General features: G+C 39.2%; 4 protein-coding genes across 16 annotated transcripts; 1 reads left to right on the top strand and 3 right to left on the bottom strand.

The window, feature by feature from the left end:
* Positions 1 to 20,186: 20,186 nt before the first annotated feature.
* On the bottom strand, positions 20,187 to 24,540 carry S100P (S100 calcium binding protein P). Its single transcript, XM_052811155.1, has 2 exons — positions 23,912 to 24,540; positions 20,187 to 20,470 (listed from the first exon to the last, which is right to left on the bottom strand). Exons 1-2 carry the CDS (start codon positions 24,047 to 24,049, stop codon positions 20,321 to 20,323), a joined length of 288 nt encoding a protein of 95 aa, XP_052667115.1. The 5' UTR covers positions 24,050 to 24,540; the 3' UTR covers positions 20,187 to 20,320.
* An 8,501-nt stretch (positions 24,541 to 33,041) lies between these two features.
* LOC128138874 (uncharacterized) lies at positions 33,042 to 42,624 on the bottom strand. The gene is made up of 5 exons (XM_052780540.1): positions 42,532 to 42,624; positions 40,281 to 40,610; positions 38,723 to 38,836; positions 37,493 to 37,626; positions 33,042 to 34,582 (listed from the first exon to the last, which is right to left on the bottom strand). Exons 1-5 carry the CDS (start codon positions 42,581 to 42,583, stop codon positions 34,538 to 34,540), a joined length of 675 nt encoding a protein of 224 aa, XP_052636500.1. The 5' UTR covers positions 42,584 to 42,624; the 3' UTR covers positions 33,042 to 34,537.
* A 5,306-nt stretch (positions 42,625 to 47,930) lies between these two features.
* On the bottom strand, positions 47,931 to 81,513 carry MAN2B2 (mannosidase alpha class 2B member 2). Of its 5 annotated transcripts, XM_052780538.1 has the most exons (20): positions 81,023 to 81,513; positions 80,827 to 80,865; positions 74,655 to 74,801; positions 70,881 to 70,986; positions 68,287 to 68,459; positions 66,910 to 67,025; positions 65,747 to 65,924; positions 63,630 to 63,828; positions 60,109 to 60,299; positions 59,058 to 59,244; positions 57,994 to 58,127; positions 55,636 to 55,892; positions 53,516 to 53,707; positions 52,359 to 52,611; positions 52,142 to 52,252; positions 51,830 to 52,022; positions 51,021 to 51,173; positions 50,533 to 50,645; positions 49,513 to 49,630; positions 47,931 to 48,614 (listed from the first exon to the last, which is right to left on the bottom strand). In XM_052780538.1, the coding sequence occupies exons 3-20, from the start codon at positions 74,793 to 74,795 to the stop codon at positions 48,520 to 48,522; spliced, it is 2,910 nt and encodes a 969-aa protein (XP_052636498.1). In that variant the 5' UTR covers positions 74,796 to 74,801; positions 80,827 to 80,865; positions 81,023 to 81,513; the 3' UTR covers positions 47,931 to 48,519. The 5 variants fall into 5 exon arrangements, with proteins under 5 accessions (XP_052636498.1, XP_052636495.1, XP_052636496.1 ...); XM_052780535.1 differs by lacking the exons at positions 80,827 to 80,865; positions 81,023 to 81,513 and adding an exon at positions 78,233 to 78,392; XM_052780536.1 differs by lacking the exons at positions 80,827 to 80,865; positions 81,023 to 81,513 and adding an exon at positions 78,233 to 78,392 and having other exon boundaries at positions 51,021 to 51,170.
* A 285-nt stretch (positions 81,514 to 81,798) lies between these two features.
* On the top strand, positions 81,799 to 285,093 carry PPP2R2C (protein phosphatase 2 regulatory subunit Bgamma). Of its 9 annotated transcripts, none has more exons than XM_052780525.1 (10): positions 81,799 to 81,990; positions 82,177 to 82,257; positions 225,461 to 225,558; positions 226,171 to 226,336; positions 230,520 to 230,632; positions 232,326 to 232,503; positions 253,447 to 253,611; positions 267,466 to 267,635; positions 272,350 to 272,441; positions 282,248 to 285,093. In XM_052780525.1, the coding sequence occupies exons 1-10, from the start codon at positions 81,975 to 81,977 to the stop codon at positions 282,537 to 282,539; spliced, it is 1,371 nt and encodes a 456-aa protein (XP_052636485.1). In that variant the 5' UTR covers positions 81,799 to 81,974; the 3' UTR covers positions 282,540 to 285,093. The 9 variants fall into 9 exon arrangements, with proteins under 9 accessions (XP_052636485.1, XP_052636488.1, XP_052636489.1 ...); XM_052780528.1 differs by lacking the exon at positions 81,799 to 81,990 and adding an exon at positions 162,401 to 162,492 and having other exon boundaries at positions 82,214 to 82,257; XM_052780533.1 differs by lacking the exons at positions 81,799 to 81,990; positions 82,177 to 82,257 and adding exons at positions 141,183 to 141,770; positions 162,406 to 162,492.
* Positions 285,094 to 287,191: the final 2,098 nt, after the last annotated feature.

The raw sequence follows: 287,191 nt of genomic DNA, 5'->3' as shown, positions 1-287,191 counted from the left end.
AAAATGTGTGGAAAAAAAGATGAAAATTTTCAAGATTCCTTTGCTGCTGCTCAAAATGAATCATCTATACATAAAAATTATGAAAACTTAAAAAATGGCACATTAACATATATACAAAGAAGAAGTGCATAACAATGATATAAATACTAAGTCTCTACCAAGATCTAGAATATAATTACAGGCTCAATTTTCTGAGAGGTGAAAGAGACAATTTTTCAGAAATTTGGTTCTGTCTATCCCTCAGAGATACTGAATAAACCCTTTTTTTTTTTTTGGTCCCGCTACATTGTTCCTACTAATCAGGAAAATTCCTTTTTGTTTTTTATAATGTCTTTAGTAATATAATTGCTTCTTGGAGAATTATGGCAATAACAAGATATTTCAACCCCGATGACTAGGTAATACTAAAATACGGATATGGTACAGTAATTCAGATTATTGCAGGTATAATGAGCAATTTTCTCTCAACTTTTTAAAATTTGAACTTTTTTTTGGCTAAGATTGTGTCTTTATGGTAAAGGCTTACTAAATTATTTTGCTACCACTGCCTTGAGCCTTGTGACTATGACCCCAGCGTAAGGGAATTTCTTTTGAAAGGAAATCTGAAGACAGTCACCTCATTTGAACTGTTTTCTTGAAGACTTTAGGTACATCTTTTAAGTGGTAGTTTCCTCCCTCAAGAGCAAACGAGGGAGACAGACAGGATTTTATTCTTCAAATAAATGTAAGCAGTTCTCAGGACTTGTCACTGAACTTCTATTTTCTGGTGGAGTGTCAGTCTTCTACGTGCCCATTCTAGCTGTCCCCTCTTCATGTGAACTAGTAGTATGGTGATCACTAGTATTTTAATTTGATTCTTGTGTTTTATGCTTCAATTTGATTTACTTTTGTGATAGATATATCAAACAACACATCAGTCCAGGTTTTGCATGAAGCAGCAATCAGCCACTCTCAGGTTGGCATTAAAGGGCTGTGTGGGCTGGATTCCTGAAACCACCTGAGAAGTGTGCTGGTGCCTAGATATTTAAAACATATTTATGTATAGCTCTGCCGAGTGTGACAAGGCTTATATGAACTAAATGACTAAGCGGCATTTCAGAAGTGGCATAGATGCTGCCAGGTCCCAAGATGTAGTGTGACAGCATGCAAAGATACCCAAATGAGAGGCAAACAAGGTCACAACTAGAAAACAAGCCAGCACTGGAACTGAATTAACCCACCAGCCCGCTCTGGCTAATTGGCCCTGCTGAGAGTGAACGTGCTCATTAATCTGGGTGCAGCATCATCCTCATACCGACTTCTAGACCGAAGCTACTATTTCTGACAGGCAGATCACTGTGATATGTAGATGTAGTAATTTGCACAGAGGCTCCTGATGCGGCATGGCATGGCTGGAAGGAATGGCACCGCAGGTCCCTGTTGGCTTTGGGTGACATTGAGGCTGCTCGATGGCCACCTTCCCTCAAACAGCAGAGGCACCACGCCTTGGTGGCAAGGTACGCCGGCCCCGGTGGGGGACAAGACCTATTGCTGGCAGATCCTCAGCTGATAGACTGCACCAAGGCTGCTTGGCTGGGCTCCAGCCCTGGCTGCAGGAGATCCAGGCAGGAGCGGGAGAGATGTGGGGCAAGGCGGTGGTGGCAGGCATCAGGGAGAGGCTCAGGGCAGGGAGGCGGCGGGGAAGGGAGTGAAGACAGAGAGGTGATAGCGACGGAGCCTGGGTTTAAAAAGCAGAGTTCTGGAGGGCTTTTCGAGCAATGAACACCCGTCGGTGCACCTCCAGGCGTGCCTGATGGATTCATTGCAGAGACTAACAGGCTTCATCTTCTCTGTTCATCAAAAGCCTAATCAAAAACAAGATTAGGTTCTTTTGAAAATCCATCTATGCTGCACCGGGATGGGGTATTCAGCTCAGCACAAAAATATGCTTTGATAATTCATCTAATTAGATGGAGAAAGGCAGAAGGCAGTGAAAGCTAGGAGATAAAAGGGAAAGGCAAATCTGCTCAGGGGTAGGACTAATCTGACAGTCCATCAGTCCATCTTTAAGCTGGGAGGAAAGGCTGTATGTAATCTTTAGGCTACCCTGTGTCACACAGTTGGGGGCTGATTGTCACCTTGCCTTGCAGCTCTGCCTCTCCATTACATACTTTTTTAAAAAAAATGTTCCTTCTAAACCACATCCTAATACATCAGTAAACAGTGTTGGAAACTTTTCAACATCATTTTATCCTGTTGTGGAAGCACATAGTAACCATCCAACTACTATTAACACATATTTAGTTTGGGGCTCCTTAGAACAAGGCAACTTTGTACTTCTTAATGGAGAACTTTTGAACTTCTTAATATCCTTTCATTCACGGTATCAGGATAGAATTTGTGTTATTTTTGGTTATTAACTAAGTTCTTCACTCCTCTGAAGCCCATATCTGCCTTGAATTTCACTATGATGGTTGTTGGGTCTTTTGTAGGCTGACCTTTAAATCTGGGTTGCACCTGCAACCAGGATGATCCTCTGATGTACAATTCAGGTGACAATAGACTTGTTAGAAAGAATAAAAATTGTTAGTGTGGCTCCAGCGTGGCCTCTTGCTCTCATGGAAAATTGGGTTGTTAACTGTAAATTAGATTATTCCAGTCTCACCGTATTCCTACAGTACCTGGTTTTACGCCATTTGGTTTTGCTTACTACTTCATCAGTTTCTTGCTTTGCAGTGTTTCTTTTTTTGGGTTGCATGCATATGCACATCACACGCAGAAGGAGAAATGGTAGTGACTGTCCTGCAGAAAAGATGCTGGTATGTGTTGGTGAGACAAATAGTGAGATGCTTGTTAGAAGAAATGGAGTCGGTATGTGTCCACGGCTAAATTCGCTTGAGCTGAAGTGCACATATACATATGGTATAAAGGCAACACTTTCACTCTGGCCTTTGTATTCAAAGAATTATCTGGACAGCAGACATGCAGCAAGAGTCAAACCACAGTGGAAACCTTGATGCTGGTCAGCTATCTATTCTTCTTAGCTTCTTAGAGTACAGGTGTTTTTTTGAGCTTAAAATGATGAGATTAATATAGATTCCTTGGCTTCATATTTCAACCAGCAAGAGAGCAATTTATTTAGCTTCAAAGAAGAAAAGATATTGGTTGTGAAAAATACTCACTGGAGAATCCTGGAAAAAGAAAACTCTTTTATTTCTTGTTCTATTATTAAAAATAATAAAGCACAGGCTCCCTTCCTGGCTCTGTCACAAACAACAGGGTTCAGTTCTGGTTTGAAGAGACTAGATTTAGGCAGAAATTTCTCAGCTAATAGGTCCAGGTACCAGCAAAGGAATTTCATGAGGCTTGAATGATTTTAGAATTGAATGGGTAATTTATATTGCATGTGCATGACTTATTTGCACTTCTGTTTAGCTCTTACATATTAAATAAACTTTTTTGGAACGTATGATTAATTGAAGAGACATCTTCAAGAGACACCGGGCGTTTAAAAAGTCCTCCTACAATGGAGATGATACACCACAACTGTTTTCCCAAAATGGAAACTCAAAGTTTTCAACCAAAAGGAATCCAGTATTAGGTGTCTTAAAGATAGTCTGCTTTCACAGCTTTGGAAAATTTAGGCGGGAGGACAGAGGAAAATGAGCACCCCTTGCAGAAAGCCAGATTACACTGTGAAAACAAACGTGTGAGTGAGTACCAGGGAACTCACACGAGGGAGGAAAGAGCTGCAGGAAATGCTTCGGTCACTGCCTGCACCTTATTACACACATAATAATCCAACCCAGCACACAAAGCCTTCTGAAATCAGCCTTCACATGTTCTGTCATTCAAAAATTATTTATTTGTAAGACATGCCTTGATTCTTGCTCACAGGCTGATGAAGCTGAAGCGTCCTCTGGAGCACAGATGTGTTACTCAGCCCCATTCTGCACGCACACATCCAGTACCTGCTCTGGGAGGCAGGCGGGAGTGATTACAGGCTGCTTGGGGACTGGCAGCCTGCTGTGCAAACACAGCACGTCTCCTGCATTTTCAGCCCTGTCTCCCCCTCCCTCATCATATTTTTCCCTGGGGTTGCAGCAGTGTCAGTTAAGCCCAAATATTTCCTAGCGAAAGAAAAATTATTTTAGAGCTCCAGGTGACACTGTAAGCAGACTGATGAGTTTCCTTCCACAGTGGATGGCCAGCAGTTTTCTGTTGAGAGAGAAAATGACAGGCAATGACTCCTCTTTTTAAACTGCTGTGCAGCTCCAAGAATTGAAGACTCTTTGCTTTCTGTCCTCCACTGAAGACATTCCCCGCAGCTCCTGACCTCCCTCTTCCCTCCAGCAGCAGAAGCCGTCACTGTGCTCACTGGGAGCTGTGCCCCTTCCCTGCTGCCCTCAGCCCCGTGGACCAGCTTGGGTTTTGTCTCTGGCCCCCAGATATGAGCGTGCAGGGGATGTGACACGCTTCCAGCGCTTTTCAGACAATATTAAAAGATGATGGCTGGGATTCTAGTGGATTAACCTCAACCTGTGAGCAGTCTACAGTTTGGGTGCAGTTACCTGGGCAAGGGCCAGAGACACCTTGAGTTCTAGATTATAATATTGTGCAAGCTTGTCCCAGGTATTACTTTGCCAATATGAAGGATAATCTATGTTTCTTCATCAGGGTACCCTTTGACACACACATAGTGCTGCTAATTCAGAATATCTCGATGACTGTGATTGGCCCTGGAATTGCTTTAAGAAGCTTCTCAGCCCTTGTGCAAGTTGTAGTCTGGTCCCTTTGATTTCTTTATTTCTACAGTCTGCTTCCAGGGAAATAAATATCAGTGAGGGCCACAGCAGGAGATATACAGAGCCCTCTTCCCTCCCTTGAAGAGGGAATTTCTTGGTTAAGCAGAAGAGACAGCAGAAATCCCATAGGACTGGGGACATGGGAAGTCATCTCCTCCGTGGCCCCATTACCCATCAAGCACAATGGTCTCACTAATCCATGCACCTCCACCTCTTTACCCCTGCAAAGCCAGTCCTGAAAAAGCAAGCATATGTGTGTGTTTCAGGGCAAAGGGATGGCAATGTCAAAAAACCCCCGAAGCTTTAGAGGGGAAAGGGGTGGTCAAGTGAATTATCGGGCTGGAGGGGAAAGGGAAACCCAGAAGAGCAGCAGTTGATTCACACATAAATCAGCAGAGTCCACTATCACTCAGCCAGATTACTGAATTATCCCTCGTGAACCTGGACAGTTTCCAAATTCTACATTGCAGATTCAGCTTATTTAATTAAATGTGTTTCAGAGGCTTTGCTCCTCTGCATGCCTCCCCAGAGTTATTTTACAAAAAATGTAGGAAAAGGAGGCAGCTACCATTCACACCATGAATCCTGATTCTGCTGTACTTGAGCGTGCTGTGTAACCACCAGCCGATCATTAGTTAATAGATGCCTTTATTAAATAGCATAGCTAAGATTATATTCAAGGCAAGATATTTGTCATCTGTGTTTGAGACTTAGCTGCAGATGTCATGTAAGGCTGCAGTTATTTCTGGTTACTCCTTTCAGGGAACAGCTCCATGTCTTCTAAAGCCAGGCAGCAGCCCGCAAAGGCAGGGTGTACCTGGGAATTGTCTTAGCTTCTTTCTCATACACCCACCCCTCAACAGAAGATATTATCTGCATAGCTTGAGTCAAAATGGCTTTAAGAACAGGTCACGACAGCCTGCACAGATTCTGTAGGGCTCTTACAGCGTGAGTAAATGCTCTCACCTGCCTTGGGCCGTGCTCAGAAGCGTGTTGGAGTGAGAGCCCATGCACTATAGGGAATGCAGGAAATTTTTGACGTGACCGAGTGACAGTCCTTTTCCCAGGGTAGGGAGGGCTTTGGCAGACCTCTGTCCTGCATTAGCCAGCTGAGTCTGCCAGCTGTGTAATGGCTTGCTCCTTGCAGTATCTTCAGCAAAGCCCATGGATGTCCCTAGAACATCTCCTGTGCCTCCACCAGCAGCAACCTGCGCAAAGCTCCTCTTCTGCACTTCTGCATCGCCCCTTCACAGGCCCTCCAGAAATGGGGCTGGTACAGTGTCTTCTGAGGAAAGAAATATTCCACAGTTATGTCCTGCCAGGGGAAGAAGTATGGTCTTTAAATATAAAAGCAGATTTATTACATGAGAAAAATGCAGAGTGCATTTTGTTGGTATGTTTTTAATACTTTCTGATTTGGAGGGAAAATATTTTATTACAGCAGCAGTTGCCAAGTCAACTACTGTGTCCCAGCCATCCCCATGGAGAGGGCAGCATGTCACCTGGATGTGGGCACAGAGGCTGAGGGGAATGATAGCTTTTTTTAATCACATATCACCAGTTTTAATATAGCCCAGGTTTTCAGCAGTTATTTACAAGCTGGTTTATGACCGCCGTGACATTACTCTGGATTTACTCCAGCTTTTAGTAGACAAGAGCTCACATGTTTCACTATTTTGCTACTCTCAACCAAAAGGCACTGAAGGTGGACTCCCAAATTACCGCGGCATAACCTGTGCATACCAGTGATGGGAAAAGTCTAGTTGCCCCTTCCTCATTGCCTTGGAAAGAAATCCTGGTCATTTGGTCACTGTAGGTTTCAGGTTTCACTCTCAGGTTTCAGGATGTATTCACCAGGACTTCTGGTACAACCTCAACCAGGTGAAGTGCTTAAGGACTTTTTAAAGCCTATGCCATAGTAGAAAAGCTTGGCTGGTATACCTATACCAGTTAATCTTTGAGTTGCAATTTATAGCAGTAGGCACAGGCATTTGCTGTTGTCTTACTGTCTGCCTTCTTATTTATGACCTTGTCCTCATACTCAGCACTAGAAGTTCTCTCTCTAACTCTTCTATATATCAGCCTGAAAAAGTCTTTTAAAAATTTCTGTTCTGCTTTCTGTTACCACAACCTGGCTCTGCAAGAAGAAACCTCCTCCCTTCCTGGGTGACTACAGGGTGTAAGTCCTGGGCCCTCCTGGGAGCTTCCCCAAGTATCCAGCTTTAGGAGTTTTTTCCTTAGTATCCTTGCTTTGTTATTTCTTAGGACATGCATAGTAGGTACATCATTGCTTCACCACTGCTTCTGCCCTCATGTCTGCTGGCAGCAGCTCACCTGGAGCAGGTGAACTTGGCCCAGAGGAATGAGACACTTCAGCCCCTTTCCTCTGAGCTGGCAGCACGGACTGACAAGGACAGGTATGTCCTGCTAAGCATTCAGCAACCACCATAGTCGTGCTACTCCTCTTCTTGTGTTTGAAGGGATATCATCCTCATCAACAATGATAATGTGTTTTTAAGGGGTCTGTCACTTGTCTGGATGAACTGAGGACAGAAATGCAGTGTGATCAGTGTCACTTATGGCTCTGATTCGGATACAACTGTGATGTTAACAGTAAGCCATTCCCCCACTGTCCTGAAGCTTCAGTTTACTAAGCCCAGCATCTATAAGCATGAATATATAATTCTTCCCCCTCTTACATAGAGGGGAAGAATTAAATTACTTCTCCTTTTGCTTTGGGAAAAGAAAAAAAGTCAGACTGTTTTCTTAAACTCAATAATAAAAAAAGCACTAAGAATGAGGAACATCAAGTCTGGTCTCCTCAATTTCTCTGAAAATCTCCTATGCATGAACCAGGAGAATAAACTGAGAAATTTTTTTTAGGCAAATTCTTTTAGCACTTAAGTTTGCACAGTATATATTGCTCTGTAGTGAATGGGCTTGCTTATTACTGGCTATCTCCTTTCCTTTCCACATATTATAAAAAGCAATACTAGAAGTAGTAAAAGCATAGCACGACCTAGTCCTATATGCTACTGGAAAAAAAAAAGTTGTCCTTGCCCCTAGAGTACAAGCTTTATCCTGGGGCTGGGATAAGTGGGCTTGAGAGAGCCCTGTGAGAAGAGAAGAAAGGTACAGAAAACAGCTCTTGAGCCATATCAGTATCAGAACTGCAAGTACCCAAGTTTGTTTAATATTCTATTCTTTTATTTTCTTTAGCGAGCACAGATTTTTTTCTTAAATCACACAAACAGGGGGATTGTAGATAATGGGCTCCAGAGAAGAGAAGAGAAGGAGATCATGGATGGTTGGCTTTTCTGGCTACAACAGTCACTTCAAGTTCTAGTTTCTCATTAATTGACAAAAGGGAAGAGAGCTTGAAGAAAAAGTTGAAGTACCCCGTCAAGGTGTTGAGGGGCACATCATCCAAAGAAGTCCTCTGTTCTATAGTGGTGGGGGCAGCTTCTGCTTTGGGCTGGGCAAGAAACAGTGGGCTGACCCATGGGATGGCTGAGCAGAGAGTACGGCTGCTGAACAGGGAAGAGACTCTTCCCCTTTCTGATTAATTTTAACATTCTGCTCCGAATGTTAGAAAGTACATTTGCAACAGATGTTTCATGGGGAGAAACCTCCTTAATCCCTTCCTTCAGGCTAAATAGCTTTACAAAATCCTCCCCAGGGCTTTGATAGCCCAGTAAAAATAACAGCTGAGCTACAGATGATCACGAATCTTGCTGTATGTGTTCGAACACAAAATGGATGGCCAGTAATTTCTCACATGTAAGGGGGTTTTTTGCTCAGATATTACATAAATTGCACTTTTAAAATCTCCTGATACAGATTAAGAAATTATAAGATTGACTATGTGTTTGGGTCATCAAACATCAACCACTTTGAATAACAGCAAGATGAATACAGGATCTACCAGGATAAATTATTTCAGGGCTTGCAGAAGACAGAGTTGATGTGATTAACAAACAAAATACTACTCCATAAGAACAGAAAAAAATTTACTTCTCTGTCCCAAATTATATATTCATATTGGGATCTGTTTTGAATGAATGCCTCAAGAGTTAGACCAACACTGAGCAGTTAGGAAAATCCCAGCCCTGAAAACTGTTAAAAGACATGTAAGCAACTAGACACATATAATGAGAGATATTATTAACATTTTTACTTATCTTGCCATACTGCCTGGAGGCCTAGGTCAGGAATTTGAACCTCCTTTGGGCTAAGCAGTATGCATAAATTAGAGCAGACCTCTTTAAATTAATACAAAATACTGTCTTTAGAGACTGTTACATATTAAAAAATATGGTTTCTTTGTGCTTCCATCTAATTCTCTGCTTTCAGAACTAGTAACACCTTAAAGAGAGATTTTTTTAGATGCAAAAGCAGCAGCAGCGCATGGACTGCCAAGAGCCAGGTACAGATTAAACAACTGACTTTAGGCTCTGCAGCTTCTGGAGTCACACGGCTACACCAGCATCTAAATTGTTTCTAAACTTAGATTATTTTTAAAAATGAACTTCAGCTTTGCCTTTTATTGCATTGAGCTTTGCTGCTCTATGTAGGTCAGTGGCCAGCCTGTTGGAGCAAATAGTCCTTGGTCTCACAGAAGCCAGTCTGGAAAGAAAATGAAGGCTCAAGACTTTGTTGGAGGGGTCCTGTTAAGTGGAGCCAAAACCTGTTGGCACAGCTATTAATTATGATTTTAATTCCTGGCCTTTTAGAAGACCAAAGCCAGAGATGTGTCTGCTAATGTTGCCTGTCTTTTGCAGAATCTCTCACTTATCTCGAGGCCCCGTCTTACTCCGTATGTCCTGAAGCATTTGCTTTCAGGATTTTCCCGGGTGGACTGGGAAGACAGAGTCCACTCCTGTCTGGCACGTCAGGCTAGCATTGATTGCAGGACAACAAGGCCACTGCCTTCAGTCCTTCAGCTGCTGGTTGTGCAGAGCACTTCTTCGCCTATGGCCTATGGAAATTAATACATTTGGGTTTATTTGGATAACAATGAAGGGGTTTGATCCTTCCTGCACAGAAAGTGTAACTAACTGCTGTCTTGGTTTAATGTCTTGAAAGGTGATCCTCCCCATTCCCATCTCATCCCCACGATCTCTAGAAGAGTCCTTTTTTTTTCCACATCATCTTCTGCTGTCTTCCTGGGTGCTGCAGTGATTCCTAGCCCAGCTGCAGACTGTTCCTGGGACAGAGGTAGATAAGCCCTAGATGGCATATAGGAGATCATGAATGGGAGAAAAGGAGAACCAGTTCTTCTGGTGGAGGGTAGATGATGACAAGGGTGAGGCAGAATCTCTTTGGGGAAGGAGGGGTGCAAAGGGCATGGGCAATTCAGATACTTGAGGGAGAAAAACAAAGCTAAAATGATTTTGCTAAGTACTGCAATGCTTCTCAGAAGGTCAGGCACATCAGTGTGAGGTAGACATGCTCTGCAGATGACTTAAAACTTGCAGGATCCATTGCAATGGGGTATTGCAGACTGAGGTGACGTCTCGGAGGCACCATCACCAGCAAAGGAGGGCATGAGAAAGGGTCTAAAAGAAAAGCAGACCTGGTCTCTGTATCTTACCTTGAGGTGATGCAGCAAAAAAGTACTTCCTTATCATTCACAGTTTCAGCTCTAAATATAGCCATAGGAATCTATTTTCTTTCTTTTATGCCACTTCTCTCACTGTCTCGATCTTTTCTTTTCCTTTGTAAGCCCAATCTATTGTTCTCACTTGAGATCCAGAGACGATGGCTTGTTTGCTTTCATTGTCAAGTATTGCTTTCCGTTTCACTGCTGTTATCCTTCACTTGTACTTTGAAACAAAGGCACTATGTAAATAGAAAACAAATTATATCCTGTAACAAAGCATCTAAGGCTCTTTTGTGTGTTATCATGAATTGTCTTCTATCACCCCATATTGTTGACCAATTGTGAAACTTAGTACTCTTTGCTATCAACTGGAGTTGGGGACACAGCACTTTTTTCGAATCGCTTTGAGGGCTTTTCCAAGGAAGCATCTTAATCCCCACATCTTTCTGCCAAGGTCCACATCTTGTTTGATGACCATATATCGGCATTCCTGTAGTCGGGCAGGAGGAGGGTCACCGCTTCTGGTCCCCAGGTGTAGCTGACATTTGATGCCATTTGAAAAGATTGTGTGGTTATAAAGTGTGACACTTACCAGGTCTGTACGTTCTCCTTTTCTTCTTATGTTCTTTTCTAGCTGTGCTTCAGTACTATGTACATTTTCAAAGATAAAAAGAAAAATATTTCAAGGGGAGGTGGGTATTCATTGCAAAACAGCTAGACCTATTAGCTCTCCCCAGGCAGTACAAAAAACAATTTTCTGGTTTATTTTTACAATGCTATATGAAGCCCTAGTCTTTTAAAAAAATTGTCAAAGAAATACAGTAATAGGCTCCACAGGACAGTAAGTGTACTAATAATTGATTTATATTTATTTGAAGATGATTCTTTCAAAGAACAGGTAGGTTTAAAAAAAGGCAGAGGTCACACAACCAGTTACAGAGCCCAGCAGCTAGTAGCCACCGCTAAAACCTTTGGTTTAAAGATGACCTCCTCGAGTTACAGAGAAGCCTGTGGACAGGACAACATGCAGCACTGCTGAGTCTCCGTCCAGGCATTGGGCCAGTTCATAGCAGGCTCCGGACATCATCTCGCAAGACAGCAGCTTTCCAGTGTGTCTCGTACTGCTTTGTATGAGGTGGCTCTGCTTGCACTGATTCCTTCTACAGAAAGCATTTCCGAGCACATGTATTGGATGTTTTAATCTCTGAGAGACAAAGTATTAAAGTGGCCAAAATTATGCTTTACAATAGTAGAAACCTATGTAAAGCTACCTCCTCTTCCTATCGTCTTGTCCAGACTCTCAAGGCCTCGTCTGTGAGGGGGGTGGTAGGAGTGATACGTGTCTCCCCTTCCCGTTCAGAGGTTAGCAGCCTCGCTCACTATTTTCTGAAGCGCACAGTTATCGCTACCTGCACGCTACTGTCAGCAGCCGTGTTCCTGATACCCAAGACAACTGGTCCAGAGGTCCCCTGGATCTCTCTAAAAAGCGTTCCCCCAGCTTTCCTGAGTACACGAAACACTCCTGGGGAGGAGGACTTAATCCAAAAGTGGGATTGCAGGAGGAGCCCCAACTGGACCCTGGACTTGCTTGGTGGAGGGAAGCACCACACTCATTATCCCAAAAGAATTATTAAACAGACATTTAAAGCTGTTGAAGAACCATCCTTTCCTAATCAAAGGTATCAGGAAAATAAAATTATTTATCCTTCTGCTTTCATTAGCACTGAGCTGTGCAGAGGACAGTCTGCCCATAGAGAGATCTTTAGCTCATGCTTCTGTAGACCGTATCACGCAGAAAGAAAGTTAACATTGCTTTGTTTTTATTGCTCTGAAACTGGGAGGACTGCAAAACCAAATCTAAAGCACAGCTTTGTTTTATCTGAACCCTGCTGCAAACCAGTCCATTAATAAAGTAATTGGGCATAGCCTCAGCAAATTGGAAGCAAACATTGCTTATATTCAGCTCCTAATGCGCTCATTCTCTGAGGGCTGAAAGACTGAGCTGCCATGCAGCAGTGCGAGACTCGCTAGAAAGGACTACGTTGTGCCGGCTGAACTGTGAGCCAAAATAGCAGCCTCCTCTGTCAGGAAGAGGACAGTTCTTTTGCTTGATTTTGGGGGACTTAGCAGGAGAGAAATGCTTTGGGTTTTTATTTACAAAATAAACAACAGGGTGGCTTTCTGCTGAAAGGCTCCTTCATAACCAGGCAGGAAGGAAACAGGAAGGCAAAGAAGGAAAACGTGGAAAGGAGGGAAAAACAAGGATACAGCTCAAATTCTGCGGGGGGAAAGTGTCCTTTCCTGCAGGTCTGCCTCACCCCGCTGTGCTGCTTTGGCCTTCTCCTGCCCTTTGTTATCTTCCCTGCCTCTCCAGCTTGCGGAGATGTGCCTGCAGAGTCTGTTAGCAAGGGCAGGCTGTCAGCAAGGATCTGCTGCTGCCTCGTGACGCGAGAAAGCCGACAGTCTTCCTATCAAAAGACCGGCAGGGCAGTAGCTGGATTTGCAGGAATTGCCCTTATCCCTGCCCAAACCAGACTAAAATCCTCCTGCCTCTGAGATGATTGCTGGGAACAATACCAGCCTAAGGAGCGCGTGGCTTTCAGCGTCCTTGTGAATTTGGAGTGTAAGGTTGCACGTGGCCAGGCATCCAGCTCTATGTTCAGACCACGTATTCTGCCGTAGTGAAATCAAGGAACAGCCCCGAGTTAGCTCTGGAAGACGCTTTCCAGCACCCTAAAACTGCAGTGCTGGGCTTTCCCTTTCTCCCAGGCTGAGCCCCAGGCTGAGCCCCAGACAAGGCACACATCTTTGCCTCTGACTACAGAGCCCTCAGAGACAAACCCAGCATCATCCCTGATTTACTCGGGATTTATTATTTACTTTAGATCCTTTCCAGCTCCCCTACAGGTGCAGCTCTGGGCTTTCTCTTTCACCTGTTTCATTTGGGAAGTCAGTGGTGGGGAGGAAGAAGTTGTTTTTGTCATGGGAGATTAAATATTCACTTCAGACACCCCTTTTAGTACCTGCAGAAAGAGCAACAGAGGGCACAGGGTCTTTGACCTTTTACCTGTTCTGCAGGTTTTATTGCTCAGCCTTTTAAACCTATTAACTTGACACTGACAGATAGGAAATCTCACAGAGAGTGTGGGGAGACTGAACTAGCTGAGGTCAGCACAGGTGAGGAAGTTAATTCAGAAACACCAAATTGACTTTTGTGATGTGTTGGTAGCTTCCAGAACATCTTCATCTGAAACTACTTGGTCAAAGCATCACAGACTTAAGTTACAGAGCAAGGTTTGGAAATGAGGAGGAAGAAGGGAGCTACAATCACTATAACAAGGATTTCACGTCGCTAAGGGAAAATAAATATTTGAACATTAAAATGCTTCCAAAGCAAACCACAATCCTGGGATTTCAAGCTTTCATCAGATTTAAACCCCTTTAAGTAACAAGGCTAAAACTGTGGCAGTGACCTGCAAGTTGCTTCAGTCTCTCTGTGCTTGTACTTGCATCCTGGAGAGGAAGTTCCTGGCTCTCGCCGCACATCTCTGCTCGGCTTTCTTATCCATTCCTTTTCAGGAACGTTCTGTTCTTTCTGAATGCAACAGTCAATAGCTACCTAATACTTTAGAGACCTACTTCTGCCTGTCGTTAAACAAAAGAAAATGTTATTGGCAATTGCATCTAAATAGAAAGCTATAAAATCACAAGGAAAAAAAAATCAGTACTTTTTTTGTATATACTGGAAAGGTTTACTAGGCAAAATCAAACCTATTTATAGACTATTCTGGTGCCTAGTCCTGCAGCATAATATGGTGTATGTACTTATTGATCACCTGCTGGAGAGTAGCAGAGCTGTGCCCTTAAAAGATGAAGTTTCCTCTCCCCTCAGACAATGAGCAGCTTCCAGAATGGAGCTGTGACCCAGAGGTTTTCAGCTTGGCACAGGAGTAAAAAAAAATTATTGACTAGGAAGGAAAAAGAAAGGAATGAGTCTGGGGAAGAAAATGGCCTGAAAAAGCTGTACAAAAGCATAGTCAATTAGCTGCTGGAATGACTAATTTCCAGGTGGGTGGATCTGCGCAGACTGCAGAAACCTGTGTTACGCCCCAAGGCTCTGCTCCCAACATGTGGGAAAGGTATCTCAGAAAGGGACCCAAAAGCATGAGTCCATCTGTTGGGGAGCTGCTTGCACACAAGTGATGTCCCAGAGGACACCGGGCAAGCTCCGAACCTCACCTGGGCTGCCGCCGTGATCCCTCTTCAGCAAAAGAGAGATCTCGATCCTTCCTGCCAGGTATCTGAGCAGGAGTCAGCTTTTTTTTTCATTTAAGAGCTTTGCTGAGCACTGCTGAGTGGTTAGGGTGGGGGAGATGTGCCAGCAGGACTTTTCATTCTGCTGGCGGTGGGCTGAGCATCACCTGCCGTGTTACACCATTTTACAGGGCAGGAGGAGGAGGAGGAGGAGATGCTCCCTCAGGGAAGAGGAAGAGGGTAAGGAGGAGGAGGAGGAGGAGGAGACGCTCCCTCTCCTCCTCTGCTGAGACCTTTTCAGCCTGTTGCAGAGAACATGGTCCAAGAGAGAGGACTGGAGCAGTGACCATAGCTCTACCCTTGGATGGCTTGGGAACTCATCTGGCAAAGAGCATCTTCTCAGTTATGCCGGCTGTGTATGTTGTACTAAATGGTTATTGACTAAAATACAAAATCTGCACTTATAGTGTATCTGGGACACAGCCACCTGCACTGCCAGCTATATTCTCCATCTACCAGGCTACAGAGACATGCTATTTCTCCTGCACCTTTTTCAGGCCTCCTCAGCCGCACCAGTGGCTGATACGATGGAGGGAGGAGGTGGCAGGTACCCTGGGCCTCCTGCTACCCTGGCTCCTGCTATTTAGTGCACTCAGCTGGCATGTGTGGGTTTCAGCCGAGGAAAGATTTGAACACAGTTTCCCAGCTCCTGCAGGAGCGTTTCACAGTGAGACTTGCATAAAAGATAGGTAACATCTACTCCTGCTCCTCTACCCACCTTTTATAAGGAAACTAGCAGCTAAAATGCATTTTGTAAAGAGCTTGACCTTGGCACTGTAGGTCAAGTGTTGAAGGTGCGCATTGCTAGCATGGGATGCTCGGAGGGCTTGGGGAGAGAAATTCCAGCTTCCAGCCCCAAACTGGCTTTACTGGGGAAATAAACACTATGCTTGACTGGGTGGATTTTTTTTTTTTTTTTTCCATGAGCTCCAGTGAACTTGAAGGTAAAATTGTGAGCAACCTTCCCAGGTAAATCCACAATGTAAGTGACCACAAGTGACTTCAGGGTTAGGTAACATTATGCCTATTTTCTCCTGTATATACACTCTGAAATAAGATTTCAGTATGTTATTTTAAAAACTGAAGAGCCTTGACAGTATCCCACCAAATTTCAAAATGGCAACTATAGATACTGGAGTATCTTAATCTGTAGAAGGTATCTACTGCTAATAAAAATTTATACTTTTTCTGTATAAGATAACAAAAATACCTATTGGCTGATTTGCTGCTTAGCTGTCTTTCTGACCTCTGCCTTTAAGCCTTGCCTAATTTGAAACTCATCACAGATGATGATTTCCCATATCGTCATTTTCTGGTAATATCTTTTCTCATATCTTTTATTTTCTGTTAACATAACTAAGTCAAACATGTGCTGTCCACAACTGTTAGCTCATATCTGCTAAGCTGCTCTTTATATTGTCTTTTCCTTTCTCTTACAGCTGCCTGTACTGTTTCTTAAACTACCTATCTCATCCTACGTAATACATTTAGGCCTAAGAGCTGACATTAAATGATAGGTATAAAACCAGGTCTAGCATCTCCGCAGCTTGAACCTTGAATGACAAAAGTTTACCCAGGGAAGGAAATATACAGTATATTCTGGGTAAACTGTGGGTTTATAGTGAAAATTAATAATACTGGGGAATAAAATTAATGGATTGAAAGATATTAAAGTGACTCCGCTCAAATGCTTTTAGGTTAAATAATATATTCTGAAAAGTCACTTTTGTTCTATGGTAAGGTGGGAGCTATATGTTAATTTCTTTTATTCCTGGATCATTTTCTCTCTGAGGTGTCATCAGTTGAACTTTCAGTACTACATTGAAATGAATATTCATCACCAAGTTACAGCTTTTGAAAGATCTGCAGGGAAAAAGAAAAAAAAAACCAAACCCGTTTTCTTCCCCCTCTTTCTGCAGCTCTGAACATGCACAGATCCCTCTGGTTAGCAAAGCAGCGCTCAGCATCCGTGTGCTCCTGGGCACAGTCTTTGAGCTTTCCAGGTATCCCCCCAGGTACCGGTGGGACCAGGGGGCCTAACGAGAGTTCAACACAAGTGTAAGAGTTTTCAGGGTTGGGACCGGCAGAAACAGTGAGAAAAAGAACATTCCACTCGTTTCATAGCACACTTGAGCAGGTGGCGAGAGGGGTAGCTCAGGTGTTCTTTCATGGAAGCGAGGGTGCTTGAGCTCATCAGGGTTGGTTGGTACCCATTTTGCAAGGTGGAGCGGTTACAGAGCGGCTTTGGGCTGCTGTGAGCAGAATTGCAGGTAAGCAGAGTAAACCAAGTATTCAGTTGCCCTACAAGCACAGAAAAAACCTACACAATATCAGGAAAATGGGTAAAATGGCATTAGAGAGCGAGTGAAATTGTGTGGGTATCAGACACCAGGGACAGGAAGTTTAGGGAATAAGAGTGAAATGTGGGATACATGACAGCTCTCACTGCTGAACAGTGCAGTTTTAAAAATCTAGTAGATAAAATGGAGTAATAAGGTGAATCTCTTGGCTGACAAGACAAGAAATTTTCACCAACATTCTCTTTAAGAGATGTGTTTTAAAAGAGATCTCAGTGGGGTACAGAATGACACTACAATAAATTGCACAAGGGATTTGCAATTTACAAACGAGGGCAACCTCTTTCACAAGGGTGAGACTGGGACGGTGCAGCTAAACCCTACCGAAAGCCCAAGAGATGGAGCCTCTGCGTGGCTCTCAGCTCCTGCTGCTTCCACTGCCATCAGTGAAATGCTCTCGATGGGACATAGACTATTTGTTTAGAAATAAAATTGCCGTGATGTTAAGAACACTTCTGATTTTTTTTTTAATCTTAACATAAATTCTTTACATTCCATCTCAATAATGATACACGGAATTTTGGGCTCAGTGGGTAATAAAAAGGATGTATTTAGTGCCACACAGTGGTAAAAAAAATAATTTCCGTGAGAATGGATATTGCAAAACAACGCAGAGGAAACCTTTTAGATGGCAATGCTAAACTTAGAAAAGGAAAAATACATTTAAAAAAATTAGTGTACACCAATCAATTGGTGACAGGTTTCACCTGAATTTCCTCACCTGAGGATGGTTTATACCACTAGCTAGCTAGATATGCAATATATGAAATTTACCTCTGTAATTTATAATCAACTTCCTTTGCAATAAGGAGAGCGCTTTGCTCATTTATAGCCTTGACGAAATAGTGAGGGATGTGATACTGGAATCTGCCAGCCCTTGCAAGTGATGAGCTGTACAGCAGCCATCGGGCAGGGACATACTGGATTAGGGCTGTAGATATCTCAAACAACTGAAATAATATGGAGTCGTGTCTGAAAGGCAGGCTGATTTGGTATCCCTGGATTGGGAAGAATTTTGCACATTTTCATGATTAACAGTTTTCCCACTGAGGTTTTGCAGAGAAATATTACCGTTGCCAATAAAACAAACGATCTTACGTCTGCAAGTGTAATACATGTGATGCAATTAATTTCCAGCCATCCCGGAACTCAGCAACCCTCTGAGTGTTGTTCAGTGTGACTGTGTGCCTCAAGGATTTGGGGACTAGAAGGCAGACCCCTGCTCAAAATGGTCTATTCCAAGAGCTCAGTCTGTAGCAGCTCTGGAATGGGGACAAACCTCTGCTGTCCCTTTCGGCAGGGGACAGACATGCTCACACATGCAGGCAGACACGCATATGCATGCTTCCTTTTTCTCAAGCAATCTCTTGTACGAACAGATACTAGTTTATGAAGACTATTCGAGAGCGAGGAATAACTGATCATTAGTATTTTGTTGTATGTGCATGCTGAGCTGAGGATCTGTTCTTGGCAAGGTGCCAAGGAGAAGGCATGAACATGGGCAACACTTGCTAGTTTTTGGTTGCATACTAAGTACAGTCTCTGTCTTATTTAACCGTGAACACAGGCTAACAGCATGCATTGCAGCTGCACCAGTGGCTGTTTCCACTTGCAGGAGTCGTGGCTTTAATGCTTTTTGGGTGGGGGGACGCCTCTGTGGGTGCCTGTGCCAGGTACCGTGCTGGTGTGTACAGCTCTGGTGGGGACAGAGCCATGTTCACCAAGGACAGCCGGGCCCCTGGATCACGATTTGCTCAATCTGACCCGCAGCACAGGGGCAGAGAAGGGCAGAGCCTTTCCCAAAGCAGCCGGCAGTCACAGCCATACCCATAATGGTTAAAACAGGCCGAAATCATCTAATAAGCCCAAACTTTTCCCAGTGGGTTCCCCAAAAGATGAATACACTTAAGGACATGGATGCTTATACATGGTTATGAATGGGTCGAACCTGTGGCTTAACTTCAGACTCAGGAAACCCAGTGAAACTAAGTTTTTGTTCCAGCTCCAGTTATATGACTGTGGTCAGTTAGGTCATTGTACCAGGCTTCAGCAGGAAGAGGAAAATGTTTTTACGGTTAAAGCAGTGCTGTGCACCTCTGGAGCTCTTGTTCCTACGTTTGCTGTGCTGCGTGATCTCCTGGGGCCTCCAGCCAGAGCTTGAGCCCTGCACAAAACCGGTGTGCAGCTGCACAGGGAGTTGTGGCACCTCTACCTGCACAGCACATTTGCGCATGCAGTAGGACAGGGAATGACTTGGCTCTTGGCATAAGACAGGAATAGCACCAAGCAGGACCGTTCTGAAGATAAAGGCACTAAAATTGATACTTTTGCAGTTTGCACTAGGATGCTCACCTGAAAAGTGCTTCAGAATACAGACTGGTTCACTCTTGCTCCAGCTGCAGAGTCACAGCTGATGTCTTTTGCCTGTTCCACTGAAAGCAAATTCTTCCACTTCTCCACACAGACATTTTTCAGGTAAAGAAGCAATAATTGCTGCCACTAGTCTTGCTTCAGGCAAAAATATTATGACATGCTACTTGGGGGGGTATTCAAATTTATTTAAAATAAAATGGTTATAGTGTACAACCCTACCTACATTGCCAATGGTAGAGTAATATCATTATATTGATACAAAAGCCTTATGCTATAGGAAGTAAACCCATATGAGCTGGTTGAGTTGGTTCACCAGCACAAAAAACTGCACAGAATCCTCCATGCTGCAAAAAAAAAGTGTTTGGGCTTGTTTTCATTTTTTAACCAAGAAGGAGTCTACATGGCAGCCCTGCCGCAACCACACAGCTGAGAATACCAAACAGGCTCAAAGGCAGCTGCGGTGAACCTGGTCCCAAACAGCCGTGGTGGCACACGTGTGGGCAGATTTAGGCTGCAGCCTTTGTCAGCTGAAGCCCAGAGATGCTGCTGTATAAAAGCAGCCTGCAGCTGATTCATGGCTCCAGCAGCATTTACCCTTGTGCAGCTTCTACACTGGGATGAATACTGAGCCTTTTGGCTAAGAATAGAATTTTAAAAAGCAGAAAAAGAGAGAAACTACTCAATATGAGTTAGTGGGAGCCATTAAACCCAGGCTTTTCCACAGACAAGCAGAAATTAACATTCAAGACAGGGAAGTAAGCACAGTAGGATTTATTTTTACAGCCCAGCATGCTTGTAAACTGCATGGCGATACATGGAAGAAGTAAAGGGAGCCATACCACTAGCATATGGAGCACAGGCAAAGATGGCTTCTGTGAGCAGTTCAGCCATTATTTGGCTGCTTTCTGCTCAAAATATTTGTGACAGCAGCAAGTCAGAGCTGCCACAAAGATGACAAATTCTTTGAAGTCCACTTGGGAATCGCTATTTTCATCCAGGTTCTTGAAGACTTTATCGATAGCATCCTTGTCCTTCCCTGACTGCAAAAGAAAAAGAGCAGGTTGAAGTGAGAGGCGGCACGAACCTGACCGCAGCGGCATCACTACCCGCATCCCAAACAAGGGTCCTGGTGGGGCTCTGGGCCCTCGCTGAGGTGGGGGGGGCACCTGGGGAGCGTGAGGCTGATGCCAGTTCAGACACATTGGTACCTTTCCATGGGGGATTGCGATTGAATTGCCTGGGAGGTGGGTGGGGGGATGCAATGGGGGTGTAACGGCTCCTGCATGCAGCCCTGCCATAGGCCTGCCCAGAATATCAGGTTATCATGTTTTCTGCTAGTGAGACTTTTTTTTTTCTGTCTGCTTGTTTTGTGCATAGTATCTCTGGCTATAAAGCCATGAAGTCCTTTGCACCGTGTTTGGCTGAGACAACTGCTCAGCGCCCAGCACGGGACGTGGGACTGCGGTACCTCCGCCTGCCCATCTTGGTGGGAGCCACACATCTCCTCCGGTTGCCTGAAAAGCACATCCCTCCCGCGGGAACTCGTGCCTCCGCCGGCCTCGGGCCCAGGCTGGGGGCTCTGGGTGACAGCAGGACCATGCGCGAGTCCCAGCATCCTTGTAGCATGGGCACAGACCCACATCTTCCCACCCTCTGCACAACAGCAGCCAGCCCATCGCCCCCCGCTGTCCCCCCCGAAAGCATGTGCTCCTGGGTTTATTACACCTAAGAGCTGCAGTCATGCACCGCCATGGAGAGGCACGTTTTCTACTTTTAAAACGTTTATCATGATTAAAGCTGTGTAATGCAAAGCCCTGAGGACATCACCCAGCTGAATTAACTGCCATGCATTCCCCATCTGCTGCCTTGGAAGGGCTCGGCTGGAGCTCGGGCAATTTGCAGTTTTGCAAAGTGATGATTTCCTGGGGCAAATGTCAAATTTAAGCTTCATTAAACACTGCTGCCCCAGCAAAGATGCAAACGGCCTCAAACGTTCTTCGAGTGCTCTCTCTGGCCTTGGTGCCCAGCACAAGCTGCTCACAGGAGCTGGCGCCCGGGAAGGCACCTCCTGAAGCAAGCGTGATGCTGAGCTTGAGTTATGGCAGCGAAAAATATCAGAAAAATCCTTTTCGTTCAATGTTGTCATAATTCTGATGGATTGACTGAACCAGTACATCTCGAGGTTGCTGTTAAGCAAGGCACCATGCAATTAAAGAGAGACTGATTTTTTTTTTTTTTTTTAGTTTTGCCAAAATATAAAAAAAAAAAGGGCAGGTTTTTTTTCTAAAGTAGCTTACAGGAGGGCTTTTTGCTTGAGTCCTGGCACCCATTATCTCCACTGATTTTAGAAAACGCAGTTTTAAAAATAAACAGGGGATGGCAGTAGATACCTATCGTATATATGAACAACCATGTGAATTTTGTTGAAGCGAAACAAAAAAAAAATCTGATACTGTACTAGAAAGAAATTATATAAACTTTTGGAAAATTTCCATGAATTTAAAATAAGAAGTACTACCTTAACTGAAATCTGAAGGCACTTCTTGATCATTGTCTAAATAACTAAATTTCTCATTCTGTAATTTCATGTTTCACTTTAAATATATGCACCTTTAAAATCACTAAAAATTGAACCAGTTCCCTAGATTTGACTGATGACTCTGTCTGGAAGGTTTATTCCTTTTCACTTTGCAAATTACTATCAGTTTTGATTTTATAAGCAAATATTTTAAATTATTTAGTTAAATACATGAACTAGTTTTAGCCTCTGAATTACTTCTGAAATGCACGTGGGAATTATTTTTTGGAAACTCTTTATAACTGAGTCCAGTCCTTCAGTCCTGTGGTATGGATTCATTTCTGCCTCTGATTGATTCAAGACCTCTCCAGGTAGTTGTGAGCTGTGTCAGCTATAACCAATTCTAAGACCAGAAATACACATGAGTATTTAAAAGACTCTGTTTCCCAGAACATCCTTGCAAATAAAAAAAAAATTGATATAATTGGTTTTTTCTAAAATAGGTAAAATGGGAAAGGGAGATGGAGACTAGAACGTAAGAGGACATTCAGCTAATCCTCTTCCTGGAAAATTCCAGTTTTTCCAGCAGTTTCAGGAAATAAGTAGGGCCAGTAAGAGCAGCTGTGAGGAACCGGAAAAGGTGGTGCCTGGCCAGTAAAAGTCGTCAAGAATGACCTTTGAGCATCATCCCTTTTGGTAGTTGTCTAGCGCAGCGGCTCCCCACCTTTATTTAGACCAAATGTCAAGTTTCTGGGGGATTTCCTTGCTCTCTTACAATTGTGGTTTTGTTGTTGGTTTTGTTTTTCTTTACATGGAAGTGCTACAGGTAACATACAGCTCCATGATCAGGAACAGGACGCTTCCGATGACGCTGTTGGGTCACAACCACTGATCTGGGTTATAGAGTTTTTTCAGAGACATTTTCATCTATCCCCCCCAGAGCCATCCAGGTTCTCATTCTGAATATTGCAGCTGTGTTTCATTTGTGAGTCATAAATCCAGCAGGCAAGGATTTCATAGGGTGATTTCAGGTAGCTTGCATGGAAAGATACCAAATTGTATCAAGTACCCTGGCTGCAGTGCACTGGAAAAGTTGTTGAAAAATCGAATTATTCTCGATACCAAAAGTGGCAGCCACATTTGGAAAATTTGGTTCTAGGCTTTTGCAATTAAGAATAACTGTACAGAGAGATAAACATTACTCCTGTATGGAAAGAACAAGACATTTAAAAGTGTTTTCTGGATTTTTAGTGAGGGGAAGCAAATAAAAAAATAATTGAAAATGAAATGCATTTTGTCTCCCAGCTAGCTAGAACTTTTACTGTAATATATTAAGCATTTTGAATACCTACTAAGAGAAATTTTATATATATATATATATATATATATATTTATAAAACCTCCTTCAATGCACCTGATGATTACATACAACTCTATGTTGTAAAACACTTGTTCAGGTCTTTCTTTTACTATTTAAGACAAATGCAAACCAGTTTGCTCTGTGTACATCTGTTGTTCTTGTTTATGCATAATTTTCATGAGCATACTGCGTATGTAGTATAAATACCTAGAGAAAGCAAGTGTATAAATATCTAGAGACTCCCCATCTGCAATCAAGATCTTCAATTGCTGACAACATAACTACCTTCACAGCAGTTGTAACACGACATGAGCTGATAAATCCAGTGACAAACAGAAAAAGTAGGTGAATTCTGAAGATGAAACCCAATCTATTTTAAAGCCATTGTGCTGACAATGTGAGTGTTGAATTTAGTAAACAGGGAATGGCCCTGAATATTAGAATTGGTTTTATACAGTATGTGCAAAGACATTTTTATTTAAAATTTTTCTACAAACCATTGCATATTTCCAGATATCATTTCCCTCATAATGTACTAAAACCTGTGTCTGCAGGCAGCCCTTGCACCCACTACACAGAAATGATGCTGCGCTCTTTTCTTACCGAGAGGAAGTTTGGCAGCTCTTTTTCCAGGAGGGTCTTTAGTTCTGCTTTGCTGAGGGTTTGCCTGTTGCCGTCAGTATTTGCGTACTTGTCAAAGACAGCAATGGTCATTCCCATTGCAGTTTCCAGCTGAGACATGTTGCTGCTGGAGTCTGGCTTTCTTCTGAACAGGAACAGCCTCAGGGCTCTCTCAGAGGATGGAGACTGGTCTTAGTCTGGGCTCTTTATGCAACTGCCCCATCCAATCAATGGTCACACACCAAAGGGACAGTTATCCCTTAGCAAACATCCGTATCTGAGCTCTGCTTGGAGTACACACCTCTGTGCTGACAGCTATTCAAAACTCAAGCTTTAACACCCTGGCGTGGCCGGTACAACCAGTTGCTCACCAGTAGAAACCAGCCTCTCCTTCAAGATACACAGTGTGACTAACAAACGAAAATCAGATTTTGATACTGGCTGTTTGCTCAAGAATCAGATTTGTTCCTTCAGATATCCCCATCTGAGCAGAGGGTTGGTAGCCCAGCTTCAGCAGAGCATGTGCTAGCCTGCTCAGGAGGAAGAGGAGCATCTCGCTTCTCCTTCACAACCATAGTTAGGGGCTCTGCAAGGTGCTGCCTGTGCCGAGCCAAGAGCAGACATAGACTGCCTTTGCTGCCATGCAGAGGACCTTGTTGCAGAGCAGATGGCTCACTAGCACACGCTGGGGGTGGGATTCACCAGATCAAAAGCAGAGGTCTGCGACGCAGACAGCTAACTTTGTCCCCCTGGGCTTGCACTCAGGCCAGAGTGGATGTCTGAAACAGGTCTGATAAACCAACATCTCTCCAGGGCCAGTAAAGGGAGCCTTGCAGAGCCACTCCACAAAGGACTTGCTCACGTGGGGATACCTGAAGGAATACATCTGAAACTTGAGCAAACAGCCAGTATCAAAATCCATCTTGATCTGCAGTGAAACAACTTGTTATTGACCCTACGCAGCGTCAAACCTTGCAATAGAATGGACTGTACTGAAAACAAAAGGTCACTGAAGTCCCGTGGTCCTCTGTGGCTTCTGATGAACTTTGTGATTCACCTGAAAACCGTGGTCCCCCGTCATTAAAATGCCAAGCACACTGGACCTGCATCTACACGCAAGAGAGCTGTTTGAGGGTCAGAGCTGGCAGCTGAGCGGTACAGGGACAGCGTTAACGCAGGTGATGGAAGCTGATTCAGCTACAGCTACACTGAGTTTTGAACAAGTTTTAGTTAAAATTTCTGGCCAAGCAGCAGGGTAACTTGGCCTCTCTCAAACTCGAGGTGGCTATGCTAGACCTGGAGGAGCTCATTTAAGGTGAGTTACATCTATACTAGGGTCTGCAGAGTGGACACACTCTGAGCAAATTATTGGGGGAACCTATCAAAAGGAGGGCATCATGCATGAATAATGCTGATGGACCGCAGGGTGCAGTGATCTCTATAGAAGACTCTGACTGTGGATTCCCAAAATTAAACTTGAGTTTGGATGTCTTTGGACATACCTCTGAATGCTTGAAGATAAGTTTCCACTTGTTATGCCATAGACAAGTTAGCAAAAAATGGTTTTAATTGAGAAAAAATTTAAAAATTAAACTCTTTTCTCCCAGACGTCTATAGCCACCTGTTCCCCAGGCAAAATCTGTCCTGTAACACCTACAATATCTCAGAGCAAGACTACACATCACAAGTACATGGAAATCTACTACCTTTCTGAAACAAAAACGCCATGATTTTCAGTCTTACATTCTCCAACAAGTGATTTTGCATTTCCCAGAAAATCATGGCAACATCTCAGGCTGTATGCTTTTTTCAAACAGTTCATGAGAACTATTTGTTCCTGTGACTTCAACCTCATGACATAGTTGCAACTGATTTACATTAAGTGGGTAAGGGTTTTAAGTGAATTTTGAAGGTTTTACATTAAAGTGCATGTTGAAACCTGTGGGGTTCCTTCAGGAGAAGGAACAAGAAAGCAAACAACTGGCCCTTGTTAGCTATGAACATCATCTGATGTTTGCATACACACACAATGGCAGTTGCTGGTGTGTCAAGTGCCAGGAACTTTTCTTTGTCCTTTTCTGACCTATATCTGTAACATGAACATTAAACATGGCCATTAAAGACAAATCAATTCCTCCCTCTAAAGGAAAACCTAACAAAATAAAACGTCTGCTTCATGCATTCTCATGACTGAATCATGAACATCGATGTCAGTTATACAGAAGAAGGAAAAAAGTGCCTTGAAAAGGCAGAGGGGGAGATCATCACCTTCAGTCAACAGGATATGTCAGTATGTCCACACCTTTGCCACATAACTCGGCAGAAAAGTTGTCCTCATTCTTGACCCATTTTCCTCTGCAAACACAGGTGACACACAATTTTTGAAAAGACGGCTCCAAAAGTGCTAAAACACAAAATAAACTACAGGGCTCGAATTTCTACAAGCTGAAAGGTCACCATGGTAGCACTGCCTGGTTGGCTTTTTTTTTGTTTGTTTTTAATGTGTCATATTTGTATTCATGCATGTGCACACACACATCAGTACTGCTCAGACTTTTCAATTCACACTTTTTGTATTGTTTAAATATTTTCTTACAACTTGTTTTTCATTAAAATAGCAATTCTGTGCACAAGGCACAGATTATTAAAACTGTTTGCAAAAACAAAGGAGAGTACAAATAGGAGGCACACACAGGAGTCCAAACAGTGTTTTGATGTCAGGCCATCTGTCCAGTTCCCCAGCAAGATAAGCCATTTTCTGTGGGTTTCTTTAAATTTTATATCATTATTTTAATGTAAACAATATCCATTATTTGCTGCTTTCAGGTTTCTTTCTTTGAAGAATGGTATAGGCAATAGCTTGGGTGAGTATTTACTGAGGGTTTATACAGAATTAGGTCTTGCTGTTCCTCACTTGGGCCAAAAGTTTAAATTATTTATGTGAAACAAATGTGGACTGTCACACACATAATTTTCAAAACCCATTCAGATATACTCAAATTTTATGGCATTTGGCCAGATGTTCAGGCTTACAGGAGATTTGTGTGACCTTGTGCTGATTTGCTCTTAGAGAATAAATTTTATCCTATGCTCTTTGCAGCAGCGTCTGTTTTGGAAAAGTCTGAATAAATGCATTTATGAGCTCTACTCTAAAGAGCCATTTGTGTCACAGCCAGCTGAATAGCTGAAGTGGGATAGCTGAAATGTTAAACTTCTAACAGAGCTTATCATCCCTTAAAGCTTATTCCAAAAGATGCAGGAAATTACATGAGAAGGACTTTTTGACAATTTCCACAAATCTGTTATGTATCTGAATGGAAGAAGCACAGGAGGAAGAAAACACAACCTGAAATGATGAATTCGCTGTTTTTCTTAAGTTGTATCTATCTTGGCAGCAGTACAAAAAGCACTTTATTTTTTCTCTTAGCAAGAGGATAACATCTGAACCATAAACAAGCATTGCATGTTCCACACTGAGACAAAATTATCAAAACCCTCAAATTTTCCAGTGTCCTGGACTGTTTGTTGAACTTAGAGTATCAACACACTTTATTTACTAAAGAGTAAGGTTTTCCTTTGCGCTGCTTCTGAAAACCTCCTCTAAGTCTGGTTAACAGTTTTTAAAGGTCATTTCATTTCCACAACGCATGGTAAATTTATTTACGTCTAGTGATTAAATGATGCAGTTACTACACCATTTTGCAAAACACAGTTAGAAAGATTAGACTAAACAGGCACTGACGAGGCACAGACAGAAGAGGAGTTCGTACTCAGCACAGCGTGATGTTCAGTGATGCTGTATAGGTTCTGTAAATTACATACGCGTAAGTTTTCATTATTTTATTATCATTTACTTCTCAAAATATCCTTAAAACATATTTCACAAATGCAATTAATAAGTTCACATACTGTTTAAGTGAAGTTTAAAGGCAGGTAAAATGGGGAAGACTGGCCGTCTGACTTTCTGAGTTGAGGCTTGGGGTAATAACACTGTCATTTGGCAAAGCTGTACCATGGGAAACATACTTTCATCACTGTATATTGACTCTACTCAAATACATTTATTAGTGCACTAGACATAGCCATATTAGACTGTAAAATCAATGAATATATTACAGCCAATAAATTACTATTTACAGTGTAAATACTTCTGTCTAGTTTTCAGTCCTTGACTGAATAATTTCCTGGATGCTAATCTTTACAGGGTTTTTTATACTTCCATCTGAAGGTTTATGATATTAAGGCTTCCAAGACTAATTTTGGTTTTTATTGTAATGACAGAAAGAGAGGTTACACCCTAAGGTAATTGAATATTGTCCACTCAAGTGCTTTAGTCATGATTTCTAAAAGTGCCGCGATTCCTCAGCTGGTCTCATACAGGCAGTCCAATTATCATTTGCTCTACCTTAATGCTTATAAAATCCTCCTCAGATACAGGGCCGTCATGCTGAGCTGTGGTCACCATCACAAAAAGTTGTTCTGTGGCATGGTCAGAAAGAATGGGAGAAAAGGACAAAGAAAAAGAAGATAAAGAAGAAAAAGAAAGGAAGAAAAAAGAAAAAAAAGAAAAAACATTATCTGTGAGAGGATATGGTTGTTTTGTAAACTTTAAAACAGACTGAGTGAACCTTTTAAGGGAAGTTCCTATTTGTTAGAGAGAGGTAAAGACACACAAGAATGACTGAGTCAATTCCAAGAAAGCTTTCAAAGGACTTTTGTATGCAAAGAGTATTTTGGCTGTGTTAAGCTCTCATGAACCAAGCAATACTATTTTTGCTTTATTGTACAAAAACATTTTCTCAGAGGGAAGGAATCCCAAAGAGAAAGTGGCCTCCTGTTGAGTGTCTGTGCAGGCAAGACATCAGGGAAAAACTTTTGCATCCACCTTAAAAATTTTTTTTTTTTCATTTTAAAATATTAATTTATGCTTGCATTGAAGAAATGAGAAGGGCTGACCTGCTATCACAGAACTGAGTGTGAAGTGAGGTGATGTCCATATACACTGTCAGGAAGATTTCCAAGGCAACTTGATCGAGTGGAAGTTTCTGAGGCACACACATTTCACAGAGCTGGCTGCTTTTGGTTTCCAGAAAGTAACCACGGGGCGTAGCGCAACTGATAAGAAGACGTAGGGCTTTTTCAGAAGGCAAACACTGACATTGTTCTGTCATTGTTAACGGGGCAGCAAATGAGCATGCCAGGCTCAGAAATACTAAAACATGGGGTGGGAAGTGGGAACCAGAGCATGCTTTTGTAACAGACAATTTAACTTCAGATTTTGCTTATCAGAAAAAGAGAAGACCTTCAACAAACAGGGAAATAAAAAACAGACCTCCACAGAACTGGGAGAGTCCTTGACTTGAGGGGGGGATCCCAACCATGAACAGACTCTTACCTAAAGCCAGAGGATGCTTGATTGTGTTGAGGAAACATGGTCATGGATATAAATATAGGAGTTGCGTTATTTTGGCCAACATTTATCTTTTAAATGTGTTTAAATCTATCTAGATGGACTACCTACTGGTGTATTTAATAGAGTAGCCATTTGTGTGACAATTACTGGTGATGGTGTCTGGGAAATGGCCTGTGCCTCTCTGAGGTCCTCACGCTCAGTGCCCATGCCCACTGCTCACATAGCTTTGCTACCACATTGCAGAGCTGAAGGCGAGCTGAGAAACCAGTTGTTACTCTTCTAGCCAGAGGCAATCGGCTCATTTTTTCCCTGCAGAGCTTGAATGAAATGGTAGCTATTCTTTCGATTTCTTTTCTTCCTCAATAGCAGTCCCTGTTTAGATTAGACCTAGAATCTTTAGCTTAAGCTTAGTCTGTATTTAAGACGACACTTAAAAGGACAAATTGTGTTTAATATTGTACAGCTGCTAAACAGAGGAAGGAGACTTATTCTATCCGAGCAAACCCAGTCAGCCTGCTGGTATTTTTGGAGCGTCTGTCACCTTAATACCTGACCTTTTTCTGCTGTCTTCGTTAGAGATGCTTATCTTGTTTTTCCTTTCCAGAATTAAAAGCTATAAAGTAAAAAAGGGAGCAATACCTATTACTTGCTTTCATGATTTATTTCCACAGCAGTTTCAGAAGCCCCAACCGTGGACTGCAATCCTGTTATGCCAGGCAATGTACAGATACAGCATTCCTGGCTCACGGAGCCGATCGTTCAGCTTTAGGACAAGACAAGCACATCAGCAGGTAATAGAACATAGAGCACGTCAGAGCAGATGTACGTGAAAGACCCCGTTCCTTGTTATTATTTTAAATCCTTATGTTGTTTAATTATTTCTTTAAACTCTGTCTATCTTTAGTCTGCTAATAATGCTAAACACTTACTCCCTCTCTGCCTCATCCTTTTAATATTCCTCTACCTCTGTGGAGTTGAATACTTCCTGAGACAAAGTTATGAAGTAACTTGGGTAAGAGCAGCTCTGGCTGTATAAGATGTTGCTGAGCCTGCCAACTAGCTATTCTCTGGAAAAAGGACAAGGAATTAATCATTGCCACATCCTATCGGCCAAGAAAATCCACCAGTGCCCAGCACCAGACCACAGCAACCTAGCCAAAGCCTTGTTACTAGAATGTAGTAGTTCATCAAAATCCTTCCTCCCATCTCAGTATTTTGTATTATGCAGAAATGAGAAGCATTTATACATTATCACCTGTCCTTTCTCTTGGTCAGAGAAATTGGTTAATGCTCTTTTGATCTGCGTATTTGTTTGTCAGTTTTATTTGTGGTTTTCTGTTTACAAAATACTGAGACAAGACCGCTTATTAAAAGAAATAATAATTAAAAAATTCCTTTACAGCTGCCCTTGTTATAAATAGCCAAGACAAGCATGATGGCAAAAATAAATTCTGATTATCTTATAGATTTACTTTCTATTATTTCTGCTGTTATTTATAGAGGATGCGGCAATATATCTTGATTTGGAGTCTGATGGTGAAACAGATGCAGCAGCACACAAAATTGCATTTGGGTTTGAATGCACAGTACATCAAGGCAGAATAAAACCAACATAACATCCGCTTTAGGTTAGTGGAAAACATGGGCCCTGTGGACCCCATGACACACGTTAATTTCCCCTCGGATGGTATTTTTCCTTAAATTTGGGATCTATTTGAAGATCGCAGTCTTTAATAGAGAAGCAGGTAAAAACATTTTAGTCCAGACAAGGTATTGATTTCAACTTCTGTTTCCCAAGCAATGCTAGGAACTAGGCAAGAATTACAATTCAAACAAAACCCTTCCTGTTTGCATAGATCAGACTTTATGTATAGATTTAGCCTATCTCCAGAGTTGCACCTACCTTATGGAGGAGTGTTTTTAAACTGAGAGTGTTCTTAACTCGTTGAATGAAGACATCCTTAAGTTGATTTAAGCCTGGGCTGTAGCTGTTGAATTTTTGAGAATAGTGGCAGTTTTGCAGTGGTTTTGATGTCAGCAGTACAGAGAAACCACCTTAGATAAGACGAGGTTTCAAACAAGTTTTAGTCAACCAAGTAAACGTCATTGCTGTTCTGACAGCACCGTTATCAGGCATGAGAACATTAGTCATAGCATTGCACACAAACACAACTGGTTTGCCAATACGTTGGTTGGGGCGCCTCATCTTCCTGCCTGCTACTGAGGATCCTTGATGTAACGGAGCCGGGAATACCTGCTCCATATTCTTCTTCCACAGATGCTATGAGAGGAAAGAACCGCAACCCAGGGCTTGGAAAAAAAGCGTGGTTCAAGTTAGACTGAAATAATCTGTACCCAATTGCTAAGACTAGCTGCCTAAGTGCTAGGTAGATTAATTGAGCTGCAACTCCTTGGACCATTGTGCAATGGAGCAGGAAGAGAGGAAGTTCAGGGCCATAGTCTCGAGTTGACTATACTAGCTCTCCAATCCAGGGTCATGAGTGTGACAGAAACAGAGAAGGAGCCCCATCTGTAGGACTATGACTAAGCCAAGTACATTGATGAGACATTAAAAGCATGGCAGAACACATACAAGGCTTTAAGAATACATTGTGCCAGCCTTGCTCTTAAATTAGCACATTTTAGCCCATGCTTAACACAGGGCTTTGAACCTCAAATCAAATTGGAATGGAACCACCACTTTGCAGCAGCCTGTTCAAGAGAGAATAACCACCAAAACTGGCTAGAAGCAAAGGCTCAGGATTCTCTTCAAGGTCTGTTATTAGGCAGATGGGCTTCATGATATACTAAACAGTTGAACAGATAGTTAAAATTGAGATCATACTGAACACTAGAATGTGTGCTGAGGTTAATTACAGAGCTCTTTTTTGGTTTAAAGCTACCAAAATAACCATGAAGAAGAAAAAGCAGAAGTCTGTCTGCCCTGGAAAATCCTCATCAGGGTTTGTTGTTTCACAACTGGTACAGAAGCAGAGATGATACACATGATGCATAGATGTCAAACTCTTGTTGACTGAGTAGGACAGCCAGCGGGAGCTCTGAAAATACTCTGCTGGCTCATAGCCACTGTTGGCCATAGATAAAAATAGGTCATGATAAACTGAGTGTAGTCTTCAACTGCCAGATGTTGGAAATTACCATGTTAGCATACAAAATATTAGCAGCTGTTAATACGGCAGCATTCTTTGCTGGTAGGAACCACATTTAATCAACAATTTTATTAGTAGTGTTGTAACGAAAATATGATTTGGAGACTATTAAACTGTGGCTTGGTGGCAATTTCCAAATTTAGTGGTTTTCCTTTAACAATTCCCTGAATGCTCTACGTGTCCTCGTTGTGCTTAAATAGAGAAGTAACCAGTAAGATATGGGAAGACCAAAATTTACCGCACTCACTCACAGCGCTGGTGCATAACTAAGAGCTTCCCTGATCAGGGACCTGTGCTGAAGGTCATCATCCCTTTTACTGATTATGACTTTCTTGTGCAGGGGACAAAGTTACAGGGTTTGTGGAAATCCAGAGTCTCATTTGTGATCCTCAAAGGAATATGGCATGTGGCAGTGTGTCACCATGCAGTAAAGGAAACAAATCTGTAATAATGAGTTTCAGGACAAAAAACATTGAGATTTTAAAGTGACTGAACTTCAAAAGGAAGAAAAGAAAACCCTCTTGCTTTATTCAATTTGTACATAAATACAATGGGATGTACTATAACAAAGTTTCTCTCATACAGGGTACGTTCACAGTACAGTGATTACAGCACATTTCGGACAGCAGTATAGTCACTGCAGAAGGGCATTCAGGGCGGGTTACAGAATAGCCCAGGAAAGGGATCCCCACCAAACAGTGAGCCACAGCCAAGCTACAGTAATTTGAGAGGTAGCTTTGTGAACTGTAGTCACTATAGCACAGACAGAGCCAGAGCACGAGCCATGCTGTACGGCCTCAAAGATTTCATTACAGAATATTGGGTAGCAAGGCAGTCACACATTTAGACTAGGCAAACTGTTTGTAAGGGATCTGGGAAAGCTAGTCTGCATCTACTGCACTGCCTGGGTACAAGCTGTAACAAACCTCTTGAGCAGTGAAGTCGTTTCTCCCTGCTTTGCTGGCAAGGTGATCTAACCTCCAGCTAAGCTCTGAAAAAACTTTAACAGAAGATGAAGTAACCTTGGTACATAAATACATTCACATTTCAGATATCTGCTCTTAGTATTCAGCAGTCCTTGGACAAGTGCCATTAGCTTTGCTGTCAATACTCTTCACCTCTCTTCAGACCTTGGAAGGCAGGTTTTACTTACATTTTCAGTTTTGATTTTTCTTCAGTGATTTTTTTTTAAAGTTTTAGAGCTGGCAAAAGTGGAACAAGTGTTAACACTCCCATCTCCTCCAAGCACCCCTCCTCCAACAGTTAGAGAATAATTATACATCATAATAATATATATAGCTTCATTTAAACCTAGTATTTCATTGTGCATAAGAGACTACCTTCTCTGGAAGGTTTTTCCTAGTGTGTGAATGAATTAACACTAACAGTCCCTTTCCACAGGAATGTAATCCTTTCTGGCATACCACTCTGGCTATGATGTGGTCAGCAGTGATGATAGTTTCAGAGGTCAGACTCCATCCTATGCGTAGTACTGTCTAGTCAGTCAAATGGTTACCACCACGCGCATTTTTTTCTCTACATTCTGCTATTTATACATGGGCTGTGAAGAAAAGCTTTTGTCGGAGAATGTTGTTCAGTCGAGGAGACTTTTTCAAAGTATAATACATCCTTTATTATTTCTGGACATGGAGGGAAGAGTTGAAGACAGTCTTCTAAAATGAAATACCCTCCAAATTCAAGCTCCTTACAGTGTTTTGTTAGTGACAAAACATTCAGAGACTGCTTGGAACCAACCTTTTTTCTTGTATATTGTCCCACTGACATGCTTCTGAGAGGAAATTCACTTAATCCATCCTTCAGCAGCAAATTATCATATTGTTTTCAGTTTCATAGTTGTTTAGCCATATTTTGTTTATGATGTCGTCGTTTTAGTTCTGAATGTCAAAGTAGATGGCAGATCCTTGTCTCATTCTAGACTTTTCAGTTGCCCTAGTTTGTGAAATTTGCTCATCTGCTGCATTGGATACAATAGTCACAGTGGATTTGTCATCTTTTCTTCTTGATTCATTGCAAAAAAGAATCAAGTGATTCATAAAGCGTAGACACAGCCTTAAAAAGCAAAGAAAACTCCAGTCAAAATAACTTTTACCCATAAAGTCTATTTAAAATTAACTTTTACCCAAGACACAGCATCTAGCACAGCCCGAGGGAACAGAGAGAAACACAGGCCATGGAGTTATAATTTCAGAGGGAAAGAGTGTCTTGATACTAACATTGAAAGGCAAAGTCTTCCTATGTTTGGATTCAATTCTCCTAGTTAATTAGGTACCAGGCACAACGTACTTAATCAGAATACCAAAGATGTCAAGTTCCAGTGTAAACCAGGTTCTATGAAATCTGAAATGACAAAGCTTTTTTATCCCCTTAATCATTTAACTCCAGTATTTCCAAAAAGCTTTATCACACAATTCCTTCTGGATGGATGCTCTTTTGATGCAGTAAACCAGCAAACTGCTCCGGTATTCAGATGTTATTCTAGCCTGTGCAAAAATCATCCTGTTTTCATTTCCTAAGCACATGTAGGATTTGGGATCTTCAGGTAAGTCCTTTAGCAAAACCTGAGAATTAAAGTTCTCCCTGAAATGTGCACAAAGACCTGTGCTCACAGACATATCAAATCAAATTCTCAGGCTGACATGGAATAAAACAATTAAAAGGTGGAAGTCATGCAGTGGTAGCTTTTTGTCTTCACACTTATACTTTACTATGGGGGTTAACTATTTTTGTTTTAATGAAAGATGTTCAGAACAGAGAGAGGTACCGGCTGGCTGAATGTCAAACAGGAGGCACGGTAAGTACAGCCAACTAATCTGGGTGATGCTTCTGTGCACTTTTGCACAACCAGAGCCCCTCAGGAGTGCACTTTTTGTGTGGTTCCATGAGCTGGAAGTTTGCATTAATGCTACAGCAGCACTTAGATATGGGCTGGAACCTGCAGAACTTTTAGCAATGAAAAAATCATCAACTGCTTCAAGAATTCCCTCAAGGGCCAAATTCCCCTGCAGCTGGCAGAACTGTCTGGGAAACACTCTCTGAGCATCTGAAGTCAGGAAATATGGGATGAATCTCCGGAGAGATAGAGACAAATGCTATATAGCAAAAGCACAACTACAGTGGCCAGCTTTGCCATGGGGATGTTCACTTTCAGGTTAAGCTAACTTAGATACTTGGAGCTATGTGTTGTCACCTGACCTAATTGCTCAGCATTGTTATGACATATGATACAGGTGAGAATAAAATCCATGGCTTGATTCAAGTTCTGTGTACAAGATTGCCTTTGCAACCCCAAGAATCGGAAAAAAACATGACATAAATTGGAGACTGTAAATAGTCTTGCAGAGGCGTACAGAACCTTCACTTTCGCTGTTCTAGAAATGGTGCCCAAACCTACCCAGAATGTACAGCAAATTTCCAAGCTTAAAAAAAAAAAAGCGTAAGCAACGTAAAAAACTAGTGTGAACTTTTTAGAGACTTACGTTTGCACAAACAGAAAAAAAAAATTAAACCGATGATGTTCTGCAACACAATTGAAAGGCAATGAGTGCAACTCCAGACATACCATAATATTTGCTCATCACTACTGGCTTAATTTGTTTGAAATATAGGGTCCCTGCACATCGTATGTACTGGCTTTACTAATCTACTGGATCTCTTGAATGATTTATAAGATCCAATTATGCTTTCACATTTAAAATGATACCATTATGAAATCACTCTTTCTGCTTTCTTTAAAATAGCAAAAAGGTCTGTTACATTAAAGAAAACACTGAACCTATATCATGACACATTACTGTGGCTAACAGCTGCTAAATTATAAAGCAACAACAAAAGACCCTTTATAATTGTATTCACACATCCTCTGGATGAGTATTGTTGTCCATACAAACTCTGAGCAGTTAATGGCTATTAACGAACTCTGCACCACCTCTGATGCTTGCTTTTTCATTCTCAACCTTGTTTTCTTACATCTTCATTAAATATTAACAAGTAGAAGAGTTACCCATTTATAGCTAGTAATTAGAATATTTTATTACAATGACCAGACCATCTCATGCCTTGTATTTTTATCATTTTCTACTATGATATTTCCTCTAAAAGCAAGTCTCTTAGCTTCAGTGGGAATCTACATATGGGGAATGAATTTTCCCAGGTATACATTTTCTTTTTTTAGAATGATGACTATTGCACAATAAAAGATTGATATTACTGTTTTATTACCTGCATCCTGATATTCTCTCTCACCATGATTTCAGTACCAATATGACCAAATCAAGACTGAAGCTAGGTTCTCTAACAGGAGAATTCAGGAATCTATAAGCTCAGTAACTGCAGTCGTGACCATGGGCTTTAGCATTTTACATCACCTCTGTGTGGCTTATCCAAGTCTGTCCAGTTGATTGCAATGGAAGTTGCGCCTGCATATGCAAGCGTTAAATTAGGGCTTCTTTGCTTTGCCCACCTTATGTTTTAACGTAATTAAAAGATGAATAACTGCCTGGAAAAAGGAGCGTGCCTGAAATCTGCTACTTGCTTTCAGCAAGTGTTGCTTGATCTAATGGCCCTATGAGCCAAAGCTGGTCCAAGCCCCTTGAGCTTGGTATACAATTATATGTAAAGGGACTTTATTGCCATTTTTTACTTCTTCTGCACTTATTTCACTCAGTCTCTATATTGATATTCTCCACATTTTGCTGCCCTCTTCTCCAGGCAATTTTAGAGTGTCATTAAATATAACAACAGAATCCAGTACTTTCCTACTACATAAATATCTTTTTTCTTATTTCTAAGTGTTGTCTCTTGCAAGAAAACTTTTCTTTTTTTTTAATTTTTGCTTTAAACCTTTTTCATGTATAGCAAGATGCCGTCCTAGGAACGGCAGCTTTCTGTTCGGCACACTCCCCAGTGCCTCATTTTGAAAGTCCTTCTCTCATAGCAAGAGTCTTTTTATAAACCACTTACCCATTCAGCAGAATTGCATGATGAGTTTTCCTCAGCTGCTTCATTGGTGGATTTATTCCCCCCATGAAGTTCTGCAGCTTCGAGCATCTGCTCCTCCTGATGCCTTCCTGCTGTCACAGGAAGTTGTGCAGAACCTTAGCAAAAACCAAGTTACAGTCACTGCTTGCTTACTGTCCATTTCCAGAGTCACACTGGTACTCTATCGGAGTACTATAAAGCTCTGCAATGAAGAGTGCAGAGCTCTTGTACAGCTAGCCTTGATGACGGGTGCTCGAGCGCTATTCAGCTTGCAGATGGAAACAGCTATCTTCAGGTTTCTGAACACCCCTTAATCAATGGAGTTCTGTTCAACAGAGTTTGTGCCATGGAAACCAACCAAGAGAACTGATCAGCTCACCCTTAAGTAGACATCTGCCATGGGTCAGTTCATACAGAGGCCTCAAGATCCACGCCTGTGTCAACTCCAGCGACTGAAATAGGAGCTTTCACTTGCCTAAATCCTCTCCCTCTGCTTTTTTAATCTTCAAGTGGAATTGCATCTCAAGTCATAGATATTCCACCTATAGCCCTGACAGCTCACAAGCTGAGTAAGCCTCACATTGCAACCATAATACTCATGCTACAGTTACTTAAGAGGCTGCCTTAGGTTATATGTCACTGATCTGTACCCACCGCCCACAGATGCCCTACATTTATACTTGTCCTGTACCCTTCACTGTTTCTTCTTGTGACTTCTTCTGTCCTTCATTTCAGGATTTTGCAACAAACAAAAATTAATCATTAGTTAAAAAAATTTGCAGTTTAAAAAACATAGCTTAGAACAAAGTCCCCAAAGTTGGGTCTTTCAGATGTCACTTCCAGGTGTCAGTCACTACCTAGAGTAAGACCATTATGCAGAGCAAAGTTCTGGCTCCTCACTTTTTCAGTCTGCTAAGAAATTACCAGAATTGATATTCCTTCCATATCCTAGACAGGTCAGTCTAAGTGCTCACTCTTTCTGGAAAGAAAATAATGGAGGCAAGTGGCTGCAAGAACGCTCACTTGAACTACAAACTGAGCCTTCCGATCCCTCCTCTCAGCTTGAGGTGCCCTCAGCAGATCAGGACCAGGTGAGCAAAAGTTATGCACTAAAATTCCTCTTAGTGATGCCTCTTAAGTGCACCTGTCCAGCCATTTCAAAACAAACATCTAACTTAGAAAGTATGTGTTAATGGAAATATTGTCACTCACCAGAAAGTTTTGAGTGCTGTTTGGTTTTGTAGCAAAGAAACAAGCTTCCCACTGCCACTAAGAAGGGAATGATGACCCATATTGTCAAATGTATCTTTTTCAATGAGTCAGCTTCTGCAATTATATGTTTCAAATAAAGTTATGTACTATTCAAAGATCCAATAGAAGAACACCACCATAGCAAAAAAAAAAAAATTTAAAATTAAAAATGACTTCAGGAGTGAATCAGTCTATCCCCCCACCCAAGTGCAAGGTCATCTATACCATTCCTGAGGGATGCACGCCTGATGAACAGTAACATCAATCCCTCCTATAGCTCCTGCAGTTTGACAGTTTTTCCCCCCCGGTGTCTAATCTGAGTCTTTTCTGCTTGTACTTTAAGGCTATTACTACTTGACCAAGTAAGAGATCAGATCACTTAACTCATTTTAGGAGCTCAGATTATTTTAACTCTTTAACAGCCTTTTACATTCATTTCCCCCCATTTTGAACATTACTTCATTCATTCTCTGCCACTGATGTTTTCTAAATCTTTGATCATTTTTGTGCCTCTCTTTGGACTACCAGTTGGCCAATAGTGTAAAATAGTGTCCAAAACTGGACTGTGCTGGATGAACAGAAAGGTTACTTCCCATGACTTGACTAGTTGGTATACGAGTGATGTTTGATAATGTTAAAGGTCTAGTCAGAGCTAGTCCCCCAGTCTTTCACTACAGTTGAGAGGTAGAAAGAGAGAGGCAGAGATCAGCATCTTCAAGAAGTGATGCATAGTATTGAGACAGTTGTGTAACAGAAGTGATGTAAATTGTTTTCTAGGTATGTCACATTCTTTTCATAATTTAAGGTGAAACATACCTCAATCCTATCACTGAAAAACTTAATTGTGTTTGAATACTCATTATATTAATGCTTTTCAATGCTTAATTCAGAATTGAGACCTTAAATTGCTCCCCTGTAAAGGTTACCATATGACTATAATAAAATAAGGAGACACAGCCTATACAAAACATTTTGTCGTAACAACTTTATGGACACAAATCCTTATAAATATAGAGCCCATACTGCTCTATCTTCCATGTTGATTTATCTCCCACTTTTTATTAGGAACTTGTAATAAAAAAATGGAATGGTTAGTAAAGGGTACGTGTTAATCACATGGTTACTCCATTCAGTGTTTCAGCCACTCCTTACCACAAGGCAAATTCATTCACTGTCTCACATCTAGCCTACCAAATCCCTTCTGAGGAGGAATTGTGTTTGGGTCTTTTGTGAAATACACAGCTGATGCACAGCTTTTTTGTAAACCTTAACTAATAATTCCTATTAGCAAACCCTTGTAGAAGAGAACAAACACTACATTGGGGGTATTAAGGCAGAGAGCTTAAGTCAATTGTTATTAAGAGCTGTCCAGGTCCTCTCTGTGTTTGTCTCATTCATCCTGAGATCCACAGTGTTGAAAGAAGGATGTGGGAGAGGGAAGAAAAGTATAAAATTGTTCAAACTGAAGAATCTTTATGATGACAAGTTAAATGGCACGCATATGTTCTTGCTAGCTTACCTTTCTCTTCTACTATCACTGTTGTCCCATTTCCACATACTTTCTTACAGAAAGGTATTTCAATAATTATCTCACAGTAGTAAAATCCAGTGTCATTTACATTGGCAGACTGTATCACTAGCACATCCTTGCTTTCACGGGTGACGTTGGATACATAGAAAAGTTTTGATGATATAGTTTTGGTGACGTTCTCTTTATTAACAAGATACCAGCTTACTCTGTACCTCACAACAGATTTTTCCCAGGTACAGGTCATTTCAGTGTAGTCTCCAACTGACACATGTATTTTTGTTGGTGTTTGGATGACTGTTAAATTATTGGGACCTGTAGCTAGTGGAGAAATACACATAGATTTAAAAGTTAAAGCAGCAAAGAGATGACATCACAGCCGTAATGTCTACAATCACAGTATTTAAAACAATGTTAATACTGTAAAATCATTACGAGATTAATTTTTAAGATTAGTTACTACCCATTTCTCCTTTGAACAATGGCAATTACTTTCTGGCTAAAGGAAACTTTTAATCTGGTGTGCTAAAGCCCTTCATCATTGTTTGTGCGCAATAAATGAAGATTTTCTGTGTACTCGCTGATATACTTATTTTTTATTTTCAACAAAAAGCTTTTATAATAGAGGTTGAGTCTGAAGCATATTAAACACTTTGTCTGCCAGATAAAGAACGACCAAAAGGAGTAATTCAGAATGATTCATCAGTGAATAGTGAAAGACTCATCAAAATGAAGGAAAAATCCACAATTTCTTTCACCGTGTAGGAGTTCTTGTCCTGCACTGCTTCTAATTAGTGACAAGTGTACAGCATTTTTGAGGTGGGTTCTTTAATTTTGTTTAAACTTCTTTCATTAAGTTTTTGCTGACAAGTGGTTTATAGAATCAAATTCACCTCCTTAGTTTAAGAAGTACACAATATGCCATGCAGACCACAGTTGTCTCATCAGGTCTGTTGCCTGGCTTCTAGCTAAGGCTGACTCGGACTGTATCAGAGGAAATCAACCGTTTTACTCTTTCCTGCTTTGAATCTCTTTACCACTCACTGTCCATATGCAAAGTGATCTACATGAGATAGTGTGCAATACCGTACAAAATATTTTCTTCAGAAGTGAAACCACTGTGTAGATATCAGCTAACTTTTTTTTATTCTAATGGCATTGATGCTTATCACAAAAGTGCTAATCATATAAAATCTATCCCCGTGACTGCTGAAACCATTAATTGCATATGCTGCGTGAAGAATTATAACTTCCTTTTTTCTAGTATTCATACTATTAAAGTGAGGAGCTACTCATAATGAGAGTAAACTGCATTATTTTCTTCCAAATCTTATCCTGTTTGTAACTCAGGCATATTTCACAGCAACATATAAGTAATGGGATGATTTTGCCCCTATCTAGTCCTAAAATGGCATCTGATAAGTTTTATCAGAATTATGCAAATAAACTTTTTTCCTTTGCCCTTAGAAAAAGCCACATATTCATCACACCTAAAGGAGTTAGGCACCTCTGTTTTTTCCACAATGCAGCACTCAACATCTTTCAGAAAACAATATGGACAGTATAGGGGTAAGCAGATAAATAAGGGAAAGAATTGATGTAGTGTGTAAATGACAACTTAGAAGCTGTCCAAGTGTCAAAGAACTGACCACTAATTTCAGGTTTTCTCTTCATTTGGTTTGTCATTTAAAATGCAGTTGTGCTATAGGCTGTGCTACATTTCCGTCTTGTGACTTTAGTGTCTTTCTGAAAAATATCACTGAAAAAATCCTTTTGCCCTTGCTTAATCTCTTAATCTCTCCCTCTCTTTCATTCTGTTTTTTAATTTATACTGAACACCTTCAGTATTATCCAGTGCAATTTGTATTGAATAAGAAACATGAAACTTCATCTGCTTTGTATTTCAGTACCTACGTGATCCAGAACGAAACCTCCTCAACATTTTAAAATTCTACGTTCAGTGTTTGTCACAATAAATATTAAAGTCTGAAGGCCTAAGAAAAATGCTGCTTGCATTAAGCTAACATAATTTTGGGTGTACAACAATTTCTTTGTGAAAATGCTTTTTGATTCCCCATATATTTTAATTTTTATTTCAGCATTATGAAAATATAGTTAACATTCTCCTTGTCTCACACACAAGTATTTGAGGTGGATATACTGTGAAAAGATTTTTTAAATCCAGTTCAAGAATTACAGGTGACTAACTATGAACAAAACAAAGAAAATAAACAGCACTTACCTGAGCAGCTAAAACACATTGTTAAAAGAAGTTTCAGTGAAATTATGATCATCGTGAAGGATTATGATTAGCGCTTGCATGAGGGTGTCTTTGTCAAAGATCAGCAAAATGACAAATGAACGCATGTCAGATTCTTAGCCTAACTTCCTCTTGCTCATGTGGTGAGGGCGATAATAACCTAAATGCAACCCACATTTTGCCTACACTCTTTGAAATTGCCGTCATAGATGTGTCTGTTTTAAAGGCCAGCCATACTGTCTGAAATCAGAACATTTCTTCTTTAAATTTTAAATTGTGTCCTAACTGGTTACCTTTCAACACTAGATTAGCCTCTCTTCTGATATGACATAAAGAACTGCTTTTCCATACTTACAGTGGTCTCGTGAATGTTTGCCACTGCACTTCTGCAATACTTCATTTAAAGGCATTTTATGACGATTAGACTTCTTTAGTTAGTGTGTACATCTTGTCAGTAGCCTCTTCCAGCCCACCTGATGAATCTTATCCACATCCAAAGAGGCAACGATTGTACTTAGGTTACATTGATGCCAAGTATTACTTCTATCTTTCTTTATCATACATTTCATTGTCATCTTGATGAAATCTTGCCTAAATTCTTCCCTCCTGTGAAAAGGACTTTCCTACTTTTGCTTTAACAGTAGCATAGCTCCATTGGCAGGAGCAATGGAAGAAGGCTGAGTTCGAAGACTGAGTTTGAAGACTGCACTCGCAGTGGCCCCAACATCCTGCAACATCAGTGGGAAACAATCCAGGACACTATGCTGTGTACGCAATGCGTCTCACTATTACCTCTACAGGTGCAGTTGCATTAATGCAATACCAGTGCCATGTATGTTAACTAAGGCTTGTTTCAGGATGGTTATAAGCATGCGTTAAATAAAATGATCTATAGTTACATCATCAAGTTAAGGCCCATGTTGAAACTCATTTGCCTTCAATTATTAAAAAAAATTCTACAAATATAGATAACTATATGTTGTTTAATGTTCTCCAATACTGATTTTTGGCTCCAACCCAGAATCACTTACATTGCCTGGCCAGAGAAGTGGAAGACAAAACATTGCTTCCATTTTTCTCAACTTACCCAGTCTTATTCCCTGGACAGGTGTTTCAAATGCAAAGGTACCAGGCCAGACAAAATTGTCCCACAAAAACATTCAGTTGGGTAACATCAAAATTGCAATGACAGAACTTAAAAAAAAAAAAAAAAATCAAATCATATAGAAACATGAGAAACATGAATAGAAAGCTGAGAACATGAATAAGTTAAATTAAGAACTTGTAAGAACCTGTCAAGCACAAAATTTCCTAGAACTAACATCAAGTTTTAGCAGCACTGGGCAGGTGTCCAGAACAGCTGAACTGCAATTTGTAATGAAGACAGAGCCCCACTGAAAGCCTAAAGCACTGTTCCTTTGCATTTGTCAGCAACAAAAGCATGATGCATCAGCTCACCTGCTTCTTAGTAGCTACCTTACAGAAGTAGTTTCCAGTGTCATTTACGCTACCAAGTAAAATTAAAAATGAGACAATAGCAAAGATAAACGTCAAAAAGTGCTGTAGGCTATCCCCATTTCTGATGGTACTCAGCTGACTTAGTTATCACCTTTTAGAGTTAGTGAGGACATAACAAATACCTTTAAATTCAAGGGAATGAAAGGATATATTAAAGCAAATAATTTATACTTAATGATGTTATTTAATTATACTAAATAATTCTGTTAGCACTAACATTCATGTTATGTTTGGTACTAGTGATCAAAGATGTAGAATAAATGAAGTTTGCATGTGTATATTCAAGGGAAAAACTAGTTTCTCTTGTATTTAAGTATCTACATTTGTGCATTTAGTGTTGAGTTATGCAGCTGGCAGCTCCAGCATGCAGAATATTTTGTCTAGAAACTAGGTGAAGCTTCTTCAATAGTGCTGATAGCAGCTTATATTTACTCTGGAAGATGCTTTTGTTCTAATCCAAAGCATCTAGTGTCAGAGATGAAATGAACTAGCACACAGAAAAAGGGGTTGGGAACAAGGTTTATTTTTAGCCCTGGTTACTTCACAACCCCACAAAGTCTCATTACAGTACTACTGAGTGGGTGGAAAAATATGGCGACAGAAGTTCTTAAGCTAGCTTTGCTGCTAGGATAAGTACATCACACAAAATTACTATGTGGGTCAGGAAAGCATCTACAACAGAAAGATCTTTTTAAGTTTTCTGTTCTTTCTGCAAGTTAATCTTAGTTAACCTTGGGAACGGCATCGATGCATTTGGACTCTGTAAATGTGTAATTTTACACACCTGTGTGCTGGAGATGATTGCAGAGCAGCTGCTCAGCACAGAGGTACTCTGTTCTTGGAGTGGCAGTGATAGTTACAGCCAGTCTCTTCTGGATGCTTTGCACAAATCTGTCTTCCCAAAACTTTTCTCCATGGCGTTCAAAGTACACCAGTGGAGGCATACTGAAAAATACATTTGAAACTTTTAAACAAAGAAAACCTAAACCCCCTCCCTCCTCCTTATGCATATGTCAGACTTACTTGAGAGCTTGTAACACAAGTGTTAATGAGACAGCAGCATTTTTGAGGTGTTACTGTCATCTGGGAAAGTTTATTAATCTACAGCAGCATTGAGGAGAGTATGCATGAAACTCAGGGTAGTCAAATGAGTTTGTAGCTCTGCTGCATAGAATAAGAAGATGGAGCAAAACCATTTACGTTTATTTGTTATGAAAATTTGAAAGTGGACTATAACAAACCTGACCATGTGTTTGCCAAGTAGGGGCAAAACCTGGCATCTTCAGTGGTTGGAAGCAGTTCCCTTTCTACTCTGTAACTGAGGCTCGCGTCTTTGCTACCCAAGCCGTATCAGATGCTGAGCAATGCTAGAGCCAGCAGAGCCTAGAGCCCACAGAGAAAACATGAAAAAGTGGCCTTGGGCACTGGAAAAGGAGAGGGTAAAACAGGATTTACCGAGAGCCACTCTGTTCCTGGACACAAATAGGACTCCACCTGTTCTTGAGGACATTCATGCTTCTACTCCTCAAAACTACATAGAACGATGGAACAAATATAATTCAGGTTTCCAGGCAAAATGAACTGATCTCCCACAAGACCCAGAAAAGCAGCATCCTGGAGGTTCTGCAGCCAGAAGCTGTGGACAAAATAAGCTATTATCAAAAGACCTGCATTTCAGACTTCTTTTATCAGTTTCACCCCAACTGCTCTTCACATCCTCTCCTTCCCCAACACCCAAGTGCTCTGCTACCTCCTCCTAGCTCTTCCACTTCTGTAACTCTAACCAAAATTAAAAACAAAGCTTATTTACCATAGCACAAGTATGCTGCATGCATACGTGCCTTTTTCCTCTGTTTATAACATTACATTCACCCTGTTTTCTTTTGTGTCCCATCTGATGTATGGTTTAAAGTAGTATTTAAGTACAGAGTGGCCTGATTTCTATCAAGTCTTGATGTAGCACTGCAATATTTCTCCTCACTATCTTGACACATGTGAGAGAAGAAAAAGGATGATTACTAAATGGGTCCCTCTACAGAGATTTAAATGCCTGCAGGCTTCCATTTCCTCGGGCTGAGATTTCTCAGGAAAAAGAACATATAAAATATGCAACGACATCTTCTTCCAGCAGGAATGCCATGCTTTTTACAGACCAGTCTTGGATGCCTCCAGTGGCAAATTATTCCCTGATGGCCAATTGCACTGAAATAACTCCAGATAAAATTCTGTGGTTTGTTGTTTTTTTTTTTCTTTTAAATCAGAAAGTCTCCACAAATTTAAGTAGAAAAGGCCCAACAGATAAACCAGCTGGTAATGAGGTACTCCTGTTTATAGTATCCTGCATACAGAAAGTTTTTGTAGGATTTGTTCTAACACAGCCTACTAGAAACATATCAACCTGACATCTGGGAAAGTGGTGCCCATAGTTAGCAACTGTAGGATCCTTTACTGCTTGGCTGGGACTGACCATGCAATTACCCCCTGAAGATACAGTTCAATTTTTATAATCTACCAACATGACTTGCTGTTACCAGCACGTGTATTAGTAAATACCACTTCAGTCGCAAAAATATGAATTGTAATCACACCACTGTATAACCTACACAGTATACCCATTATACTACATGGCATAACCAAGCAGGGAATGAGAAAAGTTGTACAAGCAAGGAAAATGACTTAACTGAACACATTTCATTTCCCAAATACATACACAAAACAAAAAATAGCTGCCATCATGCTTTACTGCATCCTAGTTACAGTGCTATATACTTCCCCTTTGGGCTTAATGTTGCAGGAAAATGGCTTTCACTGCAGCAGGGCAGGTTAGATTGGCATATCACTAAATATAGTCAAGTATGAAAAATAACCAATAGAAAATATGAAACAACCTTTCTTCATCCAATAACTGAATGTGGCAGTTTCTGCAGTGATTTTAATGAGATGCAACCAGTTAGTATACACAGGCTGTCTACATGGAAAAATTGACCACCAGCACAGCTCTTTCAGCATAACTATTTCACAACAGCTATTCTGGGAGAGCCTTTTTCACTCCATTTCCTTTGTTCTTGAACAGTGTCTCTACATAGAAGAAATTATTGCTGAACAGCCAAAGTAAATTAGAACAATTACCACAGTAAAATGTCATTTTTACATGATTCTAGATCTGGAATTATTAATTGACTGAAAAGGCACCTATTTTCCTCTTTTATACTTATTTATTTCCTCTTTCAGTTTTACGTTTCACTGATCAGAAATACAGTTTTGTCCAGTGTTGCACCAAGCATAATTCATCATTACCACTGCAGTGAAGTGACTGACTTGATTCTCATCTCAGCTATGTGCATTTTCACGGTGAATAAGTAAAATAAGTAGAGACGCCCAATGGCACGTGAACAGAATCACATTCTACAGCTCCACATTGTTTAGAGCTAAGAAGAAAAATAGAAAAATGCAACTTTTCTTTTGGACCTAAATACATAGCAGCTATTAGGAAAGCTAGCCACTGTCCAAGTTTCCTTCTGTTGCTGCTCAATCAGATCTGCTTAGAATTTGCACTTACTGCCAGTTTAACCCCTCAACACAATCCTCCATAATTAACTTCAACTTGATGCTAATGAAACATTTCCTGCTACCACTGTGCACTTTCTTTAAGCCTGACAAGTATGCAAGTTCACAGCATCATAATAACAGTGTTCCTGCTTCAGGTTATGTGATGAGTTAGTTACTGGCCATGTGGCAATACACCTGTTGACAGACTAGCTCCAGTTTACCCAGAACACAAGACTGAACATCCAGGACTGGGATACTGTGAAGCAAAGCCAATCAGATCTGAACCTTAAGAGACACAATTTAAATGAACTTAGTGAAAAGGAATACAAACAGTACATTCGATTTCAGTTTACATCAAAGCAGAAACTTTGCAATTGTTGCCCAAAAGACACAATAGCTGAAAAATATGACAGGCACACCTTCTTGCATGTAGAAACAGAACATAATTTGGCAAATCACTGTTCTGTGGTTTGGAAGTCATCTCCTCTAACAATAAAATCCCTAGGAAAAGACTCTGGAGATCACCACTAATTAGAAAGACAATTCAAGACTGTAGGACTAATATGACTGTCAGTGCTCTGCAGTGAAGTATCATAGAAGCAGTCACTTTAAAACCATCCACAGCAAGCACAAAAATGTTCAGTATGCTTGCACTGCAACACCAAGGTCATTTCTGTATTTTTGAATTGAACAGGTTTCAGAAAAAATACGAGTTGTAAATAATTAAACAACAAAAATACCCATAAACGCACGCCAACAGTTTAATTAAATTTAGTTTATTCCAAAATGACTATTTCTTTCATTAACAGCAGTAAAATGTTTTTCAAGATCATTCATTACTCATGTCTTGAAACAAAAATTGGAAGCTATTACATATTCACTCCTGAAATAAAATGTCAAACTTTATTGACCTTGAAAGTATACAAAGAAAGTCCTTATTTCCTTTGGGTGAACAGTTACTATAGAGTTTTCTGAGGTCTCTGTACTCTTGGAGAATCCTGTAAAACACAAAAATGTTGGTAATTTATTCAAGAAGCAGCTTTACTCAAATGTACATATTATTCTATCTCAACAGTTTTAACTCATCCCTTCCTTGAAAGCTGGTGTTTGAGCAGATTCTCCTCCTTAAAGCTGTAAGTAGTATTGGAGCCTAAGATGCACGCATTCATAATACTAAAATATACAACAGTCCATCTACTTTTCACACACTGACTCACACAGAAAAAGTGAACGACTCCCCAGTCATGCACTTTTTCTTCATCATGAGTAAACGGCAAGCAAGTTCCTAGCTGCAGGTCAAGCAGAGCTCTAAACTTCCACCTAGCCCAGCCCGAAACCTCTGCAAGCTTTTTACAAGGCACATATATGGATGCAAGTGACAGTAAGGACAATGTCCAAGCAAATAACTGGAATGAGAAATGAAATGAGGTCACCCACAGCATTTGACTTGAGAGTCAGCCCCAACTTGAATCATATCCACACAGTCCTTCAAGCTGATTACAGTGGGGATTTTTAACTGCAGCTGTCTGTTTTTCTGCAGCACAGGCTTAAGCTTAGATTAACACAACTCACCAGCATCTAACAAAATCAACCTGTGTCACAAGTGTGAATTCATAAAGTAGCCATTTCTATCTGGAGAAAGATAACTCCAGAAAGATTTCAAGCTTTTTAATGCTTCTAGGCAAAACAAGGCATCAGAGAAATACAGCAGTCTAGTATTTGCAGGGAATCTTTGCTAAATGTTATCGCTTGCAGGCTCTGCCAGATACTAGGTCTGTCATATAGAAGAACAATATATTTTTAATTTTGCAACTATTTTTATATTTTTAATTAGACCGTTCATCAAGCTTCAATAGTCAGCAACAATATAGACACCAACCACCTTATTCCACTTACCTTTGCTTGGATATTGTGCAGTCTTCCATTTCCACCGCTTCAAAGTGTTTACGTCCCAGGTACCTGTGAGTGATCGCTCTTCCACTAGGATAACTGATCCTAATCCATTTAGCAAAGACTGTGAGTAAAGAAAACACAAGGAATCAAACCATAGTTTATTGAAAATAGCATCACACTCACGGTCTAGTATACTGTTAGACCAGATTAGAACTTTCATCTCTAGCATTGATCTGTTAAGCAGAGCAGTAGAGACTTTAAAAATCTGCTATGTCTTGCAACATAAGGGCAACTACAGATTCAGCAGGCTTCAAACTAAGAAGCTGAGGTGCTGAGAGCTTCCTCTGTGTTGTAGCAAAGTTCAGAGCCTAGTAATCTCTCCATTCAAGAGCTGAAACTGACACTGCACTTTTAAAAACAAAACAGAGAACCCTCACCTTGTTCCCCATGTTTGTCATCCCAATCAAAATTTCATTATTTTAAAATAATAAACCCCTGCCACATATTATAATATAATCTACTTCTATATAAAAGATCAAATAAACAAGAAACTGAAAATACACAGTACCTGAAGGAAGTGACCTTTCTGTGAGTTTCAACAACTCACAGAAATAAACTATAGAGGAAAAAAATGTTTGTTTCCTTTAATCCTGTCCACATTTCATTAACTATAGGTACAACTTGCAATAACTAAAGAAACAGCAAAACAAATTACCACTCTCTGCACTGCTTAAGGTACTGCAGGATGTGTTATACAACCAAGAGTTCAACAGAACCAGTCCTACTGATATTTATGCAGATCTTCATGCTGTGCCTATGGCAACTTCATGTGAAGTAATGGCTTCTGTGTTGTAAACCTGAGTAAAAATAAGACCTGCTTCCCTCTGAGGTTAAAGTTATACTAGTATTTCCGTACCCATCTTTTGTGAAGTCTCTAGCATATGGAATGTTTCATTCCAGAACCAGTTCTCTTTGAAACAAAAACACTTCAAGGGGTACTCTGTCTGAAAGGATTAAATTTACCTTCAGATTTACCATCACAGGTTGAGACAGCACAGGATCCTCTCCAACTTCATACAAGTGCCTAATTCTTAGCAGGACACGACTGAAGTCTGCATCACCTTGCTTCTGTTTACCTTGAAGAGACAAAAAAATGTGAACATTTTCTTACTTTAAAAATAAAACCAACTTTTCAACTTTTTTTTTTTTTTAAGCTTTACACTCTCATAATTTGAACTTAATTCCCATTTTTTAAAATCAGCAAGAGGACTAACAGCAAGAAATACCCAGCTCCCACTCTTGACAGGAATGACGCTAACAGGCATGATGAACTCATCATGCAGGAGAAATATTTTACTGTTTGAGTAGAGCAATTGTACAGTACAAATAACTATCTTGATAGAGGAATTTAACACTTTGAATAAATAGAAGTGCTAGCCATAGAAGATAGACAGAAAAGAAAGCCAGCTAGTTTAAGTGTAACATCCAGCTACCCTTTTGAAAGCACCTACCCATGTGGACATTGTGGACCTGCTCTGCATGATTAGAGCTGTATCTCCACCCTGGAATGCTCAGAGTCTGGAGATGAAGATTAGGTGGGACAGTTACAGGTGAACCATGGACTGAATTCTGCTGAAGTTGTCTGGGTAGCTTTGCTTTATCTTCTCCATGCAAAGTGAAACAAAGCAAACATCAAACATCCATCACACACACAAGCCTGGCTAGGGTACTGTGGAAGGGTAAAGAGATTGTTTTTTCTTCCAAGACAGATGCAAAGCAGATGCTATGCTTTCTGCTCCAAGGCCTTCTGAGATACGAAGCAGAAAGCAGCATGATTTTAACCACTGGAGAAGTATATTAGAGCTTTCCATAAAGAAAATTTCACTGCAGCTTGAAGTTGCTATTCCACTACCAGGCTTCAGCTTTAGTTAATAAGTCAAACAAATATTTTAAAAGAATGACTCAAAAATGGTCATTAAGGACTCAGCATCCAGGAAGCTGATATATGGTGCACTAGCTACTTGGCACTAATTCCCTGTGTGGACATTTTGTTCTCATTAGATGCTTTAAAATTTATTCTCCTATGAAAGTAGAGATAATTACATAACAAGGGAAACATTTCATACACTTGGACAACAGCCATGTTTGAAATTAATGCAAAGTAATTAGCAGGCTCTAAATTTGCCTCCTAACTCACTGTATACCAACTTTGCCACACAGGAGGCTTGAAGTCTGCATTTACAAACTTAACAGCTAAATCAGAGCAAAACAAATAAGCCATTCAGATGCTAAAGATAGCACAGGAGACAGAATGAGTTACCTGATAATGCTCCAAACATTACCACTGGCCTGTGTTCTAATGCCAATCCACTTGTCCGATACAACACATTGGTGACATCCTTGGTTCCTAAAATAAGCCAAATCACAGGGCGAACCACTGAAGAGTCATTCAAAGTGAGATTGTAATTCAGGTCCCACTGAAGGTTGTTCCATAGTCTTCTGTGAAGCATCACCTGTATTGGGAAGGTAAATGTCACAACAGTAATCGGTCATCGTGCTTTACCTGTATTATCAGCAGCCATGAAATTATGCTCTGCTATTAAAAAAAAAAAAAAAATGTTTTGTATGTTACCTCCACTTGTCCATTTCCTTGACTTGAGACACCATGAGCTCTTTCTGCAAGGAGCATCAGCCTTGTGGTATCATCTTCAATGTAGGCAGTCTGGACCATAGGATAATAGTTCTGAAAACACACAGTAAATCATGCAGTGATAATATTAACTTAGGTAACAGTAATGGAGAACGAAGATAAGACACAACTGACTTTGGATTACAGCTTTGTGCTTTACCCGAGCCACTGTGTTATTCATATATGCCTTGAATGGTCTTTTCTGAATCTGATACCCATTGCTGTCAGTGTAGAGTAGCTGCCTGGTGTTCAAATTTGTGCTCGTTCTTAGAACTGCTTCACGATTTAATTCCAAAGGCCCAACGCTGTATTCTTGCTCTATCCTATGGCAAAGCAACTTCCCATCGTAGCCTTCTGGTACTGTATACATCCTGGTATATACTGCATATATGTAATCCTGAGCGGTAACATTACTATAAAAATGAGAGGAAAGATATGCAGAGTTTATAAAGTGGAGCACTTGATCGGTTATGTCAGGACTTGCAAATCATTCGTGATGTCATCCTACACACAGACAACTTTCTTGCCTGTTTTCTATATGTTTCATGTACATGTACAATTATTATTAATTTCAATTTAATTTTCAAATGTACAGATATTCAGCTGGAGTAAATGATATCCCACAATTTTCTTTGGCATTGCAAGTGTAAAGAGGACTCTTAATTTGATTAGAGAGGCTCCGTTTCTCTCAAAATTACAAAAAATTTTAAAATAATTATGACTTCCTAAGCAACACATTTACATTTTACAGAATACAGGTATTTTTTCAATCTGGGCAACATTAATTTTGATGCAAGAATTCCACTGTTTTCCAAAGGTCCTTCTCAACTACAATCCTTGTACAATGCCACGAAAAGCAAAAGGCTTCAATCAAATAACCAGATTTAAAAGAGGGTGAAGGGGTTATAGACTAATATAATTTTAACACAGAATAGTAGCTAGTTCATCAGGGGCCAGAGTGTCTTTGTGGAGGATTCATTTCTCCTTTCTCTAATGACTTGTAAGGAAGATATGCAGTTATAAAAATGAACCATTATGTCCAAATTCCACCCATGTAAGAAGATGTTAGCTGCACTATAAAGCGAACCACAGACGATAACTCTGAAAAATCTTCACCTCCCTCCCTACAGTAATATGTGCTATTTAAAGGAGGTGCTTCCTCAGCACTACATTTAGCAGATGCGTGCCAGTTCTTTTTTCTAAATCCTAAACAGTACACAGAACTCACTGTTTAGGAGTAACTATACAGAATTAATTTCATAGATATCTACAGAGAATTAAACATTCCAGTGAAGTGAAGCTGTAATGGTGTTGCACCTGTAGAAATACTGCCGTATCTCTGTCATCAAGTTTCCAAAAACCACTTCCAATCCCACTGCTTTTGATACTGGAACAGCTGAAGCATTTGGGGCAAATAAGTAGTTATCTGAAATGGGTCCTTTCATCACGTCTCCATTCACATGGTACTCAAGGAACTCCTGGGTCAACTGGACAGTCTGGTTAGTCTCCCTGTGAATCCACAGAAGAGGAAAAATTATATTACTTAGAAACACATTTTGTACATAATAGATGCAAAGCTGAACTGCAACAGGAATGAGGCTGGGAATGTAAGTAAAAAAAAAAAATCTGTTTCCTCAAAGTGAATAATTGATTTTGTAAGATTTAGGAAATGAGGACAGCAGAGAATTAAAGTGCTTCCCATCAAGACATCTGTCAGTGTGTACATAGATGGAGTTTCTATGTAATTTATACTTTTGTAAAACAGAAACATCTTAAGACAGAAACAACATCTACGTTAGCTCATTGTTTTGATGTGAGAGTTACTACAGGATCAAAAACTACCCATTGCACAAAAATGAAGTACATCGCACCATATTAATGAATAAACAGGTTCACTTAACTGACTTTGTAGCTAGGAAAATCAGCATGATGCAAGTTTCTGTATTTAACAGTGGTAACAAATATAATGGCCACGGGATAGCAAAATTTACACTCACTCAGTACCTACTTTGTCTCCTCCTTTCTCCCCTGAAGCTTACAGTTTAGCTACTCATAACTCCATATCACAGTCTTTGGAAAGTCATATGAAGGCAATTTAAGATGTTACTGCCCTCAGCTACCTGCTCTGCTCTTTTGGAGCCTTGCTGGCAAAACAGGAAAAATAACTTATCTACTTTTATCTACTAGTCCTGTTATAGGGCATTTCCAGTGCAGGGGCAGGACCTAGAAGTTCTAACTGTTGCAGCTAAACTTTATAAGGCTTCACAGTTGAAGATCCCAATATTTTTAACCTTTCCACCCACTCTGACCTGATGCCTCGCTCTTTCCTATTACCCCAAAGCAAAGTTCCTGAAACTCAAACATTCTGTGCTTGCCTGAAGGCTTGTGAAGAAAGTGAATATCCCATTTCTCCTACATGCTGAATTCCAGCTCTTGCTGCCTGCCAGAACAGGATGGAGAGAAATGGGATTTGAATTCAGATTTTTGTTCTTCCTCATTATATTTCTTATTATATTCCTCATGGAATCTGGAAACAGTTAGGATCCAGAGGCACTTTGAGAAAGTACTTACTCCAGGGCTCTTAATTAAGGCACTTCTATACTTTTAAAGCTGATTTTAACTATACTGGACAACAAGTTCTTGCTCTAGGAGGCAGAACTATGAACAAAACCACAAAGGTGAAAGTCACTAGGCCAATGCCAAAGGGGTCAAATCTTCCATCAGAACATAGCTGACAATCTGAATCATGAGCAGGCAAAAACCAGCATAGCTCCACTGAAGCTGAAGGAATTGGGCCCATGAGCAGGCAAAAACCAGCATAGCTCCACTGAAGCTGAAGGAATTGGGCCAATTTGCATCAGACAAGAAAGACAAACTGCAGACCCCAAATCTCACCTCAATCTTGATTGTTCTTCCATTTTATTTGCCCAATTAAATAGAATTTCCTTAGTTAAATGTTTCCTTTCAAAAAGATTTGTAGTTTCCTACCATAGAAACAGTGATGCAGGACTTGCAAAACACTACTGATTAGTAAGCAAAAGCTCTTGCTTTATCACTTAAGGCTCATTGTATAGCCATAGTGTATGTGCTTACTTATTTATTTTTAATACAAACACACATTCATAACCCTCTTCAGTTCTCAAGGACAATGAGATTCTGCTGATCTACTAGTTAATACTGGGATATGTCATCTTAGACTGATTGCATGGTTAAACAGGGCAACAACATTACAGAAATAGTACGGAATCACACCTAGGCTAGTGTTGATGTTTCTTGTAGGAAGGAGAACGTGAACTGGAGACAAAAAAGAATAATTATAAAGAACATTTTGTTAGTTAAGTCTCAGAATTAAGGCACATGATACAGTCCTTGGACTTATTTTTACAAAGGGTTTTACAGACACTGAAACATTATTAAAACCAAGCAGGCAATCTCACCTCTCTGTAATGCTGTGCATTAGATTTGTGTTTTGGTCAAACAAGACTCGGTAGCAGTTGTTAACCACAGGAAGCAACTGTTGACTTTCTTGATCTGCACGAGTTATGTCTTTTTGCTTGTACTTGACTGATCTTCCAATAAATGCAGACTGCTTACCATTCAAGGCTTTAATACTGTATTTTCTGTAGCTCAAACCACTTATTGCAACTAGAATATAGAGATCATAGGTAGAATGGGACTCCACCGAGCTTTGAACCTGTATGTTAACATACATGACAATGCTCCATTACAGAAAATTAATTAGCAAGGCAACTATCTTCATGTGTTGTAAGCTCTAAATTACAAAAATTAACTACTACTTTAAAATAAGTTTCTAAACATGCCATTCTTATAATTCTCAACTATAATGTAGATCCATGCCACTTTTAATCGGGAGTTTGGTGAACTTGGATTAAGCTTGGCCTTTCTGTGAAGGAAAGAGGGTCACTAAGAAAATTACAAAGTCAGATCTTATTTTAACGTGAACATGGAATTGTGGATCTTGATTTAAGATTGCATTGCAAAATGTCTATATGAGCAGAAATAATCACAAATTAAACCAATCAGTCATATGACAGAAGAGAGACTGAAACGTAAGGGAGGTGACTAGTGCAAGTATAAGAAAACTTGTGGCAAGAGAAGGAAACACCCAGACACGCCCTCACCTTAAGCAAGGCACATGGAGAGGGAGTTAGAAGCATGTGGTGCACTTTTGAACAGTAAACAGAACACCAGTGTTACTCAATATCAAAATACCTTAAACAACAGTTTTTAATCATCTTTCAATTACATATATCCTGCCCATTAATGTTATATAATTTAGTACCACTTTTGGTTTGGGGCAAGAAAATGAGACTAGAAAAATACTGTACAGATTACATTGACAAAGAGGTTAGTTATGACTAACCAGAAATTAAAGCGAGTTGTCTGTACCTTCACACTGTGGATTGGCATATGTCCAGTTACTCACACTGCAGACCTCCTAACCTTAATGCTTTCAACAGGGCCTACGCCCATTCTCTTCCTTCACTATACCGCCCATACATGTGGTAGAGAAGGCGGCAGAGCGCACAGAAGGTGGCAGAGCGCTTGCGAAGCCTCAATTCCTCTCAGACACATACTCACATCAGGGTTGTGAGCTAAAGATACTTTCTCTCAAAAGGAAGGAGTGTGTGATATAAATGTACTTTTGAACAGTACATACTGCAAGACCCCAAACCACATTCTTGTTACTGGTAAAGAGATTTCATTCAGCCTCAAGTGACTATCCACATGCATATATGGGTAACTTCTAGCAAAAGAGAGTACAGACCAACTCTGGAACAGAGAACTTTGTATTTTTAAAATAAAGAATTACAGCTTGACTTCAGGCCATCCTAAATCCTGAAATAAATGCTTTAAATACATGTCAATCTTCTTGTATCTTACAAGGCTAAAGTAATTCAGATGGCGGGACTTCTGGGAGGTAAGTGGCTGACAGGTAAAGGCAGTATGGTCTTATGCCATCATCACGTATACATGCAGGAAGAGGAGACAGCTGTTGTGTATCACTACCTGACTACAATGTCCCTTGATGTCCAGTGATAGTCATAAGCCACAGATAACAGAAACTCTGTCCAGCTGGCAGAACTTGCTGAGCTATCTGGCATCTCGGGGACAGAGGGGAGCATTTGGAATTGTGTCATGCCTCTTCAGGCCTTACGTGCAGGAGGCATTCCTACAGGTTTATCAAGCCATTGATGATGACACACTCTCTACAACAGCAGCTCCTGAGAAAGGCTAGTGCTAGTTTTCACTTGAGGCCACTTTCTTCTCTCCCAGGGAACAGCTGGCCTTGTCTTGGAGCTTGGCTATGATAGAATGATATATCATATGGCAGCTGACTGTCCCCAGTTTCTTTTGGGCTTGTAAATAAGACCTAGATTTCTTAAATCTCTTCTCCCCAAGGCAATCTGTCAATTGTACAAACAGGACTGTCAATTGTAGGGCAGAGCTTCAACCAAAAAAGCTTTATTGGAAACAGTGGTTTTTATGGAAAGAAAAGCAAGATAAGAAGTGCCAGGTCACACACAGCAAGCATGCAAAGGACAAACCAAACACACTAAAAGAGTAGGAAGCCCTTTTGGACGTTAAGACAAAAAAATTCTAGTTGAGAGAACAGGTAAGTAAAAAAAACCAAACTAAACCAAAAAACCCACCACACTTGGAGGACTAGGAAAATCCCTGTTTGAACTAATATTTGCTTTCACGGTAAGGTTCAAGCCAGTGAAAACTCACAAGCGAAAGAAAAGCAACAGAAAGAAACGAAGTTGAAGTACCTGTGCCGGTACAGGAAGTCCCAGTTCATCATACACACTCATTGCTAAGTGGCTGACAGAAACTGTGACAAAGGTAGTGATGTTCCATGCCAGTGGATTATAGACAACAACATATTGGTCAACATCTGTAGCACCTTTGTGCACACAAACAAAGTTATCAGTCACTAAAACTATGTATTTTTAAAATGGGATATTAAAAAGTATTTGAGAGATCTGTCTAGGTACAACCATCTTACAAAATTTTAACATAAAACCCCACAGTAAAACTTCATGATTGAAAAAAGGAAAACATTTTCTAGTACTTCATAAAAGCCTCTTCTGCTTTATTCTTCTATTCTTTCCCCAATAAAGAGAGACTGTGTATTCAGAAAATGACACCTGAGTTGAATGTAAATGCATTTAGTGAAAATAAGCAGCAGGAGTGAGAGAGCAGCTGCATGGTGCTTAGTTGCTGGTTGGGGTTAAACCGTGACAGTGTTATACAGAAGATCAAATGAGAAGCCTAATCTAAAAACCACGCTGTAAAAAACCGAATCAGTCTGTTGCACAGCCCACAGCACTTCTTACATTTGACAGTTTAAAAAGTTTCCAAAGTAAAGATAAAAGGGAATGCACAGTCTTTAGATCCTTAAAAATTCCATTACATTTTTTACACAAGCTGGTAGTACACTACAGCAAGAACATTTCTTAACTGTGACTGTGCTTCTTACCATGTAATCTTACGTTGCATAGTAAGGTTAGTTAATTACCCCGATCAGCACCTCCCCCTTCCCTCCGTTATATAGCTGAGGTCTGAATCTGGGAGCCAGATCTAATATATGCACTGGGGCAGGAGTCTGCCTAACATCAGTTTAAAGGTCCTGGTTTCAGATGCTTGAGATCTGAGAGCTCATAAATTCATCTGAGTTTGCCTCAGGTCTAGCAGGTCTCATAAGGCAAAACAGGGTTTTCCAGCCATGGTTCACAGAACTTAGGTGGTACATAGTATGTTGATTGTTTTGGAGGAAAACATGATAGCTTTCATAAGTTAGTCTGAAAATTGGAAAAGCTGTGTTAAAAAGTACCTGGTATTCCTGAGTCTTTATTGTAAACAGAAGAATAGACCTCTCCGTTCTTCTTCGCATTGTTCATGTCAAAGATTATGGAAGCCATTAGCTTCTTTACGTTGAATATTCCATACATCAAGTTATTCATGTACATGTCCTTCACCTTGGGAGACTCTGTGCCTGTTATACCATCATGGTGCTGGACCTTACATTTAAGAGTAGTTTGAAAGGTCACAATGCACAGGATGACAACTTCAGGTTTGCATTTGAATTAACATGGTCCACTAACCTCCAGACATATAACTTAAAATAATAAGGTATTACAGCTATATTCACAGATTCACATTTTGCCTACTCCAAATTGCTATATATAGAATGAAATGGTCAAAGACAAGATGCACACAGATTTCCCTCTATACATATTTCTCTCAATATTTAGAAATTACTAAAGTTACATACTTAGAGGAAAAAAAAATACAGGTCACCAAAACCAAGAATGCACCAAAAATACCATAACAAGACAGGTTTTTCATTTACTGCTAAGATCTGGTCAATAACTTAGCTGACAAAATATTTATTACCAGCAAAAGCAATGAGGCCTGTAAATGGTTACTGGTATGAGGCTGATCGCTTAGCTGCTGAACTTTGAAGAAACAAATTTGTCCTTCCTCTTCTAATTTGCAGAAGTAGAGATTATCAGTAGTTTTCAGTTAGTTCAGTTTTTGGTTTTTTGTTTATTTTATTTTTAAAAACCATTTTGTAAATAACAAAACTAACATTAAGAAAAGGAATTTCATGTGCAAAGTTTGAAATCACATAATCTTTTACCAGCTGAAGAAAACATTTGCCAGTAACCATGTCTTGAATGCATGGCTAAGGGGCTGAAGTGATGTTTCAAGATGGTTTTTTGAAAAATTGCTTTATTTTTGCTTGTGACTTGCTAAAGGGGAAACTTATTTCTAAAAACATAAAAGCAACCTCAAGATACTCCAGTTGAAATGCTTAAGCAAAGCTTTGCCTTTGGGCAATAAATATTTTCATGCAAATTAAAAAATAAATCAATCTTTACCTCTGAAACTGCCCATCTAAGGCTCTGAAGTTGCTTTAAGGCTCCACATTTGCAAATAGAACTTGCTGGGTGTTTCCGGACATACTGTGTGAAAAAGGACTCTCCAGCATAAAGCAGTGAACTTGCCCGCCTTGCGATTCCTTTTAATGTGCTCCGAGAAGTATAAAACCCAGTCCATGCTTGAAATGGCTCTGTTAAGAGTTGAACAGATCCAATACATGTCAAAATACCGTTTCAGTTATCACTTGTTTGTTACTTATTAGACTACTACTGTACAGCTTCTCACATGAAACCTGCTGTCGGTTTACACACCAGCCATCAAATGTAATAGTTATAAGCCCTACAAAGAAACACAGCCACAAACATGCATTTTGAAAAACTACAATCTTTCATACAGGCCTAGTAACATGAGTGTTGAACAAAGCTATTTATCGACTAAGTTAACCTATGTTTGCAGAAATTTCTTCTTTGTGGATCTGCACACAACTTTCAAAGTTTCACTGAAGCATATTGTATTACTCACTAATAAAGAAAGTGGATTATAATCATTGTTTACTTCTTGATACAAGCTCTCTATATTCCCCCCTTTTAGTCAAAGGGATTTATCTTAAATTTCATTTCCTCAAAATGGAGTAGAAACAGTGATGTGATGACTCCAAACTACATCAAAAGATGCCCTCAAGTGGTCAATGAGAAGTATTTCAACAGTTACTTTGTGCTAATATGTTCCAGTACTCCATAAACTAGGAAAACAATTATTTGTTTTTAAAACCTCCAAATATCTACTCAGTGGTTGGGTTTTTTTGTTTTTGTTTTGGGGGGAATTTTTTTTTAAATATACCACTGATAGTTTTTTCAGAAAGAAGTTGCAGATAGCGCTTTATAAAATGCATATATGCAACCATAACAATCTCCTATCAGCTTAGGATCAAAGGCAACAATTAGAAAATGGGATCTTTTGCTCAAAAACTCCAGGACAAATTCTTTTTGGCCTGAAAAATGCTAGAAGTTCAAACAGAGTGAAATTAATTTCAGTTTTCAAGGCTACAAGCAGAAGAGTCACATATGCATACTAGCACAGTACAATGAACGTAGAGTAGAAAAAGGAAATACTTATCTGGGACTTAAAACTTGAGTTTCCAAGGCATATGTCAGAAGTGACACTGAGCCCAATAAGTGACTCATAATAAAACAGCATAGAAAGAATGAGAGAGGATTAATCATCAAGAAGCAAGATAGTATGTGGGAGAAAGTGCACTCAAATCGACACTGCAATTGCAAGGCACAGTCAGCCATTTGGGGAAGAAATTGCATCTATGTGTGGGCACCCACCTGGAACATTGAAGGTGCTGCTATTATGCAAGTGAATGGCAATCGACTACTGCCTGTAAATTATGCCAAAAGATACAGGTAAGAGCTCAGATGTAAAAGGATATTAGCATTTAAAACTGGCAGTGCACTTCTCAGCAAGTTGTTAGATATGACATGATCCCCAGAGGGAGGTGAGTAAGTAAGGAATTAGTCCATGCAGTGATTCAGAGGAAGCAATAGTTATTTTTATTAATTTAAAAGTTAACAGACATATTACAGAATATTGGATGTATAAGCTAAATTTGGGTTGTAATAGTCTGATATATATCCACAGTGCCAAAAAATGTGATGAAGTAGTGGTAGCTACAGTTATATGGAAAGGTATTTTAAGGATATCAATGATATTTTAATGATAATCCAGGAAATGAAAAAAATTAATGAGTCTAGAAACTGAGAAGTTAGCCATACCTTCTCTCTGCATACTTCCATATGAGGCCTAAAAGGGTAAATTTACTGGGGAAAGGATTAAAGGGATGTTGGGTATGGCATGCCTTCTTTCATATCTTCCCAGTACTTTTCAGCTCTGCTTGAAGAGCTAAGGTAGTGCAGCAAGTAAGAAGCAAGCAAACAACAAGCAGCTGCAATGAATTTGTGTCACATCATACTATGAAATTTCAGAAATACAGGCACTATTTTTACTTTTTGAGACTTCAGTTATAACACAATTCCCCCCCCCCCCGCCCGCTCGAATTTAAAACTGTTTTCTTTAATGACAAAGACAAGACTTTCTCCTAGAGCTACAAGACACTTTAGGGGCTCATTGACATTAATGTTTTGTTTGGACCAGGAACATGCTTTTGAAATGAATCTACCAGTCATCCTTACCTAGTATGCTTTCTTTTATCTATCTATCTCAAAGATTCGTTTTGGAGCTCACACACTGGATTCCTGATGGTATGTAACGAGCATTAATGGGCATTCAGTCCATATGACCAGATTATACCCAACGTACCTGGAATTACGTAGAGTATGGACATCAAATCCTCAGTACCAACTGTTTCACTTTGAGCACTCCTATTCCACTGTACTAATAAAGAAGTACCGTAAGAGCCTGCCTTGGTCCCTTGGTTACCTGCCTCGCTTCTCCTTCAGACATTCATAGATTACCCCATGTTGCATTTTCCATCTCTGCTCTAATCTATGCATAATCCAGTTCTTTTAAGCAGTAACAATGGGACATGGCTCTATTTGGCCATGCATCCATCTGTTTCTAGTTATCTTTCAGTTTATCAGGTTTTTTTCAGTTCCCTGGATCCTGGAGCACTGTGTCTGTACTACAGCTCATTTTTGGGGAAGAGGAGGAGAGGTGTAACATGCATATCTAATACTGCAGAATACCTAGGAGACTACAGATTATTTGTGCATGCTAACCTGTGGGAGGCAGAGAAAAGAATGAATTCCAAGTTAAATGTCCAAACATGAAAGAAATTGTCAAAATCTATATTAGAAGCAGAATGAGTCCTAGGATCTCAGCTTTAGAGAGTTCAGACAGGACCCCTCCAATGTCACATGAGACACTCGTGTTAGCTGAGCTGGTACACCTCTGCAAGGCACCTTTGCTATCACTGCTGTCTGCTAACCAGTTCGCAGTGTGTTACACACTTTGCAGTCTTTTTTTCCTTCATCCATCCACTGAAACATCTTACTGAATTTCAGCCAGGTGGCCTAGGCCTACAGGTTTACCTCATTGCTCACTGTTTTCACTGTAACAGAACCTGATTAGTGCAGTATCTATAGATTTATTCAGGCCATTAAAAAAATGTGGATGACATTACATACATGAATATACCTTGTGCTTAGCTTTCCTTTGCACTCTAGTGTTATTCAAAGACAGCAAAACAAAAACCTCAAGTTAGATTTCTTGCCAAGTTTGCCTATTTCTATACTCTTTGTTTCAGGGTCTCTTCCTCCACCCGTTGCTTCCAATGGTTCCAAAGAACCATTGCCAACCACTGCCCTAACATCTTTCCTATACCACTAAGTTGTGATCAACTTGTCTATTTGATGACACCTGGTAGTGTAAATAAATGTTATAAGGAGATGGTGTTTTTCCTCTTACTTTATTTCTCATTTTCTCAATTTCCCTTTATTAAAATTTTAATAAATATGTACATTTGAGGCAGACATTATGCAGTTGTGAACTTAATTACCTGTTGAATATGGAAGAAAGTCTTGAGAGTCCCGAATTTCCCATGTAAGATTTCTGCTATAAATTTCTTGGAAGTAATCACCAACAGTAGCATACTGGACAGTCACTCCAAACTCATCAGAATGCTTGTTAATATAATCCAACAACAGGTCCATGTTGGAGTACTGAACAGATGCATTAAAGAACTGTTTGTCACAGCCCTGAAATTCCAGAAACAAAACAGTGAAATGACTTTGGGTCACATAATTTAGAAGGATCTTTTTTAACACTAGTCTATGTCAAAGTGGTATTTCTTTTGATCTTGACTCCCCATATAAAAGTTATTTGTTATAAAATGTCAAGAATGGGTAAGGTTACTCACACAGATCAGCTGATAACCAACCAGCATTACAGACAGGGAGAAGGGTGTTGACACACCATACTGTGCAAGAGCATGAAATTTCATGGTAGCAATTGGAAAATGCATGCACGCATGCCTGGAAAGATGACCTTTGTTTCTTTTCACACTGCATTTCTCCCACTCCGCAGAAAATAAGGAAGCTCTTCCTAGCGCTGTAGAACAAGGATATCCAGGAGAACCTGCTGTAGTCATCACATCCACTCACTATCCGAACAAAACTTTGCACAGGAACGCTTTACATTACTGTACAGTTAGTTCAACAACACAGGCCAAAAAACATCTCAAGGATCAGTTCCGGCCCTTAAGACAATTCCACACCCCCTCCTACATCTGCTGCTATGGCCTCTAGGGAAACAGGTTTGAACTTTTACACTGCCCACGGTCCAGTGCCTCCTCCTGCACAACTATGTCCTTCAGATCATGAATGAACACTGGTTTGTCCACATAAGTCATCACAAAAGTGCCAATAGTCTAGATGTGAGGTCTGACCTTAAATGGGAAACTGTATTTCCTGATTTTTTAACTGAAGGGAAAAAACCCCCCTGTATCCCATTACTCCAAACTATTTGTACTCATGAAAAAATAGCAAGCTTAGCTATAGAGGTATCTGTGTATCTGTTTCTCTCTACCTCTTTACATAGAACTATGAATGCTTTTCTATGAACAAACTTTTATTACTTTGTTTAAAGCTTATAATCACAAGCACACAAATCAGGAAGTCAGAGAATGAAATTTTCTTACATTACTGCAAAACTGCAGGTTTGGATCTAGACATTTGGAATTTATTTGTACTATTCAAAACTCCCTCCTCCCCATTCCAGCATAACTTTCACTGTAGGACTACTACAGAGTATTATATCCCACTTCTCCCCTCAACCTCTAAAAGAAAAAAAAAAAAAAAATCAATACAAGCAACAGTGTCACAAGCACAGGAGAAAAACAAATCAGTGACTCAAAGCTGCATCAATCAGAAAATGTTTGCTCTCTTTGCGAGAACAGATATTGTGGTGAAATAGCCACCTCAAGAACACACATCATCCTTTAATATTGTAATTATGAGACCTAAAGCATCCATCAAAATTAAAATACAGACTGTACATTCAGTTTAGGCAAAGTTATTCTTTTCTAAGGACTTAAAAATAGCGAGAGCATTATCAGTGCTACGTGTACATGTAGAACGTAATCAACACAGCATATTGCTGAAAAAAGTAGATGACCAAGCTGGCATATGCTTAAGTTTCTAACTAAAATACAAAGACTGTATAAAAAAATGATTACACATCAGTTAGAAAAAGACCTTGTCTACCTAATGTGTAACACGTTTTCTTGTAATGCTATCATTTTTGTTAATATTGAGTTATGGTGTGCTAAGCAGTTATGTAAAAAGATCATTTAAATAGACAAAACAAGGAGAGAAAAAAGGAAGCAAAATTGCAATATATAGTTTCACAAGAGGTTATCTTTACAATTTTGTCACATTTCTTTCTATATTAAGTAGGGTAGAAGACTTGGTAGACAGCTGGCAGACTGTACAAGGAAGTTCTAGTTTTTAAAAATCATTACTAATCAGACATTTGGACCCCACTTATGAGAAAAACACTTTACTGACATGTGGTTAGTATCTGCATTTTTGCAGTACATACTGTAGCAAAGTACCATCTACCTACTGTCCATACTGTACTTGCCACTTCTAAAGCAAATGCTGATCATGCACTTACCCATGGCCATAAAACATCACTTGTTCGGAACCAGGCTGCTCTCTCCTTAATGTTTGCCACCATGGTTTTTGCATACAGATGGATGTTACTATCTGTAACAGGGAGACTCATGTTTGGATAAACACCATCTTTTGGTGGATCTGGGAAAGCTGCAATTCCATTCCAATAAAATCCTGATCTAAGTAGAAGGAGAACGCAATAGGCTAAACAGGATTTATTCAACTGGGAAACACACATCAAAATGTGCTGGGATAAAATGCAGACACACAGGGAATAAGAAGCAAAAAAAATTCAGTTTATATTCATTGCTAGTATTTAGGTTTCAGTGTTTATTTGGGGGTGGAGGTAGGGGGAAGGTTGTCCAGTTTTCTTTTTGCACTGTGCAACTTTCCAAGTCCCTGCTGCTTGCTTGCACAGAATAAAGAAATCATAGGACAAAACAACAAGCTCTGTAACAATAAGGATGTTCCCCCAAGCAGACTTTGTTTACAAAGGGTATTTTACTGGATAAGCCAGCAAGCAAAATAAAGTTTTCAAAAGCTCTCATATTTTTTTCACAAAGTAAATGGAAAATTTTAGTTGCTTTAGTTTATACACAATCTCAGCCAAACATAATGTTGAAAATGTCACATAGAAAATCAATTAGCAATAGCCAGGTCCATACTGAGTTTCCCGGAGTTTTTAAATCTTAACTTTCCAGACAGAGAAACAAAACCCCAGTCCTGCTTTGGACATTTTCTGTTTATTGCAATTGATTTTTTTCACATTTTTATTCTGTATTTTTTTGATAAGGACTGACATGATATATATATGTAGATGAAAGCAGTACCTGTGTTCCAAGCCTCCTGGTGCTAGAAAACATTATTTTTAAAGTCTTATCAATATTTTGAAGTATTTTTAATGCCTGTCAGTAGTAAGTGTCACTTTTGAGCATTCAATTGTTAGGTACTGAGCAAACGTCATGTATTATGGTGGGTAGCTGGGGTTGCTTAATAATCCTGACTCAGATTTACAGAGTCTAGATATCTCCTAGACCTACTGCAGGTCAGAAGAAAGCAGTAGAATACTGTTGAAAGGAAACAGTCAAAGAAAATGCTTAAACTACAACAACATGAACTCTCAGAAGTGATAAATATTTATGCCTATTTGGGAAATCTTCAGACCTGTTTGAAAAAGGTATTTGCGATGGGGTACAGTAGCTGTACTGATCCATAACATGGGTGAAGATCTCCTGTCTTTCAGATAAGGAAGGAGAGCCCTGCCATACAAACTGAAGCTTCTGGAAAACAAAAAAAGTAAGAAACTGTTACCCTTGATGACAAGTGCAGAAATACCATCATTAACAACTTAAGACTTCAGAGTACCCATCTTCCTTTCCACCACTTGTAATATTTTAAGTGCTTTTACTTAAGACCAGCCAATGGCAACCCAAGCAAGGCCACATACTATATATAGGAGGTTATAGTATTGCCTCTTTCTGTTTGAATTGATGGAGAAGTAGAGGAGGCAGCACACTGCCAGCATACTGCTAAAATCCAGATGTAAGCCTAGCTTTTCACAGGAATTACACCTCACTTGTTTCAGTGGATGTTGAACACCTCTAAGCTAGGAAAGACCCAGATGTAGTCTGGATTGCACTATAGTCAATGGGAATCAATGTTTAATCAACTGGAACAGAATTTTTACAGTTTTGGAAGCCTCCAGACTGTCAAGTGCCAGAAAAAAAATTAGATGGAAAAAGATTGTCAAAAGCTCATAAAAGATTTTAGAAAGGAAGTATTGCAACTCACTGCAAACATAAGGTGGTAGGTCCTGGCTTCACCAAATTCAAGAGAAATTCTGTTCTTTTTCAGAGATGCTTGAATTTCACCCAGGATTCATAAAAACTGCCTAATGCCCACCTCATACTAGAGAAAGCCCCTTATTTTCACATAATTTAGTGTGTAAAACTGATAACATCAGGATTCAACATTGTGATGTGAAAAGAAAAACATTTACTCTGTATGGGACGCTGTGTGAGAGAAGGCAGAACATGAAACAAAAACTGAACTCAGCAAAAAAATGATTAGTTGCCACCCTAACTGACCTAGTATTATCACTTTTACAGGCACAAATAAGTGTTCCGAGCATGACAACCATCGTGCCCTAACATACACACTACACTTTAAAACAGTCTCTATAAAACCCAACATATCTAAGATTTTCTCAGGGGAAGCTGAAACCCATTCTATATGCTTCCAGTTCCAACACTCCTAATTCAATGTCAGCTTACGCCTTGCCTAACTGCCCGTGTTTTGTGTCTTCTTCAGGCTAGACTATACATTATCCTTGGCCATAAGTCATGAAGACATTACTTGACCATATTGCATGATTACGATTCAATGTATTTCACTATGACCACATACAACAGCATGTCACTTTTAGAGAAGAAATACGTACATTTTCTTACACAGATCAGAGAGATGCTTATCTTAATGTCATGGTTTAGATTACTCTAAGTAGAGGCTGGCAATGGGTTCCATTCCTAAGTGTATTTTTACCTTGTTTTTCTGCATGTCAGCCTTCAGATCATAATCAATCCGAGAAATAAGATGAGCATTAAAACCAGCCAGAGAAAAAAGAGTTGGTGTTGTAGCCGAAGCTCCAAAAGGATCAATGTGCCAAGAAAACTGAGGCCTGATCCCAAAAGTTTCATACAAAAATCCATGGCCTTCTGCAAAGCAAAATTTGTTTATGTTAGGAACACTTTTACAAGTTCATTTTATAAATTCAATAGGCATATAGTATTGCAGATAAGCACTTAAAGGATAGCTCTTTGTGCTGTTTTCCAAAGCATTTAAAGTTTCAGGAGTTTAATGATTCACAGCAGTAAGTTTCACACTGACAATATTTATTTTGCTATGCCAAGTATAACTTATTAACATTATAAAAGAAGAATAACAAAAAGGAATTATGATTAGAGGCAGACCTGGGAAAAAGTACTTAGATACGGATTAGGTTAAGGCTAACAGCCAGGTTGGAGTCTGTAGGAAAACAACAAGCTGGGGTTTAGTTTGTGTTTGCTCAAATCATACCACCCATTCTCAGAAAATTTCAGTCTCATATGAATGACAAAGGGACAGGGAAGCCATCCAGTAATCAAAACTAATATGAATACAATCCTCAATCATAAAAAAAGAAAAAAGCTAAAGGTTAATAGCAATCTTAATACAAGATGTTATTTACAACCAATGTTATTAATTTTGTATTGAAATGAGTTTCAAAAAAAAGAAACCCCCAAACCAGAAAGACCAGACAATAGAATAAATTCAGACAAACCATTTAAATGAAAGTAAGCCAATCAGCTAAGCAGTAGATTTTATTCAGAGCTCCAGTATATCGCACTAGGATTCTCATAATCAAAAAAAACCCCCAAAGTTTGCAGATCTTAATTTCATAGTTCTGGAATTGTGCTCAGAACTATTTGAAATACAATCATATCTTCTCCATTTTGGACTAACTCCATTCCAAATTTTAATATCACGTTTGAATGACTGAGGTTGCAAGGCATTCCCTTTTCACTTCATCTTTCCCATGGTTAATGTCTTCTCTAGCGAAAATATTCACAATGTGTTTATTTTAACTCTTTTGACTGAAGTACATTTTAGACAGAGTTTGCTAGGCTCTTCCAAAACACAGCTGGCTAGACAGATAGGAGAAGACATGAAATGTAGACCCCAAATGTCAGCACTGGCTTTGAATTCTCAAGATGAACTCCACACACAGTGCGAGGATACATTTTTTTGTTTGTATGTACTCATACTTAAACTGAGCAGAGTGCTTTCAGGAAAAATAAATGGGGATTTTAAAATATATTAATATTTTTGTTCCTGCTGAATAAATTACCAAACTTGAATTTTCTTTGTAAAAAAAATTATGTTTATACACAGAACGAAATATTAAATTAGAAATAATGTTTTTGGCAGCTAACTCCAATGAAAGAAAAAGCTGTATTTGCATTTACCAAAAGAACTCTTCAGTCAGTATTAGTATTTTCTTTGGAAAAGTCATGGGTTCGGTGTACTAAGCTCATATAACAACTTTAAACACAGGAATTGGGTGAGAGAAAAAAAAAAAAAAAAATGTTCAGCCCCTCTCCTCCTCTTGGCCAGAGTGCGATGTGGTGACTCACTGAGATGCAAAAGCAGCTGCTATCCCTGCGCTCCTGATAAACACTGACAAGCAAAGAACAAGGCCAGTGGTCCTGCGCAGTCAGATTCAGCAAATGATAAAAATGTTTTCTGACCCTTTACTCTCCCATGTAGAAAGCTGCCCAGAGCGTAGTTCTGAAATGGGCAGGGTTTATATCAGCCATGACAAACAGCTGGTGCTAATACATCCCCTCCGACACCCAAAAAGCATGCTACTCCCTCATGGCATATTATAGGCATCTATAGCACAGTGGTGGCACAATTTATCCTATTTCTTTTTTCAATAACTGGATGGAGATAAACATAAATACTAAAAGACTCTTTAAACCATCAGATGGAGAAGTGTAACATACAAATGGCTGGAAGCAGAAGCTAGAAGATTAAAATGGGAAATAGTGCAACTCTTGGAAATATGCACCTATTTCTAACAGAGGCTGCTGATCTTGATTACAAATGGGGGCTGCTTCATCAAGCAAGTCTTTCAACTAAGTTCAGTGACCTTGGTGACATTCTATGGCCCACATTCTGCAGAAGACTTTGCCTAAACGATACAACCTTGCCACACTCTGAATTGCTACCACATATTTTCTTCCAGAGTGTTTCATACCCTCAATTTCACCACAACTATCTTCCCGGGAGATTAAGCTCTCAAACACACACGCACACAAAAGGCCTCTGCTCCAAAGGAGTTTATAACTGACATTGATTAAACTGCAAGCCAGCTTTCAGTAACCCTTCTGCTTACTGCAGAACTGTTCTGTTTGTTTTTTTTTTAAAGCAAAGATTTTTATACAGATAACCCACCAGCAAGTAAAAAATAAGTGATACTTTGATCAGTTCTTAAAAAGAAAGAAAATAATAGCAATCTTGGGGTGGAGAAATGAAAAACAAAACTCCCAAGGTCACAACAACAAAAAATAGAAGTTAAATGCAAATACGCATACCCGTCAACTGTAAAATTTGATCATCAATTAGTGTCACAGCTTCATCATGCATCACTTGTCCTCCAATGACAAATTCCAATCGTCCCTCCTGAAGCAACTGATGGACCTATGATATTGAAATTAAGACACAGAACATAAACATTATTTCAGTCTTATCCAGAAAGGCTGCGAATTCATTTCAGATCACAGCACATTACCTAAACACACTTGTCAAGAAGGCATCCAGGACAAAAACGGGATAAAAGGCTGTCTGTACTGAGTGCTATCAAAAGGACAAGAGGGGGGAAAAATGCGCTGCACAGTGCATTGATTTACCCAGCTTACACTAAAACCAGGTAGCAGGCACAAAGGATGCACTGCCAGGTAGACCCTGACCTTCTGGTGTTTCTCAGTAGGGCTGTTACTGTGCCTTTATACTATCTAAACACCAGACTTGTCCCCATACACTATGCTGGCAGCAGCCTAGGATCCTGCCTCAAGACAGCTAGAGCTGGAGGATTAAAACAGAAGATACTAGTGCTTCTCCCAAAGGCTGCATTTGTCTTGGGAGCAAGATGCAAACCCATGCAAGCAGCAATGGCCAGGCTCCCAGGGTTTCCTTCAGTCTACTACCTCTGTAACAGTTTGGAGACTGAGACCTGTGGGATGTAGGAGGGAGACAAGAGTGTGCCATCACACCATGGCCACAAACACATCCCTTCTACTCTGTATGCATCTTCCTTGCCTTCAGAGCTTGGACAGGTTGCTCAACTTGTGAGAGACAGAATGCTTTATTAAGAAATAGTTATTCCACATGTAGCAGGTTTGCCTGCCTGATAAACCCATTGCTAACCCTCATTTCTGGTCTCTCTTTCCTGGTTTAAAAACTGTTGATATATTACGATCTGTTCAACTGTTCAAGGTTTTTCTGGGAGTTTTTTGGTGTTTTGTTTTAATTTCAGCCACTAGAAACAACAAATATGCTGACAAGTACAATTTTCAGCAAATGTGCTGGATGGCAGGGGGGCAGTGTTTGGAGGGAGGGAGTAATAGTCTGTGTCCCTTTTCTAGAAGTGTTAGGGAGTCTTCTGTTTTTATTATAGTTACTTCACTACCTAGAACTTCAAATATACCTCAAACTTCCGACAAAGAAAGTTTAAATATGTATTTTAATCTCCACCCCCTTTTTTTTTTTTTTTTTGTAATCTGTCATGTAGGATGCCAATTCCAGAGCTATTATGTTTATTTCCCCAGGAACCTTCAGTGAATGCCCCTGTGTCTGCTCAGATACGATGCCAGATTGTCAATTTTGATTATAATCATTTCTCTCGTTCACAATGTTGTGAAAATGCTTCAGGGCTCAGCATTCATAAATTAGTTCCAGATGACTGTGGTGACTGATTAGCATGCTGGGAGACCAGATAACTGATATCTGGTGTCAGCACAGAACTGGTCCTGACCTACATGAAAAGCATCTGTGGCTATTATTCCCCATTTGGATGGATGTCCAAAAAAAGATACCTCTTTGGGCTATGGAAACCTTTTTTTAATATAAGTTTTGTAGAACCACTGAGAGGCTGAAAACACAAGAAAAATAATTCAAGTAATTTAAATAATATCTGATCCTAGGGGAAAAAAAAAAAAAGAAAACAATATCTCTAATGACAAGCACTTTTGCGGACCAGAACTGGGCAAAAGGAAGGAGGAACTGAGGAAACAGACACAGCAGTACTACAAGCAGCAGGCTGCTACGGTAGTAGAACATAACTGTGGTCCTTGGAACAACTACTACTATCCTTACGTCAACTCACCCCTACAAACAAGATAGAAGTGGCTACACATCTTTTTTCCTCTAGTTAAAACACCCAGACATCAGGCTAGGGTAAGGCAATAGGAACGGTTCACGCAAGAAAATACCACGGAAATAACATGCACTGAGAACTAAGAGGTTCACATCTGGCTGAATGCTGCTGCAATACATTTCACTCCTATATAATCTCTCATCTGAATTGTAAAAATCAGTTTCAGCACCCAGGCTATACCTTTTACTAGTTTTTAATACTACCACTCTAATCCAAAGCAGACATTCCAAAAGAAACTAGAATTAAATCCTGTATTCCAAGTAAAATACTAAATTAAGAGAAAAAAATGGCAAAATTAAAACCAGGGAGCCTGTACTACAGAAAATAATTTTTGCTAGAGTTCAAGTGGAAAAAGCAGGACAGTAACCAGAGTGACCTAATTTCAAGGCCCAATATTTGCAATTTGCTAATGTTAAAAACATGCCACTTATCAGCAAGCATCATAGCTCTTAAATATTATTAAAGATTAAATGTTTGACACACAGATTTAAGAGGAATTTGGTTTTAATCATTTTAGTGTTCAGAGAAGCAGCTATAAAGTAACTAGAGAACTGACTAAAAATCCGTAAAAGCAACAATTATCAGTAACTAGGCTAGGAAATTAAATAGGCTGAATCATATGTACTAGTTTTGCACTACTGAGGACAAATGTGACACACATTTACTCTTCTGGATTCCACATAATAGCTAGAATAGATATTAGAAACACGGGCCTTTATATTTGGGTTACAGCAGCATAACGTACTTGAAATAAGATCAACTTACCTTAGAAAGCTAGAGTATTCTTCTATACCTGCACAAAGTAGTTCCTATGCTTTTTTTTTTTTTAATTCCCCCACCCCAGAGTTACAGTACAGTTTTCTAATTAAAAACAGACAAGAAAATTGTCCTGCAACAGGCAAGTATGGGCAGTGCCCCCACAAAAACTGAACCACCTATACACAGCAAAACCTCTCATACAAAGGTCAGCTGCACACAGGTTGTAAGCTATTATTTAAATACTACATATTGCAGAAAATTCAGAACCTAGTGAAGGACTAGGTTAAAAAAAACAGACAAGAGGTGTCTTTTTTCCACGATGCTTTAAACATCTAGCACTTTAAACAAACTGAAATGTAAAGTACTGCAAGTAATATGCCGCTGTTGGCTGGACCCTGGTAACAAAACAGACCATGGAGTTCCGAGTGAGTACCTATGAGAAGCTGCACCTGTATATCCTCTGGTTTTAGCGTCCAAAACTTAAACATCTTGCACTGCAATGCAACACATGACCAGCTGCTAGGCTATCAGCCCAGTCTTTGATTTCAGCATGTTTGTTTCATGCCAGAGGAAAGAAGAAATGACAAATAAAACTTCACAATGCCTTTACTAGGAAAAAAAAGAAAAAAATCCTCGAATTAAAGCTCTAAAGACTGAAAGGGATCACAGCTTATAAATAAACAGTCCCAAGAAACAGTTATTGCTGTTGAATCTAGTCACCTCTTTGCTGCATTATCCTTGTTTACACATGGCAGGTTTTTGAGCAGTACTTAACCACAAAGAAAAAATGTTCCTTCTTGTCAGCAGTGTTAGGCAGCAGTTTATGAGCTTCAGATGTTTAACAGATATTGGTGCAGCTTCTTTCAGAATCACCCACCTCTTAGACTAGCATGCCCCCAAATAAGAAAGTCACCGATGAAACAAGAACTGTGAAGTGTAAAGAGTCTTCAGTGCAAAGGTTACTACCTCCTACCGCTCTAATCTATAGCTGGGGTTTTAACCTCTGCCAACTGCCTTTAGAGTTAAGGTCCTTTCATAAGAAGTACCAGATTCAGAGACAGCTTACACAAGACCTGGGTAAAAAGCAAATGGTGAAGTACTTCGCCCCTCCTTGCCCCCGGAAAAGTGCATGGATTCTTTGTTTAGCAGGAAGTATGGCTCTAGTACAACTTACCTGCTGCTTCTGTGTATCTGTGGCTACTGCATCCCACCAGAGTCGAAAGAATTCCTGCTCCACGGCAATAAATTTGCGCTGCTTTCCTTTCATTAGCTCTTCTACAACAGTTGCATAGACATTTGCTGCATAAGCGTGCATACTTTCCTGCAAAAAAAAAAAAAGTGTAGAAAAGAAACTGTTTTGCCTATATGAAAGGGGCTGTTTTGAATACTCATCGGGCTTGAGAAGAGAGGGATCAAAACCCTCACATTTGTTGCACACTTCCTTTGTACATTCACAAAGACCGAGTTCTCTTTGATTACATACAGCCTGTGGGCCCTTCTGCTCCGAAATACATCCTCTGACTGGGGACCTGACTAGATCATGGTGTAGTTTCCCCCAAGATCTGCAGACACCAATATAAGCTTTCTTTTTGATGTACTGGGAACAGCTCACCCTGTCCCTCACTGCTTACCTTAAATCAACAGTGCCATAGAGGATAAGACTTTGCACCAACATAGTTGATAAACCCACATGCACACTTTATTCTTCCATTTCTGCTCTTCTTCTGATGGCCTGAATTATCAGAATTGTTTCTTTAGAGCGAGTATGACTCCATGCTGCAGGTGCGCGTTGCTGGTATAGTACAGTGATACATATAACGTAAATTAAACTACTATGGCCCTAGAAGTTTTAGTCATGAAAAATAACTCAGTTCTGCTTGATGTTTTAGGACAAAGTAAAACCAAACTGGCAAAGGACTATTAGAACGAGTTTGACTGTTGACATAGAATCATACGGAATCTGTGTATCTATCTTATGTCATTCCTAAAGCAACTTGTATTCCAGAATGAGGCCTATGGATTTTTTCAAAATGCAAACGTGACAGCTGTATCCATCAAATATCCTATCACATGGTTATATCCTATTCTATGGTATCAAATGAACAACATCACGTTAATTTTGAAGATGCGCACATTAAGGTATTCCATGTACACTTACCCTTGCCAGAACAACTGCTGACCAGATCCAGTCTTCCACCCTTTACTTAATTTCAAAGTGATGTACAGTGTCTAAAGGCAACTGCAGAGATCCTAGAATTTCCTGCAATGTCTGTGTTTTCTCGTAACAAAGTTATCTGCATGTTATAGCACAGTTACTTTAACACTAACCATAACACTTTTTCTACTTAAACTACTGGTACTTGCTTAAGAATGCACACCACGATACATACGTACATCTTAAAGTGACTGACATATAGATCTCTCACCCACCTAAAAACTAATGGGCATGATATGTAAAATATGAATGCATAATTTTAATTTAGGCCTTTCCTATACGAAAATCACATTTTGAAATAAGAAGGGGATGATGAGATACAAATCAGAAATGAACCTTTCCTAACCTCTTGCTTTCCACAACTGAAATCCAGCTAACTTTGTAAAAATGCTAAAGTGTCCTTAGAAAAGGGAAAACATTTGAGTGTAGGAAGAATGGCTTAAAATACTGTAGTGCTTATCTAAATAATTACTCTTTCAATGATTTCTCGATTAGTTCTTAAGGGTTTTTTAAAAGCAAGATTATGACTAGATGCTTAATACAATGTAAAATTTTAACTAAGGGAATAGCTTTTAAGTTTTACTAATACTCAGCGACACACTCAAATGATTGCTGAGGAATTTTCATTTTTCACTGGCAATTGGCTACAAGCAATACATTCTAAAATCCAACTGTATGCACAATGATTACAACAACATTAGGCTCAATTTTAGTTCTTAACTATTAAATGGAGTACACTAGATTTTAAGAGCTGCACAAGGACTTTTCAAATTTAATACAATACTAAAATATTCTGTGTGGTAACTCACTGAAAATATTTTCTTGAGGTATTTTGGAGATAAAGGCAAGACAGTCTTTATTCTGACTCAAACTACACTGGAACTAAGCAGTAAGATAAACCCCAGTCGTCTGGGTGGGAACTGAAAATAATTGTTCTCGCAAACCAGGATACTTGCAAGCAACAATAAGAATTTTCTTTCCAATTCATATCCTCTACTAGCTAATGAGATACTCTGAAACAATAAGCAGTGACTCAGTATAAATAAGCAGGTAAGATTTTACTTATTTAAGTATAGATTTTAAACTTCTATCATGATGTAAAAATTGTTTTGCATTCTAAACAATGGTGAGGTGTCTTTCACGCCTATGGTAAGATACGTCAGTGAGATGCCACATCTCATGTAAAATATGGTACCACCATAACTAAAACGCTTATTTTTCACATTATAAATGGAGAAATGAAACACTGAAAAAATAGTATGTTGTCAGTCATGAGTGAAACCTAGTAACTAAGCAAACCAAAAATGTAAAATAGGTTGGAATCATATTAGTATTCCACAGAGAGTTACCTTCAGGTTTCACTTTACTACAGAAGCATTTGAAATGATCCACAGGTAACCTCTGTGGTTTTTGACTACAGGATTTGCTGATGCCTGTGATTTAACAGCAGAGGAACCAAGGCTTCAATCAATTGCACCTTCTCAGAAAAGAAAAAAAAAAAGAAAAAAAAAAGAAATTACGTGTTTCATTTCTCTCGGAGAAGATCTTTGACCACTAACTGACCCAAAATAAAAATTAGTTTTGTGTTCTCTTATGCAATTTCTGAGTAAGAGTTTGAAGTATTAAAGAAGAAATTCACTAATCTTTCCTAAAAAAGGAAGACAAAATACATGTACAGCAGAGATTCTGTGGTGAGCCATTAGCTCTTTTTTATTACAGTTACTTTTAAACATCTGATGCCATTTCACTGTAGCGAGTGAAGCATCTTTCACATAAACGAAAGAAATTCATACTAATGAAGAAGGATTGAAGGATTCAGGATTTTGACTAACAAATATAAAAGGTATTAATGCCGCACCTGATTTATTTTGCTCTGCATCTCATGTATTTAGCAAAAATTACTTTGCTACTACGTTTCCGTGGCACTAGGCTCCAAGCCCACCCCAGCCATCGAGGACCTGGGATCCTGCTCTCCTCTCAAAGACATCACAAGAAGTTTTCCTGGGGTTTGGCTTCGTAACAAGATGAACAAAAAGACCAAGAAAAGGTGCCACATAATCAAAGCACATCATCAAAGAGACTGAAGATTTTCCTTTAAAAAAACCCCAAACCCAACCAAACAAAAACCCGCCAGGAGCATCCTGCAGAACACAGGCACGCGCAAACCCCAAATTCATGGGCACAGCTCCTAAGCTAACCACGCCCTCTCCAAAGAAGCGTCGGGATCCCGAAACACCAGGCGATGGAGCACACTCCAGGACAGACTTAGGGCCGGAGATGCCACCTTACAAGGATTTACGCGTTTCTCTGCGGGCGGGCAGGTGTTAGGACAGGAGCAGGCAGACCCCCCGCAGCCAGCGTTACACGACTCCGGGTAGTTTTGCCAGCTCGCAGGCGCACAGGGAGCTGCGCTGAGCTCGGGCAGCGGAGGGGCTCAGCCCCACCAGCCGACAAGCCCACCCCTACCCCGGCAGCGGGGGGACAGGCGGCCGCACCGCTGTCCAGCCCGGCCGGCCTCGCTGCGCAGGGGGCCCCACCTGCACCGTGTAAACCCAGCCGACGTCCATGTGGCTGTGGGCGACCACGAAGGCCCGCAGCTCCCCGCGGCCGTCGGCCGGCGGGAGGAGGCTGAAGAAGAGGAGGAAGAGGAAGAGGAGCGGGGGAGCCATGGCGGCTCCGCGGCCTCTCCCCGCCGCACTTCCGCGTCCCGCCGCCCCGGCACCGCCTCCCGGGGCGGGGAAGCAGGGGCCGCCGCCGTGCCGCCTTCGGCGGGCCGAGGCGTCAGGCTCGCTTGATCGAGCAGAGCTGCTTGGTTAAAAAAAACCCGAACCAACAAAAAAGCTACAGCGGTTTTCCTTTAAACGCGAGGATTCTGAGGCACGAGGGGGTGAGGCTGCGTTAGCCCCGAGGTGCTCTGCAGGTACTCGAGATGCCGCCAGCAGGGTGCAACAGCCGGCTAACAGCACGGCCCCCGGGTGGTCCCGCTGGCTCTTGTTGTTAACTCTGGGGCTGGTCGTCTTATAAAACTAGACTGCTCGGAGAGATGTTGAGTTCTGCACCTTGGACAACTGCAAATCCTTATGGTCTTTTTTTTTTTTTTTTTGAGGAAATTCTTTTGAATTGAACGCAAGTCCTTTATTTCAGGGTATAATAGTTCATTGCGGATTATTGTCTGCACCCTCGAAGTTTTGAAGTTGTAGCAAGATTAAATTTTATCGTATGTGGTTGACCTTCTGATCCCATTTAAATTGGTTTTACCCCTTGTTTTATCGCAGCTAGCAAGAGGTGGACCCTGTGCTGAGAACCGAAAAGGTGTATACTCTTGTATCTGCATAAAGTCCTAGTGAAAATGAAAAAAAATCCAGCACATAATTAAAAAATGTTATAGGGTAATGTAGCCCACTCTCCTCAGAAGTTTCGTCTGCAGTTGCACCAGTTTCTGCGCAACATACCAGTGTGATATTACAAGCCGAAACAGATTAAACTGGTTTTTTTAAACCTTGACTCTTTAAAATACACAGTAGTGTAACATGACTACCTTGCTTAAGTTCTAGTTTGAGTAAATTACATGCTTTTAACAACCTCACAATCCTGAAATGACAAAAAATACCATACCAAACTCTTAGCTCAAAAGTAAAGCACATCAGATGGTACCTGCTCCCACCTTCAAGTTTGTCTGTGGATTTAGCATTACTAGTTTCCAAACCTAGTTAAACCAGTCATCTCTCTGAAGGAAACAATCACAAATAGCTTAAGAGTGTCCACCTACAGACTTACACTCATAAAATTGCGGCTGGCACTAGCTGGCACTTGGGTGCAAATTAACCCATCTCAATATTCAAGATACCTGTAGAAACAGATCACACACTGTAAATGCGATTTGCATCTATCCCCTCATTTTAGAAAGAAAGAAAAAAAAAAAAGGTGTGCTGCATTACATGCCAAACTTGGTGAATTTTTTAACATACAAAGTTTGTAAATGTTTGAAGTCCAGAATGAAAAATGCTATGTAAGTCAGTAATATTGAGTTGAACAGCATAAAATTGTTACATTTTATAAAAATTAAACCTAATATGAACAGATTCTCCCAGAACAGGGCCCTTGTTTGCTAATTAATATGGTAGACTAGAGTTTGCTCCAAAAAGAAGAGGCTAACACTGGAATGCTAAGGTTAATTTTATTTATGATAGTACCTTGTCACGAAGAGCAATCCAGGTCTGTAGGTAATTTGTAGGGGGAGTTAGTATCACTGTAAGCAGCTGGATGAAGCTTTACTTTAATACAGCTCTATGATACTCTTTTTTTCCCTCAAATCATCACCTTAAACGTTTTCAGTTCCAAGAAAGCTAGTGCACATCCAGCAAACATATGGCTTGGGGATATATATACACATACTGTCTAAACGAACTGGTGTTCTTTTACCTCGGAAGGCATTACGATCTTTGTAATTTAGGTGAAGTTCCCAGGAAAGCTTAAGTGTTGGCATTTTGCTTTGTTTCTAAAAGTAGCTGAGAATGTTTGCAGAATGTTACTCCCATTTTAGACCTATTTCCTTCAGAAAGTGTAACTGTCCTCCTTATTCTTTCACAAAGGCCACAGTGTGACACTGTCTTGGATGCAGAGGAGAAGAATATATTTGAACAGAATACTTTTATTAGGAAAAATTGAATCAAACTGCCCCCAGTTTACACACCTAAAGGCATCAGGATGGTCTTCACTTGCTGCAAAAAGGGGTGAATGTAGGTCTATCAAGTAGAATTTATGCCAAATATAATGCTTCCCCACCATTTACATACCGTTTCACGAACAGCAAAAAGCTAGATGGAGGAGCCAGTGTAATTGTGCCATGACAGCTGCCTACATTGATATTTTATCCTCTTGTTGGCTCCTAATCTCTTAGTATGGCTTGATTATAGTCTTCCTGTATCATTCCTTAAGCTTTTCTCATTTGCCCATACAAAGCGTGTTTGCTCTCTTTGACACAAGCTGTGCTATATGTGGGCCTCTGACACTGTCACCTCAAAAAGACAGAAGGTGTCGGCAGGATGCTGCCAGCTATAAGCTAAGCAGTCACAACCGTGTTAAATTAAATATCAAGAAAGTCACCTGGTGAAGAGAACAGTTAACGTACCTTTGCATTTCCCTCCTGTCATGTTTTTGGGGTGGACATCTGAAAGAATAAGGGCATTTATTAACACAAATTCACTCTAGCTGACTGTTTCAGTGTGTTAAAATTTGCCATTCCCCCAAACATTTTCCAGTGGAGACAAAGGTCGCTACACAGGACACTTAAGCTTACTTGATAACAGGTTTGCTTTCTTACTTACCTCTCACAGATGCTGTAAAGACAGTTGGCGGACCCACAGGGGTCCATGGACCAGATGAAAACCATTCTCCAGCGTTGCAGTGATTTCAGCCTATACAAAACCTGACAATTTACGTGGCATTGGCAGCCTTTATCTCTAAGATTGCCTGCTCGGCCTAGGGATGGTAAGAGAACTGAGCTGCATCTCGTGAGGAAGACGCAGCTGCCCGGCGCTTGGTGCAGCGAGCCGGGAGAGGCCGTAGGGACGCTGGCGCGGGTGACACCGGCCAGGCCCTGCTGCGTGGTGTTCTCCGGGGGAGCGCGTCCGGGCTCCTGGTGCAGCCGGGGAGACGCACCCGTGGACGCCAGGCTGGCCGCACCGCAGGCACGCGTGGCCGAGGCACTGTGGAGGGACGTGGCCCAGCCGGGGGCACCTGCTGGGGAGTTCGTGACTGAAGTTGAACCAACAGCTGGAAGGATCGCCTCCTCCGGACCGGGGCGGGAGGCCGGGAGGAAGGCCAGGCTGTGGCGTGGCGTGGCGTCGCATCCCCCCGCCGCCGCCGCCGCGGCCGGGGCTCGCCTCAGGCAGAGCGGCCGCCCAGCCCCGGCCCGGCCCTCCCCGCGGGCGGCCCGCGGCGCCCCGCTGGGGACGGCCCTGCCGGCCGCCCCCGTACCCCGGCCGCCGCGCCGGGGCCGCCCCGCGCCCGCTCACACCTGTCGGGGCTGCGGCAGGGCCGGCGGTGCCGGGCGCGGCGGGTCCTGGCGAGGCTGCGCCGCCTCCGCCGGGAGCTCCGGGCGGAGCCTCCCCTCCTTCCCGTCCTCCCTCCCCCGGCTCCCTCAGCGCCCCGAGGCAGCGCCGGTTGCCTGCGCCGCCCGCTCCGCTGGGAGAAGGAGGAGGCGCCCCGCGTTCCCGGCGCTGGGAGCAGAGCAAATAACAGTTCGGAGCGCTGGGCGCCTTTCGGAGGGCAACACCCATGTCCCACAAGCAGGGTATCTGGAAACGCTCTCCGTCCCTGGTCCCCTCGTCCCTCCGTTCCCTCCTCTGCCCCCTCCATCTCCCTTCCCCGCTCCTCCGGCTCTGCCTCTCCGCTCCGCCGCCCTCTTTCCCTTCTCCCTTCCTCAGCCCTCTCCGGCCCTGGGTGCCCCCGACTGACTGTGCCTTTCCTCCCTGCCCAGTTGGCGGCCCCCCAGGCGAGAGCGCGGTTGACTGGTGCCTCTACCAGCTCAATGGAGCAACCGAGTTTGAGGTCTCTGAAGGTGAGTACAGGGGTGCTGAGGTGGGGCACATCCCCTCGACCGCCGCCCTGGCCAGCAGCGTGTGGAGAAACGTGGCTTGCTGGTGGGAGAGCGGCCGAGGCAGAACATGGCAGCCGCCCGGGGCGTGGGGCCTGTGGGGCATCGAAGATGGCGTGTGGGCCCAGGGCAGGAGGGGAGATGGGCTGGCAGGGGTGGCTGCCGATGGTTTGCATGTGCTGGGCCTCGTGTAAGTGTCTTGGCTGGTTTGGTTTTGGTTTCTTGGGAAAAGTTGGGTTTGGCAGCTAGCAGCCTAGGTGGTACCAGTCCTCTCGGCCTTGGTGTGGGTGGCAGCTCGTGTGAGGGAGGCTGTGTAGTACCTGATGGAAAGTTTTCTGGCCTTCCCCCCCCCCTTTGAAGAGAGAGGTAACCTGGGAAGTTTTATTGTTGAATATTCCGTGATCAGAAAAGGAACAGCCTTTGAGTGCCAGGATGAGAAAGTCTCCTCTCTGTCTCCAAACCACGTATGATTTTGAACATGCAGAGTATTAAAACTTAGGTGCTAACCTATATTTTTCAGTATGCCAGGTGTGTAGTGTGCAGCATCCGTGAGCATATTTCAGTGTCAGTTTTCAGTGAGTTAAGTGGGGCTAGGACCTCCATCTCGATGTTTTGGTCTGTTACGCATTTCTGAGAGGAGTGCATTTACTGTTTGTAAGGTCTTAAAATGCATCACAAGTTCAGCTGGACTGAAAAACTTTCCAATACTGAGAAATACTGTAATAGATTGGCTTCAGGTTAGACATTAGGGAAAGCTTTTCAGCAGTGAAGCACTAGAATATTTGGGGCAGGTAGACAATGAAGTCTCTCACTTGAGATACTCAAGGTTTGTTTCACAAACATAGGTTGAAGTGATAAAGCTACAGATCTTGCCTTGGGGCAGGTATATAGACGACCTGTTCAAGGTCCTTTTTAGCTTTATTATCTGTGATGTGAAGTTTTGTGTTATGTCTTGTGTTTTGCTGTTTGGAGAAGTGATTTAAACCCCAGTGTACTAATAATAAGCTACAGCTTGAATAAGGCTTTGGACTAAGTTTAGTTCTCCCCCCCAAATTATTCTGTGGTGGTTTATATTTAATAGTGTGTGTAATTACACATGCTTGCTTACTAAAGCATTTCTCAAAATATGTTGTTATTTTTGTGTCTACATGATTTTTTTTTTGTTTTGTTTTAAACTGCATACCAAACCAGATGTGATGACGATAGGTGGGGGTGGAAATTACATCCGTGTGAGGGAGTGTAATGAGTGAGTGACAGCATTTCTTAGGCATCATAGAATGTTGAAAACAAGCTTTAGGTTGGAATTTACTTTCATTTAAAGATTTGAATGAGTAGAATATGCTTCTTAACCTTATTTGTCTGGGTAAATACCAGTGTTTCAGCACTGCTTGAGACTGTAATGTTTTCTTCTCAACAGGTGTTTTATTCCTTTGATTTATTGGGTCATCTTTTCTCACATGACATAATTTTTTAAATTAGTTTGCTAACCCTGACTTCAGTTCTCTTTAACACTGGCAATTTATGGATGCGCAATTTTACTCCATGACTTAAACGGAAATCTTACATGTTTTCTCTTCTTTACTCAGCATGGGAATATGTGAAATTCAGAGAACAGGAAACAGGCTGAAGCAGTGTAATTTGGTCACACAAGTTATAGAATCAAAGTCATCTGCAGGTAGTAAACCCTGTTTATGTTAATAGGATTATATATAAATATGACATGCATTTTCCAGAATACGTGTTGTCTATTAAATGCCACTGATATCTAGGAACACATGCAGCAATGTAATCAGCACACTTTGCAGAAGTGAAAAACAATAGTTAAAAGGAAGGACCACTGTGGTAGGTGGCTTAACCTCTTTTGCACGCCAGTGTTTTGGATAAAGTCTAAACCTATTACTTTACAGAAGTTTGCCTCTAAAATAACTTAAATTACACAGAGCCAAACAGAATCCTTATCTTAAAATGGATTTTTCCTATGACTTCCCATGCAGATTTTTTTTTCCCTACCATTATCCCAGTTCTTTTTACATTTCAGAAGGGCCACAACTCTTGTGATTGCAGCTGCACTGGTTAAGACCACCTAACCAATGGACAGAAGGACTAATTAATATATATTAAGTATTATTGTGTGTTTATTTATCTAGATATATAGCTGTATAGGTAAACATTTATGTATTAATATTCTAAGTTCACTGAGTCCTCTGGGCACCTGTTGCTGCTTTTGCTATTGAATGCACGCAATGGCCTTGCGGTACTCTTGTCAGTTAGACTTCAGAATTGTGTTCGGTGACATTTCTGTCTTAGACTAGGAAAGAAAATTATTCTTTTTCCAAAAATAGATGTGTTAGATGAAAAACATTCATTTACATAACAGAAAAGCAAAACTGCATATTTCAAATGCAAGGAAAAATAGAGCATAGTAAGTAAAACATCACAATCAAAGCCAAGATAATCATGTTTGATTTAGTCTTGCTGCCTTGAAACAAAACCCTATTTCAAATATTGCTACTTCTATAATTAACGTCTAAGTACAAAATATGTTTTATTCATGCTAAAGATCTCAAAGCACTTAGCTCACGTTACATGCAGCCTCACAAAAGCTGTATGAACAGTATTAGAGTATCCATTTACAGGGTGGGAAAATGAAATATGAAAGTTAGGATGTGATTTTTTTATAGAAGCTGAATGTCAGCTATTAAGCAGTTAGTACTTGGGACTTCTGAAAAGTCAAGTCTTGTACTTTTTGCCCAAACTACTTAGTGGACTGTTAACAGAACTGCTTATTCCAGACCCTTTGCTTTAAGTTCCCAATCACATTAACTTCTTGCAAACTTTGTATAAGTTAAAGCATGTTTGAAATATTTTATGCTGTGAATTCTAAGCTGGCATTATGTTATTCTAGATAGCATTACATTCAGTAATGATTATATGGTTAATGAAAAGATTGAGTCAAAAATCATATTTTTAGTTTTCACTCTTTAAGTTAGCTCATCAGAGACTTGAAATTAGTTTACAGTGTAAATTTTCTTTTCATCCATTTTGTAACTTTATGCTCCTGCGTGGCTGAAAGCCCTGTTAACTTTAGTGCCTTGTGAATCATGAACTTTCCTGTTACCTACCTTCCGCTGCTCTAACATTCTCTTTTATTTCTGAGTAATTTGAAGAGAGATTTATTGAGAAGATGGATAATATACTATTTTGTTGTAAAGGTACGTTTGAATAATGTACCATTTGAAGAAACTAGAAGACTTGCGAACTGATGAATATGAGTTAATCGCTGTCAGATTTACCTCCAGTAGCTTTTTGTTTACTGTAGTTTTCAATCAAAGACAGTAAGTCTGGATTTGGTTCAATACTGTCTTTTCCATTATTACACGAATGCCATGGAAAGCGATGTGATTGCACAAGCTTACAACTCAAGTAATGTCCTTGTGAGTCACGCCTTCATTAGTAAGGTCTAATTAAATAGGAAGTCTCCATCTGTAGATGCTTTCGCATCTCAGTCCTTTTTTGGCTGAACCAAACAATTGATTTTTCCTTGGCCTCTCATAAAAAGGCATGGTAGCAACTCTTTTCTTAACACTTGACAGTTTGCCAACATTTCTTTTGAAGTATGATCACCACGAATGGATGTATTTCCATGAGGCCTTAGTTGGATGGATATGCTTTACAGTTCTGTGCTCCTAGTTGTCGAATTTGGAGATGCAGTGAAGTGAACTGTACCTCTTCTGAACCCTACAACTCTGGGTTTCTTCAAAGGAAACCAAGGTGCTTGGAGGAGTCTGGTATACCCCTTGTCTCACGCCGGCATACATTTAGGACAGTACCAGCTTGCATACAGCACTGCAACGTGCATCACAGGGCTCGCGTGCACCCTGCTATACCCTCTGATGTCATGTAGGTGGATGACACTATTGTTCCAGTCCTACTTCATACATCCCTGTTTATACATTCATCAACTCCCTGTATTTCATCCCTCCTTATTTTACAGTCACTTATGTTGGTGTTTGGTTGGTTAACTATCACTGATGTCTGGGAGCTGCTGCAGTGCAGGGAAAGGGTTATCATCATACGTTGCTCCCATGATGACATTATATAGGGCTGTGTAAGACCTGGTGAATGACTCTTTACAAGAAAATGTGGAAATAGAGCTTCTATTTGTTGCTGCACAATCTGATAAGTTATGAAAAGTTCAGCATGATAGACAAAGAGGAAGGATTAAGGTATATTGAAAGTATTCATATGACAGCTTTATTTCTAGTGATACTTACCTACAATAATAGTCCATTTTGTGATATTTTTATCTGTTGTTTATGTAGTCTTTGTTTATACATGGCATGAGTTTTGTAAGAGTCTTTCATTCAGATATTTCTGTAGATCAGTATAAAAAAAGAATTCTTGAATGACATTAAAATACTGGAAAGTATAGGTGCTTGTTATGAAAAGAAGGAGGTGAGTGGCTTATTTACATTTCTCATTTGTTGTTTCCTAATTTTGTGTTTTCATTAAGAGTTGGTTTGATTTTTATGGAATAAATTAAGTACATTAAGATGACTTAATTGCAATGATTTATAAAATCCTTGCTTTTGTATTGTTTCTATTGGAACTTAATATGGGTGCTAGAGTATGTTTTCTCCTAAGAGTCATTAAGTGTCGTTTGACCATAAAACAAATACTTTGTTAATTATTTTCTTTTGTAAATAAGTGACTGAAGACGTTGGCTCCTTTTCAGTAACCTGAAAAATGGTGTTGCTGTTTGGATGAAGCTTGAAAAACAGACTAAGCTTTTTTTTTAACCAGGTTTTTCAGATTTTTCTGCCCTCTTCAAGGACTTCACTCACCCCCTCTAACATGCTGTACTTGTTTAGCTAATTCTCTGGCTCTTTTGATGCCAGAAGTTGCAGCCTTCATCATCTCAGTTTCCAGGATGTGGTCTTCAGCCAGTTGCCTTTTTACTCTCTAATCGCCAATTGATACTTTTTCTTTCCTTCCAGTCTGCCCCTTTTTAATATCTTTACACACATACTCGGTTGGGTTTTCTAGTTTCTGTTTCTGGTGGTTTCCTCACCTGTGGTTTTACTTTCCCATTGTCCTCTGTAACTCTTCTCTCTGCTAAGGGGATTGCAGGGGGTCGCAGTCCATTGACTGTTGCAGGGTCTGGCAAAAGGGTCTCCCCTCTGTGTCACTGGAAGTCTGCCATTTGCAGCAGGTGCCTGCACAGCAACTCTTATCTCTTTTCCCTCTGTCCCTCACTATTTCCAGGTCTACAAGGCTTACCATTTTATATGATCCTTTCAATTCCATCCAAATAACTCCTGGTAGATTTGGTTTTATCTGTGCTTGAATGATCAGAATTTCCTTGGGTATTTCAGTTGGCAGCATTATTTGATGCACTTGCTATACATATCATGAAAGATGAAATCACACTGTTGTGTACCTGATTATGCGGGTATTAGCAAGTCAAAAGTCGTGCTTTCAAGTTATCGAGTCCAGAATGTTACAGGGATGTCTTTTATGCTCCCTCTTGCTCGTTAAATATGCAATAATTTAATTTATGTCATAAATTTGTTATAAATAATAACACTGATGAAGTAAACAGTGATTTCATTTGGGCCACAACTTTGCCATTTAGACTAATTTTTGTATTTAAGTCAAACATTATCATTCAGCTTGAATGGTGATGGACAATTTAAAGAGTATAGAATTGCCTGTGGTTCCAGCTGAGATGCAGAAAAATCACCAGGTCTTCACAAAGGCCCCTCTTCCATTATAGGTCAAGTCAGAAAGCCAGGGTACCTTTATGGAACCAAGTTTTATATAAGGGTAAAGAGTACCCATTTTCTGGTCTTTCCAATTCCAGTTTATAAATGTGTGCAGAAATTGCCCAAGCTGTCTTGGAGAATGTCTGAATAGCTCATGCGCAGAGAAGTTTTTCCTATTGTGCAGTTTTTTTCTGTATGAACCTGTCAAAACTGAAAGAAATTTCAAGAAGATAAGATTCTTCTGTTTTAAGAATTAAAACCCAGAAGCTTAACTTCTGCAAATAGGAATTTACAAGTCATATTGCAGGTAATACAGGTGGGAAAGTGACCTGTTTTTAATATTCTTATTTATCAGTTCTTTTCTGTAAAATGCATTTTTCAGTAAAATGCAGAGAGATTTACAGCAGAAGTTAGTATCTTTTGTTTTGCATGTTTGCACTGTCTGATGAAAAAATTCTAAAATGATATTAAACTATTCAGGGGGATTTCAGCTACCTTTCTCTCCAAATATGCTACTCAGATATAAACTCCTTATTCAAAATAATGGTCAGTAGCTCGCACCTTTGTAAGCCTCTCTGTGATTGCCTAATGGTATATGAAAACAAACCCAAATAGTGAAAGGTGTTATTTACTAGCCAAATTCTGCATCTTGCCATTTAAGTTGAATTGTCATTGTTTGGTGCTCCAGAAGAGGGAGCTACCTCATAAAGTTCTAGTTTTAGCAGTTTTGAACTTGACAAAGTCTCCTTTAAAACACCTCATGGATTTTTTTTTTTTTTTTTTTTTTTTTGAAGGCCGAATCCAGAGATTTCGGGTGATGCCTTTTTGGTCGCTCAGTTCATAGTTTGCTGATTTCTAAGGACATCCTTAGAGACTTAGTTCTTTGATTTCCTTTGGTTTTCAGTATCAGTTCAGTGTTTGTCTTTAAACATTCCGTTTATATAACATCCTAAAACCTTTGGTTGATATAATGATTACAGCCCCTTTTATTTAATCTGCTGAGTCTTTTTAAACATAGATGTTTCTGACTAGCATGCCATGGATGTTTATAGACGTTTTCTCTAACATTCAGGAGGAGCTTTGTGGTGGCTGGCCTTCTTCAGTGCAACTCAATCTCAGACGGAGGTGGCTTCTGGGCCATTGTACTATTTTTTCCTGTGTAAGGGCTGTTTCTTCTTTTTGTTCCAGTAAGCGGATACAGATGGTATTTTGAAAATAGCAATATATAAGTAAAATAGCAAAACTAATGCGTGCACTACAGTGTGCTTTCTCGCTCTCTCTTTTTTTGTTGCTTTGAAGAACTGCAGTGCAATTTATAATGAGTTAATATACCATTTATGGGCTATGAAAGTAAAGGACGATGAGGTACTGAGAGAAGGCATGGATGATCCTGATAGTCAGGAAGGAGACCAGACTTTTCTGGGCATATTTTGAAGTGCATGATTTAGCTAGGTTCTGGTATTCGTTGGTTGGTGGAACTCTAGATTGCCACCTGCTATAATGATAAGTCTTGTCAAAGCTATCATACCTCCAGGTTCGTTGTTGGTCATTTTGTGTTAAGAACTGATGCAGTGATGTGATTTCGTTTCCTAAGGTAACTAGAGTACTGAGAAACAGGTGAGTCTTTTTCCAACTGAATAATATGTTTCCTGTTGTTTGTCATGAAGAGCTAAGGAGGATACTCCTAGTATTATGAAGCTTGTCTTTGTTTTTCATCAAGAAGAGTGAATACAGCACTGTGCTGCTTATTTCTTTGTGGTTGATCACCCTTATACCTTTCATGCAAATTTTGAGGTGTCAATGGAGCCTTTTTTTTTTCTGGAGATAAATACAGGATAGTAAAAGTCCTTGTAGTGCTACTGAAGGGGGAGAATGAAACATTTCATTTGTTACCAACACTGAATACTGCTGCATGTGGTAGTACCCTGCTGTTGACTTACTGCAGATTTCCTGTTAGTAAACCTTTAAATATGACTGCTTTCATGGAGAGTACTACTGGATTCCATTCATACCTATACATGGTATCGTCATGTGGTCTTCAGGTGACATATGCAAACTGCTCTGTTTGAGCATTTAGACATTACATTAAGAAGTCATGTACAACATTCCAAAACTTAAATGTACCAGCATGAAGAACTCTGTGGCTTATTTTGTGTTATTTCATAAAATACTTTTGAAAATTCTTTATGTATTTTTTACATGTGCACAAACGTATACACACGCACACTTTTTTCTTATGTTCATGGAAGATTTGTATAAAAATCAAAGAAAGTTAAATTAGATCAATGTACAAGTGTTTGACTTTTTCTTCCTCCAGGAGGTTTCAGAATAAGTACATAAATAAATACTATTTGTTTTATATACATAATATTTTGCATGTGTGTGAATCATGCTGTTATAGTTCAAATATATAGTATTTTAAAATATTTGTATGTTCTTGAAACTAATGACCTATCTGTATGTTTTTAAGTCTTCCATTAAATACAGTTTCTTTTTAGAATGCATACATTCCCCAGATGTTTTGTCTATGTTTATTTACAAGCACATTTTATAGAGGCTCATGTCACAGCAAATAGAGTTGACTGTTGGGCTGATTGCAGGAATATGCAAAATGTTAACCTCGTAAATCTTTCTCTGCCTGTTGCATTGTGTAATTTTTACAAAATATTCGGAAGTATGATGCAAGAGACAGTTTCATTATTTTAGTTGGAACCATTTTGGTATTGCAGTTAAAGATGATGTATTCAATTCAGAGGCAATTATGTCTAGACAGTAACAGGGGCCATTGATTTGATCTATTCAGAGAGAGGGCATGTGTCATTCAAAAGGGAGTTGTAAAACTATTTAGCACGGTTGCATTGTTAGTGATGTGCCTATCCATTTCAAACAACTACCATAACTAATTACTGTATTTAGTAAAGTCTTCTTGGAATCCTGAAATGAAAATAACCCACAATTTCTTTGGGAGATAGGAATTATATTAATACTCCTTCTCTTTATCTCAGAATAAACTCCTGTGTTATGACTAGACTCAAAGATGCAAAGTAGAAGTGTTATTCTTGCAAGACTGAATGGTTTCTTGTTAGACCTGTCTTATTGAATAATCTTCATGATCTTTGAAATTTTTAATACAGACCGGTTTTTGTTGATATCTGTTTTTGTCCATCAGATAACTCTTATTTTTTAAGGTTCTCTGATAAGCTCTTGTGTTAGCATTATAAACTCTGCTTTGAAATTGCGTGTTTATTCTGGAAATACTCCATGCTTCAGATTTTGTTTATCTGCAAGAAGCCCAAGTTGGAGTCCTTCATAATGATATGCAAAGTAGATATAATCAATTTAAAATAAGAATAAGCTCACATTTTAAGAATAATTATTTTTCACGCACTACAATTTGAAAAATTCAAAATGTGCTTTTTTTTCCTTTGATGTTTTTCATGTGAACAGATTTTTTTTGTTTCTTAATCTTGGCAAGCTGTTACTTCTAGTTCATGCTGTCTCCTCTATTCTAAAGCAGGAAAGCACAGCCATATTTCACTTTGATTGCTTTTCCTGGGTTTCTTAGAGATTTTGCTCCCTAAGCACACTTGCCCTAGTGGAATGTCCACCTTTTCTAAGTGGAGGCTAAGGAGTCCTTGCAGGTCTGCCAAGTGCATTTAGAGTGTAGCTGTACACTGATGTTTCTTCAGAAAGGTGCCACCGTGCCTCAGGAACTTTGTGACTTTTATGTTGCTTTTTGATTTCCCCCTCTCCTCATGCTCTTCCACAGTAATTAAAAATCTTACTTAAAATGTAATACCTATGGTGACTTTTCTGGAAGTAGCAACTGTGCAATGCAATTTATTTCAATTTTAAAATACTGCAATATTAACTTGGTATTTCCGATTTCTAATCTGATGATTTTAGAGGCATAATGTTCAGTGCAATTCCAAAAATACAGAGACATGTGTTAAAGGACTTGACTCTCTTTTCCTGATGATGTCAAAACATAAAATGTACTAGTGGGGAAATAGTAAAAAGAATATTTTGGGTCAAGGAAACTGACCTCAAAGTTTGAGCTTCTTGATTCTACCATGACACAATTCACCTCTGCTAAAGAACATCTGTAGTAGCAGTAAGAGGCTGTCTCTCTCTCTCCTATGCTGAGGTGAATCTCTGTAGCGGCTTGTGACCTATATTACATGTCAAATGTCAGTCCTCAATACTCTTATGGCAGAAATCGCTTCCTTTTACGGCATGTTCATAAAGTACCCAGAGCAATACCTGTGCTGACTGTGGCTAGGCAGTACTGACTTTGACAGCCCTGTCACGCTTGCAGAGCACACTCACTTACAAAGAAGCTGCAAAGCATCTGGCAAATGTATATATATATCCTTTCATCAAATGCCTGAAAGAAAGCATATACTCAAACCCTATGGTCAAAAAGTTGAACAAATAAAGGAAGATTGCAACCCCCAAACTTTTAATGACATCATCGCATACTACTATTTCTGTAGGTACTCTGCTGCATTTGACTCAGGTATTTTGTGGCTCTATTTTACTTCTTGTGTATGCAGTGTGAGAATAATTCGAGCTCTGTACTTCTCCAGACATGGAGCTGCGTGTTGGTTCTTTGGTAAGGATAGTTAAATACGTAACCATCGATGTACATTCCTTTTTCCTTTTCATGGAAAAAACCAGCAAATGCTTACCTATGTTAATGTAACATTTGAGTTCAGATGATAGCACAAGTCAAGAAATTCAAAGATATAGTTCCCACAGCAACCATAATTCAACCTCATTGCTGTGAAAGCACAAAAGCCCACACCAAATACCATGCAGAATACTGCATATATGCAAGTGTGTGAGATACAGTTGCTAGGAGAGCCATAAATTTTAATTTCCAGAGGTATTTAGTTTCACATTTTGTATCTATTATTGTTATTATTTGTATTTTATTTGAAACAGTGCAGTAATGAAAAACCGAGGAAAAGAGGCCAGTTGGATTAGTGTATCTTTTTCCTTTCTTGTAATGTACAAACAATAGATTATATTACTGTCTCTGCCTTTTTGTCAAGTTTCCTTTATTTCTAAGTGAGTAATACAGAATGTGAAATATAATCTGGCCTGCTTCCTTATCTGATTCTGTTTTTTTCTCTTTGTTTAGCCCTATTCCTGAACTGCAGCTAATGAGGTCAATTCGTTTGCCTATCAAGGATAAATAAACCAGATATTTATCTGCATCTAGTCATACATCTTGTTATTCAACTGCATCCATAGCTTAAGGTTCCATTATAAAATATCCCAAAGCATATGGAATATATTTCTTTTCAATATCTATTAGGATTCTTTTAGTTTCTTTGTTTGCCAGCTAAGTCTGCCAATTCCTTGATTTGGTCATGTTAGACATGTTTCATTATTATCATAGTTAGTGAAGAGGTGGAATTGTCCTTGTTTTGAAATTTGAAATATGTGAATATTTCAACTATGGTACTTACTTGGCACAGAAAATGTTTTATAAATAATATTTACAGGATTTCCAGAAGTTGGTTGGCTGAAATATCTATATGATATGTTTCTTAACCTTTCAGATCTGGGCAGTGGAGAGGGAGACTATGATGTTTGAAGATTGCTATATTAAGTCCCATTCCCATGGGTGATTATTATATCTGTAGGCTGGATTGAGCATTCATTATTATTTAAAAAAAAATTCTCTTTGACTGAGGCATATGCTAATACCTCATAATTTATTTGAAAAAAAAATCATAAGGTAAATGTATCTCACCAGTCATTTTAAAAAAAAAAAAAAAAAAGGAAGTGACACAGGAAAGAAAGGTTAATGATAAGAGTTTCTCTTCAGTAAACGACAAAAAATTTAATTTGGACTTCATCTAGTTTCTACCAGACTGATTTTTCTCAGCCCTCCATCACATCTTAGCCTGCAATATGAGCCCTTTTATGGACAGTCTGGGCAGAGCTGAAAGACTGATTGGATGTAAAAATGTTCTCCTTGGGAAATCTTTGGATCCTGCCCTTCCCAGATAGGCAATCTGCTCTAGGAAACCTGTTTTGACAGTGCCTGTTATCTCTGCTAGGCAGAGTCCTATAGGGACTATCACAGCCTACCTCAAAGCCAGGGTTAGGGGAATTCACTCTGCAGCCCACTGCCTTCCCAAAGCTTTTATTGTTCTGTTTCATTTCCTTCAAAAGCTAGTCATGAACTGCACTCGTTAATGTACATGGGTTTAAAATAAAGTTGTTAGTTTACATGAAATGCAGGTTTCCTTCTGTAAGAATTTATAAACTGAAGTTTGAACTCCATCTGAAAATTAAAACATTCCCAGTGGCTCAACAATTTGTTAATAGATAAATGCAGAAAGATGAGTTAAATTCTGGCTACCATCTGATCAAGAGTTGGTCTAGTCTTTCCACAGGGACTTTACTGTTTCTGAATTCTATGAAATGAGGAAGGGGACTGGGAATTGTAAATCATGGGAATTCTTCAAGGGGCAGGCAGAGTTCTGGAATTTGAGTGGAATACCGGGTAAAAAATGGATTCATAAGGCTGTATGTACTGCTGAAACAAGACCCCCTTCAATAAAGTGAATACCTAGGATACAGTTTTTGCATAAGAACTGTGTTGTGGTCATAAGCTTGCATTGACATCCTGATGACATTTCTTGCTCCAGGGTATCTAGCTAATATTTTGGGGCTTCCTAAAGTGTGAATAGTTACAAGGGTGTTTTTATTTTCTTCTGTTTATCCTCTTACACCTAGTAGTTGCGGTGCTAGTATTTGAACTAACTAAATAAATGAGGGCAAACTTCAGTGGAAACAAAGAACTGCATTGGGATGACTAGAGGTAACTGGAAAACAGCAAAACATTCCACTTGAAATTGAGCTATTGCTAGTAAATAGTAATACATAAATAGACACAGAGTCTAGAAAACACTAAATTTACATTCATGTTTCATTACAAGTTGATTAATAACAGTGTTGCTGGATGATTTGGTGCAGTGATGCACTGTTATTTAATACGACTAATCACTCTGCTTTTAGGCCCAGGGAAGTGAAATGGAAAGTTAATACTGCCAGGGATTACTGGTGATCTTGGAGACCTCATTTTGTTTCGAGAAGATAGGGATCCTGTGGGAGAGAATGACTGAGCAGGAAACTGCTTTCAGAGCAGTAGCAGAAGTTCCTGGTATTGTGAACAGGGTCATAGTTTCAACAGTTACTGCCATCAGAAGAGAAAGTTGGTGTAACTCTACTAATGTATGTGTTTTTCCTCAAGCATGTATTTTCCTCTGTGCGCGTATGGCCTCAGAGACATGGATTTCCTAACGGAACGTAGGAGTTTGATGAAAGTGGATGGCCATGTCACCTCGCAGTTCTCAGTGGAGAAGAAAATCTTCCTCGGTGGGATTAAAACCATCTGCTTGTGTCATGGGCTGTTAGGTGTGAGATATGATTTGACTTTAATTTGTTAGTTGCCATTAGTAGATGGAGTGTTGGTATGTAGAATACAATGTCCCATCTGTTAGGGATTTTTGTCATTTCTCTTCATTTGAAAATATGTATATTTGTCAATTACAATTAGCTGGAAAGAATTAATGAAAAGTTTTTGCAATTTTTCGGTTAAATTTTTTAGAATTTAGAGTATTTTACATCTATCTACAATCATTTATTCTGTCATCCAGTCAAAATTACCACAAAGATATTTGAATTATACTTGTTAACTCTGATAGGAGTTTTGTAGAGGAGTTGGTAGTGCTGTTACTGAAGCTGGCAGTACACTTCCTTTTGCAGAATCATATTTCCAGTTTCCAACTTTGACCAGCTCGTAACCATTGAGGCTAACAATAATTTTTTTTCTGGTTTGCCTCAGACTGTTTTTCCCAGAAAATTCTAGTCAAAACTATCTCCTTGGCTTTTAGCATAAGCCTCACAAGAACATGCCTGGTATCCTTTTGCCCATTAAAAAAAGAAATAATTCCATCAACATTTCCTTTGAAAAGCTGTAGTACTTGCATGCTTTGAAGCAGGAACTTCAATTTGACAAGGTGAATATAGTCAATTTGACTATATTCAGGAGTGTCTTTCACTATCCCTGTGAATACCCACTCTGCTTTGACCACCAATCTATAAACCTCTGAAAAATGACAGTTCAAATAGTCTCATTTAAGTGTTGCTAGAGGTAGGTAGATAGATTTTTTTTTTTTTTTTTTTCTTTTCTGTCAGTTCTGTATACAGTGAATGTTCCCCAGTGCAGAACTGAATTGACTTTTCTCTAATTGCAATTCTGGTCTGATTTGGATCAGACATGTTTTCTGGTATTAAAGTCATACAACTTTCTGTTCTCTCTTTTAAATGGCGATGGAGCTGTCTGTCTGCTGGAGGGAGGCAGAGTAAAGGAAGAACCTCTGTCTGTTTTGACAGTACAGGAACTGGCTGTCAAGAGTACCTTGGAAAAGGATACTGGGGGAGAAGGAATGGACTAGCACTGTGGAGCTCAGGTGGCAAGGAAATAAAAACTCTGTGTGGAGGAGACTTGTAGTACTTGGTAGTCATGGTTACGTGCTGGAGCTGCCTGAACAGAGACTGGAAATGGGGTGAAAGCACAGGAAAGGGCATTACTAGAAGGGGAGGAGAGACTCAGAGATCAGTCTCCTGCATAGCCTAGAGAGCAACACAGCTTACTTGAGTACTGCTTCACTTCTGATGCTAGAAGTCTGCATGGCATCATTGCTAGCATCAGAAGTGAAGCAGTACTCGGGTAAGTAAGTATGTACATTGGTAAGGTGCTTGTGGACCAGCTTTTTATTAAAAGCACAGACTGATAAGTTTCTATAGGTAGCAGTGACCTCCTTGGTTCAAGAGACAGGGAATTTTCCAGTTGACCTTATGATTTTAAAGTTGCAGGTGATCTGTGAAGGTATTAAGTTTCCTGTCATTTGATGGAACGTGTTTGCTTTTTTAAGAACTTGGAAATTTTATACCTTTGAATACCTTTTAAAGAACACTTCAGAATTGCCATATCAAGTGTGCAATTGCCTGTGCAGCCTAATTTAAATGCCCTATGTGTACACATTGTAGTATAATAATTATATGATGAGTGCTGTTTTAATTTTCACCCTGTTGAGCAGATGAATCAGAGTAGTGAAATGAAGAAGGCTGTTTTGTAGAAGCCCTGTCTGATATATTGCAAAAATTGAAAGACATGTTGTTAGCATTTTGGAGGGCTGGAATCTATCACTGTCCCTGTAGTGAGGTTTCTGTGTAAGGTGAGAAGGAGCACACTTTCAAATGTGTTGGCCCTAATCATGTGGTTTTACTTCTTAGATATCTAGGTTGGGATGCTGAATTGCTGAGTAGACACTCTTCAACCGAAGTCAGTGGAAATCTGTCTGTACAGAAGGGTATAAACAATACAAAATATGTAAGGGATTAGGCCACATACTGAGCAGTATGGAGAAAGCAAGACAACTGCAGGTGTGACATTGTGAGCTACATCCATTGCGTATGTTGAATAAAGTAAGGTAAAAAGTTTCAGATGATCCCAGAATGTACCAGTCACAGTGTTATGTACATTCTGGCATTTCTTTGTTTCTGGTTCTTTGCATTTGCACTGCTGGCAAATGACTTAAGAATTCTGTGTATGGGGGAGGGAGAAAGAGAGATACTTCACATAATTAAATAAATTTTTTTTTTTAATCAAAATGGTTTGTTTTAGAGAAATATTTAGGTGAAAAAGAGTATATTAAAGAAGTAAGTTGAAATAGTTACAATATCTTCCCTTGTAGTATCTTTCTAATAAAACAGAACAATAAATAGTTTATCATCTTAACTTTTTTCCAATTGCCTTTAACTACTTGAAGGTCCATACAAATACAGAAAAACAACTGTGTGAACATAGAAAATAAAAATGAAAGGTATTGGAGGTTTTGAATAAATACCCACAAAGTGCTATAAAGACAAAAGTAAATGAAAGGGATATAATTTTAACAGGCCTATTTCAGATATAATAATGTTATGTCATTATTTTATGTGGTATTAAACTTATAGCAATAATTGTGAAAAAAACAGTCAAATTCAGACATCACGCTTCACAGTAGACTAATAATATTTAAAGTTTAGAAAATCTGAACTCAGTCTCCATTTGTGAAAGTTTATGAGGCTTTGGACTCATTTCTAATTGAATGCAAAATGGAACTGAAGTGGGAGATGTATCTTTGGATTTAGATGAGAAATAAAAACCTTATTACCAGGTTCAGGATGTTGGCATACCTTCCTTTACAACAGAGTTCCTCTGTTCCACAATGGTGAATACTTAATACATACAGGAATGTGAGTGAAGGATCTGAAAACTAAGATACAACACAGCACTTGACTAATGCATTATGAAGAGGCATAAACAAATTAAACTAAACATTAAATTAGTGTTGCTTTCCTATTGTGTTTTTTCACTTGATTGCTAATTTGGAAAATCAGTAGATCTTGAGTATCTCTGTCATTATTACGAAGTCACAAGGTTCTATTGTAATTGTCTGTGGCTGATAATAATTAATATTTTAAAAATGCATAGTTATTTTGCTCTTTTTAAAAAAAGGAGAAAATCTTTCAAAAATGAGTTCTATCCTAATGGGAGTCAGTTTAGAACCTACTGAATGTTACAGTAGAACTTTCATGGACTTCAGTAGGAGCAGAAATCTGGCTTTTCATATCGGTTCTTGCTGATGAGACGATAGCTGTTTTTCTATAGGGAACAGTTGTAAAGTATTGCTGGAAACCATGAAGTAGTACCTGCTGTCTTTGTTCCCCTCTGTGGAGTGGGATTTGGGGATATAGAACATAGATAACTCTCCTTTCTGAAAATACTGATATGTCTGTTAAATCGCAGCTTTTCAAATCTTCCCAGAGGAGATTTGCTTAGGATTTTTTTTAATATATGTAGTAGATGACAAGTAATAAAATCAGAAGGGTTATTTGTTGTATTTTTATGGCTGAGTCTGTCATATCATGTTTTCAGACTTGTCAGTGGACAGTCAGCACTGCCAGAAGTCTCAGAGGTCAACATCTGAGCACTGTGGAATGGCTGTTTGTGCTGCTGATTGTAGAGAGGGGACTTAGGCTGCATTATGATGATTTACATTATTCAAACGGAAATTCTGATTGCTACAGCTCAGATGACTTATAACGTGACAGGCATGTCATGTATTTAATTATTAGATGTGCTGATAGAAAAAAGAGCTGGGGTGACAGAGGTGTAATATAGCACAACCAGTTCTGCAGTGCGGGATGTGCTTGCTCTTACTAACTGTGTTGTTGTACTAGCCCACTGGGTCCCTTTGCCAGCCCATTTTGATGCAACTGATCAGCTAATGGGAGATTTCTCTGTTTGGTTTTCCCAAAACAGGTGCAGTGATTTGGCTTTTAGCAAAGTAGCAATATGTCACGTATAGAAGGAAAATCTGGTAGGAGGTGAGTGTGTGGTAAGGTTTAAGCTGTGTCCTTCAAATACTGGGAAAATACAGCAACAGATGTGCAGGATTTAAACTGGTTATTATTCTAGTGCTGTACATATACACTGATAATTAAAATGTAATTTTTACAGTGTCTTGAGTAGCAAAGAGTTTGATCTTCTTTGGTTTTTGTTCTTATATGTTGTTAGATGTTTGTATTCTTCAAGGTATGGTTTTTTTCTGAATTACATAAATATTTGTTCAGAATCTTATGCTTCATTTTTTCTTATTCTTCAATCTTTTTTATTCTTTCTTTACTATGGTTAGAACTGTGCCTGGAGCCACTTCTTTTTTCCATGTTGGCATGTAAAGGATGTTATCTTTTCTTGAGTCCCTCATAGTAACACTTGTACTCAACAGTCAACATGGTTTCTTTTCTTTATTCTAAGTTCTGTGGAAGTATGGTTTCAATGGTATGGGCTATCACAGGTCTTGTGTTTTGCACAGAAAATGGAAACTGCTGACCTATGGCTGCAATTACACATTTTAACTGACTATAAAAATACTTAAACTTTTCTTGAAGACATCATTTCTTTGCAGGCAGATAGGATTATTAAAACTATATATAATGAATGCAGGTCGCACCCATACAAAATTGTGTCCAGCTCTATGAAATCCTGTCAGTCTTTGGATCCGGTTAGAGATACAGTTTAGTTCTTGGCAGACAATGATAGATGTGCCCAGTTGAGATGGGCTTTGTGCACATAGACCTGCAGAGGTGAAAAGCAGCTGTGCCGACCCACCACCCCAATCACGTCCGGATGCTCAGTATGATTCAAATTCCTGATGGCATCATGTGCAGAGAAATCTAGTCTAATTGTAACTTTACTGAGCACTACTCTGCCATTATTTAAAACTCCCCTCTCAGCATGATACTCTGTAAATATACATACCAGGTTTTATGCAAAGACTTGGGGCTTAAGTCTCCAAATATTTCTGAGTACACTGGATTTCAAGGGCAATTGTCTGCTTTTGCTATCATGGTGTTTTAAATATCAGGGACAACCTTTAATAGATTTTTAGAATCAGTTATTTTTTAAAAGAAATAACACAACCCTTATTTTACAGCTTTTTTCTATATATACTGTGTACCTCTGCACCTGTGCTTTTGTTTGTTTAAAGAAGTGATGTGCGCCTTCAGCTTTTCCTGGTTTTGCACAGAATAAAAGAAAGTGTTTGCCATTTATGCTGATAGGAGGAAGAACATGAACTCTGTATTCTTTAGGGAAAACTCTAGCCATGTCTAGCTTGGAGAGTCCTTTAGGTCTGCTTATTTGGTGTGCTTACTGTGCCTCGTCTTGGTACTGAAATCTCTGACAGAACCATCAGAGATCAGGCAGGTGAAGATGTCAACAAAAAAACCCAGCCCTTTGTGGATCTGTACATTTGTTTTCATATAAAAACCAAAATAGTTCCACTCAGGGCTAACAGTCTTTATAGCAATACTTATAATTCTATCTGTAGGCATTATCGAAGTCTTACATTAATTTGTAAAATGCTTTTTTGTTGCTTTTTTCCAGTCCTTTTATATAGCGTATAATCTTCTGTGGGTAAACATGCCACAGAATATATATTTAATTGTACTGTCTGGTTTTTTTTTTCCTCTTAGTTTTATCATTTGTTGTTTGACTAGACATGCAGTATTTTACTGCGTTGATTACAGTTTTTCCACAGGGATATTTATGGGTAAAATTTAGAAAATACTCTGTAGTCGTAGATCAAATGTAGAGTATGAGCAGAATAGATACAGATTTTGCAGTTTTGTTTTTATTTAATTTGGATTTCATATATATAAAAATTAGGAAAACATTGTTATACTACCTAGGGGAGATGTGTATAAAATTAAAGGGTTGGAAACATTGTGCTCAGTGTAATTGCAAATTGTCACTACTTGAAAATTAATGTTTTTATTAGTCAAGTTTAAAAACCAGCATGAAATTGATAGTAACTCACTATTGAAGGGAGGTGTTCAGTAACTTTCAAGAAAATTAACCCCTCCACACACACTTTGTTGTTGCCATTCTGTGCTAGCGAAAGTACTTAGGGAATACCAGTTACTCTGGTGGTTCTGTGTAAAGTATGGCTGACATTGTTAGGGTACATGCAGTGAGTGACCTTTGATAAATTAGAGGCTATAGCTGGACTATTTTGATGACAGTTGGTATGCATTTGATCTATCTGATCTCTAATATTAAGATACTACTAAGATAATTTAAAAATAGTCAATATTTGAAATATTTAGTCTCCTTTTTTTTCATGATTTCATTTATGAAACCTTCTGTTGGCGAAATGCTTTCATGTCACAGCACCATGCTTTCAGAGAGGCATGATCAGACAAGGGGGGTGATTTTAACAATTGTCATAGTTTAACCCCAGCCAGCAACTAAGCACCACACAGCCGTTCTATCACTCCCTCTCCTCAGCTGGACAGGGGAGAGAAAATATAATGAAAAGCTCATGGGTTGAGATGAGGACAGGGAGAGATCATTCACCAACTACTGTCACAGGCAAAACAGACTTGTCTTGGGGAAAATGAACTTAATTTATTCCCAATCAAACCAGAGTAGGATAATGAGAAATAAAACCAAATCTTAAAACACCTTCCCCCCACACCTCCCTTCTTCCCAGGCACAGCTTCCCTCCCGAATTCTCTAACTCCTCCCTGCCAGTGGTGCAGGGGTATGGGGAGTGGGGGTTGGGGTCAGTTCATCACACATTGTCTCTGCCGCTCCTTCCTCCTCAGGGGCAGGACTCCTCACTCTTCCCCTGCTCCAGCGTGGGGTCCCTCCCGCGGGAGACAGTCCTCCATGAACTTCTCCAACTGGGTCCTTCCCACGGGCTGCAGTTCTTCACAAACTGCTCCAGCGTGGGTCCCTTCCCTGGGCTGCAGTCCTTCAGGCACAGACTGCTCCAGCGTGGGTCCCCAGCGGGGTCACAAGTCCTGCCAGAAAACCTGCTCCAGCGTGGGCTCCTCTCTCCACGGGGCCACAGGTCCTCCCAGGAGCCTGCTCCAGCGCGGGCTTCCCAGAGGGTCACAGCCTCTTTCGGGCATCCCCGTGCTCCGGCATGGGGTCCTCTCTCCCCGGGCTGCAGGGGGACAGCCTGCCTCACCATGGTCTTCCCCACGGGCTGCAGGGGAATCTCTGCTCCGGTGCCTGGAGCATCTCCTCCCCCTCCTTCTTCACTGACCTGGGGATCTGCAGGGTTGGTTCCCTCACATGTTCTCACTCCTCTCCTGGTTGCAGTTTCTGTGCCCCAGCAACTTTTTTTTCTGTTCTTACGTCTGTTATCCCAGAGGCACTACCACCGTCGCTGATGGGCTTGGGCTTGGCCTTGGCTAGCGGCAGGTCTGCCTTGGAGCCAGTTGGCATTGGCTCTGTTGGACACAGGGGAAGCTTCTAGCAGCTTCTTACAGAAGCCATTCCTGTAGCCCCCCCTCCCCGCTACGAAAACCTTGCCATGCAAACCCAGTATAACAATTTAGTCTGGCCTGTTTCATAACACAAACTGTGGATTTCTACCCAGTGATTGCAGCATTAAAGGAATAATTTTTGATGGAGTTAGGGAATAATTATCTTTCTATGAAGACAACTTTTAGGCCACAAACTACATTATTCATCCTACTTTCAGTAAGAAATAGAGAACTTAATTTTATGAGGAGGCCTGTGTGGGGAACAGCAGTCCTGTGAGTTTGAAGTTCTATACCTGAGGACCTTAACTAGCAAACTTGTTGGCTTTATTGGGAATTTGCTTGAGTGAAAATGGAAAGGATTTGGCTCATTTACTTTCAAATACCTGGGTGTATAGACATCATTTTTAGTGTATTAAGGTGCTTTATGATATTTCTCTTTGCTTTTATCCTTTTTTATTCCGTGTACATCTGTTCAGTATAATTGTACATCCTGGATGCTTAACTGAGCCTGATTCAACAACTGTTGCTCATATTGTGTGGTCTTTTACTTGAATGAACAGTTTTCGTCCATAAAAGGAGAAATCCAGTTCTGTGCTTCCTCATCAATTAAGGATACTACAGTATTTTAAAATCCATTCTTAAAACTTTCTTCTGCTGTAATGCCAACTGGTATAGTGTGTAACTAGTGATGGACAGTCCCCATATGCCACGCTCTGTTTCTACATACTGTACACCACATCTTTGTGTACACAGCCTAACTTGCATTACAATGACCTACTCTTCTTTGTCCCATTGCTCTTTTGTTAATGTGCTTAAAAAGTTACATATGTAACTCAAACGACTGTGTTGTGACTGTGAAGTTTATTTGAAATGTTGTTCTAGTAAAACCTAATAAAAAATGTTTACTTCCAAAGGGATTGTTTTGAAATTTGGAACATATGTACTACATAGCTTCATGTTGAAGAGTGTGGGAAAATTCCATGTGATTTTAGAATATGTTTGAGGCCAATTTGTAAAATAACCTAGGCTGTAGATAGTATGTGTTTATTTGGAAATTCTGTCTGATCTCAAGCAATAGAACATGAAGCTGCAAATTATCTTCTTCCAAGAAAAGCCCAAATAACCTTGGTGCCTCTGCCAGATATCTCTGATTATCAGCCGAAGTCATCGTGTGTCTGCCAGGAAAGTCATAAAACTCCTTTTTGTCAGGCTTTTGCCCACAGCCTGACAACAGAGTGCTTCCACAACTGAGTTCTGATTTATTTATCTTTTTTTCCTTACCAAATGAACTTCAGAAATTAAATGAGATTTAATTGCTGTGCACTGAAGCCCTTTGTGTTGCCTTAGAGCAACTTACTGAGGTATGGAGGGGTTCTTATTTCATGGAAAATGCCTTTTCCAGTCTCATCTCTGCTACAGAAGCCTATCACCTCTGGTTCCAATTCTGCACATTAGTATAAAAATTTGAGAAATGCCACATGAATACAACATCTGTCAGCTTTTATTAAAGTCGTGCTAGTCTAGTTGATATTAAAGCCACATGATGATTTCAGACTTGCCCATATTGGGCCAACAGGGCATTAAGGGAGAACTGTGCTATTTTGCTCATAGTAACCACTTCAGTGCATTAGGTACTAATCATTAGACTCATAATTTTTTTTTTTTAATTAACAGCTTACAGGATGTGTTCTTAGAGAAGCCCAAAGCTTCCTGTCCTGTTTGTTGGTTTTATTTAGAGCTTACAGTTCTCTATTTGAATTTTAGAAGCTGAGAACTGAGATGTTCTTAAAGTGGTGTTGACTTTATTTTCCTGGCCTAATCTATCAGTGCTGTGATAACTGAATCATGTGCATAAATTAGCTGTTTTAACACAAGAAAAAAGCCTTGTACAAGCTGAGAGGATTCATATTGCTGTTTCTCAAGTGTGTTAAAAGGAGAGATTATACTAACCTGTTTTTTATAGTTCAGTCTAGCTACTTTATGTTTCTACTCAGAAACCAATGAATAAATCATAAGTGTTACATATGTGTTAATCTAACCAGATCCTCAAGGAAGGATAAGTAGAGCAGCTGTTATTTTTACAGCTGTAGCTCATAATTTGAGTGCTTTCCATTTAGCTAAGTATTCAAATGCTGTCTATTTAAATACAGTGCAGGATTTAGACTTGTGGTAAGTGTATTGATACAATATATCAAGCCTCCTTGCTTTTTCAGAAGCTCTAATTTTACATCTGAAACTAGCTTTTAAACTAGTTTAAAATTAACTTGTGCCATGATCCCCTTGGAGAAGGCTTAAGTCTTCAAATGTCTCTGCAATGCCTAGTTCAATTGTCAAGTTGAAGCTGTGAGTTACTCTCTCAGAATAAGTATTAAATAAAAATGTTTAACTGTGGCTTACATGCACATCTCCAGTCCAAGGGCATGGCTTCACTGAATTCTCAAGACCTTTGTTCACTGAGTTGAATCTGTACATGTTAAAGAATTGACCTTATAGATATTAAGGGAAGTCTAAGTTATTCTCCACTAAGTCATGGATAAGTTTAGATAGGTGGAGCGCTTGCTATTTTGCACTAGGAAATGGTTGTGTCTGTCATTTCTTTCACAGAAAGAGCGAAGATTTTGGCGTTTTGGCTAGGCTTTTTTGTTTCAGGACTTAGATGGTGACCCTGCAAATTGATTTTCCTAAAAGCTATTTATGAAGGAAAATGAGATAATCTATATGCGCCACATATGGTAAGGAATTACTGGTTTATTCAGATGATTTATGTATACAATATTGTTATTAATTTTCTGTTTAATATTTAATTTGTCTCAAGTGAAATTTGTTGTAAATGACACATGAAAACTCACTTTCTAGCTGTGTCCTCCTCTCTCATAGATGCTGCGTTTTTTGGTAGTACATTCAAGCTTTTAGAGGAACTACCAGTAAAACGCTTCTTTGTGTTTGAACAAAAAAGAACAGGCTTAGAAACAATTATGGCAAACAAATTTTTTTACTAAAGTCGAAAGAAACAATTCATTATCCCAAAGGTGCAGTGTTGTGGCCTGGCATATTGGGACACTAGAGAGATTTCTGGTTTAGTTTGGTGACTGGTGGCATTAGGGTTATAATTCTGTTAATAATCAAAGAAAGGCTGGAAGCTATAAATAAAATAATTTGATAGTGAACATGCTACTGAAGTACAAATATTCTTTTTAAGTTGGTTATTTGGTACTCCTCTGTTCAACTGTATACGTCATTTAAATATAATCAGCAATTCTTCAGTTTGTAGGACTCTTTATGTATTCAAAATGAAATATTGTTGTGATTGCTTCTGAAAGATGAGGATTTAGAGCTAGGAAGGAGAGAGAAGGCCCTAACATTTCCCATGACTTCCAGTAATCAAGCAGGTAGCACAAGCAATTTGTTGATGAGTGATGCCCTATATAAGTACACTTTATGCCCAATTAGGTAATGACCGTGTATCACTTTATCAGTGAAGGGAGGAACTGTAATTGATTTCTGAGGGTTGGTACTGCACTCTGAATACCTTTAGAAGATATTCTGGGGCCTGTGAGTTGGTAGCCCCAGGAAGAACGTCACTGCTGATAAAATTCTGTTTGGGACTGCTTCAGTTCTTTGGAATGATTACAGTTTCTGTGCCTTTCAGTGACCGTGGGGCCCTTGGCTGCTTCTTTGGCTTGGCTGGCCACTTTGTTTGATTGACCCTTCCATTTCACTGCACTGAAAGCCTTATGGCTTTTAAACATCACTACACATGAAGGATAATTCAATGGATGAGAAAAATGAAGCTTGTTGAAAATATGCCGCAGTTGTTTCTCCTTGGGTCTGAATTGTGTCCCTGATCAAATCTTTGGGGTTATGAAGCCTTCTTCCACCTAGGGACTCTAAACTGAGGTACCCCATTAGAAGGTTTCTGCATCAGCTTTTGCTGCTGTCATATAAATCAGACCTTGTAGCTGTTACTCAGGTACTCTAAAGCTGTGTTGCCATAGTAGGGAGCTGGATTAGGACGGAGTCTGAGAGGAAGAGACTCCTGTATTCTCATTTTGGCTCTGATTTATATCTATGCTTTGATCAGAACTGTATTTTGCTGCAGCCATGGTTGCATTCTTAAAAGCTACATTTTGGTGATTTTTGCACTTTTATGATTTCATTGGGAATTAGAGTGTAATGAGATTTTTTTTTTTTCCCAAAGCCCCTGAAAGACCTATCTCAGTCTTTTTGGTACCAAAGTTAAGAAAGTAAAAAAGCCCTTAAAAATGGTATCCCTTAGTACTAAAACATTAGAAGTTCCTGTTATTTTGGTGTGATTGTAGGATGTGATTTTCATTATTCCACAATATGCCTTGGCAGTTTATGGTGTTGTAAAGTCCAGAGGAACCTGGGACCTTAAGGGTCTGTCTGCCTGATGAATGCTGAGGTTCGCAGAGGTTCACTAGCATGAGGTTTTGCAATGAAGACTTGGTTTGTGGATCACAGAGGGTAGAGGGTTGATTCCTTTTTGTTTTGCTCTGAGGGGGAAAAGGTCCATTTTTAACCAGATTTGGATGTAGATTTCTGTTGGAGTGTTACTGACAGCTGCCTTAGAGTTTATATAACGTTGACAGAAGCAGAAATCTCATCTTTATTCTGAGTACTGAGTTAGTTCGACTATTTGGAAGCAGATATTTTCAGCTGTCCGCCTTTGATTTCCTCACAGAAATAATCGTGTGTGTTTGTTTGCTTTTATTCATTTAATCCTATGTGATATTTTTAAATATGAATGTTCCTTTAAGAAACTGAAAATGTAGCAATAACTATTACAGTGTTAAAAACTTTATCCAGCTTAATAACTTAGAAAAATACAAAGTAGTTGCTAAGTGGGAAATCTCAAATCAAACTCTAAATCCAAATGGAGAATAAGTTTCATCTCCAGAATAGTTCCTTCTTTATAGAATTTGATTCTGAGCTATAGCAGATATATATCTTGCCTTGAAGGTAAAAAAAAATATTATAGAATCATAGACTCATTTAGGTTGGAAAAGACCTTTAAGATCATCGAGTCCAACCATGAACCTAACACTGCCAAGTCCACCACTAAACCGTGTCCCTAAGCACCACATCTACATGTCTTTCAAATACGTCCAGGGATGGTGACTCCCCCACTTCCCTGGGAAGCCTGTTCCAGTGCTTGATGACCCTTTCAGTGAAGAAATTTTTCCTAATATGACCCAGTTTTACCTATTTTCTTGCTCCTATGTTCTCCAATTTATAAAAGAGGTATAGGATTTCTTGCAGGATTTTGTCTGTTAAATTGAGAATTTTAATATTCTTTATATAGATTTAAATGATAATCAGGAGAATACCAGGTCAATACCATACTCAATAGACAAGGCTTATGATTTCATTAATATTTATGAGTTAATACTGTGCTCAATAAGAAATGCCTTCATAATTGGACTGTAGGAAGATTGAGTAACTAAATATGAAAGGTTAATTTTAGAAAGTAACTGTCAAGCTAAAGGAACAGTGTTGTCAGCTGTGGTGCTCGCCATTCTGTTCAAGATGGTGTGAAACAACTGTTGCAGGACTATTTTGGGGGAAGGGATGAGGCCTCTTTCAGGGTTCAGGTTAGGTGAGAACAGAGACAAGTAAGTATATTGTAGATAAGTTCTTATACATGTGATATTTTTGAATTACATTATCTTAAAAGCAACAAGTTCAATAATATGGTTAGATCTTGGCAACCATGGGAAGTTAAAAAGATCAGTTTAGGTAATCTTCTCATGTTCTGTGTTTTCTGTAGCATGAGAATGTTTTATGATTTCTCAGTGAAAAAAACAAAAAGCAAAATTATTCCCTCTAAACACAATAAAAGCACCTCTTCTTCTTAAAATGTTTTTGCTTGTCTTTCCTCGCATAAAGATTGCTTATGTTTTCCAGTCATAGACAACTGCATAAGTGTTAAAAACACTTTCTCCTGAAACATTGCATACCCAGGGGAGAGAGTAAGAGAACAAACATCACCTGACATGACAGAGGATCTAGAAACACACTGTAGGGAGGTGTTTCAGATGCTTTGGTGGTGAGGATAGAAGATGACCTTTAGAGATTAGGGGAACAGTGCTTTCCCCCTCGTTTCCTCAGTTCTTTCTGGCTGTGGCTCTAGCTTGCTTGATTGTCCTTTACAGCAGTGCTACAGGGCACTAAGCAATTCAGCAGGATAAAATTATCAGTGCTTATGAGCAGTTAAAGTCTACTGGCAACATATTTCTTCAGTCTTGCTGTGATTGATGAGACAGTCTGTGTATCTCTGATTGTAATTTGCAGAGAATAACAAACTCAAAACTGTGTTTCAGAATGGCTTGCTCATACTGATACACAGCTATAATTGGAGCAAGTAAATTACATGTTTCAAATCCCCCAAGAATATTTCTCTAAAGGGTGTATCTAGCTTCAAGTATGGAGAGTCGGTATAAGAAAGACTAGGGAGTGCACTGTGATTATAAGATAAATCCTTTATTGTACTTCAGTTCTGCAGTATCTTTGGTTATTTGACTTTCTGGCTTAGTCACAGGAATGGTAGTTTGAAGGGATATTCTCATTAGGTAGTCCAGCCTCCCACGTGAAGCATGCTGGTATGTGCAGAAGCTTTTCCTGTAAAGATCAGGATGAAAAAGACACCGAGTCTTTCTCTTGTCATCTGTCACTGGGTTCTCTCTTCCGTCTGTCACCCACATATTTTCTGAACTTCCTTTTACAGCTGTCATACCCATGGCTTCCTTACGTGTTACCTGAAGTGTCCCTCCTTAGGCCTGTCTTCAGGTGAGGTCTGGCCTCCCTGATTTTGTCCCCAAGTTTCTGAACAGTGCTTTTATACTCTTCCTTTTTGCCTGTCCTTGTTTTCATCTCCATTTTTTTTTTTTAAATTTACCTCATCAAAAAGCATCTTCCTAAGCCAAGCGGGCTTACTGCCAGAACTCCTAGCCTCCCTGCACAAGGGCTTCCTTCCTTCCTGAATTCTTAATAAAAATCAGGGAGCTCTCCTGGGAACTCTTCCCCTTTATGCCTATTCCCCTGTGATTTTACCCTGCTGTTCCCTTGAATAAGCGTAAATCAGTGCTTCTAATATCCCTCCCCACTCTGCTGCTTACTTTTCCAACCTTTCTCCGTGTCCTTAACTCAGTCATCTTGAGGTCACTGCAACCCAGGCCACTGGACAAGGTTAACCTACCAGTTCATCCCTATTTGTGAGCCGTGGCTTAAGCAGCGTTACTGCTAGTGAGCCCCTTTAGCATTTGTGTTAGGAAATTGTCACCAATGCAGTGCAAGAACTTGGATTGCCAGTGTAGTTCTGTGTTGTCCTCTCAGCAGATGTCCAGGTGGTTAAAACCCCTCCACTTACTTGGTTAGGAAGTCTGTAACACACCCCTACCCACAGCAGTAAAAGCTTTTTCTCTCTTGCCTCAGGGTGTTGGTCTCCATTCCCTGAAAAAAAACAGTTTAAAGCCACCTCACTGGGTTTAGTGAGCCTGTTTGCAAAGATGTTCTTCCTGGTCCAGATTAGGTGGGTTCTGCCTCTCCCCAGCAGTGGTTCCTCACCTCAGACAAGATGCTGTGATTGAGGAAACCAAATCCTTGCTGGTGACACCAGCTCTGCACTCTGGTGATGGCCCATGGGTGTATTTGCTGCTACCTGGGCCTCTTCTCTGGCAAGGATTCATAATGTGTAAGGCAGTGTGGGGACATGAAGGATTTGGCTACATGGTGCAGAAGTGTGACCTGCAGGGAGATTTGAGTCCTGTAAAAAAGAGAGTCATTTTAGCCTGCTTTGGGTTTGTTTTCCTTTTCTTCAGGTGTACTGTTTCGAGCAGGCTGAGCACTGTTCTGTACTGCTTGTAGTATCTAACTAGTTTGTTTGTCTCTGCAGAGCATTGTGTTGTGAGTAGAATATGCCTCTAATGTGATCTTCTGCATAATGGAGACCAATTTATTATCTGTATATATCTTCTATCCTATTTCCTTTTCTGAGTTTGGCCTGCGGAACTGATCTCAAGCTCTTACTGTCTGTTTTACAGTTATGGTTATCATCTGGCTTTGTTTTCTGTGAAATTACTAGTTTTCTTTTAGGACTGCTGACAGGTTGGAGCTGCCAGGCTGTAGCGTGCAGAGACATCATGTTTCTCTGTCAGAAGTGGAAAGCCCTATTTACATTTTAAGCTTTACTCAGCAATAGAGACTGGACTGGAATATCATTCTAATGAGTTTAGAGGATAAATTTCTGGAGGATTTACAGTGCTGCTTCTGTGTGGTGCCTAGCACATAAGGCTGTGGTATATCACAGGAACCTCTAGGCACTAGTAAAGTACAAATGCTAAAAGTCACCATTACACAGGACAGATTTCAGGTGTTTTGGCTTTTACTTTACTCAGTGGAGTGCTCAGCAGTGCCCTAGAGGCCTCTTGTAGCCTTTCAGAACCACCTTTGTGTAAGACAGTGCTGATTTTAGAACTCAAGGATGGCATTTGGGTTGAGCTACAGACATTTTCCTGTTTATGAATTGGAAGTTCAGCCTGGCTGCTTCTTTAAATGTTTTATAATGACACACAATCCAGTAAACTTATTTGATTGCTTGGCAACATGTAGATTCAGGCTGCACTATTATGAAGACTAGAAAACCTGCACCAATAAGACGACGTTAAAATTATCCTTATCTGCTTGAAGCCTTTTCCCTCAGAGATGGGAAAATCATAAATTCTTCACTTCTGTTGAAGATTGCTTGCATAATCTATTATTGTCTGTATGAAAAGCTTTTTGAAACTATTTGCAAGGCAATAAATTAACTCATAATGCTTACAGGACTGCCAACTAATAGCTTCATGACCTTGAGAATGAAGATAGCAAAATGATATTTTTCAATAACTTATTAATTTATTTATATAAAAATAAAACAAAGCAGTTTGCAGAATTTCTGGATGATAGAAATTGATATAGGAACTTAAATAATTAAAAATGTGAGGAGATATTTTAGCAGACACAGACTTGGCTTCAAGAAATAGCATGACTGTATATGATAGGATTACCCACAGTTCCTTAAAAAAGAAAAAAAAAAGAAGGAAAAAAAATCTTTAAATCAGTGTTGATGAGGAAAAGTTTTTGTTTTGGAAAATGGAGTTATATGTGATCATAGGGCATAAAATAAGAAAAAAGAGGGAGTCCCTATCAAGTAGCTCCAATAGAACTGGGTGACTAAGCTGACACAGAGATGATAGAATAGGGCCAAAGCATAGCTAAACTATGAGAGTTTTAAAGGCAAAACAACAAAAAAAGGTATTTTGTAATTGGGAAGTAGATGACGGATGGTTTGTCTCTTCAGGTAACTGGCTGATGGAAAATCAACTTGTTAGCAAGAATAAATGTAAGAGTAGTATGTACCCAGAGCAATGTAGAGGCACTGGAAGCTGAAGGGATGCATTAGCCTGCTGCCCTCCCCAATCTAGTTTACTCAGCTAGAAATTGCCTGGTGTGTTCAGGGGGTCAGGCCAAGTCACCTGGGGGCTTGCTTATGAATCTCAGAATCACTGAAACTCACCAGTCTGTATTTTTCTTCCATTGATCTTTATAGAATCAAAAGAATAACTGTGCTAAGTAGAAACAGCACTAAATGGATATGAAATAACCACAATTTCCAGTGTCTCGCGGTCTTTTTGGACATTCCTGAAATGGATGCCTTCCACGTGTGTATACCATTTACATATATCAGATATTTCTAGTCCAGCTAGTTTACAGAATCCTTTTGTACAAGATTTTTAAAGCTGTAATTTGACTTTTTTTTTGTCTGAGTGGTTAGTTTTGAATCTCTGGAAAAAAAGATGACATGAGCATTCCTGTGAATGAGCTGCAATGGCTGGCTGAAAACACTGAATTCAGAGCTCAGAGGGATGCTGACTGGCTACTGTATTGCATATGAGAAAGCTTGGTGTTCTTAGAAGCTTACAACTTACAAACACAAAGTAAGATGAGCAGGGCAGTATTGCATAGAGAGCTTCAATTAAAATGAAATCACCAGGAGTTGTTTGCAGATCTCCTCTTTTGTGCTTGAAAAGAGGTCATGCAAGGTGTGTTTTCTGGGGGCATAATAGACCACTCTGTCTTTCAGCAGTAAAGTTTTTGCCAATTACCCTATCTTTAACCTTCCTTTTATTATGGAAAATTAATTAGAAGGTTCTGGAGAGGAAATGGGGACTAACTGGGGTCTTTATTTTTTTATGGCCTATTTAGCTTTGAAAGGGCAAATTAAAGTATTTTCCTAATATTTATAATGAAATCTGTCCTCTCATTCTCCTGTCTTGGTGATTACAACACAAAAGCCCAGACTGCAAGGCTTCAGCCTGTATAATGGAACAAGCAGCAGCTATGTCTTTACTGTGCCAGCTGAAACAGAAGCATGAAGAATTTAACCAAGGCAACATGAGATGTACTGAGTCACAAAAGTCTTTTTAAAACAAAAATGTTCACCATGTTTGGAAGCTGGGAGCAATATAAAACTGTGAGAGCTAATATGATAGGATCTGGCTTCAGCTAGAAGTGTCGAGTGGAGATTTAATCAGAAAAATGAAATAGTCTAAGGTAATTTAGGTTAAGCTTACAAGGAATACAGCTCCTACTTAAATATTCTGAAGTTATTTTAGGTAACTGAAATTGCATATGAATTTTCATCCTCTTATTTAAAATGTAGCTGTCCCTGTTTGAAGAAGTTTACAAAACCATTAGCAACACTGTTCCCGTCTTATTACCCTGCACGGAAGTCTGTCTTTCTGTTTTCATCTGACATGGCACCTCCCTCACAGCTTGAGTCCTTGCTACACGAGGTGGTGTATCACAGATTGATAACCACAGAGCAGATGGAGAACAGAATGCCTGGACAGTTATTTTATGAGAAGATCAGGAATTATGACTTTATAATCTTCCATCTTGCTATTTTGGAGAGAAGCCATGTTTACTGCTTTTACAGTAAGCATTAGCATAGCAAATTATGCTATCAGCCATAATGAGTAGTGCTAGTGGGAGAGGAGGTAAATAGTGAGATTGCGAAAGACAAGCCTGAACCTGAAGAGTTGAGAATCCTGATTGGAAATAAATGTTGATTATGCAGACTGCACACTGAAACATCAGTGTCTAACGGTGAGTCAAGGCTGAAGAGAACTGAAACAATTTCTTACTCTGTATTTATTTTACCAGCACCTGCAGACAAACTGAAACAGGAGGCACGCGTGTTTGACATGTTCTTGTTCTTTGCAGAGGACATGGACAGGGAGCATTGAAGGAAATGGAGGATTTCCTGCAGAAACATTTTTTAATATAAAATCCATTTACTATTATTATTGTTGTTGTTATTAATTTTTAAGTAAACTTACTGAACTTCAGCCTCCTGGAGTCAAATTGAGAAGTGATTTATTTCATTCCAATTGTGACATTTTTATACTTGTAGAATCAAGCTGCAGTGTTTGCTTTGGGTCAAATGTATATTATTTTTTCTTTTATCTGTGTGAGGTTTTTATGTTGTTGGTTTTTTTTTTTTTTTAATAGTTTGTAATTCAGGTCCTTTACACCCCCATCATCTTTCTTCTCTGTGAGTCTATTTTGCTCCTGCCCTTATTCTTCTTCATCTTGCAACTCCCCACAGCTCTTCCTGTTCAAGAGATCAGTACCATAATGGTTTAAAAAATTACAGAGTGGATAGTAAGTGTCTCCACGGTACCTGGTACAGAAAAAGGAAAAATTTCAGGGAAGTATTTGTTAATGAACTCCACTTTTGATAAGTGGTTAAAATAAAAACATTTCCAAATGTATCTGTATATAAAACAACTGCAGTGAAATGCTTAAGTTTTGCAGATACCATAAAAAAACCCAGGATTTAAGGCAAAGGTAGTAGTCTGTCATCTCACATATGCTGCAAAACAAAACAGAGCTCTGGGAACTTCTTGTATAGGTATTGATTTTGTTCCACTTCTGTACTAGCAGAGGGGATTTTCATCTTGTTAAATAAGTGGCACATATCTTCCTGCCTTGTTCACTGCCATTTTGACCAAGATTTTTCTATATTGAATAGGAGTTCACCTCGGATAACTTTCTTCAGTTAAGGTTTCCTGCAGGAGATCGCAACTATCTGTTGCCATTCTACCCACCTCAACCTATGGGCTACAGTGGGGGGAATAATTCTGGAAAATGACTGGTCCCCAGTGTAACCTGAGAACAGGTTATATTTAACAGGTTGCCCAGAGAGGTTGTAGATGCCCCATCCCTGGAATTTTTCAAGGCCAGGTTGGATGGAGCTTTGAGCAACCTGGTTTAGTGGAAGGTGTTGCTGCCTATGGCAAGGGGGCTGTAACTAGGTGATCTTTAAAGGTCTTTTCCAACCCAAACCGTTCTATGAATCAGAAGATATAATAATGGCAATACAAAGCTTTTATGGACTCCTTGACCCCTCCACCCCCCACCCCGATTGTTTTGTAAATTACAGCGAATTTCTGCAAAGAGGTCTGTGAAACTACAGAGCCAGCTCCAAAGTGGCTCTGAAGGCTTGTTTATCATACCATTTGCATTAATAGCTGTAACAATCATGATTTTCAACAGTGGGTCTCCTTGTCTGATGGTAATTGAAGAATTTCATTGTTAGGATTAATGACAAGCTTTGACAAGCATGTTATTTGATGTCAGTTCCAGAGTCCCTACCTGATGGTGCAAGAGAAGAAAACAAGCATAAAAGTGAGTGGTAGAACACTGCACTGGAAGACCTTATTGTAATGTGAAGAAATACAGACTAATGTGGATGTGAGAAATGAACAAAAGTATCTGAACTGGGAGGACAGATCTGGGTGAATGCATCTTCGGCATGAACCCATTAAATCTTTTCAACTAAAGTCAATGAATTAAAACAGTATCGTGTCCCTCAGTCAATATGAATTAATATATGGATATGTCTCTGGAGGTCTGTACAGTTTACATGCCTACTGAGTCTGCCTACCCTTTCAGTCTTTGGCTTTTCTGCTGTTGATGGGTTAAGAGATGCCCACTCACATGGTTTGTGTGTGATGTACAAACTGGTTTGGTCAACAGCTGAACTGAGTCTGTGAATTCATTTTACAATGTTTATAGAACAGTTGTCAGCTCTCAAATACTGTTGATTTGCAACAGAGTCAGGTGAACATCTAGAGGTGAATGTCTCCATATTCCTTTATGAATACCTTGTGCTACTCATCTTTGGTTTATATCTGTCAATTTTTTACTTGGATTCCTGTCTCCTTTATCATTTTTCACCTTTTAAAATTAAGTCAAAATAAAATGTAGTACAAGACCGTAGGTTTTCAGAGTGGAGATCCTTCTTACCAAGTTTTTCTGATCTAAAGTTTTATGAGCCTACATATTCGGACTTTGAATTTGCTGGCTGTTTTCTGAAACTATTTAGAATTTGGTTTCAAATGTCACAGCAGGTAATTTCTCTGTTGGAAGAGGAGGTTTCTTGTTGGCCTTTTTAATTCATATGTGTTAAAACACAATATTTGAAAATGGTCTCGCATTTCCCCACTATATTAGAAGAATGTTTCTTAATAATGTGATATACCTTCAAAGATTAATCACCCAATAAATCGTCTCTATTATTTTGATACATTCCACCAACTCAGTTAAGGTCCAGGAGTAGTATCTAGTGTGAAGTTTGTTTCAGGATACTGAGCCTATTCTTTTTAATGTGTTTAGGCCTTCTTGAAATACTTTTCTTTGGCAGTTTTCATACTGTGCACATTTTTGGTTTGTCTGTTTTTATCATTACTTTTCTATATCTTTTATTATGACTCATATATATGGTTGTTTTTTGGTAAATGCTAATGTTATTTATGCTTCAGAAAATATAAGTTCAGACATCAATCTGAGGAAACCTTTTCACAGAGCCATAGCAAAATGAGAAATGTAATAACAATCAAATGAGCAAAAAGACCAACCAGAGGTTAAGGATGAATTTCAAAGCAGTGAGGAAGTTGGTTTTTTTTTTTTAAATTAAAAGCAAATCCTAAATTAATTTGCCTGGAAAGTAATCTTCCTTTAATATTGAGAGATTAGTTGTTGAGTCCTGAGTGAAGAAAGACAGATTCGTAGCTCTTATACACCTCTAAGAAACAATTCAGTCTTTAAAGCAAATAGGATATATTTTATTAACTTCAGGTAGTGTTGAATCAGTCCTTTACTACTGTTTTGTAGTCACTGGGGAAACAAACCTGGAAACAAACCTGCTTTCTATTAGGTACGGTATTTTCCTTAATGGGCCTCTGCTGACAAAATCTTTGCAACTATTGACAACTTACTTTTACTGCCATCTATGTAGAAGGAAAGGTATTAACTATAAGTATTAATTTACTTCTTGCTTTTTACTTGTTGACTATTTTATGCACAACAGAATGTGTTCTGAGTTTGAGAGTTGTCTTTGGGCATCAGGAGTTTAGAGCCAGGGAAAGCAGAATTTTATGGTGCTTTTTGTGCTGGAGCATAATGTTTTTTTTTCCCCACGTAATTGATTCATTAATTTGGTATAGATAATCGTGCTCTTGTGTTTCTTTATTTTTAATTAAACTATTATCAATGTGTGTATGCTTTGACCTTGCTTTTGTGAAAGGAAGGAATGTGTAGGAAGGGGTATGCTCTTGCCCTGAGCTCCTAGCTCATGCTGAGCTATGAATGCAGCTGGAGCTGTGGTTAAGAGACAGTACTAGTAAATAAAAAGGACCAGGATTTCTGCTGTGGCTCTAAAGCCAAGAAACATAAAGATTTGCGTCCATACGGCTAAACACTTGTACTCTCCAGAACAAAGTTGGATGATACATCTGAACTACCCATTGGTATGGTCCCTGGCCCATGTTCTCCCCGAACCATCTCCAGGCACTGTGTAGGAGAGCACTAGCTGGCAAAGACAAAAACCATTTTGGGAACTGTAGTAACAGCTTAACGGTACAGAAATTGCATGCCAGCACCCAGACCCATACTCTGACTCTTTAGCTTAGCAGTGTAGACAAAGCCACAGTGTCTCCATGGTGCCAGTTTGGCGTGACCCCACACATTGCTCACTTGATGTGATAATTTAGCTCCTGCACTTCCTTTTGAAGTAGTTCCCTTGAAGAGAAAACTCAGGCACAGCAAGCAGTATAGTGTATTCAGGATGTCCTCTAGGCAGTGCAGGTGTGAACCATGCCAAGTTTGACTGTGCTTCAGCACTGTTCCAGCAGTGCTTGCATCTTCGTATGCCCTAGCCTGACCTACATCTATGCATGTGCCTTTGGCGTCATGCTCTAATTCCGGTGTGGTGCAACGCAACTTTCTCAGCATTGGAAGCACTTTGAACTGACACCCCCCCCCCCCCCCCAAAACAATAGTCATTGCGTCTGAGGGGCACCATGTGTAGCCCAGAGGAGTTACAAGCCAAGTGCTATGCAATGTGAACATGACTCTAGCTGATCTGAAAAGTGCTAGTCCACAGCAATGTGGATGTAAACCAGCCCACTTTAAGTGGAGTAGGACACAGGACTGTCTCTGTTTTCTGGTCCACAGACTTGATAGAGAAGTACTGCTGATCATATCATGTTTCTGTATGAGGCAGACTGCTCTTGTTAAGAGCCAGCAGGTGTTCCAAATGTTGCCATTTCTTACCAAAAGTTGCAATATGCTAATGTTCAGACTTAAAAGCCCTAACTGATCTTGCATTTAAAAAGCAGTACGTTAAACTCTGAGATGCTCTAATTAAAAAGAATTTCATTTCAAAAAATGCACCCCCACCCCCTACCCCCTTTTCTATTTTATGATTAAAATGTATATAATTATAGGTTGGGCTAAAATTGCTCGTGCATAAGTACCCCTATGCACTATTAAAAATGCCCTGACAGAGTATACTTTGTGGGCCTGCTTGCCACAGGGCAGGACATGTAGTTTTCCTATGCTTAAGACAAACTGGATACATTCATGGAAGAAAGATCCAGGAGACACTGAAATCCAAAAGCTGTGTTCTGAGGTAGTCCCTGACCTACAAATTCCTGGAGCCCAGGAGAGGACTCTGTATGCTGCCCCTGTTCTTTATATTCCTCCTGAGGCTGCTGTTCCTGACAGGATGCTGAGATATAGGGATCTTGGAGCATGTATGGCTGATTTTATGCTCTTATTTGCAGATCCAAATAATACCTGCTGTTGCAAGTGCTGGATTTTCACTCTTCTTCATGCTCAAACGTACTCAATATCATTTTAGTAAAGGGAATAAGAGCTGTTTAAAAAAGAAACTGCTGCAAACAAAGAGTAAGTTCTGAATGTGCATCTTCTTGACAATGTCCTTTACAGAGCTGGAAACTTTGCCATACCACAGCAGCATTATGTAAGAGAATGGTGGTGCATAAATGTTGCTGCAAAGCGTACAAATATTGTATCCTTGTCCCTTGGGGCTGATCTTCTGAAAGACACAAACAGAAGATGACTGTGGAATGAGAATGTAACATACAGGAAAAGAAGCATATTAAAGAATTGGCACAGTTTGGTTATATGCAAGTGGTGGTATAGGTCTTCTCTTCTTTTTGCATGTTTTTTAAATGAAACTAGAGGTAAGGAATTTTTATAACGTTAATTTATACATTTGATATATAATTAAAACAGAGGGTGTGTGTCCAGAACTCAGTAAGCTAGGAAGGAAGTGGGAGGGGGAAGGGGCCAGCACAAGAAGCCAGAGGAATTCTTTGTTTCCACCAAGAACAGAAAGGACATCCCATGGCTATCACCACCCACATGCTAGCTTTGTCCGTTATACCAATAATAGGGACATTAATTTTGGCTTGTAATTGCAGTTGATAATCAGTTTCACAATATTTTTGGATTTTATTTGACCATCAGTTGTGATTACAAGAAAATTGAGAACTGTGGCTACACTTTGTTCTTTAACTTGTGCTGCATCATATATATGATGAAAAACACTTCTCCGTGCCTTACTGAGCATACTGTAACTCTAGAAGGAAATGGCATTTGAGTTAAATCTGTGGGCTTAAGTATAAACTACTTTGGCTTATAGATTTGAATTGATCCTGGTAGCTCCTTACCTTTCTGTTACTGAAGTTTTATGAATATAAGATTTTCTGCTTAAATGATTTTCTGCTTAAAAGTCAGAGGCTTGCTGGTATATCACCTTATGCTTTAGTAATACCATGGTGATGTGGATTACTGATTTTGTATTTTTGAACATGTTTCTGAACACCTTTTCCATTCCTTGTACAGTGGTTATTTGCTTAACGCACAATTGTTTTTGCAGTTGCTGAACTCATCCTTTTGTAGTGCCTATTGGTTTTGAAGTGATGCTTCTGCTTTTTTTCCAGTTTTTGTGACCTGATTGTATCTCTTGAGTATTGCTATGGTAATAACTTCTATTTTCTTTGTCTGCTGTGTGTATTAATTTTAGTCTGTACTGATTTTAGCTATAACAAAAAGAACTAGAACAGAAGCCCTGACCTATTTGTATTGTGTTAGATAACACACATCTTCAGTATCAAGTAAGGTGCATCTTCGAAATAGGTCATGTCTTGAAGTCCTGACTAAAGTTTACTTGAAGTTCAGCATATTTTTAAAAATGAAAGATGAAAGTCTCACTAATATGATATGAAAATAAGAAATTCACCTATAACTGCATTGTCAGTTCACAAATTGCATAAAAATATTTTTAAAGTCATGGCAGTTAATTGAGGGTCTGTTCTTCCTTATTTGTCCCTAAAACTTCTGCATTTTCAAGTCATTTTACTAGCTATCATTTAGTTGATGAGACATAAAAGCCAACTCCCAAATCTGTGCCTATAGTAAAGACCTCAGATTTTTCTACGATATTAGGTAATGTCCAATTACATAATATGTGCAACTTTATATACCTAGCTTAAATGTGACTTTAAGATAACATTCCATACAGTGTTTAATATTGACGGCGCTGTTCAAATGATTTCTCCATAACCTTCCAAAAGAGTAGCTGATTTTGAGCAAGAGTTGATACCTTTAGAGATATAAATTTGTATTTTAAATGCATAAAGTTTATTAAGGATGCTATATAAACAGTATTAATAAGGTCAGTGTCCTGTCTATACTTGCAATATTTATTTATGTTTTATCTTTATTTATTATTAGATTCTGCATTTTTTGTCCTTTAAAATTTCTTCATGCAAAGGGCATTCCTGGGATTAATAACTGCAGAGCCTGGCCCCTAGGTTGTAAATCCTTAGACTCTGAAACCTAGAGGCAGCCACTTTCTTAAACTGTGGTGCTTGCATTAAGAAGGGAAAATAACTTTTGAGTTCTTCTGTTTAGCTGTTAACATTTTATAGCTGTGCATGTATGTCATGAAAAAGCCATGTCATGGTTTGCTCTGGCTTCTTTTTCATTCTTTAAGTTCCCAGTGGGAACTGTAAATCCAGGTTCAAATGTGTTATTGAGTTGATTATAAAATCTAAGTTTATTTTGTGTTCTTCACCTTTGCAGTGAACACTGGAATACCCAAGTACTCTTAATAAGAGAAAGTCAGGTTTTCATTGCTAATTTATTCTAAATCTTCTTTGGAAAATACTAGATACATTCAACTGTTCCTTCTGCAACTTTTAAAAAAGCTTTAAAATCTATTTTATTTTGTTATTTTTTCTTTATTGTGTATCTTTTATATTATTATATATTTATATTAATAATTATCATATATTTTGTTCAATATAGATCTTTCTCTAATCACTAATATCTGGAAACAGATTTGAAAGTTTGGAAGGCTAGATTTGAGAGAATCTATGTAGAAAAGATCAGCTCCTTCTTTAGATGTCCTAATGTCTTAATGGCAAATATAAAGATACTTAGGAGACCTTATATTGCACATTTGTGTTGTCTATTTTTAGCATCATTTTTCAGGCTTGTCATTAGTTTCTGTAGAAATATAGTGCAAATCTACTAGAATTTATTTTCTGTCTTTCATCATAAATTATGATTTGGCGCTTAAAAGATCGTGGTAAAAGTCCTTTCATTTATGTACCAGATAGTAGTGTAGTTGAATTGTGCGTAGTTTGTGTTTCAGATTTTGTTGGGTTTAGGGTGAGTAAAATTACAAATTTTACATCTTATAATGTATAAGAATTTTCAAAATTATACTGTCAAAATAAGAAGCTATGCCATTCTTGCAGTTTTATTCCATCTTTGGTTCTCTTCAAGGGCTGGGGATGTGCTCAGAAAAACACTTGAATTTTATAAGTGTGGGGTTAGTGCCAAGTGTGCCAAAGCAAATGCTCGTTTGTACAAGAACAAAGCAAGAAGGGCCCCAATCTTCCATAATCTGACCCATGCAAAAGTTCCTGTAAAAGCAGCCTGCTTCAAGAGGGAGTCCTTCGTGAAATCGGTTGAGGTCCTTGTGAAATAAGGAATGGGATCAGTCCATGGTGTGGAGCCTTGATTTGTTTATATAGTGCTGCTTTGTATTGATAGAAAATGGATAAAAACCTGGGTGCAGAATGCTGCAAAAATCTGGTATAAAAAGTAGGACAAAGCGCTTATTGATTTTGTATAATTATGATCACTCTGTTGTGGTACAGTTTTAAAATACATTTGTATTTAGAATATTTTGTTCTTACTGAAAATTAAAATCAAGTAAAATCATTCACCTTTTTTTGACAAACCAAATAATTAGGGCTATTTCCCATACACCAGAGTGTTTAAAGCAAGGTCAGTTTTCATTGTAATTAATTGTGTATTCGATTACAGTTCACAACACTTGACTGTATAAATTTTCCTGACCATCTTGTTAGATAGGAAAAATTCCTCTTGGAACATTACATCAAAATTTGACCTTGGAACTTTTAAACTGTTTGATCTGGAGACCTTTAATAGCTTCACTAAGAGTCTGCAGAACTTGACAGAAGCCTGTTGGACAACACAGAGATCAGTGACAGCACTTTGGGTGAAGAAATGACCAAATCAATCAACTTATCCTGGGGACCCATGGCTTCTGATGAAGTTGTCTTACAACTGTTTCTTCAGCGTGCTTCACACCAGTGAAGGGCTTCACGCTGCTTTTCCTTATCAGCTGTGATGTGGTTAAATTATGTGCCCTGAATGAAAACCTAATTTGCACATATTTTTGCTTGGGCAGTATTTCCCCTTTCTGTTCTGTGGATGGGCTCTTGGAAGCCATTTCCTTTGATAAGGATCCTACCTCAACGAAAGAAAATCTTACTAAGAAGAAAATTGTTTGGTCTGGCCCTGATGCTTGCTTTGGCAGATGTCAGTGAGAAGCTGCTGGATATGGAGAGGAGTAGAGGACAGACAAGATCTTATGAGAAATAAGGTAATAAGATAATATGAGTGTAAGACAAATAGCTTATGAAAATAAGCTAGTAGAAATTTAAGAATGTTTTTGGTAAGTAGTAATATAAAACTTTAGACACCTACATGTTGTGCAACATAGAAGTGTGCCAAAAGATACTGGATATTCTGTGTAACAGTTGTTACCTTCAGAATCCACTGCATGAAGATAACAGGCTGAGTGTGCAGCTTTTGATCCCCATGCATGGCTTTCAGTGATGCAAAAACCCCTGGAAATAATTGCAAATGAAATTTCCTATTCAAAGGCAGATCAATTGCATTCATTTTCTATATGATAAGAAAGGGTAGCAGTAGCAGTTGGCTGCTAATTATGAATAAAGACATAGCATTTTTTAACCTTGCAATCTTCAATTTTGAGTGCTTATTTCAGGGATTAGGCTGGAAAAGGTTTGGAAGCAAGCCAAGTGTCAGTGGTGTTACTGGTTTAGACTTTATCACAGCATCCAGTCCAAAGGATGGATCTGAGTCTTCCTGCACTTCTAAAGCAAATCCAAGTGGTTTCTTAGTTTTTTTCGATCTTCCTATTCCCTTGTTGTGTTCTTTTTTTTATTATACAGCCAATTTTTGATGGAAAACTCCCCACCCCCTGTTGACTGTACTATCAGAAGGAAGAGATGTCAGAATCCTGTTAGCTTTAGTTTCGGGATTTATGTGATTTTTAACATTAGTAGCATATCGTTTACTTGTCTTGTAAATTGTATTTGTGAGAAGACATTATCCCCTGATCCTGCAAAGCTGAGAATAATGATCTGAAGTGTGAGGCCTGTGAAAGATACAATTCAGTATGAAGAGTGAATAAAAATCTTATGATGCATATAATGATATGCACTAATCCATAATATCTAGGTATTGTTGGAGAATAAAAATAAAGAAGCAAAGCCAGAGCAAAATTCAATAACCATGTTTTTAAATTCTGAGAAATACTGATATTTTAAAATAGCAATATATATATATGGGGGTTGGACTAGATGACCTTTAAAGGTCCCATCCAACCCAAAGTATTCTATGATTCTACGATTAGTGTTTTAAATAACGCTTATTGAGTTTGGGGGTTTTTTAAAATATAATTTTTAATTAGCAGCTACATATGCCATTTGATACTGTAAAACTGGCCTCTCTTTTTTTTTGGTACAGAGCAAGTAATTAATGATTCATCTGTTCTTATAGCTAGCCGATTTATATTTTATGTTGCCAGCTGGTTTATGATATGTCAAAGACACAGAGAAAGGTATCATGGGTGTACTGCATTAAAAATACAGTTTTTATCTATTGGTACATAGATACAAACTAATCAGAAAGTGGAATTATGACCTTGCATTACTGAAGATATTATGAAAACTGCACATTTTTAAAATTATGACAAACAGAGAGCATGCAAGCAAGAAAAGACAAAAGCACTTAGTGGTTGCATTTCCACAAATAAGTGGAGCTTTCTGTAACTGGAAATGGAGCATTAAGTTACTTGCCAATGAGATTTTTACCAGCCCCCTTAACTGGATCGTCAATGTCATACGTTGGAGGTACTTATATTACTGGGCGTTCTCTTTAATTTTATCATTTTTACTGTGTCAGCTTTTATTATCATTAACAACTAGGCTCACAGACTCAATTGTGTCCCAGCAGGATTTCAGATTATTCCTCAAATTACAGCAATTTGTCATGATGTCGATGTTTTTTAACCTATAACCCTAGGTTACCTACAGAGTCTGCAGACTCTGGATTTCGCATGCCACAGATTCAATTTATATTGTATGTAAACAATTACAGTGCTTCACAAACAAACAAAAGGCAGCCAAAGTCAAAACTAAGGGTCGAAGTCTAGCTTGTCATGAATCCATTCTAATTGGATTTTTTTTTTTTTTTTCCAAATGGGATATAGACAATGCAACAGTATCAGCTCTTTACCGTAAAATGAAGTAGGAGTGAGTTAGACTCTTTTTAATGGCAGAAACTCTACCATTGGTGGCAGCAACAGAATTTAGAAGAATCATTGTTATGACTAGTATTTCTCACGATATGTGACTGTAAAAGTTTTCAAGAGTTTTAATGGTATTATAAAAGAGAAACAAGCAAAATGGTCTTGAAGCTGAAAGAATGTTCTAGTTGAGGGACACCCAAAGCTGGGGAGGAGGAGGGACGAGAGCGACTGTTCATCTCTGGTAGCTCATGTAACATCTCCAGGTGTCCTCAATGCTGGGGGTGGGGACGGGTGGTCTGAAAGCCCTGAATCAGCCCTGCCACCTCTGATGGCCAGAGCTGTTTTACAGACCACAGCTGTGCTGATGCTTACCTGCACAGACAAGCTGTAGGACAACTCAGCTGTAGAGTGGAGGTTGGGACAAATTTACCATCTTCACAAATTGTGTGTGGTGTTGAAGTGACTGAGGGAGAATCTGATTGTTAAATGTAATGTAGAATTGCATTTCTTTTGTTCTTTTTTTATTCCTGTGTTGCTATTTCAAATACTGCAACCATATGTTGACCTGCTTATTTATTCTTGAACTTTGCCTGTAATAACATGATTTTACAGAATCACAGAATGGTTGAGGTTGGAAGGGATCTCTGGAGGTCATCTGGTCACCCCTGCTCAAGCAGGGCTACCTAGAGCCACTTACCCAGGACCACTGCAAAGTGCTGGCTTTGGGGACTGGTGATGTGGAAATGTGAGGCTTATTTCTAAGAGTAGAAGGAATTAAAGATCATCCCGCAACTTGAAGATATCAGATTTTCCCAGGTGTGCTCTCCATTGTGTTTCAGGGACAAATACTGCTTCTCAAAACTTTTTTCCTATTGGGTGCTATATAGTTTTTCCTTCATTTGATTTTGATTACAACTGAATGCCATCATTATTTCATGAGTTCACACTGTGGTATTTGAATGATGTCATCATAAGGTCTTAATGATGTCATAGACTTACAGTAATTCAAGCAGTAGCAATTGCTGCTATGGTCAGATCTTGAAAATAAGACTGTCAAATGTAAATATGAAATCTTGATGAAGTATTCATAAAATGTAAGGTATGATATATACTAGTTGTGATTGCATTTTTCCCAACAATTTGCTAGAAGTCTGGCAGTGCTACAGAAATGTCATGCTGTTATATAACACTACTGAAGTTTCTCCTAGCTTCAAATAACAAATTTTCCATTAGCCACATTGTTTCTACAGTCCTGTGTCAGTATTTTTTCTTTTTGCTGTATTTACAATGGTGATAACAGCAGTTATTTCCAAGGGCTGGGGTGATTTTGCCTCTTTAATCAGCTGCACTGCTCCCAAACTGTGTTTTCTGGTTGTACCCGCTTCCTTGTTCCTGGTGATGGAAGCTGTGAATGGGCTTATCCATAGTTTTGTTTGCCAGCAACAAGTATGAGACTCTTCGCTGGCTTCTTCCTCTTTCTGATTACTGTCACCTCAAAGGTGGAAGGATTGATACTTAGTGGCCATCTTATGTGAACTTCCATACTCTCTGAAGCACCATTAACATTTTCACCCCCATTAAACATGTCTTTCCATTTGATTCTGGATTATTTCCATTTTGGAAAATTTGCATACTGTGGCAAAATATGGAAATCCAACATTACTACTTGTGTGCATTAGTCTGAAAACTGATCTGCATTTCAGCAAAATGCTGAATTTTGAAATGGTGAAATGCAAATTTTTTTTTTTCTCAGAATACAGAATCATTGTAGTGAACATTGTTTCATGCAAAAAGGCTATTCCTGGCAAAAAAAATTGGTAGTCTTTCATAAGTCTGAGATTTAGGAGACCTGGCTGTAGGAAATCTCTTGCAGTAAAGTGAAATCTTAGTAAATCCTTGTTACAGTGAGTGCCTTGTGGTCAAGGGTCATGCTGCCAAAGTGAGGGTGAAGGAGTCGAGCTCAGAGGACACCCCGTAAACAGACATGATAGATTTAGGATTCTTGGAGTATTAGACCTTTTATCAATTATTTTCGTGTAGTGTTGCAAGAAGAAAACAATAGCTTTTTGGGAAGCCTTGACTAGAACAGAATAATCTGAAAACAGTTTTATTATCAAAAATCTCTACAGTTAAAAATAATTTAGTGAAATACAGAGGCTGAACTGTCTGCTGTGCAAAATGGGGGGGATGGATTGGCAAAAATCTGCTGTGTCGGCTTCCAGACACCCAGTTCTAGGGGCTGTAGCTGTTGCTAAGAAATGAGAGGCTCTGCCTCCTTGGGATTGCAAGAGCCCTTCTCCCTGCAGCCTTCAAGCTCAAACCCCGCTTCAGCCTAGCTAAGAGAGACCAACAAGACTGCAGTTCTTAAGTGTAATTTTATAAATATGAAGTAGAGATCTAACCTCTGTGTTCTCAGCCTCTCCATCACTGTAAGCAAGTAGCTAGTGAATGGCATGCCTTTAGAAAGGGATTTGGTTAGCCACAGTGTTATTAAAGAACTTCAATTAAGGTTAAATGGCTTTTGTATTTTCTGTTTTACTTACCAATACATGTAGATAGATAGATAGTTTACTGTACTTTCTCTGAAATGATATTGTATTAAATTACTGGTTTATTCATGTGTTTTCTGGTGAACTTGAAATGCTCACATCTATTAGTTACATTGGCGCCGATAAAAGATAAGTCTTCCTGGTTTGTTATAGATAAATGGAATAATTAAGAAGCCGCTCTTAATTACTGTCCAAGGAGTCATAGAAGTTAGAGTTCTAAGTGTGTTACCAAGTAAGTCTTTAGATAAGAATCAGTGGTACTTAGCTATGGGATAATCAGAACAAGTAAGGATCAAATGCAATCTCAGCAATCAGACTGTGAGGTAGGTAATGATGAGATAAGAATGGCAGTGGTGTGTTGTTGGAGGAATTCTATAACTAAAGAGATTACATAAATGACAGTGGATATGAGGAACAGCCTACAGTCATTAGCATATGTAATTTTTTGGTTATGGTAGACACTTTTACTCCCAGATGCTTAAGCTCTCACAACCCCTAAGGTACACAAGACCCCTTTCTTGGCCCTTAGAGCCCGCACTCATGGCATGGGGGATTGAAGGACATCCTTCCTGGTGCATCAAGGTTGTTCAGAGAAGTACTTGCCTCCACAACAGTCAGTTTTCTGCTGCTGGGGTCTGCAGTGTTGATCCTCTTCTGTTGTGCCCACCTTGTTGACTTTTGAATTTTCCTTTATCCCCTCAAAACTGCGATGACCCACAGCTTACTTCTGTGATTTCCCAGACTGCTCACTTCTTATTTTACTGCTTCCGTTCCAGTCCTCAGATCACGGATCACTGTGCCCTTAGGCAAGGTGTCTCGGTAGATGGTCTTCCTCACCCCTCCCTAGGGAGTTGTTCCTTGAAGCTTAGAGACATTGTTCTCTTTTCTTTGATTTATAATTGTCTTAAGCATACTATTATTGCATCACTTTTCCCATGCTCCAGTCTTTTCATTGTGCTGGCTCAGCAGTTCATTAGTTGAAATTAGTTCATTCTGTTACAGACTATAGATATTTTAAGGCCTAGCATTTATGCTTGCTCAGCAACTGAGTTAGTGCCTGTCTAGCTATATGTAAGGTTAAATATAGTCTTGCAGAGTTTAGGAAAAATTGTACCATTAAGCAGCCACCCCTCCCCTTCTTTTTTATTAAAGTGGTTAGTGACATGCTAGGGCTTGGTTTTGCTTAGCAGACCTTTCTTTTCCAACAGCAGGTTATGCTGGGGCTTTCTGGCCTGTGTTGGGTTAGGGCTCCTGTTCCCTCCCTTGCCAAGTTGAATTTCTTTTTACACACAGTTGCATATAGCTCTGTTTCAAGTTCGGCTCAAAAAGCCCAAAATTTCCTTGCTATGGTGAGTGTCTCAATCACTAAGACGTAGATTTGTGTTCTTTTCAGTTGGGTTCATTTCTGATTCCACAAATACTGCATTTTTTGTTGACACCTGGTGCAACTTCAGCAGGAGGAATAGTAAATGTCCATACCCAGAATTTTTTTTCTCTTGAACTAAAATTAAATGATATTGGATTTTCCATATGATTTATCAGCACACCATTATATCATAAGGTAAGACAGTCTCCCAGGTTTTTTGGGGAATATTTAGTGGCACCAACTATTAGGACTAAATTCATATTCAGGCTCTAGATCTTACATCAGCAAGTGTGTCTCCTTTGTGATCTTGAGACCTCTAAACTCTAGAAAGGAACGTATATACCTTTGCATTTAGTGTTTCAGGGTGCTGATTCTAGGGAGCTCTCCCCTGAGTTGGCAGTTTCCGCACTGGATAGGCTGAGCACTTCACCCCGCATTTCGAGAGTCTCCTTGGGGCCAGGTGCCTCTGCTGTTTTCATTGCAACACTTAATTTGTAGGTGCTTAGTCCTTTATTAGGTTGCAAAATCAATTAATAACTTTCCACTTATACTCTGCCTTGTAAGTATAGTTCAAAATAAGCAACATGTTTTCCTTTTATTTAATTCGCACTTACTATGACTTGAGCCACAATAAAAATGATTCCTTTTGATCTTTGTGCTTCCAGTCCTTTCAACTTATTCCTACAGGAGTCTTCTCAGTCATTGTTTACCTTGTAATATTCTGTTTCCAATGCCAAGTCACCTCTGTGGTTGGTATGACGGTGGCTAGAATTGGAACACAACATTTAGGTGCATTTGCTGTTTACTGCGATGTAGTATAGGGTTTCATACTCCTCAAAATTTGGGGTTTAGTATGTCTTGCAAACTTTTATTTCAACTAGCTTGAATTTATTTTTAACTTTTGTTTTACTAAGTGAGTATTTCAGGGATTGCAGCTCTTGCAGCAGGTGCAGCATTTTTTACTGTACCTCAGATGCTACAGTAATTTAAATATTTGGATGGTCTGGAGGAAAGGCTAACAGCAAAATCATTGTTTATATTGACACAATTTGTTTTTTGAGAGATTTCCTCTCTCTTGAGGCTGTACCAACAATACTGCGGTAAATTTTATGTACAAAAAACCCCTGAGCGCTGTATCATTTTCTAGAACAGTTTTTTCGTTCTGCAGCAGTTCCTTCTCACCTGTCCAGGAGTCTGGGGTCTGCAGGTGCTCCTAAATCACTGGATTTGCATGTCTCCTTAGTTACTGTAGAACAGAGAAATATGTAACTACTCTTTGTGGTGTAAGGTAATGCTGGAGAAAAAGCTGTTTGCACTATGCCTGTCTGAATTAATTAAACACATTGGTGGAAGGAAGCAGCCAGGATGAATGTCCTGTCATATGTCATGTTATTTCTCTGCAGTCTTGTGAAAAGCATAGTCTTTTGGGCTAAGTTCTCTTCAAAGCTGTCATCTTTGTATGATTGTGTGTAGAATGCAAAGACAGTAATAAATGATCCTGTATGTTGATTTTGTTTAATAGACTTGCCATGTACAGGAGTTGGTCCTGAATTATTATTTCCTGAAATATTTTGAGTTCTGAATTAGCAACATGTTAGGAAGAGTGGCTGTGGTTTGCTTTTTAATGTGAAAGTGAATACAATCTGCTAATTTGATTTGATTTTTAATTATTTGCTTAAGTCTCAAAAATGTTTTAGAGGTGTTACAAATTCTCAGGCAGCTTCTGATATTTTATGACAGGCCATAGTATTTAAAAGAATTTCCTCTGTTTCTTCTCTTAATCTTGTGCAGAAAGTTTGTTTCTTTGTACCTGCTTTGTACCGGCTTTTGTACTATTTTCTCTTGGTTTTTTTTTTTTTTTCTTTCTGTTGAAATTGTTCACGCTCCATCTCTCTAGGATTTTGTCGTGGTTTAACCCCAGCCAGCAACTAAACACCACGCAGCCGCTCACTCACTCCCCCCCACCCAGTGGGATGGGGGAGAAAATCGGGAAAAGAAGCAAAACCCATGGGTTGAGATAAGAACGGTTTAATAGAACAGAAAAGAAGAAACTAATAATGATAACACTAATAAAATGACAGCAGTAATAATGAAAGGATTGGAATGTACAAACGATGCGCAGTGCAATTGCTCACCACCACCGACCAACACCCAGCCAGTCCCCGAGCGGCGATTCCCCGCCCCCACTTCCCCGTTCCTATACTAGATGTGACGTCACATGGTATGGAATACCCCTTTGGCCAGTTTGGGTCAGGTGCCCTGGCTGTGTCCTGTGCCAACTTCTTGTGCCCCTCCAGCTTTCTCGCTGGCTGGGCACGAGAAGCTGAAAAATCCTTGACTTTAGTCTAAACACTACTGAGCAACAACTGAAAACATCAGTGTTATCAACATTCTTCGCATACTGAACTCAAAACATAGCACTGTACCAGCTACTAGGAAGACAGTTAACTCTATCCCAGCTCTCTAAACCAGGACAGATTTCTCTATCTTATCAGCTTAATCCTTCCAGAATGCTGATTTTTGGAAGCTGTTTCAGAAACTGCTTTCCTTTCCCAGTGGTTTGACTGTGTAGTAGCCTCACCACACAGGTGCTGCATCAGGATACTGCTTAAATGTGTGTTTCGGCCCATTGCTATTCAAGAAGGATGTACATGACCCTTAGCATGGGTTTGAATACTGTTCTCACTTGCTTCCTTCGCTCTCTTCCCAATTCCTTTCTTGCACAGATATGTATGCAAGCATGTCTTCAAAGTCTAAGCGAGTTCTGTCAGTGCCTGCTCTAAATTCCTTTTTCAGGTCACTTTCTGATCTGTGTTTTATAGCATCATTTCTTTGTATTGTCCAGTGCCTCCAAGTGACAATTTTATAATTATTTCACACCATGTGCATATTTGCAGGTTCTCCGTTAGTCTCTTTTCAGGCTTTCCTCTCTCAGCAGGCTTCACGTCCCACTCCAGAACCTGACATCTATGAAATTATTTGGAATGTGGGTCATCTCATCTTAAGGTATGAAGTCAGTTTTGTAATTGCTGCTTCGCTTGGCTATGGAGTGATAGTTCTTGTCTAGAAACCATTTCTGACAGTGTGCTGGGTGAAGTGCCTGGGAGACAGCAGGCAGTTCAGCTCCTGAGGCTCTACTATTGTGACAGTACCCACCAGCAACCTCTAGTGCTGCGTGCTCTGGTGCCTGTGATCCGTTCATCATGAGCAGCCACTGAAACATCTTCCCTTCATGATTTCCAGCCCTTTCCAGCAGGATTTTAGCTATCCTTCTTAGGACCTATTGCTGCTTTGCAGGTTCATCATTTTTTAGTAGCATGGATACATTTCCTGCTTTCTGTGTGCATAGGAGGATGTAATAACAATGTTAGTATGAATAAACTGCATGCATCACAATTTTATAGGCTTGCATGTAGAGGTGTACATTTAAAAAGTTTTTCTCCCCTGCACAACAGTAGAACATGGTAGTGAGTTGCTGATGTTGTAGGGTAATTCAGAGAGAGGATGCTATCGTGGGTATCACTTTAGAGAAAAAGTGTCCCATACGTACCAGACAGTGGTAACAAGGTACATGCTGCCTCATATACTAGGTATGAGGCAGCATGCAAGTGATGCTATAAGGATTTGAGTTAATTAACGTCTGTGTAAAGTATTTATAAAACTAAACTAAATTTGCAAAATGAGTAGTATGCTTTCTCCAGCATGTAATGCAATGATACCAAGCCCAACATAATATTTCTTGTTTGGAATGTATTTGTATTTGTATTTCAGTTTGAGAAACTTGGGAGCAGAGTAACCTCTGTTGAAGGTTCAACTACTGTTGAAAGTAGAGGCTAAGTTGGAAGCATTAGTTTCAACACTTCTCCCCAACCCTGCCTTCCTTATCAGGCTCCAGTTTTGTTTGTCCATCAGTGTGCCTGGCTTGCTTGGCACAGTGACAGGCCCTGTCAGTGATGGATAGGTTTTCTATGTGGGACTCATATTGAACCCTTCTTCTAGGAGGCTGCGGTTTCTACATTATCTTTTTCTGTGGTGCTGTTTGCAGTGGAGTAAATCTGCCTAACGTTTTAGAGGACACAGAAGTTTGTTTTAGGAACAGATGAGCTTTATTAGCTAGGGAACAGTGTCTCATAAGTATCGGCATTGCGCACAGGTCGTGCATCAGTCTTCATTTGATGACTGTAGTAGGGAAGACAGTGTTTATGCCCATGTAATTTTTGGTTTAAATAGGCAAGGCAGTGGAAGAGTGAAAAAGCACAAGGAAGGTAAATGACCTGGCTAAAGCCTCACAGACAGAATTAGTGCTTGGTCTTTGATTCCCCATCCCGTGCTCTTTCCTTTGGACCACTCTTCCCATTCCTGCTGCAGTCACTGAGCAGGTTTAATCTCCAAATTAGTAAGTTCTGGGAAAACTTCCAGCTTCTCCTTTTGGCATCTTGCCTGTTCTTTCTGCTTTTCCTTCCCCTGTCATTTTTCAACCTTGCTTTCCATTTCTCTAGCTAAACCTAGATCCTGCTGGAATCTGTTAATGCTATTTTGAAATTCACCAAATGAAAACTTGCCCCTAGAGTGTGCAGAACTCACTCTGTTCATGTTGACTGCAATTTCTTCACGATCTTGTTAACTGGTTCCTTGCGCTCATTAGCTGATAGATTGCAGGATTTGGTTTAGATGTGATTTTAAACCACTAAAGGACGGGGCAAAGATGCAATCGCTGTCTATAATACAGTGTTTCCGTGCCATCCAAGGTTATGAGCTCGCAGGATTTGGGCCCTTCTGCACTTTTCCCCATTGCCAAATGCTGCTATGACTTCTGCCTGGTAGCTCCGGCTCTTCGGCTGCAGGCTTGCTCTGACTGGACCCAAGCCAGTAGATAGGAAACTGTCTTTCCAATCTTTCCAATTTCTTCCTTTCTCTGAAGGGAACACCTGAAAGCAGTGCCTAGTGTAGGGTTGCCAGGCTGCAGGTTAACGTGCCATTATGGAGCTAGGAGAGGGCCATGGCATATGCAGCTGCTGTGGTAGGATGGGGAAGCCTACTGCTTCCCACCCAAAGTGATACAGTGGCCCTAGAGAGAAGCTTGTATCACAGGGGAGCATCCTGGGGGCACAGGGATGTCATAGCTCAGGGCATCTGTTCTGCCTCAGGGGGACTTCTTGCAGGAACCGTTATGTCCAAATATCCTGGCTGCATTCTCTCAGTTTTGGAAAAGATCATTTAATTAGGCCCAGAGCTCTCCATATTGGTTAGCTCCACCACTATCACCAGCACACCACAAAAAAGAAGAGCAAAACCGCTGGTTCCTGTATGAAAAACTATGAGCATGGTGTGGATTCAGTTCATCCTGTGCTTTGGCTTTCTGCAAACCTTAAAGTGGCACTGACTCTGCTAAGGATCCTTATGCAGTGTTCACCAGAACAGATAGGGTAAAAGATGTTGAAGGAAGTTGGCTTCTGTAATTTAAGTTACTTGATGATGATTTTTAATTGCTTGCTTTCCAAAATTGCCGGCTTCTGGGAGGCATTAGTTTTATTCTGTGTCTAGGGTATGTAGGCTAAAAATAAATTATTTCTTCTGAGGAGGTGTTATTTTTAGGTTTAACACAGCAAAAGGTAGTGTGTTGAAGAAACTTCCCCATTGTGAATATTCCCCATTAATAGAATATTTTCCAACTGTGCTAGCAGTCATTAGTTTTTTCAAAATTGTTGGGCTACATCATAATTTTTAATACTAAATATTCAATTTAATATACAGTAACTGAAGAGTGTGTATTGAAATATAAATTAAATGCTATAAATGTAAAGATTCTAAACAGTTACTGTTGAGGTGTTAGAATAAGACAAAATTATTTACTTTTTAGTTCAGAGCTATGATTGATATAATTTTCCATTTATTTCTTTTTTTGTTAACTTTTGGCAGTATCTATTTTTGTTTAGCTGTCAACATAAAAAATGGAATTGCACGGTAGTGCTGTGTATTATGTTATAGCTGGCTATTAGACAAATATAAGGAAGACTATTCAGAAATGTATGGGCATACAGATTCTTATTTTTAAGGCAAACTCTTATCAGTCATTTATGATACACTCATTACTATCACAAAGCTATTAGATTAATTCCTTGGCAAGTAAGCATCATGGAATGAGATGTATTTGACTGTCTTCAAAACACGCAATGGTGGAAAGATGTTTGTACCATTGCTACTTTAATCGCATGTGGGGTAACTCCAAGGTGTACAGCTCGTGCTGAGGTTTCTGCCATCAGGGCTGGACTGTTTCTAAGATCTAACTTGTTTGAAGTTAGCTTGGGTATTTCTGCTGCAATTTGCAATGTAGATCTAGTCTCAAATATAGGGGACGGTATGATCCAAAGTGAATGTTCATTCTGGATAGAAGTACTAAGAGAGGACTAGATAGCAGAGAAAACCACTATTTTAAAGTTAACATTCTCAAATAGCGAGAAGTAAAACTACTCAAACTGAAGGGAGTGGATTTTCTATCTTATCTCTGGCTTAGAGCTCTGAGTCCCTTCTCTGTCATGCTGAGTAGGGTTGGAGGAAGACTAGGGGAGTAGCTTTTTATCACATTATAATTCCTTGTTGCTTTATCCTTTTAAATGAAAGGCAGCCAATGAGCTCCAGTATTTCTGAACAGGAGTATGACTGTACTATATAATCTTATTTTCCTGGACATCATGAATAAATAAATAATCAGCAAAGCTAATTTGCTGATGGCCTAACTGGAGCAGTCAGTAGCTAAGCGTTTAACATCTCTGTACATAAACTAGATATGCATAAAGGGAAAGAACATCTGGCTCATAAATATTCTCTTTTGGTGAGCAAATTCAATTGCAATGAAATATAACCGCAAAGGATTAGCTAAATATTTTGTTGTAGTTTTTCTGTAGCTGACTAATTGTATGTATTACCTTATTCGATTTCAAGATGAGAAGAGAGACTTTGCAGTGTTTCACACAGTTTGCAGATGTTAGGATATGGTTAGAAGCAAATTCTTTCAAAGCGCTTAAAAACCTCCACTGACTTCACAAACATTAAATTAAGGTAATATTTTAAGATGGTCTGCTTTTGGTGTGATTTGTGTAACTTCTAAGGATTTTTTTTACTATCACAGTGCTTTAAATCTCTTGTTCTTCAAAAATAATTAATTTAAAGTTCTGTGCTAATTCAAAATTCAGTTCCATTTCATTTAAAGCATTGTGTTTTACTAAATTAAGTACAGAATGATCTGTATATAAAAAGTTTTGTTAGACAAAGAAAATATTTAAGTATTCAACCACTGTTTCTTTCAATTGCAGTTCAAGCTTAATTGTTCTGATTCAGATAGAGTGATGAATTTGGGGGCAGTAAAACAGAGAGTTGGAGTACCTGATGATGCTCTATTTCAGATATTGAGAGTTTAAATTATTAAAGGCTGTGCATTAAGTGTCTGACAAAGCTAAATAGAAGCTCTTTGGGAGAATGTGTTTAAGAGAAGAACAAAAATGTTCTGCAGGAGCAAAGCAGGACAGCCAAGCATTCAACAGGTGTTTATAAATAGGATCATGCAGGTGCCCTCAGGACCGATTGCCTTCTAACACCTAATTCCTCCCTCTCTCATGCTGCAGAGCTTCCTGGTGAAAATGCAATGAGCAGACATGATCAACAGTCATTCAGCCACAGATTTGTTCTCATCTTCTTCAATTCCTTACCACTGTTAGGCTACACTGTTGCCAAATCTTACATTCTCAATTCTATTTTTATCCTTTCTAGGTTTGATTCCTTCCTCAGGGTACTGGCTGCCTCCTGCTTCAACTTCTGGCTCCTTCCTTTTTTCTTTCTCTACCTTCCCCTTTCTCCAATCCTTCTCCCCAAAGCTCTGACAAAGTGAAGTACAGGTTTCTTCCTCTCCTCAAATTATTTTGTTTCCCTATCATATCAGGTTTTTCTCCTCCTGGTACAGATCCACTTTTTGTTTTCTGTGCTCCATTTAACTCTTCTATTTTCTTACTGACACCCACAGTCTGAATTGGTATCTGTGTCATGCCTGCCCTTGTTGTTTACTTTCCTCCTTACCTCTCACTCTCCACTGACACTTTCACTGAACATCTTACTCTTTAGAATGCATTTTAATATGCTTAGTCTCTTCCATCTTCAGGGAGGAGAAAAAAAAAGCCCTTGACGTGCTAGCCAGTCTTCCTCCTTTTACCTCTAAGCTTGCTTTGTTCTTGTTATGCAGTTATTTTTCAGTCCCTTGAATTCAGTTTTTGTTTATTGCTGCTCTCCACAAAGTCTCTGATGACCTTCTTTTGAAGAAAGCTCAAAAACCAGGACTCCATCCTCATTACGGACTCACTGTTTACTTAAATGCCTCTGCTGATCTGTATATAGCTCTTCCGTTTTATAGTTAGCTTGTAAATTCTTTAGGATATGGCACTCTTTTATTTCTGTGTTTGTACAGTATTCAGCTCAATTAGTGGGTTGTTTTATGAGTAGGACTGTGAGCTACTGTGAAAGTACAAATAACTAATAAGTTTTTGATCAAAGGTTCCTTTCCCCCCACCCTCTCCCTGGATATTTGACCAGATCAAATTACGTAGGTTATTTGTGGGATTGATAATAAGTAGCATTTTAAAATGGCACAGCTAGTTATCTGCAAACGTCGTCTCACAAATTTGCATTGCGCTACAAATTTAGAGCAGAATTTTGCTTATCTTTCTCATGTGAACTGACCTACTTAAGTCAGTGGACTACTAATATTTGCCACATAGTAAGGATTTGGCTTATAATCTTGGGGAAAGCATTTGCATGCACACTAGGAATATTGTCTAGTGTTTTTGTTAAAGGCTTCCTCCTCATTCCATTCCTCCTTATGAGATCTTTTTAACTTAAAAGTGGGAAGAACAAGGTAAGCATGATCTGACCCAGATGTGACGCCTAAGAAGTTGTCTATGAACCTCTCTAATTCAAATGGTAAGAGGAGAAAATTATCTCTGGATGGGAGTTGTTATTTTGACTTCACAAAAAAATATCCACTTGGCTCCTAGAAAAAATGAAAACACCTTTAACTGCTTAAATTACACCTAACAAATAAGGGGAGGAGGCTTAAAATGATAGACCATAGAAATCACAAAGTTTTGACGGATTGAGGACAAATAAGAGGCAATGATTGGTGAGCTTATGTGGAAGGGCAGGAACGTTCTGTCAGGCACTGTAGAAATTGCAGACACCCTGGTCACAGAAATTTAGAGGTGTTTACAAAGAAAATGATTTGCAGTGTTTTTTCACAGACTGTCAGTGTGGCTTTTTTGAGACTTTACACATCATTCACATAATTTATTATCTATTTATTTTCAATAATAAATCTTCTATAGAATTCTTTTTCTTGGAAAGGAGAGAACACGTGTTCATTTTCCGTATGTTTGTAGATATAAATTATTCCTATGCATTTTTACTCGACTGTGTTCCTTGATTTTGGGGATCAAATGCCCTGCAAGGTGACATTTCTTCCAGTTTCAGCAGTCATCATAGCAATGTGAGAAAGCTGCTCAGTGTTACCTCCACAGAGGAATCCACACTCTCTAATGCTGCGTGTCTAACTTGGGTGCCTGACTGAGAAACTTAAGCATCCAACATACAAAATGGAGAAAGAGAGGTTTCTGATTCAGATACTCTTAACTGCCCTCCAGAAGCTACACTGAGTATATAGGGAGCTTAGGTTCCTAACAGAAGCATCTAGGTTATTTTTCTAAGACCAGACAGTTTGACTGTCTCCTGCACAGATGCTGAAGGGAAGTGCCTTCTTGAGCCAGACTGGTCTAACCATGGTGTTAAATAGTTGAGTATAAACTTGCTGTTTGTTGTACTCTTTGCCACCGACTTCAGCGAAGTTGGATGTTATGTGCAGTGTGTATTGCTCAGAGACCCTTTTGTCTTTGGAAGAACAAATCCAAGATGATGTAACAATGTGGCAGAGAAGGGCAAAATAATCCAGCTCCATCGCATAGATTAGGGTCATTTTATACAAAATAAATATCAGTATTTGCAAGGCCTCCTTTCTCATTTCAATCAAATTCTAGGTGTATTTTCTCATTCATTATGTTTACAGGCTCTCACAGTTACTTTCTGAACTGTAGCTAGTATTGTCATCAAGTATTTATGCTGTACTTGCTTCCAATAAACAGGTAGAATGTTCAGAATAGTAGACTTTGGGATGGTCTGCCCAAAGCTGCTGGCAGGGCTGGATCCTTGTTTTGGGATACCACTTTGTACCTAAGACTTCAGCTATGTACCAGGCCATGCATATCCATAAAGAAAATGTTGCCAATCGTGAGGCGGCAGCAGGTCCTGGTTTGTTTGGTGTTGCTGCTGGCATGCTTACCCTCTAAACTGAGAAAGAGAATGGGTTTTGTGCACAGCCTCGAAAAGTGGATGGTACCAGTGTGTAAGCAGACAGGATATCCTGAAGTTGAAAGGATTTGGTACGTGAACAAGCATGGGCAAAGGCAGCAAATGAATGAAGACAGGGCAGGCAGTGAGAGCTGCCGATACCACCACAGTATTGACTGATGCTCTCAGTGCAGAAATAACATTTCTAGGATCGTCACCTACAAAAGCTGCATATAAATAAAATGTGTTCTATACAGGTGCAAGTATTGAATAACTTATTCTACTTTCCCACCTTCTCAAATGTGAAGATTTTATAGTATTCACTTTTGCCAGGTTGAAGATGGTTCTGTTTTATTTTGCTTTATCAGTGAGAAGGGGAAGAAGGTCATTGCGCTGCTAGTCTTCTTTCTCTCACAATCTTACTTCATCCTGAAATTAGATGTTTATCCCTGGGTAGGTTTTTACATAGTTCTCTATTTTTTCCAGAGTCACATGCCTGTTTTACAGTAATAGCAGGGTACTTGAATTTACCTTCAAGAACCGTATGTCCTAGCTTCATTAAAAAGAAACACCAACAAAACAAAAAAACTGTGCAAGATTTATGCAGGATTACACAAAGTGCTGTAGTAATGCTGACAAGTGAATTGTATTTTTTGTGTTCAATTCCAGGGCCTAAACCACAGGACTGTCCTTCTCTCCTCTAAATTGGTTTTGTGATTGTGTACTCCCTTTTCATGCTGTAGTGGTGGTTTTGGTACACAGCCATTTGTTTTGTATTCAAATGTCTAAACTTCAGTGGTGCTTATACCTTTTCAGAATATGCGCTTTCTGCAGCAAACAGTTCATGGTTTCATGAACAGATACTGAAAGCTTAAGGAAACTGCTTGTTCAGTTGAAAGAATTTTGCTGTAATATAAGCCGTTAAACACTTGGACTAAAGAACAAGCCTTATTTTGTAATGCAAGTGAGTAATTTTCCTCTTCTACTTTTTTTCCTGTTTCTGAGTGTAGATTTCAACATTGCTTTCCCAAGGTGATGGGATAATGCAGTGAATGAAAGTAGCAGGTTTAACAAAACCCCGTGACCTGCAAACGTTCCCTTTGTCCAGCTTTCCTTTCCTGTACAGGGAAGCCACAGAGATTGTTTCCTGGCCCTCATTTTTTCCAGACTTTGTAATTTGTCTTTTATCTACAAAACTGGGGGGGGGGGTGGGGGGTGTAAATAACAGTTATTTTATCTTACTTGTTCCGAATGGTTGCCTTCCCTCTAACGATTCCATTTGCACAGGCAGATACTTGGCAATTTCAGTAGTATTTATACAGGCTGACATCGAACGACTGTTGCTTTCGCTGCGTATGACAGTATCAACTAGCACAAAATCGTGGCTACGCGTTAGCGTGCAGTACGTGTCGATGCAAACCCATTTAAGCAACTCGAAGTTTTTTCTCCCTCGTCCCCTCCCTGAATTTTCTTCGTTGCCCGTCTTACCAGCAGAAGAGCTAAAATAATTACCTGCAGCCTCATTTTTCACTTTACTACATGCAGATCCTGTGCGGTTGGGCAGCGAGCGGCTGACTGGGAGGGGCCTGCTCTGATGCAGCACAGGCATATGACAGCAGTAGCAGCAACAGCAACCGGAGCCCGTCGCCGGGCGGGTTTTGCTGCAGTACGCTGATTGCCACTTCACAGCATCCAGCAAGATCCCCAGCAGCAGGCACTTGGAGGAGACTCTGCGTGGGCACTTGTTTAAGGAGTACCTGACTAAACAATTGGGTTATTCTTTAACTGCGGGAGAAGTGCCTGTATTCCCTCCACGCAAGCTCCCTACTGGCTTTCTGCATTCATAATTTATCGGAGCCGTTTCTCCCTCCGTCTTTCTCCCATTACTTCTTTTTCTTTCTTTTTTTTTCTTTTTTTTTTCCGATCGTTATTCGCCCCCCCACCCCCCTCCCACCCCCAAATCTGTGCTGCATCACTAGCTCTCATTATGCTGTGCTCAGTAGCCCAGTGTGTTCTCCGCCTCTGCTAGGCAGTGGCAGCATGGATGGTGCTCTTGTGACGACCTCTGCTGATGCTATCAGTCCACTGCGGATAGGCATGCTGAGTAATCCTGCTGTAAATGGGCGAGGACACGGACACACGAAAAATTAACCACAGCTTTCTTCGAGACCACAACTATGTGACTGAAGGTAACATAAATACTGTCATTATTCTCTTCTTGCGTTGCATATTCTATGCCAGGAGTGCACTGTCATGTTTGGAGATGTAGGCTGTTCCTTTTCTTCTTTTTTTTTTTTTTTTTTTTTTTTAAAACAGGGAGACTTTCAAGGCGTTTTTCTCTGTGATATAGCAACAGAATCTGTTTGAATTTGTTAAATCCCAAAGGCATTATGTCATGCTACAGCAGTATATGAAACTATATGGGCTGAAGAAGGTCTTGCATTGTGCTGAGTTTCTGCTAGTGAGGTGTGCAGCACCTGGCATTGAATGCACAGTAGCTGCAATGTGGAAGATTGGAAGCAGTTGATTACTTAAAAAAAGATGAAAGATTTGAGAGTGCTAAAGTGAGAGAAATAATCTGTAAAGTTACCTGTTTGCTGGTGTAATAAAGGTTATGCATCTCATTTTGGTAATTATAGCCTGAGCATCACAGACATTGCTGAGTTGATTGTTCCCCAGAGAACCGTATATGTTTAGAAGGGATATGTAAGCATCATCATTTGAAATACTGCTGCCTTCTTTCCATCCTCTGTGTATGTGCAAGGTACATGAGAAAAGAAAATGTACCTTCATTTTAAATCATTCAGTGGCTGGTAGCTTATTACATAAAAAGGAATTTTTCTGCAGGTGACACACATTAAATGCTGAGAGAATTACCTTGAGACCAGTGAAATGGTTGGGTCAGGTACCGATCCATATTTCCTTGCCAGAAAGTTGGTCTAAGAGCAGGCCATTTTAAGATTGATTGATTGATTGAACAGGAGAAATGTATTTGTAGGTGTTTGACTTTGCAAATATATTTGTGTGTGCAGAGTTTTAACAGCACTTTCCAGCAGCAGAAACAGTACTTCAGTGTAGGCTTATATAATATGAACATACTTAACATCAGGGTCAACCAATACTACTTGAGACTCAGTCTCCAGATTCTGTCGTCATTTGGTCAATGCTCAGTCACTTAATACTCCCATGCTGCATCCTGAAATGTGATCAGCTGATGCTTTCTCGATTATTGATGATTTGCATTTTTTTAGAATGTGGAAAACAGCAGGATGATTTTGCCATACTGGGAACACAAAGCAGATTTTTCAGAAGAAAAATTAAAAATGCTGTGTACTGTAACTGTTACCACTGGCTGGCGTAATTGTTTGCTAATCTTGCCTCTAGGAGATTCTTTGCATTCTGGTTCATGTTTCAGTGCATTTTTTAATTTGTTTTGAATTTTTGGTTAATGCTTTTTGTCTGAATGATGATTTATGTTTTGAGGTGTAGTCACCTGTAATAACATTTGAAGAAACTTTGTCTTAAATTTATAAATTTATGCCTTAGATTCTGCAAAACGAACAATATAATTACTGCAGTGTACTTGCTACATGTTGAGATTCAGATGTATATTTAATGGGCATGTGCAGCTATGTTAAAATTTGGACTTTCAAGTCTGTCAGTTTTGTAATCTGAGGAAAAGAAGCCCTTGTGGATTTTGCAAATCAATATTCTGTTTTTTATGTTATGGGTGTTTTAAAAATCAGATGGAGATTTTTAGTATTTTTGGGGACACTGCTGATGCAAGTGTTAGATTTTCTCTGTTTTATCTTCACTTGATATTTTGATCAGAAGGACTGGATGTTCTTCTGTGATTGCCCACGGAGTGGCTTGTCTGAAATGGGTCAAAATATACCTGGAATATCAATGTTGGCCTGTATTTTATTTTCCCTGTGATCAGAAGTTGTCATGAAATATGCTGACATCTGATTTTGAGGTAGATGAAGTATGGGAAACCTTCAGTAGCAAAGTGTTAGTTCTTCAGCTCTGACTAGTGTAATGTTTTTGGGAATGCTCAGTTGGTCAGCTGTAATAAAATTCTTCATATCTGTTACACCTGACATTGCCACGCCTTTTAAAAGACCATGAAAATCATGAGGGAATGGATTTATCTGTGAAATTTTTCCAGGGACACCTTCAGCTCAAAGAGGACCATCACAAGTTTTCATTTCTCCTTGATTTACTTTGTTTAAAATGCATAATGAATATATAAGTTAAACCGGTGCTTAAAATGTTTTGTTTGTTCTGTTTTGTTCCCTTTTTTTTTTTTTTAAATTTTGTGTAAAGATTTGGCTTCATGAAACAACCTTTAACACTTCTTATCTGTAAAGGCCTGAAGTCCTTTCACAGTCCTTGCATTTGGCCCTATGATATGTTAGTGCTGCATGTATGATAGTAACATACATATGGAAATGCAGTTGCAGGCAGTAATGTGTTACTTTGTTATATTGGAAAATAATTTCATTGGGGCCAAACCCAAGTCTTTTTTGGGGGGGGGGTGTCTTTGGCCTTGGTAATCCACTATTTAAAACAAAGAAATACTTTATATTGTATCCAGTGTATAGAGAAGTTACTGATTCATTGTTGTCTGTGAATAAATACAACTTTATCTTCTTTTTTCAGAGTTTTAAAATCTTGGTAAGGGATGTCCTCTGTCCTTGCTGCTTCATGCAGTAGACTAAAGTAATTTACAAAAGGAGGTATTTCTGACCTTTATATGCACTTTTTTCTCTCTGTGTCCTGAGGAAAGTAAAGCCAACAATGATCAAGAAGATGGGGGTTAACTGTAGTATTGCTTTAGTTCTCTTCCTCTTTTACTTCTTCAGTGATTTAAAAAAAAACCCAGACAAACCCCCAACCCCCCAAAAAATCAGATGACATATGAATTCACAGGGTATAGGAAAACTGTGAGCCAAATCTGATTTGCTCTGCTCTCGCTAGTGGACCGAGAGTGTTCCTAATGAAACTGCTTGCTTGAGCAAAGTTGAATTTAATCTCTTTGATAGGTCATTATTTTGTAACATTGGGGTTATCTGTATCAAACATGACTTTACCTTGACTATGGAAAATGGAATTGGTTTTTAAATCTCAAAAATGTCTTGATTTGATGGTTGATGCTTTACTGTTGACGTTATACTGTTTCTGGTAATAGGTGTTAGAGACACATATGACAACAGTGACTACCTGGACTTGTTTCTCCTGTTACATATGCATATCTGCAATAAAACCAATGCAATAAAACAAGCAGGACTTGAATAATTTTGTCATTGTAAGTCTTAAAAGTATGTTATAGTTGTACAATGGAAAAAGGCAATTTAATTCCAGCAGCAATATACAGTAAGTTTTTCAACAATCACTTTCAAAAGTGGTTTTCGAAGGAAACTGCTTTAATTGGAGTTGTTTGTATGGGGAAAACAGAAAAGACCTGACAAGACTTGTAAAGAAAGGGAGGAGAAAGACCTGAGGCCTAGAAAATGTGACCTGTGAGGAAAGATTGAACTTTTTTATGTGAAAGTGGTGAAACACAGGGATATATTGCCTAGGGAGCTTGTGTAGTTTCTATTACTGAAGTTTTTAAAAGCAGGTGACATAGATGTCTGTAAGAAATGACATGGGGATAGCTGAGCCTCCCGTGGGGCAGAGGGATGGGCTAGATGACCTCTGAGATCTGTTCAGGCTTGTGATTCATTGCCGAGCTGTGTTTTATCTTTATTGCCTTTTGCAACCCTGCTGTGGGAACCAGCTGCCCAGGAGGCGTTGGGTCAGTAAAATGTTTTATTTCCACAACACCTTCAGAAGAACTGAGAAGAGAGGAGAGGCACGGTGTAACATGGGAAAGAAGGTGGGCTGGACGGGAGAAACGTGAGCCTTTGTTACTTACAGGCTAAGTCTGTTAGGGGAGATGGCAAGAAAATTGTGGACAGTGAGTTGGGGGAAGAGATAAAGGAGGGAAAAGGCTTGTGTGCTTTTGGGGGCAGAGAATGTCCTTCAGTCTGGGAGTTCCCTTGACGTTACCTGTGCTTAAGATTAACGCTAAAACTGACAGGACTGCTGATGTGCTTTGCTGTCTCAGGACCTTGGGATTAGCCACGCAGGATCTGATTCAGAACAGTGAATTGTGTGGTATGGTTGCTATATTCCTGGCAGGGGCGGGCAAAAAGTTGTGGGAAACAACGGTACTGCTCCTTTGATCAACTGCACTGTTAATTCAGTTACTGTGTATTTTACAGATTTAATGACTGACAGAGAAATAATGAACAAAATTCACTATTCTTACCAAACTGTTTTAAAGGATGTGATTTACCTCCATGATCTCAAATTTATCCGGAGAAATGCTTCTGTGTTGGCGAAGACGTTCTGCAAATCGTATGCAGACAAGTCTAGCGTATCGATTCATCCCTGCCTCTTTATGGATTATCCCTGTTTTGGGAAGAAATGATAAGTTGCTTATACTCTCAGTTTCCAGAGAGAGTCAGGTTCCTCCCTTGGTCTAGGCCTGCAAATTCAAGTGAAGCCAGTGAAGTTGCACAGGTGCAGAAGCTGACCTTCACTATCTAGTCATTTATATGGCCGAATGGTGCAGATTGGTTCCATATGGCTTAATTTCTATTAAAAAGTTAATCATGTTAATGGTGTATTAACCTACTCACATGTGATATTTGAAGAATAATGAGAATTACCAGTGTAGTGTAAAACATATTGAATCATAACCATGTGAAACGTTTATTATAGAGGATGAAAAAAGACTTTTTTTTTTCCTAATGATTTTAAAAGAAAATCCCCTGCAGATAATGAACACAGATTTTGGGGGCTTTTTTCCCCTTAACTAAAATTAGTATCTCTGTTCTTTATTAATCAAAGTTAAGGGAAATTATCCATTTTAATCTGCCAGGAATAAATTTAGTTATGAACTTGTCTTTCATAAACATCTCAAATATAATTTGAATAAGAGCTGACTACCTGAGAATATTGGATGAATATAGCGAACAGGTCCTGCTCTACTGGCTCAGGCTCACCATCAATCCAGTCTGTTCACTTACTTCTGAGAATGGCTGGTAACAAGGTTATTAAGAAAAGTGCAGGAGGTAACTCTTCCTCTCTTAACCTCTAGCAATGCAGGATTTATGTTGTGAATATTGATGATTTTTATCTTTTTACAAAACTCATTTAGAAACAGTTTTAGAATGACCCTAGAAATTATTGCTCATTCTTATTCTAGTCACTTGCGTTAGTTATTTTTTTCCTCAAGTCAAGTATGAACAGAGGTAAACCTTGTTAAAGCATAACTTTGCCCCTTGTTAAACAGGATATAGTTATGCCTTTTTGTGCATGGATTTGGTTCTTCTTTCATTCACAATGCTATTCAGATGAATGTTGTGGGTAGCCTTGAAGATTTGGATTAATAAGGTTTATTCCATCCAAGTGACGTTGCTGACTTTGTAATCTTTATTCATGCAGCTTAGTTGGGAGAAGCCATGGAGGCAGGGTTAGAGCACAGCTGTCGCACTGGCTTGCACTGAAGCCCGAAACATTTGCTCACCCACTCAAACCTGCATCTGGATGTGTGGTTCAGCATGCAGAAAAATCAAACACTGGTACTACCCAAAGCTTGGATCTGCATAGCACAGATTTAAGGCAACGTCCAGTATGGGCAACATGGGGCAGCAATTCATTCAGACAAGCCTGGAAAAAGCAATATAGATTTAGCCAAAGTGAATTACACTGTCAGCAGTGCTTGTCACTATACAGTACCAGCTACACATTCGAAGTACTCCATAGATACAATTTTCATGCTACTTCTGTTATGCACTCATAATATCATCCTCTCTATTTTACTTGCTAAATCTGCTTTCTGAAGAAATCGTAATCAGGAGTAGGATTAGGACAGTTGACCCTAGACTGGGACCTTGGAGTTCCTTAATTTTCTGTTCCCAGCATTCCCAGAGAGCAGGGACATGCTAGTGTTAACTTGTTACTGCCTCCTGAAAAGACCTGCCTCTTCAATGAAGGTGTTTGTTTAAATACTGACTGTTACATCCTCCTAAGAGAGCACTTCAAGCCACTCTGAGCTGCAGGACATGCTTAAAAGGCATGGAGTTAACTTGGTTTGGATCTCCATTTAATGTCATGCCTCCACGTGACAATTATTCACCAGTGTCACATATACCTGGTAAAATGTTACCAAGTGTGACTAAACTGGGTTGCAATCTTCCCCATTTGCAAAGGCATAAATCTCTAATGCTGGAGCGCTGGTTTTGTTGGTTTGCCCTCAGGGACCAATGGTAACCTTGGCTCTCTTTGCATGCATATATAATTGACAGATGATCTCCCACTCGGTAACTAAATAATAACTATATATAGTTGCTGTGTAGTGTTAGAGGTCCTGGAGAAATAAGATGTATTAACAAAAGAAAACTGTCTAGAATATTAGCTACATGATAAACAGGCCAAGCTGCTTCCATGACAGCAAGTACGCAGAGCTGCAAAAGAACCTGACTGTAGCAATCTGGGGCTTTTCTCAGGTGCCAGCAGTGTCTGAGTGGCAGCAAAAGACCAGTTAGCTTCAGCAATTTAGCCTGTATACAGTTTATTCATATGTATACTATGATATATAGACAAATATGGACTAGAAACATTATAAATAGAAATGTTTTTAGTATATTTAACTATATAAATACTACATGCAATAGATTTAGCTACATATAAACCTTAAAAATGGAAGTTCAGGAGGTCAACAGTACAGTGTGTGTGTAAGATAAAATGCACATGTAAAATGTGATCTATGCAAGCTCTCTCTCTGTGCCAGATTTCCTTCTAATTGAAACTGACAATTCAAAAGCATTGAGTAATGTAAAACTAAACAACACCATGCAGGTAGATTCAGTGTCATTGTTCACCGCAGGAGCAGTTTATTTAGCATACTCATCATTATGGAAAAAACCCTGTACTTTGCAATATATTTTGTTTTCTACATAGACCTCAGACATTTCAGCAATGTATCATATATTTACATTGTGAGTTTAGAGAATAATAGATGTGGTTCTTACATCAGTTTAAAATGTGAAACACGATACAATAACACTGAATATTTTATAATAGAAAAAGGACTGAGTATCTTTTATTATAGCCATAAAAAGGTAATCAATCATTACTGCTTATGTTGTGTTACTACATCGTTAGTAGTTTCTTTGAGACTAGTAGTCTCAAAGATCTTCCTTCCACAGTTTATTTCATCCACCGTAGTAAGGCTTTGTATAGAGGAGTATATGCTAAGAGAAGGGAAGGTATTTGCTGGCTAGTGTCAGTGTAGTTGTTTTGGCCAGGGAAAAGATGGTAGAGTAGGTAACTATCTCAGAAAATTAGAGGAAGTTATTATGGAGATTTTTTTGTTTTTTAAACAAGAAAGGGTTTTAAACGCACTTCTAGCCATATTGAGGCACTTGGCCAACTATTTATGTAGTTCTTAGGTTAACGCTAAGCTTGCCTTTAATAATGAATGTGGTCTATATTACTGGTTCCTGGTGAAAGTTCCCCAACTCTTTACCAAGAACAAAAAAACCCACTAGCAAAGCAGCCTTATATATGGTAAGAGTTCCTTTTCTCAGGAATGTTTCTTTGCTGAAAAACTATTGTACCTGTTATTTTTATTGCCTAAATGCAAATGAGAGCAAACTGTATTTTGCCAGTGCAAATACAAGTAATAAAAATGTACATTAAGAAACTGAATTCCAAATAAAGTCTTTCAGCACAACACATCATGCAGTTCAGTGACTTTTGTGAATTATTAATATGACAGGGGTTTGGGATCTGTATTGTTAAATATAGCAGTGCTTTTTCTTTCATATTTACCAATTCATCTGTTTAAAAAAGACAAGAGAAAGATGGAAACATCTATGTGTAATATAATGACATTTGTGTGTGTTTTACTTAGGAGCAGATTACAGAAGAAAGTAAAGGACTGAGAGTTGGTTTATTATCCTCTAATTCCAGTTCAAGTCAAGTCTGAATAGAACTTAATTAATTGTCACCTTAATTCTTCTTGTTTGTAATGATTTTGTTGTTCATGTGACACAGGCGTTGCAAGTAGTCCATGACTGTGCAAATAACATCATTTGCATAAATTCTGAGGTTAATGCTGCCCTGTGATAGTACTGATTGCATTAAAGGCAGCCATAACATGCTCTGCTTGTTGGGCCAGTTTCTAGTGAAAAATAAAGACCATCAGTGTTCATTTAAAAATAAGTGATTGCTTATTTTCTTATCTTTGTATTTAATTTTTATTTCTCTCTAATCTAAGACTTTAAATGAATATTTCATGTAGAATAAAAGTAGTTCTTAAACAGTGAGCTGGTCACCAATTTTCAGTAATTTATTTCTAAACTTTTATCCAGTCAATGCAACCTTACTTTCTATTAACTTTGGGAGGTTTCAATTTATGATAGAACTTGGCACAAGGTCTTTAATAAATCTTTCCAGGGTTTTCAGATTTATAGCTGTAAATCAGACTCTGTCTGTCATTATTTCATAAATAATTTCTGTTAGAATGTCTTTATTTCCACATCGTGATATGATAAAAAGAAAAATTAAACTAATAAATTTGGTAAAAATAATGAATTAGTAAAATTCACCCAATAGGCACAGTGGACTGCTAAGCGCAGGGCAACATTGGCTGCCAAGGTAGCACACAAGACTGTTATGCTACATGTTAATTTTGACACCCTGCTTGATTTGACATCTTCCATTTCTGCATGCAGATCTGTGATACGGGAATAAGCAGTACAAGATGAAGTCAGGTGTGTATTCTGTAGTCTTCTTTTGAATGGAAGATTTAGGTCAAGTATATTCTCTTTAAACAGCAGTGAAGCTCAAAGCAGAATTCACATATGCGGTGTCTTTGCAATAGTTAGCTGTGACTTATTATGTGTCTTACAGAAATTCCTAGAACACCTGATGCTAAGAGTCAAGTAATGGTCATACGGATGGTGGTGCTTCTCATTGCTCGGGTGCACTATGAATATGATTTGGTGCATGTTGTGTGCACTCGTGCTTTTGTATGTATGTTACACTCACAGAAGTTTTGTGGATGACTGCTACTACATGTTTTCTGGTGTGTCTGTATTCCTTCCAGTTGCTGTGCTTGAAATGTGAATCTAGAAGTATTAGTATGGCTATGTAGAAGTTTCAGCATTGGGAGATGGGACAGTAAGAGCTTGTATGTAGGGCGCTTTATGTCTTTCAAGTCCCATATAATTCACAGACTATTTTGGTCTATGTATGTCAGTGTTTGCTGAATGGGGCAGTGAGACTCGGTCATGACTGGAGCAAAGCTTTCCTTGTACCATGGGTATGAGAAGCAGTGTCCCTCCATTTCTGATCTTCCCCAGTGGTGGCGATGAGCTGCAGTTTTCTGAAAAATGGATTACTTGGACATGGATTTTATTTTCCAGGGTTAGGTATGTACTTAATTGTTAGATTCAACATTTCTGTGCTTCCAATTGCAGTTCAGGAAAATGGATCATATAAGGTAGAGGCCTTTTGTGATACTGTGTAAATGTTAAAAGGTGCTAGATTAAGAACAAGTAAGTTGCATCCATTAGCAGTAATGATATTGCAAAACAACTAATTATATTAAACATTAAGATTGACTACCTGCAAGAATTTACACTATGTCCAAGTGAAAGATTTTAGTTGCTTAAACTTTGAACTGTCCTGCTGAAATGACTGCAGAGCGTGATTTGTATGGAGTATAAACAAATAGTTTTTTGTTGTGTTGATCTTTTCCAGTTTTTTGGTTAGGTTGAAATACTGAGAATGTTTCTTTTGCTTTTTCATGCCTTCAAATTAATTTCAAGGTATTTTAAATTTGGGGTTTGGTTTGAAACTGCTTGTGGATGCGGTTCTTGGCAGCAAATAATCTGTTCTCCAGAGGAAGCTGTAGCCTCGGCTGCCCACCTTCCTTCTCTGCTACTGTTGGAGCCTGTCCCGTCACAGGGGGAGTATCAGCAGAGAGGAGACCAGAGTGAAAGTGGTACTGGTTAGCCCACCAACCTAAGAGTCCAGCTTGTTCAGAAAATGCCATCAAACTTGTCCTGTTTCTAGTCCCTTGCTATTTGTCCCTTGCTAGCAGAGAGGGAAATACCAGACCTGCCTGCTCCTGAGAGCACAGGTTGCCCTGAGCAGTGCTGACTTCCACAGGTGCCGAGTTGCTGTCTGTTGTCAGGGTCCCATTGCTGCTCCATGCAAACTGTTAAATGTGCACCAGAAGAAGCATTAATGTTTTGGTCAGTGTTGCAAAAAATAGCATAGTAGTGATACTTACTGTAATGCTTCTTCAAAACAACCTTTTATAAGGCTGTTGTAATATTTATGCACAGTAGAAGGCAAGGGGGAAATACAAGCTATAAGTATATTGGAAAAATGTTTGACAGTTATCCTGGATATACCTGGGAAATGGTAGTGATAGCAGTAATGTTAAATCTGAAAGCGGAAAGCTTTGATGCTTCTGCACTATAAATAATTACTAACAAAGGTGATTGCCAATGCGAAGAATTGTTTGCAGAGGGATTAATTTCTGATTGTTAAGTGTAAGTATATTTAGACAGAAAACGATTTTTGTTCCTGAAAGCCAAGAAGTTGGTGTAAATTGGAGGAATTAGTGCTTCGGACTCCACAGAGCAAACACCAGCCTGGTTATTACAGATGAGACTTGACAGATGTAGTTATATTGAGGTTAGCACAGGAAGCTATTCCTTTATTTTACATTTTAATGACTGAATTCAGCCGTTATGGCTGGCATATTATTGTTAGCAATTGACTTTACACAGTTTTCTTTAAAAAATATACAGTTTGGCAGTTTCCTCTCCTGAAATGTTGCAAGTATTTCTAAGCTCTTAATGTCCCTCTTTCTAGGTCAGCTCTGATCCAGAAATCTCCATTCATAAATTGGTTTGTGCTCATGGATCTTCATTGTCCAAGACAGTAATGCATCCAGTAATTCCAAACACTTTTGAAATTTTAAGGCTAAGTAGAAAACCTTATCTGAATTTTGCCAGGATTTAAAATGTAAATTTCTATGTTAAAAATACTTTTAACTTTAGAGCTACCACTAGCCATTTTGACTGTCTTTAAATCTGATTTTTCTGACATATTCATCTGTCAGCTACCATTTCTAAAATGTTGTTTCTTTCTGCAGCTTGACAGATTTAGAATAACTTAGAAGAGCATACTAGTTCTGCAGTTTTACATTCTTTGAAAGACTGTATCATAGGTTAATGGGGTCAGTATTTGAATTAACAAGTTGTTAACTGAAGATGCCTAAAATACATGCTCTATCACAATAATCAAATCCAAATAATTGAGCTTGAGGAGGAATAAAGGGACATATCAGAGCCTGCTTTCAAAACTGAACAATGAAAGTGGTCCTGTTCTTTGCCTTTTGCAATGCAGTCCAGAAATTGTGACTCCAAAATCTGAGATTTTCTTGTGTAAGTGAAACCCTGTAAGAGTTTGCAAGCACGATCTATTAGTTAAATAGTCCTAATATCTACATCCAAAATCAATAAAAGGTAGCTAGATAAGATTTGACTACATGTGACAACAAGAGATACCTAAACATTTTAACAAGGACCTGCCATCATGGGAGAAACCTGCCACTAGAAGAGGTGCAACACAGTTCTAGCAAACTTGAGCACAGTTGTTTCACCTAAAAATAGTAACTCCACCAGTTTGCTCATCCTGGACAAGGAATTTGGGGAAGTCTTGTGCTTTAGCTTGTCAGTGGTGGTTCTCATGCATTTATGTAAAGAGTCATTGTTTTTTATGTTCCTTTTTCTGTGAGAAACCTTCTGCTGGCACACAGGAAGATTTCTCTTTAAGTGTTTTCATTTTGTTTTTCAAAAACTGCTTTTACTGATGGAAGGATGAACAGAGTTTATTGACAGAGTGCAACAGTAGCACGTGGGGCAGAAACAGAGATGAGGCAAAGCACCTGTTCATCCTAATAACTCTTAAAAGCAATAACCCAACAGTTCCCTGAAGCTTCTATCCAATTTGGAATCCCCAGAGCTCCTGGGGCTACCCAGATCATATCCGTGGACGGTCCATTTCTTCTTTTGAAGTGAGCCGCTTTAAAAACTGTCCACTTTTGATGTTGTGTTTCTGTAAAATAACTGATTGTTCTGAGGCCAACTTGTTCCTGCAATTCTGTGAGAAAGTCAGTGAAGACATGGTCTGGCCTCCCCCTCTGTATAAAAAGAGAGGAGGAGAAAATGATTTCGAAAGTTTTTATTAGCTTATGTTTCAGAAAGGAGAGATTTTCTGCATTGCAGACAAACTAAACACAGAAGTTAATGTTAAAACAGAAATGCTCTGGAAGTCCAGTAAATACGTGGATAAGCGTGCAGATTCTGTGCTCCATTTGCTGCTCCTTTCCTGCTTGCAGTGTATCACGGTGGTGGTGAGTACACCAGCCTCTCAATGCCCCCCTGAATTGCTGCTGCTACCAGCCCAGCTACAACATTGGAAACATAACAATCACATTTTTTACCCTTAATACTACTTGTAAAGATTAAGTCTTTAATAAAGTTACAAAAAAGCAGGGTTAAATAACAAGCTCTGTGCTGCCATGGTTGGTCTATTAGCAGCAGTCAAGCCTACCAGGGTCTTCAGCTAGTTTAAAGCTATCTAGGTCTGTCTGTACCCTATATCATCTTTCCAAGTTTTTCTTCTGTCACTGTTTCTAATTGAGGTGAATGTCATCATACCAGTGTTTTTGGAAAGTCTCAGTTTACCATCATAAATACTCCTGCCTATATTGTATATTTACCACAATAAATGTGTTCTAAGACATGAGCTATAGTTTCTCTGTGTTTGATATGTTTTAACTCACAGATAGCTGCTGTTTTCCAGAATATGAATCTCAGATCCAGTGACGTACCACACTTGAAGAGGAGGAAGGAGGATATGCTGGTCAGCTCTTATAGATCAAAATTTGGGCTGAATCTAAAATACATCTGTTCTTCTAGGTGTCTGACATGTGGTCAAGACTGGAAATTATGTGAGAGTAAGGATATTTTGGGACTAAATATTTCACAAGAAAAATTTACATTTTCCCCTGGTTCACACAGCCTTCTACCCAGGCAACAGATACTTTCTTAAACCTAATGGTCTGCCTTTAAGTCCCCTTTCATGTCCTTCTGGTATGTGTCTTCATGCTGCTAAAGTTCCTTTGATCTTCTTTTGGCCACTTTCCAGACTATCTTTTAATTCCTTTTGTGAAATTTCCATACCAGCTTTAATTCCTGCCAGAAGGCAACTGTTCCATCTCTGTTCAAGCAGGGCCCCAAAGCTTTAAATTTTCAACATGTCTCTCTCTGGAAGTAATACTCCCTGCTCAGACTTTGGAGAAGTCAGGAATATATGTAGATCGAAGCAGTGCTGGGGAGATAAATAAGGAGATGGAAATATAGTCATTCCTTCCTTGACTAAATTGTTCTCTTTCCATTTGCTGCTTGACTTGATTGTAGTGATACTTGGCTTTTATCTGCAGTACTTGCTACTCTTGAAGCTCCAGAAATCTTTATTAAAAAAAGTGGAAATCCAGCCAAAACCGTAACTCATTTAGCACACTCTGCCAAATTCTTTCTGCTCTCTGTGCTTATATCCATTGAATCTTGTGAGTGCAAGACCTGGGATTGCCACTCAGTACCATTCTTTTACTGTCATTAAAAGACACAGATGTGACTCAAAATCATCTTGGACTTGGAGTGATTGATTAATCTGTAGATGACCCTCAGGTGCAAGGGGAGGGTCTTTTTGAAATTTCAAGAGTCCCTACTTCTACACCATTCCACTGAAAAGGAATTTCTGACTTTGGAAGGAGGCCTGGCAGGCTTCCTGGGTAAGGTCCTAGTTAAATAGGTTAGTATCAACAGACTTGTCTGAAGAATGGGGTCAGGATTTTACCATATTATCATAAGGGAAAAGCTAGGGGTGTTTCCTTTTTTAAGTTTACCACTCTACTCTAGAACGGGAAGTGACTGGAAGTAATGGAAGGTGTATGAAGATTTTTATTTTTTTAAATTCAGTTTTATTTTTTCTACTCTGGTAGGTTTTAAAAAACTGAAATGCACCACTTATTTTTGTTAGGACGCTAAGATCCGCATTTGCATCAGAGAGCAACAACTTCCTCTTTAAACTCCTGAGAGATTGTTACAGCCTTTATGTGATTGTGATTTAGTATCCAATCAAGTCTATTAAGAACCTGCCACTGGCTCGACTGGGATTGGATCAGGGTGCATGGCTTTGCATAGCTGTACTCTATGTACATGTTGTAAGTCCATAAAAATCTGTCTGTATATACAAACCACATGTTTTGTTTGTGCTTTGAGAGTCCCAAATTTAATTTCTACATCTATTTTTTCTAATTACTTTGTACAGTAACCTTAGTTACTTTTGTCTTCAGTACTACATTATATACACTGTGGAGATGTAGTATATAACCCCTGGTACTGGAAGAGGTTTTGTTGAAGAGTTTATCTGACTCAGTGCAAGAATGGATAAAGTCATTGTTTACCAAAAACCTTTCTGGGAATCTCAGTGTCCTGAAACTTCAGAGATTCAGTACCATTACTGGTTTTGTTCTGTAGGACAAAAGTAGGTAAAAGTGGAAATTTGGCCTAACTTCACTGTATTCAAAAATCTCAGATCCACAAAGCTTAGATTTTCTACATACTGTCAGGAAATGTAAGTATATTCTGCAGTTTCACAAGAAAGAAATCGTAGGAGCTGAAATTATGTGGATTTTTAAAAGGTGTTAGTTAATTTTTTTAGGGTTTACTGCATTCCTGTTCACCAGCAAACCGTATGTTTAGCCTATTCAAACTTTAACCAAAAGAACAGATTTTCCATAGTTACTATAACCATAATTTGTTAAATTTAGGGTACAATTAAAATTATCCTGTTGAATACTGCGACCTTAATACTGTCTTTGCAAGTTTCGTTAGGAGCTTAATGCGTTCAGATTTGTAATAACTTAGGTACAAACCCGTTTCTTTTTCTTTGACCTATTTGCCTACTCCTCCTATATGATTTACCCTTGCTGCATATTGTTTTCTTTTAAATACTGTTACATCTTTGCTTGAAGCAAAGCTACTGTCCAGATATTCTCTTTGAGGTAATGTTGCTTCAGGCTACTTTTTAACTTTCTGAAATGCAAAGTAACTGTAGTTCAGGTTTTAATGTTATGCTTTTTTCTTCTTTTCAAGAATATACTGCTTGGACACATTATCAGTTTGTTACTTAAAGGGCTGATAAATGTGTCCAAGTTGTATTAATATATGCTGCAATAGAATTCAAATTAATGCTAACCAGAAGATCTTCCAATGGATGAGTAGCACAAAAGGTATAATTAAATCTCTCTGAAAAAGATTACAGGATATTTCATGAATGTCAGTAACATAGTTTCAGCCCATAAATAAATTTCTTTGTTACAGATATTTTTCAGGGTTATCTCTACCAGAACTTTAAAAAATGTACACGTCTCAACAAAACAGTAATTCTTCCCTTTGATGTGCCCATTTGGGTACTTTTGGGTTTGAGCTTATTTGTTAGGTTCATATTGTCCCCCTACATTATGCTTTTACAGCTTCCAAAAAGTTCATATGGTGGTAGTATCATAATGACACAGTGGGTTTTTTGAGCTACGTGCAGAACATTAGGTAAATACTTAATCTTAAGCTGATGAGAAGTCTTCCTGTAGTCAGTGATTACTGTTAAGAGCATTCCAGAGTTCTTTGGTTGAGGCATTACCTCAAAGATTAACCCAGTATCAAGGAATAGACTATGGCTGGAGAATGAGCACAGTTGCATTGTTGGGAAGAAAAATTGTGTGCCAAATGCAGAATTAGTCACTTTGATTAATCAGTCTTAAAAATTGGGGTTAACTTTATTGTAACCTGGTTCAGTCACTTGTGGGAGTGTATCAACCTCTTGTGGTCAAATCCAGTAAGCTGTAGCAAAGAGGTGAGTCACCTTTTCTAGCTCTGGGTCTCTGAAGCACATTTCTTGGTGCAAATGTTGTGTCTTTGTGCTTTGTTTGAGTTGTTAGTGACAAAGAAGGGGGCATAATGATCCAGCCCTTTGAAACAGGCATTTGTTTGCTTAACCGTGTTTCTGTAGAATCTCACATTGCATTAGACACTCAAAGTTTGTTAGTTTATGTCTCTGAAAATATCATGGCAGATGAGCAAGGAGTGGAGGCTCAGCAAGGGGATTTTGTTTTACAGAACACCAGTGTTTCATGTCTTATAAACGGACATTTTGTAGAGGTATAGAAACGGTGTATGTGGGACAGGGCATCTACAAGTCTGTCGTCTGGTGTCTCACTGGAAGCACGATCTTGCCAAAATTATAGATCAAGTCAGCTGTGGATTTGTATAGCTGAGTCTTGAAAATCTCCAGGGATGGAGATGCCACAACCTCTTTGGATAACCTTTCCAGTTCTGCACTACCGTCCTAGAGAAGAAGCCTTTCTAAGTAGCCAGTCTGAATTTACCAAGCTGCCACTCAGTTGCTTTTGACCTTACAACATCATGCACCACTACCAAGGAGAGTTTGGCTCCATTGTCTCTGTAATCCCTGTCAAGTAGTTGTAAACTGCTATTAAATTGCATTTAGCCTTCTCTTCACCAGGTTAAACAAGCCCAGCTCCCTCAGTCTCTGCAAACATCCTGAGCACCTGACCAACTTTGTAGGTGCTTAGGACTTTGCTGGATTTTGTCCAATTTCTTCACTTCAGCTGGGGGGGATTAGAAACTGGACACAGTGTTTGAAGTGTAGCCTCATCAGTGATGAGGAGAGAGTGATTTCCCTCTTTCTACTGGCCACGTTCTTCCTAGTGTTAGCCCAGCATATGGTTTGTTGATATGAGCCCACTCTTGACCCATATTCAGCCTAGCATCCAGGATGACCCCAGGTCCTTTCCAGCTGGGCTGCTAAGTTGCCAGTTGCTTTTCAGCCAGATGTGTGGAACTCTTCTGCCCCAAGCGCAGAATTTTGCATTTCTTCTTGTTGAACCTCCTGAAGTTTCTCAGGGTCCATCTAGATTCACACAGATGGCATATTTTTGTTGCTTTACAGCCATTTCTTGCCCTCCCTTAGTTTGTAACTGAGAGGTGAAGCACTGAGTTTGTATTGCTAGTTATATCACTATGGATGTTTTTATGTTGGCAATGTCTTGCAGTCCACAGTGCACAGTGAATATACACTAAGCTTGCTTGGCATCAATGTGAATTTTCAGTGTTTTTTCATGAATCAATGTAAGTTTTTTGGCTACATTCAGCTGACAAGATTGTTTGAAATACACCAAAGAGCCTTAGACATTTCTGGTTCATGAAAGACTCGTTGATTCTTTTCTTAGTGAGAAAGATGGCATTTTTATCTAATACCTCAAATAGCAACAGTGGGAATTGCTTTAGTGTGCAGTGGACTTGAAAGAAATCAATATTCTTTTAGCTTGTATAAAAAAATCACAGGTTCTTAGCAAAGCCATAGCATATAGTGTATTGAAACTGTCGTCGTTCCTTTTTCTGTGGAGACTACCCATTGAGGTTCAGGTACTAGCAACATCACTTCTGGATACTGGAATGTAAGTATGGGCTCCCTAGCAGTGATGACTAACATGATTCAGCTGCAGGTACAAATTGTCAGGCTCATTTTTCTTCACCAGCTATATTTTTGTTGGGGAGACCCAGGTGGGACTACAATCCACAGCGGTACTGTCCTCTTAGACGTGCAGTTATGAGAAAGGTGATATTCAAGCACCACCTGAATATTGTCACTGGGTAAAGAATGGAGATGAGGAATCTGCTGCTGCAGCTATAGATGCATGGATTCATTCATCTAAAGGTCCACACTATGGACTTCTCACCATTTCTTTTTCTGGTCATGCAGACTGAAAGGTAGGTTTCCTTCATTTCTCAAAGGGAAAATATGCTGTAGAAAAAACAGTGATTTCCACAGGACTCACAGGAAAATTTCTGGTGGACCTGAGAACTAAGTCTAGGAACTATATTACAGTCCTTATGTACACAGTAGATTCTACCCAATATTTAAACAAGGAAGAAGAGGGGATATTCTAGCTTGGATATGGTGGCAGGATGTGAGTTCATCCTAAAAATAGCACGTGCTTTCTGTCATGGAAGAGCTTTCTGTTTGAATTGGACTACTCTCTGGATCATATGTCTTTCTCCTGTGGCAAAATTGTTTTCTTTTTTTATTATTCCATGAACTACTCTCCCACACAGTGAAACTGATCCTACCTTTTAGAAATATCCTGTGTGGTTGAAGAGCCTCTTGAAGTGCTTGCCATACGTTAGGCCAACATAGAATGTAGGGGAGGTTTAAGAACAATAGTTAACTTGTGGGGAGAAAATCAGGAGGATGTAAGGAAAGGCTCTTTGAAGCATTTAATGCATAAGGTGCTTGGTTTTGAATGCTAAGGCTTGTTTTTGAAACAGAGGTAGGTTACCCTTGAAGTGTGAAATGCTTGGCATTTGATGTTTTTGTAGATTACTAAAGCAAACAAACAAAAATCCACACTGTGACTGTTTCAGCTCTTGCTTTCAGTTGTAGCTTGTAGCTTTTTTTTTTTTCCCCTCCAGTTTTAGCTTTTACCAGTTTGCATTTGAGGGAGGGTAAATGCATTAACAGTTGTGGTTTTGGGTGAAACCTGTTTCCACTAATGCCAGTCCTTCCAAGGATTATTAGAAACTATCCCCAAACATTTCAAAGTGTTTGAGTGCTTTTCTCTGTCTGGAGAAAGAAGTATCAGTGATACCTGTGCATTGTTACTGTAATATCTAGATTATTTATGTGTCATGGTCTTTTGGGGGCAGCTTTTTGGTGACTCTGAGAGGGGTTTAGGCAGTATGTAAAACCTAAGGTCATCAGGGTTCCACGATGATTGTGATTCTTTCTGATACTCCTAGTATTTTTCACATAAAGAAAAGGAGCAGATTTACTAAAATTCCTGTTAGTGCTCAGAATAATCACTGTCTTATGAAGTGAACAGAACATCTATCTGTAGTGCTCAGGACAGAATTAATTGTCCTATTTCTTTGAGCCAACATGCTGTATCTTATTTTATATTTAAATACTGGTTTTATTAAATATGGTATTATATATGTGACCAATTGTTATTATTTCTCTTGGAGATACCTTGTGCAAATACCTTAGCTGAAGTCTGTTTATAATCATAGTTCAAGGTAGCAGATATTCAGAAAGATGAACTGTTTTGTTGCTTTGAAGTGGTTAGTATGTTGGAAACTGGGAACTTTGTGAAAAGAAAAGCAGTATACAGTGGCAAATAAAAACGTAAAAATAAAAGTTAAGAAAATGCCCTGTCTGGCATCTTCATTCAGGAAGTGAGTGATGCATAAGTCTGTTTTGCCCAAATAAGAAGTAAGCAATTCTATTTACCCCTACATTTATTCTTTAGCATACACCTAGCTGAAAGATTGAGCTTAAGTAATTGATTCAATAAAAGTTGGGTTTGGTTTGGTTTTTTTTCCCCTAATAGAGTTCCTCTGCCATATTTTTATAATCTTCATTTTCTTGGCTTGCTTTCCATGCTTTTCAGCAGTTCTGAATTATATATAAACCTCATGCATAGGCTTTGTATTGTCTCTCAATTCACTTGCAAGATTAACGTTGCTGTTGACCAAAGTTAAGCAAATGCAATGAAGGCTGATATGTTTCCAATTAATTATTGGAAATTGTTCCTGCCTGTGAACATCAGTATTCAGTGCACGCTCCTACCAGAATAAAGTGGTTGGTCATTACTTTCCAATCCTCTGTGTCTAAACTTGACATTTCTTCCAACAAAAACCATCATGGTACTCCTGAAAGATACACAGAGATCACTTTTGGAAGCAAACACACTTGTTTTAGTAAGGCTTTAGAGAATTGTTTTTGAAATTGTAAAACACTTCATTCATCACCACACTCAAAAGAATGATTTATTCGTGTATTTCAGATAGAGGGATTTTTTTTGTTTTTATTCTCTCTCTAATGGGCGGCACTTTGGTATATACAGATCATTTGTATGTGTCATACTAAAAACTGGTGGCTGAAAACCATCATCCTAGCTGGAAACCATGAGGATAGTGGAAAGTTTCCTTTTTTTCTTTAAAAGTTGTCTTTGTTAGGATTGATTCTTGTGGTAACCCTATTTAGATGAATGTGGAAGTAAAATAAAATGTCTCTGTGGAATGGGTGGGACAGAGGAAGCAAAAGAACTGCTTCTCTGTTAGGTAATTCATATGGTAATGGTTTCTGTAAAGGAAATGTGTAAAGAGCAGACTAAGAAACTTGCCATTTTGAAAGGGAGGATGAAGGGAGAGAGTTACCCAATGGGAAATACTTGTTCACATCAGAATTGAAAGATTAATTTAAACATTATTTCCTTATTTATTTTATTTAGGCTGTCTAGTTAAGTTGATTCTCAATCGCCATATCCCAGCTTGCTATATAGGTGACTGGCAAGAGCATCATCAACTCATGAACCAAAGAATCCAGCTTGCTGGCTGGGCAGACAAATGGAGCTCCACAGAAGATGTGAAAGTAATCCAAATACTTCAGTAGAAAATGTGGGTTCTTCACCACACCCCAAAATGTACTCGCTCGAAACAGGCATTGTCAAAATCATTTCTTTTTCCTTCACTTGTAATGTGGAAGGTGCTGACTGGCAGCCCTGGAAATTAAGTCCTCTATTTCTCCACAGGACAGGTATAGCAAGGGCGGCAGCAATGCAAGCTTCCCCACATTGTCCTGCCAATGTTCCTCAACCCAGTTCTGAAGAGGTGACTTCTGGAGGTGAGTGGGTGGAAGAGTCTCTGTCCACGCAGTTATTGCTGCCAGGCAGTGGTTCTTGCAGGACAGGCTGTTGGATGGAGACTGACCCCTTGTCTTGAATGAACCACCAGTCTTTAACAGATAATCACTTTACGTATTGCAAAGCGGCGTGGGCTGGATTCATTGATTGCATTATTCTGCTTGACTGCTGTCACATTTTGGTATTTCTTTGTGGTTGGATGGCACCTTTGCATTTTTTTTTTTATTTTTGCACTGTTTTGTTTTCAGAAACTTTGTTAATGCTTTATGTACACGTCTACAAAGTAGCATGCAAATAGTTGAATGCAGTCTGGATGTAAATGTGATACAGAAAAGCAGTTACTGGTGGCAGCCATGTGTGCAAGTAGAGCTTTAGAGCACTAGACCAGGAGGCATGCCTTGAAACACACAAAAATTAATAAGAAAGTGAATGTTAGTTTCCAGTATCTAAATGAACCATTAGGTTCCTGCTGTAAAGCTGTATCTTAACATTTTCTCTTTTCATAATGACTATGTAATTTAGATATTAACACCAATTAAGCTGGTAAACTAATGTTCTTTTTTAGATTACTTTAAAATTAATGAAATCTGCCTATCTAAAGTCAGACATGCAACATTCTACGCTATGTGAAAGTAATGGATAAGTATTGCGGTTACAATAGATAGTTGTCATCTAAACCAGAAGATATGTGATAAATTATGTGAGAGGAATTAATAAGACTGATGTGAGTTTTCAGAACAAAAATAATGAGTGCTCACAAGTTTGGCAAATGAATTCTCATATACATTCCTGGATTTATTTAAGTACTACATACTTAAAATACAGTGAGGAGTATTCTATTTTCAGCCAAATTTACATCTCTTAAATATAGAAATACAATTGAGAAAATGGAAACAAAGGTTGAGAAAATGGAAACAAAGGTTTAGCAAGGCTGTTAGGTCATGGTGAATTACTTTTGTAGCTTCAGATGCTGTGTGAAGGATTTGCAATGACTTGATTGTCATTTGTAGTTGAGCCCCATAAGTCCGTTTAACTCTCCTTCTATGGCTGTTTGTAAAAAGGTATGATAACAACAGAACGTAGTACAATTCAATAATTGTGTAAATTTAGCATTATTCCTGACTGTTTCCACAAGATCTAGAATAAGAGGAGTTAATTTTCCTAACCAGAATAGACTTCCTGAAGGGATTTCCAGCATTTTTTTACTGTAAAGGATATGAATCAGAATAGTATTCATTCCATATACAGCTAAAACAGTTCCTGACTTCTTTTTTGTTAGGGTAGCAAGGGACACAGGATTTGGTTCATAATTAATATGAGTGATAGAGTCCTGTTGGGAAGTAATTTGAGACTGATCCATAAATTCATTTTGAGCGAAGAACAGTTTGAGGATCCTTGTCATGACAATATGTGGCATTAGGTAATATAATATTAGGCATATTTGCTAATAAGTCACCTTACTTAAGGTTTGTATGGCGCCAGTAAGTCACATGGATTTGATTTTTCAGCTCTTTTGAATGCAGTGCAGATTGCTAACCTTTTGCTGTCGCTAACAAAGCCGTAGAGAGGTCCAGAGTTGGCCTCCCACACACCTGTGTGAACTGAGTCCAGAATTTCAACTCAAACCTACCTCTGTGCCACATAAACCTTTGAAGATGATTATATTCCTTATCACAATTAAAGCCTTTTTTATAATAGACTTTATTTTAAATTCAAGTACAAAAATACAGTTAAATCAGTGTCAGTACAAACACAAAAGAATGGTCAAAGAGACCATTTAATTCACACTGTATTTTATTCATACCGCATTCATCTTTCTGTCTCTGTGTATGCTTTCTGTGAATTCTAATATTTACATTGAATAATGGTGATCTAAAGCAGCATACTTGTAAAACAACGTATAACCCAGAGCATCCCAGAGCATCATAATCCTCATAACCTTGATCCTGGAGTCCTAACTTGTATAAGTAATTCTGTTGATTCCACTATGACTGGTCACATGAGAAAAGGCTTCAGCATTCAGCTCATAGTTATAGATCCCTATCTTAAGAGCTTCAGTTTTATCAGCTTTTGTTTACTTCCAGTTATATCCTAGTGATTGTATAGCCTCACTGCTTATGTCCAAGGACTGGGAGTAGAGGAAAGTTAAACTAGTCCTCAGGGAGGGTATATAAATATCTTTCCTGAATTACAGTGAGTTGGTTTGAGGCTTCAGGCTCAATTCACAAACTCATTTTTCTCACCAACCACTAGATAACAGCAGAGTTTAAGGGACATATCCAGAATTTTGGGTGAAGTGTTGGAGGCGGAGGTTGCAAACAAGGGATAAGCAACTCTTTAGGTTGACATTGAGTAATGTGTGGACTGTGCATGGTCACAGTTGGGAAACCCCCATGCTAAAATGTTATTTGTTTCTTTTTTGTCTTTCTATCTGTGAAGACAATATAGATCTATATTTAAATGTAGGCGATCCAGAAGGGACTTAGCTTATTCCCAATCTTCTGGAGGTACCTCTTGAAAAGCGTTTCCCTAGCAGGTTTGGAGCTAGGGTGGAGTACGTCCGGCCGCATGTGATGATCTGGAAGGAATTGTGTAATGGTAGATTGTTCAAAAGGAAGCATTTATTTGATGCACTTAGGAATGTTTCATGTGTCAGCACTGGACTTCTAAAAATAAATGACTGAGATGCAGCAGAAGGAAATTCCTTCTAATCAAAACTTCATGTCACTGGCATCTGTAAGTAAAAGGGAGACTAAAGTACCAAAGCTATTGGAAATGAAAACTCATTGCTCAGATATCAGGCTGTGCAACTGATTTCGTAGGTTTACCAGGTAGTTATCATAGGCTCCTAACATGTTACTGTTCACTATTATTGTGAATGTAGGAAGGAATTTGTCACCTGTCTCTCCAGGTTTCATGAAGGACTAAGTTTTCACCCTCCATTCATCTCTAGGTTGGCAGTTTTAGTCCAGCCAAGTTCATTAGTGACCAGGATATCATTATTAATCAACAGCTGTATAACAGTGTATACAAAAAATGTTTGTTTATGTATTTATTTAGTTCCTAGTAGTCTGTAGCATTATTATGGCATCTGTAAATGTTCAAGTGTTGGCACACATGGAGGTCATTGCAGGATCATTGCTGATGCTGTGAACTCTTACAGGCTAGGAAATGCATTTTTCTCTTTGCACACAGAAACCCAACCCTGCCTGAGACTTTGGATACTCCTGTAATGCAGATAATAAGGAAATATGTATTTATAGCAGTCTCTGTGCAAGGAACAAGCAAATAGTCCACCAAATTCCACAATAATAATTTCACCCATTTATTTTCTTTTGAGCCCCTAGGAAATTGAGGCCCATCGAAACTGCTTTTGAGAGTGTCACCTTTGATTTTGTAGCAGAGTATTTGAACTCAGACGTTGAAAACAGTTTAACAGACAAAATACTGCAAACGCAGGATGAGATATGCAGACAAAAAAGAAAAGGTGATACAGAATGTAAATCTTCTTTCAAGGGCCTTACAGGAGTGCCATCTGATTATCATCATCACAAATACCATACAGGTACCTGTTATCCTCTGCATTCCATAAAAACCTAACTCAAATGAGTTTTCATAAAAGTCAAACTATCAGATCAGCCACAAAACCCCACGTAAAGTGTTTTTGGTTTTGTCACTCTTCTATTCCTAGGAAGACTAGTGAGACCTAACAGCTCAAGAGTATTGAAGTTGATGGAATCTAAATTTTCAGTAGAGTTTTTTCTACTTCAGTATGCAGCAAATTAAAAGTTAACAGAATAAATACTGAGACCCTAGAATTGTGAGATTTTCTGGGGCAAAGGGAAGGTTTGTTTGCTCTTAAATACTGTTTGCAGTTTCTTTCTTAGGCTCATCTACTCTACGTTTGGAGTTGATAGAGAGTCTCTCCTGCACTTTAATGGCTGTTCTGCCAAGAAGCTGTGGATTTTTGTAGACTTTCTTTTGCTTGATCAAATACTTAAGGCTCTTCTAGGGATATGAAGCAAATTAGGAAATGTGTTCTTTTTTTAAAATGCTTAAGAATGTGCTTCAGAAAAAAGAAAATAAATTTTTTTTTTTAAAGGACAGGTGTATCTTCATAAGCACTTCAATAAAATTTCAGGCATTGGTTAAAATTTATCTGTAATTAAAAAACCAGTGATTAAATTTCAAGGAAATTGAACTGCACTTCCAGGCAAAAAAAATTTGAGATGTTAGCTGGAATCTTAGGGCAAAGTTGGCTGCAATTTAGACGGTTTGCCGTAACATTGTCCACCAGATCCTATCTGTGGATATGTGTCTGGAGTGCTGAATGACACAGTGACATTTATATTGCTCTGTGGTTTGTCAAAAGAAAAAAAGCTTATTTGGCTTATTAAGTAGGAGAGAATGATACAATGTATTCTGACAGTTTGTGACAGGGTTGGGAGAACAATGTCCTGTTTGTTCCCCAGGATGGGAGCAGTAGGGATAAATTCAGAATGAAAACATTTATTCTGGGTAACAGTTGTTTTTTGGAAAACTCCAAGATATTTTTATTTGTAGTGTTTACACCACCTTTGTAATTTTGTGAGGAAGGAGTCTCAGTGGTAGTGCACTTTATTTTGTAGGAGTGCTGGAGTGAAGGCTGCCTGTTTGTCACGGGGAGCACATTGGGACAGTAGTCTTCAACCTCCAGAATGACAAAAAAACCATCAAAAGAATCCATGCAAGTGGAAAGTTTAATTGTAAAGAGGTTTTTTGGTTGTGGGTTTTTTGGTTTTTTGGGGGGGGTGGGTGGGGTTGTTTTTGTTTGTTTGTTTGTTTTAAATTGAGGCTTGGCTACCCAGTTCTGAATGGTTAGGAATAGTTTGAAGGTCTGTTTGGAAGAAATAGTTTCAAGGTTGTCTCCTGCTCCAGTCCTGCCCGGTGACTGGTGGCTTGTGCTGTCCCTGATGGGGCAGAGGACACTGGAAGAACCTTTGGGGGCCCTATGGGGAGGCTGCTGCCAGATTAATGCCGATGCTGCTTCTTTCTTTTTCTCCCCCCCCCCCCCCTTTTTTTTTTCTGCTTCCCCCCCCACCCCCCACCCCCCTTCCCCAACCCTCTCCCCATAAAATGTCCTCTCAGCTAAATGCTTGTGCGGAAGGAAAGTAATATTACAGCCTGTGTACTTCACCTGTCCTATTTATACAGCTGGCAGTGCAGTGACTGTGCCAAGTGCACTGTGAACTTGGTACCTCTACCCTTGAACCTCACAGTAAATGTATAGGGATTTCTTGTTTGGAGTAATCTCAGTTGCTGTGGGTGGTGCAAGTGTGTGTTTTCTTGTAGCTCGTAGGGGAATCTGACACAAGTTCAGAGCAGATCTCATGCTGGCTTTGAGCTGAACACTTCTGAGGAGCACAAGGTAAAAGAAGCTGCAAGACAAATTGAGTTGTGCCTTGCCTGCAAGTAATAAATTTTTTCCAATCCATGGTGCTGCTGGTTTAACACTGGAGAACATTATCTTCTAGTATTTCCCTAATGATGGTATTTTTCTTCCTTAATATTTATACTATTTTGCCTATATATTTTATATTTTGCCTAATATTTATACTATTTTTGTTTTGATACTAGATACAGAAAAAGTCTTCTCTGTTTAGAGGATCAGTTTTGTAGTATCAATGTGCAAAAGAAACAGCTGATCTGCTGTTTCAGGCAGCTAGCTGTAGGACTGCATAGAAATGGGAGTGAAGGACTGATTGTTATCAACAAAAACCAAGCCACTGTAAAACAAAACCAAAGCCTGTCCTGTCGTGGAAAGATTTATAAACAGTGCCAGTGAGCAAATCTATTTCTCACCTGACCGGGGCTTACTTACAGTTTAGGTTAGAATTTTTGTTGTAGAACATGAAATCTTGTTTTGCATCATCTACACAGAATGTGTGACCAGTTATGCTGTGCTTCATCTGGACAGCAAAGTATGTCTTTTTCTTTCTTTCCTTGAGCCAGGTAAACCTAAAATCTAAACTGAACATTGGGTGATAGGGAAAAAACACTGTTGTTGCTCGCTTTTTTTACAAGATCTAGTGCTGTGCTAGAAGGCAGAGAGCACTGTGGTATGAAACCAAACATTTCACTGAAGTCAGTATTACTAATTTCAGCTAAGTGAAGATTTCCATGGGCTGTGTCTAAGAATGAGTATAATCGAAATGTTAGATGTCATTTAAAAATATGTGATGAATAGCGGGATGGAGACAGAGTTGAAGAGTGGGAAGGGGAAGGAAGATGAGCCTGTAATAGTAAAACCGTAGGGTGTACTCATTTAGGATCATCTTACTCCTTGGCCAGTACCATAAAGGCAGAAAATGCTAATCATGCCAGAAGCATCCACAGCCATGCTTTCAGTAGAAATAGCAAAGGAAGAAGGAAAAAAAAAAAAAAAAAAAAAAGCCTTATGCGTATTCTTGAGAAAGCATCATATACAGACAACTCTGGTGGTATGTACTGCATCTGCTCTGACCCAGAAGAGAACAGCTGTTGCCTTTCTATACAAGCTGATGCCTTCAAGGGTGCATTTTACAGAAAAATAAAATTGTGAGGGTGGTAATGGGCACAAATGACAGGACAGGCTAAGCCAATGAAGCTCTACCTTTGCAACATCTACATATATATAAAAGATACATATGTATTTGCAATATATGCTTTTTTTTTTTGCTTTCCTCAAATTAGAATAAGGTCTTGCATTTAATTTTAAATGTTTTCTCTTTGATCTGCCTCTTTCAAATCTGAGGGGAAACAGCATATTCTGTTATTGAAACATAGGCTGCTCTGCCATGCATCTCCTATTTTGAATGCTTTAGGATTGTTATGGGTTTCTGTAGTAATAAGTTAAATAAATAGACCTGTAGCAGCAATTTTGAAGATATGAGCTTAGTGTACACACAACTGTTGTGTATATTTGACACTTCCCCCCCTTACCAATAAGCCTTTCATAGACATACCTTTTCAGTATAGTTAACCTGCAGTGCATAGGAACATTGACCATGGTTCTGTGACCATAACCATAATATTCTGAATATAAAAGATAAATTCTTTTATCTGTTCAGTTTTCTTCTCCTCCTCTTCTTATGGAGACTGTCTTTGTCTCTTCTGGTGAAGTGCTTCTATATTGAGGACTCCACAGCAGGTAAAGTTGGCATAATAAAGTCTTAAACCTTGCTTGTGGTAGCTTCTACTATTTGAAGCTTTTGAGAATTGGGAAGGGCTTGGCAGTACCTGAGTGTGCACATGAACGATTCCCCCCCCCCTCCCCTAGTTCTTGCTGGCAGATGGTCCTTTAGGGACTTTTGCCAGCAAGTGAAAATCAGAATAGCCTCTAGGAGTGACTGCATTGGTAAGGATATTGGGCAGCCTTTCCTCCTTGCTGACCTCAGCAGAAAGAGGCCTCCAGTGAACCTGATCTATCATTTTCAAAGTTATTTCATATTTTTCTCTCAATAATCATAGTAGCTGCAGAGGAGAGTGTTTAGCGCCCCATAAGAGTTGTCAAACATAACAAAATATGAAATTAAATGATTGTTACAAAATAAATGCCTGGAAGAGTGAGCTTCCAGTCTTAATGCTTCTTTGAAACAACAGAGGTACCTTTTAAAAATTTAAGCTTTAACATAAAATTTCTGTTCAAAAGAAATATTTCTTCTGAAACATAAACTCAGTTAAGAGAGTTTTGCAGGTTGGAATAATTTTCATGATGCCAGTAAATGCTGCTCTGTAGCATTACTCTCACTGCCATAATAGTTCTGTATGTAACCCAGATTATAACCAACAAATATCTGTTTAATAATTAATGGCTTCTTTTTGTGTAAAATAGTGGAATTTCATTTTCTGGATGAGAATTCCTCTTTTTGTATCAGATTCTGTTTGAATTTATATTTCTCATTCTTTTTTAGTTTGTTCCAAATCCTCCCCTGAACACTTGCCTCTGCCTGACCTCTAATACTGTGGATTAAAAAAAAAAAAAGCAGAACTCCATCTGGTTCACTTCATAGAATGAAGGCACCTTTATTTAAAAGGGATTTAAGTATGAAATCAGTCACCTGAGTTAAAAATCCAACAAAGAAAATAAACAGTCTTAATCAGCAGTCCTTAAAAATTATGTATTCAGTTTCAGACATCCATCAGTGGTAGCATGACATCAGATTTCAAAGACTTTTAAAGATCTCCCAAATTTGTCACAGGCTATCTGAGTCTGATTAAATGTCTTAGAAGCCTGTGTTATATTGGTAGGTGTCCCATACTTTCTGATCTCTTTTCTAATTACTATAGTAGCATGCTGGTTTTCTGCAGCTATGCAGAAGTGGGGTTTGGTCTCTGGTCATCAGTGAGTGGTTATAGAATATAGCAGAAGTTGGTCCCACATGTGCCCTTCATGGACCAAAGCAGATGTCTTTCAGTAATCTTTCGATGGATATCTTCCAAACTGCAGTAATCTGAATTCTGGGAGTTTTTCTGTGTGCCACTGGGCTTGGAAGAAATCCTTGACAGAAAGAGATTATTTGACAAAAATGCCGGTGAAAATGCTACTCTTACTCCCATTTTATGTGGTTGTGGTAATAACTGCAAGGTATCAGAATTGATCACTGACTAGAAAAAGTTCTTTATGTGAAAGAAGATTTGTACCAAGAAGATACCAACTATTACGATACAATAGGAAAAACCCTAGCCTCAAGAATAAAAATTTCCATTAACTTTGATAATGCAGAGATTTAATCGAGTATGTTGTTCAACTCTCTGCCATAAATCATGATCAGATTTGTATCTTTCTTTTTATTTATACTGTTATTTACACAGTAAGAGTCACTAGGCACAGCTGGTTCTGTAAACACACAAGAAGGAGGGTTTCTGCCCTGGGGAATGTTAGTGTTAAGTAGAGACAACGTGAGGATATATTAAAGCGGGGGGAACATGAGGTCACAGTGACTGCTGGTCAGCACAAGAAGCAGCTGTAATATGAACCTGGCTGCCAAGTGTCTTCATTTCATGATAATCCATTTGTTGCAGTGCCCTGAGGAATACAGTTTGTTTTAGCTGAGCTCAGAGTTGAAGTTAGATCAAGCAGATCTTCCTGTCTATGGAAACATTCTTCACGTTGAAAATATTCTTACGTTGCCCTTAATCACTGTTTTCTGCACGTACCAATGCAACAATAATCATTACCACTATAGTAACTGACTAAGCAATTGTACTCATACTCATGCAGTTGTGTGACAGTCCCCTTGGACACCCTGGGGCTCCAGCGATTACCCCCAAAACTTAAGATAATCTAGAGAATTTTGCTTGTTACCAGTGAACTACAAAAAACGTTTCTTCTGATCTCTGGCATGCTGATTCTCCCTTCACCCATGCAGCAAAACGTATAGAAAAACACCTGAGAGTTCCTCAAAAATCTGTAACATAAATATGCAGAAAGAGAGAATCCATGGCAGTCATCTTGTTTGGACAAAATTAGAGGACTTCAGGTGGATGAGAGAGTCCTAAGCAATTTAATCTTAGTGTAAGTAGATTAGACATGGATGGGTTTTGTGTTTATTTAAAAGATATGTACTGTAATTATTTGTAACTGTATTGTGTAGTTTGAATGTAGTGCAATAAATCTCTAAGCCTTGTCATGGGGACCTGACATGCCTTAAGAAGTGCTCTATCTGTCCATAAACGGCCCTTAGGTGAGGTAAAGGACTGGTGGTCCAGGGGTCAGGAGAGAGCAAAGAGCTTTCCAAAGTGGCTTTGCAGCAAAGGTGTTAAGATACTTACTTGTCCACTACCAGACTCCAGGCAGATTCAGTCTCTCTCTGATGGGATCCTATGCCATAACTGATTCATAATCTATCTTCAGAGATTTTTTGTGACTCTCTGTTATTCTAGCTAAACTGGATTTGAATTGTGTTCAGCTGGTCTCAGCAACAGATGTCAGGTGTCACTAAATAATGAACAGTCATGTATGGAAAGGCAAGAATATTCACTCTTTCTGTAATCTTGGCCAAATTAATCTTTTACTCTTTGCACGTTTTTCAGAATAGTTTTGTATCTTTACTATCAGTGAAATATTAGGATATAGACAATGTATGAATATTGTTGTGGAATTGAATACGATTATATTGGGAATGTGTCTTGTTCTGGTTTACTTCTAATTCATTTTTCACCTCTTATTAAATGTTGAAATAAAAAAAAAGAGAATTACAAGTAGTGCCATAAATCAATATGTCCTGAACTGCAGAGCATGTCATTTTTATAAAAGGGCAAGCCCCTGTATTTATAATAAATCAAGTTCGTTATCTTTTGAGATTCCTGATTAAAGTAGTTAGTAATTTATGCCGATACAAAGCCATCAGTGCAGCATCAGCAACATTGCTTTGTTTCAAAAATATTGAATCTTAAACTGTTTTGTAAGGGTCATTGGTTATAATCGGCTCCACATTGTAGTGTAAATTTGTTGGTTTGTTGGTGGGGAAGTAGTTTCTTCTAACCAAATTGATATACCAAGCAACTCTCCTGCAGTTGGAACAAACTGCCTTTAAGACTATAATATGAAAATGAATTTAAAATGCCAGATAAGACATAGCAGGTGGAGTTGGGTAGGGAGTCAGTATTAACTGATGCTTAGCGCTGGGGAGAGGGTCTCAAGGTTAGTGAGGGCTACTCCAGACTCTGCAGATGACTGCGTCTCAGGAAGGCTTTCTGTGCGGGTTTCCCCACTTCTGCAACTGCCATGCTAATACCTGCCCGCTCCCACAAACGGCTGCGGAGAGATCTGGTTAATGCCATTCACAAAATCTTTGGAAATTTGGGAATGGCATATGCTTTTGTACCTGTAAAATACTGCTATCAGCTGAGGGGCTTCGGTTTGGAATGCGAGTTCTTCTCTCCAGCTAGGCATAAAACACGGGTCATCACCAAGCTAAAATTCCTGCTCCTTGGGCTATGGAAAAGCATGCGAAAAATCAGACTTCCTCCTGCTCTGCTTTAGCTGTTGATAAGATTAGTCTGTTCTGGGGTAGGCTCAAGCACAGCTTCTTCTTCAGTATGAAAACACTGTGTGCATCTGGAATGTGATAGTTTCTCCTCTATTTCCAGAAACCAGTTCTGACCAGTAAGTACTTGGCATCATTTCCACAAAAATCACCCTTAGTCTGGAATAAATCCGTACGTTGAGGACAAAAGGTGATGCTTCCTTGGAGAAGAGTTCAGAAGTCTCCTGAGTTGTTTTTTGGATATTAGTTGGGTATGCCTATGCTCATAGGTAGAACTAAGTAGGATGACCCAAGTAATTTCACTGTGAGTCCAGCTTTTCCTCTGATGGGATTTTTGGTTTTATCAGTACTGGTGTCCCAGACTGGGCACTCCCAAGAAGCATGATGCTTGTGAGCAATATAATTCATTGCTAATTAATCTTCCCTCCCTAAATGAGATGAAAATTTTGGTTCCAAAGTAAGTGGCTTGTTACTTCTTCAAAGGCTTCCAGTAAGGAAGAAATTAAAAGTATTTGAAAAGAAATTAAATGGACTATGACCCATCACTGGCTTCTTCAACCTCATTCTTTTACCATACTTTCCCCTGTTCCACAGACTGTAAACCCAAAATGTTGCCCCCTGTCTTTCAGTGGCTGGTTTGCAGTTACTGCGGACACTTACAGACAATATGAAAATGGATTAAGCTGCTCTTCTGTTCAATGTCCTTTCAGTGAAAAGCACCACCTAAGTTGATGTTACAATAAGAGAAGTGTATGTTGTCTTTTCAAATTGTGTACACACGGTTAGCCATTATACTGACTGCTTGGTCAGGTGTTCTAAGAATTGTTCCAAATTCTGTCCCATACCAGGAGGTACAATGTCTTTCTCCATCCTGTACAGGGAGTGTTGGCACCTGACGCTAATGCCTGAAAGCCACAAGAGCACAAATATGTTCCTTTGGATGCTGCAGCTGTGATTTTTATTAAGAACTGAAAAGGGCATTTCAATTTGGTTCTTGATCTTTTCCATTTATGTTAATGGCAAAACTTTACTGATTGAGAACTGATCACAACGTGTTACAGCATCTTGTGAAAACATAACATTGAAAGGACCTAATGATCTGCTTTGGCTAAAACTTTCATTATATTTAAAGAAAGCAAGTCTTTTTCTGATTTGGTTTCTATGTAAAATTCCAGTTCGAGGGTAATTATGACTCTCCAAATTATTTCATTTCATATTAGATTACATCCTTTATTTAGGGTTAAAACAAGGGAAACCTTCCCATCAGTTACTTTGGTCACCTGCTGTGCAAACTAATAATGCCATGCTAATCTAAAAAGGAGTGTCAGTCACAGTCACATTTGAATTCCAGCATAACAGGAAGGAGACAATTAAGAGAGGGAAATTAGCTGAACTAGTGCTATTTTGTACCACTCGATTTTAAAATCTACAGTCAATCGAATATATCAAGAATGGAAAGTGTGTTTCTAAAGAGGTACAGGTTTGTTTACAGGAATGTTCTGTGAATTATAATTGTAAAATATTAATAATGAGACATTATTATAGCTGCTTTTTTCTTTTAGCTTATACTCCTGTGAGAAATAAGGAATAACATACAGGGTGAGGATTTGAGAGATTTGGCTTAGAAAGAAGGGTAGTTGTGACTAAGTGCAGGTTAATACATGAGCTCTGGTATTTTTTTCCTGTTGTTAGTGATGAAACACTGAGCAATTTCACAAGGAAGCTTAAATGTGCATTAGAGAAAGACTTTGCATATGCTAGCACAAAGAAAATAGATATTTTTCAGAATCTCTGTATTTCTAAGCATTATAGCATTGTCCATACTGAAAAAACAGGCAGGCTACACGAAGTCCTCTAAAAGGATGAACATTGTTATTTGAAAAGAAAATAGGTACTCATGACTGTTCGATACCTGGGTATTAATGCAGCCAATTACTGTGTCCTGCCTTTCAAACATTATTATGTTAGAGCAAGAAAAGAGCCAATATTGTATTTTATATGACCTTTCTAATGCTATATATACACATATAGATTTGTGTTATTTGTCTCTGATTCACCAAATGTTTCTTATTTGTGGCTCAAGGCATTTATTTATTGCAAGGCTTCAAGCTGCGGTAAGCAAGGTCATAGATTAAGAATTGATTTCCACAGTTGCTCTAGCATACAAACTAAATTTCTCTTGGTTGGTTATAAAAACTACAGCTGGGCATAAATTCAGCTTTTCAACATTGTCTTGAAAATTAATGTTAAAGCAAATGAGAAAATACCCTAAGTATGTGTTGCATGCTTAATTTAGACCTTCAGCTAAAACTGAAGGAAAGCAAATTGGTTTTATGCTGCAAGCTTCTAAGTAAAACGATGCTAGTACTAAAGGTTTTTTTTTATATCACTTGTTCTTTTTTTTATTACTTTATGTCTCCCTTATTTTTTTAAATTGGATTTTCTGTACAGTTTGTGGCAAATCATGTTTTGATCAAAATGTTGATTAGTTCTTTGGTTTTCCTATATGCTCCTAGAGTTGTTGCTAATTACAATAAGAATGTGGGTTTCAAAATGGAATATAGTTTCTCTCTTTTGGAAGTAGACACTCCTACTAGAAATAGAAAAATCCTGCTATTATGTTAGCTTTGTCTCTAATGTGAAACATAACATCTTGTTAAACTGAAGGAATACTTAGACTGTAAACTGAAAATTCACTAAAATCAAGGAGGTATGTTTTAGGGGTGTTTCTAAGGTGTTCTTTGTGCGTTGTGTTTTGTTTGGTGGGGTTTTGGGGTTTGTTTTTGTTTTTGTTTTTTTTAAGGTGTGCTTTGTGTTGGTAATTATAGTAGAGCTACACTGTGCGCAGCAATCAATGTGTGTAAACGCCAAAGATGTATAACTCTGATGAATCTTTGCTGCAATACACAGATTCCTAGTGACTATATAATAAATTTTCAGTTACAGAAATTGGCTTTAGACATATGTTTAAGGAAAATATTTCTGATATAATACCCTGCCCCTGCCCTCTGTTTTTGAATTAGCATGCCTAGAGCAGAAAACGTAATGCATAGTGTATGTTTTCAGATCATAATCAAAATCATCAGGTGGCTTTACAAATATTAGCTTGGCCTCTGCCATTCCTGCATGTGTCAGAGTTACTGTTTCTGCCATTAGCAGAGAAATCAAACTGCAAAATTATTTTTCTAAGAGAACAGAGAGCATTGTGTTTTCTTGATGGGAATTCTTGGCTTGCAGTGCACAGTTCACGCTGTACCCTATAGCACTGTCCCACAAGGAAGAGACTAGTGTGTCAAGTGTTTTGTGGCACTCTGTCATACTAAAATAAAGGCTGAATTGCCAACCCTGTTGCACAGTAGTGCATGAAATAATTTTCTTCAGAGTGGTCACGATACATATGTAAAGAAAAGCAATTGGAAAGCAAAGTGCTGTGTCTGATGAGAGTGGTAAAACAGTTTGGCAGTGAAACAGGTATGGAGTTACTTGAAAATATAAACTTCATTAAGAAAAAAAATATGTGCAGAAATGAAGTACCTCAGACTTGGAAATCACTCCTCTTTCCAATTCAGATGGATGTTTTGGAGGAATGAAGTTGTGAAATTCGTATGTTGGTACTGATTCTTAACCCCTCCCTGAACTGTATTTTGCAGGATTAGAGTACATGGATCTCCTTTCATGGCTATTCCCAGCAAGCCATTTTTTTAGCACTTGATCTTATTTTGCAAAATCTTGAGTCGGAACTTATTTTGAGGTATTGAAAACTGAGGGTTTTGTCAGTGTTTGTGTGTTGGGTGTGTGTGGCGGGGTTTCAGTAGCGGGGGAGAGGCTGCAGGAGTGGCTCCTTTGAGAAGCTGCTGGAAGCTTCCCTGGCTCCAGGTCGGACCCACCGCTGGCCAAGGCCAAGCCCATCAGCAACAGTGGCAGCACCTCTGGGATAACGTATTTAAGAACGGAAAAAAAAGTTCTGGGGCACAGAAACTGCAATCAAGAGAAGAGTGGGATGTGAGAGAAACAGCCCTGCAGACCCCCAGGTCAGTGCAGAAGGAGGGGGAGGAGATGCTCCAGGCGCCAGAGCAGAGATTCCCCTGCAGCCCGTGGGGAAGACCATGGTGAGGCAGGCTGTCCCCCTGCAGCCCGGGGAGGTCCACGGTGGAGCAGATATCCACCTGCAGCCCGGGGAGGACCCCATGCCAGAGCAGGTGGGTGCCTGAAGGAGGCTGTGACCCTGTGGGAAGCCTGCGCTGGAGCAGGATCCTGGCAGGACCCGTGGAGAGAGGAGCCCATGCTGGAGCAGGTTTTCTGGCAGGACTTGTGACCCTGTGGGGGACCCACGCTGGAGCAGTCTGTGCCTGAAGGATTGCGGTCCGCAGAAGGGACCCATGCTGGAGCAGTTCGTGAAGAACTGCAGCCCGTGGGAAGGACCCACGTTGGAGAAGTTCGTGGAGGACTGTCTCCTGTGGTAGGGACCCCACGCTGGAGCAGGGAAAGAGTGAGGAGTCCTGCTCCTGAGGAGGAAGGAGCGGCAGAGACAACGTGTGATGAACTGACCCCAACCCCCATTCCCCGTCCCCCTGTGCTGCTGGCGGGGAGGAGTTAGAGAAAATTGGGAGTGGAGTTGAGCCCGCGAAGAAGGGAGGTGTGGGGGGAAGGTGTTTTAAGATTTGGTTTTATTTCTCATTATCCTACTCTGATTTGATTGGTAACAAATTAAATTGAGTTTTTTTCCCCCAAGTTGAGTCTCTTTTGCCCATGACTGTAATTGGCGAGTGATCCCCTCCCTGTCCTTGTCTCGACCCATAAGCCTTTCGTTATACTTTTTCCTCCCCATCCCACCAGGGGAGAGGAGTGAGCGAGCAGCCGTGTGGTGCTTTGTTGTTGTCTGGGCCTAAACCACATCAGTTTAAAATGCTCACGTCCATAACAAACTTCCTTTTGACTTCCGTGAGATTTCCATATAGAGATATATCAAAATATGCAGCTTTGTGGTAAAATGAGGTGAATCTATTCAACTCAGACTTTCTCTGAATAATAAAACAGTCTCACTGAAAGCCTTGTTAGGAAGGAATTCTGATTATCAAGTCTGGTAGTCAGGAAGGCTTCCGGTTAGGGTATTACTGTAGGACTAACTGGAGCATGGTTATGCCTGACTGAATAGAAGATTTACGCCCACTTCCAAAATGTAGATTTCTTTTTTGAAAAACACTTAAATATGTATGAAGAATCTTTGACTGATTCATTAACTTTGAATAAATTCCTATGACAAATGAGGGAAATGAAGAGAAAGCAAAAATCACTAGTTGAGCAGGACTCCTTTTGTGAGGTTGGCTGCCTGCAGAGGCATAGGACTAGTACAGATGTATCACTGATAATTCATTGTAGATCCATCTGACGGTAAACTTTGAGGAACAGAACCTTTTCAGAAGTAGATCTGGCACCGGCCTCCTTTGTATTGATATAGTAGTACAGATTTTCAGATTTTTTCTTTACCACTCCCCCGCTCCCCACCCCAAGACAGGGGAAATAGCTGGAAGAATTAGCAATCAGTTTTCTTCTGCTCCTGTGATGAGGTTGGTGTAAGAACATAATAGTGCTACAAATCTGGTATTCTTCTACTTTTGGATCCTCCTCAACGTCAGATGTTTTCGTAAAAGCTGCTAAGTCAGTCTCTGCAGTCACCTAATTCTCATGCCCAGTATGTTCTCCATATAGAACCATTCTCCAATTGACACCCAGTGCAAAAAGTTAAAAAATGGTGTTTCCAACAAACACAACATAAGAGGCTGAGGAGCAGGGAGAGTGAAGCAGTCTTGCCATTTGTGCCCTCTGCAATGTGCTCCAGAGAGAAAAGAATGGAGGGAGGTGAAGGGAGGTGAATGATCACTTGTATAAACTACCTGAAAAGACCCTCTGAGATTTATGTATGGGAGTTGGCAGTGTACATATGGGGAAGGTCTGTCTAGTTGCAGCCTAGAAGTTTGGGCTTATGTAGGAATCTTGTGAAAAATGCTGTTTGAAAAAGTGCATCCGCAACATGTATTTGGGAGTGCTGGGGTCTTTGAGTTAGCAGGAAAGTGTGCTACTGTGGTGGCTTCAGTCTTCCCTTTGCATTTTAATTCTGGCATGTTTATCTCAGCACTTGATGCGAAATCTAGCAAATTTTGTGATCTTTCTGACTTTAATTGGAGAATTAAACTTGTAAGTTCCCTGAAAGTTTAAAGTGTGTTAATATAAATATTCTTATCATACTTTGATTTTTGTGACACAATTTGTGCTTTTTCAAATGTTGTTATCATAATGTGTGTATACTCCAGTGGTAGTATTCTGTTACTTTAGTAGGGATTAATTCCCTAAAATCCACTATCTGCAGCCGGAGGCCTAACCAGATCATTTCAGAAAGATCAAGGGACCACAGTCATTTACATTTGATTGGGCTTTCTTGAACTCAGGCAGGTCAAAAAGATCAGAGGTCACCACTGTATCTGTGGCTGGGGATTATTCCAGTTTGTGGGATTCCATGGCAAGTACGTGGATAGCATATGCAGCTTCTGTGCACCCCACTGTACAGCACTTGGAGTCAGGCACTGGTCTGAAGAAGGCAACTAACAGGAATTAATCTACCACTCTCCTGCCTGCACATCTCCTTGGGAATATAACTTCTTGGCATGTGTTAAAATAGCAGTGAGGCTTCTTTAACTGCTCTGAGGGGGAAAAAAAAATCATGCAAGTAGTACCAAGTTATGCATTCCTGACTTGGTCTTCCTGCCGCCCACTGCCTTGCTCTGACATGGATGGTTCTGCAAACTACATTCAGGCAGAAGCTGTGAACAACCAGTCTTGCTGAGACTTTTCCCAAGCCTCCTTCCGTGTGCTGTTCCCTCAACATCAGAAACAGTTTCCCCAATAACTGACAAAGACTTCAGACTACAAAACTTAACCAAACATGTTCATTGCTTTTTTTTTTAACTCATGATAGTATTTTCATCAAGGACCAGATGCCAGTACCAAATGTCGGTTTGGTCCCAGGTGGCTTTACTTTCTGGCGTGATGGTGGAAAATGGGACCCACTGTATGGCATTAGCAGGGGAAAGGATTTGGATGAGCAAGAAGCAAAGGCTGCCAAAAATGAAACTATGTGACTAAGGAGTCCTGGTACTGTAGGTTTCAAATGCTGTATAATTTAAACAGTATCAAACTCATTAGTGCGTCCTATCTGTTTTAAAACAGCTTTAGTCATACCTCATTCCTCACTGCTTCTCTGCTGTAGAATTTTTCCTTTGTGATAAAGCTAACTTGAAACATTTGAGGGTTTTTTCTCCCTAGTAGAAGGGATAAGCTCACAGCCAACATGGCCAATTGTGGAGCAGTTCTACCCTAAGCTCTCCATCTCTGTGGTTACCCCATACCTGTGATTACATTGAGCAGGTCTAGATTTCAGTACTTGCTGCATCATTTTGCTTTCAGTTTTTAATTAAAAACTTTTCATAGCCAGGGAACAGAACAATAGGGGGTTTTGTATCCACTGATAGCCCCGTCCCCCCAAAGGGTTCAGCTGAGTGAAATGCTATTAAAAGCAACATTTGTATGGATGCCAAGTAGGAAGAGACAGCAAGAATGTAATAAAGAACAATTCATTTGTTTCAGAAGGAATATATGTAAAATAATGAATCATTTAAAAATAGGTTTTCTTCTGTTTCTTTTCTTTTAATCTTGGTTTTCCATAAGAATAATAATAGTAATTTTCTACCTAGGCAACAAAGACTTTGGTTCCGCTTAATGTCTCAGTAACCTTGCACTGAAATGCTAGTATTTTACAAACTGATACCTAATTTTAGTAATCAACCTTATGCATTGAATGTCTTGAACTTAACTACTTTCTACACTTGCAGATTTTGATATAGGCAGGCAGACTTCATTTCGTTCATTACTATAAGGCAAAATCAGACGCTTTATGAATTTTTCATAAGGACACACATTTTTGTTTACAGTTGGATGAACACATTAAGTTGTGTAACACCTGTGTCTAAGTAGACAGAGAAGTAGGTATTTATGCTGGGCACAGTTTTTTTTTTTCCTCCAGATATGTAGGCATAAAGCCCGGATAAAAATGCAATGGTTAGTTTTTAGACATTGCACAATGTCTTTTGGTCAGCAGTTACTTTATACAAATATGGTTTCTGTATTATTCTGCGGGAGGACTGTAGCATTCATCATAAAACCCGGGGATAGCAATGAGAAGATCTGAGCAGAATAAGAAGACCTTTCCAAAAGGACACTTGCAAGAAAAGTTCTTTCATTTGAAAGGCTGTGGTTGACTTTCTCAAATTGTGGTTATTTGCTCATCTGACCCATTTGTCCAGTAAAGCCAGTACTAAATACTGTGACATCTACAGTAGAGCTTTTTTGATCATGGCAATCCAATATTCATTGCTTGATGGCATTTGCTTTTATAAACAAGAACTACGATTGTTAATGTTCTTGTGAATATCCTAAATCAGCATTTGGAACATACATATTTCAGGTTTGAATATGCAGCCAGAGCTTGGTACTATAACCTCTGTGTTCCAGTTATTTATTTGGTAAGTATTTTCATATTTTAAAAATAAAACGTATGGATTTTCTTTTTACCAAACTAAAATTTTTGCAATGGATACTTCATCACTAAAAATCAGCATTATCATGGATCCTTTCTCAGTCTTCAGTCTTTTGCAAATTGCAGTAGCATACCTTCTGAAAAACATGAATGCTGTTTTAGAAGGACACCTTGAATCGCTGATGCGAGTTTAAGAAGAGGCACCGGCAGTGTAAGATGGCTATACTACAATTTTCACTCCATGGAAAGTCTGCTCAGTGTTTTGCAGTGCCATGCATGCTCTGTTACATGGCATACACTGACACTGGCTCAACCAGCGGAAAATCGACAAAAACATGCAGATGCTGAGAGACATGCTTGAAGAAGTTGAAGAAGTAGAGGTCACCTGGTGTGAAGCTTCTAGGTATGCCTTTTTTTTTTATCAACAAAATGACATAGTACTTGAACTATTGATTTTCTTTTACTTTATGTCTGAATAGAGATTTGTTTATAATATTTATGGCTTTCTTGTTGATAGGAAGTTGAAGAAGGGAGTTGAACAGAACATACAGGGCAGTTCATGTTAATACAGAGCTTTTTTCCTTTTCTACCCTCTCAGTAAAATGCAGTGGCATGGGACAATTTGAATGCAGTGTTAATAACATGGAAAAGCAAAAGAGAAGGCCACAGACTTGGAAATAAAAATGAATTGTTATTTGCTCATTTGAAACTAGCAAGGAGATGGCCAATACATTGCTCCATGGCTAGCTCTAAGTTACTAATAGTACCTGAACTGTGTTTTATAGATGATATAATTCATGTACTTGATCATCATTCTCTCATCATGTTTTATGTTCTTGGCCTGTCCGAGGTCATTTGTGGCAGATAGAAGCCTCTGTGCTCTTTTTGGATGGCTTTTGGTTTCTGTTTTCCTTTGTTTTAAAAATAATCAGATTGCAAATCTGACATAGGGGGATGAGTTGTGGAGCTCATCCTTGCTTTGCTGTCGAGATCATGAGCATCTGATACATGACAGTTTGCCACTTGCTGCAAAACTACTCTAGTAACTCCATGCTGTTCTGATTGCTTTTTGTCTCTTTTTTTTGCCTCTCAAAGGCACTAATGCATGGATGTTTCCTGACTCATTAGTACTTTTTTTAATTCATTGAGTTATTTCTCTTTTATTCAGAACGAAAGGAGGTGGTAAAAACTAGCTACACTGGAGCATAGTAATAGAAAAACAACTAGCTATTCAGGGTCAGTTTAGGGAAAAGAGATTTTGCTGCCTTATTTTCTTTCTCTTAAATAAACCAAGAGCTGGGTTTGTTCTTTTGTCCACACCCATCTTTAGACTTTTCTTCTTTGCACTCATCTGCAACTCAAGTCCATTGCTAAACTGAGATGCTCTTTCTGCCTAAACTTAAGGTGACCCTAAGAGTAGTCTTAAGAAAGCAAACCTGCATGATCTGTGTACTTTTGATCTGTATTGTTGTTTGCAACCTGAGTGTAGTTTGGTTTCACAGTACCCACAGCATGCCAGAAAAGAGCTAATCCTGTAGATGGGTAGTATATTTCTCCATATTGCCCATTCCTAGTCCTGTCAGGCCATAGGAATAAGCATGAGTCTGTGCTGAGGCTTTTCCCCTCAATATAGTCCTGGAATTTGGGCTCTTTATGTGGGGTGGAGGGTTTGTCCTGTGAATGGCAGTTGAATTTACAAGTAAAAAGGAGCTCAGATACCCACTGAAAAAACTGTATTGATATAAGGAGCTGAGATATTGGATGTAGGACTAACGGACACACAGTTCTGAAAAGTTGGTGGCATGAGGGAGAAATTAAATGACCTCTCTGTTGTATAGCAGAAGTGGATCAATGGCTTTGTTTTTATGTTTTTGTTTGAAAGGTATCACCTGCTGGCTGCAGAGTGGGTGGATTCAGCTTCCTCCTGGAGTCTGAGCAAATCACTTGAGGAAGATCTTGCTTTCTGCTGCATCCTAAAGACAACATGGAAGGGGAGAGCATCTACGAGGTTGATTCTGGAGATGAACTTGGAGGTAAGGATGCCTATAACTTATTTTTGTTTCCATCCCAGATGGCTGGTTACAGGGAGCCGTTATGACAATGGACCTCGGAAGCCACAAAACCCAAATGTGATAAAGATGTCTACAGTTCATTGATTGTATTATGTTACTTTACAAGCAGTGAATAAAAATTTTTGAAAATAACTGTGTCCTAGAGGAAGTGGCACACCTAGACACTGCAAGTTCTAAATGTTGTTATTTAGAGTCTCAGACATCCCAAAGATGATGCAAACCCTAAATACTTACAATAAAAGGAAAGGCATGTAGCATTTTCTCTCTTTCTTTGTTTCTCCTTTTTCTGTCTCTCATGTGCTGAGTAACTGTATTGTATGCACTGTTTTGTTTGTATTTAACTGGACTGCAGAAAACAGCATGAAATGGTGCTGTCTTCTATACTAGCAACCTTGTATGGATAGAGGCTTTTCATTGACCTAAAATAAAGAGTTTTTGTTCTTACTTAGCTACCAATTCTACAGGTGTCTTTCAGCAAATTAGCTAACATCATTGCTGTGGTTTATCATTTTCGTAATGGGGTAAACAGCTTCTCAGAGAAGGTAATATTACATACTTCTACAGGGCTGCTGTTCTTTGTGTATAATGCAGGGGAGCTTTGACAGAGTTTTCGGATAGATCCATCTGTTTTAAATTCCTGGTTTAACACAGCTTCTTCTGAGATTAACTAATCAAATACCTTTATCTAGTTCACAGAACACCTTGAACTGCCTAGGTCAACTCACTTTTGAACTCAGAAGTCTAAATACTATGGGAAAGAATGAGGTTTGTTAGAATGTTGTAATAACATAAGACTTGGTGTGCTGCACATCTGTTTGATGGTTTAGGTGTTTTCTTGTGACTGGATTGTAATCAGGCAGATTGTTTTTTGTCTGAGTGTACTGTGCTTGTGCTAAGATGTCCCCTTTTGTGTTTAATACTTTGTAATACTTTTCCTGGGCCCTAGCTGTATCAGCAGTACTGTATACTAGGAGGAACAGTTTCTACTGCCTTACCACTGAGTTTCCTTCTCATTAATGAGTTGCTTCCAGACACTCATCAGTTGGGCTAACATGCAGATATGAATCCTTAGTTTACTTTTTTTTTTTTTAAAGACAAAAAACTTGATTGTTCAAGTTACTTTTAAAATTCCTGATAATACTGTCTGTGAAATATTTATTTTGTCATAATAAATTTTGTGACAAGAACAATAGAAGTATTTATGCTCAAATAATGCCTTTCTGCTAGGTGAATGAAGGGTAATAAAGTAGCAGCATTCTGTCTGACATTCTGAGCATTTGTGTTGCCCTCTCCCAAAGTTTTGGAAACAGCTGGAGCCATCATTATGACCATTACTGATTAGGTTACTTTTTCATTTCATATCCTTTTCACTTTATCCTATCTCAAGCACTAGTTTTGGCCTTACTGTTGTGTCCTTCAGTGACTGAATCTCTGCTGTGGTACCGCATCTTTGTCATTTCTTTCATGCCACTTTGAGCATGGAAAAATTCTTTCAGAGCTCAGGTCAAAGATGATTTTGTATCCCAGCCCTCCTTGAGTCTGACCTTTGTTGTTATTATAAGTTACTGCCCTTGATCTACATTTTTTCTAATTTATATAGGAAAGAGTGAGTGTGTGTGTTTAAGTATGCAGAATGGGTAACCATATTTCTGGCTTGTCCTGCTCTCTTCTCTTTGGATTCTGACTTAAGATGGTAAGCTCTTCAGAGCAACTTTACTGGTTTTGGGAAACAGAATAGATTGTCATTGACATAAGATGAATAGAATAACTGGTACGAGAACAAAATCTGATCTTGTATGTGATAGGGCCATACTTACAGGGGCATGTCAGTATCTCCAACGTACATATACGTATGGTGCTTTTTTGGACAAAGTGTGCTTGCATGAGTAATACTAACCACAGAGTACCATTTCACATTTTTTAGAAAACAGGTGATGTTCTCTCTGTGTGAATTGCTGGATAGCAGCTCAAGTAAAAAAATTCCTTGCTTCATCCCTTATAAACAAAACAAAGGTATATCAAACCAAACTCACCCAAAATTCCCATTCTGAAAGTATGAGGACTGGGCAAGAGCTAGCACTTTGTTACGATCAACCCATCAAGTGTTTCTATCTGATGAGTGAGGCAAGTGTTGGAAACTACTGTGTTTTAAAATCAAGGGCAACTAAAACTTTGAATATAGCTTTGCTAAGTTTCTTGGATTCTCTTTGTCCTGCTTTTCCTATTTCCACTTGAGATACCAAAATGACGAGTATATGCTGTTTATGGAGCCAAACTAGGGAATTTTGCACTGTTTTATAGAATGTGAACTAAGTAAAAATGTGACTTTAAAATAAATATCTTTTGGAAGATAAAGGACATGGATACTTTCTGAGATAGGTACATAGCTCTCAGTAGTGTATAACAAAGTCTGTATGCACCCTATATATTATAAATACAGACATACCTTGAGATATGTACATATCCAGCACAAATGTATGGTTACAATTAGGCTAATTTGATGTCTGAATTATGATATATCACAGATCTGAGACAAAACAGAAGCGTGCCCATTTTCAGCAACATGAGTAGAACATGTCAAGCAATTCACGAGTGTGATGGAATCACCTCCAAAACAGAAAGTACGTTTTGTTAATTCAAGGTGTGTGGTCTCTGATGGAGGAATTTCCTGGGACCATAAACTCCCTGTGAGACTGCATGAGTTTGAGGGTTGAAAGACCTTAAGAATTTTGTGGCCATTTCTTGTCAGATCCAAAAAATAATATTAACAAAAATATTACCCCATTGTTCATTATTTCATTAATAGAAAATCGGGCCACTATTTTCAGGAACTCAAAGTAAGGCTCTTCCCCTCATTTCAATTGCAAAAAAGTGTTCAGATTTTCATAGGTGTGGGTGGCTTATAGCACTCCTTAATGCCAGTAAAAGCTCAGGACTGATGCTTACAGAGATCAACTAAATCAATTTGATACTGTGGAGTTATGTACTTAACTCAGACTTCTTTGGTTTAAAAATTAGCCCTAATATTAAAAACAGTTTAGGTAGCTGTGCTGCAGGCATTGTACCTGGTCGTCTTGATTTGATGTTACTTATAGCAGGTTTTGAATGCCTCTTAAATGATGCACAAAGAACAGACCTGACTTTTCTCCTGGCCTATAAAGCCAAACTCAGTGAGGTTCCTTATTATGCAGTCGAATAGAGACTCCAGAGAAGAAGCCAGTCCAAACATGGTGGAGAAGAGACAGGACTGTAAATCTTCACTGTGCAATGCACTGAAGACCTATTATAGCTGACCTAGAACAGATGGGCACATCTACTTCAAAGCAAAGACTTCATAGCTTCAGTTGCCTAGGAGAGATTTATGCTTTCCTCAAACGCAAGAACTCTGTGGTGGGGTGACCTTAGCTGGCTGCCAGGTGCCCAGCAAACTGCTCTCACTCCCCCTCCACAGCAGGACAGGGAATAAAATAAGATGAAAGGATACGGAGAGGGACATCATGCATCAATTACTGTCACAAGTAAAACAGACTCGACTTGAGAAAGATTAATTTATTGCTAATTAAAAATATAGTAGGTTAGTGACAAAAAAACCCCAAACCAAAACCACCTTCCCCTCACTCCGTTTCTTCCCAGACTCAACTTCTCTCCTTCCTTCCTAACTTTTCTGCCACCTCCTGCCACCCCTGAGTAGCGCAGGGGGATGGGAAACAAGGGTGACAGTCAGTCCATAACACTTCATCTCTGCTGCTCCTTCTCCTCATGCTCTTCCCTTGCTCCAGCATGGGGTCCCACTCAGGGGATACAGTCCTTCATGAACTTCTCTAATGTGGGCCCTTCTCATGGGCTGCATGCAGTTCTTCAAGAACTGCTCCAGTATGGGTCCTTTCCACAGGGTACAGTCCATCAGGAATGTACTGCTCCAGCGTGGGTCCTCCACAGGCCACAGTTCTTGCCAGAAAACCTGCTCCTGTGTGGGCTGCTCTCTGCGGGCCGCAGCTTCTGCCAGGAGCCTGCCGCAGCATGGGCTCTCCATGGGCCACAGCTCCCTTCAGGGCATCTCCACCTGCTGGAGGAGATGGGCTGCAGGAGGACAACCTGCATCACCATGGTCTTCTCCATGGGCTGCAAGGGAAAATCTGCTCTGGTGCCTTGAGCACCTCTTCCCCTCTTTCTTCATGACCTTAGTGTCTGCAGGGTTGTTTCTCTCACGTTTTCTAACTCCTTTCTCAGAGCTGCTCTTGCGCAGCTCTTGTACCCTTTCTTAAATACGTTGTCACAGAGGCACCACCAGCGTCGCTCATGGGCTCAGCTTTGGCCAGCGGTGGGTCTGTCTTGGAGCCGGCTGGAACTGGCTCTGTCTGACATGGGGACGGCTCCCGGTCTCTTCTCACAGAGGCTACCCCTGCAGCCCTGCCCCCCCATGCAATTCTTAGAGGGTATTATCATTAAGTGATTGTCTTTATTATCAATATCTTGGCTACTTTGATGTGTTCCTAAAAGTAGCCACGAACTTGGACAATGTAGCATTAAGTATATTTGGAGATGTTTCTTTAGAAACTTCTAATCCGTTTAATTATGGAGTGATATGAATATTAATTAAAACTGAAGATCAAGCTCTGTTACTGTTCCACTTCCATGACTTGATTTTTCAAAATTTAATCCTGTTTGTTTTGGCAAAGAGTCTGCAATGTCTAGACATATATGCAGAATCAATACCATAACACAAGTTTTTCCTTGTTCCCTGCACTGTGTTTTAGTAAGAACCTGAAGATTTGCTGCTGCCCAAAAGGTATTATGGGGAAGAGATTGGGGAGGAGGGGTTAAGCAACTTTTGTGGTTCTGTTGCATTGATATTACACCAGATCTGCTTCTGACCTGGTGTTTTCACTTGTAGCTCTTGTTCGAATAAAAAATCCTTCCTGCATGTTAGCAAGGCTGCGAGCCAGTTGCTATGGTATTCAGCTTTTTTTTTTTAACCAATCGGTTTGCTTTTGTGATGATTCAGCCCAGAATAAGAAATCAGTCACGCAGGCTAGAGCTGTAATCAAAAGAGCAGCTATTGTTGGCTTGAAAATCTATAGAGGTTGGTAGAACAGCAGAATTGGAGTTTCAAGAAAACATTTATTACAGTCTGTGTTTATGGTATATATTCTAATGTGTAACTAAATTCTAGTAATGGTGGTAATGGCAGTAGTCCTTTTTCAGGGTGATGGTAAAAACTGAATCACTGGACTAATTTTGCTATGTTGTTTTATCACCCCAAAGGCATCCATAATTTCCAGCCAAAAAATTATCAGTATTTTTATTCTGTGGGCATTTTTTATTGTTTTTCATTGTGTTACTAAATGGTAGTATGTTTCTGACAGGATATTATTCGCCAGTGGAATATTACCAGACTCTGCAGCTTGTCTTCTCAATTTTAGTGTTGCTGTTTGGCTAATCAGAACATTCTGGAAGACTGCTAGATAATGTAGAAGGATTTTAAAGTCATAATGGTGCTGATAATGTAGCTGCAGTGATCTAAGGATAAAAGAAAGACAAGGTAGTTAGAGAGAGGTAAATTCTGATAGATGATCTATCAAAAAATGGAGGACGGACTTTTGTGGGTCTTCTGCAGGTTTTAAAAAGCTCTTGTCTGCTTGAAGGCAAGGTTGTTCTCCTACCCACCCTGCCTGCAACTGTATCAGCAGGACAAATAAAAGATACTGCTTCTTTTAAACAAAACAACTTCTTTCCAAAGTCATGGCTGTACCACAAATAAAAGTTTTAAATTTCAATTTAGAAATCACTAGAAATCATGCTTGTAGAAGACAGTGCTACATGCTAAAAGGCCATAAAAATCTAGACCGTGCATGTGACAACAATAAGTATGTGAAAACACATATTTGAATTTGGAAATAACTAGACAAAAAAATTAAAGATTTCCTCTAGAAATGCTTTTTGTCTGTGTGCTCTGTACAGTACAGTGGCACAATCCTTTTCCAGTGGATAGCAGGATCTCCTGAAGAAGCCTTTGCTTATTGCTCCCAGAAGTGTCATTGAGAGCTTTCGTTTTCTTTCCCAGAGCCTTATGTGGTACCCCTTCTTTTTCTGTATGCAGGTAATAATGTCCCACTGTGGACTAAAATGCTGGCAGTGAATAATGATCTCTGCTTTCACAGAGTATGAACAAAACCACCTCCTAGTTATCAAGGGTTTGACTAAGAATAGTAACTAAATGATGAAGTTGAATCTTGGAGAGGCTTTAAATGATGCTGATAGAGACCATGAACTGTTCACCTCTGTAATAGCTCCATTTCAGTGTTTGAATTCCTCATTGTCACTGGACATCCAGGTAAACCTCAGCGTGCTGTGTACATGCCACCAGAATAGTAAAGCAGTCAGCTGTGATGTTCAGGAAATACAGGTTTCTAAGCATGTGGCACATGACTTTGCAAGAGATCAAAAGGCAGATGTGCATCAGCTCATCAAACAGAATGAAAAATCCACCTTCCAAGATAGTACCAAACAACAAAAAAAAGAGCAAAAAAAAGACTTGTCACAGCAAACTAAAAGGGAGAGTAAAACTCTTCCTTGTTTATAGTATGTATTAAGTCTTAATTTATTGCACTGGGATTCCTGCATCCTAATAAGTGGAATGTGGAGTGCTCCCCATTGTCTGTTTAGCTAAACAGGCTGAAGTGTTTTTTAGGTCAATTATTAATTTTTATTTATGTCAAATCTATGCTTAAAACACATACTTACGGGACAATCTCTCATGTTTTTCAGTGAAATGAAAACCTTAGAAAAATCTGGATGGATCAAGAAATTTTTTTTTAGAGTTTATGGTTTTGGATGGCCAAATTTAATATATGTGGTGTTTCATACTTGTTAGTTGCCACTGTATGTCTGAGTACGTACAAGACATACATCAAGGAGATAGAGTTTTTAAGCATGTCCTCTTTTTACAAACGCGATTTTAATGGCACAGTTCACTGATGTTTTATCTTCTGAAGTTTTCAGATGAGCTTTTTATTGTTTATTAGTGTTCTTTAACTTATTGTAAAGAACTATATACTAAGTTACAAGATATGTACAGATGACCAGCAGTCATTATGGCATTATAGTCATTAGACTATGGCAGATAGTTTTGGAGTACAATAAATGTGGGATATTTTATATTGATTTTTATCGTCATCTAGAAATAAATTTGTAAATACAAGAGGGAGAGCAAAGAATGAGAGTTGTTCTTCTTGGACATAGCTTTTTAGTGGTTTGCATTCAAAATGTATAGAGGGCACTTATGAAAAGCAATGCTAATTTGTAACCATTGCAGATATTAAAAATACTGTGGAAATCATCCTGAAGGTGATTATGAAATCACCTCATAAGCACATGCCAGTATTTAAGTGACAATGTCTTTGGTCTGGGTTTTCACTCAATAATGGGGATATAGAGACTTTATTAAGGGATGATGGTTTGAAATGTAAAAGTGGAAAACCTCAACAAATGGCTCCTAGTGAAATGACAGAAATACGACTTGTCAGAGTTCTTGTATAGTTGTCTGCTGCAAATAAATGCTTAGATGAGGTCTTCCAGTGGTGGCATAGATGATTTAGAGATAAATTAGTTTATTCGTTATTCAAGCACCACAGTCACTGATCATATCATTTAAAAAGTGTTGAGCATCTAAAATTCTTAAGCCAGAAAGTGGACAAGAAAATCCAAGCTCTTCAAAGTATTTTCTGCAGTGGCCCTTGCATTTTGATACTTTTGCAAGAACATCTCTACAGGATATTAATTTTAGTAGTTTTTGCTGTCACATCTAAAGTACATGTGTATTCCTATATGACTTCACTTAGAAATTGCCCTTAGATAATCATTGCCTGTGTCTACTTGCCACCCAGCTTTTAAGGCAAGTCATAAGGGTTGGGATTTCATATAGTAGAGCTCTGCCTTTTTAAGGAAAGTGCAATGTAAGAGATGGGAAGTGTATTTAAATTTGGTGATATAAAGAATACTCTGTGCACTGATCTGTTGTTCAAAGACATGGGTTGCTACATGCCACTTTATTTACCTTTCGCATGTTGTATCACATACTGGTAGTTCTTCACTGGTTATACTCAATCTTTGCAAGTAGTGATATACACCAGTCCCCTGCTGGTTTAAGTATCGTAGCTCCACTGCTTTTGGAAATTGTAATAGAGATATGATGGTCTACATACCCAGAGGACTTGCCCCATTTCCACCAAAAGAATACTGCGGGCTTGATTCAGATTCACCATTTATTAAAAATACTGCTTTTAATAGTGCAACTATAAATAGAAAGAAAACTCTCTTATGAGTACGATGCATGCAGATACACACCTGAGTAACTACCGTGAATGGATTGCTGCTGTCTGGATGAGATTCACATAATGACAAATGCCATCATAAAAAGGACTGCTTTGGTACAGCACTTCATCTTTCTGAATTTCAAAGCTCTGCAAATTTAAATATAAGCATGTGTAAATAAGCATTGAAATTATCCTGGCAGGTATAATAGATTTTTTTTTTTCCCTCCCGTATTCAATACTTGCATGTATTTGCTTTCCAATGTATCTTCTAGAAAAGAAAGGCTTTTGAAGAAAAGTGAAAGATACAAATTAAAATGGAGAATATATTTCTGTGCGGATCCATGGGGTTTTTCTTTTTGATGCTGTACAGACCTGGGATGAGGGGTTGGTAGTTTGGGCTGCTCTGCTTTGAATACCAGTATTAATATAAAATGGGTTACTTAACTTCCTCTCCTTATGTTCTGATGACAGAAATACAGTTTATTTCTCTGAAATATAGAGCATTTTATTTGTATGCTTGTGTGATTTTTTTTTTTCCCCCTTATCACTTTTTCATTTTTCATTAGGAAGATCCTACCTTTAAAATGGAAAGAGCACCTGTTCTCTAGATCCTGTAGACTGATTTTCTGGCCTCCATTTTAAATTTTATTGACTGAAGCAGTTATGCTTCTTAAAACCCCACTTCAACAAGCATTCTGTTGAACTGTTGTTGATGGAGAGTAAACTGATTAATCTGAGTTGAATCCTTTCAACAGCTGTACAATGGGTTTCACACTAAGGAATTTTCAAGGTACTTAATTATTTTAATGACTTGGATGAGGACTGAACTATCAGCACCTCCCTGGTAATTCTAAAAATATTACCTACTTCTTTGGGGTTAGAGTATGAGAGAGGAAACCTTCTTGAGTCTCAGCCAGTTACACTGATGGAAGTGAATATAGGAGCTAGAAAGATCTGGGCTGCAGCTTGAGACTTACACTCTTGTAAGTCTGGGAATGTCCACTGAGGAAGTATTTTTCTGTTATTGAAAGTGATTGGGAGAACAAGGTGCTTGCTTGCTTACAGGGCCAACAGTTTTGTTCCTGCTTGAAAAATTATCCTTAGATGAGGAAAGTTTTCACCATTTTTTTGTCTTGAATTTCTTTGTTTTTTAGGGAAAGCTATAAGGAAGCTTGTGCGCAAGGCGACTCTGGTGGCATCTAGAATCCTCAGATTTCCTTGACTGAATCCATCTGGGTTTAGCCCTAAATATAGTAGACAAGCTGCACTGCTTGCACTGATAAATTATATCTTCCAAATGATAGACCAAGGTACAGTCATGTATACTAATCATTTTTGATCTCATTTGACTCTTGATTCTGTTGCTTTTTGGGTAGTTGTGACAGTACGGTTTGTCCCCATTGTTGTGGACTATCTTTTCATCAGTACTCTCAAAAAAAATTAATTGAAAGAGACTTCTGGCCTGGCTCTGGCATTTGATGTTGCCAGCTCCTGAGTCTGCAGTTTGGTGGGAAACTTAGCCTCTCCTGAGATTTACAAACTCGCCTTCAGTGGCAGGTAGACGGTGGGACTGTTGTCAGCACAACTTTATTTGGTTTTACTACCTGTGGAAAAGAAAAAAGTGAAAACCTAAAACAAAACTGCACTTCCTTTTTGACATGTATTTTCATTTTACTTTGTATGCTCAGCAACCATAAAATGAAAACAGACTGTGTTCTAACAAAGCATAGATTTTGACTATAAAATAACAGCTGTATCATCAAAAGAAAAAATAGATCACTAAAATACTATTCTAAATGATAGTTAATAGTTAGGTTTCTTTATATCTGCTTTGATATCTCAGCTAGCTGTTGGAATGAGCAAGCAATCTCAGTGCCAACTGGCCTGCTTTCTGAGGTCAGAACTTCTCTTTGCTTTTGTTTTAGACGGGAAAATCTTCTGTCTCCTACCTATGTCTTTTCTGAACTACAGGGGAGAGAGCTTTAATAATACAGAATGTTACCAGTTTCAAGATGTTTTTGGAGTGGTGGTGTTGGTTCACCTCTTAAAAGACTTTGATATCCAATAGAATACATTGCTCTGCTTGGATCGTCCATGACATCTACAAATTAAGACCGATTAAGCATTTTTTAAAAATTGTCTTATTTGAGCATGACATTGGTTGAATATTAATCCAATTGCACAGAGGCTATTAAAATTTTCATTTTTACATGGATTAGATACTGAGTTGGAAGACTTCAGAGCTGTCTTTTCATTTGGCCAAAGATGGGAGGGAATGCTTCTTGCATGCGTCTTCTTGGTTCCTTCATGCTACATGTTGTGCTGCGGCTGTTGGCTGCCTCCACCTTCAAATGTTGAGCTTTATCCTTATTTTGGTGGTGTGCCCAGATACAAAACCTTCCAGCAGCTTCTTCCTAGTGCACAAAGTACTTGGGAGAGCATCTGGGGTCTGGAGTGGATGGGTGCAAGCTCAGATTGGCTGGCATGTTTGGCCCCTTGTGAATGTCCAGGTCTTGCTAAGAGAGACCCTATACAAACCATAGTCTAAGTCATCAGCTGACTGCAATAAAGAAGTCTGTAGGTCACGCACAATTTGTGAGTTGCATATGGCTTTGAAGTTGCTACATAACATCTGTTTTCTGTTGACAGGCAAAAGAAAATTAGTTTTAAAGAATGAATGCCACTGGTGTTCAGCCTTGCAGAGTTGGTCTACAGATGGTTCTCCTTCTGAATATAATTCTTTTAAAATATATGAACTTGCTGAGAGGTTAATGAAAGTTTCCCATAATTCTCCTGTTTAATTAGTACAATACAGCAACTAATTGAAGAATATGTCTATCTTTTCAATTGACAGCAACAGGTCACTCCTTTGGCACACAGATAATTGGTAATTTTCTGTACGTATTATTAGTGGAACAGGAGGATGAGTACATATTTGTTTGCTGGGTTGTGATACTGTCTGTGATGACATTCAGCTGGCCTGTAGTGGTCTGTGTCAAATGCTTCCCTTCCTTGCCCACTGCCAGTGTTTTGTGATAAGTCTTTATATCTGTTGTATATCTATTCAGCATTTGGCAGGTGAAAGCAATTGGGTAAGGTAAATTAATTTTCTTTGTTCTAGGAAATTCTGATGTTATTTAATGGTGGTTTTAGGTTATAAAGTATCATGCTCCTGTCTTTATTTACAATCTTCAGGAAAATTCTGACTACCAACAAATTAATTTCTGAACAGAAAAGGCCTTGAGAGAGGTTCCTTCTACAAAAGAAACAGTGAACACCACATTGGAAATATATGGGAGCTGGCAAAGAAAATTAAAGCTAACCATACGCTGTGGCGTAAGGCTCTGCAGCTTAATGCCTGCTGTGGAAGTGCTGGATGTGGACAGGCTATCCTCCAGCCCCTGATAAAGGAGAGAAGAGAGCATGTCTCAGGCTCTCCTTAAGCACACATTGCAGCAAGACTAGGACTGTTGTGGCATGACAGATTTCTCTTAGTATAGATAGTACTATAACAGTAGTAAAATGCTTAAGATAGTTTGGAAATCCAGCTAATAAATGAAAGGGATATAATAGTCACTAATTACAGAATTTAGAAATACCTGAGACCCAGGGACATTTTTAATGTTAAATGAAAACCATGTTTAATGAGGTCAAGTACCCAAAAGTCAGGAAAAGTTGGAAATTTTCTCATGTTGTTTTTTTCAGCTGCTTTTTTAATTCACTTGTATAATCACAAGGTAATTTTACTTCAGCTTAGTAGCCACTCAGTGAATTAATTAAATGTATAGAAAGGTATCTTGAAAAATAATCATGCTAAATTAGTTTCTTCTATCATCATTTTTGAGAGCTTGACCCCAAACTTTTCCCTTTATTTGAAAGGTCTTCGTATATAACTAAAGGTTTTTAATAAAACTCAAGATGCTCCAGCTAGATACTAGCTTGAGTTAGAGCATGATGATACACAGATAATCTTCTTAGCTCCAACTCTTCAGCACAAAGGGCTGAGGATGAATGTCATTGGAAGCAAGCAGAAGAGGATGCAGATTTGAAGTGTTCAGTGGAAGAAATCTCTTAAGTTGGTTTTGGAGAGGACTGGTTGTGCTAATGTAATAAGCATATACTAAGACAGTGTGACCTTACAATGTAAGAAGAGAAAAGTTAATTTGGATTTTCAACTATTAGAAGAGATTCTGTGGAGATAAAGCAGTTATTAATGTAGTCATGGATTTAATATAGCAGGTAAATCCGATCCATTTAGAAAGAGCAGTCCATATAGTCAGAGGTCTCTCTGCAACCAATTGGCCTAGTGCATTTGCTGCACTGATGAAATGGTGCAGAGTGGGAAACATGGTGGGAGATAAGGCAGAAAAACAGGAATAAGCAGATCTTTACATCTCATTGTAATTCATGGAAAGAGCATGAATTTGGCATAACGGAGGGTTTCCAATGAGGCTTCAGTTCCTCACACCAATGGGCAGGGAACAGGACTGTTGTTGTTCTGCCCTGTTCTATACGACGAGTGAATATGATAGTGTTGCATGGTTTTTGCTTTTGCAGTGGTTCATTTCTTCTCACTGCATTCCCATCTAAAAACACAACAAACATGGTTAGCAGCTAAAGTGATGGTTCTTCAGCAGCAGCATACTGATACGAACTTCTATGTACGCTCAGCACTGTAACATCATGGAACACTTGCTCGCTGCGCTGCTATTTAATGCTGCTCTAGCCACTTCTGACAAGTTGATGTACTGGCACATCAGGATCCTGTATTGGTACATCATAGGGAGACAGGATGATTGGTAACCGTGTTCCCTTGCAGGGCAGTGGTTATAAATAAACTTCAGGAGGAGATCACTTCTTAGCCTGCTCTTCTTGCTCTTTCAAAAGATATTTTAACTTTTCGGTATTGAGATAGCACTAAGTCAAGCAGTCTCATACTGCGTAATCAAAGGTTCCAAAAACCTGATGTGCTGTCATGTGTCTTTGATTATGCAGTGCTATGGGTTTTGCCATTAAAATATACACGTTTAATAACTAACGAACTTAAATTTCTGGCAACTTCCATGCTTACGCACTGTTCCTTTGTTATAAAAGTTAAAAGTTAAATACTTGGAATTTCCTTGGGAAAATAGATAATTCTGACCTTTGAAGAAAACATAGAAAAGTTTCTATCCAATATAGTATTAGTTATTTCATTTTAGTATTTTCTTCTTTTCTGTTTGGGTTTTACTTCTTCACCTGTTTGCTCAATGAAGGCATTAGTGAGTTTACACTGGGGCAGCAATTAATAAAGATTAGTTTAAATATTAGCTTAAAAAAAAGTTATCTGCCACTTAGTTGATGGGAGAAGTCATGATTAAAGCATTACTATAATAACTAGGTAGCACATTTGCTCCTCAAAGTTTTAAATACTGTGTGAGCAAAAATTTAAAAAGTGACAATCACTTTCAATAGCTGATGTTGTACCCTTAATATATTCAGAAATCTAAACAGCTAAGCTGATTTCTGTCTTCAGAAGTTGTGTAGTCTTTGCATGTTCTTGTGCAGCATGTAGTCTGCACATATTCTAGCTCAGACTAAAATCTGAAAAAGTAAGCAGCTGATGCTATTTTATTTAGTAGTTATTTTTAAGCCCTCTTATAACTACACTTTGCAACTTTTTGCTATCTGCTTTTTGCCAGTATAATTTAGATAGCTTGCGTTAATAATCTTAGTAGTTAATATATTGTTGCTTGATTGCTCTGCAATGGGGATATATTTCTTTTCTGATGAATACAATGATTCAGACTAAAGCACATGGTCAATAAACATGTAATACAGTAAATATAATGAAATGAACAAACAGCAAAAGTGGAAACAACAACAACAAAAAAAACAGAAGCCCTCCCCCAACCTAAAAATGAGCAAACCTCAGTTTGACTTCTCTCCATTTCCTAAATAAAATCAGTGCACATGCACACAAAGTAGTGTATCCTTTTACAGTCTAAAAAAGGTCTGATGCTGGAAATGAATGTTGAGCTGTCACTGAGCAGTACTTCCTAATGCTAGCAGAATATTCTGCTAAAGGGGAAAAAACTACAAACCCTAAAGGGTTATTGCAGGAGATCTGCATTCTTTCTGTTAAATTTAATTAGGGATTTAGAATGTGTTTATCCAGGTTTTACCCATTAAACTTTATGACTGATAAATTTGAAAACAAGCATTCTGTGTACAAGGTAACTACTTTTAATACCAGATTACTTAATGGAAAGGCAGTTATGTTTAAGTCATTAGGATGTGTATGTATGTATTCTTCCCTGTTGTTTCCTAGCATTTTCACTGAACCTGCCACCTAAATAAATGACTGTGTAAGCTCACAATATCTAGTTACAGTTCATGTTTAACATGTGTTTTAAATAATTTTCATGCTGCTTCCGCTGTGGTAAAAGTAAAATTAGGATGTTGTCATGCTACTCAGTAAAAACTAGGGGCCCTAGGGGCACTGGATTACAAATTGGTGGAGTTAAGTCACGTTTTTTCCTACAGCAATTAATCACAATTTAAGCATAAAACCTGTTAACAAAAACTTGCCTTTTAATTAAAAAGTAACAGAAGGCCCAGGTTAAATAGTGGGTCATTGTTTGCTAAGTCTTTGAGCCATAGGATAGTCTATGGTGTTAGTGGGTTTTGTTTGGTCTTTTTTTGTTGTTGTTTGGTTGGTTTTGTTCACAAGGGCCCTTATTTTTCTATTAGAGTTAGCACAGTCCCATGACAATAGTAGCTCCTGTGGAGTACCAGCTGGGGCTTCTTGCAGCATCCCCTACCGGTTTATTTATGATACAGCTTTGGCACCAGTATTGGCTGAAACCACACTATTCTTAGGACACTCTCATTGAAGTCAAGCTGTTAAAACACCTGGTGTCAGCGTGTGGAAGAAGAGAAAAAGAAAACAAAAATTATGGGTGTGGAGAAATTAGGCGGCTATCATTGCACTGAGCATTGTGTCTGCTTGCTGCTTTGTTTCTGCCGCAGTTGCAGCAGAAGGGAAGCTCAATGTGGTTATTGATGTCTCTCAAGTACTACATATCCTTATCTGTCTTTCTTATCTGTTGTTTAATTCTTAATCATTTGTAATAAAATATTCAGCTATCTAGTCCATGGAATAATACTTGTTTCCCTACAACAAAAAACTAAACCAACCCCAAACCTCCTCATATGCAGATACTACAGTTCTATTGCTCACTGAATTTTTTAACAGATTGTTCCATTTGTTTCCTGTTGATATGACCAATAATATATTGGATTTTAATCCAGCTTATAGAAAACTATTTGATAAACAAATGTGTTATCTAGGAAAATGAGCATCATTTTTAATAGCTTGGGAAACTGCTATGTTGTGAAACGCTTTTATCAAAAATTTAATAGGCACAGACCTCTTATGGAAACAGATATAAGGCAGGGAAAGAAAACACCGCTGTGGAGACTTAGTTTGATTAAAATGTTTTGGTAAAGAATCCTTAATTATTTTAAAGAAAGCCACAGTGGGGTCTTTTCTCCTGTGCTGATAAGAAACTGGGAAGTTTTCATATTGCATTCAAATGTGTGATGTGAAATGAATTCGTTATTAGCTATATCTCCTTGGGCCATATGCACTATAAATAGCTTTTCCAAGTCTATTGCTTTATTCTGCTCTGCGCTGTATTGTCAAATTGCAGACCAGAGTAAAAATGTCTCCAGTCAGTTGCACGCTGAAGCAATGCATATGATGCAGATTTGGCTTTTTGTTTATTTTTATGGTACACAAGCAAATGGAGGACTCCTTGGTTCACCAACCCCTAATTTTTCAGAGTCCCAGGAAAAACAGAACACCTGTTGTTTCTATCACCCGTGATTGTTGTCAACAACAGCAAGAAGGGTGAATCTAGTTTTAATTATTGAATAAGATCTATAATACTACCAGTAATGGTGGAAAAAAGCTTTTTAGTTGGGGCTGTGAAAAGCCCTTACTGTGAAGTCAGGTATTATCTGTATTGGCTTTATGTTTTGTCATAATAGCAAATGCAAGTGAACTGGGGCCATAAATTAGTTTACAGTTTTGGACTTTGCAAAGGGGTCTGATTATAAACCCAGAAGACCATGATGTTTTCTGTGGTACATGAACTCTGGCATGTTGTTCATCTAGAGTTTTGTTTTATAAGAAATAGGAGAGGCGGCTATCCTTGCTTACACTTACCCTGTGTTTACACTAACGAACCCAATGTGCTGCCCAGGGTAGCCTCAGAGAGATTTCCTTTATTTGCAGTTACCAGAATCTGAGAGTATTAAAGTGGCCATGAGCTTAATTCTCTACCTGTTCATTTCAAAATTCTTACAAATCCAGGATTATACCCTATTGTCTTGGTTTAACCCCAGCCAGCAACTAAGCACCACACAGCTGCTCACTCACTCCCCCCCCCCCCCCCCCCCCCCAGTGGGATGGGGGAGAGAGTCAGGAAAAAAGCTAAAACTCATGGTTTGAGATAAGAACAGTTTAATAGAACAGAAAGAAAGAAACTAATAATGATAATAATAACAATAATTAAATGCCAATAATAACAATAAAAGGATTGGAATATACAAAACAAGTGATGCACAACGCAATTGCTCACCACTCACCAAATGATGCCCAGTTAGTTCCTGAGCAGCGATATGCCCCTCCCCAGCCAGCTCCCCCCAGTTTATATACTGGGCATGATGTCACATCATTCCATTCATGGCATGGAATATCCCTTTAGCCAGTTTGGGTCAGCTGTCCTGGCTGTGTCCCCTCCCAACTTCTTGTGCCCCTCCAGCCTGCTTGCTGGCTGGGCATGAGAAGCTGAAAAATCCTTGACTTAGTCTAAACACTACTTAGCAATAACTGAAAACATCAATGTGTTATCAACATTCTTCTCATACTGAATCCAAGACATAATATTATGCCAGCTACTAGAAAGAAAATTAACTCTATCCCAGCTGAAACCAGGACACCTATGTATTACTCTTTCTCCGTTCTAGACAAGACATGAACTTTAGACTCCCGAGAAAGTGATCACCCTAAGGAATCTACATGTTCATGTTGGTGTTTATAAAAGCTATAGCTACTTTCTCAATACAGTTTGAACAAGAATGCTTATCACCACTTTTTGACCATTTCCTTGATTTTTTTAGGACTTCCAGGACTTTTCATAGTTGTGATAGATAGTGTATGGACCGCAGCAGTGAGGGATATTGTGGCAAACTCTGCCACCCAGCCAGGTCCCTGCCATGGCAGCCTGGCTGCTCGTACTGCCCTTCAAGACTTGTGAACATCTGGTGAAGAGTCTCAGTGTGTAAGGTGGTAGCGGCAGCCTTGCCTTTTTAGTTGGGTAGCAGCAACCTTCATGCAATGTGAAGTACCATGAGGGGAGTTCACGAGTCAGTTGTGCAGGGAGGATGTGAGAGCGCAAGGAGACAACCCCAAAAGATCAGCTTCTGCCCTGTGGCTTGCAGGATTGCGAAGTGCTGGATAATATATCACTTTTGAGTCCTCTGGTGCAGACATGGTTAACGGGTCTATACTAGTTGTCTAAATCTTGGAGAATGGGAGTGCCTGTTCTCAAGTACCACGTGGCCTGTAGAGGTTTCTAAAAAAAATTGGTGCTGCTTCTGTTTTGAAACACAAGACCCCTGAGTGCTTAAGTATGCAAGTCAGAAGTGCCTTGGCTTAAAGTCACCCAATTCTGACTTAATTCTTAAACTCTGACTGAAAGTGTGGAGGGTCCTGAGCTCTAGATGTGTTCAGATTCTTAGCGAATTCCCTGAGCTTGTGCTGAGCTCTCTGTGGAGCTGCCATTTGAGTGTCCACCTCGTTGGGTAATGCTGTAGAAGAGGGGGAGAAAATGGCAGGAGGAGGGGGGACCCTTTTCTGTACACTACCTGTGTTGAGGCAACTTGGGAACTGAGAGAATTTGGTTTCAGACATAGCCCGGGGGAGCTTGAAGGTACTGGTTCCAATTTCACTTTCTACCAGGTGAGAGGCAAAGCTGGATTGGGACCTTTGGTGTCCCTGCTGTCAACTGAGCCACCACCCTGGGTAGTGATGGACAATCTGCCGGTAAGATCTGCGATATCACCACAGCAGGCTCTAAGCATATCCCATACCAAATGCTCCCCTAACTGTTCAACACCGATTGCACTTTGTCAGTTTTCCTGCTCTGTGTCCATCGTCTCACTGGAGAGTGGCGCTTTGTGGCATCACAGTATTTCTTTCTCTATCAGTATCTTGAGGTTCAAGTTACTATCCAGGCACCCAGGACACAAGAGCTGAGAGTCAGGGAGAGAATAACAAAGGTGAAGGCTGGCCGTTGAGTAATTAGCAGCAGTGTGGGGAGGTAAGCAAGTGTGTTCAGCTACTCCTCTCATTACATTAATGAGCAACACACTTGTTCATTTGGTTGCATCAATAAAATGGCATAAGACAAAATGCTATATTGCTTTACACTGGCTGCAAATTTTCTACTGGAGTGAAATACATTAAGTACAGGTTTAAAATATATTAAATACTTTCATGTATTATGGTGTATTTTAACTTGCTTGAGTGATCTTGCATGCTGCCTTGGAGGGATATATCATAAATACAATTATTATTATCCTTTATGCCAAAATGACATTGACATTGGTTGAGATTCTCACACGAAGTGAATAGTATAGCTCCAGTGAAGGAAAAGGACAGATTTGTACCTTCTGTTTAAGTTGTCAAGGTTGGCTGAATTCTCAGTTAATTTAAAATCCTGCTTTATGGCCTCTATTACACAGGTTTCTGCCCCCTCCTTGAAATCTCTCTTCTGGAGTGACAGAATGTAACCATAAATGTTGTTGCTTTTTGTTGATTTTAATCTGCTTTATTGTATGTGGTTTTGGTTTTGTTCTTTTTAAAGTAAAAATCCGTGTTGCTTCATAGGCTTATAGGGAGGTCTATTCTAATTCTTTTTGCTTGTAATGTAAATCTTTAGCACTGGATGAAAAAACAGATGATTCAATTTTAAAATGCAAACAGAGTCCTCATTTTCTGTGGCTGGCAAACTTTCCCTTTTATCCCTCAGCCAACTTCTATCCAGTCCACTGGTTCTCCTCCTCTGTGTCATGCTTGCTAACTTCTGCAGATTAATTTTTTATGAGAGATACTATTAAAATGACTTCGGAGATTCACATAAATTATCTCTGCAGCTTTCACTTGCTCTTTGTTGTTGTGAAGAATTTACTAACATTTCTTCAGTGCAGCCTGTTTTCTCTAAATCAGCACCGAGTGTTTTTCTAACTTGTTCATTAAGTAATTTCAACTTGATTTTTTAATGCAGTGAAATATTAAGTATGTTATGTAAACTTAAGTTGTGGGGGAAGGGAAGCAGAGAAAGTGTGTCAATTTTGCTTTGTCGTTTACACAGCTACTAAATCTTCGTGAAGTCAATTCAGCTGAGCCCTGCCTGCCAAGAGCAGCCGTGGTAGCTCCTGTGCCATTGAGGTGCCTTTCTGAGATGCAGTTCTTCTTTGTTCCCTCAAAGTACTGGGGCAGCAGTTTCTGCTGCACTTCATTATCAGAAAACTGTGAAATGAGGCTTTTCTGTTTCCCTGCCTCTTCAGTTTGCTCCCACCAGAAGAAGAGAGTAGACAGAGTCTCCCTTTGCACTTCTAGATATCTGTCCTTGAGTGCTAGAGTCTGAGCAGGAATTTATCCAGGAGGGAATTATGAAATATGTGGTTGTGTTTTGTGCATGCTTCACTCTTTGAAGTCAGCAGGAAGCACCATGTATTTGCAGTGCCCGTGTTTTGCAGTAAATGACTAGAGCGGAGAATTCATGTAATCCAGGCTCTAAAGCTGATCAAAACTGCAAGGCTGGAAAGTGCAGCCCCTGTGGTACTGGAAAACATGAAGATGCAGGCTAATGGGACGCCTGCAGGGTGTGTGTAAACAGCCTGCTCAGTCCTAAACTCGTAAAAGATTAACTGCTGTGGTCTCAGAGATGATGATTTTTGTATTTGAGAAAATGAGTGTCCTTTCTATTTTAAGAGTTGGTGAAAATGACACAGTTTTACGTATTTATATATTTGTATTGTGGAAAGCTGTGGCTACAAACCTAAGATGTGAGTTAGCCGTCTATTTTGTTCTGTAAACCAGACATATTTTAGTATCTAAAAGTCTTCTATAAGGTAGAGCCTCCTAGATTATTTTAATGTTTAGTTCTCTTCTAGTAAAATCTTAAACAGTTTTTATTGTTGTGAATGAATTGATTCTGCTGTGTTGCAATTTCATTTTAAGGAACCAGGTCTTATGTTTGGGAGACCTGATTTAGGCCCAAATTCTCCATGTGAGTTTTTATCATCTAAGAACCTTATAATTTGATTGCACTTCACTTTTGAGCTGCCAAACTGAACATAAACTGAACCTCTGTTACTTTTCTAATGTAGCTCAAAAGCTTTTTAGTTTATGTAAGGGTTTTCCAACATTTATGATTGGTAGGTAGAGCATGTATAGGTATGAAGGTTAATTAAATCAAGAGGTGAAGTTTGTAGAACAGGGAATGCTTCATTAAGCCCTGTGTGAAGTAACATGTACAATCTGTTCACAATACCCTAAGTGCCATTCACTGAGACAGTGTAATTACAGCTTACACACAGTTTATTAGTTTGTGTTTCTTCTACTGTGGTTGACATGTATGTTGTCTTCACTGAAACCCTGGAATAGAGGAGGGCCTGCTCGCTGGTGGGCATCTGAGCATACTGACATTCCGCAAATCATTTTTCCTTTGGGTTCTAAAATGTCTTATCCCAGATGTAATTAAGCTCGTAATTCATCAACTGACACATTTTTTTTTCTCAAATTCCACATCTATCTGAAGACTTGTGAAATGGCTCTTCTTGTACACTTTTTTTTGCTTTAAACAGATGGGAAACGATAATTATCTTTCCCCACTGCTAGTAGTTCATTTTTTGTTTAGGTTGTTTTTTATTTAAAGTTCATTGATTTTTATTTCAGGGCAGGATATTATGACAACCTAAAGATGCAGTCTTTAACACACATCTCTCTCTCATGTGCATGGTGTTTAGGCTGTGAAGATATGAGGGTTTAAGTGAAAATTTAACTGTGTAGATTCCCAACAGTTTCTTTTCATAACAACTTCTGCTTCTGAGAACTGTGAATGCATTTAGACTGAAGTGTTATCACCAGTCCAGGCAAATTTGCTTCTCTTTTGGTATGCATTTAGTTGATTCCCAGAGAAGGACTGCTAAAGCTGCAGTTATGGTCTCTGGAAGTCAGACTAGATGCATACATAAAAATCCTGGAAAGCCATGTGAACATACTTAATATTACCCTCGTGATAAGTCCCATGGGCCTATTCAGGTGAGAGAAATTAAAGATGAGGAAGCACTTGAAAGCACAGGTCTGTAGACAGAAAAGCAATATTAATGAGGGTAATAAAGACACTAGTGAGGAGGAATGAATGATGAGCTTTATTGCAAATCTTATCTGTACATTATTTCTTTATATTAAAAAAAGCCTGCATAAACGTTCTTGTGCGAAGTTGCTAGACTGATGTAAGAAGACAATACAGCTGGGACGTAACAGAGGTAGCAGTAAAACCAACCTTCCGTTGTCCTCTTGTCCTATTAATATCTTTAAATATCTTTAAAAGGTTTATGTTAGAACTACTACATTAAGAGAATACGTTACATCTATACCATGTGGTATCCCGGCTCTGCCAAACAATGGCAGGTGCCAGAGTGGTAGTGATCTTCCGCTGTCAGTCCTCTGGCTGTAGTCTGAAAATACTGAAAAGCTTAGGGCCTGCTCCAGAACTGTTTTACCCTTTGTTACCTATTGTATTTTTTTGGTATCTAATAAAGTAATATTAAAATATTTCACAGAAACTGCCTGCCTAAATTTTCTCATGCCAGGAATTAGAATGTTTTGGTTTGAGATGATGTTCAAAGTTAGTGTCTGTGTTCTTTAGGTTTTCAATAGATTGCGTGTATCTCCTGATTTTAGTGTGTTCTAGTATTATATAATAGATTTCATGTAAGACCATTCCACAAGAAAAGTTAGCAATAAAACATGTATGAAATTATGCATGGACTTAGGTTAGATCTTACCAGTATATAAATTATTGCACAGACCTAGGCTGATGTAACTTCAGAAACTATTGTCTGCCAAAACGATTCTAAATCATCTAACGGTTTCAGAAGTAGCATGTTTTGGGGCAGAACTTCCAACTTTTGCACACATAATGAAGAATTATAGGAAAGCAGATGAGGGAATAAGGGAACTAAAATGTCATCCATTTGCAACATGTAAGTCCAGAAATGGATCTCAGTGCTGCTGCAAATCACAGGCTGCGTGGCAGGCAGACTGTGAGGAGGAAAAACTAGCGTGACAGCTCTGGTTTTAGGTGTGGTGTTTTGTCAGTTTATGAATTGGGAGACTGTTGACTATTAGCTTTAGGATAATGCATAGGAGCTTTTAAAAGATACATTTTTTTTAATATTTGGTCTTTAAAGTGAAGGACTACATTGAATTGAGGCTGTCTTTTATTTAGGTCAGTACACCATAAGTCATGACTAAGAGCAGTTAGTTATGTCTTCTCAAAATAAAAGGCCTTGTGTTATTTATTCACTTCAGTGCCACAAGAGTGTATGATGCCTTATAGGTGATTAAAATGAACATGCCACCAGAATCTTATAACTTAGTGCACAGCAAGAGGTGACAAAAAAAAAGGCAGATAAGTACAGGAAGCATGAGGGTTACAGTGGCAAAAGCTCATGAAAATGCTTTCATATACCAATAAAAGCTTTCACTTATGCCTCACTTATGTTTCCTCACTGCATGTTGCCTGCATGTCTTGCTGGTTATTTGATTTTTGGTTTTGTTAATGTATTCTACTCGTAGACTTTGGTCCTGATATTGTTTCCCTTGAAGTCCCTGGATGGAACTCCTAGTGATTTAAACAGTGTTGGATCAATCTCAGTAAGCAAAGACTTTTGGGATGTGGTAATGAAGAAGCTGGCACTTTAAACTTCTTTTAAAAGGAAGTGTTTTGTTAGAGTGAATAATGAAGCACCCTGTAATTCTTGTTGTTCATGTAGTAGATGTAATATTATGTACAAAAATAATGCATGCTTCATCATAACTACCCAAATATGAAGTGGAAAGCTTTGCTGTTCTTCCCCTTGTAGCATCCCGCTTACCCCTTAGTGTGTATCTTTTGTCCAGAAAAATGTTTTTTTTTTCCATAAAGTTGAGATGATTGTTGTGAGGATATGGAATTGTTTGGGGGTTGGGGGAAGGGGGGAGAAGGTTGTTGTTGTTTTTTAAATATATCTTTCTGTCCCAGTTAGTAAACTTTTGTCATAATTAGTGCAAACTGTGGATAAGTGCGTAACTACACGCATCTTGCTTGAATCCTGTTGATCTCCTTGTCTCAGCGATATTTTGTAGTAGATTCCTAAATACTTAGTGTAGAGCATTGTTATTATTAGCTTTAAGTGTGATTTTTTCTTTCCTTTAATGAGGTTTTCCTTACCCTTGTATCATAAGAAAATTTCAAATTATTACATTTGCACAAATTGTTGCTTTATCATGTCTTTAATGTTATGCCTCCAGTATTATGCCTCTTGCTTGTGTCCCATCTATTCACTTTTATCCTTCTTCTGTTTCTGCCATATTCTTTTCAGCAGTATTATAACTTCTTCTGGGCTTATGTATAATGTTTCTTTATTCTAAAAGGATCCCATCAGCTTGATGTGAATTTAGATTTTTTTTAAAGTTGAAAATCCTTTAGACTACTGTGCTCTGCCTTGACAGAACACATTCTCAAATGCATAGGGCAAACGGGATCCACGCACGTTACCTGCTGTAAAATGCGGAGAGAGGAGCAGACTTCTTTGATGTTTGTGTCTGAGTAGCAAATGATAGAGTCTGCCTTGTAACACATATATTTGTGTTTTAAACTGTACATGAAGGAGAACCACAGAAGTGGTAGAAAACTATTTCCCTTTCATGGAGATCCCATTATTTTCTGCCAAGTGGATTTGAGGGAGATATTTCTTAACTATTCAGACATGTACAGACAACTCATGACAGCTGCAGAAATATCTGACTCTCTAAAATATTTTTAAACCCCATTTGTTTGTGTCTTTTTTGCTCCATGTAGAGATCCTTCAGAAAAATATATCACTGCCGATTTTGTTGATGGTGTATGCCCCAAGAAGCACCAAACAATACAAAAACATTCAGTGTATCAAATGGACACAGATGTTTAATAAAATGCAATGAAATTTATTCACCTGTTTATGTGAGTGCTGCACATGTTTGATGGGTATAACTATTTATTAAACAGCTTGCCCATGTGTTGCCAAATAGTGGATTAAATTCTAGTAAGTCTGCTTAAGTAGCTCTATGCTCATGAACGTGACATTTAGTCTATTTACACCTTTCCAACTGGGTTAAAATGTCAAAAAGATGTATTTTTGTAATATAAGTACCTCAATTCTTTTTGACGTTATTTTCTGTAGCTCATTTTAAATGCATATCTTTCTTTTATATTATTGTCATGATGGTATTAATTTGGATGTGCAAATTAGCTCTTCATGATGTTGTCATGTCAGCATCTGGATTCAAGATGTGCTGTTTCATAAGCATCACATCCTATTGCATTTCATCAGAGAGTCCCCCTTTCCTAATCTAATTATTCCTAAGGAACCTTGGGGATTGTGCTAATGGGCATCTGAAGCTATAAAGAGTAATGAAAGTGGTTGTGTTACTGCTATGCAATTAAGTGTATATAGAATACCATTCATATAATTAAATTCAGAATTTTTACCAGTCTTTTTCTTCTTTATAGTACATTAATTATTTCTCTGAAGTTAAAAATAATACTAATGGAGTTTAAGAGCTTTTTACGAGATTTGCACGATTTACAGTCGCAAGTTGATTTTGGCTTTTATTTTTAAAGGCCTTCAGCAAATAAGTAGCCAGTTGTATGAAATTATTTTTATGGTTTTTTCATGTTGTATGTGAAAAGGTGGAGGAAGTTTCTGACTGAGGCAGAATTTGAACTGCTGGGAAACAGGTGGGGTGTGCTGTGTGTTTCCTGTTTTACAGGCCTGTTGGTTTGATTGGGTGCAATACACATTATGCTGCTGCTGGTGGTAATGTGTTATCAGCAGTCATTGCTGTTTGTAAGTTCAGCATGACCTTTAGTCTGGGTTCAGTTTTCTGTCTTTGTTCATTTGGAGTAAGTGTTTTGATGAATGAAGATAAAGTATTTAGATCAACTAGTCAATATGTTTTCCGCTTATAATTCCATATTAATAAGTGCTGATGGTCAGTACCTTTAAGGTCTACTGACAATCTGATTGAAATCAATGGTAGTTTTGCTTCATTTAGTTCGATGGGAGCAAGAATGAGTCTTTAACCAGCAGAAAATTATAAACACCAATCTCTGTTCATGTGTCATTCTGTATGAACAGGAGTTTTTATGGTGCTGTCAGGCTGAAAAAAATCCTTTTCTTTTTTGATAATGAAGCTGCATTTAGCTGAAGTAATCCCTAGGTAGCCTGTTAGAGGTGTTCTGGCTTTGTTATTCCCAACAATATGGACTGTGGCTACTCGCTGATTCTACTTAAGTAAGTAGTTGCTACTGCTCAAAATAGCTTCAGAGACGGCTGTGCTGCTGAAATTTTTCTGCAGACATCCTGCATTAACCTAGTTATCTTGAATTTTCATGAGAAATTCAGACTTTATTTTAATGCTGTAGACTGCATGATATTAAATAAGTCGTGCAGTTCCTTTTTCCAGAACACGGGTGACAGCCATGATGTTCCATGGCAATGAAGAGGCCAAGGGATTGTGAAAGCATCCTCCATCTTTGATTATACACAGCTGGTTGGGATCTCGTCCTACATTCTGGACTGCCTTAACCGTAAAAATCCCACTATCACTTTAAAATTGGTCATCTGTGTGGTAGCCTACTACAAAACTGAGTGGTAGCTTCATAAAACAACTCTTCCAGGATATCCTCTTAGTTTCTCCCCAGGTACCCAACAGGAGAAATTAACTGTGAAGTTTAAATAAGAGTTTAATAGGTCCAGGTCCTGTCTAACCAAACGACAGAATGTCAGAGGGAGACTGGCAGCTTCTCTCTAATCATCACTCTAAAAGCAAAAGGAGAGAAGAGGGGAAAAGTGCACAGAAAGTCTCTTGGCTAGATTTCCAGATTGCTTAGGGCTTTAAAGGTCGAACCCAACACCTTACGTTAGTACCTCCTTAATTACTAGGAGACAACCTTTAGAGCATAGGAATAGCATGCTTTTGGCATTACTCTGCAAGGAAGTGTCTGCACTCTACATTAGTTCATGCTTTAAAATATTCTTGAAGTAGAGCAGTATATTGGTACGTCATTAATCTACCCTCACAAAGGCAAATAAGTTTTGCCTCCAAGAGAAAAAGTTATATTCATCTTACTGTCCGTACAAAATACTTATGGTGCTTGGTCGTATCAGTGATCTGCAAAGTCAGGCTAACGCTGCCAGATTTTGTACCGTGATTAAGGATTCTGATGCAATGAGTAGCAAATTTTCTAGCCATTTGCTGTAGTTGACCATTGTTGTTCCCCTTTGCTCTTGAATAAAACTCAGCATTGCTTTTACCTACCTTCTAAGCATTTTCTCTGAGATGACAGACACGTCTGAAAATCAGTAAATGAGAAAATAAAACCTTCAATCTATTCAAACAACCTTTTTTATTTGGTTGGCTGGGGTTTTTCATTTTACAGTGGTAAATTTTATATTTTTATATTTATATTTTTCTCTGGTTATTCATGTTTTTCTACATTATTTTGGTTTCCTTTGATTACAGGGTGAAATCCTTAATTCTCTGCACCAATGTATTAATTAGTGACCAGTTGAAATAACATTCTCATTGGCTATTGGTTGCTTCCTACTGTCCCTATTACTTTTGCATATTTGTGTTTTTCTATGTAAATCTGAAAATAATTGCTTAGAACAATTTAGGACAATAAAAGATCTGATTTTGTATTCCTGCCTAGTATGTACATATCTTCACTCATCCAAGTAATCTTGGTTAATGGACAGTATTTGTAGATATTCACCTAAAAACTTCAATAAAGAAAGCCTCTGCTTGAACCTCGCTTGTGGTTAGTCATTGCTTTTGTTCTTGCACTTTATATACAAATCATTATTTTAATGATCCTTAAGTTTAATTTTGTGCTAATCAGATATGGGGAGGTTTGCTGCCTGTTTTTCATTGTCAAACCAGTTTCTGTCTCTCCTTTTAAAACCAATTTCCACACACAAGTTCAAATCCCTTAGATCAAGAATATGCTCATTTACAAAGATTATAATTGATTTTTTGGCCCTGTTTTTAATACTTTGCACTGTAAATGACATCCCAGTGGAGAATAATCATCATACAGATGTTTGAAAGCTCCTTCCTGCCGAGTATGGTAATTGAAGTCTATAAAGTGTCATCAGACTGCACGTTGTTTCTAATTAGTACAAGGCAGTTTCTCTTAGCTTTGTATAGTTTTAGTGGCCTCTTCTCTTCATTATTTTACCAGCTGGCTAGTAAATCTTGTCAGTTGCTCGAAAACCAGATGAAAAGCATGAGCTTTTTCTGGGTGCTTCATAGGGTCTTGCTTTGCTTTACCAAAAATACAAATTTTTATATGGTTTCTGAAGATGTCAGTATGCTTCAAGCTCCAACTCGCCAGGTACTACTCTGACATCTTTTGAAAGACTCTTAATCTTGTGTCATCAGGAAAAACATTAGTGCAACAATAAATTTCTTTCCTCATAATAGGGCTTTTATGATAATGATTCTCATTTGTCTATTTTCTGAAAAAGGAACTTTTTTAGTAACTGCTTGATGGTTGGATGTTTATGGCAGACAGTTTCCCAGGGTATACTTGGAACAATCAACAGTGGGATGGAAGTGGGCAGATATAAGAATTTCTTCTGTTGAAAGGAGCTCAAATATCTGTGGAAGATCATTGGGAAAAGAAGCTTTAACACCTGTTTCAGCTTCCCTTTGTGTACTCAGGTACGGGTCAAATCCTGAGGCCCTTATTGAGGGTTGAATTGTGCCTCTGAAACTGTACCTCCCTCTGGTAGGTTAGTTTAGCTTAGAGTACTGTCCCTGTATTTCCTCATGTCTTGCTGCAAGCTCTTTTTGCCTTAAATAAACTGGGAGCTTATAGGACTTTAAAAGAGAGACAGAGGTAAAGAATTTGCAGGCCTTGGCTGCTTTCTTCAGGCATCCATTCTAAGCTTATGGAAGACTGAAATAAGAGCTAGCTCCCTTTGCGATAAGACTCTCAGGCAGGACTCCTGATTTTTTTTTTTTTTTTTTTAAGGTGACATTTGTATTTCTCCCTTACGTGTGGTGAACACCTTGTCTGAATATTCAGGTAGCACATCCAAAATCTGTCATGATGCATTGCTTACACAATTTCTTGTTGATTCCAACTGAGTGACACTCCAATAATGTAAAAGTCCCCATTTTGCTTGAAGATTGATGAGGTTCAAGAACACCTCTGTGAACAGCTAACAGACAATAATTTGTTGAGCTGACATATATTCTAAGGCATCAGAGTGAGATTTAGGAGGCTGATTTGATCCTCTCCAAATGACAGCATCCTGAGGAAATAATTTTGTTTCTACAAAATTTCTGTGTTTGGAAGGAAAACAATATGCAACAGCTATGATATGGAGAAGGCCTGTACTGTAAATAATTACAGAACTCCTTACTGGTTTCAGTGGAAAGTATACTTAGTACTAACAATGTATTTAATACGATACTGCTTCACACTGGACCCTCCAGTTAGTGCAAAACCTGTGTAGAAGCAAACCTCTTTCTCACATGAATTAGCTGCTAATCGTGCAAGCTTGTACGAGGCCATTAACTAAAACCAGCATGTATTTGATCTGAGGTGGTGTTCGTAGCAAAGTGCAGTGACGTGTTGCTTTCTGAAGTAAAAAGAGTTTACTTGCTACTTTGCTGGTAAGTATTGCATCGTTTAGGGATAACAACGTGAAATAAAAATATTGTTGTAGTGAGCCAGTTGCTTCCAGGGTTAAGAAGTGGTGTCTGGGTCTACATCTCTCCCCTTCACTGCAGTGTGAGGTCTAGTGGCAACAGCAAGCTGGTGGCAGGCCCAGGGAATGCAATCTCTCTCTCCACTCAAGTAGCCTGTGGCAAGTTTTCCAGCATCTACTCTGTGGTTCCGACTTGGGTAAAACTTTACCCTTATCACAGTCCTTTGAACAACTAAACAGTGTGTTTCTCCACAGCTTTGCCTCAGAGAAACCTGTCAACACCTTTTCTCTTCATTCTGTATTTAATGAATATGTCAACATTGCTTAATGAAGGATGGTGAAAAGGTGTTTTGTAGTTGGCTCTGAACGTGGTGGTGTGTCCTGACAGCAGCGATATCTTGGGCACAGCGTCGCGCTAACGTTGTTATATTGGCTCTGATGCCAATTCCGTCAGTACTAGCTCAGACGTTCCTCTGCAGTGCTCTTCTGCAATGCATAAATACACCCTCATGCAAACAAAAATTCAGAAGCATCTCAACTACATATCCATCATTTATAATTACAGTGGGATTAAAATAGACTTGAGGCTTCAGTTGGCCTCGTGCCTCAGAACTTCTGTATTGCAGCAAAGGCCGCTCTGCTTTGAGAGCACAGCAGTAATTACTGTGGGACTGCGTTTTAACAACCAGTGATGATTGTAAGGCACAGCTTTCAAGGATATCGGGAGGGGGTTGGAAGCCTTGCACTTCTTTTAAGGGCTTAGGTGTCTAAATGTTATCTGTGTGGGCTGCAAATTAGCAGCTCTCAAACTATATGGCTCTAGGAGGCATGGCCTTGGGGAAGGTGCCTGCAGATTTGTGAGCCATCACCATATGCTTTGAAGCCCCCCTGATCTGGGGAGGGTCCTAAGAAAATTCCTCTAGGTCTATCTTTGTAGAGGAGGCAGAAATCTGACCTACTGATGTTTGTTTTTCCACACGATTTTGTTTTTTAACTTTTCAGCTTTAGCCGTATGCTGGCAGAAGCTGTATTTTGCATTTAATATTTTGACGAAGACGGAGTGATTGTGCTTAGTGTTAAAACATGATAGGCTTGAAGCTTTGAAATCCATGTTCTCCAGTTTTGAACGCAGTGAGAACGGTCCAAGTTCCCACTTGCAATATTGTGTTATTAGACTGGAAAGAGCTTTCAGGGCTGTTTTATGTAATTACTGGGTTACCTGCATGCTGCTTCCTTCCTCAGAGTAGGGAAAAAATCTGAAATTGCCTGACCAGTAAACAGTTGCTGTTTTAGACAGTGTCTGTAGCATTTGTAATATATGCTGATCTAGTCCTGTTATCTAATTGATGTCCTTTGGGAATATCCCCAAACAAGAATGTTTATTTCCTGAGGCTGTTAAGTGTTTGAAGTTTCTTTATCAGACACAGACTGGGGAAAGGTGCATTGATTTTTAATGTCTTCTGTTCTTTAAGTATTTTTTTTTTAATGAGTAATTATAGAAATATGATGCATTTAAACTTCAGGGGAAATTTATCGTTGGGTTTTGCACACTACAGCTATCTAGAATTCAATCTTTCAGGGCCAGGAGTTCCTCTAGTTCCTGACATAATAGGGTGATTCAGCATGCTCTTCATTCTAAGCACATGAGTAATCCTATCTTTCTTCACATTTATTTAGTTGGATACATATACATATATAAAAAAATAAAGACTTTAGCCTTTCATGAACTGAATCTTATGAGATGAGCTTTTAGACCAATGTAAAGTTGTGTAAGCCACTACTAAATTTTTATATTATTTCCACACTCATCAAACCTTAAAGCACTAGGGTTGATAGTGAAGCTGATACAGAACAGTTGTCCTGTTCATTTTTAGACCAGCTTAGGGGCAGCCTTTGGTGTTCTATCAGTAGCAGCAACCCATGTTAACACCAAAAAAATCTGATTTTTCTGGTGTTGGGATGATTATATAAACTTGCCGAAGAGATCTTGATGCAAGCCAAGAACTAATTGCATAATCTTTGAGTTTGGCTTTAGTTTATACACTTAAGCCAGCCATGCTACCTGGATAATTCTGAAGGGTCACAAACACTGATTTCAAAGGATGTTTAGAATGGATCTAATGTATTATGATGTGCGTGATCTTCATCAAAGAGGTATTAGGCACTCCCAGAAGTCCCACAGTTATATGATCTTGTGACAGACCCAGAGGCAAATTCAGAGTTGTCAGCCGAATTGCCTTCAGAGCCTGCCAAGCAAACAGATGCTAATGTTAGATGAGTATCTACAGGGCTTGGCATCGAACTCCCATGACAGCCAACAAGCCCTGTGTGTGACCTTAGCTTGTTGGTCCACTGCTGGGAGTCACAGAGATGTCCAGTGATGTATAAGTTAGAGCTGTATGTTGCTCACGGTATTTGGATATAGTTTATTTGGATCCTGTGGTCAAAGTGTCCAATCAGTAGATGTAAACGCTGTCATCTACCTTTGTGCATTAAGATTGAGAAAAGCAAATGGGGTTTGTTTTACCTGTGCTAGTTCTACAGGCTCTGGAGCTTCTTGTACTCTTGGAAACTCCCACCTCTGCCAGTTGTAGCAGAAAACCATAATACAATTTGACACAGCAGAGTGTGAGTGTTGCTGGTCCATGTGCTACGCTGATTCCTATGAGTTGCAGTCACTAAACTGAATGTTTGGGAGCACTGCAACCAGGTGGCATGGAGGGGCTTGTGCCTGTGAGGGTGACGTTGCACCGTTTCCAAAAAACTGTGGCTGTGTGCTTGCTACCTGTTGCAAAATGTCCCCGGCTTCTGATAACCCCTGAGCCATGCCGAAGTGGTGTTTGGGGGAGAGCAATTTATCACAGCCAAAAGCCTGTCAAGGTCCACTCTTAGCAATTTAACAGTATTAATCATAGCATTGCAAAGCCTAAGAACGTCCTGGAGCTCTCCTTCATTTACTAGTGCAGATATGGCTGTTGTGTCTCTGCTTTCCTTGTCATCGCTCTGCGCTTGAAGACTCTGGCTCTAGTCCAGCTCCTAGCTCCAGCCCTTCATGATTTTTAAGATTATACCCCCCCCCGCTTCACCCAAAAGCCTGCTCACCGGGGCTTTTTCTTCATTGGTGCATGCTATTGTGGGGCTTGCTTTGTTAGGGCTCCATCAGTATATTCATTTAACAACATGCATACTCATTTGAACTGAATACAGGAACATTTAAGTCTCTAGACAAGTGATTAAGAGCTTTATTAAATAGAAATATTTTGCTGAGCCACAGCCTGGATTATCTGTCCCTTAATATGTGTATAATCAAAACTGCTTCTCTGATCTTAGATAAAAACTCTGGAGGATCTGTTTCATTTTTTCCTTTGTGTAAAATGGGAATGCTAACATTTCCTTACTGTCTTCCTTGGCTTGCTGGGGGGTTTAGTGCCCGGAAAGTGCTTTGAACATGAGAACTGCTGTGACAGAATTACTGAGAGCTTTGCTTCTGGAATTTAATTGCTCAGTTAAGGGGGAAAAAAACAATGTAGTTCAGAACCAGCTGGCAGTGAAATGCTATTGAAGTTTGTATGTCATATATGGGAAATAACATTCATATTGAATCTGGTTATTCAGGATTGTATTTTAAATTTTGGATGACTTTTGCTTACTCTTTGATATATTTTAAATAAATGATTTTCCTTTAAAATTCTAAATATGGGTGGGATTTTTTTTGTCCTTGTTTTATAATAGCCTTTTAGCAAAACTTGATGTTTGTTTATTGTAGATCATTGCAACTATTATGCACAAGCATAATCACTTCTGACAGTGAATGTAAAATTAGTATATTTTAATAATTTGTACACTTTCCATTTTGGGCATTTATTTGCTCCAAAATGAGGGGTGAGGTTCAAGGTCGTTCTATGCTTCAATAAAACCCAGTTGCCTAGCATTTTTAACACTTGGCAGCACCATTTCTAATCTGTCTTTTGCTGGCAGCCAGGCTGTGCAGCTCCTCGGTGGGAAGTAAAATGGAGCTGAGCAGAAGCTCCCAGCTCAGGCAGGCTTCCTTCTGTCAGTACCAGTTTAAACCCCACTCTGGAAATTGTAAATACATAATGTGATGCCCATGGCGATTTTTTCCTTTTTGCCCTTCAGTGTTGGTTGGTAAGAGGAGTGGACTGGCACGTTTCCTAATTGCGCTAATGTTTATGAAATGGAGTGTTTCAAGCCTGTTGCTGAATCCTTAGCTTAGGTGACTGTCTCGTGACAGCAAACACAGAAGGAAAGAAAGAAACACCCAGCTGCATTTTTTTCTTTTTTTTTTTTTTTTTCCCCAGAATCAGAAGAGTAAATTACTAGCATGTGTTACACAGTGTAAGCTGTGAAGAAGCTTTTAGGGGATGTGAAGTTTGGAAGCTTTCTACGCATTTCTTGTGCTAAAATAGAGATTGATCTGCAGCGTTTTCTTAGTTTTAAGTGTTGCTTATAAGAATAGCTATGAGCAGTGTTACCGAACGGCTTAGATTTACCAAAGGTGAAAGGCTTTCTAGTGAGTTTTCCAGTTTGTTCATGTTGAACAGGATGGAGGGATCAGTGCTTCCCAGGCTTAGCTGCTTTGGACTTCCCCAGTGGCTGAGGTAGCTGCTGGAAGCAGGGCTGGCGTCAGCCCCTGCCTTGCCGGTTAGTGTTCAGGGAGGACTGCCAGTCTCACAGCACTGAGAGGCTGCTCGGTTACTGCAGGTGATGCAGTACCACTACTTGGGAGCCCCTAAATAGGTATTAAAATGAATTGTTGCAAGCTTTTTATCAGTCCGCTGAGTATTTGAGATTATGAAGGCGCAAAGCAGTGCACTTAGTGACTTCAGCAAGGATAATAGTAATAATTAGGCATTCTGCAGAACTAATGACTGACGCTTTGCAATGTCTCGCTGATCTAAGCAGGTCACCTTGAACATGAACAAACTGAAGTGCATGTAAACTGTAGCCAAAATTTTGAGAAATGTGTCCTAATTTTCTGCTACACTACATCTGACAAATGTTTCTTGACCTTAATTACTACTGAAGTAGTGGGAAACTTTCCATTTACTTCAGTGGGCAGAAGGTCAAGTCTCTTTGGCCTCTTTTTTTGGAGGCCCTGTACTCTGCAGGAGGGAGATGGGTGCCAGAACCTCTGAAATATGGGCTTTGAGCTTTTAAATTAGGAATAAAAGTGTGTGTGTGTGTGTGTCACTTTACGAAAAACTGAATCTCAGTGACTTGTATTCAGTATGAAGTGTTTTTTTTAGCACAGAACCCGGATACTCTGTTTTACATATTCGTCCTGTAGGCCAAAAAATTTTTTTAACACAGACTGTGCTCCAATAGTTGGGTGTCATTTCCTGATTTTCTAATTTGAGAAATGCAGCTAGAAATTAGCATGTGATTAAAAAGCTGTTGAAAACATTTTCTAAGCTCTTAAAATAAATACATACAAAAATATTGGAGAAAAACCCCAACTCTATTAAAGCTCGAGGCTAGAAACAGTAAATCACAGTGGTCACAGGTGCTTGTAGAGGGGGTGCAAATTTTGCATTTGGTTTTTAGATTCTGTTTCAAGTAAATTCTCTCTTTGAGTGAGCACTGAACCTACATTCAAATGTTCTGAATGGCAAGGTGCTTTCCTTGGTCCCTGAGGATATAGGGATGCATGGATTTGTGAAACTCAGTGGTATCGTGATGGTCGCATGATCAGCCAGGGCTGATGGAGGCCACTGAGGTGTGTACGTGTAGCATTTCTAAAATCCAAAAGTTGGAGATTAAAGATGGAAAAAAGGGAGAGATTTGCTTAGTGCTTGCCAGGTTTTGAGGTTAGGAAATTTGTTGTTTCCATTATTTTTTTTTTTTTTTTTACTCTTATTTACTACCATCCCCAGCTGAAGCATTCTTGTTCCAAGCAGCCTTTCAAGAGCTGTTCAGCATTTGACCCTGTGGTTTTGGATTTAACATCAGGAAGAGATTGTTGTACACAGGAAGAAAGGTGATATTTAGCCCGATAAACTTCCTTGTTCTTGCTTGACAGGATTAAATGGGGCTGTTCGGATTTTGCCCTCGATGTATTTGTCCTTGCTAGCAATGAAGCCAGTCAAGGTGTCAGTTAGGAAAACAACTACATGAAGTGTAGTGGACACACATCTCTGGATTGCGTTCTGTTATTGATTGATCACCTTGTTTCACTGATCCCTGAAGCACTTAGACTATTAGCATCTATGTTTAAAGTTTGCTTTGGCCAAACTCAGCTTCCTGTTGTGTTTTGCATTGCCCATACATCTAACATGGAGCAAACACTTACTTTTTTGCAGCACAAACTCCATCAGGTTTTAAAGCCATAATAAACAAGAAGAAAAGCAAAGTGAGAGATTCGTCAGGGTGACAGATAATCCAAGAGGCAAAGGGGCAGATAGATCCTTCATTTCAAACTACTTTCTTCTGCTGTGGCATTTCCTTGTGCTATTTCATGCTTGCTTTCATGTCTGCATATGCTCTCTCACGTACACTCTTTTGTGCCCTTTCTCATGCTCTTGCTCCTTTTAACATGTTCACGTGCTCACTCTCTCTCCATCTCGTGCATCCTTGTGCTCTCTTTTTCTCTCATCTGTCCTCATATGGCCACCCAACTGCATACTGGCTTGTGTCCTGTGTTGGTTTGGTGACTTGGAGAGCTGATCAGGTAGTTTGTGTGTCAACAAAACGTCTTGTCTACCAGTGGAGTGGAGTTTGCCTTCTGGTGTGTTGGCTTTTAGTGTTAAGTTTCTGACCCAGCCAAGGTCTGATGTGTGAGATTTTACATTGTGTTGAATTTTGAGGGGTGGTTTCTGGTGTCCCTGGATCCAAGATGGTGAATAACACTGCTGTGAACCAGAATGAATGCGCATTACAGAGTCTGCTGCTTCAAGTAGGAAATTTTTGTGTTGTCAAGGATCTGTCTGCCAGCTATTTCAGAAAAGAGGGATTCATTTGACCCTCATACCTTTGAGGTTTTGCACACCTTGTTTTCTAGCTGCTTGAGGAAACCTTTGAAACTTCAGCATAAATAAAGGTAGCAGGCTTTTTCTTCCCACTTCACCCACCCCCCCCAAGTCTAAACTAAATTCTGACAACACAGCTCACTGTAATGGCCTTCCCTTCACACAAGATACTGTAATACTGCTCCTCTTTTATCTACCATTTGTCCTTTTGTTTTATGGCTCTCTTTGTTGCAAGCTTCTTTGTTGTTTCTTCCAGATTATGCTCCTCGGGGATTTTTGTATCAGTATGACTGAACATTGCTTGCAGCCATGCCAGATTGTGCTGTGATCTTATTGGATTTCACAAACCAAGGTTAGGCCAGGTCAGAACTTGGTTGAAATAATGTAGACTACAAGATTGCCTGCTAGCCACTGGGAACACACATGACAAAAACCTGACCTAGATGCTGATTCAGTCAGCTCAGGCCAACGGTGTTGCCATGCTGACCCTGGTGGATGTGATACAAAGAAGTTCTGACCTGTTCTGGCTGGTAGGATTTCACAGCTTTTTTTTTTTTTTTTTTTTTGAGAGAGAAGTACTGATGTTAATTCCAGTGTTCTGGCCCATTCCAAATCCTTTAATTTTCTATCAGATTACACTGCAATTCAACAGAATATTATATTCTTTGATCTTCTTTTCCCTGTGCTGTTGTGTGATGATGTTGCCCTCAAAACTTGCTACTGCTGTCCAGAAAGCTGCATTTCTGTGCTGGGTGAAATAGTTCTGAAATTTTCTTTGCTTTTCTGATCTTCTGAAACAAAGTATAGTATAGAGGGCCTTCAAATGAAAGGCCCCAGAAAGGTAGAAATTACTAGTAAAAGTAACATACAGGAAATTATAGTTGAGCTTTTCTTAGGCTTGCTTGAGGTTTCTGACCAAAAGGCTGTATGAAGATGAGTAACATCTACTCATCTTCATACTTGCTGAACAGTACTCATGAAGTTGAGGGAGGAGCAGTACAATCGCCTAGAGATATCTTGATGTGCGCAGATGTCCATTGATAGACTTTGATCTATTAGAAAAGCTGAATAGATCTAGCTAAGCAGCAGCTGTTGGGTACAACGTAGCCATTAAGCACATTTAAAGAGTGTAAATTGTGAAGCTGCAGAGGAATTAGTTGATGAGGTACAAAAGGACAGAGGTGACTAGGAGTCAGGGAATGAAATACTTCAGGCTGGATCAGGAAAATCTTTCTGTCAGTTTAAGTGTAATGTGATGTCTTTCTGTGAATATGTAAAATTAGTCTGGGGAATGAAGTCTGTGATGCGTCATACCTGCTGGAACAATTTGCTGTGGCAGGGTGTGGAACAGATGACCAGGTGTATACCCCCCTGGAGTATTTTCATCTTTTGAAGGTTTTTGGTTTGCTTTTCTCAGTCAGCATCTGTATTTTGAGTGTCCAAGTTGTGCTTTTTAACTGACTGAAAATGTTGACATCGTGACTTTAAAATCCAAGTTTATTTACATTTCTGCATAGACAAAATGGGGAAGTTAAAAATGGAGTAGGAAGATTAATATTGGATAAAAGTTGGGATTTTCGATCTGATTGGAAACATTTGCCCCTTGGCATTGAGGTTACCCATAATTGTTCTTAATAGGTAAATTATCTCTGTGTCTGATAATCCTAATCGTTAGTGCAAAGCTTGGCGCTGCCAGCAGAGATATGGAAGGTGTAGTGCAGAAGGCGGCTGGAAGGAGTCTTTCATCTCTGGCATCCCTTGCCAAGGGCTTACTGTACATGCAAATTCACCAGCTCTTTCATTGTGGAGCATTTATATATCCTGGAGAGGGTGAAATCTGGTAGTTAATTGCTCTGTACGCTCAGGGGGCGATTCTCCAATGGAAGAATCTGTGGGATGGGACCATAGTGGCTGATGTTGCTACAGCATTGATAAATATGTAGGGGAATGTTCTGCAGAAGGGTATGAAGAGCTTTGTTGATTGATTCTGTTCCTAACTCCTTGGTCTTAGGAAGAGCTAGCCTGGCTAATCTTTTTTATGAAAACAGCATGACTAATATTCGCCTGCTGAACAGATATGCTGGATAAGATTTTTTTTTTTTCTTGGCTGTTGTTTTCAGCTGTTATTTGCAGGATCAATAAAAGTGGTTTTCCAATTCAAGGATAATTTTTTACCAGCAAGATGTGTAGCCTCTAAGGTTGGAATATTGGATCTGCTCTTTTTCAGAATGAGTTAATTTAAAAATGATAGGTAGTTTCCAGTTAACACTTAGCTTTTCTAATAGAAAGGAGGGATGCATCTAGAAGAAACACCTTGGGGGGGGAGAGAATTTTGCCTCAGAACCACATCATTACACACTGCCCACAGATACTTAATGTTTTAGCTGCTTTTCTTTAAACAGTAATCGCTTAACTGCACACAATATTTTAATGACAAATGCAATATAATAACAAAATGCAGAGCTGTTTTATTATAACCCTGGTTCAGTTACTATTGAAGTCTGTGCAAATACTCCTGTAGACTTAACTGGGCATTGGCTGATGCCCTCTGTAAAGTGCCATATAATACTCTGTGACCATTGTGACCATAGAGAAGAGTATTTCATGCCATTGTGGAAGTATTCCAGACCAATACCAAGTGTATTCACACATACAAGTTCAAATGCCATTCATTCCTTTTGCACACAGTTATTTAATCTGATTCTTTTGTGACCTGTTTGGAAAATCATGTGTACATTGCACCTGCACATGCATACACACACAAATACACATGTATTTTAATAGATATTATATTCCTTCCCTCTGCATTTACCCTTCTCCCCCATTGCACACTTAAGATAGGAGTCTCCATTCTAAAAGGACTGTCAGTATGAGACTTCTGCAGTTCTGCTTGTATGTTTGGGGTAAGATACAGCTTCAAATGAGTAAAACCATGCAGGTATCATTTTGTAAGCAGGAGCCCACACCTAGTAACAGTATGAGTTTTGCACGATAAGAACAAAATACCCAAGAAATATTCTTCCACTGGAAGCACTACAAATGAACTTTACATGCCAGAAAATTGATTAGATTTTTAGATTAAAAAAAAAAAAAACAAACAATTTTTTAGATCAAACTCAACCCATCCCAAGTCCCAGATCATCACCATACAGAGTCTCTCTACTCTTCCTGTACTCTAATAAGACTAGGGTTTGGGGGGTTATTACCTATAAAATATAGTCTGTGGAAGTCGACAAAAAAATCAAATGCCATTAACTTTCAGAAGTGTTAATTCAGGCCCCAAATATTGTAAGTCATCATGTTTCATTTTTCTCAAAGTTTACACATCCGTACATTTTATTCGGCAAAAAAGAAAATTACATACACGCTTTATGATTCCCCCTTCCTCCTTTATATATGTAGTGTGTGGAGGAAAAAAAGAAGAAAGTTTGGTTTTGGTTTTTTTTAGGCAGGAGAACAATCTGGTGGTGAAGATTTCTTAAAAAGATTAAAAGATATTTTTCTTTACCAGAATTAGGGTAAAGTTTTCCCTTTTTTAGATGTTGAATTGTTTATAACCTTCCAGTAAGAATCTGGCTTTTGAATGACTGCTGCTGCTGAGAGCTACTAGCAATAGAAGCTTTCTAACACTCAACTGCTAGTTTATTAAAAGAATAATAGGAACAGATGTTTTCAATTCATAAAATGTGTCAAGTAAATGGTACATCCACTTGTTATTTCAATTCCTTTGAATTTTAGTGAACTCGTTTGGGGCTAGGTTTTCAAAAGAGCTTAGCCCACTGTCACCTCATTGTTCTCAGTATAAACTGATGGATGATGAACATGTTTGAAAACCACAGCTATTTAAGCCTAAATGAGAGCTGCTAACTACTGACATTTCTAAAAATCTGGCCCGTGTTTCTGATGAGTGAATACTGATCATTACAGAGGATTCATACGTGCAATCTCTGAGTAATACCCTGCATTTGTCTGTGATTGTATATATGATGGCTTCTTAATTTACTATTGCACTAGGCATTTTAATTTAAATTATGCTAATAGTGTAGGATTAACTGTGGATTATGATTCTAGCATTTACTGTCATACAAGCAGAAGAACCAGTTCTTTTGCTTGTACAGTCTCTTTCTCCCTTCTCATCTGGATGTATAGTAATTTGTACTCAAGACTGGCCTCAGGTTTTGATGAGGTTTCTTGTTTAAGCTGATGCAATTGCTTAGGGAAAGGGAATTGTTGAAAATTAGAAAAAGAAGAGACTGGGATCTTTTTATCTTCTGATGACACATTTTTATGGTGCTGAAATGATTTACCCAAAATGATTATTTGAATGGGCTCTTGGAGCATTGCACGGTGAGCTGTTCTGGTTTTGCCTTCATTCTTCTGTGGTAGGACAGAATACATGTACTTTGCTTTTGCACTCTTGGTTCAAGCACATATTTGAGAAAACTAGCGCTAGGGTGTTATATTAAAACCCTCATAAAGGGTGAAGAATGAATAATACATGCAACAGGACTGAGATGTTGTGTTGGTCCTTGCTAGAGGAAATAGCAGGAGGCCAATGCTGTTGCTATCTCCAGTACCGAAAAAAGTTTTGTAGCGGCCTGAGATTGCTCTTCTTGAAGCATAACCTCTCCAGAGATCTCCTCTACTCCCAAACTGCAGATGTGCTGGAAACACAAATTTGCCTCGTTATGTTTGCATTTATTTCATTGTGTAGCAACCTCAGATTGTAATGGCATGTGGCCTGTTTTCATTAGTGACTTGCTGTTGAATTCATCTATATTCCTTCAAATCCCTCATTTGTTCCATTTTTTGTGGAGTGCTTGATATTTCTAATGGCTTTGTGTTGTAGTAGCAGTCTAAAATCTGCCTTTTTTCTCTTTTTCCCTCCAGCTGATATTATTTCTACAGTTGAGTTCAACCACACTGGAGAACTGCTGGCTACTGGTGACAAGGGGGGTCGGGTTGTTATATTCCAAAGGGAACCTGAGGTATGTGAGTTGCCAATGTAGTCCTTAATAGCTTGCTAAAACCTGGCTTTATTTTTAATACTTTTAACTGGATCTAACTAACAAACTTGTTTATAATCTCAAGATTCGGTAAAACAGAATGTCACCTCTTTGGAGAGGAAGTGAAAGAGGGTAAGGACCTTTTACTGGGAAGTTTGCTGTCCCAAACAAAACTGTTTCAAAGCTCCAAAATTCTAAGCTAAGAAAAAAAAAGATTGTTTTTGTTTTACTTCTACATTGTTTTAATAGCTTTTGTCTGTTTGATGGAACCGTTCCATTTAAAACAATGCCTTTGCTGTGATACCTTCATGTTTCACTTTGAAACTCAGTCCATCTGCAGTAGCTTTTGTAGAAAGCTTTCCTGACTAATTGACATTTCTTCAAAAATTCTCCCTTTTATTAAATGTTGCTTCGATACTTACAGGAAATTTCATTCCTGTAGAAACAAATCTGTCAATATCATGTTTTAAATGAGAAATGAAATTGCATTTTCAATATTTTTATATTTATAAGGCTGCTTATACACCTTTCCTAAGAGATGGAGATATATTGCCATCATAAACCACATGTTTTTGTTGTTCTTATTCTCCATAGAGTAAAAATGAGCCTTACAGTCAGGGGGAGTACAATGTTTACAGCACTTTCCAGAGCCATGAACCTGAATTTGATTATTTGAAGAGCTTGGAAATAGAAGAAAAAATAAACAAGATCAAGTGGTTACCACAGCAAAATGCAGCTCACTCACTTTTATCGACAAATGGTAAGATAGATGAGAGTATATAGGACATATCAGCATTTTGCCCTTGTGCATTTTAATGCTGACTGTATATATTTGTTCATTTTAATCTATTGTTTTAGTAATTTCCTCTTTCAGAGTTTACCAAGACTGTCATACTGACTCTGATATCTGTTATGTATTTTATTCATAGTCATAGGGTTTTTCCTATTGACTATCCATGGACATTTAGAGCGCTATCCATTTTTGCTATTAACATGCAGTGCCATCCTGAAATAATTTTGTGACAAAGGTATGGCCTTACTCAGCAGCTGTGTTTCACTGGGGATTTAGAATTTTCTCTGCTGTGTTTGTCATAACTTTTAGTCTTTGTAGATGTGTAAACGAATGTAGGCAAGAGATGAATTTTTTTCTTTTCATTCATTATCATCAGAATGGTTTATTTAAGTTCTAAAGAGTTACACAAATCTTTGGAAGGCAGTAGGAATAATAATAGGATATTGATACTGATTCATCTTTCTAACATGCTTAAGGCCTATTGATTAAAAAAATGCAGTATAATTGCTAAGAGGGGATATGCAGATGTGACATAGGAGGAAGAAACTGAATGGAGCCTAACATGCAGAAGTGTCATTTAGGAAACATTTGGACACCCACAACCTTTATTACTGCTGATGATGCATGAGACAAAAATATCCAATTTTAAGTCTTAGATCTCATTGTAATCAGAAAAGACTTTTTCTTCTAGAAGTTTGTGCATAATTGGGAATTGCTGATAGAAAAATAGTATAATCTCACCTTTGGGAATTGATATTTTAGGGCAAAGTGATTACTTCTAGTTAAAATTTGTAGCAATAAATAGCATTTACATTAATTCACAGTAGATAGCAAATTATTTTATGTTTCGCAGTCTGTTTTCCTTGAGGTTGTCTTTTGACTTTTTGGAGGCACTGTTACAATATTTAAAATGAAACATATCTGTTATAGCTAGGTGATTTGTGCTAATTTACTGATTAATTAAGCTAATTATGAAGTTTGAAAGTTTACTTTTGCACTTCTCCCTTGATCAAAATATCCCTTCTACTTCAGATAACTTTAGGTGCGGCTTCTTCCAAGTGCATCATACAAAAGCAGACTATTAAAAGTAAACCTCTCCATTTTAAAGTTTGTTTTTGGAAACGCTGAGGAATACAGCTGAATCCTCAGATACACTGCTTTTACAGTTGTCCTAATAGACCTTTATATCAGTTTTCTGGTTGATATTAATATGGGAGGGGACAAAGGAAGAAATAATCAGTCTTAGTGTTGCTATGGGTTAATCCAGCTGTAGCCAGCACTGAGCAAGCCCAGGACCTGGCAAAATACTTTGGTCTCTGTTTTTCCCCCTTCTTAATTCTGGAGCATCCCGGCAGACCTCGTTATGGTGAGAACAGAAGTGGTGCCACTGGCATAGCCTTTGGATTTTGGCTTTGAATTACAAAACATTCTTGTGTGCCAAGGAGGATTCCTAGCTTCCTGGCACAGAAGGGTTGAAGTCTGAAGATTCACCTCTTGGCATAGTCCTATAGATAGTTTTAACTTTAGGATACAGAAGGTCCATGTTGAATTCCTTGCTGTCTCACAGATTACCTGTGAGAAGTCATTGACTATGTATATCAATTCCATGCCTATAAAAAGGGATAATAGTATTTTCCCTAACTTATAAAGAATGAAGGCATTACCTGTCACACATGCTCATGTTGTAGAAACATCTTGAGTACTGGTTTATATTTACTAATTTCTGAGCCTGATATGTTAATGCAATTTTTGATATTTTGGTCTCTGGTAGTTTAGGATCTAAAGCACAGTTTTGGTCAGAAAAATGAGAACTGTGAAACAGCATCGTTTCTTGCCACAGGCACAGGTAGACAGTGCCCATCAAATTTGCTGGAAGGAGCATCCCTCTGTTAGGGAACAGGAGGGGACAGTCTGTCTAAATCTCACGCTCAATATATGAGTCTTGACAGGTCTGCACCTGCCCAAATCTGTTTCCGTCCTTCTAAGGACGACTTTTGTCTGAGGCTGTTTCTGCATAGGTCACCTCTCTCAGAGGGGATCTTGATTTCTTCCCAGTTCACACGTTACCAACAAGTCATCAGCTAAGCTTTGATTGCAGCGTCTTAATTAACGGAGGCAGAAGGAAACCACCAAGGCTTTCAAATTCCACTGTGGATTTGTAGTGCTTGCAGTTAGCAAATTTCTGGTTTGCACTGTAAACTGAACTGATTTTGTAGTATAATAATAAATTATTAGGATTCCTTTGTATGCTTTGTACCAGAATATATTGGGGCCACTTTCGATGTGAGCTACATAGGGTAGATCAGAATTTGGCCCATACAGATCCTTTCATATGAGGATTTCAGACTGCTTACCAGACATTAATTAATTTAAACTTCACAACACCCTTGAGACTGAATGAATACTGAACCTCACAGAGATGTTTCTGTATTTTGCAAAATACAAGCATGCTTAGAATTTCTAGGGAGTTTTTAAAGTCCAGAGGCAGATGAAGGAGAAGAAAACCAACACGTATTACCCATAACTGCTAATAAAATAGTTTTCACACAGGAAAGGGATAGGTTTATCAATAGCAGTCAAGTCCAACAACAGAAAATCATTTGTGTTTTTTCTTATAATTCATTTTACAATTGCTGTATTTATAAATTTTAGAATAGATAAGCAGGAATGCGCTGTTTACATGTAATAAAAATCCCAAGAGCATGACATGGCCTACATGTATTTTTATTAATTACTTCATGTGACCGATACAAATGAAATGTATTGAATATTTAAATGGAGCTTTTTAGTTACAGATTGAACTAACCTCTTGTTCCATAGATTGATCAATTGTAATATTTTTGTTGCTTGAAAATTAGCGTATCAATATTGTTAGGAGATGCATAACAGTAGAAACATTCAGAGTAGTGGAGGTATTGATTTTGAAACAGAAAAAGGTCAAAGTTAAAGTTGCTATAGAAATGCAAAGTGATTCATGTATTCATATATTCTGCCTTTAAAATGATTTGTGCTAGCATTTGAAAGAAGTATTTGGATCAGCTACACTGGGGAAAGAATTATGCTCTGCTATGTACTTGGGGAAAGAGGGGTAAAGGAAGAAAGCAGGACAAAATCAGAAATGATGCAGGAACTGAGGTTAATGACAGTTGTGGTGGCAGCTAAAGTGCAGAAGCTTTGGAAGGGCTTTGGCTGATCCATGAACAGATGCATGAAACAACTGTTAGAAGCTTGGGGACAGAGTTTTTTTCAGGAGAAGAGTTGGCATTGATTTTTCAGCCTAGGGAGTGTCAGGGTTGGCAGGTTGGGTGCACGACCAGACTGGGAGTGGACGATCAGTGTTAGGGAAATCTGCAGCTTCAGCTACTACAAAAACAAGGACAAACTCCATCTGAAATGTTTAACACTTCTATTTATTGGCTTCAGAGGCTCTTTGCTAAACAAGAGGTATTCTTATGCTATCATCATATGCTTCACCCATCATGAAAAAGGGAGAGTTTAGGTTTAATTCCATTCCATGTAAGATTAATATATTTTTCTCCCCACTTCTTTCTCTTACCCTTACAACACAATTCTCTCAGGTTTTTTTCTTAGTTATTTTTCAGCTGCTTTCCCTTAGGAGGAGAAATGTCTCATTTTTCACACAGCCTTTCATCTGCTGGAGCTCCTGATGTTACACCAATACACCACTGCCCATTCCTTTTCCACAATGGGCCAGGCAGGTATCATTGGTCTGTCTGTCTACTCCATGCTCTTCTTGTGCTGTTCATAAGTAACCTAGCAAACTGGCTTTAATATCAAGATTATTTCCTTGCAAAGTCAAATTGTCAGACTGAGCTTCAGCAGTGAGCATTGAGTGGTTTTGGTCTGCTCCACCTGCAAACTGCCAAGTTGGATACAAGAGCAGTGTGTGCTCTACGTGGTCTGTCAGCTGCCAGGAACCTCTGACTCGGTTTGAAGATATGGGATGTACTTTACGAGTATTTTTTCTGTTGGCAACATTTTCTGGATGTGCAAAATTAAGTGACCTAGACTGTTTCAGCACAGGACTTATCTAAACCAGGGTGTAGAAACTTCTTTAAGGAATGTATTATGAAAGGTGAATAACCACATTCAGAATTCCTATGCTGACAGTTTGTCTTTTCTTTTAAAGATAAAACAATCAAGTTATGGAAAATTACTGAAAGAGATAAGAGACCAGAGGGGTACAACTTAAAAGATGAAGAAGGAAAACTTAAAGATCTTTCTACAGTAACATCACTGCAGGTAAGCTGCTGTCTTTGTGCAAAATCCAGTTGTTTCTGCACGAAGAAGGTAGTCATGGGTACTAACTCATTAAAAGATTTAAATATGTATCTAATGCTGAGCATATATATGATTATTCTCATTGAAGTTTTAGCTGACTGATAATGATCTTGAATCTGTCACACATTTTCAAGTCACAAATGCTTTATGGTACAGTGACCAACACAAATGTGTTTAGACAGTTTATGTCAGTTTTATTCTTCCTGATAAAATTCTCTCAGCATGACTTAACGTACTTTCACACAGGATTCTTTAGCCTGGTGTGCTGGAAGCATTCTACTTGTAATTAATGTTAAACCTTGTTCTTGCTTCATTCAGAGCAACTGAGATTAAAGACAGTACACCAAATTTCAGTCTCAACTTTATTTCAGTAGTATAAAAGAATTATCTCCTATCTGAAGAGTGGGATTTGCAGTAGTCTGTTCTCCAGTGAATGTGAGGTTCTGCACTGCTGAACAGATGCGGTCACGGAACTCATATAAGCGTGTATGATAACATAATAGATTTTTGCTCTCAGACTTTAATGGCTGAATTCACTCCAGGTATTTTGGCAAAGGAAGTGGCTAAAGGTTAGAACTGGAAGGCTATGTTGTATAAATGCTAATATTTCTTTATTATTAAAAACAAACAGAAAACCCCCACCTCAAAACAAACCAATATTGTCTATTGTGAAAAAAGCCTCCAAAGTGTAGAGATGACTACATTAATGGAATATTTATCTATTCTATATGATTAGGCAAACAAAACCTTTCTGGATTGCTTATAGTCTGAGAATTCAAAGGCTGAGTGAACCATTGTTTTATTCCTTTAGTGGCAAGCTAAACTCAAAGCTTTAACTTCTCTGTGTTCCTCTTTAAACTATCTTGTGGATTGATAGTGGATATCTTGTGGATAGATTGTTTCTGATGCATGTTCAACATCGAATAGTCCCAATCATGGACCACAGCCTTACAGTGTTTAATGCTTTACCAATAGGGAATAAATTGACAGTGTCTAGTTATTGAAGCATGACATTGAAGTGACAAGGGAAGGGAAATAATGAGGGCGCAATGATGAGTGATAGTCTGTGGTCTTGGCTTTTCAGGAGTATGTGTGTATGTACAGTATGTCAATACGCATGTTGGCTTTGTTTTCCAAGACTTTGTTTATTATGTTTTGCTGAGATTACAACATTTTCACCACTTGACTTCTTTGAAAGAGACATCAAGTAGCAAAAGAAATTCTGTAAATGATTTACAACTAACAGCAAACTCTTTAGCAAAAGCAAAATACTAGGACTTCACTGCTTTTCAGAGCCAGAGCTTCCTGCATATGTGGGACAGTAGCTCCTGCTGTGGGACTGGCTTGTTCTGTGGCAGCTGCCAGTGCCTCCCTTTCCACACTCCAGGCTTTCCAGTGCTTCCCTTCCCACAGTACAGGCTTTCCATTGCTCTGCCTGGCTCTCCGTGGCTCTCCTGTCTCCCCCTTCCTCCTTGGCAGGGATGGCCTTGCCCAGCAATTCATCCATGGGGAGATTCAGCTTGCATACGCTGTCAAGAAGTTTTATGATGTCACAGTCTTTGAATGCTTGCTCTCCATTGAAACTCTCATCATCCTAGCAAAACAAATTTAAAATCTTACTCCATTTCTGGTTTGTGTTTTGTTTTTTTGGCAGGTGCCTGTATTGAAACCTATGGATTTGATGGTAGAAGTTACTCCCCGGAGAATCTTTGCTAATGGTCACACCTATCATGTCAACTCAATATCTGTCAACAGTGACTGTGAGACATACATGTCAGCAGATGATCTCAGGATTAACCTCTGGCATTTAGCAATCACAGATAGGAGCTTCAGTATCCTTTATTGTGGTTCCTTGCTCAGTGTTCATAGTATTACTGGGGATTAAGAGAGCTGTTTTAAAATATTTTTTTCTGCAGATTTTAAAATATACCTTTACTTATCAGAATCCCTGCAGTATTTTTAACAGAAAATGCTCAGATATCATAAGAGGCAGCTAGGAGGTTGCAAAAATCAGGGAATTTTATGTGAAAAATAAAAGTCTTGAAGTTGGTTCATGAAAAGTAAATAGGAAACTGATGCCAGCTTAATGGTAACTACCCACCTGACTAGAATACTCTATACTGTTATTTCCTGAAGACATTTCACGCTGAGCTACTCCACCTTGTTTTGCTGAAAGGTCAGTCCTTACCCTGACCGTGCTCCCTGTTCTCCATCATCCTGCTTCCCAGAACCCTAATGCCTGAGATGTGCACAGTTTGGGGGTAAGGCTCAGCTGCTTTGTGTGAGTTGTGTCTGTGATTAACGCAGTCATTGCTGTATCAAGTGCTGGCATCATCCCGAAAGCTGTGTTGTGGGATCATTCCAGTCATCTGTGAGGCTGCCCCTTGTACTGCAACAGGGTGGCTTGGAGGAGGAGCAAAAGAAAATGTGGCCAAGAAAAGTGATTTTCTGTGTTTTGCAGAACATAAAGGGACCAGTAAGAAGACAGATACGTCATGGGGCCAGCTCAGAATGTTGTGTTCCTTTGGTGATTTCTTTTTAAGACCCTTATAATTTGTATGAGGGACTATTAGACGTCAAAGTGAAGTTGTCGTACTGGGGGCAGATTCCTAAAAGAAAGCACCAATGTGATGGGGTGTTCTCTCTGTCTCTGGTGATTGTTTATATTTCTTCCTTCATAGGCCAGATCATCTGTGGAGCTTAACTCATGCTATGTTAATGTCACAGGAAGCATTTTCATTAAATCAAACAGCTCTTAATGTCCTTAAAAAACTGCCTTTGCAGGATCAAGTGACCGGTGGCTTTACCCTGGGGATGGTAGGGAATATCTCCTCAATTTGTTTCCGAACTCATATTCTTTTTCTGTCTTTCACCTGTCTAGATTAAGCAAGCTAAATGGTGCCCTCTTTAATATGACTGTTTATATAGGACCAATTTATATGTGATTCTTCAAAGTCCAGCTATGACTGCCTTTGATACCAAGCAACTGTACTTCCATCCTTTAGTAAGAGAGAACAGAGTGGGAAAATTGTTTGCCAGCACTCCTATATGGAGTAGCAGCATGGCTCCTGACAGTGTCCTCCTCACTGTAGCTTCACCCTCCAGTCTTTGTCCTTGACACTTTTATACATGGCTACTGTGTGTTCTCCTCTACTCTGTATCCTCCTCTTTCTTCTAAAGCAGAGCAGTGAGTTAGACCAAGCGCAGCAATCTCTGTATGTCTGTGTATGATAACCAGGTCACATTCCAGAATACTTATGCAAGAGAAGTCTTTGCTTTTGGCGATGACTTTTATTCTGTTAAAAGCTGTTTTATAAACTATGGATTGCCAAGAGAAATGTTTCTGACAAGTTTTTAAAAAAACAAATAGTTATTATATTTCATGAGGATGATTCAAATTCTACCAGTATAATAGGAAAGAGCTGAAAAACAGACTTAGTCTTACGATTGTATCTACTGCCATATGTCTTGATGGAACAACATGGATAGCAAAATTATTTGAGATTGAATAACTATTTAGGATGTTATTGCTTTTACTCTTGGATGTTCAACTGCTATATTCGGTGACAGCTGCGTGGACTCTGTCTCAAGCATTAGCACACTCCTGTCGTTGAGTATTTACTGATAAAAAGTGTTTTAGAGTTTCTGACTGAAGCATTGATTTAACTCTTAAAACATGATACAATTTATAGTAGCATGCTCAATTTCTGAGTACGTTCTAAGAGAGATGAGGAGGAGGAAATTAAGAGTGTGTTTCTGAGTTTTAGGATAAGAAACTTTTCCTGTATCTGAGGCAGTGGCTTTGGGATACTTACGTGGATGACTTTGGGATAATTGGATTTCTATCATGGGTTGGGATACAGATATTGCTGCTGCTTTTAGATACAAGCCAGATCATCAGGCAGATTACTTTTACTTAATTCTTTGATAAACAGAAAAGTTGAGATAGGTGTTCCAAAAGAAGGTGACATAGGTACCTATTGCTAATATTGGTGAATTAACTGGGAGACCACAATAACTGGAAGGACAGGATAAGTAAGTTAAACTTGCATCAGTCTTTCCACAGGTATCTTTTTGTCCATATAGAGTCCTGTAAGCCCTTGTAAAATTGCAGGGGCATGTTTTCCACTAGATTTCAACATCTGTCCGATAAAGAAACTGCATTTCTGTCCTACAGAAAACCGAGTTACATAAAACTCTCCTGGAAGTAGATGAGCTTCTGGTAAAAACATTGGGTGTGCCAGTTGCAATTAGGACTAGACATATTAAGATGAAAAGATTCTGCCAAGCAAACAGTTTAAATTATAAATGAATGTTGCTGGGCTTGGTGCCTTCTGCAACACACTTAGGGGGACAGGCAGGAGGAAGCTCAGGCAGTTTTAAAAATGCTTGCTTCACATCTTTTTACTAGATGCAAAATGGAAATGAAGCATCTTGCTGTTTCACATGCAAGGTTTGATTCCTTGAAATACATGTTTAAAACAATAAATAGAAAACATTTTGGTTTGAAGTGGCATTTGTTAATAAGGGATCTGGCAGTGATGTGTATTTGTCTTTCTACTTTCCCTCAGAGGCAGCACTGCTACATATAATGAACTACAATCTGTTTACCCAAGAGGCTGGTTGTGACAATGACACAAACAACAAATACAGTGGTAGAGTTTCTGGACATTCAGCTCATGTTTGAACATCTTTACAAATTGCATGGGAAACGCTGGAGAAAGAATGGATTAGCAGCGGTATGCTAGGGTGTTTTTCACGTAAAGTACTTTGTCTTGTAGAATTTTATTTGACAACAGTTGGGTTATAACCATTATTTTAGCAGTTTTACAAATCAGTGAGAATTCTTCATTTCTTTGAAAATGAAAAGACAAAGCAATGCAGATCTTAAGTTAATTCTCCTTCTGTCTCCTTTGAAAGATAGTTTAAATCAGCTTTGCAGAATTTGACCAGAATATTTGCCTTAGGTAAAGCTGTAGGCAAATAAAATACAGTTAGTGGTTTTCTGGTTTGCTTTTGTATAAGCGTAAATGCTAACTGGGGTAAAAAGCAGACAAGTGAGTTTTATGCTATGGCTGTGTAAATTTTCATGAAGAATATGCAAGACTTCGATACGTTGCTTCCCACTTGCAAGCAGATTTGCTCAGTATCATTTGGACAGGAGGAGGCAAGGGAGAGGAGGAGGTGAGAGAAAAGGAAGGGGGAAGGTCAGCTGGTAAATAATTGCACATATGAGGCTTTGCTTCACTAAAAGGTTTAATGTGTTTAGTTGTGTTATGGAGAACGAGAGTCAGTGTCCTCAATTATAGATTATATTCTTCACTGGAAAAGAAGTGAGGTAAAGGTTGCTGTATTTGTTAATGTTCGGTCTGAAATGGCTTAGCAGTGTTGCCCGTAGCTTAAGCCTTTAGATAAGTCATCTTGGGTGTATTAAATGAGAAAACAGGACTGCTGGAAGCATACTGATAAGGCTTACTTCACATCAGCAGCAATCTTTGGACTATCTAGCTGTACTAAATATTCTTTATGAGAACGTATTTGGATTGCTCACAGAACTATGTAGCTTATAGCACTTGAACTCCCTTCATTTCCTGGTAGCACACTATTTCACTCTAGAGGCTGTCATGGCATTGCTATGGAAACAACATCACCGTTTCCAGCATGTACTCATCTTGAGACTCATCTTGACTAAAATACTCATTTCTCAGTCAGATCAATATAGTCCAGGGTTATCCTGTTTTAATAAAAAATTCTTTCTTCCATGTCCCAAAAGGGTTAAGCTAATTAGCAAATCACCATAGGGCCATAGTCTAATGTATTCCAGTATTTGAAGCATATCATGGATAGTCAGATCGTTAGGCACTGTATCTTGGGGAAATTAATTTACTTAAGAAGTAAACAACAAAAAAGAAAAGAAATAGAAAAACTAAAATAACATGGTACATTGATGGAGACCAAGTCTGTGGCAGCCCATTGTGCACCTGAATATAGCGCATATATGGGGTATATATAGTGCTCTGGGAGCAGCCCCCAGGCTGGGGAAAATAGCTAGCCATAACAAATTCCTGTTACCTGCCTTAGTGCTAAGCATTTGAATGCTAAACTGAAAGCAAATCTGCAATATTGTCTTGGCATTTGTAGAGCTGTGAGCTGGCAAATTTATGCCCTTGAGTGAGATAAGGTTGTTTCTATAAAAATTCCTCAGCCAGGATGACTGTGCACAAGCTGTGTGCACAAGGATGCATTTTCTGCGCTCTCAAAAAAATGCCTTCACTGCATGAGAACCTGCTGCCACCCCCACCTGCAGCACTGTTTTCCTCAGGCATACACCTCCTGTTTGGAGAGATGGCAGACATTATTTCTCTTCTTTTGAGAGCGATGTGTAATACATTTTAGCACTTCCTATGCTATCAAGAAAGTCTGCCAGTCTGTATCATATATTTAAAAGGTATAATATTATACCATGGAGTCATATTCTAGCTGACTTACTACTAGCAACATTTGAGTAGCTTTTCCTCAAATTTGTGGTGTTCTTTTATTGTTTACTTCCCAGAGTCTTTTCTTGTCCCACATGAGTTGTCTCTCTCTCTCCTTTAAAGGAGAATGAAGGTGTCTGCAAAGCTAAAATCAGGTCTGTAAGTTATAAGTAGAGGATTGCAGAGGTACTGTGTACCCTGTCTTCATGGTTTGGTGAGCTCTTTTAAAGTGTAATTATTGAGAAATGGTTGCTTTGCTTTTCTCATGAAAACACTCCTACCTGAATAACTGAGGGGAAAAAAGCTATATTCAATGAGCTGATTAGATTCTGGATTGACATAATGCACTCTTTAGTCTCCACTTTTTTCAGCAGGAGGATACTGGCCTTCTAGTAAAAATAAGAGTTGACAGTAGTAAAAATAAAGATTTTGATACCTAACTCACATCTGAGTATTGTCAACTGGAGGTTTTATGTGGATTTTGATAAATGTTGAATTGTACTCTAATTTGAGGTAAACTACTAGAAATGCTGACTAAGGGCTCCAGCATCTGATCTTGCGAAGCCATGGGGAAGAACAGTGCATGGAGGAAAAAGGATAAAAAATAAAAAAGAAGAAATTCTGTTGCATGAAACTTTGAATACATGAAGTTCACATCAAGTATCCGTAGCAACTGTAAGGTCCTTTGCTGCATTGCCATTTCTCATCTGCTGATAATTATATTGTAAACTGGTCATGATAGAGATCTTTCCTCCTCTGTATTACTGAAGTACTTGACATACTTTAACACAATTAAATACTTTGCAATAAAAATATATTAAAATAATTGTAATAAATTTCTGAGGTTAGTCAGTCTTAGCCCCACTTTATACTCAATTAACAAAGACTGTTAAAGCCAAATAGGTTTGCTGGAATTTCAACCCAGAATCTGAATGTTGCCCAGTGAGATACCACTTTCTATTACTTCCATCCAAACTCTTAATTCTGCATTAGATAAAGTGGCAAACTGCTCAGGAGAGAGAAATCCTGTAAAAAAGGTAACAGAGATGAAGAAATGGTAGGAAAATGGTTTCATTTTGGGAAAAAAGTCAGTGTATCTTTGCTCTGTAGAGATCTGTTAACTGTCAGAAACAAAAACTTTGTTGTCTGCTGAAATGAATCTTTACATTGTCAATGCTTAGCATTTAATCATTTGGTGATGAATTTAGGAAAAGGGTTGTAGTACCTAAGCCTGCTTATCTCTCCCAAGAATTTTCCATTTAAGTTACTCTTACCTGAAGCTGTGTAAAAGTTTTTCATTTGAAAAATGACTATACTAGATGGAAATTCATGGTTATCCATTTAGCAATGATTAGCGATTAATTTCAGGTTGGTTTTAAGTGATCTGATTTTCAAAGCTCTGCAAAATGGCAGTTGCCATTGATTTTGCCTGTTAACTTTTGGGTTTGAGATCTTTCAGCTTAGAGTATTTGTGCATTAAAAATAAATTATTTTTGAAATTACCTATGCAACTGTAGGTACCAAATCACCCGGTAACTTGAGGATCATTCAACTGGTGTAGTTCAGTATTTAGTTTTGCTAAGATGTAATTAATAGATTGGCAGCAGGTACTGTAGTTCTTATATAGTTCTTATTCCTAATGCTGAATATTTCTGTGTCAGCAAAGCACCATACATGTGAGTGGCAACAGATCGTAGGTCATAAACCAAGGCTCAGGAATAGGAACAAGCTCTAGCATAAAGCTTATAAAGTGCTGCCGATGGGACCACAATAAAGTGCTGTCCTGTATACATATGATGGTGCCTAAGGGTTACTTAAGAGAATTCTTGAAATCCTGAAAAATAGTCCCTCATTTCTGGAAAGATTCTTTGCATTAAGTAGTATAAGCAATTCATACCATCTTTTTCAGATGCCCCAAAAAACTAGAGGATAAAGTTCTGTTTTGTAGGGAGGCCTGAGATGTCTTTCATATCTGACTAGAGTTTTCATGCTTTTTCCATACTGACTTAAAGTTTAACAAATACATCAAGTTTATAAATGGTTACCTGAGTTGGGCTCTTCCATACAGTATTTTGGGGCTTTTTCAATTAGTATTGTGGACCTGGAAAAGCAAGTATGACTGTACTGTTTGATCTGACTACAGCGGTTACTGAAGAGAAAAGAAGGATGTTTTGCTGCTGTCAAGGTAAAGTACATATACGTTATTTATTGTCTAAAATGCTGACCCACCCAAATTCTGATGTTCTCCTTTTATTTCCGTCTTGGTGGGCTTATTCAGAAATAAATCCTTGATTGCATGAAAGTAAAAAACACTTTGTGTTTTCTTTAGTTGTTGGGAGGACTTCCTCACTGTGCTGAGAGGTTCACAACTAATGGTATCTGAAATAAACCCCACTGGAAGTCAAGATGCAGATTTGTAGTCAGGTGGGTTTAGAATAGCTTGAATTTCCAAATATCAAGTTTTTGCATCATCCCAGGAGATCCAAGAACTAGGAGGGTGACTGAATCTTTGTTAGCCAACGTAAGAGCTAAAGTAAATTTAATCAGTATTTTTGGAGACAAAAAAGATATAGCAAAATGCATTTTGGCCTCTTTTGTATTTTTTCCATGCATCAATTTGCATTTACTTTATAAGGTGTTTGTAGCATTAAGCCTCAAACTGCACTGGTTTAAATGAAGTACAGTAACCACTTTGTGTTAAAATATTAATTACATGCCACACCTTACCTGTGTGTACAAGCAAAGCTAGGCAGAGTTCCAATGTCAAATTGTGTATGCACTGTAAAAAGAATATTTTACTATACATTAAACTGGAGAAAGACAGCTCTTAACAGAATAAAACCCAATCATTTTAATGTATCTGTTGAGCAGCATTGCAAGATATCAATGATCAAATAAAACCTGGTTTTTCTTTAAACTGTTTTAGATTCTGTTGGGGTCCACCCTAATTGGTTGTGTAATACTAGATAAATAATAATTAAGAAGAATATAAAAGGAGGAAAGCTCTGACTGCTAGACTGGGGACCATGCTGGCTCCGTGGGTGTGTAATTAAACAATGCATCAGGCACCTGTTCTTTGTAACCACTGTAGTCAAGTGTGGCATAAAGTAAAGAATTTTAAGCTTTAAACAAAATATCTCATGTGACCACCAGAATAAGGATTTTAGAAATGTGGTAGCTGGGAAAGTCCTTGATGTGTGGTTTTGCTGCCTGTTAGGAAGAATGCAGTAGGGATTCTTTTATTAAAATCACACAAGAAATGTTTTTAGTGTCAATTGAGGAATAAAATTAGTAAATAGGAAAGTATGTGTAACTGTATGTTGTCATCATCTCTGAACTGTATAGAATCCTGCGAGTAAATGGAGCCTTTCATGAACTCTCAACAGACTCATTTGTAAGAAAAATTCTGTGTGTCCCTAGTGCAAAGTGCCAAGAGAGAACTGCATTTCTAGGATCGCCTAAATGACTTTGTCTTGTAGACACTAACATAGATACAGCTTCTACAACAGGCATTGAATTGGTGGTTCTGCTTCTGTTGAGGTAAAACTATGTCCAGTTTGGACACAACATTATTTCTGATGTGGTCATCACCTATTGTAGAATATCTTAGTTGAGTACAGTTTTTAAGCTTTTCAGAGCAGGAACAGTTGTGTGTTTATATGTTATCTGTGCAAATTGCAGTCTTTATAACTAACTGCTATAATTCAAATAATATATAATAATTATAGCAGTAAGGCTGTGTGAGTAGGGACTATAAGGACCTTAAGGATGATTTGTTTTCAAGAAATACAGAGAAGTATCAGCATCTTTTAGGAGACTTAAAGTCCAAATTTAGGGAGCTCTGAAAACCATGAATAATTTTGGAAAAGTGGTCTTTCAAGATTTTGGGTTTGTTTCTTGCCAGAGGATACTTTATGATCCTTGTCAGAAACAATTGCTTTTTAACTATTCTCATCACCATAAATTGACTCCTATCTCAGGAATTTGACTATCAGCCAGTCAGAGAGAACAGGATGACAGAGCACATCTGATAGCCAAAGGAGCGATATCAGAGCTAGTTAAACAGTATTTTAGCATTGAATCACTGACTGAGACCCTCCTGCCATACAGCTGAAATGTACATTGCAGCAAAAGCAAACAATACATGGCTGGAATGTCAGATATCAGTGTCTTCAGGGCATGGATAGTGCTATGAAAATATTCCCTATCTAGCTGTCCTCCAAAAATAAATGAATTGGAAGAGTTGAGCCTGGCTGTGAAAAACTAATTATAGCTGAGGCCTTTGCATTCTTGGCAAAGACCAGTCTCTTCCTTTTTCTGAAGTTGCTTTTAAAGCAGTTAATTTAAGGTGATTTGAGCATAGCTATAGCCTTGGGATAATTACTGCACTGCAGATTTATTGTTTAATAAAAATATTAATTTGTTAATCAGAATACATAATATTCTCACTTATCACTCCTGTCCATACGCAACTTGAATGAATAAGTATGTGATTATGTTATCCTTTTAATGGATTTCTTTATCTAACCCTCTGTCTTTTCTAATGCAGTTGTCCCCAAATAGAGACCCATACCCATTATTTAGTTGCTGCAGAGGTAAGGAAAAACATAGCCAGAGGCATTAAAATACTCTTGGTATAGTGAATTGCAAAAAGGAAAAATAAAATTGAGTGGAGTTGCAGCAAATGATAAAGAATAGTGTGAAATCCCGAGCCTGTAAAAGCCATTTCAGAACTCTTTAATAGTACGTTAAAGAACAGCACTGGGATTTCACTGTATTCATGTGTTTGTAGAGTTATCTAGGCAATGCAACTGTAGAAAGTACTTAGAATTTTACAATAGGTGCAAAGATGTCTTTTCACAGATCTCCATAGAGCCACTTGCTTTCCAATTTAATTGGGACTGTTATTCTTCTAATTGTAGCAAACAAGTTACTATTTTGTACCAGGGATGCCCTTTAAAATATCATTATCTCAAGCTTTCTCAAGTTTATTGCTATTGAAGAGAGGAAGAGCACTTAATAGAGCTGAAATGAATGTTAGCACCACCAACCAGATTTCCTTTTTCACCCTAGTGGTTTATTCCATTAGAATTTTCAGGTTTTATCCAGAATCTGAGATCCTTAGCAAGGAGGGACTTGGGAAGTACAGCAAGGAATATTAAATTACAGAAAAAGGGTCATATCACAGAGCTGATACTCAGCTAACTAGCATTGATATTTTACTGTAATGTGGCTGCAGTCAATGAAGTTATTCCTGTGGAAATGGGTAACAGGATTCAGTCCAAGATTTATTGTCTTACTAATTTTATTTCTTCAGTTGATGAGTTTTAATCAGTATGGTGTCATTGTGGAAGCTTTTAAATTGCATGCTTCTGTTTCCCTCTGGATTAATTTCTCATTGAAGCATTTTAAAAATGAGCCATTCTCTATTGTCACAGGTGCAGGTGGTGTATCCAACTTGAAAAACATGTATTATGAATTTATTGAAAGTTAGACAAAAAAACCATTCACACAGTTTTAGGTACAATTATACGAAAAGATAATGTATAAATAATTTAATCAGCTCTGCCAGAGGGGAGAATTCTCTTAAATGAGTCTAATTATTCTCGTTCCCATGTGAGTCTGGACTTGAAATTAACCTTGCAAAGCACAATCTTTCGCAGAGTATTAACATAAAGAAGAAGAAAATATAACTTGCTTTGCTCATTGGCTAAAATCTTTTAACTGGAAGAGTATTCTATACGAGAACAGCAATGTCATAAAAAAGCTCACACGGTCATCTCAGGTATTGTAAATCTTTGAGTCTGTACCTCTGTGTTCTGTGTGAGTCTTTAAAACCTGAGACCGTGGAAGCTTTTCTCACTATTGAAGTAGCCAGGGCACTTCTCATTAATGTAGATATTTCTCTCTTTTCTGTTGTTATAATACACACTGGCAAGGACTGCACTTTAGTAGTGCCGTCGCGTGTGAAATTGCAGGCGGTTAAGGGAGGTCACTTTTAGGGCCTTTGGAATAGAAATGGTCTGTAAATAAAGGCAATATTAACTTTAACAAAGTTACACCACCAGAGTTAAGAATAAGTCTGTTTTGACTGTTTTCATACTGACTACAAGCTATGTGACTTGTCTGGAATCAATGTTCTGAAAGCACATCAAGCAAACAAACAGGCAGACAGCTGTGAATATTGAACCCCTTTGTCTTGGAGAATAATATTGGTGTTTCAAACTCCTGGAATCCATATTTCTCTGCCGTGCTTAGAGACCAGGCTGATGGGCACTTTGTAAATCCGTTCATATAAATTAAGCAACTAGATAATAAGTCCTGCCAAAAGGTTTTCATCAGGTGTCTTATATAATTTAATATAGATGATTTGGAAAACTTTCACTATGGAGATTCTCAGGAACCTGTTCCTCATTTTCATTCTCACATTGCTCGTGTTCAGAGATTTCTCGGCAGTGCTAAGTTAGTTGCAGTCAGAAGTATCAGTATAAATTCTGAATGTAAGCCTTTATTGGTATTTTTAAAGTACCTATTTTTCAGAAGTATTTGGGTATTTTTGAAGACACTTTTATTTGACTACTTCCATAACAAACATGCAGGGAAGGGGAGAGCGTTATGCTCTAGAAGACACTTGTAGCTAGCTGGATTTTGCAAAAAATGAGTCCTTTGTGATTTGAATTGTAACTTCAGTTAAAATATGGAATTTTTCTACTCTACTGGGCTACAAATACTGTTGTATTGGAGTTTTCTGAAAGGTATATGGAGGAATAAATTGCATGTTGGGAAAGAAAAATCACCACCAAAATGGTCTAAAGAGTCTATACCTTCCAGCTGGAAGTTCTGTGTCTGCCTTTTAATAGGCAGATCTTCCTCAGCTGCATGGGATTTTAATAATTATCAAGAAGAAATTTCTTGATGGTATTACCTGTTAGTGCATGTTAGTGCACAGGTTATTCATTTACAAAAAAAAAAAAAAAAAAAAAAAAGGGACATTTATCTCTTCTTTCCAAGTTATATGGGAAACAATCCCTGGCTACTTGTAAGATGGAGTTTAGGAAGTTATATATGTTGTATTTCTCTGTACTACCAGGGACTGGATTCAGCAAACCAAGTAGATCCTTCTCAGTTCTCTTTTAAACATCTCATTGATTTCAGGAAAACAGGATTGTGAATGATGAGATGATATTGCTTTAGTTTATAATTGATCCTTGTCTTATTATGTTGGAGTTGCACCCTTATCTTGGAACCCTTGCTGGTATGGTGCCACTTATCATACTACATAGAACAGTGCTGTCTAAGAGAAACCGAGCTAGGTGACTTAATAGGTCTCTTCTATTAATAATTTATATGTACCTGAGGATCTTCTGGTATTTATGTTCTAAATGTAATGTTAAGCATCCCACAATAGTTTCAGACAAATCATAATTAATTAATATGCAAATATATCAACTAAATGTGACTTTGCAGCCTTTCAGTGATTGAGTTCTGTACACAGAAAAAACGCAGATGTGCATTTACAAAGGCAGGTCTTCCTCTATTGACTCATCCACTTAATTTTGCTCTCAGCTGTGTATATGCAGATAATTATTTCTTTGCTCTTGAAAATTTGAATGTGCATATGGTTGTGGCTAAAGCAGGCATGTGACTGTCTACAGATGACAATGCGGGTGTTCTGTTCTAAAAAACAAGCCAAAAGTTCATTTCTTAAATAAATTAAAATTTTCCAGTATCTACTTCTAAATTCATTATTCTCTAAGTAAATTAATGGGTGCAATGTATATGAACAGGCCTATCTATGAGAAAGTTTGGACATGACTTGCACCATTTTAAATACTCTCTTTCCTAGCAGTGCTATTCTAAGCTTTCAACGCTTATTCAAATGTTGCAGCTACTCCATAGACAGTTTCTGTTATATATTGGATTTGTTTTTCTTCAACTCGCATACAGCAAAGTCTGTGACATTTACTGAATGTATGGCAGTAAAAGCAATTTCCTAAAATTTGACTGTACATTTAAAAGATGTTGATTCTTTTTTCAAGTATTATTTGCATAATGGAGACTTGGGGTTTCATTGCTGCTTTCTGATTTTTTTCTATCGACATAATAGGAATGTAAAGTAATTGTGATGTTACAAAGATCAGAATGAGATCTGTCAAATTCAGAAGGAGTCTTTAGACTGGTCTGCATTCTGGGGGAAAAAATCTGAAAGACAAATGTAATAATAACAAAAGAATCTCTTAATGCCAACTAACTGAGAAAAGAACTGATTGAATGCTCGCATGCCTGGAGTACTGTGGGTAGGGAGGGGAGAGACCACTAAAGCAGAATCCAGAACTATTGCTCTTGCTGGCCCTTAAGCTGACCTTTGCCAAATCTTTGGCACTTCATGCCTCAGTTTCATTATCTGTAAAACATTGACACCACTACTGACTCTCCTTTGCTTTGAACTTAATGAATGGAAGATGTTTCCTAATCCTATTTTTAATTTCTTGCCAAATATCTCCAATTCCAAATGAAACTTGAGACGGAAGCTCCAGAAGTTGCAGCTTTGGTTCAGAATTTTGGTATTTTAAGTTCTGTCCCTGGCTTCCTGTTCGGCCTTGAGCAAATCTTGTTAGTCCCTTAGTCCTGAGGGACTCTGGTTTCTATCAGCTGCCAGTTAAAGCAGTGACATCTTGGTTCCTAAACACATTTAAAGGGTCTGAAAGTTCACCTCTGTGCTCCTCATGTTTTGTAAGTTTTATGGTGTTAGAAGACAGAAAAGAAAGCTAAATTAGGCACGAATCTGGCTGAAGCTTTAGATATGACATTGTGAGGGAGCATGGGCCGTCTTGTACCGACAGCGGTACATTGAGCGTAAATGTGAGGCCATTGCCCAAGGAGCACCACTCCAGCATGCAGAGCTCCTTATTATCCACACTGTATAAATGTGTATTACCAATAAGACAGGAGGTTGTACTGAATATATCATCCTATCTCTGGGTGAGCTAGATCTCAACAGTAGCTTAGTTTTTATACCTTGTTTACCTAACATGGACAAATTCTCTTTCGTGGCTAGTTCTGAGTAGCTGGTAAGTTTATTGCTACTGCAGTCTCTTAGCTATGTCCATGTCTTTTCTTCTTCCACTAACATTTCTTTTTCATCTAATTTAGGCTGTAATCCTCGAGTTAAGAAATCTCAGAAGTCCACCGAACTGTGTTAACATTACTTAACCTCTTCTTTGTATGCACTTTGTACTTGTTCTTTATATTATGAGCAATCCCTTTACTTTGTGTTTGCACAGCACCTAACATAATTGTCTATGACTTGGCCTTCCACATAGAGCTAAAAGCCCATAGCAGCTTTTACTCTTTCTGTATCTCATAATCCTAGTTTGAGGAAAAATACAGAAAAAAAGCTGTCAGAAGCCTTTGTACTATCATAATGGCACCATCTAAACACCATTGATGGAGACATTTTATTGCCAATCAAAATCAAGCCATTTAAATTGGTATTTTCAGCAAATCACCACCTATGTGAGACTGTTGCCAGAGTTCCCAACTCCAGTATGATGTCTGAAGAATCATTGTTATAAAGACCATGGAATTAAAAAGGGAATTGGGCTGACATTGTACTACTAAGTAATTTTCAAGTATGGATCAATACCTTGCATTAGCAGATATTAGGTCCAAGACAGCTTGAAGGAGCACACACTTATGCAGCAGTTTCTGCTTGTATGGTTCAGAAGAGTCAAATGGTACAGACAATGTAATTGCAACTCTCCAGGCTTTTAATATAACCCATATAGTATGTGCTTTTAGTGGAGCAGTGGGCGAATGCTGTGTGATAAAAAGTGTTGACACTGTGGCTGTTAGGGGTACTTAGAATATAAATACTGGATCATCTCTCTGCCTAAGGTAAAAACACTGGAAATTGAAGAAAAGGCCAAATCCATTAACCTATTGACAATCCATTCCAGAAACCCTGGACTCTTGGACAGGTCTGAAAGACAGAGATTCAGAAGTTGGACCCTATCCAATGGTGTCCTTACTGTTGTGATATGCCTATTGTAGAATTGTCATTCAATAGTGAAAACATACGGTGTATCTTTAAGAAATGAGAAGAAAGGAGTATGTGGATGGTTATTTAAAAGTTAGGGCTTGCTTCTTTCTTTCATAATAAGGTTGACGTAATCACATCATGATGTTATCAAGCATACTGAGGCCTGATTCTGTCCCTGCTTCCCTGATGTACACAACCTGGAAGAAAAATGTAGCCATTTGGAATTAATTCCCTCAGCTGGCACATGGTATAGGAATGATATAACCACCATGTAGGAAGTGTAAAACTGGTAGAGCTTGATTTGTAAGCATCACAGTTCCCTCCTTGTAATGAAAATAGTGTGCGCTAAATGACTAACAGAGGAAACCACTCAGAGAAATGCTTATATTAAAAGTGTAGAGCCTCAGCAGGACCACAGTAATCAATTACCCTAAACTGAAGCCCTGGCAGCTTCTATGAATTGCTATTGATTTCAGCTACCAGTCAGTGAATCTTTCTAGGACTAGGCTAGAATGTAGGTGTGAGATGCAGACAAAATTAGGAGCTGGAAAAAACCTCTGTGGAAAACACAGGCAACAGCCAGGTTTGGGAAGATATATTATGTTGAAGTTTATTTTTTGAAAGTGCTTAAAAATTGCAAAAACCAAAATCCCACACAGCAGTAAAAATGAAGTATCACATCAGCATATATTGAAATAAGAAAGATGAGAACTTCTGTTTTCTTACAAAGTTGTTATGGAAAATTCTGTCTGGCTTTCTGAAGAAAGCCTCTGTCTTCCATTGCGGTTGAATAAAGGCGGGTCAGTTAATTTTTTTTCCTGTAGCCTTCATCTGACTATACCAATGATTTTCTTCTTGCAGTGAACCCTCAAGTCATATAAAAATGATCCAAAATAACGATATAAGATTCAGTCCTCTATATGCTATAGATTGTGAGTTACAAGTTTGTTGTCTACAAAACTCAGTTTCTTATAGAATTCCTTGATGGTTTCAGGAAGATGAAGCAGCTATTTCTTTATGCATACTGTTCACTTCAAAGAGAATTCAATCCGTTTTTAGGAGACTGCTATGTTTCCATTATCATAAAAGGAAACTCATTCTGGGACCTTTTTTGCTCAGCAGGAACCTTCTGTATTTCCACATTCTCGTTATACATGTTTTGGCATGAGCGTAAAGCAGGCATGCTCATTTACATTCTAGCTGATGAAGTGGAGAAGTCTGATTAATGTCAATTTTGGATCAAGGTGAGGGTCATATTTGTAACCTGCACTAAAAGGAACTTTATGGAGTGACTTCTCCCAGAGGAGGATATTTCTGTTAGATCAGTGGCCCAGAGGCAGTGGAACAAATCTTCTTCCTCCTGTCATCCTCATTTTAATATCAGCTGCACAACAGCAGCACAAAATACTGGATTAGAACTAAACATACCATATAACTGAATCGTGTACTCAGATTGCATCCCTCTCACCGGGTATCATTGCAGGTTGTTAATCATGCCTTTCCTTATGCTCTTTCCTCCTTGCTCTCCCACTGTTTTGCTTCCCTCCCTCCGTTCCCTCAGATTTATCCCTAAAGCCTCCTTTTTCCTCTCTGTCAGGTCCTGTCCTGCATGCTCGCTCTCCTGTTATACAGCTGTTCTTGAATAATTTTGGGAAAGCAACATAGACACTCTTAGCCAAAGTTAAAGGTTATATTGCCTTAGAGTATCTTTGTTGGCTTTCCCAAAATTAACTCCTGGTCTTGTAGCTCTACTAACCCAACTGTAAAAACATCATCTCTCACCATTGTGGTCTCCGAGCATACTAGACCTTTCGTTTCCATTTTGCTGTGGAGAGCATCTAGAAAACCTGTTGGCCTCTTCATAGCTTTATCTTGTTTCACTGAGCAAGGCAATGGAGGGGAGACCTGGTATATAAGACGACAAACAGTTGGGTTAGGAGGGACAGACCTGTTCTATTTTTTGTGAGCAAGAAGATATTTTCTGATCCTTGTTTTAATGTTAATGAATTAAAAGACTGCCAGTGCATTTCAGCCCATTGCTGGTAAGGCGCTAGTTCAGCCTTCCCTTAGTGCAAGTAACTACAAGGGATCAAAATGCCTCGTTCTTGGCAAGCATGTGTGGGAGTCAAAGCAGTGTGAAGATCTTTTTCATTTTCTAAGGGGAAATTCCTACCCCGTTCAGGCACAGGAACACCAGCTTTTTTAGGACAACAGAATTATATCCTAGTGCACTGCCAGTGGTGAACTGTTTGGTCTTTCTGTCTTAGATAGCTTTGGTCCTAGTTGTTTTGTCCACTCTCTGAAAATGAACCACATTACTTGTGTACAACAGGAGTCAGATGTGACTAGTATTTCAGATGTGAGTGAACTGGAGGAGAGGGATGGTGTCCCACTCAAGACATCCCTCCAGAAGACAGGATTGTAAGGGAAGTCATCAGTGTAGGAGGTGACTCTGCAGATTTGTGCCATTAGAATACTTTTCTGCTTAGCAATGGAGTTTTCATTTAATCAGTTTCTGCCAGATTCCCTCTTCTTTTTGCTCTTCAAGTTCACCAAAGGACCTGTTTCTGAAGCACACTGTTCCAATTTTTTTTATATTTTCGTGCCATGCGACGTTGTGCTTAAAAGGAAGAAAAAGACACAAAAGAAGATGGAAAAATAGAAATACAAAATGTCCCAAGGGAGATGCTTGCCCTTACCATGTCATGCTAGTTTAAATACAGTTCCCACACATCACATGTCAAGCTGTACTTGATTGTTTTCAAATACCTGGCAAAAATCATGAGAGGAGGAAAATGTTCTTTTGTGTGACGTGCTTCTTTTGATACATTGGGTTCTGTAGCTGTCAAAGCAAAGGCTGTTTTTCCATCTATTATTACAAATGCATTTGGGGTAAAGCTCTTCTACAACTCTCTATTCCCTTGATTGTTTACTTCAATACAAGTGTTACTGGTTTTTCTAAATCTAAGGAAACGATGAATTTTCAGTAGTGCATTTTCTCTGTGATCCTCAGTAGGCAATGAGGTTCCTTCTCAGTGGAGATTTAGATCACATCTGGAAATGCAGTCTCTTTCAAGTATTTTCTGCTTTTCTGGCAGGAGAATGGAATATTTAATTTCATTATTCAGCATAGGGTTATTCATTTCATGCAATGAAGGGAAATTCATCAATATTGTCTTCAGCATCCAGAAAAATGATACTTACCATGACTGTTTCACATACTCTATTTATATTTTATAGCTTTCTCATCACTCAGCAATTATTCATCTCTCTGCTGAGAGGTGAAATTCTTGTATTGAGTTACTATAATTTCTCTGAACTCCCGAAAGCAATTCAATCACTGAAAGCAATTGCTTTTACTTAAAGGTATTTCTTGAGACACTGTATTGGGTTTGTGTGGTGGGGTTTTGGTAGCGGGGGAGGGGCTACAGGGGTGGCTCCTGGGAGAAGCTGCTAGAAGCTTCCCCGGCTCCAAGTTGGACCCGCCTCTGGCCAAGGCTGAGCCCATCAGTGATGATGGTAGCACCTATGGGATAATGTATTTAAGAAGGGGAAGAAAAAAAAACCCTGCTGGAAAACCTGCAGTGGAGAGAGGAGTGGGACGTGAGAGAAACAGCCCTGCAGACCCCCGGGTCAGTGCAGAAGGAGGGGAGGAGATGCTCCAGGCGCCGGAGCAGAGATTCCCCTGCAGCCCGTGGGGAAGACCATGGTGAGGCAGGCTGTCCCCCTGCAGCCCAGGGAGGTCCATGGTGGAGCAGATCTCCACCTGCAGCCCGGGGAGGACCCCACGGCGGAGCAGGTGGGTGCCCGAAGGAGGCTGTGACCCTGTGGGAAGCCCGCGCTGGAGCAGGATCCTGGCAGGACCTGCGGACCTGTGGGAGGGACCCCACGCTGGAGCAGGGGAAGAGTGAGGAGTCCTGCCCCTGAGGAGGAAGGAGCGGCAGAGACAACGTGTGATGAACTGACCCCAACCCCCATTCCCCATCCCCCTGCACCACTGGAGGGGAGGAGGTAGAGAAAATTGGGAGTGGAGTTGAGCCCGCGAAGAAGGGAGGTGGGGGGGGGAAGGTGTTTTAAGATTTGGTTTTATTTCTCATTATCCTACCCTGATTTGATTGGTAACAAATTAAATTGAGTTTTTTTCCCCCAGGTTGAGTCTCTTTTGCCCATGACCATAATGGTGAGTGATCTCCTCCCTGTCCTTACCTCGACCCATGAGCATTTCATTATATTTTCTCCTCCTCATCGCAGCAGGGGAGAGGAGTGAGCGAGCGGCCACGTAATGCTTAGTTGTTGGCTGGGCCTAAACCACAACAGAGAGATTCACCAAATACAAATAATGGAATAAAGGTTATTTTTTTCCTGTTGATTTTCAAGAATACTTAGTAACACCTTGTAAAAGGGATAAATCAATGTTGCGACATCTTAACATTCATTGCACTAATGTTAATCATGGTGGATTCTTGGAGATGGATGCAAATGTGATAGTGGAAGTAAGTGGGAATGCAGTTGAAATGCAACATTAATTCATTCCCAGTTGTAATTAAGCGTCACAAGATATTAATAGTTTTGCTGATATTTTCCTTTTGAAACCACTTGGTGTAAAAAAATCCCCATCAGTGTGATGTATTTGTCTATGCAAAGTAATCAAGATAATTATCTCTGAATCTTTTGTATTATGTTTAATTTCAGTGTAGTGTCCCAGATCTGCATTTTTGGGAAAGATCAAAGTATAGAGTGTAAAGGTGGTGATAGACTGTACCCCATTCCCACAGAAATCAATTAAAGGTCTTCCATTTGGGAAGTGGGCACAGTGGGAACAGAAACAGGCTTAGTATCACAATATGTGATTTATCTTGCCATCAGTAAAACAGATTTCTCATTTATCTTATCCTCTGAGATGTTTAAATTTTGAACTTCAGCTGATTCAAATTTTATGTTTGGGGAATCCAGGCACTGAGATGATTTGTGTTTCGGGCACTGAACTGGGACTCAGTAGATCTGGATTTGTTCTGTCATGCATTTCCCATGTGATCTTATGCAAATCCTTTATTGCCTCTCACACAGCCTCATCAGTAAAATAGGGTAATGTTACTCTTCTTGTTCGAAGGATTTGTTAACATTTGGATGGCTTATCTACAAGGGATTGCTGAAGGCCATATGAAAATGTACAGTCTTATTTAAATGTACTGCTTTACATATATATCCTTCTTTCATTTTATGCTTCTACACCTATTGCTTTCTTACAGCCCCCACATGGGACCCTTTCTTTCATTCTTTTCTTTATAAGCAATCTTCCACAGGCTGGCCTTCTCCTACAAATACATGCTAATCAGGTCCTGGTTTTTAAGCTCACCAAGGCAGGTACTATGTATGACTAGATATATATGTGTTGGAGAGGCACTATGTGAGCTGTACTTCGTGTGGATAATCTTTGGTGATCCAACTGACAATTTTGTGCTTGGGAGACTAGATCTTTGATGTATTTTTGTTCCAGATATGTCCACTTAAATGATTCAGATGTACAGTTCTCAGTCACAGAAATTCATACTGATTTCACTAGTGAGCATCATTTACATAAAACCCCAAGAATGCCTTTTCAGGTATGTCTTTTGCAAGTATTCAAATAGCAAAACCAATACTGTACACAATTTTCTTTAGAAAAGATATTATATTAGTATATATTCACACAAAACTATTTGCATAAATGCTTCTGTGTTTGGCACATTTGCCTTTGCAAAAAAAAGTACATTTATTGTTTGAGGCTTTTAGCTTAAGCTACGCGTATTTTTTAGCATAAGGTGCATGGTCATAAAAGCCAGTGAGCTTTTAATGGAGTGAGCAGATCTGAGCTGTGCATCGTTCCCTATCAATCAGTATTATCTGGGATAGAGCAGTGATTTCAATAGCAACTACAGGAGATATAACTACCTGCTCTCTATTAGTTTTAATGAAGGTGAGAATTCCAAATCCCCTAGAATACTGTTTCTTGATGTCTTTGCACACCGTGGACAAATGTTGACCTACTAATGGCATCTGCTGTAAAACCGTTGATGACTAGTGGCTCTTTGAGTTTGGTGTAGATGGGGCAGGTATGGACATTTAAAAACACCCTACTGCCAAACAAATGAGCATATCTTTATCTAAAAGCATTAAACGTATGGACATTTAGGTAATCATGCTTCCTTCAAGAAGTCAGTAAGAGTCATGATTTACCTGCATACAACTGCATTTTCCTTAATGAAACTTCCATTCAGACATTGTAGATATAAAGCCAGCCAATATGGAGGACCTGACGGAAGTGATTACAGCCTCTGAGTTTCATCCCCATCACTGCAATCTCTTTGTCTACAGCAGCAGCAAAGGATCCCTGAGACTCTGCGACATGAGGGCCTCGGCTCTCTGTGACAAACATTCCAAGCGTAAGTCCTTGCTTCATTGATCCCCAGGTATCGTTAAAGTCTTATTATTCACAGACAGCACGTAGATATGTGTATCATACCCCAGTGTACTAGCTTCTCAGTTGCAGGCACAGTTGAAAACAGCAAAAGGAAGAAAATTTTCTCATCTATACAAGTATTACCTATGAACTTGGTAACAGTCATGTCTGTGACTGGTCACCCTTGTGGTTCTTATTGCAGGGATCAGTGAAGAGCCCACAACTCTAACAAAAGAGAGATGATTCCTAACGAAGGAAATTTTGGGGGTAGGGGGAGTGGGAGTATTAAAGTAAACGAGCATACTGTTTTGAATACACAACTACTGTTCTGAATACTGCAGCAAGTAAATTTTGTTATTTAAACTGTCTTCAGAACTTTGAATCTGTTTCCTGGATTAAAAAATGTTGGAGTCCTTCCTAAAAATTTAGCCTGGCATTCCCTATATGTATTTTTTCAATAATGTGTCTGTACAGATACAGAGGAAATAATGCAGTAAGTAATATTGGAGGGGGAGAAAAAGGTATTGTGTTGGTATAGGTGTCATCTGTCCTAAAGTGATTTTATGTAGCCTGTGAGACACTGAGACAGAGCCACCAGTTCATGACAGTTCATATCCGAAACCTACGTAAGAACAAGGAAGTAAAATGTTAAAATGTGGGACTGTCTTTGTTCTCGAAGTAAAGGATGAAGGAAAATGCATGTTCATGATGTCTTGCTATCAGCTCTTTATAGTCTGGATAAGACAGAATATGGTTCTTCCCACCAGTAATCTGGCAAGCCTGGGCACTTTGCCTTGTGCAGACAACCTCTTTATTCCTGGTCCTCTGAGACTGAAAACCACTAGGAGCTGAGAACCTAATGAACGAACTGTGGTGGCTCTGCTTTAGCCACCTTCAGGACCAGGGCTTCCGGGACACTTCCACCTCGCAGTATTGGATCACAGTTTCTTTTGCAGTGTTGAAACAATGGGAAGGCAATTCAGGAGAAATTATCTTAGTGCCAGGGGCACATAAGAGGTTTTATGTCAATCAGTTCCTACTTGAACCTTTTGAGGTAGGTGGATCTTATTAGTAGGGGCAGGAGTGGGGGAAGAAAACGTGAAGATTTAAGTGAGACACAAATGATGCACAGATTTAGCACACAAGCTATTTTTTTAACTGAAGTAAATGCAGTAAAAAGCCCATGACTAGGCCTTTTGGCTGCAAGGAGAAGTGCACATGCTCAGAACCTTGTAGGATGTGGTCTCCAATTATAGAAAATAACCTTTCAGGACAATTTCCTAAGCAGAGAAGTGTTTTACCGTTGTTAGCTGTATCCACTTGTACTTGTAGGGGGAATTCAATACCATGAAGTGAAATGCGAGCATGGTACAATCTGGTACATTGCTGTGAGTTATCCTGTCCCACTTAATTGTTTTGTTCCATAATACTTTCATTTCTTCCTGCTAATAAGGCCTCCATGCCCCTGTAACTCTGTGCCAAATGCCAATCATAACTTATTAAAACAACAGTACGGTAACCCTGGATGAAAGAAGGCATTTTATGCCAGAAGGGAGCGCGAGGTCTAATGGTCATTGATTAAACCCCATTTTCCAGATCTATGAGTTAGAAAATAGCCATTTAATGTAGCATTGCTGCACTGAACTCAAGTCAAGCTCATTGAGAAGCTGAGTGTGTCTCCACACACACGTACAATACAAAATTGATACAGTGATGGTAAAACTTCCAAAGCATTAAAAGGAATAGGCCCACATACTGCTGATTGGAGTGGTTTGAGTATAGCTCTCAGAGGCAAGCAAAACTAATTACATAAAGCCCATAGCAACCTAGAAGGATATATCATAAAAAACAATCATTCTGGGAAATCAAATATATGCACGATTATCTCTTTAGTACCTTCACTGTGCATCTGATTCCTCTTCGTCGTTCCTTTACACACGGTGCATACGCATAATCAGTACCCTACTCTCCTAGCTGAGTTCACCTTTCCACCTTTCCCCATAACTGACTTCACTTCTCAACCAAACCAGCTACAGTGACTTTAGTAGTCACTGTAAACCTTTATGTCCTGCCATACAAGCCTACTTTCTTAATTCAGTCTAATATCACTATGTGCTGTTTTTCAGATGCTGTTCCGAGATTGTAATGGATGTACATATTTTTACGGGTAAAAGATCCAATGTAAAACTTATAAAAAATACTTGGATGCTGACCATATGTTGTGAACTTTTGGGTTTACTCCTTTTTCTGACCCTTTGTTATCCAAATTGCCGTAGCTGGGCTGAAGTCAGTTGCAGCTTTTGGGGGTAAGGCCCTTCCATTGGTACAAATCTAGATAGTGCCATGAATAATTACTGTGCCATACTGTATAAATAAATTACATGCTAATATCTGTAGTGTAAGTCACTGACACAGGCTGTTAATAAATAATAGTGTTCTTGAAGATTTCTAGTTTGCTAAACTCAGTGGCAAAATCTCTCTGTTCAGCATTAGTGACAGCAACACTACAAGGTTTCCCTTATAAATCTTTCATGGCTCTGACGTGGAAGAGACAACAGATTTCTTCCATATCTACTCATCCTTGGTGCCTATGCTGAGATTTATTAGCAAGCTGCCAATTTCTGTGATGAGTTGTAATGGGGACCTCTGTCCCTTAGAAAAATTATCTCAGACCACCAAATCTATTCATAAGGCACTGAAAGAATATCAGGTCAGTAGCTGAGTTTTAAATGGTCATTCAGATACCGATAAGGTGTGATAAAATGTGTTGTTTTTCTAATAGACTACCTGAAACTGCTTCTTATAACACCTCTTTAATAGATCATGCAGTGCTGGGTGAACAATCAGAAGCAAAACATATGTGGCCATTACAAATGGATATCCAGGAAAGCCCAATCTGTAACCATAGGGGAGATACATACATAATATTCTTCTGTGTTATTATCAGACTTTGCAAGTAGTGGGAGAGAATTCCATCAAAATATTCTGGAGAAGAGGTCAAAAAAAAGATGAACGTCTCTGCTTATTTAGAATATTAGAGGGATGGGAATAAGGAAGAAGGTGTTCTTGCAGTCCGTGGAGTTATAGGTAAAGATTTAAAACAGATGTGAAAGTCAGACTCAAGCAGCAAGAAATAGGGAATTAATTTAAGTAATATGGAAGCTTTCATCTAAACAACATACGTGGCAAAATACCCAATGGCCGTCTTTGAGGTGTTATTCAGGCGACATGCAGGACAATGCAGTGTGGAAAGAAGGCAGTCTATGGGAAATCTGTGACAACAGTGGAACAAGGGAAGCTAACAGCTGCAAAAGTATCATTGTTAGAGCAGTTGGCTGGGAACATCCAAGAAATAAAAGAATTACCCCCTACCCCAAATTCCATAAGTTCTCATGCAAGAGATTCAGGTGACAAGGAAGACAAGCATAAGGATACTGTTGCAGTAAGAGCGTCCTGACTAAAAAATACTTACAGCAGTATAATATGCAACTGTTCAATTAATAAATAGTTGCTAATTTGTTTTTGATCTTTTCTTGTTATTATTATGTTCAGAGCTCCTTATAAATGTGCATGGAGGTAACATCATTCTTCCAAACAGCTTGTAGACTAGATAGGTACACATGGCTGTTTCAACAAATCCTCTAATAAAGCAATCAGCTAAAGAAAACTGAGCTTGAGCATGTGAAGTCAGAAAAAAATGAAGAGCTTTTTCAGTAGTTAATCAGAATTATTAAATTCAGTATTAAGTGGTAAATAGAAACTGTATAGTTATGCAACATGGAAATTTAAGTCACTCAAGAGTATAACTCCTATTGATATTCTGTGTAATAGCCTAAATATCTTAAAGTCATTGCATACTTCAGAAGTTGTAATCTATTTAAAAGCCATATGTTGCTTTAAGGGGTTTTTTTAGTGTTCATTTCTTAATATGTATTTGTAGACTAAAATCCTATTTCTAATTATCCATTACCCATGTGAAAAATTTACAACAAAATACTTCAAGGAAGGAGGAGCTACAGTTTCAAGTTTATTGCTTCATGTGCCGTGGTGGTCTTTAAAATACAAACTTTGGGGTTACATAATGCAGTTAGCCTCTGTCACCATTAGTTCATGCTTTCCATCCTCCATACAGACTTCACAAGCTTCTGGCATCTGCGTCTATAACAGGAGCCATTTAGAGCCCCCCTCCCTTTGACCAAAGAAGCATTTGTAGATGACAGGCAATCCTAACAGTCATCTTCTCTGGACTCTTCCTGAAAGGGGCAAAGCAGCCCAGCTCGTGCCTCCCCAATTCCATGGGATGGATAATTAATATCTTAAAAGTATAAAATGGTCTTCGGAGCAATGCAGAGTGAATTTGGGGTTTGGTTTGTGACCCAAAGATGGGGGTGTTGTCTTTTTTCCTTTTCCACATTTATTTGAAATCCAGGCATGAAAGAAATGCCAGCCCTTCCCCAAGGATAAATGCCACTATCCTGTCAATCTGGCACGTAACTCAATTTGGTTATCTGCTGTTTTTTTGCCTTTGATTGCCTTTGATTTTAAACTTAAAAATTCAGAACTTTGGAAGCAGCCAAAACAGAAATCAAGCATAATCTACTTGAATATGTTGAATTTTTAAAATTAAGTTAATTATATTTACCAGTCATTTAAAGGAGGTTGGAATTTCAGAGATGAGACAGCTTTCAGATCTCTAACTGAATATGGATTATCTTTCATTTGCAACAAAGAACAACCAGATGCACAAAAAAGCCTGTGACAGAATACCCCTGCTGGATTTGCTAATTAATATTGACCTTTCCAAATGAATGATGCTTATTGTATGACTGGAAGAGAGACAACTTATTCTTCTTTTATGTGAGCTTTACATCTAAAATACGCTTTTTATTTCTGCATATCAGGTTATCATCTGAGAGAGAGACAGCCACCCTTCTCCCTTTGTGCATTGAGAGGCCACTGTCAAAGTAATGTCCACTTCAGGCAAAACCTGCAAGGTTTCATGTGACAGGAGTGAAACTTATCTGAGCTTCCGTAATGATTTGACCCTATGCTTTAATAAAGGCTTGTTCTCCTTATCCTAATTCTGGATTTATTTTATAAGCATGCACTACAAAGGCATATCTTCATTGCTGATTTTATATCCCCAATGAAAAAATGTACCTGTATCCTGATAGTTTTGTAATTATGACTGTCAGCGAAGATCTGTTACTACAGTTTCACGCATGCTAGACTAGATCCTGGAAGGGATCCTTCCTTGTGCAGGAATCCCATTGAAATTTTGTAGAAGATTGCCTTTAGCACGGGCTCCAAAGCTTCCATTCTGCTCAGTTTGGATGAATGTATAATAAAGACATTTAAAACATGGCTAATGAAAATTTCAAAGTGTTTCTACAGAAATGCAATTATGTCTATATAGTATTTCCTCCAGTTGTGCAAGAGATGTTAAAATTAAATCAGAGGAAGAAAAAAACTGATTTATGTACTTCTAGCTATCAAATAGTAAGAGGAAAGAGAAAAGCCTGAAGCAATGGTAAATGATTTATGATTGAAGAGGTGTTTCATTAACCCCTCTCCCCCAGCCACACACAGATAAAGCAAATAATTGCTGTAAGATTGCTTTAATTATTCAGGCTATTAAAATTCCTGTCTTGTTTGCTTAATTTTTTAATAGCAACAAATACTGCTTTTCAATGTCTCATGAAACCGACATTATTCTTTCAAGATCCTGTTTCACTGGGGGATAAACCCCTGACTTATCACTGACCTTATATATCAAGATTGGAAAGACCACATGAATTTGGCTGTAGAGTAGTAGTTTTGTGTCGCACGAACTCTGTGAGATTGCTGACAACATGTGGCATTAAACACGCACATAAGTCTTTGTGAGACCGAGATTTCAAGAGGCTTGATCTTCTAGATTAGCTTTGCGTTTTTTCACTTCCTTGCTCTCTTTAGCACCATTTCTCTTTATTAACAAACTCACTGGCAAAGTTACATTAATACAAGCAACTCTGTAGTGAAGCTCCCACCCACTGATCTCTAGCTATTGATCTGGCTTTGCCTTTCAGCACTAATGCACTATCCCTTGTGGTTTGTGACAAGCTGCAGCAACTCACTGCAGATGGTAAAACAGATTCTTAAATATTGATTTGAGGCTCCACTTTTAAAAGCCATACTCTCTAGAGGTATTGATGAGAAGTCTAGTTTTAATATTGGGTCATTGCATAAAAGAATGCTTTACGATAGGTGGAATTTTAGTCTTGTGGTGCGGAGGTAGCTTCAGAAACTTGCTTTTGCTTAAAGGAAAATGATGTGTAAGTGACCAGGGCATGAAGAGGTGCCCTCTGAATTATATGAAAACAAATAGAAAATTGAAATATAAAGAGATACTGCTTTTTCAGTTTAAAACAGGGTAAGCAACTACAGGCTATGGTAACATAAAATGTTAAATAATTGTGGTTACTTGTTTATACTTCATGTCTTATAAAATAATTGTATTTTTGATTGCTTATGAAGGTGGACTCAAAAATTCCCACACATGTATAACCACATTAATCAGTATAGAACACAAAGGCAAGATTGTCACGTTAGCAGAACATCCTGATCTTGAAAGAGAATTTCTGAAGGAGGTGAATGTATGAGTGGATTGGCTTAATACAAAAAAATAAAACATTCAGAGATAGTGAAAGATACAGTAAGTAATAATGGTAAATCAAACTGTTATCATAAACAATTAAGCTAAAAGGCATAAAGAGACCATGAATTTCAAAGGGAGCTTTGCGATTGGTCTTGATTCATTTAGAATGAACTCACGAACTCTTTTGTATGAAATCCTAAAGTAGATTTCAAACAGTGCATAATAATGACTATACCTGGGCAGACTAGAGGTCCTTCTAGCCCAGTATTCTGGCTCTGATAGTGGGCAGTAGCAACATCAACAGAAAATTTAAGAACAGAGCAAGGGTACAATCTTTAGCCTCTGCAATTTGCAGTTGGAACCTTGGGGTTCAGGGACTTTAGTCACAGTGAACTTACTGCATTTAACAATACTCAAATGGATGTTTGGGGTTTTTCTTCCTTGAATTTGTGCAGTTACTTTGAACCTGTGTATAATTTTTACCATTCACAATATCTTTCAGTAAAGTCTTTAGTAGCTTAATTAGGCATACATAGTATGAAGAACCATCTGCTCTGTACTTACCCTTTCCTAGTTTCACTTGGTGACCCCTACTTGTTGATTGGAAGAGACAGTGTACAAAGTGAACTGTCATTCCCTATTCATCCTTTCCGTGCCACTCTTAATTACAAACCCCTCAGTCTTTCCTAGGCTGAGTCCCAGTCTATTTAGTCATTCCCTGCATCAAAGTAACTTGATACTCTGGTCATTGTTATTGCCCATTTTTGTGTCTTCTTGAGATCTCTAACACATTAGAGATAAGACCAGAACTACACATAGCTCAAGATGTAAGCACAACTTGAATTAAATGGCATAAAAAAAATAATGCTTTCTGTGTTGAATGATAGTAACAAGTGTCATGGACTTAAAACAATGAATGTGATTAGTATTTTTATAGAAATTCAATGAAATTTAGCTTAGGTTTTTTATACTAAACTTTATGAAATATATGTGGTGGAGCAAATCACAGCTGTCTTGGGGAATGGTGCTAATTTGCCATCTAAACATACTAGAATTTTTTGAGAAACATTTAATTAGTATAACCATGTATTCCAGAAAAAAAGAATGTTTAGAAGTGTTTATTTATGAGCTATCAGGAGAGCATATTGGTTCTTGTTCCTTTTGCAAGTTGCTGTGGCTAGTCTGTCAAGATGGGTGAAACTCCATACATTTCAAAGTACCATTTTCTAGTACATTTTAATCAGGTATTGAAGCCATTTTCATTTGGGATCTGACATGAAAGAGAGACTTAATTTAGATGATAAATTGTTTGGCCTGAGACCGCATCTGTTTTCTGTGTTTATGAAACTTAAAGCCTGCTGAGAGATTACCTGAGCCACCACCAGTATTCCCAGGTCCAGTTGAAATACACCTGTTGTGTGTGTACCTGTGTAACCCAGAGGTTATCTGAAATAAGTCCTGAATTCAGCCTAAGTGCAGACTGTTTGCATGCCTGGATAATAAAAAAGAAAATTATTCTCCCTCTCTTGTTCCAGCATCTTCACCATCTCTGGCCTCTATGGTCTTCTGCCTCCTCGTTAACCCCACTGCCTCTTTTTCCAGTGTTGCCAAAACTGTCTTCACCCATTTGTAGCTGTGACCCTTGAACAGGAACTGGAGAATTTTCTACATCCATTAGCTGTCTTTGGAGGATTTCCAAGGACTTAGAAATCTAAGTAACAACACTTAAATGCCATAAACCCAGAAGTTTTCAGGGCAGGATACAAGCTATAAATAATATCCTCTAGAAAAAAAAAGCTTAATAAGTTAACATTTGTTCATAAGTAGAAGGAAAATAGCTTCAGAAGAAGCTGTGGTTTTTTCTGCTATAGGGAATGACTTTTTAAGGCTGCTAATGATTTTATCCTATGAATGATGGGATTTCTTACCAAATCTGTGGAGCTGGTAAGCTTTCATCTTCAAGTTTTCCCTGGTTTTGTTTTTGTCGTCCCTGTCCCCGCCCCCTCCCAGGTAATCACATGTTCTGCAATATGGGTAAGCATGATTCATCTTTGCTTTTCTTTTTAAATATATTTGGCTCTGTAATAGCAAAAATTTGGTTTTATCTGTAGTTCTGCTTCTGGTCAGCAGTAATAGAAATTTTCAAGGTTCATATCTTTATGCCTTAAGCAGTACACAGCATTATCATCAAGGGTCTTCTCCTTTGCTAGTTGTCTGTTTCTCTTTGTTTTGTTTACTGATATTTCATAGTAAACCCTTGCAGTTACCATCAAATGCTCAGGCCATGATAACGAAATTTTGGCAAAGCTTGTACTCTATGTTTCTCTCTTTTTAAAGCAATGAAAGATTTGTTTAACTGAATACAGTTGACATTTCTTTTATCCCATCAATCCACTATACACTTATAAATTCAGGTCAAAAATAAAAATTAGCTCCAGATAAACTTTCATTATATTAGATAATTTTCTAACCCCGGCCCATATTATCTCAGATACTGTTATTGCTTTCCCTTTAAATAGATCATTCTTCTTTGTGATTTTAAAAGCATTAGTTGTGTTTGTATTTTGGAACCATCTGCCTTGCAACAGTGCTGTGAGTACTTGTGTTTTTATTTCACCCAGACAAAAGAGTGAAGGTAAGAGGAAAAGAAGTGGAAGGAATGTTGAAAATTCAGCCAAGACATTACCCAGGGTCCTATAATATAATGTAAATAATCATGCATGCTCCTTGTTGCGATGATACAGGATTTTGAATGCTATATTGGATTGTGACACTGCACCCACCATATGAGCCATTTTTAGCATTATTATTATTTTTTAAAGTTCACATATGCCAGAATTTACACCCTGCAATGATTAAAGCTCTGCCCAGTGAACAAAATATTAATTTTCAGTGGCGCTGGGATCTGGAGAACACCAATGACTCCATGAAAAATGTGCGTCTTTGGAAATGGGAGAAACAAAGAGAAAAACCCTTTATGAGAACATGGGGCTTTACATTTTCTAAGGCTGAGTTATTTTTGGCTATTGCTGGGGTAATGGTTAACTACAATCTACTCACTATTTTTCAGTGGAGTGCACACAGTAGTGCTGTTTGATTTATCACTTTCCTGTGTTCCTAGCTGTTTGATATCCCTCTTTCACAATTACATATTTGGGAAACCAGAATATCGTACAGCAGTGAAAGGTAGCTGGCAAAGCTGAAGAGGAAGGCAGTATTGGTGACTACCAGCTCTCTCTCCAGACCATTATAGTGGGATTTCAAAGCATGCACTCACACCTCGTGGCCCTTGCAGTTTGTGTGGTGTGTGTTGAGTGGAGCGAGACATTCCAATCTAAACATTATCAGACATTTTTGGCAATTAATGTAAAACTAAGAACAAGATTTGTAAGAAAGGTTACATTCACATGTGCAGCCCTAATTTTTGTCCGCCATTAGTTCTTGTTTAGATTTGAACTTGAAGAATAGTTTGGGTTGGGTTTTTTTCTTTATTGCATGTGTCTTGTCCAAAATGTATAGCTTTCAATTTTGTGGAGTCAGGCTCATATTAAAATAAATGGTAAGTTGCAGTGGCAGCACCTACAACACCCAGAGTGCAACTCCACTGGCTTGGTGAGAGCCACAAGGGTGTTAGTGGGAAGTGCGTGCACTTCACTCTTTTTAGCTACTGTCCGAGGCATCTGCTTTCTTTTGGCCAGTGTCTGGAAGGGAAGCTGAGATGGACCTTCCCACCCACTCCACCTGTTCCTGCCCCACCGCCCCTTTTTTTTTTTTTACTTTACACATCTGCATATATTTCTGCATGATAAACGCACACCTTAGAGATGCCTTTTCTATCCACTGACTTTAAGGAGAATCTCCATGTCTACATTACATCAGAGAAATTCAAGGAACACTAAGAATTTTTTTTACGAGAGATAAGAGTTTGTTTTTCAGCAGATGGCAGTTCCTTTTGAAAAAGAAGCAGCATATTTTTCTGCTGCCGATTTTCTTCAGGATTCAGGAAAACAGTGCTCTGGCAAGTATCCTTCACCCAACCCATCCTTCTCTCCAAAGTCTGGACTTCTGTGAAAAGCTACCCTGGTTTTTAACTTGTGAGCAGGAAGCCGTGCAGAAAGGGATTGAGCATTTTTATTTCCCTAAGCAGATTTCCCAGTTTACCCTTGTAGCTGCCAGCGGAGTAAGGGGCAGGAATGGTGTCTTCCTTGGAGGCTCCTCCCCACCACTGGCTGTACTCAGAGATAGGCTCAGCTTCCCTCTGTAATCCCATGATATTTCTCTATTCCACAGTCCTGTCATCAAGGTCATATTTAAGTCTGAGCAGTGTCATGTGAAAGCTCAGCACACCACACCATTTGTGATTCCTATCTTCATTAGTTTGCAACTAGACAGGTAGCTTTGTGTCTTTCATACAGTTAGCACTGTGAAGGTTATCAAGAACAATATTAATGAAAGTTAAATACCCTTTTTCATGGCAAAAGTTAGTTATTAAGAAGTTAATCAAGAAATTAGTCGAGGAGTATAATAGAATTTGTAATCGCATCTCAGTAAAGTTCTGATTCCAAGTCCTGGTCTAACAAGATTTATTTAGATATAGAAAAATAAGCTAGATTTGAAGCCTTGTGGTTGTGGTGCTGATTGCCCCCTGGCATAAGAATGGCCTCCGAAAGACAAGTCTAAACTGTAATGAACAGAAAATGTGTTTCCAGTGCAGGCTGGCAAACCTGGTTTTGCAAATGGTGGGCCAGCACCGTGTTTTCTCGTATCAGCTTGAAGAGGCTGGGGTTGAATTTGAATTGCTTGCCTGAACTGAAGTCCAAGTCACATGGCTGTCACTGCTGTTCTGTCTCCAATTACTCAACTTGTATTAGCCAAACTGAATAAAGACTATGCTTTTTTCCAGTGTATGCATAACCTTATGTTGATGCTAAACCAGAAATAGCCAAGACCCAAGAACACCGTATCTCACCTTCATTTCCTGAGGCCAATGCCTTGTTCTGGTTGCTCAGGCATATGCTGCTAGTTGCTAAGCTTCTCAGTAACACTGGGAGCTGCTGCTTAATTTCCGGTAACAATTTTCCTGGCTTCGTTATGCTGACTGTAGGAACTATCTGCAAAGATTTGCTGCTACTAAAATTTCTACCACTATCTTTCTTTCTGTAGTGATATGAGGCTTTCATGCTTGCATTAGTTTCTGCAGTTAATTAATCTAAGTCTTTCTAATACTTACTGTGGTACGGATAGAAAAGCAATGAACAGTACAGATAAAGGATGAAATGGCTTAATCTCATTAATTAACAAAATACAGAGTATCCAGGTACAAATATTACTCCTCTTTTAATCATTGGGAGTTGGATGAGACACACAGAGCCAAGAAAATACATCTCAGCTATAAATAAAGGTGTAGTTCAGTTAGTGTGGGGTTTTGGTTTTTTTTTTCTTTCCTGGTTTTAATAGCAACTTCACATCATAATTAGGAGGATGAATTCCTGCCAGCCAAGTACATAGTTTGGACAGATTAAAGGGAAGAGGTATGAGAAATGATAATTGCTTTGTGCTTGTCAGACTTCTATTGAAAATCTGACAGGATAATTACAAAATACCTGCTTTGCAGAATGTCTAGGCAAATTTTTAAAGAGCTATTTAAAGTTGTTCGTTTACAATCTGTCTAAAAAGAAAAGTTTTTTCCCCCTTTTTGAAGTAGTTCATTGCCATTTAGATGTTTGGTACATGTTCAAATATAGACCTTATTCTCATTGCACGCCTGGCTGCATTCCACTGCCCACCCCCAAAGAAAATTGCCCATAATTTTTTGCATTACCCCACATACTCTGCCCACGTACTCACCCTTAACTTTCAGCAGAACATTATTTTACCTGATGGAAACTGTAACCTTGTTGCTTTCAACAGTCTGAATCATAGTCATAGATAAATTAATTGAGAAAGAAATGTTCCAGTGGACTACACAAAAAACTCTGTTTTGACTGACAGTAAAAAGTTGTTCTACTTTCAACACATTTTCATGTCTCATCACACGGCTTTTCTTCACCTGCTTTTGAAACTTGAAAATGACACTCACCAAATTGCCAATTTTCAAAGAATATTCTAGACATAGGTGCCAAAACCCTACTGATTTTGCTGACAACTGAAAGACCCTGAAAGCCTGACTTTCTACTAAAGTTCACTGTATGAGGTCATTTGGATCACAGGGCCACAGATAGCTGCAGAAAGGCTACAGAGTTGCTCTAGGCACCTGGTAGGCAGGGCTAGAGTTAGTGCAGGCTTTTTGGGGAAGGATGAAGAGACCTTGGTGATTAGTGGACTTGTAATAGATGAAGCAGAGCCCACTAATACCAGTTGTTTCAAGTTCCTGCAATTCAGTGGGAGTCAGCCAGTATCATTATTATGTACATCTGAACAAGGATGACCAATCTTCTAGTTACAAGAGCTGCTTTCCCTGTATGGACTTACTGTAAGCAATATTTCATGATTCCCTGCCTTGTTGGATCATGCAATGCACAGAACAGCTAACTAGCACATACGGTGAGTTTAGTGCTTTACAGAACTGTCAGCAATTCCACATCAACTAAGTAGTTCATGTATCCACACGGTAAATCACTGTCTATTTTCTGCTCACCTCTCAGGAAGAAGTAATTGCAATTTGCAATTGCTTTTCAAAATTCTCGTGTTTAGTCTCAGATGCCTTCAGACATGACCAATGAGTAGCCTGCACACTGGCCAGCTGGTTCTGGCAACCAGGACAGGCTTTGAATAACCACCCTTCCTGGGGACGCCAAGACTGTTGTGAGACCACATGTACACCTTTCTCGTAACAGGGACACCTGAATTTTGGTTATGTCAGGAAGCAGGATGTGCGGACCCCAGAAAGGTTGACCATAGATGAACTGCCTTGCTACAGGTAGCTGTAGTCAACTAACTGGTGTATTTACATAGTTTCCCAAAGTGGTGCTTGGGGCCCGTAGCTATAAGGTTAATTATTGTAATATTTAAAGCTTACAGTTTGTATTTTTATATAAAGGTAAAAGAATAAGTTAAGTGCTGGGCATATAATTAATTCTGTATCGTGTTCCTTGGTACATTGAATTACATGTTTCACAAGAAATGCATGGTTCAGATTGTACAGCAGAGCATTTTTTTATAGAATTCTTATTTCTCTCTTGCTTCTTTTTCTTTGAACAGTTTATGAAGAACCAGAAGACCCCAGTAACAGATCATTTTTTTCAGAAATTATCTCTTCAGTGTCAGATGTCAAATTCAGTCACAGCGGTAGATACATGCTAACAAGAGATTACCTCACTGTCAAGGTTTGGGATCTGAACATGGAAACAAAGCCTGTAGAAACATACCAGGTGGGTATCTCCTACGTCTTGAAATGCAACAATATAAAAGCATCTCACTGTTCAAAAACTGAATGTTTTCCTAAACTTCTCATTGCTTGGTCTAAGAAACAGCTAGCTAAGAGAGCTGCTAATCAAGGTGGCTAAAATCCTCACAGTGGCATCCTGGTAGTTGGAAAAGGGCAATTTCAGCGTTAGTAAGGAAGTGTAAGGCCTGGTGAGTCAGGGTAACACTCACTGTGGATTGTGCTCTTGAAGGAAACGATGCTTCTAACAAGGGAAATCATCTCTTCCGTTTGGCATCTGTTTTCAAATGATGTGTTTCACTATTAACATTTAAAAGAAATAAAGGAAAGGATTGCTTTGCATTCTGCTCCCACTGGGACTGCTGAGAGTTTACACCTTTATAATTTGAGAACTTTTTTTTAAAACTTCATCTATGCATTGTCTCCCTTGTGCCTAGTTCTAGAAGCTATCAGTGTTAAACCCTGACATCACCACTGACACAGCAGTTTGCAAATGCCTGACAGACACATCTGGTTGCCTGAATTCATTGTGATATTATCCAGACAAAATGCCAGTGGCTCCAGTCAGCGCTGAGTTTGTACTCTGACATCTGTTCTGTTTGGCAATAGAGGGCTGAGCTTACATTTTTTGACTCTGCCTTGAAGAAGGAAAATATGCCTATGACACAGAAACTGCTTATTATGAAAATGCAATGAGGAAAAAACTGTTAAGCTACCTACAGAAGAGTATGCAAAGTAGGAAAAATGTCATTCATCTGGCTCGTACTGCTTACTTAGAGACAGTCCTGTGACAGTGCTGGAACAATCCCTTGTTTTCTGTGGCTATATAATGGCAGGTGGGGTACAGGAGTTCACAGTAACTGTAATTAAGATTGGTTTTAAAATAACATGTAATGAGAGTTTGGTAGCGTGTCTTGTCAAAACAACTGAAATTTTACATCAATAATGTTGGAGGTATTTGTTAGCTAGTGTTTAGTAGACAAAGTGGGCCCCAGCATTTTCCAATGCACCCGTTAAATTTTGGTGGATACTCTTCAGTGTGTCTTCTGTTAGTATTGGAATGTCTGAGCCTGTATACCTTTAGAACTACAGAATTGGATTTGCTCTGAAAATGGCAGTACTTGTAATGCTAAATGTGTTAGAAATTGATGTGCTGTGAAAATGGAGTGGGAAGGTAAGGGCGAGACTGTGTTTTATATAACAGGATTGTATCTCAGATTTTGGGAACTTAGGTAATATATTATTTTATACTTATGCTAATGGAGTAGGCAACCTTGTCCCTGGAGAGGAATAGCTGGTTAAGCCAACCTGTTTGTCTTGATTTTGACATCTGCTTTTATTTCCTCATGTAGGTAGCTGTGAAACACGCTGGCCACCTTTAAATCAGTCTGACACCCAACAGTGGGGCCAATTAAAAAGTTATATTTCTTCATGCTGAGATGGGAAAAATAAGTATAATGTAAAATTTTCAGTCCTAAGTATTGCAATCTGAAGTTTATAGAAAAGAAAAAAAAAAAGACCAGCAACAACAAAAACCCTGCAAATATAACAGTGTTCTTGCTGCCTTACTTTAACCTATGGATTGCCTTTCATTTTCAAATATTTATCCAGTGCCTTGTAAAGAGTATACAGATGCATTGCTGAGCATTACAGTGGACTAAAGGAGAATCTGGAACTCAGGAGCCTTAGGAAGCCAATAGCACAGGACTCCATAGGATTCACATGGTCCAACTGCTCTGGGCAACCTTTCATGTTTTTCAACTGCAGAGAGTAGAGAATTCTGTTCTTAAGAAAAAGTGGTTTAAATTACTCTTTTAAATAATTTGTCTTAGAGGTATCTCTCTCACACATATATAAATCTTGTATAGAAACTTGGAAACCTCTCAAAAAGTTTTTTTGTGGTGGATCACCCAAAGGCAACAAATAAACCTAACATTTTCAGTTATGTATCCACATAATTATGATGATATGTGTATCATTAAAAGATTAAAAGGTTGAATTTCTCATTTGATCCACTGCATGGTAGCCACTTAGATATTGTCTAGCTGCGAGACTCATGAAGAGGGTCACAAAAGGAGAATTCCCCACAGGGCTGTAAGAAAGAACAAAGTCTATGACTGTACTGCTTCATTATCAGGTTACAATTTTAGTATCACAAAAAAAATTGAATTCCTCATGCAAGTTCTTTTTCTTACCAATGTTGTGACTAAAAGAATGCTATTGCATAGAGCAGCTGTTGCAGCCTTGCTGAAACACGTTATCATCTGCTGACAATGATTCAACATGATTTTCTCTTGTTTATGCTTCACATAAAAGAAAAAAGGGCAGAATATGGTGCACTGGACAGCACTAAAAGAGCAATACAGTGGAATGGCCACTGCTTGAATGTTGCAAGGCAGCCCTGCCTAGCAGGATACTCTTCTGAAGCTGCCAGGTGAACTACTCCAGCAGAACTGTACAGCAGCAACCAGAGGTGAACATGTTCATAGCTGACAATAGCTTGATTCACTTTTGGCAGGGTCTGTTGCATAGGGATTTGGACTAATGTGTCACTTACCAGTGCAATTCCTGATTTTGACTATTCAGTCCCAGTGAAATAGTTCCCCACGTAGTCACGTTGCTGTGTTAGTTTGGAGCATGGAATTGCTAGATAATTCCATGAAGGTCTGACCTAAAACAGTGCAGTGAAGAAAAGGAGAATACCTCTTGCAATTAGTTAGGAATTAATTTGGTTTGGATTCAAGTACTCTTCATATGTGCTAAGAACAATATGTAACAGACAAGGCAAATCTGACTTTACCCTCAATTGGTAGTGGCAGATGAACATGCAAACAAAGTGAAAATTAAGTGTTTCTTCCAGTTAGTTTTTCATGGTCACTCTGAGGGTCTGCATGTAGTCAAATGTGGTAATCAAAGGCTCCACATGAAGAGCAAGCTGGTTGTCCAAGGCAGTAGTGCAAGTCTGCAGACAGAGCCAGTCAAGAAAAAGGAGCTGAGACTTTGAAGAGATAGTAAGAAATTGGAGAGAGGAACTGCAAAATGCTTTTTGACAGAGCTGATAGAAAGGCACAGCTCCAAGCTGTGGAGTTGGACACGCTTTGCAAAGGGTGTATATACAACAGTGGTCATGACAGATGGCTGCTGGAAATGATAACAAGAGGAAGACCTAGAAATGACAGTCAATGAGGAAAACGCAATCTAATTCCTTCTCTTGCCTTACCCAACCTTTCTATTTCTTCCAAGTGTTGGGCGCTCACAAAGATGTTAAAGGAAAGGACTCCAGTTCTGTAACAAATTACACTGCTAACATAAAAAGGCTTTAAGTAAAGAGAAAATTGAAGGATTTAATTACAGAGGGTGCAAGAAACTGCATCAGTACTAACAGTGTTCTGTCCTATTACTCACCGTGAGGGTAAATGCATTTAACTGTGAAATGTTTTATCTGCATCTATCATTTGCCTATTATTTACTGTATAAGACATTTTCTGTTGATATACAGCTCAGTGTTCACTCATCTATTAATGAAAATTGATCCATAACTAAAATTTATAATCCTTAATAACCTTACATTACAAATATTCTTAGGATATGGTACAATTTGGCTATTGAAAATGGGTTACTTTAAAGAAGATATAAGTGAAAGGTCATTGTCCCTCCTCTGGTCTTGATGGAAGTTATCTTACTAGAAGAAATGTTTATGCCCTCAGGCCATTGGGACCAGGAGTAGTCTCCCTGCACTTGCAAGAACCAGTTCCTCTGCCAGAGCTAAATTATGCCCTTCGGCTATTGCATTGGTATGTGTGCTCGGAGAGGCCATCTACACATCTTTTACAGTTTCTACAACAGCTATAAGAAAACATCAGGAGTGAAAGTGCATTAGTAAATTCATCTAGGCAGGGATTTTCTAGCTCATTATTTCCTTGCGGAATGAAACCAGTCATCCAGAAGGAAAACTAATCAAATTCAGCAAAGAATTGAAAGAGTTTGTATGAGATCGGTCTTTATATGATAACCCTTGTTCAGCAGAGATATGTGGCCCAGAGGAGAGGTCTTCTGCTAGTTAGTCCCACTTTTCAAGTATGAAAGTGAGAATTTACAATGTTGTTTTTAAGTCTCAGCCAAATAGGAGATATCCTTGGGCTAAATTAGAGTTCTAATTTGCAGCCTGTGCAACTACAACCTTGTACTGTATTTGGCTTCTGAAATACCTTACCCAAATATATGTAGTACCATACACTACAGGTTCTTTTAATAGAGCCAAGTTCTTTCTGCCACAAGTAAGAGTCCACTTATCTTGGAATATGACATTTTTGTTACTATTTAAATTAGATTTCTTGCACATTAATTAGCACATCTAGGGTATCAGCTGGTGAAATGTCTTTGGGAATTAGGCTAGCACTGAGAAAATCACCCAAGCAGGAAACAAATAAGTTGAAGAGGGGTGGTCTGCAGCCTGCTGAGGGAGGTATGCTTCATGCCTTCCTGCAACAATAATTCTGTAGCACCTGGTTAATTGGGCTGTGGAAAAGTACAGATATCTTCTTTAGACTTTAAACACAGTATCTTCTGCAAAGCTACCAATCTGTGCAGCATATTTTGAAAGTGAACGTGGGAGATAAAGCAGAGAGTGGGGGGCTGGTTGTGGTGTTTTATATTTTGTTTTATTTCAAGAATAACCACAGTTATTTTCTTTGAAACAGGTCCATGATTACCTTAGGAGCAAATTGTGTTCCCTCTATGAAAATGACTGCATCTTTGACAAGTTTGAATGTGCATGGAATGGATCAGACAGGTAATCCATCCTTACGTCCATCACTGTCTTCATTTAGCAAAAGAGCTCCCATATGATGGGGAACAATCAGAAAGTAAAGTGTTAGATATGGTTATTTTCCACATCGATTTACATCTCTACATACCAGTGTTCAGGCTGGTAAAAGGTGTTTGGATATTGGTGCAGTTGTGTCTCTGACCTCCTCAGACATGATGTATATACATTGTTAATCTTGGCTCATACCTTAGGGGAAAAAAACCTACAGATTCTGTCCGTTTTCACCAAAATCATAAGTAGACTGCAAAAGTTAAAGAATGATGCCAACTTGCACAGCCCCACCAACACGCTGAGGAAGCTTGTGTGATCCTGTGTTTACACACAAGCTGCCTCAGAAATTCAGTTCATTTACTGGAAATGGAGCGAGGAAAGGCAGTCACGGGCACCCCCTGATTCTCTGCAAACTGCTGCCAAATGGCAGTTTCTCCTGATACCTACCTCGATCAGAGCAGTCCCGTTCCCTATGCACTGAAGGAGATGTCCTTGTTTTTATCTTGGACATAATATCTTGTTCAATATTTTAATGAGAAATATTGGCACAACAAGTCAGAGAGTGTGAGTGAGGATGCAGTGTGCTAATGCCATAATCTTAGCAAATGGTGGCAGTGCTTTGGGGAGTAGGAATACTGTACAGGAAGAACTGAGCAGCCGAGAGGACTGGGATAATAAAAATGGATGAAATCAAAGAGTATAATGCAAGGCAAGGATTTTAGTTAAAAGAAAACACAAACCTTCATCTTATCAGTTGGAAACAACTCACAGGGACATTCATACGCTAGGGGACTGTGGAAGTGATTAGCAGTCTACAAAATGCATGTGAAAGAGAGCACAGGAGTCAGTTTTGAATGGCACACAGTGACTCCTGGCTCAGCAGAGCTAGGAGCCAAGAGGCAAAAGTTTGGCACTTGCTGAGAGCCTGGAACTGTGCCTTCAGCTCACTTAGCATCTCATTTGGGAAAGAGAAAAACGGTCTGTCTTCTTGTATTTGAAGCAGGCCTGCCCCCCTGGACTGGGCAAGAACTATGAAACAGAGTGTGGGGCAGCTGTGAAAACGGCAAATGTGATCATTGAATGGGCAAGACTGGGATATCCAGCAGAGAAAGGACTAGTGGTGACATCATGTTAGGGTCTTATTCAAAGACCTTTGGACTGCAGTTACACATTTCTTGTCCCTCATCTCCAAGGTGGATGAAGTAATCGGGCAAATGGCCGGCTGCTCTAAAGAGAGGAGAAAGCAGGAGTTTGGTTTTGATCAGCTTAGCAAAAGAGAAGCCAAGATTATACTTGCTTCTAGTAAGTATGTCAAGGAGGTATACATAGGGAGGAAGTGGATCTAGCTAAGATAAAAGTGAATGATAATGACACAGCAGCAAATAGGTATTGAGTGACAATAGGTAATTATAGCCTGGAAGTTAGAGGTAGTTCATACGTGTTCAGACAGTGACAGTGTGGAGCAGTCTTCCCGTCCTAAGTAGTGGAGATGTAAGAAGACCAACTGTTTTGATAATGATGCCTAGGAAATTTGTGAAAGCAGTTATGTGAGACATTGGTTAAGATGACACACGTCTGAACTTGGAAGTGCAGTACAAGGTGTCTTCCAGTCCTGTGTTCCACAAATGCAGATAAAGTGTAATGCCATACACTGTGCAAGGGGCATCTTCTCTTTGGACTACTTTCCTTTGCTCAGTTCCTGTACCTGCCCAATGGAGAGATTCTGTCTTTACTAAGAAATAAAACTTTTACTTTGTATCATTTATTATGCAGATGAAACTATATACTGCCATTATTTCTGTTGTCTGCATGCCAGGATAACGTGTTTTCTTAACTCAGCATTGATTATCCCCTGTGATACAAAATGCTGACCACTTAAAATGACATAGGTGGACCACACCAGGCAGAATACTTCCCAGCTTGCTGTGACTGCAACTTGGGCACCAGCTGTTGTGGAAATGGCTTTGATATGGTCAGAAAGTGGGAATGACCCACAGAAGTTTTAGGGGAAGATCCAGGTTTTGAGGCTCTTCTCTGAACTTCCCAAACCCACGCATGAATGGATGTTTTAGCAGAGGGTTGTCTCAGTAGACTGCTTGAGTTTGGTCCTATTAGAAATACCAAAATTAAAGCATTTATTGGAAATCTGGACAGTGCTGATCCCTGCCTAAATCTGGCACAGAAGAATCACGCAATCAAATCATTTAGATATTGTGAAACTTTGACAAAGGTTCAGGGCTTTTCAGGTCCTTTCAAACCATTTTGCTTATCCTTGATAGAAATTCCGAGGGCATTGTACAGGATGGGCAGCCACTTGTTCCCAGGCCCAGAGTCTTTCTCCTGTAGTCAAATGAAGTGCTGCTGTCCTCATTAGTGTGGTAAGACCACTCTCTGGATAGTTGCCTGGTAATAATAGAAATATTAATCAATATCAGGATTTAAATTGAGCATAATATTTTCATTCCTACTTGACAGATCAGAAAGATCAATGCAGTGAGTAATTATTAAGTGGGAACATTAGATTGTGAGGGCTTCATTTATTGTACTGCCCAGACACTGAGGCGTTGTTAGTCGTGCACAATTACCAAGTCCATCACTAAATATAATACACTGCTCTTGATTGTAAGAAACTGTTGAGTAGAGTAGCTGACAATATTTGACAAAAGATAAGGGTTCTCTTTAATTTAGTTGTTTCTTTTTAAAAGTCAAATGCATCAGCACTGATGTTCATCTTTTGATGAACATTCACTCTTCTGAGCTTCTTGCTTCTGTGTACGACAAGTATTGTATTGTTTTGCTACACACTACAAGGATTATTTTTTTTTGGTGGCTCATAATTTAAATTATATTTGGGTACCAGTAACTCTTAAAGAACAGTTCATTTGAATAGTAAGGTCACTTAATTTGATCTTTTTGGTATGTATTTTTTTTAAAAAGGACTACCGCTAAAGGTAAGCAATGCCTATTAACAATGGTACTGTTAAAAGATGCTGCAGTACAGTACTTATATTATATATATATACACACACATATATATATACTTTTTATTAATTTTTGTCATTACTAAGGAGTTAATCTAGGCTATGATAGAACCTGATGGTGAGGCTGTTTACAAAAAAAATCAATATACGTGAGCTCTGATTAGAACGTGATTGATGCTCAGTTACTCCAATGAACAGGAACTAATACAATCAGACAGAGCCGATCTCATTTGGTGAAGGGCACATTAATCACTGCGTACTTTGGCAACAACAGTGGTCAGGGGAGGGAGTCAAGCAGGGGTCTTACACTAATTCAACCAGATGAGCACATATTATATGTAGTTGAGTATATTACACTAAAATCATGCCATCTTCATTGTATATACATCATTACGTGACTATGTAGAATACGTGAGCTCTATTTATACAGCGATTTGAATTTAGTTCTTCCATTCACTTCCAAAGTCTTTTAATAATGACTTTTAATACTGACCCACAAGATACTGTTTTCTTCCCACTGTCAACCAAACTAATTTTGTTATTTCAGTTTTACCTCAAAAATTAACACTTTTGCAGCTGTTTGTGGGTTAAAGAAGCCAGTAAAAGAAAAAAATAATGTAGTAATTCTACATGGTGGTAAGTGAACACCTTAATTACTATTTTTTTTAAGATTTCAAATGAATGGGTGTATGGGAACCCTTCCAGGGAGACTTCTGAATACCGTCATGATAAGTGATACGCTGTAAGCAGATGAGTGAAGTCACATACAACTGTTCAGTCAGTCCTTTCCTACTGAACTGTCATTCATCCCACTGAATATCCATCAGCCTTCACTCTAATCAGGCAGAATTGGCAGGTCCCAGTGGATGAGAAGTTAACAGTCTATTCCTGTCTGGCAGCACGCTCCATGCTGGAGAGCTAGAAGATATCATTTTGTTCTCAAGGCTCGGCACGTCAAATATTAGCTTGGAAGGACTTGGGGATCCCCTGTTCTTATTCCCAGTCTTACCCCAGCCAGCTGTATCGGAGTGGAAGCTGTATCCTGTGGCTTCCATGGTCTCTTGAGCAACAGTGAAGGAGGGGAACCATGACATGAGCTGAATTTCTCTGGACAATAGAAATCTGCAGGTGAATAAAAATTTCTGTGCATCTAGGAAGACTAATCTGGGCCAGAGTTAACACAAAAATTATTTTAAAAGAGTCTTTAAAAAAAAACGGCAACAAAACCAACACAAAAAGATGTGAAGCGAGTATGGTTCAGTTTTTAAGCAAGCCTTAATTCCAGCTGATATCCCCAGAGCTTCAGGGCAAACCCTGACATCCAGGAAGGCAGCTGAATGGAGCAATTTTGATAAAAACTGTGGCATGCAAGGATGGCTGCAACATGGGTGACATTTAAGAGCTTGGCTTGCAGTAAAGAAATCTGAACGAAATGCAGGAATAACAGATAAGAGAAAGTCAGAGATACACCAATTCTTAGTGACTGACATGTTTGATGAAGTTTCAATGCCTAAAAAAATATTGTAGAAGATCTCATTGCAGTTTAGTACAAATGATGAAATCCTATTCAGATACCCTTGAGGTTGATGAAGTAAGGAATTTGTTGGCCTTCCAACAGAGGCAGAACTTTTTAGAGGCGAAAGCCATGTACTGAAGCATTTCATTTAACAGAGTCACTACCAAAAACAAAATATTGAGACCCAGATGTTTTAAAGTATTAAGATGCTTAAAGATGCTGAAGCCATCAACAGTTGATAGGGTGCTTCTGTAGACCCTAAAACTCTGGCCCTAAATTAAACATCAGTGGTACAACTACTGGTGTCATGCAAAATAAACTTGTTATTCATAGGTAAATATTTGCTGGTTTAGTTTTACGTATTCTTACAAGGCAAGCAGGAAGGACTTTTCTTCTCAAATCCTTTGCTCCAGACAATTTTACAGATTGGAAATTGACTTTTTCAAAAAATACCTTACCTGAAATATTGCTGGCTACCAGATCTGCATGGCACAGGGTGAAGAAACCTGAACTGGGTGAGTACTGTACAGAGGGAGCAGTTAATGTTCTGCTAATTTTGAAACAACCTTTCCTGCCCAAATGGGCTTTAGCTTCTGGGAATTTGCAGAAAGGTCATCGAGGTCTGTGTTGTGATTGCCCAGCTGAAAAGCAGATTGCACACATGGTTGCATGCAATCCCCTTTTATACAGCCCTTGGCAAGAATAGAAATTCCTGCAAAATAGACAACTAGCAGTGCTTTTCCTTCCCTGCACCCCATGGTAAGCTGGTATATGACCAGCTCAGCCCTACAGATCTCCCAACATCCTGACATCTCTGGTGCCACAACCGGCACTACCAAATTCCTGCCAGATTCAAGAGCACAGGAGCCAGTCATTTGTACGTACCAAGAGAGGAGACCTGCCCACCAGCTCATTTCTCCAGCCTTCAGCCCAAAGGAGAAGGCAAGAATGGAAGCCCAAAACACTTGAGAGCTAGGCAAGTTGTCCGTGACAGTAAGTGAGACTGGAGGTAGTGGAAGATCACAAAGAAAGGGTGAGCAGTGAGACTTCCAAAAGTGAAATGAAGGCAGGGGGTGGGGGAGGAACAGAGAAAGAGAAATGACAAAATGAAGCAAAAGAGACAGGACAGAGCAGGGAACAGAGGGTGAAGCTAAGGAGGATACTTCACTGGCAGGAGAGAGAGAAGCAGATAAGCTGCTTTTTAAAAATTGTGGAGCAGGATAGAGGGAAATGGAAAAAGGGGAGGGGAGAAGGAAGAGAGGGGGAAAGGAAAACCTGCCTGGAAAGTGTGGTAAAGACCAGAGTCAGAATTGGAGGGGAAGAAAGAGGAAAAAAAAGAACAGAATGGCAGCTAGGGAGGCAGTAAGAAGAGAAGTCAATTAATAAAAGTGGGGTTGGTCTGCATGGGGGTTTTCTCCTTCCCCTTTTACCTTCTGTAAGAATACATTTGTCCTGCTTGTAAAGAAGAAAAAAAAAAAAAAAAAGCTAAGACTTCAGGCCATAGCGACCCTGCATGAAGACTGAAGGTTGGCAGCGAGATGCCTCAGTTTGCGTCATTAATAAGCAAGAATGCCCCAGTGTCAGTGCAGGCTGGATGAATTAGTAGCATTTTGTGTTGTCACTCAAAACACACGTACCTGAAGAATTGCCAGAAACCCTCAGACCTTGCTTGGAGCAGCTCTAAAAGGGGGAGCACAGAGTACACCATGTGCTCTGCAGAGCAGCACCATGCAGAGAGGAAAACGTGTTCCCCTCGCGGGGCAGCGCAGGAGGGTTAGCACCGAGCTGTGTGAATGCATTTTGGGCCCTGCAGATATGGGGTGTTGCCTCTCCTTCCAGAGCACATGCTAGGCAGCCGATGTGTGAAATGTAGGCAGCGGTAGCCACGTCGCTGCCATTGGGGTTTTTTTCCTGCTTTTTTGCTTTTTTTGCCTCTTTAAAAATTATTATTTTTTTTAATCATGCTGCCTGTAGCTGTGGTGGTTTGAGCTGGGGACAGTCTATCAGCAGCTTTGCTCCAGCTTGAGCTATCAGTACGCAGCTCCTCAAGGTGCACTGGAGTGTGTTCTACATCCTAAATACCCCTGCACAGCTGAGATGATTGTACCTCTGACCATGTGTAGCACCACTTGTAAACCTGCTTTCTAAATAAAATTAAAGGTGGTTAGGCAGAGCTTTTCTGGTCTGCTCTCTTACACACATATGAATTAGTGTGGGGTGTTTGGGGTGAGGGGCTTTGGTTTTTTGAACCAGCCTCACTTGCAAGGGTTTTGTGCAAGCACTCACTGTCTGGAAATACAGACCAAACTCTTCCTATACTCAGCTACAATTTTTATTCTCATATATGTATATAAAAAATACTCCTTATCATATACATTCCATTATTGTACGTTATTTTTTCCTGAACGGGAATAAATTGCAGGCTTACATCTAGTTCTCACTCTCTTTTATTGTTATTTTAAGCAGCAGGTAAGGTTATAATCCATCCGTGTTTGTGACCTTGAACAAGAATGGGCGCTTTCTCATTTACATAATGCTATTTTTTACTGAGCCATTAAACTGCAGAAAAACAGGGCCAGCATGAAAAGTAGTCATCTACATATGTTAAAAAAAATAACTGCAGTAAATCCAACTGAAGAAAGCAGACTTTTAAAAATATGCCAGAGTTCAAGAAATTAAAAAGCAAATGGACCGTAAAAGCAGTTTTACTGCAAGCAAAACCTCCTAAAATAAGATTCTTGACAAATACCTCTCTGTGCATTTGGTGCACTGGTACTCTGCCTGCATGAAAGCTGCTCCCCTGACAGTTCCTGTCTTCATCAGGAGGGATGCTCCTCATCCCCCTGGGAACCACAGCTCTGCAGGCATGGCACAGGGAGCCCCAGCATTATGAACCCGTTTCAGAATTTTGCCTGGGGGCAAAAAACCCACGGTACTGTGCTGGGCTGTTTGCATCACAAGTTGTGTAAGTTAGTGCTGAGATATGAAGTAACCTCGACTTTTTCATGTTGTGAATAACCATTACAGCAGGAGCCGTAATGACAAGACACGGTGATTTGGAAGGAGTGAAACATTAGATTTACTGCTGTTGATTCAATTTCTGAAATGAGCACTAATCTTGATCAATAGGCTTTCTGCAGCTTCTGGAATACATTTTGTCAAGCTGTCACACCGACTCTTTTGGTTTTTTAGCTTGTGAGACTGTTAACTTGTGCCTCACTGAGCAGGATTGTGCCAGGCCTTTGCGGGTGGGGAAGGTAAGGGAAACCTCGCTGCAGACAACCCAAGGACGGGTACTGCTTCTGTAGAGGAGCGAGGCAGCTCCTGCCACGGGCTGGCTGCAGCTATGCGTGGACAAGTGCCTCTGTTGCCCATCCCAAACCCAGCAGCAGAGCAGCAGTGCAGCCAGCGGTGTGCTGCCTGCAGACCTCAGGAAAGCAGCTTCTCGACAGGGTGAAGGCTGTAGGTGAGCTATTGCTGAGGGCAGTGCATGCTGTGTCTCTGTGCTGCGCTGATCTGATTTGCAGCAGTTGCCTTTAGCACTTCAGGAGCTGCAAAAAGCTCAGTGTGGAGTCAGCTGTCAGCAAACTCCAGCATACCATCAGCAAGCATGGAAGCAGGATGGAGCTGGCAGTCCTGCTAGTGATTCACAGCGTACAAATCCAGCTCTCCCACTCTAGTTACTCTCCAGTGGCTCTGAAGCGAGCGGAGCTGCTGTCAGTCAGGAGCTGTAGTGCAAAAGCAGTTAGCTGCACAGCTCCCATTTGTGCATTTTTCAGTATATTATTCATTTGTATTACAGTAGCTCCTAAGGGCCCCAAGTGAGATCAAGGCAACGCTGCCTGGAGGCTATGCACGTAGTGTAAGACAGCTCCTGAATCCAGGAGCATCTAATCTAATCAGCTAGTGAGCGTCTGTACGGCAGAGAGTATAGTTTATGCCGCCTTTTCCCACGATTGCATATGCTGTGGTCTCCTGCCCAGTATACTGCTTGACACAGATTCCCCCTAAATGGGAAACAGAAGCAAAGTGCTAAAGCAATGTAACTGTCATTTGAGATGGAGGTTAGTTTATTATATGCGAAGCACGGGAAATATGCTCTGTTGCGCTGTACTAGAAAGGCAAATAGTTCCCGACTGCATGAGTTTTAGAACTGTACAGCTTCTCCTGTGAAGACCTGACCATTTGGGGTGGATTCCCCTTCCAGAATGGAAATTCGGAAGAAACACCCTGTTTGGGGCTGAGATAGGAGAGTAGAGCGTGGCCCTGGCTTCACATATGGAAAAAGTTCACAGGGGATGAGCTTTTGAGCAAGGCTCTGAAACCCATGATTATGCTAATCCAATAACCTGAGGGCCATGGATGAAATCCTGAATTCATTAAAGTTAGTGACAAAATATCCTCCCCTAGGGACTGGGGGAATGAAGCAACTGGCAATCCATTATTTCAAACTACAAGCTGATTAACGGGGTAATTTTATGCAGATCGAGGTATGTTTTCCGTCCCTTTCTCCCAGACCCAGAAATATATCCTGACTTGAAGCTTCATTCAAACTTCATACAAGAGATGACAGAATTCTGTTTATCAATGTGTTTATTTCTAAGAAGCATTGTAGATACAAATTTTAATGGTGTCTAGACTTGCAAGGTCTATGGCTTCAGAAGGGAAAAGGGCTTATTCTGGAATTTACTTGTGCAAACTCAGTGTGATTTTTCAGAACCTTGCAAAACAGCTTTCTTCAAAATACTCATTAAAATATGTAATTATGTACTAAATCTTACTATTGTATCAAAAGGTTTGAAATACTTGGAAATTTTTTTTTAAAGACTGTTTCTGGAATCGTGGTAAATCTCAGCTGTCAGAAAAGGTAAAGCTCTGGAGACAGAAAAAAGCCTGAAATATATGATCCTTAAACACTCATAAAAAGCTGGAGGGTAATTAAAAATAACTTATTAAAACATACTCCTTCTATATATTGTCTTGTGAAGTCAATCTCGTGATGTCGGGGTCCTGAAATTCGTTCATGCTTCAGGATGCATTTTTGGGGTAACTGTAATTTTCATTGAATACTCTAATAGGGAAGGGGAAGACATTGGTAGAAGGAAACTCTTCACTCGGGAATACTGGGAAAAATCCTGTTTCATATTCTTTCCCAGCTGAAACCAGAAGACATCTTATCCTAAGGTTAAAGCTCAGCTGTCCTGATCCAGTCATGTTAGTAGACTTCCCACCAGCTGCTGTTTAACTGTCTTTGTTTTCGTTTTCTTTCTTTCTCTCTACAGTGTGATAATGACAGGTGCATATAATAATTTTTTTCGAATGTTTGACCGAAATACCAAACGGGATGTTACCTTGGAGGCATCCCGAGAGAGCAGTAAACCACGAGCTATTCTTAAGCCCCGGAGAGTCTGCGTCGGAGGCAAACGAAGGAAAGATGACATCAGTGTCGACAGTTTGGACTTTACTAAGAAGATCTTGCACACAGCGTGGCACCCAACTGAGAACATCATTGCTATAGCAGCGACAAACAATCTGTACATATTTCAGGATAAAGTGAACTCAGAAATGCACTAGATTTATCAATATCCCTCTATATTTACAAACCAGCCTCTTGAGAGTTGTAGAAGGATGTGATCTTCACAAAAATTGTGGCTTCTGTGGTGGGATTTGTAGGTTGCATCCTTTCATCCCTCAGCCTGTATCATTACTGGTGGCAAGCCAACTATTTTCCATCACTGCAACTGTATGAGTAAAAGGCACGACTGCAAATCCAGTACTGTGGTCTGTATCGGTTCCTTTAAACAAACAGGGGTGTTTATTCACTGTGGGAGCATTCCTGAGGAGGGTTCCTCAACTCCTGTCAGTCCTTTCGAGGGTCCGTTCTGGTGCCCTGCCTGCTTTTGCAGTCCACAGCATTTACCACATTGTTAGAGCTTTTTGCCTCAATCTCTTGATTATTTTTTTTCAGTAACGTTTTCCTGTCTTTCAACTAAGCCAAGCCTGTTCGAGTGAATGAATAGCCACATCTCTTTAGAGCACGTGGCACATTGCAGGGGCCTCATGAGAGTTATAACTGGAAGCAGAATCCCTGCTGGTGAAAAGCTGCCCTGTCTCACCCGTCCTATTCCCTTCTTTACAACACCCTCTTATTTATTTATTTATTCACATTACTTTGGGCTTCAGCTTCCCGAGTAAGTGACAGACTGGTATAGTTTCTCAGCCAGCTTATTTTAAGTTTATTCTCCATAGATGTCTTTGCTCTGTTTAAAACAATAACTAGTATCTTCATCACGTGGAGAACTATTAAAAAACTTGGTATTGCCAGAGGGACTGGCTGGTCAGACACAGCCTGGCAGTTAACACACAAACCCGTCCTACCGTTTGGGGGTTGGAGTTCTGGAAACCTTGGCTAGAAGTGCTGTCCTTGAAGGCAAACATCGACTTCAGTGGGAACAAAGTTACATCACTGCTAGACACTTCAGAAAGTCCCTCGTTTGTTGATTGCAGCATGGTTATTTTAATCCTGGCCTTTCGGGAATACAGGCAATGCCATGGTTATCTGTAACTGTAAAAAGAATGGTACTGCGAGATGCAGCCACTGCTCAGTGAATTTTAATTTTTTTAAATGAGTCCACTGCTGGGAGACAAAATTCTTCCTGGAGAAATATGAAAAATCAAAAACTCCAAACCGAACAAAACCTTCTTCCACATAAATACTGTTAGCTCTATCTCTGTTTTAAAATGAGTAGTGATGTAAATGGAAAAGCAGAGTACACACAATTGGTGTAGCGCATGCAGGAATTACACGGGAAGGGTGCAGTGGGCAGGGAGTCCTCTTAATCCAGGAAAAGAAAGTTCTTCTGCATCCCTAATAGCTCTGGCAGAAAAATTAATATCCCAAAGGATTTCTCCTCAAACCATGAATAAAAGAGCACAACTCAGATGACCTGTTAATCTGCCCATATTAAAACTCAGAAAAAAAGGAGTCTTTAAGCCATTATGCACTGATTTCTTGGTAAGTGGAAAATGTACTGATGAAGGGATCTGCATGCTTTTATATTTTGGTTTGGGGGAAAGGGTGGGTGAAAATCTGCTTACAAGAACTAAAAAACCCAGAGTCTACAGCTTTTATATGACATCTTAACACAACACATGAAATCTGTATGTTTGAAGTTTTCTAGATCAATGCTGTATATTTTGTGTGTAGAAGCACAAACGCATGTGCATCAGTTTCCAGCCACACTAAACACATACGGTATGAAATGCATAGGTTAATTTTAAAGGGAATGAGGAATGTTTGTTTATAAAATACTGTATGCTGTAGCAGGCATGGACAGTATATGTACATATTTATTCTAATGAAATTTAACAAAATTGCTTTTCTTTTTTTTTTTTTTTTCCTTGTAAAAAGGTTTAAGAATGTGGTAAATTGTATAGAAAACTTGTTAATGCCAAACTACTGCTTCAAGGGTGTCATACAATTTCTTTGACTTTTGGCCTCCTCCATTAATCTTTGCAGCTCAAAAAAAAAAAAAAAAAAAGCTATCAGCTCATATTGGCATTTACAGCTAGAAGTACTGTAAAACATATATTTAGCTTTTAACATTCTCAAGTAAGATTCTATAGATAACCTATTATAAAGCAGATCTTAATACAACAATTTTTTGTTTTTAATTTGAAGTACCTTACTCTGTTACAGCTTTGGGTACCAAAAAGAACATGTTAAAATTAAATAAAGAAATATATCTTTGGAGCTTTATAAAACTAATGAAATACCCAGCCAAAATACCATGAAGTGATTATAGAGGAAATAAATAGAAACCTTTCAAAGACCAGTATTCCGTTCCTGTCTTTGACATCATTACTACAGATCGGTTTCCTGGTTTCTTGAATGTATGGAAAGTTAACATTGTCATTGTGAACATTTCCAAATTTCTTTCTCTTTTTAGTTTGAGCTTTCAGTGGTGTAGAGTAAGTGATGGTAAAGTTGGTAAATCTGATTGTTTTGAAAGCTGTTGTTCATGGCTGCATTCTTTGTGTTGCACAAATTAGCTAACTGTTGTTGAATAAAAATATAAATATGTTAATACCAGCTTTTTCAATAAAACTACAACCAAAAAGGCATAAATAGATGACTTCAAGGCACAGCTTATTTTTAAGCTAGACATGAAAGAGTTGTTTAGCTCCTCTTACAAACGAGGAAGAGTCACAGGGATTGGGACTCACAGGGCAAGCTACTATGTGAACCTAAAGTGTTGTGGCAGGTAGAGAAGTAAACACAGTGCCGTGAATGGGACAGACTTGAGGGGTTAGCGTGATGAAAAGAGTGCACAGACAGTTACAGCAGAGCTGGAGATATGCTTCTGGCTCACACCTTGGACCAGCTTTTTCTTCTGCTTGTAGCCTGTCGTGGTTTCAGCCCAGCCGGTAACAAAGGACCATGCAGCCGCTCGCTCACTCCTCCTGCCCCCCCCCCCCCCCCCCCCCCCCCGGTGGGATAAGGAGGAGACGGAGGAGAGAAAAGAAAAAAACCCTGGAACCTCGAGGGTTGAGACAAGGGCAGTTTACTGGGACAACGCAAAAAAAAGGTTACAACAACAACAACGGTACTAATGAAAGAATATACAAAAGGAGTGATGCACAGTGCAACTGTTCACCACCCGGAACCCGACGCTCCGCCACCAAAAGTCGAGAGCGCTCCCCCCGGCCCGCTCCCCATTTATATACTGAGCATGATGTCACATGGTATGGAATAGCTCCTTGGCTAGCTCAGGTCAGCTGCCCTGGCTATGCCCCCCCACCTCCCAGGTTCCTGTAAAAATTAACTCTATCCCAGCTGAACCCAGGACATTATCAACCCCTTATTCTATACCATCTACATCATGCCCAGATCTTACATTTTCCAATCAACTACTACCACTTTCCTTGTCTTATATATACATATATATATATATGTATGTATATGGACACCACACCCACACCCATACAAATAGTATTCCCTTAGTCGATGGGCTATCCCTCCAATGTGTCCATCAATTTTATTTAGTCCATGACTTTGGGGCTCCATCTGTTGTAACAGTTCTTCAGGATAAGAGAGATGGTGTGAGGTGTTAGGTTGTTGTATGCTGCCTCTGGAGCTTGTGGCCGGTACATTTGGTGCAACCCAGACCCTTGGCCTGCAGGTCGAAGAGGCTGATCTTGAGGAAATTGCTGGGCACCAGTTCAAGTTCTATCACTGTTGTACTTGGCTCAGTTTCAAAGTCATTTGGGTAATTCTTACAGTAATACCCTTGATATGGCATATAGACACTATAGATACAATGACATACATTGGCAGGTTATTTAGCAGTTAAATATCATACAGCCTAATTCACTGGCTATTCTCTCCCAAAATCAAATCTCCCTGAGGTACACATGGAACTTCCCCATCCTTCTGCATCACCCACCAGGTGTACCCAGGTCCCTGAGCAAAAACAACCCCTTGGATGGGTTTGTCTCTGCTTGAGGGGGGACTAACCCAGACTGTCTTTCCTAACATACTCCTCATGCGTACTACAGGGACTTTATGCCCTTCTACAGTATGTGGAAGTCTTGGTTGGGCGGGGCCAGCCTGATTGGCGCATCCTCTAGTATTAACTAACCAGGTGGTTTTTGTTAAATGTGTATCCCAATGTTTGAAAGTCCCACCCCCCATTGCTCTCAATGTAGTTTTCAGCAGTCCATTGTATCGTTCGATTTTTCCGGAGGCTGGTGCGTGATAAGGGATGTGATACACCCACTCAATGCCACGTTCTTTGGCCCAAGTGTCTATGAGGTTGTTTCGGAAGTGAGTCCCGTTGTCCGACTCGATTCTTTCCGGGGTGCCGTGTCACCATAAAACTTTCTCTTCAAGGCCCAGGATAGTGTTCTGGGCAGTGGCGTGGGACACAGGATATGTTTCCAGCCATCCAGTGGTTGCTTCCACCATTGTAAGCACATGGCACTGGCCTTGGCGGGTTCGTGGGAGTGTGATATAGTCAATCTGCCAGGCCTCCCACTGTTTATATTTCAGCCATCGCCCTCCACGCGACAGGGGTTTTAGCCGCTTGGCTTGCTTAATTGCAGCTCGTTTCACATTCATGGATAACCTGTGCGATAGTGTCCATGGTCAAGTCCACCCCTCGATCACGAGCCCATCTATATGTTGCATCTCTTCCCTGATGGCCCGAGGTATCATGGGCCCACTG

The sequence above is a fragment of the Harpia harpyja genome, chromosome 2 (assembly GCF_026419915.1).
Source record: "Harpia harpyja isolate bHarHar1 chromosome 2, bHarHar1 primary haplotype, whole genome shotgun sequence".
Taxonomy (NCBI): domain Eukaryota; kingdom Metazoa; phylum Chordata; class Aves; order Accipitriformes; family Accipitridae; genus Harpia; species Harpia harpyja.
This window is presented reverse-complemented; position numbering and strand designations above follow the sequence as displayed.

Excerpts from the sequence above, each read along its gene's own strand:
- S100P (XM_052811155.1), bottom strand. The coding sequence starts at position 24,049 with ATGTCTCAGCTGGAAACTGCAATGGGAATGACCATTGCTGTCTTTGAC. Across the intron at positions 20,471-23,911 it reads AGCTGCCAAACTTCCTCTCG|TCAGGGAAGGACAAGGATGC; the intron begins GTAAGAAAAGAG and ends TTTCTTTTGCAG.
- LOC128138874 (XM_052780540.1), bottom strand. The coding sequence starts at position 42,583 with ATGATCATAATTTCACTGAAACTTCTTTTAACAATGTGTTTTAGCTGC. Across the intron at positions 40,611-42,531 it reads AATGTGTTTTAGCTGCTCAG|CTACAGGTCCCAATAATTTA; the intron begins GTAAGTGCTGTT and ends TTTCTCCACTAG. Across the intron at positions 38,837-40,280 it reads AGTGATAGTAGAAGAGAAAG|AAGCTGACTCATTGAAAAAG; the intron begins GTAAGCTAGCAA and ends ATATAATTGCAG.
- MAN2B2 (XM_052780535.1), bottom strand. The coding sequence starts at position 78,364 with ATGGCTCCCCCGCTCCTCTTCCTCTTCCTCCTCTTCTTCAGCCTCCTC. Across the intron at positions 58,128-59,057 it reads TAAAGACTCAGGAATACCAG|GTGCTACAGATGTTGACCAA; the intron begins GTACTTTTTAAC and ends GTGTGCACAAAG. Across the intron at positions 55,893-57,993 it reads GACTTCCTGTACCGGCACAG|GTTCAAAGCTCGGTGGAGTC; the intron begins GTACTTCAACTT and ends GTTAACATACAG.
- PPP2R2C (XM_052780533.1), top strand. The coding sequence starts at position 141,701 with ATGGGCGAGGACACGGACACACGAAAAATTAACCACAGCTTTCTTCGA. Across the intron at positions 141,771-162,405 it reads CCACAACTATGTGACTGAAG|GTATAGCAAGGGCGGCAGCA; the intron begins GTAACATAAATA and ends TCCACAGGACAG. Across the intron at positions 230,633-232,325 it reads CTACAGTAACATCACTGCAG|GTGCCTGTATTGAAACCTAT; the intron begins GTAAGCTGCTGT and ends TTTTTTTGGCAG.